This window comes from Ochotona curzoniae, unplaced genomic scaffold, assembly GCF_017591425.1.
Source record: "Ochotona curzoniae isolate NIBS_2020 unplaced genomic scaffold, NIBS_Ocur_1.0 contig_3432, whole genome shotgun sequence".
Taxonomy (NCBI): domain Eukaryota; kingdom Metazoa; phylum Chordata; class Mammalia; order Lagomorpha; family Ochotonidae; genus Ochotona; species Ochotona curzoniae.
Genome location: NW_024465859.1, coordinates 1,082,076 through 1,332,781, shown reverse-complemented (window position 1 = coordinate 1,332,781; position 250,706 = coordinate 1,082,076). Strand labels below are relative to the sequence as shown.

At 41.0% G+C, this 250,706-nt stretch overlaps 2 protein-coding genes across 5 annotated transcripts; both read right to left on the bottom strand.

Moving 5' to 3' along the window:
- Positions 1-74,301: 74,301 nt before the first annotated feature.
- Positions 74,302-181,976, bottom strand: PRMT3 (protein arginine methyltransferase 3). Of its 3 annotated transcripts, XM_040980008.1 has the most exons (16): positions 181,827-181,951; positions 181,532-181,661; positions 180,319-180,401; positions 177,280-177,329; positions 175,881-175,983; positions 168,221-168,380; positions 166,503-166,644; positions 162,452-162,517; positions 152,737-152,858; positions 137,462-137,561; positions 115,719-115,797; positions 107,535-107,722; positions 105,992-106,078; positions 83,814-83,864; positions 83,523-83,610; positions 74,302-75,231 (listed from the first exon to the last, which is right to left on the bottom strand). In XM_040980008.1, exons 1-16 carry the CDS (start codon positions 181,852-181,854, stop codon positions 75,122-75,124), a joined length of 1,587 nt encoding a protein of 528 aa, XP_040835942.1. In that variant the 5' UTR covers positions 181,855-181,951; the 3' UTR covers positions 74,302-75,121. The 3 variants fall into 3 exon arrangements, with proteins under 3 accessions (XP_040835942.1, XP_040835944.1, XP_040835943.1); XM_040980010.1 differs by lacking the exon at positions 181,532-181,661 and having other exon boundaries at positions 181,827-181,976; XM_040980009.1 differs by lacking the exons at positions 177,280-177,329; positions 181,532-181,661.
- Positions 181,977-184,585: 2,609 nt separating this feature from the next.
- Positions 184,586-201,235, bottom strand: HTATIP2 (HIV-1 Tat interactive protein 2). 2 transcript variants are annotated; one of them, XM_040980006.1, is made up of 6 exons: positions 201,070-201,235; positions 200,637-200,832; positions 198,071-198,178; positions 188,957-189,094; positions 187,369-187,430; positions 184,586-185,700 (listed from the first exon to the last, which is right to left on the bottom strand). In XM_040980006.1, exons 1-6 carry the CDS (start codon positions 201,177-201,179, stop codon positions 185,481-185,483), a joined length of 834 nt encoding a protein of 277 aa, XP_040835940.1. In that variant the 5' UTR covers positions 201,180-201,235; the 3' UTR covers positions 184,586-185,480. The 2 variants fall into 2 exon arrangements, with proteins under 2 accessions (XP_040835940.1, XP_040835941.1); XM_040980007.1 differs by having other exon boundaries at positions 201,113-201,185.
- Positions 201,236-250,706: the final 49,471 nt, after the last annotated feature.

Genomic DNA, 250,706 nt, shown 5'->3' with positions numbered 1-250,706 from the left:
TTGCACAAATGAGCTCATCCTACCTATCGCTTATTGCTTAGAGTCTGATGCTATTCTGTAGAACTGCTTCCAATGACTTCTTTCAATACACCAGAATACTCCTGATTTCTTGGCTATGTCATTTTTTCTTTATGCCCATGTTTCTTGATGGGATATGAGCATTGGGTTTCTTTGGTGAAGGTTTTGGATCATTTTTCCCACCTGAAAATTCCAGGTCCTATCCCACCTCCACACCTTTGTACCTGCAATACCCCTTACCTGAGATGGACTTCCTTTCCTCCAGAAGGATTCCTAGCAACTCCTAGAGACTCATTGCCCAAAACATGTCTTCTTGCAGACACTTATACAGAGTCACATCAATGTGCTTTCCATCACCTAGTCCATTGTAATCATTCCAGTATGTGTTTTCCACAGTAGCCACTAACCTCTACTGTATTTGGCTACTGAGATGTGACTACTTATGTTTAAGTTAATTAAAATCAAGTTATATGTGTGCAGTAACTTCATTCACACTATATCACTATGTAACTATGCCACTGTATCACACTATCTTCATTCCTAGGACCCAATAGCCGCTTAATTTAGATGGTACAGAGAACGTTTGTTTCCATCACTTCGGGAATTATGAGCCATTCAAAGCCAGAAGGAATGCTTTATCTTTAAACCTGCGCATTTCCAACTTGCACTGAAACATTATTGTTCCTAAGTATGTTTCAATGTGTGACAGAAAGATCATAGTGTAGCTGCCAGGTGTCTAATCTAAGTCAACTCACTGCCTTCTTTTAGCCATGTTTTTGTGTTTTATTGGTTTTCATTTTTAAGTTTTCTTTTTCTGATCATAAAGGGGACACATACTCATTACAGAAAGGCCTAAAAAAGAGCATAAAATATAGATTAGAATCTTCTTTAAAATGCATCTTATTGGTGGGTCTCAGGACGGGGCGTCTCATGCCTGGATCCCGGACAGCCGCCATGTGCTGAGCTGTCCCCGGGCCTGCTGGTTCCGGGGGCCGCTTCCTTCGGGGTGAGTAGACCGAGGGGGAGGCCTCCGGGACTGGGCAGGCCCGGGACCCACCCGCCGCCCTCATGGGGCGGTGAATGGGATTTGGGAGGGGCGCGACCTTGGGCCTGGGTTATTTAAACCTCCAGCAGCCTCCTGGCAGCTGGTGGGTCTCAGGACGGGGCGTCTCATGCCTGGATCCCGGACAGCCGCCATGGGCACAGCCGCCATGTGCTGAGCTGTCCCCGGGCGGCCAGTGCGCCATTTGGTGCCAGGCTCTGCCTGCTGGCCGCCCGGCTGGGGAGCTCTGGGGATTTGGTTCTTTGAGTTGCTGCTTAATTCGCTCCAGGTTGAACCCATTGTGCTTCTTGGACCTGAAACAGGCAGTAACTCTTCCTTAGCAAAACTTTTAATCACTAATAATTCTGAGCACCAAATACCAGTCATGCAGAAGCTAGGGCTTGGGGCCTGTCCTGCAAAAGTAGCTCCAACAGTTGGCCAATGTGTCAACTGGTAATGGAACAGAGTAGATTAGGCACGACTGAACAAACCTTAGCCCACAAGTTAAACTAGAAACCAGGATGGAGCAGAGGTCTTGCCGAGCTAGGTTCTTGTACCTGCTGGTCTGTGGGAGCCAGGGACGCTAAGCCACAGTGTCTAAGGCAGAGGTCGGGACTGGTGAGGAGCTGTGCCAAGCTGAGTCAGAGCATCCATTGGCAGGCAAGTGATCTATGGCTGGGAACAGACCCAGTTGGGGAGCAAAGGGGACAACCCTAGCTGGGCTGAGGTTCCCGCCAAGAGGCACATGGCCTGGAAGGGGAGCTGCGTTCTGATCTGGAAACAGTTGTAGTCTCCCTTGGCACAAGTGTGGACTGGGATTGGATGCACCGAACCGGGCCGGACCCCGACTCCCCCTGGTGTTCTGGAGGACCAGGGCAGATGTGGGATGGACTAGGCAGGGTCTCAAACCCCTACTGAGCCATGTGTGAGCCATATGTGGGTATAGACAAACCATGGCTGGGCTGGAACATCCAACAGCAAGAACCAGATTGGGTGGAAGGCCAGTCAGGAAAAGCCACAGTTCCTGTTATTACAGGAGGTGGACTGAGTAGGGTTGGCTCATGGACCCACTGGTAAGCGTGAAACCTGGCATTGGGAGAGGTTCTGATGGAGGAGCCTGGGCAACTCCTCTGGCAGGACACAGACCCGGCAGGTAAACGCAAGAAACATGATAGGAAACAGCCCAGAAAAGGCCATGGAAAGCTACCCACTGGCATACAATTGGCTGACGTGGGGGCAAGACCAGGCTGAATCTGTCCACATCATCCACTGGCAAATCCAGGCACCAGTGTGGGTCGACCTAGGGTTGGTCGCAACAAAGACTAGTGCACATTATGGAATGCCGAGGTGAGGTGGCCTGTACCGGAAGGGACCGCAGCGCCCTACCAGCCTGAGAACAAGAAAGGAAGTGGGCAGAGCCGGCAGGGGAATAAGGGAGGGTTCCTTTGCAGGACAGCTACTTCCGCAGGAGAGCATGGGCTGGGATGGGGGCAGACCAGACTAGGTAGAGCTACCACACCTGTGGGCTTCGTGCGGACCAGATCAGGGAAAAGCCGGGCTGGGCGGATTATTCCTACTGGTGCAAACAAAATTAAAGTGGGCAAGGGTTGTTTGGGCTTAGACGCAGCATCAACTGGAATCTGGGAGTGGGAGAGGCCTGGGAGGGAAATAGTGGGCTCATCCCTCTTGGGTTACCACTTCCACAGGACGTAAAACTAAGATAACTAAGATAGCGGCTGGGGTGGGATGGGGTGTGGGACAGACTGGATTACTGCTACACTTACTGGCAAACCAGGGTAGGGGGTGGGCCTGGTGGGGGTTATTGTGGGTCGCTCCAACCTAGGCTGCAGCTCCCGCTGGTTTATGTGAGGGCCAAGTATGTGCTGGGCAGAACTAGGCTGGACTGCAACACCCATTGGTTCCAGTGGAAGTCGGGAGTGAAAACAGAACCAACCCAGCAACTGCAACCACCAGCTGATTGGAGCGATGGACGGTGCCGGGCCCTGTACTTGTTAGCACGTACAAGAAGTTTCTTTGGAGATCTTCCTAATCTAAATGCTGGACTCAGAACCCTAACGAAGAAAAGAGAGAAGACAGAACAGGTCAACCAACCATCTCAGCTATGATGGACTATGTCAATCAGTGGAGTTTTCAAAGCCCTCATAGTGCTTGGAGTGGCAAGATTGACAGCGATTCATAACTGTTGCAATATCAAAACCACTTGAGCAAGAACCTCAGAGCATACCCTACATCCGGGACCTGTGGAGGGTGGGAAAATGGGTGGGCCTTCTCCCTTAAATAACCCCCTTTAAACATGAAGGTAACAATATGGAAAACATACTAGTATTATCCACTTTCATGTAGCCCTTGAACCTTCTTACCCTAATTAACTATGTAAAGAATGTCAAAATAAAATTTTATAAAAATTAAAAAAAAATGCATCTTATTAACATTTTGGTATAAAACCTTTTATATTTTCAAGGATATTGAGATTCTGCTTAGATATAACTGAGATGATGCTTTTCGTACATTTTTGTAACCTGACTTTTGTTTGCCTGTGACATATCATTGATAGAGCTCTGCTCTAGTAGCATGATGCTGTATTTTCATTGTTAATCACTGCATGGCTTTTTGTGGCATATTCATAACTAATAAGCAACTGTTATACATTTGAATTGCTTCCAGTGTTTTTATAAATAGAACTACATTCCGTATCCATATCTTTTTGTCGCTACATGTCTGATCAGATCTCTAATTTGGATTCTTTCTGTTTTAAAGATTTATTTATTTCTGTTTAAAAGGCAGATTTACCAAGACAAGGAGAGATAGGGAGGGAAAGATCTTCTATCCACTGATTCACTTCCTAAATGTCCACAATGGCTGGAGCAGAGCTAATCAGCAGCCAGGAGCCGCCTTTGAGTCTCTGATGTGGGTGCAGAGGCCCAAGAACTTGAGTCATCATCCACTGCTTTTCCAGGTCATAAGCAGGGAGCTGGATCAAAAGTATAGCAGCCAGGACATGAGCCAAGGCCCATAAGGGATGCTGGCACTTGCAGATGAATTAGCTCATAGAGCCATGGTGTGGGCCCCTCTATTTTTGGATTCCCAATGTAGATTTCTCATGAAATTACTATTGTAAGAAATTGCATATTTTTGAGGATTGGATCCATTTTTTTTTTTTCTACACTAGTAACTTTGATGTCTGGCTCAAGTTTCAAATATGGAGCTGTTTAGGAAGAGTATCCGAAGCTCTGAGCAGGGCTGAACACGCTCTGTGGTTGTTTCCATTCCTCTTCCCAATGATGCCCAGCAGTCTGTGCATGCCCTGGTAACTTCAAAGCGATAGGAACAAGAAGCCATGGCAGGATTCCGTTAAAGATAAATCAGTTTCTTCCTGAGCATAAAGGAATTTTAATGGACATAATATTGTTTGGTAAATACAAATATTTGTGATTGTCAGCACACACAATGTTAAACTTTTACAACAATTAAATCCAAACAAATAACCCCATCTGTTTACACAGGATTTAATTAAATAGTTGTGAGAAATAAGGCAAAAATGGTTAGAATGTGCAGGATTTATGAATGCTTCCTTTGCCTTGGAAATGTCTGGTTGCAGGCTTTCTCTGGTTTCTGTAGATTATATGGATGATGACATCTTTTTCCAAGTCATTAACTTGGCCACAGCTTTGGGGCCAAATTAGGAACTACATCCAAACCATTCCAGGGTCTGGATGATTGGTGGAGCTGACAAAGAAAAGACGCTCTGTCAGTCACCGCTGTGGGAGCATTTGTGAAGAGTGATTGCCTGGGAGGATGCATGGTTCAATGATTCCATTGTTTCAGGAAGGCCTGGCTTTGCTGATACTAACAGCAAAAAGGTGCAGGTTGTCCCAACATGGGCTTTTCAAGGCAACACCATCACAGACATTTCTTTTTTTTTGTCTTTTTCCCCCCTCTTCTATTTCATTTTTAATTTTACGATACAATTCCATAGGTCCTGGGATTTCCCTTACCCGTTCTCTAAATTCCCTCCTATCAAAAACATTTCAAACAGTGTTTTTTTCTTCGTTTTTGGCATTATTATATCGTTTGTGTTATATTATAAAGGAAAAATAAGCCAAAGAAAACAAACTTAATTTCACCAGGAGTTTTTCAATCACAAGGAGCAGAAACCCAACTTCAAGCTGGCTGAAGCTCAAAGTGTCAAATACTGGATAGATCAAAGTCAAAATGGAGCTGACCTCAAGGTTGGGAAGGTTCCAGGATGCTGACAGCCTCAAGGGTCTTTCCGTGTAAGAGTCCTGGCACCTGTGTGCCTCATGTCACGCACTGGCAGACCCTCAGTACCAATGGGTCATGCCACCCAGAATCCTGGATTCCTGTGCCCACAGATTATAATCCAAGGGAAAACAGCGAAGCTCTATTCCAGTTTTAGGAAAGCACTCTTAGAGAAGGCCTGTGATGTAGGTAGATTATTTTGGAGAGGGTCCCAGGAAGGGCCACTGACGGAGTAAGTAAAAATGAGGAGTCAATAAAGACTACTTTGATGGGTGTTATCGTTATGGTGCAGTGGGTTCAGCAGCAGCTTGTGATGCTGGCATCCGGTATCTGAGCACTGGCTCAAATTCAGACCGATATAATTCTGGTCAGCTTCCTGCTAATGTACACTCTTGGAAAGTAATGTGAGATGTGGGAAACCAGGGCTTTTATTTCTCTATCATTCTCTGTGTGTGTGTGTCTTTCTGTGTTTTGTCTGCTTTTTTAAGTAATTTTTTTTAAAAGATTTTTTTATTTATTGGAAAGTCAGATATACAGAGAGGAAGATCTTCCATCTGATAATTCACTCCCCAAGTCAGTGCAACGGCTGATGCTATGCCAATCCGAAGCCAGGATCCAGGAACTTCTGGGTCTCCCACGCGGGTGCAGGGTCTCAAAGCTTTAGTCCGTCCTCGACTGCTTTTCCAGGCTACAAGCAGGGAGCTGGATGGGAAGTGGGGCCGCCGGGATTAGAACCGGCGCCCATTTGGGATCCGGTGCATTCGAGGCGAGGACTTTAGTGGCTAGGCCACACCGCCGGGCCCTAAGTAATGTTTTTTTTTTTTTTTTTTTTTTATTTATTTGAAAGACACAGAGAAAGAAATCTTCCATTCTCTGATTCACTCCACCAAAAAGGCGTAACAGCTCAGAGACAGGCAAAACCCAGAGGATTTTTTTTTTTTTTAAGATTCATTTTATTTTTATTGGAAAGACAGACTTACAGATAAGGAAGGACAGAGGAAAAGATCTTTCATCTGCTGGTTCACTCTCCAAATGATCCAATGGCTAAAGCTGAACTGATCTGAAGCCAGGAAACCAGAGTCCCCTCTGAGTCTCCCATGAAGTGACAGGGTCCTAAAGTCTTGGGTCATTTTCCACTGCTTTCCCAGGCCACAAAGAGATGGATGAGAGATGGAGAAGCTGGGACATGAACCGGTGCCAATGTGAGACATTGACACTTGCAGGCAGAGGATTAGCCAATTGTGCCATCATGTTGGCTCCAGGAATTTCTTCTAGGTCTCCCACATGGGTGCAGGGGTTTACAGACTCAGGTCATATTCTGCTGCTTTGCTGGTAGCACTGGCAGGGAACTAGATCAGAAGTGGAGATACTGGGAATTGAGCCAGCATTTAGATGGAATGCTGGCTTTACTGGTGGTGGCTTAACTCACTATACCACATGCCGACCCTCTCAAATAATTATTTTGTAAAAGAGTGAGTTATCTATGTGAACAATTGGAGTCCAGGAGATATTAGGCTATGATTTGCCCTCAGATTTTCTTCCCCTGCTGGCTGAGGATTATCCCTGGGGGTGTGAAGTTTCGGGGGGAGGGGGGCATGTTTCCATACCACTGCAGAAAAGACTCAGGAAGAGAATTACAGTGAAAGTTGCTTATGGGGGGGAAGCTACCAGTGCGCTAAAAATCACCCGGCACAGCTGCAGGTCAGCTCAGCTTTAGCTCTTTTGACCTGCTCCTGGGATCAACCACATGGTGTCTTAGCCTCATGTCTGTCTGCCCATCCTGGGGGTTCATCACATTAGGAACGCAGGTGCCATCAACACCACAGGAAGGGGAAGCAGCTTCCCCAGAAAAGGCTAGAGGAATAAGCTGCAGTTGGAAGTACAAGAGGGCTGACACACACACCAATAATACAGAGTAACAAACAAAATATTCCTTTCCAAGCTTTAATCTTAAGCTTATAAACACCGGATGTTTGGGTAAACATCCTTCCAAATCTATTTATATATGTTTCCTTGTCAAGTAGAATCATGTATGTTGTACTTTCATTCTTACTGTAACAATAGCTAGTAAACACTGTAACATACAATGAACACGTTGCTGTACAAGCAAACATATATCACATTAACATAAAATATATCAATCAATACATTTTCCATCAATTTGTCTATGAAAGTCACTAAGTGAATGTTGGTTGGAAAGGGGGCTGGTGGATGAATACATAGAACCCCAACAGTGCCTCTGTCCAGAGGAAAAGTTTGTAGGGGATGATACATTTCAGAAATCAGGGGAAGCTAGGTTGTAAATAGTACCTACTTGGAAGTTATATGCCTCAAACTTTGAATTCCAATCCTTATTATTAGCTATGTAATCCTTTTTTTAAAAAAAGATTTATTTAATTTTTATTGCAAAGTCACATATATATAGAGAGAGGGTGGGGGGAGATACAGAAAGGAAGATCTTCCATCTGATTCACTCCCTAAGCGACCGCTACCGCTGGCACTGTGCCTATCCGAAGCCAGGAGCCAGGAACTTCCTCCAGGTCTCCCACACGGGTGCATGAACCCAAGGCTTTGGGCCATCCTCCACTGCTTTCCCAACCATAAGCAGAGAGCTGGATAGGAAGCCGGGCTGCCGGGATTAGAACCAGCACCCCTATGGGATCCTGGCGCAGTCAAGGCGAGACCTTCAACTGCTAGGCCACCGCACCGGACCCTTGTTATGTAATCTTGATCAATTCAATCTTACATCTCTCTTTACACATGATCAATGCTAGATACAATGTCAGTTGTGATTATTATCTGTAAAATTAAGACCTTGACTCTTTACCAGCAGCATTATTATCAAGCATGAATTAGGTCATGCCCAAAAAAGAGCCAGAGATACTGTAGGTGCTTCACAAACACCAGTCTACTTCTGTGGCTGCTGAAATTAACTACCTACAGCAAAGCAAGAAGTACCAAATGCCCGAAGAAACACCCAAAGATTTTTACTCTGCCACACTCACCCAAAAGTTTCACCATTTCATAAATCATTTGGCATCATAACCAATTTTTTTTAGTCCAACCAACTCCTATGATAACTAATTATTTACATCATAGTGCCAACTTTATTATGTTGCTTTCCTTCAAGAAATGGAAAGGCAATTTTGTACCACAGGTCGCTTGGTTGAAACCTCCAGCAGAGGAGAGATTTGGCTGCAAGAAAGACACCACAACATTCCTGGGCTTCAGAGGTACGAGAAACAAGAAGCTGCCTGAAAAAGATTCACTTTTTTTTTGGCCTGATTTTTAACTACTTGCAATCCCTACTTCCTTACTGTCACCGGTAAGAATGAGGGGTTTTGTTCCAATTAAACTGGGTTCCAATTTCCAGAGTCCTTCCTGGGCTTTGATGGAAACAGCCCGAGATGAAGCATCAGGCTCCCTGAGTCTAGCGCTTGGCTGTTATGTGACCTACAAATTTCCAACTACTCTGACACTTAATTTCTGCATTTGTGAAACAGAATTTTAGCTTTGCTGTGTTCAATGTCCTAAGCTAAAATGAAGACGAGATACTAGAATAGAGAGACCTGGGTGAGTTGTGAAATGTTCTGTAATTACAAGAATCCATGGCATCATGGTGTTCACAGATCTGAGGCTTACAGGTCTGATTTGAAGCATGCAATTGTGTGTGTGTGTGTGTGTGTGTGTGTATGTGTGTGTGTGTGTGTGTGTGTGTGTGTGTCTGTTGGAAAGCAGAGATGTGTTTCCAAAGAGGAGCATACCCAGAAATAAGGACAGGGACACAAATCCAGAATGAGTAAAAAAAAAAAAAAAAGGAAATGAAAAGAATAAAATTGAGTGTGTAAGTCTGATAAATATTTCCCATTTTTTCCCACTTCTTTTTCCATGGAAACTGGATTTAGCTAGGCACATGGCAATCAGTGAAATACAACACATCTAAACCTTCCTTACAGGTGAGTGAACTTTTCTCCCCAAGTAAACAGGATATGTGCCTTCCTGGCCTTGCGCTTGAAAGGCCTGAACAGGGACTCCGTGTCTCCTATCAGGTGTGTCTCTCTCCCTTGCTCTTTGCTAAGGGATGATGAAAGCTGAAGCTACCACTTTGGGTCTACAAATAAGTGCCAGGCATTGAAAATGCAAAACTGTCTAACAGCATAGCATGCCTTATCTCTTAATTGTGACATAAACTTCTTCAGCCTGAACTGCTATCTTCGAGGTCTTCTTTGTTACAGCAGCTTAGATTTTACCCTAACTGACACACTGGGCCTTCTGTACAGTATTAAATTGAGGCTGCTCCAGATGGAAGCAAGAAGCCATTTGTTGAATAGAGACAGTATCCATGTACCTGACTGCAGGATTCCCCGTCACCTGAATGACTGGAAGACCAATGAGCCATCTTTTCCTGAAAGCAGTTTCTGTCAACCTGGCTTGCCAAGGCCACTTTATATAAGGCAAGTAGCATCTGTTTCAGATTGAAGGCAGAACATAAGTCAGTACCAAGACTCGATTATTCTCTGTTGCTTTTGAGCTAGGCACCCAGAGAGAGAGCAGAATACGTGCTTATCAAACAAAATGACAGTGATTCTTTGCATACCTGATGCAGTCCAGATACTGTGTTTGGCATTGGCACTTCCAAAGACTCAAGGTAGGTGGCATATTTCACACACACACACACACACACACACACACACACACACACACACACACTCACACACACCAGTTTCAGAGAAGCTAAATGAGTTTTCTGAAGCAACTGAGAGCTTTTAAGGCAGATTGACATTATGGTGTAGCCATGTTTTTTTGAATGCATGTACTATGTTCAGATTAACTGCCTGCTTCAGAACCTGATCTAGGGCTGCTTAACCAAATCTGGTATTTCCTTATCAACATGAGAATCTAGCAGAATGGAGGACTCTTCCCCAAATGAATCATTAAATACTGCTTGCCTTCTGAACTCTAATTCTATAAATGGGGGCTTAGTATTTGTGTCAACAAGTGTATATACATACACAAATGTGTGTATTGGATATTTTTGAGATCCTATGAAGGCAAACCTACACTATTAGTGGTTGAATTGTATCCACCTGAAAAAGTTAATAATGAAGTCTTGCAATGTTCAGAGCATCATTGCATGGGAGATGGGTCTTTATGGAGAAAACTGACTTAAAAGTAAGTCGCTAAGAAGGACCCTGATCTAATACAATTTGTTTCCCTGCAAAGAGGGAATTTCAGACACAGAAACAGGCAGCACACATGGAGATGGAGTGAAGTGACATGCAGAGAGAAGCTAGGCATCTTCAGATCAAAGAGAATCCCAAACAATGTCTTCCATCATAAGCCACTGAGGAAACCAACTTCTACCAATGCCTTGATCTTGCATTTCTAGCCTTAAAATTGTGATAGAATAAGCTTCCTTTGTTTAATTCAGTTTATGGTATCTTATTACTAGCCCTCACAAACTAATAAGATTCCCTTGCTGGCCTCGTGGTTCAGCATATTAAGCAACCACCTGCAATGTTGTCAATCTCATACGGGTACTGGTTAGAGTCCTGGCTGCTTTGCTTCTCATCCAGCTTCCTGAAAATGTGTCTGGGAAAGCAGCAGAAGATGGCTCAAATCCTTGGGCCCTTTCACCCACATGCGGAATTTAAGAGCAGGTGCTGGCTCCCAGCTTCAGTCCAGCCCAGTCCAGCCCAGCCGTTGTTGTGGCCATTTTGAGGAGCAAATCAGTGGATGAAAGAACTCTTTGCAGTCCTGCTTTTCAAATGAAACAACAACAAGTAAGACAGCTCACCTCACAGTTACACAAATGCTTGTTACTATAAATGGTCCCAGATTTATAGTGCTTCAACTTTAAATGTTTTGATTTGACAAAATATGAAAGCAATGTGCATTCAGTAGGAATTGTTATTTGAGATTTGAATTTTGACATTTCCTCAGGCTAGCCAAATGTAGTAAGGAGCGCTCTCGTGATGATGAACAATAGCAGTGAGCCAAATGATCAACAGAGTATATATCCTGCAGTGTGCTGTGTTGCTTCACTACGGTGTTTGGTGGGTTGTGTGTCCTGAATGTATCTTATTAATTTTTTTTATTTATTTAGCAGAGAGCTCTCAAGAACTGGTGCATTCCCCAGTGTACTTAACAGTCAAAGCTGGGAGCTGGGAATTCGTGCTGGATACTGCAAGCAGGTTACAGGAATCAAATTGCTTGATTCGTCTTTGCTACTTCCCACAATCTGTATTGAAAGGAAGCAGGAATTCGAAATGGAGCCTAGTCTCAAACCCAGACCTTCAAATGTGGCACACAGGCATTTTAACTAGTCTCTCACTGAATGCCTGCTCTGAATTTTTAATTTATAGTAATTTCATGTTACAACAGTTTTTATTGAGACTTAACCATAAAGGTAAGCCAAGAAGCATGTGTAATATAAATGTATTTACAATAAAACCAAATACATGAAATTTTATACACAGATTTGGGGAATTCATGGTTCACCCCAGAATATCCTGGGGCCACTATTAAAGGACCCCTGTAAAGTTGTATTCCAGGATACATTCCAAAGCCTGTGGCATTGATAATACTAAGAAAACCAGAAATAATTACTATTCTAAGCACTGCTCTAAGGGCATCACATATACTTATTCACTCATTGAATTCTCCTAACATCAGCAATCATAAGAAGTTATTATAAATTTAGAACCTAATATAATTTAGACCCTCTAAGTGGAATGTTGTTGTACCAGATTGCCAGTAGAGTTGGTGGCTTTTTTTTTTTTAAAGATTTATTTTGTTTTACTGGAAAGGCAGATATACAGAGAGGAGAGACAGAGAGGAGGAAGATCTTCCGTCCGATGATTCACTCCCCAAGTGAGTGCAACGGCCGATGCTATGCCAATCCACAGCCAGGAGCCTCTTCCAAGTCTCCCACGCAGGTGCAGGGTCCCAAAGCTTTGGGCCGTCCTCGACTGCTTTCCCGGGTCACAAGCAGGGAGCTGGAAGGGAAGCAGGGCTGCCGGGATTAGAACCGGCGCCCATATGGGATCCCAGGCGTGCAAGGTGAGGACCTTAACCACTTGCGCCACCGTGCCGGGCCCGAGTTGGTGGCTTTAAGGAATAAAATCTGGGGCATAACAGATTTTGGTAGCCAGTAAAGCAACCACTTGGAATGCTGGTGTCCCATAATGGCACCAGTTCGTGTCCTGATTGCTCCACTTCTGATCCATCTCCCTGTAATTGGCCTGGGAAGAGCAAAGAAACATGGCCCAAACGTTTGAGCCCTGCCACTCATATGCGAGGTTCAGATACAGACTATTTTATCTCTGTGTGATGATTAATTTTACCTGTCAGTTTGATTCCAAGGAATTATCAGATAGTTGGTACAATATTATTTCTAAATGCTCCTGCTTGGTGTTTTGAAAACAGATTATCATTTGAAGATCACGCTAGTTGATGGAGGTGGAAATTATCCAGTCCATTGAGTGTCAGAATAAAACAAAAACAGAAGTGGAGGCGAAGGTGAATTCCTCTTTGTTTTCCTAAGCAGAATCATTTGCTTGCTGACCTTACACAAGAGGCTTGCTGGTTCCCAGTGTTCAGATTTGGACTGGGAATATTGGCTTTCCTGGACCTTGGACTTTCAGAAGACGGATCGTAGGACTTTTCGGCCTCCATGATGGTGGGAGTTATCCCATCATAAGAAATCTCTCCCCCCACATCTCTGCGTATCCTATTGGTTTGTCTCATCGGAAAACCCTAGCCGATTTATCTTGTCTTTTATACTACAAAGAAATCAACACGTTGACCTACTCAATCAAAACTTAGACTTTCTTTAAATGTAGATTTCATATTTTAAAAGACTACAGTGAGAAACCAGGCATTTTTTTCTTACCTGTATTTCTAGTTACTAGGTGGTATAACTAAAATAGAGGACCTGCAGGCATGTTTGCTTACTGAGAATGTTAGAACTGAATTATTTTGGAAGTTTAGGAATGAGAAAACTAATCAAGTAGGAAATCAAGTTATTTCAAGATACAGTCATAGAATGAGGTATTATATTCATTTTAATGATGTAGGAAAATATTTAAGACTAAGCAATGCAAACATGCAGTATGTAAAGAAAAAACAAACATAATAAGGACTGGAAGGAACTGTGGGAGTGTTAACAGTAAGTGTCTGTGAAGGGATGGAATGGACTGAATTGTGTATTACTTCTTTACAAATTCCCTACGACAGACTGTTTCATAATGTGCTAAACAATCAGGATAAAAATGACCATTTTTCTGAAAAGACTGGAAAGACATACATTTCGAACTTACTTGATTTGTTCAAATTCTTAGCTGTCCCTCCTCAGGCCTTTTTGTCTGTGGAGAATGATAGGCCATATTTCACTGACATCCAGCTTAGCTGTGTGTTTTGCTCAATAAAACCTAATGTGGGGCCCAGCGGCGTGGCCTACCAGCTAAAGTCCTCGCCTTGACCGTGCCAGGATCCCATATGGGCACTGGTTCTAATCCCAGCAGCTCCACTTCCCATCCAGCTCCCTGCTTGTGGCCTGGGAAAGCAGTCAAGGACAGCCCAAAGCTTTGAGACCCTGCACCAGCGTGGGAGACCTGGAAGAAGTTCCTGGATCATGGCTTCGGCCATTGCGCCCACTTGGGGAGTGATTCATTGGACAGAAGATCTTCCTCTCTGTCTCTCCTCCTCTCTGTATATCTGACTTTCCAATAAATAAGTAAATCTTATATATATAAAAAAGCAAGCTAATGTGAAGCAGTAACTTGGAAGTAATAAGACATTTAAAGGCACCAATTCACTGGTCCATCTCTCTTTCCTCCTGGTGTGAGGAGCTGCCCCTTTACCCAAATTCCCACATGAAAAAGGTTGTAGACTACAGTCAGCCCGAAGAAGAACCAAAATCTAAGCAAGAAAGCAATACGTGTTGCTGGTTACTAAGACTGGGGATTGTTTGCTAAAGAAGTAAAATTTGGGGGAAAATAGCTGATGTACAGACATTTAAACGTTAAACATACATGGAAGCAATAGTACACCATATAAACAAGCCAGCAAATAAATATCAAGGAAACAAAAACATCAGCCTAAATGATCTCTGTATTTCACTTCCAGTTCTGAAACAGATTTTGTAAATCTCAAATTGTAACAGCATCCTAGGGTCCCTTCTACTAACGGCATACCTAAAAATCAAAATGCCTGTGGGATCTGATGGGTAGAATAAATGAATGAAACACCCACCGAAGTCAAGAGCAGTGAGAATGATCACGCCTTCTGATTCTGTTGTCTTTACAAATACTTCTGGGACATGCAAAGTATTTTTTCCATTGTAATTCATGTACTCCGTCTGTCATGTTTGTGACCATCTCTCAGCTCAAAGATGCATTTTTTGAACTCCTAAGCACTTAGAGGCGAGAAGCCCTGAGAAAATTAGAGGCCGTTTTGAAATGGGTTTGGAATACCGCTTGAGGCTTCCCACGCCAGTTGCACAGATTTGTGAGTCCTCACAGCGGTGAAGAGCACAGGTTGTGGGCCCTCACAGTGGTGAAGGGTGTACTCCTTGGAGTCAGGCCTAGTGTGTGATCCTAGCTCCTCCACTTGTAGCTCCATGATCTTGGGGCAAGTTGTAAGCACTCTAAGCTTCAAGTCCTTTTTTTTTTTTTGAAAATGAGACAATAGAAGAATCTACCTCATAAAACGAGCTGCTGCTAATATTATTGCTGCTTTTGTTGCTATTCTTTTTCTTTGATACAGCGTTATCTCTGAAGCTGATGTCATCTCACGAAGCCATTTTAAAATCAACACAGAGGTTACAAATCATTTTAAAGGACACTTGAAAAGGAAAATCATGGAGGTTTGGAAACCACAGCTTCAGCCCTGTGTTATCCAAAGAATCAAAGTCTTGTGTCCCCTTTCAAGTTTTTCTTAAAGGTACTGAGATCATTAAAAGTTCAAATTTCATCTTTCTTGATTTCAAAAGAATGCATTTCTCCTCTATTTCTCTCTGTTCTGTGTGTGATGAGATTCATAAACCAAGTTTCCAATTACTGAGCTCCTGAAAAGAAAGGTGCTGTAACTGCTCAAGGTGAAGGGAAAGGAAGAGATAAGAAAGTAAATTATCAGGAAGATCAATGGGAGATTTCTGAAGACGAGAGAGTGTTCTCTTCTGTCCAGCATGAGGGCTAAAGTGACAGTCAACAGAAAATCTGCATGTAATCATTCTAGGGCTACTTTCTCTCCTCTCCCTAACCCCTTCTCTCTCCAACATATGTGTGCACATGTACACACACACACACTACAAACAATAGCTTTATCATGAGGTTCCAGCCAAGTAAGGAATAAGGATGAGCTGCAAGCCCGGGGAGGGGAACTTGCACAGCCATAAACACAGTAAATCAAAATGAAACCAGAAGCCACCGGGAGAAGGTTATCTGGAATCAGTTCTCTGTGATTCATTGCATTTCTCAATCCTCTCTTTGATTACTAACTCTATCATTAGAAGGCCAGATTTGGACAAGACCAAGGTGAAACACAAACAGTTGGCAACACTAACTATCGAATACCTTGTTGCTGATCTGGTCATTTTCCCCTCTGATTAAGTGAAGTTCCCTAGCTTGGGGATGTCTGAACACATGAGTATCTTATCCTCTGAGCCAAAGATGGGATTTGTTCCTGCAATAACCACCAAGAACTCCCTAAATTGCAGACATTTTACTCTTTTCTGGCTTCATGGGGAAAAAGAAAACATCTTTCCAATTGTGTTAACTTGATGTACTGTTCACATTACATGGTAACCTATTTAATTATCTAATCAACATTTAGTGAGTAGTATCTCTAGACTAGGTTTCTCTGAGGATATAACAGTAAACAAGACAGATGCCTCTGCCTTCATTACATTTATGATCTCCCAGAGGAGAGGATTATTAAGCTTCTGTGATAAGAAGATGATGAAGCTTGTGTTATAGCAGCAAACATTCAGAGAAGCCTAATTGGAAGTCACATACAAAGTCCATTACACACATTAAACTAGTTAATTTCTATGACAATGAGGTAAGTCTGGTAATATTCTCACCTCCATTTGAAAGATGAGCAAACTGAAGCACAGAGAGAACAAATATTTGCCCTAGATCACTAATTAGCAAATGGTAAGGCTGGCTAGGAACATAGGTGGTCTAGCTTCCACGTTGGTGCTTTTTGCTATTATGCTATAATTTAAGAGCTCTAGGTACATAGGGCAGGAAGGATAAAGTTCTTTCATCAGTGCAAGTGGTGCAAGCAGTGGTTTTGTTATATCTATAGGATTTAGCTTAGAAGGGTGGATATATCTAGTATAAATACTTTCAGCTGCATCAAAGGAACCTAGCCAACAGAAGTATATGCAGAGTGAGTTGTTCTCCTACACAGTAAGATGTCTGGTAATAAGTGATATGGAAGTATTGTACTCATTGGAAAGGCACACTAACAGAGGGAGATAAAGAAAGACACAAGGATCTTATGTCTGCTGACTCTTCCCTCAGATGGCTCCAACAGCCAGAGATTGACTAGGCCAAACTCAGGAGCCAGAATCTCCATCTGGCTCTCCCACATGGGTGTCAGACATGCAATACTTGGACCATCTTCTGCTGCATGCCTTGGTGTATTAGCAGGGATCTGAACTACAAATAGAAAATCCAGAACTCAAATCAGCATTTCACCAAGGGATGCCAGTGTTGCAACTTAACTTGCTGAGCAGTGATGCCAGCCCCAAAGTGTGGGTTTTTTAGTGTTGGTTTAGAGGACCTAGGAAGTCTGAGTTCTGGTTAAAATAATTTTCCTTTCTTCTGGTAATTTGTTGCAGATCCAATTCTCACAGCCAAGTACTAGAGGAGAAAGTTGGGAGACCCTGGGTTATAAGTTTTTGCTTGTCTAACTTCCTCTTAATAGGAAGGAGAGAGCCCAGCGTAGTAGCTTATCAGCTGAAGTCACTGCTTTGCAAGTGCTGGGATCCCATATGGGTGCCATTCATGTCCTGGTGGCCCTGCTTCCCATCCAGCTCCCTGCTTTTGGCCTGGAAAAGCAGTCAAGAACAGCCCAAAGCTTTGGGACCCTGCACCCATGTGGGAGACCTGGAGGAGGCTCTGGGTTCCTGGCTGCAAATTGGCACAGTTATGGCTGTTGTGGCTACTGGAAGAGTGAATCAACAGACGGAAGAGCTTCCTCTCTGTCTCTTATCCTCTCTGTACATTTGACTTTATAATAATAATAAAATAAATCTTTTTTTAAAAAAGGAGAAATCTTTCCAAATGTCCTATGAAGTTTCTTTTCTAAGTCAGTATTCAGAACTGCATGGTATGCCTACCTCTAGACCACGGTTTGTGTCCATCTTTCCTGAGACCAAGAGATTTCCAGGATTTTGTTGGGAAAAAAAGTGAATTTTGAGTAGGCAGCCAATAGCGTCCTCCAGAAGAGAGGCTTGCGTTTTAGCAGAAAATCATGTGTGCAAAAGCTTGGCAGTAAACCAGAGCATTGCAGAATGAGAAGTGGGAAGAGGCCAGTATGGCTGCAGACAGGCATGACAGATGGCAAGAAATGAGGCTGGAGAGGATAAAAGCGAGGGCGTAAAGGGCTGTCTAGATGTGCTATGGGAGTCTACACTGTGTTCTGAACACAAAGAGAAATCAGGTAAGGATTCTAGCTTGGGCCGTAACCAGAAAGGACTTGGTTAAACATTGTTTTTCTGCTGTGCACAGAGTGCTTGAGTGGACAAGCAAGAAAAAAGGCAGGGAGACTAACTGGGGTGAGATCTAGGTGAAGGATGCTGCTTTTGCTCTTACAGAGGAGGGTGAGGGAGAGAGGGGACTGCCATGTTGGCTGGTAGAAACAGACTTGATGGGGTGTGGGAACAAGGGGCCAAGCAACTTGATGAGAATTGCTGAGTACTGCTTACCTTTCCAGTAGTACAAACAGCTTCGTGCAGAGATATGACTACTGAAATGAAGTTTGGGCATGTAAGTTTCCAAAGCAATTACTAAGAAGGAAATGCACAGCATCCATGCAGATATTTAGATTTGAGTTATATTTCCGTTTGTTACATGTATTCAGAAACTCCTTGAGTTACAAGGAGTATAAACCCATTTCATGTTGAAAATGTCAATAAATAGAAACAGGGGGCAGTGGCATCTCATGTGGGCCTTTGAGTCTTGCTTGTTCCACTTTAATCCAGCTCCCTGCCTGAAACCAGGGAAAGCAGTTGAGGATGGCCCCAAGACTTGGGCCCCTGTACCCATGTGGGAGATCTGGAAGAAGCTCCTAGTTCCTGACTTCGGAATGTCTCAGCTCTGGCTATGGCAGCCATTTTGGGGGTGACAGCAAATGGACAATCTCTGTCTTTCCTTCTCCCTGTGACTCTTGAAGTAAAAATAAGATCATATTTAAAAAAGAATTGGCATTGAGTATGCCTAAACTACTGAACATTACAGCAGAGCTCTCTAGTAAGCTAGAAGACAGGTTGTTTTCTCCTCATGGGCACATGGGTGACAGGGACTTATGACTCTATATACTGGCCTAGCACCACAATAAGATCTCATACCACATGTTGCTAATCCAGGAAAAGATAATAAATCAATATTTGGGGCTCAGTGCAGTAGCCTAGGGGCTAAATTTTCACTTTACATATGCTGGGATCCCATGTGGATACGAGTTCGTACCCTGGCTGCACTATTTTCCATCCAGCTCCCTGCTTGTGGCCTGGGAAAGCAGTAGAGGATGGCCCAAAGTCTTAAGGACCCTGCACTTGTGTGGGAAACCCAGAAGAGCTCCTGGATTTGGATTCACTTAGCTCTGGCTGTTATGGCTACTTGGGCAATGAATCAGTGGATGGATGATTTTTCTCTGTATATCTGCCTTTCCAATAAAAATAAATAAATCTTTTTCAAAATCCAACATTTGACCTATTGTTTTCACTTAGAATGTATCATTTTCATACCTCTGCAAAGTTAAAAATTTGTCAGGTAGAGCCATCCAAAGTCAGGGACCACCTATGCATAGATCATATTTAATAATTCTACTGGACTACTAATAAGAACCCACTATTCCTAGTGTCAAAACACTCCAGAAACACTCATTACTCCACAGAATCATCTATTTAATCTTGCAACTATTTCTTTTGATGTGTGTCTTCATGTATGTAACACCAACTATTTCGTTTCTTGAGTTTTAGCTATGGAAGGTAAAATTTAGGTTTCTGTTTGTTTCACGATTTCACCTGTACACATGAGTCTCCTCTGAGCCTCCTCATAATATTTTTGAACATTATTTGCAGCTAAAATATTTAGTGTATGACATATTATTCAAAAATGAGACATTTGGTATGTTTTCATTCTTAAACAACTTTATCACAGCAAATTGCCTAGCTTCCTGTGAATCTAAAAACAAATTACTGTAGTTCTTCAGTAGGAATATAAATATTCTTCCAAAATGTTCAAATACATCAGTTTATCTAACTTTACCATTTTTTTCCTTGCATCCATCTATCTGTGAGCCTTTAATTCCCCTCCTCCAATGTGTACTGGTCACTTTCTAGGTCCCTGCTTCAGCTTGCACTTCTGTGTTAAAAAATTACCCTAGGGGGCTTGGTGTGGTAATCTAGCAGCTAAAGTCCTCACCTTGCATGTGCCAGGATCCCATATGGGCGCCGGTTCTAATCCCAGCAGCCCTGCTTCCCATCCAGCTCCCTGCTTGTGGCCTGGGAAAGCAGTTGATGACGGCCCAACATATTGGGACCCTGCACCCGTGTGGGAGACCATAGGACTCTATAGCATGAGTCCTATAGTCCTTCGTCCCTCACCACTTTGGGCTTTGGTTTCCATTTTCCTGATCTGGTAAATTATTTGTATTCGCCTACCTGCTTTAATCTCTTTTGATCTAACTTTGATCCTATCTGCATAGCTAGAAAGCATCCTGATCAGTAGAAGACCACAGAGACTTGGTGATCTTCACTGGAAAAGATAACCAAATTGAAAAATAATCTACAGAGGTTGAGGTAGGGTTTTTCAGTAATGTCCCCCCAAACGCTAAAATCAAGATATATGTAATACCTAGCAGGATAGATTTAACCTGACAGCTACTCTGCCTTTGACCCCATGATTGTAACGGATGATACCATTGATGAAAGGGAACACCAACATTAGCAGAATAGACAGTTTAATCAGGAAAGATGGAACATTTGCTTATAAGGGATTGTACTGTATCTTTCACTTGTTCTCATCTGCATCTACAGATCAAGACTCTGCAGAGCTCAGTTAGTATTGCTCACAGTCCGCTTTTATTGGCGAAGATTGGTTGGTGCTCCTTACAGGACGTTGTACCAGGATAATGGTGACTCTGATTGGACTCCTCACTGGTGGGTGGAGAGCTGAGCCCCGAGAGTCTCAGTATGGCTAATGGCTGTTGAATGGTTCAAACTCCACGCATTACTTTAGGAAGTATTCCCTGAAGAACTTTTATTTTCCTGCATCAAGGAAATGAAGTGCAGAGAAAAGTGTATTCAATTTAGATCCATCTGGCCTGTGTTGTCTCTCTCTTTTTCTCTAGGAGAGAGGATTATTCCAATGAAAGTACTAGTGGTCATTGCACCTCTGCAGGAAGCTTTGCTAACCAAATATGTTGAAAAGGAAAGAGGAAAATTGCTTTGACTCTAATCAGTAGTAATCTCAGATCAGAGAACAATTCATTATCTGGAGTGCTGGCTGCCCCAGACACAGAATTTGGGAAGAAAAAGAGTTCCTGGTTCAAAAACATTGTCTGGAAGAATGAAGACATGACTCTTGTTAGGAAATGGTGGTTAGCACATGGACACCTGTCATCCTTAATGAGCAACGGATTTCATATAAGAAAACCCAAACCATTCACTCTTATTTTTCCATATGACTCCAACTTCAAATATTGACTCATGAGTAGGAGTAGCTGTGCCTGAACACACAAAACACACAGGTGATAAGTGAGAAATACTCATCCTATGGAACTGCATAACTGCATACTGCTGTAAAGTCAACAGGGTTTGGGGTTTTTTGTTTTTTGTTTTTTTTTTTTTGCTTTTAGGAAGCTTTTAATTGTGACCATTACTTTTAAAAAGGATTTAAAAAATGCTTATTCTATTTTTATTGGGAAGTCAGATATAAAGAGGAGGATAGACAGAGAGGAAGATCTTCTGACCATTGATCCACTCCCCAAGCAGCCAGAGCTGCACCAATCTGAAGCCAGGAGCCTCTTCTGGGTCTCCCATATGAGTTCAGGGTCGCAAGCTTTTGGGCCATCCTCGACTGCTTTCTCAGGCCACAAGCAAGGAACTGGATGGAAAGTGGGGCTGCAGGGATCAGAACTGGTGCCCATATGGAATTCCTGGCTCGTGCAAGGTAAGGACATTAGCTGCTAGGCTACTGCATTTGGTTCCTGACCATCACTTTTCTAAGTTCTTTACTTAAGACTTTTTAGAGTTTTTTTTCTCAGTGAGAAGGTCTTGTTGTTATCCCACTTTTGGAGTCATATATTAAGGCACAGGGAGGTTGCCTGGATTGTTAAAAGTCTACAGCTAATAGGTGGTAGAACTGGAATTGAGCCCAGGTGTCCAGCAGTTAGAGGCCATGTGGAGATTGAAGGTTATACATTCAGCTGACAATGATTGTCTCTGACAAAGAACAAGTGGAAGGCATTTACTTTCTTCTGTACTAAAAGCTGCACTGTTTGAGTTTTTCTCCTTAAGCTTATGTAGGGTTTTTTTCTTGAAATATATTGTTTTAAAAAGCAAGACTGCACAATATTAGGCAACAACACAGCATTTTTTCTTCTTTTTGTAATAAAGATTTTGAGGGAGGAGAAAGCACCATGTCTGTTGTGGTAATAGTATGTAGGTACCAGCTGAGTCTAGGCTGATGGCCAGACACTAATTGGATTTTCTTCAGAATCTCTATAAAGCCACCTGAAGGCAGGTGAGACTAGGCAGATGTAAAGAGAGCCCTTAGAATAAAATAATGGATTGGAAATCTTTGAGGTAGATATAAACCACAAGCATTCCAGCCGTTGGAGAGCATGGTAGTGGTTACCTGGACAGCGGGCAGTTAAAATCAGGAGACCAGTGTAATTAAGGGAGCAGAACAGGTAAGGCAGGAAGGAAAATAGAAAGGAGGGCTAAGCAGAAGGTAAATGTTCGCCTTGGCCAAGGAGCCTCTTACCCAGCAGCGTACAGATGGAGAAGAGGTGGACAGGTGGAGAAGACACACCTGCGTGAAGTGAAGTCTGTGGAGACAGAAATAAGGGTAAGCTCTGACAGCCACACTGAGAATTTGATGGGGTTGACGCAGAGTGGCTGCCTACATTATTATATTGTAAGGTTCTCCCATGTTTATTAGGGTGCAGGCCTCCCCTAAGCTTCAGGAGGAAACCCCATGAGAGGCTGGAGATACAGCAAAGCTTCTGAACAGAGGGCCCATATAGTTAGCCATTGCTGATGGAATTCACTTGTGTGAACATACTTCATTTAGATGTTTCCTAATTTCTGGGTGAAAAACTGAGAGGACAGTATAGTGTCCATCTCATTTTCTACTGAACCTTGCATCTAGTAATGATCTGGTTATATGGTAGAAACTCAGTGTGGTGGGGTTTTTTTTCCCCCTTTTCAAGATTGTTATGCATTTCAAAGGCAGGAGAGAGAATGAGAGAGAAAGAGAATCTTCACTCTGCTGGTTCATTCCCTAAAAAGGACACAACATCCAGAGCTGGGCCAGGCTGATGGCCGACATTTCTTTCGAGTCCCTCACATGGGAGGCTGAGGCCCAAGAACTTAAGCCAACTTCTTCTGCTTTTGGAGGCCTGTTAGCAGGGAGCTGCAGCACAGGTGGAGTGGCCAGTGGTAGAATCAATACCCACGTGGGATGCCAGCATTGTAGGAGGTGGCTTAACTCATTATGCTGCAATATTTTCCCTAGAAACTCAGTTTAAGATACTCAGGGGGATTTTTTCAAATAAGTGATTACTACTGAGAAAATTGTTGCTGTGTCATGTACTGCAAATGTCATACTTTTGGGGGCTTCAATAAGCAAGCCTTTTGAATATAGTACCAACAGTTTTGATTATTGGCATTCACTCTTCTGTACTAATTGTTTTAAGGAAGAAGAAGCACAATTCAAATTTTGCTTTAAAAAATTTGATCAGTGCTCTTGATATAGGTAGGAGAAAACAAGCTCGGGTTGATTTAGGCAGATAACTAAGGATGGGATGGGAGGAGGAAGTTACATGGCCGGGAGTGTGGCCCTTGGTGACTATGCAACATAACGGCATGCCCTTACAAGGTATGCTTTACAGACTGCATGGGGAACTTTAAAATCAAAAAGCTTGAGACTACACATTAATAGGATAAGAGAAAAACCTGTGCTTGTAAGCTAATGAGTCCAAGTAGCAAGACGGGGCTGGAAATTGATTCGAGCATAAATTTTACCACCCAGGAAAAGAAGCTGACCAAATGGAAGGAATGAAAGACAAGAAGGCAGGATGGGCTCTCCACTGATGAACTTTGCCTTACACAACCTTGTGCATGTAACACCTCCAGATCACTTCCTTAGAATGGCTTTGTTCCTGCTGAGAACATTCCCTCCAGGCCTCTCTCCTTGGGAGTTTTCTCTCTGTTCTTTTCAATAAGGCCTTTCTGTTTCAAAACATCCATCTTGCTGAGAAAATTGGCTACAAGAGCTATCACTGTTCTTTCAGTAAAACTTCATTAAAATCAACTTGTTTTTTAAGGAAAGATTTATTTTCTTTTCATTTAAAAGGCAGAGTTACAGAGGAGAGACTGAGATCTTCGAGCTTCTGGCTCACGCCCCCCCCCCAAATAGCTGCAATGGCCAGAGCTGAGCCAATCCGAGTTCAGGAATAAAGTCATCTTCTTTATTCGTTGGCGTCATACTTTGCCATCAGTAGAACAACTTCTGGGATCACTGTCATCTGTGACCCTCTAGTCTGGTTTCTCTGTAACTTAACTTGGCTCTATTTCATACTTTGGTTTTTCTCAAGCCAGACTTACTCACAGATGCAAACTGGCTTCAGCAGGATGTGGGGCCAAGCATTCCGTCATTGAGAATGAGGCAGAGACAGAGAGGGGCAGAAGAAGAGTGTGCATGTTGCCTAAACAGCATTTCTGAACTTTCCTCTGTCTGAATCAAACAGAAGCACCAGGAGAAATTCACATGTTGATTTGTACATCTAAGGTAACTCATCCCTGAGTAGAAATCAACCCTAACTGATTGGATCAACCATAGGCGCCCCCTAACCCTGGAATTTGGGATGCAGGTCATCCTAACTAAATCACATGGCTATTTGCAAAAGGGAAATGAAACAGATGTTGAGAGTCATCTGGTCCACGCAACAGTCTGAATTATATCCCATAGAGAGACGAAGGAGAAAATTACCTCAGTCAAAATCATACACTGGGGTCTCATTCCACAAACTTAAGCTCTAGACCCTGCTATCTCAAAATCTTGGACATTGTGCAAGCCACCCTGGGTGGTGCCTGAGAGATACGTTCTTGCGGTCATTGCAGCTGTGTGGGAGAACAACTTGGTTCAATGGAGCTCTTTTCACAGGGCTTAGGACTCTGCAGCCAGCACACGCTGAGATGCTTGTCTTCACCAGTGTGGCTGCCAGCCTGACCTGGAAGAACAGCATGCTCCTGCTTCAGCTCTGACCAAGATCTTGCTGTAAAACCAGGGCAGGCCGTCCCTGTTCTGCTGTCAGTGGTCATTCATCAAGCAGCTCCCCAGCATCTGCTCCCAGAGGACCCATCTGTTTAAAGCGAAGCCTGAAATCCTGTCTCCAGTGTCCTTGTCTGGGTTTTAATTTTTGTCTGTTCCTGTGTTTATCACGCCCAGATGCCTTTTCCTCTGCTTTGAACTTTCTGAACTCATGTTGGTCTCTTGTCTCAAACCTGCACTCAGCTCATTTCCTTTCTTTGGATGCAACACTTTGTCATAGTTACTTGGCCTCTTCTGCAAGTTTCAGTTAATTGATAATGGCTACCAGGAGAAGGAGATGGAGTCTGCCTCCAGTCTCAGAGGGAAATGTACCACCGTTAATGATCAGTGTTTGGGATGATCAGAGGCTGGAACTGTGGTCTGAATGGTGGTTTTTTTGCCTTCTCTGATCTCATGCAATCACTATAGCTTCCCTTTACTGAAACTCATAGACCCAGCTAGCCTGGTTGAATTCCCTGAGAGTGACTCCCATGCATCAGTATGTAAAGTCCACAGTGTTGGCCCTGTCTGTCTTTCAGAACAGGGGGTGAGATTGAGTTGTTTACATGTTCTATACAAGGATGATGGAGAAGTCTGGAGAGGAAGAAAACTAACAGTGACAAGAACTAGTACAGGCCAAGGGGCGTTGAGCTGCCATTGAGAATGTCTGGGATCACTCCAGATCAGCACTAAGTCATTCTGTGACCCTGGGCAAGTGTCTGCTGCTTGCTCAGCCTTGGTTTCCCTCTGGGGTGCTGAATTATGTCAGGGACAGTCAGCAGAGAGCAGGACTCTTCCTAAGAGATGATTTGCAAGTCTCTGGGAGTATTTTTTCAGTATCATGATGACTGGAAGTTGCTTCTGGCATTTATTGGCTAGAAACAATTATCTGCTTCTGAGAATCAGTTCTGCTCTAAATATGAATACAAGTAATTTCTGCTTAGTATAGTGTACATTGAACTTGATCACTTATTCTCAAAGCACCTTCCTCTCAATACATGTTTGAAAACTTCTGCCAGGAGCATGTAAAACCCTCACCTCATGCTCCTTACTCTTCTTGGGGATGAAACCCCCTGCAGTTTGCATCAATGCCAGATGACTTCCTGCCTCTTGGTACTTGGCCACCAGTCAAGTGTTGCCAGTGACACCAGGCCCACCTTCTGCAGCGACCACTACCTTAACTGTGCTGCCTTTGTAATAGTTGTCCCACACTGTGAGATGCCTCTCCTTGGTAGGACGGACACTGTCAAGCATGCCCTTCCTGTCCAATGACTTAATAAGGACTTATTCAACCAGCCATCAGTGGCCAAAACCTCATGCAAGGACAGCCACACCCTGATTATGGTCACCTGTTTATCTTTGCTCTCCAGGACTACAATGGCTTGTCCAACTTATGTATCCTCATTGTTACAGATGGCTTCATTTTCCAGGCAACTGCTCTGTATGAAGCAGATGTCTTCCATATCGGCTGCTGCTTTTACCACATTCTGCATTTAATTGTGTCGGGTAGGTAAAAAGAGAGTTAACATGGAGATGGATCTAAACATGTCTATATCTCCCAGTATCACAAGAGAAGGTCCACCTTTCTCGATGGTCACATGGCAGTGGGAGTCACAGAGGCTGAGGTTACTTTCAGAGATGGCTTCCTTGTGAAGAAGACCCAAAAAATGCAGAGCAGGGCACCTCCCTGTTGCATGTGGCACAGCCCGTAGTGATACGTTGTTCTGCTTGAAGCTTAGTCCTCAATGAAGCGATCCAGGCACTCTTTTTTGAAGGCCCCTAATGAGGCAGAATTCTTGGTACCTACATTCAGGGCAATGATGTTAGACATCACTATGTGACACGACTCAGCTAGGACCTATGCATAAGCCTTGCAAGTGGCTATTGTGTCTCCAACTTTGTAGCTGGGTGAGGTTAGCATGTTGACATTGGCATTATCCATCAAAGACCTGTCCCTTTGGGGAAGAGGCACCAGGACCTTTTTGTTGTGCATTTGGCTATACATTACCTGGATGGTCTGATTCGCTACTCACATCAAGGCTCCTTGTCCTGGAAACCCCACAAACCTTGAAGGTCTTGGCAATGATGGCAGTTAGTTGACTCTTGCTAGTCTGACCTTGGACTGCTCCTCTGTGCTTCATCCACCCGTGATGATGATGGAACAGCAAAGGCCTCCCAGCACTTCTGATAGACATCTGCCTGCCACTCCAGTGGGGCCATCGTCACTCTGACTCTGGTTGTGATGGCAAGAATAGTAACGAGTTTTCCAACTTGCAGAAGGTGATGAAGCCCATGGTCTCTGACCTGGAGCTGTCAGACAGCTCCCCCATCCCAGCATGCAGACTCAGTAGCAGACTTTGTTAAAGCATCATAGAATCCAGTTTCGTGACTTAACTGTCACCCTAACAAGATCCCCTGGGTCCTATTTGCCATCACTTCCTGCTGCCAGCCCAGTCCCAGGCAAACCTGCCTTACTGTCTCTCTAGATTGTCCTTTCTTAGAAATTTTAGGTAAATCAAGTGTTATGATATACAGTCTTTTGTATTTCTCCTTTGCTGCTTTTTGGGATTCATTCCTTTTGTACTGTAAGTCATTAGTCTGTTTGCTTTTATTCCTGAATAGCATCCACAGCAGTACGCCACATTTCATCAATTTATTTACTTGTGGATGGACATTTGAATTGTTTCCAGGTTTTGGCTCTTAGCAATAATTCTGCTGTGAGCCTTCCTACACAAGTATTTGAACAAGATTTCATTTCCCTTCGCGTTTACTTAGGGGTGAAATTGCTGCATTACTTTATTTATTGTTTTTAATTCAAGAGTTGTTTAAACTCCTTTAAAATTCATTTTGGAAAAACATTACTGCTAATGAGATCTGAGTCACCAATGAAATATTCATATATCCAAGTGCAACTTCGGCTCTTGTAGTCAGTGATATATATAATCACGATTTGCATATAATATATACATGATTCAATGTATAGATATGCCATACATATGATTCTAAGGATAGGAAAGTAAGTGATCCTATGTATAGATGCAGGTTTCTGACAACTTCATCTCTAGTTAACTATACTGATATTTTCATATTCGAATATATATAAATTTTTAATGTCTTTTAAAAAAATTTATGGGCCCAACGTGGTGGCCTAGCGGCTAAAGCCCTCACCTTGAATGTGCTGGGATTCCATATGGGCGCCGGTTCTAACCCCAGCAGCCCCGCTTCCCATCCAGCTCCCTGCTTGTGGACTGGGAAAGCAGTCAAGGATGGCCCAAAGCTTTGGGACCCTGCACCCGTGTAGGAGACCCGGAAGAGCTCCTGGCTCCCAGCTTTGGATCGGTGTAGTACTGGCTGTTGTGGTTGCTTGTGGAGTGAATCAATGGACAGAAGATCTTCCTCTCTGTCTCTCCTCTCTGTATATCTGACTTTGCAATAAAAATAAAAATATTTTTTAAAAAATTTATGACACAATTTAGTAGGCACTGGTGTCTCCTTTCCCCCTTCCCCAGCTCCCCTCCCTCCTCCTCTCTTCCTCCCTTCCAGTCTCACAATGGATGTCTTCTGTGAATTTTCTCAAGTCCATTGTGCTGCCCCGAGGTGTCTGCCGATGTAGAGCATCCTCAGCCATTTCGCTGCAAGTCCATCCCTGCACTGCATGCACGGCAACATATCTCTCTCTGTCCCCACCTATGGATATGCTTATTTCAGCTACACTTCCACTATGCACCCCCTTATGTACAGTCCACCATGGGGAGAAAAAATAGTGAGCCTTCATCTCTATGAAGTTGGTAAACTTGTACCAAAGGTATCAATGTGATGTTAGGGTGGTGAAAAAGTGTCCAACATCTTCCTGTGTGAATAGATGCCAGTGAAGGACATTACAATGGCATTCAAATCATATGCCTCGGTGTCTTATATTATTTTTGAATTTCACTTCAGGATGATCAAAAAGGTAAAGTGTTCTTTATAGATGGAGGGTCTTGAGCTAGACTGGGAAGCACTGATTTTAGGAGCCTTGATACTCATGATTTTTAAAAATCTTGTTTAGAGGGCCCGGTGCAATAGATTAATGGTTAAGGTCCTCCCCTTGAATGCACCAGGATCCTATATGGGCACTAATTCTAATCCTGGCAGCTCCACTTCCCATCCAGCTCCCTGCTTGTGGCCTGGGAAAGCAGTTGAGGACGGCCCAAGGCTTTGGGACCCTGCACCCGCGTGGGAGACCCAGAGGATGTTCTGGGTTCCCAGCTTTGGATCAGTGCAGCACCGGCTGTTTCGGTCACTTGGGGAATGAATCATCGGACAGAAGATCTTCTTCTCTGTCTCTCCTCCTCTCTGTACATCTGCCTTTCCAATAAAAAAATAAATCTTTTTAAAAAATCTTGTTTATAAAGGCAACTAACAATGCAGATCTGAAAGCAACAGCACATCTGAAGCATCAGTCTCACACCAACACCTTTTATCATAGCCCAGTTCTTTCAGGCTAGAATCAGAAAGGGAAGGAAAAACCCAAAAGATCCGTCCTGAAACTGTGCAGGAAGAGCTTTCAGTTCTGCTCGTCAGCATTGGTTCCATGGTGAATCACAGCTCAGACTTACAGACTAACTCAGCAGGACGGGCCTGCAGAGTTCAGCTGTACATTTTTTCAAATGCAGAAAGGGCAAGACAGGCAAATGGACGCAGTAGCCATGCAGCTAGAATAGCTCCGGGGCTCCTGGGACCCAATGATTACATGTCTCCTTGATCAGACATTCTGTAGTCATTTCTAGAGCAAAGATAGAGACTGAGGACAAAAGGCTGGAGTGGAGAACAGAAGGCTTCACTCAGCTTTTTACCTCCCTTGCCCAAACTGGCAGCTGTGTTGCAGATTTGCTGCCTCCTTCTGATTAACCTGATCCACCTCTCAGGTAAGGAGAAGCACCTGTTGTTACTCAAGAGACCAGATCTGGGCAGTCTCACCACCTGCACCCACTTTGAGTGGTTCAACAAGTATGCCTGTTACTTTCCCTTGCAGAATCTTGAAAAACAAAACGCTGTCTAGCCCTTCACCCCATCTCTGCAGGGACTGGACTCAGCTGCTTTGCTCCTTTATCTGGCTCTATGCACGTTAGTCTCTCCTCGATTTCCAGGCTGCTTGGCAGTGAAAGAAAACAGGGCCATTTATTGGAGTGGATCTGAACCTGGGCAGCCCAGCATGTCGGTAGGTGTGGTATGTTGGCTCAGCGTGGCCCTGGGGCCTTCACTTGAGCACCTGTGTGTTGTTTGTGGCCAGAGGACTCCAAGATTGCACCCAGCATTCCCTGTGAGGAGGCATGGAGTGTCTGTTGTAGAGGAGCGTCGAGACCAGCATAGGGGTTATGTGTTTCACTCTCAGGTAGGCCAAACTACCATTCTTATGCTTGGGTTTGAGTCTCTCTCTCTCTCTGTTTAGACTCTGGAAATGCTTCCAGGCAAATGCTAGTGATTCTAAAAGTGTTGCTGGTGCCCACAGCAGTTCCCTGAGTTTTGGCTACTGGTGGCATTGCCTCCCACTCCAAAGTAGGGACCTGGGTAGAATGGCAGCTTCTCCTTATTGGCATTGTACCAGGGTCAGGCAGCCAAGTGAACCAGTCCTGAGTATATGCGTGGGCTTGGTGAGTAGCCCAGAGAGAAGCCCCAGTGGGTATAAAAGGAAGTGGACGCAGAGGAAGAGAGAGGGATCAAGGAGGACAAGAAACAAAGGTGGAAAGCAGAGAGCAGGGGACAGAGAAAACAAGAAAAGATACAGGAGATGGGTGAAGCCAGGAATGAAGAAAAGGAGCAAAAACTAAAGGCAGGAGGAGGAGGGAAGAGGGAAGGAGAGGAAAGGCAAGATGGCGAGGGGAAGGCTGAGAGATGGGGAAGGCTGAGAGGTGGGGAAGGCTGAGAGGTGGGGAAGGCTGAGAGGTGGGGAAGGCTGAGAGGTGGGGAAGGCTGAGAGGTGGGGAAGGCTGAGAGGTAGGGAAGGCTGAGGTGGGCAATGGTGCAAGCAGAGCCATGGAACAGACCTAGCCCTGTGGAAATGGGCAGCTTTGGGGAAGCAGGAGTCCAGACTGGGGTCCCAGGGTATTTTCACTGGCCTAGGTGTTACCCGGAGGGGTATGGGGATCCAGCGTCCTGTCAGGCCAAAATGTCTACCCCAGGGTCAAATGCATGGAGTCCAGTGGCCATATAGATCTCACGAGGCCAACCTGGCAGTCTGAATGTTCCCAGGGAGACTGGAGAGTGTCCTTATCCAGGCCTGGCCACTGACCATGCTTATCTCCATGGCAAGCTCTGAAACTGGACTGAGTTTCTGTTACCAGCAGGGTGTTAGTGCACAGCTACCACTGGGTTTGCTTGTGCTTGGGTCCCTGTGTGACCCTGTTTGTATGCTAAGGGCAGGAAGAGGAGGGATGTACAGAGGCTGTGACATCAGGGCAGCAAAGGCAACACCTGAATAATTCTATCTTCCGTGACTTGAGGCATTCTCGGAGTGATATTCTGTTTATGATGGGGGAGTCACAGCTGTGAATAATTGCCACCTTGCAAATAAATCAATAAAGCTGAAGGCGAGAGCAACAACAAATTGCAGGCACTTGTAAGTCTGGCTCTTGTTGGCTTCTTGTAGCTCATGTCTCAGGCATAGAGCCATGCACAGTTCCAGGGACCTGCTGGGAAACTGCTGGGATCCAGGTGTTTACTAAAGAAGAAAAAAGCCAGCCCGTGTAGCTTAGAGAAGAGAAAAACATCTAGCCCCAGGAAGTCAGGAGCTTGTGCCTGGCAAGCACATGGCAGCACCTGAGTGTCAGGAAAAGCTGCATTCAGGGCGTCGAAAAAAAAAAAGAGATGATCACATCTCCTGCTTTTAGGAAATAGAGCAAGAAAATGATGAGACTATTTTTAACTTGGTTATTTGCTTGCTGCTGCTGAAGCACGTAATGTGCTCGTACTTAGGTGAGAGTACCGAGAATGAAACGGGGCATAAAGAAAGGAAGGCCATATAGACAGGGCCATGAGCACTGGCCTTGGTGACAAGCTTTCTACGTTTGCATCTGGCCTTTGCTCTTTGTAAACTTCAGAGCCTTAATAGCGCAGCCCGGTCTCACAGGTGTGCTTTTAGGATGGAATGAGATGCAGGAGAAGGGCTAAGAACAGAAGCAGCAGCACATGCTAAATATCCCATCAAACGCCAGTGCTGACTAAGCAGTCAGCCACCAGTTTGCAAAAGCAGCAGCTAATTTGGGAACTTTCACAATGAAGTGGTGGGATTTTGTACTGTTGTTAAAGGACAAAGAGACAACAGGTTTAAAGATTTTTTTCATTCACTTTTATTTGCAATTCCAGAATGAGGCAATACCTCATTTTTATAAATTAGAAGGAATATTCCAATGAACCAATCACAGACTCTTCTTAGAGACAGAAAAGACAGAGTCAGAGCAAAAAAAATGGATAAATTCAAGTCGCATTTCTTACAGGGTAAAGCAGGAGGAATTGTTTGATTATGCAAGCTTTGATCAAGGGGACCCCACTCTGATGGGATGCTGTGAATCTCCTACTTTGCTGTTATTTGTAGTTTTTCAACTGGCTTGTTTCAGGGTTCACTTTACTTATGTAGTCCCTAGCGTGAGTGGTTCTATTCTGCCAGGGCCTAGGGCAGGTGTTCAATGTAAATCAGGCCTCTATCAATGATAATCAACACTAGGGACTGACAAAGATGTCCGATTTTTCTCCCCTTCCTAGTACACAATATGAACAGAGATTTGGTGGCCCTAGAGGGCCCAGCTCCAATTTAAGATGCTTCTATCTTAGGAAATGTTAACTCAGTCCCTCTCACAAGACCATTTACTGTAAATGTACAGGCTTTTTTAGGCATATTGTCTAGCTACCATAATAATTTGATTTTTAAGGCATGTTCGTATCCCAAAATGAAACCCTGAATGCATTAGCAATCATTCCCCATTTCTCCTTAACCCTTCTGCCCTTCCCTAAGCAGCTACAAGTATACTTTCAGTCTCTTTTTGCCCAGTGTCCCCTTCACTCAGCCTAATATTTCAAGGTTCATTGGAATCTGACATTGATTTGGGTTGGTTCTGTTTTTTGCTGTCAGGATTCCTGTTCCTCTGAACATTCATGTACAAGCTTTTTTCGAGAACATGTTTTCAATTCACTTGGTTACAAGCAATGAAATATCCAGGCTCCATGGTAACGGTTCATCCTGATGTTAAAGTTAACACATTGTTTATCCTATTTTACTTGCAGTACCAGTGTGTGAGCTTTCCAAGTGCTCTGTCTTGTGGCACCATTTTTTTTTCTAGATCTGAGAAGAATGTTGTAGCTATTTTGACTGGATAGCATTGAATCTGTGAACTATTATTGTAATACAGACATTTTGATATTCTACTGATCCATGAACATGGAAGCGTTTTTTTCATGTTTTGGTGTCATCTTGTATTTCTTCAATGTTTTGCTGTACTCATCAATAGATATCCCTCGCATTATTGAACAAATTTATTCCAAGGTAATTATATGTTTTTTCCAGCTATTGTCAATGAGACTGAGCTTACAAATTCTTTCTCAGCTATGGAACTGTTTGTGCAAACAAAGGCTGTTGATTTTTGTGTGTTGACCTTATACTCTACAACTTTTGAAAAAGATTTATTTTTTCATAGGCAAAGCGCTATGGAGAGAAAGATCTTCTGTTCTCAAGTGGCTGCAATGGATGGAGCTGAGCTGACCCCAAGCCAGGAGCCAGGAGCGTCTTTCAGGTCTCTCATGCAAGCACAGGATCCGAAGGCTTTGAGCTATCCTCTACTGCTTTCCCAGGCCACAAGCAGGGAGCTGAATGGAAAGTGGAACAGCTGGGATATGAACTGGCACCCATATGGGATCCTGGCAGATGCAAGGTAAGGATTTAGCCACTAGGCTATCATGCTGGTCCCTATATCCTACAACTTAATGGAACTCTCATTTGTTCCAATTATCTCCTAGTAGAGTCTTTTGATTCCCCAGTGTATAAAATCATGTCATCTGCAAACAGGGATAACATGATTTTCTCCTTTCCAACTTGTATACTTTTTATTTCATTTTCTTACCTAATATCTTTTGCTAAAATTTTCAGAACTTTATTGAGTAGCAATTGTGAGAGAGGGTATGCTTGTCTAGTTCTGATTCTTAGGGGATATGCTTCCAACTTTCCACCATTTAGTATGATTCTGGCAATGGGATGTTCATATTCCCTCGATTTTATACCTAGGTTACTTATTGTTTTTTGCTTTTTTATCATGAAGGGATATTGTATTTTGCCATATGTTTTCTGTCTGTTGAGATAATGATGACTATTACTGTACATGTCAATGTGCCATATCACATTGATTGATTTGCATATATTGAACCAGCAACCATTTAAGAGACAAATCCTGCTTGGCCCAGTGGAATGATCTTTTTGATATGTGGTTGGATTTAATTAACAAGTATTTTGTTGAGGATTTTTGCATCTGTATTTGTCAGGGATATTGGTCTGTAGTTATTTATTTGTGATACCTATTATTAGTTTTGGAATTAAGAGGGTAGTGACCTCCTAGAATGAGTTTGCGAAGAGTCTTTCCCTTTTGGTTGTTTTGAATATATTAACAGGATTTAGAATTAGTTCTTTTTGTGATGTTTGGTAGAATTCAGCAATGAAACTGTCTGGTTCTGGACTTCTCTTTGTTGGGAGAGTTTTTTAAATTACAGGCTCAATCTCTATCCTAGTTATCGGTTTATTTGTGTTTTCTATGCCACCATGACTCAATGTAGGAGAATTATATGTGTCCAAGAAATTTTTCTTCTAGATATGTTTTCCTAGGTTCTTGTGATGCATTAATATATCATTTATTTGATGTCTTTTGATTTCTTGATATGAACACTAATTGCCACAAGCTTCCTCTTTACACTAACTTTGCACACCAGAAGTTTTGATATCTTGTGCTGTCACCTTCATTTGTTTTGGTTTGTTGTTTCCCTTTTGGTTTCTTCTATGAGGCACTGATTATTCAGTACTGTTTTTCAGTCCGCCTGTATTTGTGTATCATCTGGAGCTTCTTGAGTTGTCAATTTCCAGCTTCAGTTCTCTGGTAGTCAGAAAAGATACATGACATGATTTTAACTCTTCTGAATATGCTGAGACTCTCTTCATGGTCTAGCCTGTGGTCTATCCTGGAGTAAGTTTAATGAACTTATGCAAAGAATGTGTGCTCTGCATCTGTGGGATGAAATGTCATATAAATACTGGGTCCATTTTGATCGTGGTATCTGTTTGAATTTTTGTCTTGTTTGTCCATTGAAAAGAGTAGAGATTTGAAATACCGCAATTTCATTGTATTGTCATCATGTCTTCCTTTAGATCCACAAGTAATTGTTTTAAATAGCCAAATGCCTGGGCATTAGGAGTAATTAGTAGTCAATTACTCTTCTTGAATTCATCCATTATTCATTATTTAATGTCCTTTGTCTTTTAATGAATTGTTTATATTCTGTCTGATATTAGGATGACAACACCTGCTCATTTTTCCTTTCCATTAGCACGAATTATCTTTTTCCATCCTTTCACTCTCAGTGAACATGTATCTTTTATATTGGTTTTCATTTGGAAGGCAGAGTTACAGAGCAAGGAGATACAGATAGTGAACCATCTGCTGGTTCACTCCCCAAATGGCCTCAATGGCTAGAGCTGGGCCAGTCCAAAGCCAGGAGCTTCTTCCAGGTCTTACCCATGAGTGCAGGAGTCCAAGCACTTGGGCCATCCTTTGCTGGATTAGCAGTGAGCTGGCTCAGTGAAGTAGCTGGGTCTCTAACCAATGTCCTGATGGGGTCTGACATTGCAAGCAGAGGCTTAAGTTGCTAAGCCATTCTACCAGCTCCTCTGTATCTTTGTTGATGAGGTGTGCTTCTTGGAGGCAGAAAATAGATGGGTCTTATATTTTTATCTAGTTCTTACCTTTTGACTGGAGAGTTTAGGCTATTTGTGTTCACAGTTATTATTAAAAGATAACTTGGTCCTATCATTTTAACATACATATTCTCATTGCTTGCTTTAGGTTTCCTTTGTACCTTAGTTAAGAAATTTTCTATCTTTTGCCTTCCTTTATTGGAGTAATTACCTTTCTCTGTTTCTCCATGTAGCATCATCTTGCAGGGCTGAGCAGGTGGTGGTAAATTCTTTCTATTTCTGTTTCGGAAGGTTTTTATTTCACCTCATCTATGCAGAGTTGGCAGTTTATTTCTTCCAGGACATGGACTGTGTCTGCAGTCTCTCCTAGACTGTAGAGTTTCTGATGGAAAGTCATGTATAAGTGTGATTGGCGATCTCTAAAGTCAGTCTGTCTCCTATGCACAGTGTAGAAAATTTTATGTTTTGCTATGGAAAGCTTGAATGTAGTGTGTCCTGATGAACATCTTTTCTGGCCGTACCTGTTACAGGCTCTATGTGCTCCCTGTATTTGGATAGCCTGTTCTTTCTCCATATTAGGGAAATTTTCCATTATTGACTAACTAGGTCTTCTAATCCAGTCTCTGTGTCTTCAGCAACACATAAGACATGTTTGTTAGGTCTTTGTTTTCCCCATAACTCTTGGACATTGTTTTTGGTTGTCTAATTTCTTGTGGGTTTTTTTATTTTTTTTTTTTGTCAGTTTTCAAAAGGTTTGTCTTCTGGGTCAGAAATTCTTCATTCTGCTTCTCCAAGTCTGTTAAGGTTTTCCTCTTCCTCTAGTGGGTCTTGGGATGTGTGCTGAATGTGGGCAGCATGCTCTGGGCAGTGGTCAAGTGTGCAGTGAGAGACTAGGGTGAGACCCAGCTTAGGTGTGGAGGATCTCTTTTGTCAGTGCAACAAAGGTGATGGTCATGGCTTTTAGTGTCTACACAGCTTCCTCTCCTCTCTTCCAAGGTGATTAGCACTGGAGGTTATACCACGGTGGCTAAAACCCATACTCATAACACCAAACATACCACATGAAAGATTGTGCAGTTTTCTGTGTGTCTTGAAACCCAGTTACACAGTACATCATGCAGTCACGGAACCCCTACAATCACAGGTTGCTGAGGTTCCAGTCAACTCCACAAATCTACTCCAGCTGTGGAGAGCAGGCGTGCTTCTCATATCAGTTACATATGAGCTCTCTGCCTTAGCTTATCTTCAGGCCTGTGGGCAGGCAGGGGTGTGTGCCCATTTTTCTGATCCACATGAATTTACAACTCCTTTTCCAGCCACCAACCTAGTCTCTGAGTCATTGGGGAACCTATTGAGGGTACCAGTGAGATGCTAGGGCCTCACAGGGTTCAGCAGGTGCCTGTGGAGAACTAGGTGTATGCTGAAGACACTGCCTTTGCCATGGGTTCTGCCATCCCAACAGAAAGGACTCTGCTGGCTGATCAAGGCTGTCACCAAGCTAACACCAGCCTGGTAATCTTGGTATTCAGTCAAGGTGAGGGGGACCTTGCTCCTCTGTCTTGGCTCCTATCCAAGCTGGGATCAGTGTGTTCCCACAAGTTTCTATGTCAGGTTACGTCACGAGCCAATCTGGCTGCCGCACCTGTCCCATCTCTTTGCCAGAGTACTCCAGTTGTTGCTGACAATCCTGCCTGCTATTGGGCAGCCCTGTAGCCAAAGCCTTTCCATAGTGTCTCGGCACCTTCTGGAAAACATTCACTGCCTGATGATCTAACTCTTCACAAGGAACACCTGTCCTCTTCTCACCCACTAACCTTTTCCATCTCTCTTGGACCTTGTTTGTGTTTCATCATCCTGGACTCTGCCTGATGACTTACAATGTTAAGCATTTCCTCATATGTATTGGTTATTTGTAAATCTTCTTTAGAGAAATATTTATTCACAACTTTAGTAATTTTTAGCCCATTTTTAGTAATTGCATTGCTTGTCCTTATTTTTCTTCATGTATTCTAAGTTTAAGTTTCTTGTTAGATATGTTTGAGGGGTCTTTCAAAAGTTCATGGAAAATGAATCTCATGAAAAACCAAAACATGAATCTCAAAAACTTCTTGGGTCAAAATAGACTTAAATGTAAAACATTATTATTTATTACCATTTATTTGTTATGTTAATAATCTGAAAGTCAAAAATAGACACACACAATTATCTTCCATCTACTGGTTCACTCCCCAAATGCCTGCAACAGCCAAGGCTGGGTCAGGCTGAAAGCTAGTTACCCTGGACTACATCCAGTTCTTCCATATGTGTGGCAAGTACTTGAGCTATTACTTACTTGCTCCAAGGCTACTCATTAATAGGAAACTGCACTGGACTTGAACCAGACATGCCGAAATTGGATGCAGGTATTCCAAGTGATGACTTCATCTGCCACCACAAATGCCCACCCCTGAACTTATCTTTTATTTTCATTTATATATGAACTAATTGAAGTATTCGCATGATTTTCAAATATTTTCTACCATCACAAAGCTTTCTGATAATGTCTTTTAAAATGTAAAATTTTAAATTCTGATTAAGTCCAGCTGATTGTTTTTCTACTTGATCCCTTGTGTTTGCTGTCATATATAAGAAATAATTATCTAATATTTTGCTTGATTTCTTCTAATAGCCTTTTTTTGTTATATTTTTATTTTGAATTTTGTGGTACAGTCTCATATAGAATGGGATTCCCCCCTCGGCCTCCCACCCCATGACAGATTTTCCCCATGTTGCTACAATAGTACAGTCCTTCATAAGGAGTCATAATTCTATCAGTCTTATTTAAGTGTGCCTCAACATTGCTGATAATGCCAGACAGTTCAGCATCCCATTGTCTACATATTTCCAATAGCTTCATTGGGAGTCCACCTTTTGTTTGGAAGCAGGGAAGCATGTTGCATTGTACCCCCACATCTGGATATGGTAATCCCAAGTACTCCATCACTATACATTTTCATAAGTGAGAAGCCATGAAATAAGGTCAGCAGCTGGTATGAATTAGAACAGCCAAAACAACAACAACAACAAATTACATCACTATGACAAAAACTCACCACTGAGTAACCAACACATGGGTAACAAAAAGGAAACAAAAGTTTCTTGGGAAAATGAGGCTACCATGTAATCCATGAGACAGTGATGAATTTGACAAGAGAAAAGAGTATTTGAAATAAATGAAACTGAAATAAAAATCATCAAAACACATGGGATGCAGCCAAAAAAAATGCAGTATGGATTGGGTTATTGAAATTAGACTTTCCATGATGGTTTCCTTATATTAGAGAGAACATATGGTATTTGTTCTTTTGTGATTGACTCATTTCATTGAGCATAATTGGCTCTAGTTGGGACCACCAAGTTATAAATGGTATAATTTCATTCTTTTTAATAGCTGAATAATATTTCATGGAGTAGATGTACCACATTTTCTTTAGCCACTCTTCTTTGGACACACATCTGAATTGTTTCCATGTGTTTGCTATTGTAGATTGTGCTGCTGCAAAGATAGGATTATAGATCCCCTTCTCACATGCAGATTTCACTTCTATTGGATATATTCCTAGGAGCGGGATAGCTGGGTCATATGGCATATTTATTTGCAATTCTCCAAGTACTCTCCATACTGATTTCCACAGTGGTTGTACACCAGCAGGGGTTAGTTGAGTTCTGACGGTAGGCCAGTCTCACTGAAATTAGGTGGTACCTCAACGTGGTTTTCATTTGTATCTCTCTGATGGCTAGGTAACCTGAGCCATGTCTGTTAGACATTTTTCAAAATAACAGATTCAAATGGCTATTAATTTCCCTTGCCCTTTTTTAAGTTTTTTTTTTTTAACTGTCCCTGGATTTCTGAAGCTCTTTGTAAATCCTGGGTATTAGTCCCCTATCACTTGTGTAGTGTGCAAAAATTTTCTGTTGCTTCTTCAGTTGTTTCCTTTGTACAGAAGCATTTTAGTTTGATGTAGTCCCATTTGTTCATTTTGGCTTTGATTGCCTTTGCTTTTGATGTCTTTTCTAAGTCTTTCCCTGTTCCTATATATTGGAGAGTGCTTCCTATGTTTTCCTTTAATAGGTTGATGGTTTCTGGGTGTAGTTTAGGTCCTTGATCCATTTAGAGTTGGTTTTTGTATAATGTGACAGGTGTGGGTCTTGCTTCTTGATTCTGCAAGCTGCTATCCAGTTGTCCCAACAGCATTTGTTGAAGAGACCTAGATTTTTGCCTGGATTGATTTCAGTTTTCTTGTCAAAGATTAGTTGACTATAAATGTGTGGGCTCCCTTCTGATGTTTCTATTCTGTTCCACTGATCTTCTTCTCTGTTTCTGTACCAGTACCAGACTGTTTTGATAACCACTACTCTATAGTATGTCTTGAGATCTGGAATTGTGATTCTTCCAGCTTGGTTTTTATTCTTTAGGATAGCTTTGGCTATTTGTGGTATTTTGTGATTCCAAATAAACTTTTCTATCATCATTTCTATTTCTGAAAAGAATGGGATTTTGAATGGGATTACGGTGAATTTGTCTATTGCTTCTGGTAATATGGTCATTTTGATGATGTTGAAACTGCCAATCCAGGAACATGGTAAGTTTCTCCCTTTTTAATGTCTTCTATTTTGTTTTTTAATGTTTTATAGTTTTCATCATAAAGGTCTTCCACATATTTAGCTAGCTTAATTCCTAGCTATTCAAGATTCCTCACCTCTATTTTAAAGGGGACTGTAGTTACAATTTCTTTCTCATCCATGGAATTATTTGTGTACACTAGTGCCTTCTGTTTGTGTTCATTCATTTTGTATTCTGCTACTCTGCTGAAATCTAAGAGTTCCAATAGTCTCTTGACTGAGTCTTTTGGTTTTCCTATATAGAGATTCATGTTGTCTGCAAATAGAGATAATTTCAGTTCCTTGTTTCCAATTTGGATTCCTTTAATTGCCTCTTTTTTTTTTTTTGCCTAATAGCTCTGGCAAGGACTTCCAATACTATATTGAAGCGTAGTGGTGACAGTGGACATCCCTGTCTAGTTACAAGTTTTAGTGGGAAAGCTTCCAATCTTTCCCCACTATGATGCTGGCATTGGATTTTTCACAAATTGCTTTGATTGTGTTGTAGAATGTTGCTTCTGTGCCTATATTGTCTAGGATTTTCAGCATGAAGTGGTTTGGATTTTATCAAATGCCTTCTCTGCACCTATTAGAAGATCATATGGTTTTTATTTTCAATTTGTTGATGTGATGTATCACATTTATTGATTTGCAAATGATGAGTCATCCTTGCATGCCTGGGATGAATCTCACCTGGTATGGATGAATGATCAGGCTGATGTGCTGTTGGATCCTGTTGGCTAGTATTTTGTTGAGGATCTTTGCATCTATGTTCATCGATGATATTGGTCTGTAGTTCTCTTTTTCTATTGTTTCTTTGGTATTAAGGTAATATTGGTTTCATAGAGTTTGGAAGGATTGCCTCTCTTTCTATTGTTTAGAAAAGCTTGTGGAAGATGGGGGTAAGTTCCTCTTGAAACATTTGTTAGAATTCAGCAGTGAAGAGATCTGATCCAGAACTTTCCTTGGTTGGGAGGGCTTTAATTACTGATTCAATTTCAAAGCATCTTATATGTCTGTTTTGATTAATTGCTTCTTGATTCAATTTTGATGGATTGTTTGTATCCAAAAATCTATCCATCTCTTCTAAGTCTTCTGATTTGTTCGCATACAGTGGTTTGTAGTAGTTCTGATGATTCTCTGTATTTCTGAGGTATCTGTTGTTATATTTTCTTTCTCTTCTCTAATGCTATTAATGTGTATTTTCTCCCTTTTTTTTTTGATTAGTTGGGCTAGTGGGGAGTCTATTTTGTTGATTTTCTCAAAGAACCAGTGCTTTGATTCATGATCTTATTTATAGTTCTTTTGGTTTCTATTTGGTTTATTTCCTCCTTTATTTTGATGATTTCTTTTTTCCTACTAATCTTGGGGTTGCTTTGCTGTTTTTTCTAGCTCCTTCAACTGTAGGGTTGGCTGATTTACTTGATGCTTTTCTAGTTTCTTGACATAAGCACTGATTGAAATGAACTTTCCTCTTAGCGCTGCCTTGATTGTGTCCCATAAGTTTTGATATGCTGTGTTGAAGTCTTCATTTGTTTCAAGCAATTTTAAAATTTGCCCTTTGTTTCCTCTCTAAGCCATTACTCATTTAGTAACATTATTCAGTCTCCATGCGTTTGTGAGTCTTTCTTGGTGTTCTGACTTCTTGGTCTCTAGCTTTACTCCATCATGGTCTAGGAAGATGTATGGTATAATTTCGATTTTTTAAAAAAATTGCTGAGGTCTGTTATGTGGCCTATAACATGGTCAGTTCTGGAGAAGGTTCCATGTACTGAAGAAAAAAAGTATATTCTCTGACTGTAGGATGGAAGGTTTGATGTCTCTTTGCTCTAGAGTTTGGTTGAGTTCTTTTGTTTCTTTACTGCTTTTCTGTCTCTTTGTTTGTTGATGTTAATGGGGTATTAAGATCCCCCTACTCTGATTGTATTGGAGTCTATTTATCCCTTCAAGTCCATTAATGTTTCCTGTAGCTAGATGTCTTGGCATTTGGCACATATACATTTATTATGGTGATCTCTTCTTGCTGAATGAATTCTTTGATCATTATGTGCTGTCCTTCATCTCTTTTGATGTTCTTCACAATACAGTCTATATCATCTGATATAAGAGTGGCTGCACCTGCACATTTTTCCTTACCATTTGCTTGGAATATCTTTTTCCATCCTTTCACTTTCAATTTCCTCTGATCTTTGGTGAGATGTGTCTCCTGTGAGCATCAGATAGCTGGGTTTTGTTTTTTGATCCAGTCCTTAATCTATGGCGTTTTGCTGATGAGTTTAAGCTATTTAGATTTAGAGTTATTATGGATAAGGGGCAGTTTGGTCCTGTCATTTTAGTGATGGGTTGTTCTTTGAGTCTTTTGTTAGCGTTTTAGTGGTATGTTCTCCACATTTGCCTTTGATTTTGGTACTTGCTATTCCTGTTTTCTTCCATGGGAACATCTTTGAGCATCATTTGTCAGGCAGGTTTAGGAGAGGCAAATTCTTGAAGTTTTTCTTTATTGTGGAAGAATTTTATTTCATTTTCAAAGACAAAGGAAAGCTTTGCAGGATATGTTATTCTGGGCTGAAAATTTTTTCTCTTTTAGAGTCTGGAATATGTCACTCCATTCTCTTCTTGCCTGTAGTGTTTCCTCTGAGAGGTCAGCTGTGAGCTTGATTAGGGTTCCCCTATATGTCGCTCGATTTTTTTTCACGAGCACATTTAATGATTTTTTTCTTTTGATTCAACTGAAGAAAGCTTGATTATCATGTGTCATGGTGAAGTTCATTTTTTTTTTAAGATTTATTTATTTATTGGAAAGTCAGATATACAGAGAGGAGGAGAGACAGAGAGGAAGATCTTCCGTCCCATGATTCACTCCCCCAGTGGCCACAATGGCCGATGCTATGCTGATCTGAAGCCAGGAGCCAGGAACTTCTGCCGGGTATCCCACACGGGTGCTGGGTCCAAAGGCTTTGGGTTGTCCTCAACTGCTTTCCCGGGCCACCAGCAGGGAGCTGGATGGTAAGTGGAGCTGCCGGGATTAGAACCAGCACCCATATGGGATCCCAGGGCGTTCAAGACGAGGACTTAAGCCGCTAGGCCATGCTGCTGGGCCCTAAAGTTCATTTTTGATCAACTCTGTTGGGAGTTCTGTGGCCCTCCTGTATATTGTTTTCCAATTCTTCCTCCAAATTAGGGAAGTTTTCATTTATTATTTTATTGACTAAACCTTTAATCCCAATTTTTCTTTCTGTGCCTTTTGGAACTCCCATAACTCTTATGTTGGGACTTTAAATCATATCTTTTAATTCTTGGATACTTTTTTTTTAGCTTGACCCAGCTCTGCTTCCAGCTTTTTGTTGTTGTTTGTTTCTTCATGGTGACAGGAAAAATTTTCCTGTTCTGAAATTTTCTTCTGCTTCCTTCATTTTGAGACTCTCCACTGCACTTTTAATTTGCTCTATTGTGTTCTTAATTTCTGATGTATCAGCCTTCATTTGACTCATTGCTGCTATTTCCTGTGTAACATATTTTTAAAATTCTTTAAATTCTTATATGTGCTTCTCATTGTTGATCAAAAGCTTTGTAATGAGTTTTCTGAATTTTGTATCCCCTATTTTCTCAATGTCTTCCTCAGTTAACGCTGAAGGTGGTCAGGCTTTTGCTCCCTTGCTGGAGAGTCTCCAGGAACATTTGTCTTGTATTTTACCTTTTGTCATTGCCGTTTGTTTGGATTCTTCTCCCTAATGCAGATTTCTGAGATGTATTGCCCACAGGTATACAAGTTGATTTTCATGTTCAATCAGTGCCCTGGGTTCAGAAAATGCCAGTTGTCCTGAACAATTGCTTTGTCGGTGACACTGATCTTGTCAGCGGCACTGATCTTGTTGACACCTGCTGGGTGAGATGTCTGAGTGCCTCCTGGAGTTTTTTTGGGGGGAGTTGGTAGCGTGCCTTGATGGGGCTGTATTTTTTTTTTTCCTGTAGAGCCTGTGCAGCACTCTAAAATGGAGGTGATTTTGTTCCCAGCTTAGTTTGTGGGCAGGTCTTCTGTTTCCCTTCAGTCTAACAATGTCTAGTCCCATCAGCTGCAGGAACCATACAGATCCTGCACCCTGCAAGGCTGGTGCTGCTTCTCTGTAGACTCAGCTCAGTGCAATTAGCTAGAAACAAGCCCACTCTGGGTCTTCACTTGAAATCCACACTTGCTGCACAGCTATATAAGATGTGCCCGGCAGGGTGTTTCTGAAGAATTGAGGCTGCTGCCTTTCAGCTCAGGAACCACACAGACCCTACAAAGAGTGAAGCTGGTGTTACCCTGCCTACTGGATCAGTTCCTTGTGATTAGCCAGAAACGAGCCCCCTCTGGGCCCTTCCGTCAGTTCTGTACTCTGCTTCTCCACAAAAGATGGCACCCGGAGTCCCTACTTTTTCTACACTTGTGATTGGCCCAAGCTATTCAGCGAGATTGGCAGGTCTCAGACTGCATTCACTTCCCAAGCTCCCATGTGAACCCAAGCTCCTACATGGCTGCCAGAAGAGCCCAGCAGAGACCACTTTTCCATGTCTGGCTGGTGCTGGAGCCCAGATTGCTAGAGTCTGGATTGCCGCTTGCTGACAGCTGGTGGGTTTTTCTGTCCATTGCAACAGCGCTGCTGCTGCTTCCCTGTGTCCAGGGGGTCTCCAGGTACCCTCCTGCCTATGTTTGACCCCTACTTTTCCCTATAATCTGCTTGTGCTTCATCCTGTGTAGAGATTCTTCATCATACCAAATGTGTATGTATCCTATGCCATCATCTTGTCCCCTTCCTCCTAATAGTCTTAATGTTTTAGCTCAGAGTATTTTATTTAAAGTAATAAGAACTCAAGACTCAGTAAAGGTAGGATTTGTTCAAATTGCAGTGCTAATAAATTGAAGATAAATAATTTTTTAAAGCCAAATTAATTTTATGCAACCTAAAATCAATATGATTTTGAGATCAAAGAGGATCTCAGGTCATATTTAGAAAATCAGCCTGGGGGAAGTTATTTTTCCTAGTAGTTAAGATGCCAGTTAAGGTGCTCATGGACCCTATTCGAGTGCCTGGCTTCTCCGTTTCTGAGTCCAAGTCTGGATTCTGGTTTGCTGTCGATGCAGACCATGGGAGGCAATGGCAACAGCTCAAGAGTTCAATGGCTGACACTGATGCAGTCTCCTTGTTTCAGCTCATAGCTCCATCCACTCATAGTGGGGAATGAACCAAAGAATGAAAGATACTCATATTCTTTCTCATTCTCTTTCTTCTTTCTTTCTCTCAGTCTCTCTCAAAAAAAGTTCAAAATACAATTTACATTCAAATTAAGTAGAATTAACCTTTAATTTGTGGCTAATAAGAACTTCCAATTATTAAGTGATTATCTGGTTGAAGCACTGTGCTTCCTTACATATATTTTCTTTACAGTTCTCAAAGCCACTTTGTATGTAGCTTCCTTTTCCCCATTAATTTCCTTATTTAAAGATGAGGATATTAGTGCTCACAACACTTTAAATAACACATTTCTGAAACACTCAACTAACAAGAGGCAAAACATGAGGCCTGGCATTGTGTGCAGTTCCTCAGGCTTCCATCTGTTATGCTGATGCTGGCATCTCATATGAATGCTCCAGTCCCTACTGCTCAGGTTCTAATCCAGTTCCTTGCTAATACACTCGTGAAGACAGCAGAAGATGACTCAAGTGCATATGCCCCGTCACCAATGCAGGAGACCCAGATGGGATCCAGGCTCCTGACTTCAACCTGGCACCGACCTGGCCTGTCGGGGTTTAAGGAGGGAGCCAACAGATGCAAGATCTAGGTCTGTCCCTCTTGCTCTAACACTTTGCTTTTCAAATTGTGAATATCTGTTTCTTTGAAAACTAGCTTTGCTTCACTTTTTACTCAAGGCTGTCAAGTTCTTTGCAGGGTGCTGTGATGGAAACAATGATTGTCACTGAAACCCCTATGAGAGCTTCTGGTAAGAAAAAGAAGCAGATGTGTGCTGGACCTCAACTGTCTGGGCTGTCCCTTGTCACATCTGTCCGTAATTTCCCTGAATGCACTTGGGTCAATGTGTGGTGGTCAGAATGAGACACCACAAAGCCTTTGGGTTATTATAATAAAATCCTGATTTCTTCTTCTTTCAATCCAATTTTCCAGTTGGTTTGGCTAGGGCAGGAAGATGTCAAATTCTGTGGCAGAGGTCAGTCCTATAAGGTGTCTGTCTCTGTTTACATAATTCATGGGGCCATATCAGGGATGGGGGCAGGGGCAAACATCCATCTCCATCAACATCAGCCTTGGGGACCCTACCTGGGACAGGAGGGAAATAAGCCCTGGCTTAGGCTTCTGTGGCCTTACATGTAAGCTTGCAGTTTCAATCAGGCATATTTATTTACATGGGGAAATTCCCTAGGGAAGCAAAAGAGCCCAACTTAGGAGTAGTCCCCAAGTGGGAAATTGAGCAGCACACTGAGCTCCTTTTATTTCCCTTTAATTTACCATTGGTACCATTACCATTATTTTGTTAATCATTTCACTGGCAATGATGTAACTGGGGACCAAGGTAATTGCACGCAAATGGAGAAGAGAATTATCTGCATATTTAGTTAGCAAAGACTTTTTCATTCACCTTCTTAAGGGTCGGTGTGAGTTGTTTCCTCCGACTCGGGGAGCAGAGAGCTGCCTTGAAATACTGAGGATATTAAGAGCTCCCTGTAGCTTAATGAACTCCACACTTGGTTGCAGAGAAGGTTCTGCAATTTTCAGCTTGAATCTGCCTGCAACTGTGCAGTGGCTTGGCTGAGATTTTCCTGGGCCGCTTTTGGTGGCCTACCACCATGGAGTCACTGATGAGTTTAAGCTCAAAGATATGACTCAGAGCTGTGTGACTTTGGGCCACCTGCATGTGCTCTCTGAGTCTCTGTATCTTAATCATCTGACCAAAAGCTATTGCTACTTACCTCCTAGGTTGCTGGACAGTAAATAATGCTGGATAAGAGGCTCAGAACATTCACTGGCTCCTAATGGTTGTTTGAGAAATGCTGTGGGATTTTTTTCCCCCCGGGAATAAAGTGTTGCTACAAAGGACATCTCTTCCTGATTCTTAAGATTATTTGCAGCCAAGACCAAGCACAGTGTTAATGAACTACTAAGAAAAGAGAATCATTTCTTTCCCTTTAAAGTCCCATTAGCATTAAAAATTGTTCTACATGTATTTGAAAGGCACAGAGACAGAGAGGGCAAGATCTTCCATCCACTGGCTCACTCCCTAAGTGCCTGCAGCAGCCGGTGATGAGTCTGGCTGAAGCTAAGAACCCAGAACTCAATATGACTCTCCCATGTGGGTGACAGGAAATCTTGCACCATCACCTGCTGTCTCCCGGGGAGACACCTCTTGCTTACCAAAATGAAGACCTTGGAGGGGCCGCAATGATATCAGTGGTGGGTACTGGTCTCCAAATTCACCTGTGGACTATAATGTTCATCCTTAATGGGTTATAAATGGTGAGAGGGAGGGATTGGGAGAGAGGTAGGGAGGTGGAAAGGGAGGAATTCCTAGACCTACAAAGCTGTATTTTGAGAAATAATAATAATCAGAAGAAGCCTGTATGACTGGCCCCAACGTATGCATATGTGTCACATCGTGTCCCTGCCCTCCCTGTGCAATGTCCTTTTCCATTTCCTGTCCATGTGAAATGTCCCCTCTGCAGGTTCTCTCCTGCTCCCTTGGCCTGGGTTGCTCGCCACCCCTCTGCAACATCCACTTTTCCCTTGGCTAAAACCTCCTTGTCTCACTCCCCACCCCAAATCTTGGCTTTATTTGCCATGTGCTCTCTGCATATGGACTTGATGAACTATTGCAGATAACCCAATGTACTTTACCCCCAGCACAGATGGGTTTTAGCTAAATAGTTGCTTGCTGCAAGGAATTTTATATTTAAATAATCTCCCATCACCAGTTATAAGCTTTGGTCTGAATCTGCTTTGCTTAGTGCCACTTTCCTAAGAGGTATTTAGCAAAACTTGAGTCTTAGTCCTAACAGTGGCTCAATGGCTAAATCCTCACCTTGCAAGTGCAGGGTTCCCATATAGGTGTCAGTTTCTGTCCCAGCTGTTCCACCTCCCGTCCAGCTCCCTGCTTATGACTTGGAAAGGAAGTAGAGCTTTGGGACCCTGTACCTGTGTGGGAGACCTAGAAGAGGTTCATAGTTTTTGGTTGGCTCAGGTCTGCCATTGTGGCCATTTGGTGAGTGAACCAGCAGACTAAAGATCTGACTCTCCTCTTCATAAGTCTGATCTGCCTTTCCAATAAAAATAAAATAAATCTTTAAAAACAGAATACTCTGGCCTTGCATCAACTTTTAAGTTTGACCAGTGCTGTGACACAACATGTTAACTGGCTGAGATGCCAGCACCCTGTGGAAACCAATTTGAGTTCCAGCTGTTTCGCTTCCAACCCAGCTCCCTGCTAATGCTGCTGGGAACACAGTGAGGATGGCTTCACTACCTGGGTCCCTGCCACTCACATAGGTGACAGAGTTCCAGGCTCCTTGCTTTGGCCCCTCCCAGCACAGGCCTTTGTAGCCATTTGGGGAGTGAACAGTGGATGGAAGAACTCTATTCCTCTCTTTCTCTAACTCAGCCTTAGTTCTTAAAAAAGATTTTAAGTGAAGGCAGAAAGACAGTGCGTTAATTAGTGAATTGCGTGCTTTTTTTTATGCCAGGAGTGATTCTATGTAATCACTCATACAATCTTCCTTATAACCCCATTTTTTACTATAATTCCCATTGTAAAGCTGGGGAAGCTGAGGTCTGGAGAGGCCATTCTCAGGTACTCGGCAGCAGAGCATCCTCTAGCCTAGATACTTGGGTTCTGTGTGCTTGTAGGCACTGTGCACTTGCCTGTTTACATACTCTTCTTTTCCTCTCCCATCCTCCCCTTGCTACCCCATTCACACAGATTTGGGACCTGGGTAAAGTAGTATCTCCTGGAGGAGACATTCCCTGTCTCCAGTGGTCAGGCAGCCACAACAGTCTGAATTTTAAAGTTCACAAATCAGTTTTTAGTCTATTGCAGGCCATGTCTTAATCTGTCCTGGGCTCCTCTATCCAAGTAGCACAAGATTGTATACAGCAGATGCTCACGGGCAATAGCAGTGTCCTCAGAAGCTAGTTGTTGGTCCATGGCTAACAATATAGTATGTGTAAAGTATGCATAAGTTTAATCTTGCTATTCTAAATCTGGCAACTTACACCAGGGGATGATTGTGCAAGTGCAAAATGACATTGATACTGACAAAAAAATTAATAGCCTATGATGGTGATCAATGGCAGATTAATTACATTTTGTTCTCTTCACATCATATGCTATGCCAATAGTGCAATAAACATGAAGTACAAACATCTCCTTGTCATGCTGATTTCAATCCTTTTGGATTTATGTCCAGTAATGGGATTGCTAGATCACATGGTGGTTCTTTCTTAGTTTTTGAGGAGTCTCCATATTCTTTATTGGGTTAATTAACATTCCCGCCAACAAAGAGTGCTTCAGAGTTTCTTCATATGTCATCACCAGCATTTGGTTGGTTTTGTTTGGTCTTCTTATACTAGCCTTTATGAGTGGAGTGAGATGATTCTTCATTGTGATTTTGATTTACATTTCCCTGATTAGTGATGCTAAACATTTTTTCATGTGCTTGTTGGCCATTTGTGTATCCTCTTGAAAAATGTCTATGTGGATGATTTGCTAATTTTTATTCAGAATTTCTTTCCCATTGAATTGTTTGAATGCCTTATACAAGTCAATCCCCTGTCAGATATATAGATTAAAGTGTTTCATGTCATTCTGTAAATTATTCCTTTACTCAATCACTTCCTTTGCTGTTTGGATGCTTTTAGTTTGATATACTCTGATTGGACAATCTTTGTTTCTGTTGACTATGCTTTAGGTGTTATATTAAAGATCTTTGCCCAGAGCAATGTGCTGAAGCATTCCCCTTCGCCACCTTCTAGTAATTTCATAGTTTGGAGTCTTCTGCTTAAGTCTTTAATACATTTCTAGTTAGTTTATTATTGGCTGTAGTCACCCTGCTGTGTGATAGAACTCCATAAACTACTCTCACATTTAACTGTAACTGTCTTCCTGTGGACTGGCCATCCCCTGCCACCTTCCTTTTGTCATCACTAGTCTACCTCCATGACATTGACTCTAGGTTTTGCATGTGCATGGGGTCAAGCATGCATTTAGATGCCTTGCTGTGAATATGCTTTTTTGAGCCCATTTGTGCCTATTGAGTATTAATCCAATAGATGCTGTTCCTCTTCCCATTAATTTGATAAACATTTTCTGATTTCCTGAACATGCCTAGATATTGGATTTGGCCAATATATGTGGAGTGAGTGTCCCATAAATGATTGGAGCAAAGTAAGAGAACAGTTTGAATCGTATGCAGAGATCAATTGTGAGATCTGAAGAAGTTCCCAATCTTGCTGGGGAAGTGGTACAAGGAAGACTTTGAGGTCATAACAGCTGACCTCAGAATCCTGAAGGGTGACAGCAGGTTGCCAAGCTGTGTCTCAGCCCAGTGGGAACTACTCTTTCTGAAGCACAGACATCTGCAGCAGTGAAATTCAGGGGGGCTTCTATCTTTCAGGTATACCAGGGACCTCAGCTGAAGTCTGAAACACGATCATGAATGGGTTGGGTTTCCCCAACACTGGAAAGTGCGATGTCTGAGTCCCATGGAAAACATGCCAAGGCTGGAGGGACTGTGTCAATGAGTAGAGTCCTGGCGGCTCAGGAAGTGTGTTTCCAGGACAAGTTGAGGACATGCCTTCTTTAACAAATGCTGCAGCACGTGGCATGGTCTGGATCCCATAGGCTGTGGTTCTGGGAGCCTGTGCCTTGACGAGGAACATGTCCTTCCAAAGAATAGGTGAGGACTGTGAGGGTCATAACTGCATATTAAGTAGCTGCTCAGGCAGTGACCTTCAGTGAAGGTGTCTGAATCAAGAGTGCACAAAGGGACTGTCATGAAAACAAGAAGCCCCGAGAAGTCCCAGAAATCCTGGAGGAGGGAGTGAACATTGAATCAGGGGAGAGAGGGCTAATGCTGAGGGCCTATACAGGACTCCAGCAATGTGATAATAGTGTTAGCATTCACACTTTAGGTCTTAGCCTGGCTCCTTGAAAGCAGAGCTGGTGGTAAAGTATGCCATGGAGGGCAGCTAATGTGGGAATCCGACCCAGCGATGCATGAGGCAGGGATAAAGAGGAGGAAAACATAGATTGTGGAATTGGTGCAAAGATTTGTTGTTAGGTGGCACACACTTGATTCAGGGGCATTCCTAAGGGTCTGTTGTTATACCTCTCAGAACTGTCTGCTCAGAGAAAATGGGAGAAGGATTTGTCCATGGGCTTTGATTTTCATTTATCAATGGTCACTTGCTCATACTTCCAGCATGTTCTCAAGTGTCCCACCCAGGACATCAGGGAAGCCTTAAGGGAGAAACAAAATATCATTCAAGGGAGGCCCTGACAGGTGCAGCAGTTTCCTCCAGCTGCAGTGTGATGAACTGGTTGCCATAAAAGACTTGCAGTGGGAAGTGCGCTGGGAGGATCTGCTGGAGCCGCAGAGGCCAGACTTGCATTTTTGCCTTTCAGAGGTTCCATTAGAGTTGTTTACAGAGCTTTGACATTTGTTCACCTAGAGCTAACTGCAGGGCGATTCTACAATCACAGTGGTGTTTTCTAGTGTTTTGCTTTTTCAATAGAATTGAAAGGTTGAACATGTAATGTTAACATTCAACCTGGTGTAAAAACATTTCAGCCACAATCCTTTAGAAATTGACTTGTTTAGTACACATTTATTAGAAGTTGATCACATTTAGTTCTGTTCACTGTCAAGTGGTCCTGTGGGTAGTAATTTAGAGCAGTGGTTCTCAGTTGTGGTGCCCCAGACGGTAGCAGCAACGTCCCCTGGTCACATGTTAGAATAGAACACTCCAGAGCTCCTGAGTTGGAGGGTAGGGCCCAGCAGTTTATGATTTCACAAGCCTTCCCATGGTTCAGCCACACACTCCCTGGAGAAGCTCTGACTTACATGGCTAAATACAAGTTGCCTGTCAGGAAACACATTCACACACCTGCACAGTATCAACCAGATGCTACTCCAGATGTAAGTAGTAGCATCACTTGGTCCACATTTCCTGTCCAATGCTTCCATAACCCCGTGTCCCTCCACTTTTTGCATTGATCACAGGTGTGTCTTACATATATGTGATTGTTTCAATAAGATTTTTTTCCACCACTGGCAAAACACTGTAATTTTGGCTTGGATTTACCTCAGTGTAAGTCACCTACTAAGCATGCCATAAGTAACTGTATGAAACAAATTCTCTAGTTTATCTAATTTTTGAAGAATATTTTAAAAATATTTATTTGAAAGGCAGAGTTGCAGAGAGAGGGAGAAAAATATCTTTAGTCCACTGGTTTATTTCTCTAAATGGCGTCAATAGACAGGGCAGGGTCAAGCTGAAGCCAGGAACCTGGAATTCCATGTGGGTGTCCCATATGGGTGCAGGGTCCTAAGAGTTTGGCAGTTCTTCCTCTGCTTTTCCCAGCTCACAAGCAGGAAGCTGGATCAGAGAGCAGCTAGGACACGAACCAATACCAACATGGGATGCAAGCATTGCAGGTGGTGGCCTGGCCAGCTGTGCTACAATGCCATCCCCTATGTTTGACTTTTCAACACATTCCTTAGGAATTTCTAATGAAGAATTCTTCAAGGTCATTAGTATTTTTTTAGATTCATATTTGAATCCATGGTAATTGCTTGAACTTATCACATTTATTCTTTGTCAGGCACCAACCAGATATCACTGCGGGTGGATGATTTTGCTACAGTGTTGCCCTGCCCTACCAGATGTTGCCATTCTGTGTCCTTCAGCACAACTTACCTGGCACTCTAAGATAAGATGTTACACCTTCGGTTGACTCCAGTACCTTCTTGGTCTATTTGTTTTACCTCCCATAAAGGAATTCTCATGACTTTAAAGAATTTGTGATTTATTCTGTTTTCATGAAGAGGCAAAGCCAGAGCTCGAGGGAGCTAAGCAATTTGTACATGATGATTCAGCCCCTGAGGGCAGAGGTGGGATTTGACCTCTGAATCTGGCTGATGCTGTAACCTGCCCTGTGTGCTATGATGCGCTCTGCTGACCATCATCCACTGACCCTCATATGTAAGAGCTCAGGTATTTGGGTTCCATAGCTGATGCCTCCTTGTCACTTTACCATGTCACTCCCTCTGCTCAAAGTTCTGCGGTTGGAAATAAGAGAATATACTGGCAAGAAGAAGAGCTCAGGCTCAAATTCAGACTGTGTGACCTACAGGAAATTATTTATCATTCCTGAATCTCTTTCTTTTATGACCTCATAGGGTTGCTTTGATGACTTTGTAAATGAGAAAGTACAGTTAGCAGCATGCTGAAGGTGAGCATTAATCAATGTCAGCTGTTGTCGTGCGTACTTGCAGTTCTTTATGCATAGAATCTAATTTCTTTTTACCTTCTGAGACTGCTGGTGATCTGGGCACCTCTTTTCCTTTCTAACCACATTTTTCTTTCTTCAAAAGAGACTAAGATTTTGTTTTCTCAGTATATGTAAACTTTGCCTTTGCCATGTCTCTGTTTATAAAAATACAGATGTTTTATGAAAAATGAAACCAGAAAATAGGCAAAACTATAAAAAGGAAATACTTTTCCCAGTTCCTACTACACTGCAATAGTACATCTATTTTTTAATCTCTGTGTGCATTTTATATCTCTATATATTTCTTGCATGTACAAGAGAAGCTCTATTCTAAAAGCTGAGTTTTCACTTAGTGATATTGAATAGACATTATTATAAGTGAGCAAATGTAGGGCAGATCATCATGAATAGCTGTCTAGCGTGCTCTTTAGATACAGTGTATTACACTGCACAACAAATGTCTCCCAAACTCAGTTGCTTAAACCAATACAGAGTGCACGTGTCTACAGGTTGCTAGAGTTCGGTTGATGTAAGCTAGCCTTAAGTAGAAGTTCTGCTCTGTACATATGCTGTCAAACTTAACTCTCCATGTCTCATCTTCATTTTGAAACCAAAGGGCTAAGCTTGGGAATTGTTCTTTGCTGTGGTTTGAGTATGGCTCATCTCCCAGTGGTCTGTGTGTTGAAGGCTTGATCTGGGTGGGGCAATGTTAGAAACTCTTAATATGCACAGCCTAGTGGGAAGTAATTGGGTCATGAGGGTCCCATCCTCATAACCGTGTCAGTGCTATCCTGAGAGTGCAGGTCATGTCTAGCAGGAATGGACTGATTTCCAAGAAAGCAGGTTTTCAAATGGATGAACTTGGCCCATTCCTGCTGTGTTGCTTTCTGTCTTACCATCATGATTCTATCTGCTGTGACATCCTCTTGAGAGCTGAGCAAGTGGTGGTGCCATGGTCACAAACTGCCACAACTGCTTAAAAATAAATAACCTTCTTCATGCTGAACCAGCTTTATAGCAACACAAGATGGACTAAAGCATGCTTTTTTTGCTGCACATTTTTAAAATTATATTTTTGATAATCTTTACATAGTTGATTAGGGTAAAAAGTTTCAAGGGCTACAGGAAAGTGGGTAAGACTATTTCCACATTGTTTCCTTCATGTATTTGAGGAAAAGGGGGGATTTTAAGGGAGAAGCCCCACCCAGTCTCCAACCCACCCCAGGTCCCTGATGTGGGGCATGCTCCGAGAGTCTTGCTCAAGTGGTTTTGATAGTTCACCGGTTATGAATCGCTACCAGTCTCGCCACTCCAGGCATGATGAGGTCATTGAAGAATCCACTGATCTATCCCCTCAAGTGCCCACAATAACCAGGTGGGTGGCAGGGGCTAATCCCTTGAGCCTTCACTGCTAACTCCTGGAGTGAACACCAGCAGGAAATGGGACTTGGGTACAGAGCCGTCACTTGAACTCAGGCATTCTGGTATGGGAAGGGAGCACCCCAGGTGGCATCGCAACTGCTGACACCAAATGTCTGCTCGTAAGACACTCTTATCATGAAAATCAGAAGAACAAGAAGGAATATGGAAACACTTGAGGTCTCTCTTGGTTTATAGGTTTAATTTCACTTTTGTCCATGGTCTCTTGTCCAAGCCATGTGTGGCCACATCCTAATTCGAGAGGTGGGAAAACAGACTCTACTGATGGGGAATTTTGTGCATACAGATTGGGGTGAAAAATTGAAACACTTTAAACCTTTGCATAGATAGCTTTGTTTCCAGTATTTAATGTGAACCATTTTAAACCTCCTTGAATATATATGCTTGTTTACTAACCCAGTTATCCTTTTCTGATACATTGCTAAAGTCACTTTGCTGTGACCAAGGGCATATACATTTAAAGTGAGGTATGTATTGTCTATCAGTGTCCCAGTGAGATTATAGAGCCTTGGTAATTGTGTGAGACAGTGATTCTCCTCCAACTTTTGCAACTACGTGGCTTTGTCAATTAAAAAAAATTGCTCATCCTGATAAAGGAAATATGGAAGCTTGATTTTGATTACATCTGTCTGGTAATAAGTGAGATTAGAAATACATTTTGTATGGTTTTCTGTATTTCTCTTTAAATGACATTTTCATGCTTTCTACCTAAACTCATTTTTTGCAAACAAAAATCATATATTCAAAAAACTGAGATGTTGTCTCTTTACCTATGTTTGGGGAATGCCATGCTACATGGTTCCACCAGCCCACCTGCCACCCCCAGGGCAGAGTGCAATTAGTGAGGCTGGCAAGAAAGTAAAGGGATTGGAAGAGGGAACCAGATTATGCCTTTCCTTTCACTAGGGAGAAAGCAATGGGTCTGAGATAAGAGACAGAACCTGCACCATGAATTCCTGCTCTTACAAATGGCTGACTCAAAAGGAAGAGACCCATTATGAAATCTGTTACTTTGTTGAGTCCAAGAGACATTTTCTCTATAATCAATGTGTTAGCGGGAGGAGCCAGGCCAAACAGAGGTGTAAAGGAGAAGAAATGCTGTTCGGCTTTCCGGCGGGAGATTCATCGGAGAGAAGGGGAGGGCTGAGAGAAAGAGGTAGAGACATGCATTCGTGCATGAATGTGCACACGCGTGTACACACACACATTGTCTAAATGAAACAAAGGACTTGGTGCTCCGTTCATGTTAACATGGCCTCTGCTCCAGTGTCAAAGAGTGGAAAGATGTGTTGATTGCTTTCAGAAAACATTTTTGGGGTGAGCCTTGATCCACATGATAGATTTTGTTCCTTCAAACACTTCTAGACACGAGGATAAAAATCATGATCTAAAATAAAATCGTGGTCCTGGCACGATGGCTCAGTGGCTAAATCCATGCCTAGCAGCTTGTAGAATCTCATACAGTTGTAGCTTCCTGTCCTAGCTGCTTTACTTTTCCATCCAGCTCCCTGCTTGTGGCCTGGGAAAGCAGCAGAGGATGGCCCAAGGCCTTGATACCCTGCATCCACAGAGTGCAGAAGAAGCCACATAGTGCCAGCAGAAGCTCCTGGCTTTGTTTGGGCTCAGCTCCTGCCATTATGGCCACTTGGGGAGTGAACCAATGAACAGAAGCTCCTTTTCTCTGTAAATCTATTTTTCCAATAAGAATAAATAAATCTTTATAAACTCTAAAACTTATTTTAGGTTTCTTGCTAAAATAATTCTAATTATTTATATCATTTTACACTGTGTATGTTGAAAACCTCTTAAAAATTAATTTTTATTTGAAAGGTAAATTTTACAGAGAGGATAAATGGAGACAGAAGGTCTTCCATCTGCTGGTTTATTCCCCCAAATGGCCAGAGCTGTGCCTATCTGGAGCCAGGGGCCAGGAGCCAGAAACCTGGGGCCAAGGGCCAGAAGCCAGGAGCCAGGAGCCTCTGGGTCCCCCACCTGGGTACAGGGGCCATCCACCACTGCTTTCCTTTGCTGCTTTTCCAGGCAATAAAGTAGAGAGCTGGATCAAAAGTGGAGCAGCCGGGACATGAGCTGGCACCTATACAGTAGTGCCCCAGGGTAGAGTATTAGCCTGCTATAGCATCGTGTCAGCCCCTGAAGAAATTTTTAAATAAAAATTCATGTATTTGAAAGGCAGTCTTACTGAGAAAGAGATTTTCCATAGAGTGATTTACTCCCATGCTGCCTGCAATAGCCACCACCAAGTCAGGCTGAAGCTAAGAGGCTGGAACTCTATGCAAGACTCACATGTGGTTGGACAGAAGTCAGAGATCTCAGCTGTCTTTCACTGCCTTTGAAATTGCACATCAGCCCGAACCTGGGCAAGAAGCAGAGGAGCCAGGATTGTAACCAAGCCCTCTGACATGGGAAGGGGGCAGCCAAGTAGGCTTAGTTGCTATGCCAATTACTTTCCTCCATTGACTATTTTAAGGAAACTTATATCTGTGCAAATAGTTTCACACTGCAGATATAGCAGGCTTAGCCTTTACCAATTCTAAAATATACTTAATCATTATTTTGGAAAGGACCAACATAAAAGTCAATTCAAAGATATATATAAATGCTGACACATTTATTAAATGACTCATCCATATGCAAACCCATATATGGGTTCAGAATTTTTGTTGGACTTAGATTGTGAAATTTTAAGATATCACAGTGGAGAAAAAAAAATACTAAGCATATGCTATTAGTATACAGGACATTCTGAACTGAGAAGGGCAAAACAAAGCATATAATGTGGTAACATAAGAGAGAACTGTCTCAGTATTACCGCAAAATTACAGGAAAACAGCAATCTGGATTATTGGCCAATAAGTACTATATTTATTCATTCAACAGACACTTGTTGAGTTTTTACCATGTGCCAGTGTATAACAGCAGTTAATGAAGGACAAAAATCCCTCTTCTGGAGTTTGCCTTCCAGTGGAAGGAAAAAGAAAATAAAACAGTCCATTATCTTTTGATAAAACGTGTGGTACCTTGGGTGACAACTGCAATGAGAAAAGCAGTGAGAAGGGTGGGGCGCAATTGGAAGTTGTGTGTGTGTTCTGCATCTTTAAATTGGCCAGAGAAACTGAAAACCTTGGCTGGAACCCGAACTGGAAGGAGGTGAGCGACGGAGTTCTCTGGCTGTCCATGGAAAAACTGCACAGGAGAAAGGTGCAGCCGCTAACGGAAGTGGGCGTGTCCAGTGCGTGACGCCCCACCATGTCCAGTCCAGATAGGTGAAGTGTGAGCGGAATTAGAGGGACTGGAAGTGAGTGAAGGGAAGGCCAGAGGAGAACACTGAGCCAGTCAGCCACTGGGTGCTGGGCTGTGCAGGGGTTTGTGGCCGGTGTCAGAACTAGAGCTTTCATTCTAATTGACCTGGAAAGCCACTGGGAGTGCAGAGTACAAGCATGCCATCTGACTTGTGTTTGAAGAGAACACTGGCTGATACACTAAGACTTGATGGGAGTATAATTGGGTAGGGCAGAAGCAGAAAGAACAAGTTAGAGTCTTGTAATAGTGCTAGGACAAACTAATTAAAAAATTTTAATGAGTTTTTAATCTGAAAGACAGAGTAGGAATTCGTTTACTTTCCAAATAGCTGCAACAGCCAGGACTGGTTCAGGCCAAAGCCCAGAACCTGGGACCTCGTCAGGATCTCCCATGGGAATGCCAGTAATTCAGGGACTTGGGCTGTCTTCAGCTGGTTGCCCAGGCTCATTGGCAGGGGGCTGGATTGGAAATGGAACAGCAAGGATTCCAACTGGCACTCGTGGAACATGGGCATTGCAGGCAGCAGCTCAACCTGCTGTGACACTCACAAGCTTCAAGGCAAACTGTTTTTTCATTTCAGATAGCTTTTATATTTTTCAGAATTAAGAAGCTCAGAGAACTTTTTTGTTACACCTATTCATACAAGAGGTCTTCAAAAGGTTTGTTGGAAATGTGTATTATAAAAAAAGAACTAAGCATGGACTTTAAAAATTTCTTGATCTTCCATCTGCTGCTTCAATATCCCAAATGTTTGCAACGTCTGGGACTTAGGTCAGGCCTGAGTCAGAAGCCAGGAATTCAATCCATATCTCCCACATGAGTGACAGGAGTCCAGCCACGTGAGCAGTGATTACTGTCTGCCAGGGTCTTCACTGGCAGGAAACTGGCAGCTCAAGCCAGAGTCCAGGTATCCAGTGTGGGATACAGGCCAAATAGCTGCTCCTCAATATATCTTTAACTCTGTTATTTTCATGAATGTATTGGAATTTAAGATAGAAATATTTGTTCATTTAAAAACTATGCATGTTATCAGAAATTATGTAGTATATAGAAAATGTATTTTTAAAAACTTGGAAGTTTCATTGTTTCTTTAAAGTTAATATTATCATTTTATGATACGGTTCCATAGGCTCCTGGGATTTCCTTTATCCCTTCCCCAATTCCCGCTCACCACCTAGTTCCTCTATATCATTACTAAAGCATGGTTCTTCATACACAGTCATATGTCCATCATTGCAGACATGGACAATGGCAGAGAGTCTAGCATCCTATTGTCAAGATATAGTAAACAGTAAGTCCATCTTTGTCTGGAAGTAGAGAAGCATACTACATCATATCCTCACATCTGGATATGTTAGTCTACATTTCACAGTTACTGCACATCCCCTTAAATGAAAAGTCACAATATAAAATCAACACTACAAAAAAAAATAGAAATTTACAATGCCATGAAGTTAAATAACATGTTATGAGATATGGCAGTCTCCATTACACAGCTATTATACATCCCCTTAAATGAAAAACCACAAAACAAAATCAACAGGAAGAAAAAAATTAATAATACCATGAAGTTAAATAACATGCTACTGAATGATTAATGTGTCCCTGAAGAAATGAAAATCAAGAACCTTCTTGCAGAAAATGATGCTACTGTATGATCTATGAGTCATTGAATAATCACAAGAAACTGTTTTTAAGAGATGAAAGTAACAAAAACAAAAACATCAAAATCCATTAGATATAGCTTCCGCTGATTTTTGTTGGTGAAATGTCTCTTCTAGACCACAAATAGATGTGTTTTGTTGTTTAATACAGTCTACTAATGTATGCTGTTTGATTGAGCTTAAGCCATTTGCATTCAGAGTTAACACGTGTGGGTGGTAATTTGGTCCTGTCATTTTAGGAATGGGTTGTTCATTGATTTAGTCTTCTTGTCATTTTATTGCGATGTTTTTCACATTTGCCTTTGGTTTTGGTGGGTGCTATTCCTCTTCTCTGTCAAGAGAACATCTTGAAGTATCCTTTGTAAGGCAGGTTTGGAAGAGGCAAATTCTTTTAACTTTACTGTGGAAGAATTTTATTTCATTTTCAAAGACAAAATAAAACTTTGCTGCATATGTTATCTTGAGCTGACAATTTTTTTCTTTTAGAATCTGGAATATCTCATTCCATTCTCTTCTTGCCTGTATAGTTTCCTGTGAGAGATCTGTGAGTTTAATTGGCATTCTTTTATATGTCAGTTGATTTTTTTTTCACATGCACATTTAAGGATCTTTTCCTTATGTTCAATTGATGAGAGCTTGATGATCATGTGTCATGGTGAAGATTGCTTTTGATCAAGCCTGTTGGGAGTTCTGTGTCCCTCCTGGATGTTGTTTCCCAATCCTTTCTCTAGATTAGGGAAATTTTCCCTTATTATTACATTAAATATTTCTGTAAAACCAGTTTCTCTTTATGTACCTTCTGGGACTCCCATAACTCTTATATTTGGCCTCTTAATAGTGTCTTTCAATTCTTGAATACTTTTTTGGCCTGATCCAGCTCTGTTTTCAGCTTTTTGTTTGCTTCCCCCTGGTGACAGGAGATATCTTCCAATTCTGAGATTCTTTTTTCTGCTGGCTTCATTTTATTTTGAAGACTCTCCACTGTACTTGTAATCTGCTCTACTGTGTTCTTAATCTCTGATACATCAGGTTTAATTTGCCTTGTTGCTGCTGTTTCTTGTATAAAATATTCCTTAAATTCTTTGAGCTCTTGTATGTGCTTTTCATTGTTGATCAGCAGCCTTATAATGAGTTTTCTGAATTCTGTGCCCCCATTTTCTCGATGTCTTCTTTGTTAACTCTGAGGTTGGCATAGGGTTTTGCTCCTTTGCAGGGGATTCTTTAATAATATTCGTTTTGTCTTTGTGTCTTTTTTTTGCTCTTGATCATTGTACTTCCAGATTATCAGATTCTTCTCCTTGGGGCAGGTTTTCTTTTTTGTGGGGAATACCATTGTTTCCACACTAATATCATCATTTTTTCCCTGTACTTGTGGTCAGGGGAGAAACAAAAGGAAAAGCCCCACCCAGCCTCTCACCCATCCCAGGTCCCCGATGTGAGGCATGCTCCCAGGGTCCTGCTCAAGCAGTTTTGATAGTTCAACAGTTCTGAATTGCTGCCCATCTCGCCGTTCCAATCGCAATAAAACCTATTCAGAATCCACTGGCTGACATAGTTTCTTCATGGTTGGGGTTCAGAGGTCAGCAGTTCATTTGCAGGGATCTCTGAAGAAATTTCATCTGAAATGATCCCAAATCCGATTCCTGTGTGAGTTTACCAGTACAGGGTCCAGCACAGTCTGTCGCCCCAATCAGCTTATGCACATGCTGGTCATTGCAATTGCTGCGTCAGTTCTGTTTCTAGCCCTGTCTTCACTTGAATCAGTGGGTGTTATAGTACAGCTCAATCCTATCCACTTCTTACTTGGTCCTCATGCAAACCAGTGGGAGCTGCAGCCTAGTTGGGGTGACTCCCTGTAACCCCCACCAGGCCTGCTCCCTACCCTGGTTCCTGTGCTTGCCAGTATGTACTGCTGGCTTGTTCAGTCTGCCCCACATCCCATTCAGCTCTTATACTTGTCAATGGGCATTGAAGCCTAGATCCACCCAACCAAACCTACTATCCAGCTCACACACATACTGGCAGGTGCCTTTCTGTCTATCCACTCAGGCCCCTGTCCTGGTTTTTGTGCTCTCCAGTGGGAGTGGAAACCCACGAGGGAGGTGCCAACTATCTCCCTACTAGGCCACTCCCACTCCCAGGTTATGCACTGTCCAGGTAGTTCTGGCATTTAACTTGACAGAATTAGCTCCCAGGGCCAGCTTCTGCCATCTGATGCTGCCGCAAAACCCAACCAACCCTCACCCACTCTAATTTATGCTTGCATCAGTAGGAACAGTCAACCCAACCTGGCCCTTCCCTAATTTAGCTCACATGAGGCCCACAGGTGTTGTAGCTCTGCTTAGTCTGGTTTGCCCCCATCCCAACTCACGCTCTCCAGTGGGAGTGGTTGTCCAGCAGGGGAGCCCACATTCTGCTGCCAGCTTTGCCTCCTCCTACCCCCCCCCGCCCCCCCCCCCTGTTCTCACGTGTGCTGTTTGGGCGCTGCAACCACATCTGGTACAGCTCACCTCACCTTGGCATTCCTTAATGTGCACTGGTATGTGTTGCGACCAAAACTGTCCTGACCCACACTCTGCTGGCGCTCGGATTTGCCAGCGGTTGATATGAAATGGTTCAGCCTGGCCTGCCCCCCACCTATGCCATATGTATGATAGTGGGTATCCTCCTTTTGCCTGGTTTGGGTTGCTCCATATTGTGGCTCTTGCACTCACCTGTAGGGGCTGTGTTCTGACAGAGGAGTTTCCTAAGCTCCTCCTTCAGAACCTCTCCCTATGCCAGGTCTTGCATGTACTGGTAGTTCTATGGGTCAGCCCTCATTGCTGGTCTTCAATCCTTCCAGTTCTTGGTGTTAGCTGTTTCATCCCAGCCAAGTTTGTCCATACCCAGACACTGCTCACACATGGCTCAGTAGGGGCAGAGACCCAGCCTCGTCCATCCTACATCTACCCAGGTTCTCCAGAGCAACAAATGGTGCTGCATCTATCCCAGCTTGGTGCACCCAGCCCCAGTCCACACTTGTGCCAAGGGAGACTGCAGCCATATCCAGACTAGAACACAGCCCCCACTCCAGCCCCTGCACACTCCCGTGGGAATCCCAACCCAGCAAGGGTGTTGGGGCAGGTTTTTAAGCTCTGTCACCCACAGGTCTACAGTTCAATTTTACTTATTGCCATTGGTACACAACTCTTTGCTTGCAGCCACTTGTGCCACAACCTCCATCAAGTTCCAGGTCTGGGTTCTTATGTTAGATTTCCACCATGGTCTCTGTAGCCCCAACTCCTGGCTCACCACTCTCCATCTCCTGTGCTATCATGCTGAGGTTGCATTGTTGTCTCTTCACAACCTTTCTCCCACTTCCAGTTGGAGCAGGTCCCAGGATTAGGGAGATACCAGGTGTCCTATATAGCTAGGTTATTGGTGGTGCTGATCTTGCCGGATCCTGTTGGCTGTTAGGTCTGATGGCCACATGGACCTATTTTGACCCATATGATGCCATAGTCAGTTATTATTTTCTTGTGGGACCAGTGCAATCCATGGAACTCAGTGAGTTCTCGCGAGCTCAGCACATGCACAGTTCACTGTTGTCCTCTGCAGTCCTAAAGCTTTTGTCACACTGTACAAAATGTTGCCTGATGTACCACTACTAGAGTTCTTGATCTGCTGGCTGTCAGGTCTCAGGGCTGCCCAGACCTGTCTTCAGTGGAACCTGTAGAATGGCGCGTTACTGCAGTTCACTGATTCAGAAGAGTTCACTCCCAGCTCAGTGTATGCGCAATCCTTTCCCTTGCTTTTGCCTCCGCATGCAAAATGGCACCCAATTCAGCTCTGTGAGGCTGACTGGGCTGTGAAATCCACCCTGTTCTCGCACTGCCTGTCTGGGATCTGCTGCTCTGTCTCTGCTCCTGTTCAAATCAAACAGAGCAGCAGGATGGACCGTTCTTTGTCTGGTTTCACCTTCCAAGCTCCCAGTGAAAGTCCCTTCCCACCTGGCTGCTGGTGGAGTTCAGACAGCTGTTAGCTGAATGCCACTGGATTATCAGTAACTGCAACACCACACCATTGTTTTCGCTGCTTTTTTGTGTCTGTCAGTCTCCAGGTACTCCTCTGCTGTTGTGCTGTCCTCTCCTATTTCCTGGAATGTGTCCGCTCTGCTTCATCCTGAGTAAATGTTTCTCCATCCATTTAAACATGTTCTTATCCTATTCCACCATCTTGATTCCCTCATTGTTCTTAATGCCCTCTTTTGAAAGAACATCACTGGATTCACATGATTGCTTCCACATTGGTTAGTTACCGATAGGTTAGGAAGCAAACATGAACTGAAATTTGACAATTTTTTTTTTATTGATTACATTGCATTATGTGACACAGTTTTATAGGCACTGGGATTCCCCCCACCCATTCCCAAACCCTCCTCCGCCATGATGGATTCCTCCACCTTGTTGCATTACCACAGTTCAAATTCAGTTGAGATTCTTTCATTGCAAGCATCTACCAAGTATAAAGTCCAGCATGTTATTGTCTAGATAAGTTCAACGGTTTCTTGGGGAGACCATCTCTGGTCTGAAATAGAGCCGGCACAGTATCACCCCGATCCATTAAAAGCCCCGACATTACATCAGTAACAATTTATAACGTTATGGAATTAGTTGACATGGTATTGTGTAACCAATATGTTAAAAGAGAAAAAAAAATGCAAGTTCTGAACCACATCCCATGACTTCTACATTGACATTTCAATTATTAGTTTATATACAACTGGTTTCTATACACCTTAAAATGGCTATAGTTTACTATTCAGCTGTCTTATGTCCATTTTAATTTTAATATTTAGCAGTTTATAGCATTGAGGCATGTTTTTGCTGAACTTGGCTGTTTTTTGGATAGTCTAACTCTGTGACTCTAACAAGACATATGTGAAATTTGATAACTTTCTTAACGGTCAGATTTAATGTGGGAATCCGAAGCTATATTAGTAAGCATTTATGCTTTTATGTGAAGATGCCATGATTTGGGTGGAGGTTTGACAGAACACTGAAGGGGTTGCTTGGGATCCCTGCTTTGTATACAGGAGTGTCCGGCGTTGAGTCCTGGCTGCATTCGATTTCAGCTTCTTGTTAGTACACACCCTGTGAGATGCTTACAGATGACAGCTTACATAACTGGGTCCACTGCCACTCAGGGAGATTTAGCACGTGTTTCCAGCTCCCGAGTTTGGCATAACCCATTGGTCATGGCTGCTGTGGGTATTTGGCGAGTGAACCAGCATAGAGAAGATCTTGTCTATCTCTTTCTCATGCTAATTCTGTCTTTGGAATATTTATTTATTTATGTATTTGAAAGAGTTGCAGTAAGAATGGGAGAGAAGAGCAAGAACGAGCTAGCTAGCTAGCTTCCGTTTGTGGGTTCACTCCCCAGAGCTAGCCAGGCTGGAGCCATAGGTTCATCTGGTTCTCCCACATGGGTGTCAGGGGCCCAAACACTTGGACCATCTTCAGCTTTTTCCCAACCAGTAGGGGACTGGATCAAAAGTAGAGCAGCCAGGACATGAACTGTCACCCATATGGGATACTGGCATTGCAGGCGGAAACCTTACCCGCTATGTCACAATGTCAGATCACGTTGTCTCTTAAATAAGCTCAAAAGTTTTAAAAATTGTACTTGTAGGTTTTGTTCTGTGAATGGACATTGTTAACATTAGTAACATTATCTATTAATTCACTGAGTTACCTGTGCTTCCAGATGTTAACACCTCTCATTTTAGTTTTTTTGTTTTAAAGGGATTTACTTATTTTTATTGGAAAGGTAGATTTGCAGAGAGAAGGCGAGACAGAGAAAGATCTTCCATTTGCTGGTTCACTTTCCAAGTGATCGCAACAGCCGGAGCAGAGCTTATCTTCCGCCAGAAGGCAGGAGCTTCTTTCAGGTTTCCTACCTGGGTGCAGGGTCCCAAGGTTTTGGGTCATCCTCCACTGCTTTCCCAGGCCACAAACGGTGCTGGATGGAAAGTGGAGCAGCTGGGACTTGAACCAGTGCCAACATGGGATCCTGACACATGCAAAGATTTTAGCCACAGAGCCATAGTGCCAGGGCCTCTTCTTACCATCTTAAAAAAATCACCATCAATCTTTTTTTAAAGATTTATTTAACTTTTATTGGAAAGGCAGATATACAGAGAGAAGGAGAGACAGAGAGGAAGATCGTCAACAGTTGGTTCACTCCCCAAGTGGCCACAGCAGTTGAAACTGAGCTGATCTGGAGCCAGGAGCCAAAAGCTTCAAAAGCTTCTTCTAGATCTCCCACATGGTGCAGGATTGCAAAGCTTTGGAACATCCTCTATTGCTTTTCCAGGTCACGAGCAGGGAGCTGGATGGGAAGTGGAGTAGATGGGATTAGAATCTGCGCCCATATCGGATCTTGACGTGTGCAAGGTGAGGACTTTAGCCACTAGGTTATCACGCCAGGCCCTACCGTCAGTCTTATCATCAGTCTTAGATAGACCCTGGGCTCACACAAGGGGATACATGTTTTCCAAAATCCGGTTCTTTACTAAAAAGCTTGTATTTTATCGTTAGCAACAAATATTATCTTTTGTATTTGAATGGCTAAACTAACTTTTCTATCCTACAGGAAAATATCTGCTATGCTTTGTCATTCTTCCATCTAAAATACTGTCCTGTTTTGAGCTCATAACTTGATGGCATGAGTGTTTTTTGTGGAAAATTGGCTAGGGCAATTAGTAGGTCCCAAAGCTAGGGGTACTGCAGGTTTCCTAGCTCTGCCTTGAAGCGCAAATCATATGTACCTGGGGAAATGAGTGGGATCATGGGCAAAAGGCCTGAGATGGGCCTGCTGCTGTGAGGACATGCCTGAGCTGTGGGCTGCACTGCAGAGCAGACCTCACGCACTGTGCAGTGTGCAGAGCCTGACAGCCGCTGTCTGGCCTCTAGCTGTCTTGCCTGTCTGCGATTTCCTCATGGTGTGTTCAATAAATCTAGCTTTGTGCACTGTATCTGATTGCCCTGCTGCGTTCTTCCACCACCCACGATGCCAGCCTCAATCAGTCACTTCCCATGACACATGTCCTGAAGACAAATATTGTGTTTCAAAATGCAGAAGTGCTTTATTAATAAGACTCATATATATTTTTTAAAATTTTGTTTGAGAGGCATAGAGTAAGAGAAAGAGAAATCAGTCTTCAGTCTGGTAGGCTGCAGCTCCTGCTGGTGTAAATGAATGGCAGAGTGAGAGTGGTGGGCAGTCAGCCTGGGCTACAGCAGTCATTGTGTGCGTAGGAGACAGGGCTAGAAACAGAAGTGACCCAGCAATTGCTACTACTAGTGTTTGTGTGGCTGATGTGGGTGATGGACTGAGGCAGACTCTGTGATGGCAAGCACATACAAGGAGTCAGGTCTGGGATCATGGCAAATGAGGCTTCTTTGGGGATCCCCTCAAATGAACCGCTAGACTCAGAACTCCAACCATGGTGAAAATCGCAGGATCTGTGGTCTGACCATGGAGAGCATGTGTCAGAGCTGGGCCTTCTCAGCGGCTTGGAGCAGTGGATGGCGTGCCCAGATCCACAAGGAGGATTTGGCAGTACACTGGAGCCTGCAGAGGACATCTGGTACCGTAGCAGAGGAAGGAGGGCAGAACAAATTGATCAACTACCCCAGCCAAGCGTTGGCAACAAATATCTGGGCGAATGATGATTCTAAGGTGGACCATGTCACCCAATGGACCTTGGAAGGATTTCCTCATTCTTGAATCGGTGAGATTGACAGCATTTTAGAACTATCGAAACCGCTTGAGCAATACCCTCAGAGTATGTTCCACAACAGGGATCCTGGTTTCACTTTGGGTGGCCATCCCCATCCCCGGGTAGTACAGAAGTTGGGGAGGGAGGCAGGATGTGGCTTCTCCATTTACCTCCTCCCAACTTTCCCCAGATTCAGGAAAAAAAAATGTGGAAATAATGGTCTCACCCACTTTCCCCTAACCCTTGACTCTTCCCACCCTAATCAATTATGTAAACACCATCAAAAATAAAATAAAAATATTTTAAACAGTACATGGGGATGGAGAATGGCCACCTGATGTCATCCCAGGGTCCCAGTGCTCCAAGGGTTCTGTCCAAGAGCCCATTCCCTCACTTTTTAAGGTTATTTGAAAGACAAAATGACAAAGGGAGACAGTTTCCACCTGCTGTTGCACTCCTCAAATACCTGCATCAGTCAGGGATGGGCAGGCTGAAGCCAGGGGTCACATGGGTAGCGCAAAATCAAATATGTGACTTCAGATGAGGCTTCTACTAGCTTCCCATGTGCACTGGCAGGGAGCAGGAAGCTGGGGAACTGGGACTTGAACCAGTGCTTGGGTAAGGAATGCCAGTATCCTAAGAAGTGGTTGTAACCTACAGGGCAACAGTGTCCAACCTTCATATTTTTTCTTCTGCAGCTTCTTCAAGTATGTTTTAGAGGGGGCATATGGTAACAAAGAATTTGTGGCTACTAGTACATTTTGGGGCCTTGATGAATGATAGGGAGCGAGCAATTTTGCTCACCACAGCTTCTAGTCCATGAGCAGAAATGTCAATGCAGCGGAAAGGACACTCTGAATATTGTGGCAAAATATTTTGCTTTCCTGGACTGCCTTCCAGAGACCAAGAGTTCTTGAGAATCCACAGTCTGGGTGAAAGTCGATGGTGGTTCACACAAAGCGGGCAGCAGTGGAAGCAACTTGGGTGTGGAATGAAAGAAAGGAAAGGGGTCAAGGGTAGCTTTAATGTTTCTGGCCTGATCTATCTATCTATCTATCTATCTATCTATCTATCTATCTATCTATCTATCTATCTAATCTAATCTAATCTAATCTAATCTAATGAAGCGAAAGATAGCATGAACAGGATTTGGGTATCTATCAGATGAAGTTGAAAGACAGCAGGGACAGGATTTGGGGTAAAACCAGAAATTCAGTTGCAATGTTCAGTTTGTGATGACCATTAGCTATCTAAACAGAGCTGCTAGTTTAGATAGGACAAGCAGCAGGGTGAGGCCTCCAGTGGAATGTAGGTTACAGATCCACAGCAGTCAGGAGCTTCTAGGCATTTAAAGTCACATCAGAGTTCAAGTCCCAGATCCAGCTTGACTCCAGCTTTCTGCTATTGTACACGTCAAGCAGCCGCACTGACAGCTGAAGCAATGGGGTTCCCGGCAACCTTGCAATACCTGGGTTGTTTCCAGCCACTGGCTCTGACCTGGCCTAGCCCTGGCCAGGTATTTGGGGAATCAGTCAGTGGATAGGAGTTCTCCTCTCCCTCTTTAACATTTTGATTTATTTTTATCTATTTATTATCTGAAATTACCAAATCAGGAAGATGGACAGAAAAAAATCACAAAGCTAAGTTGCCATCATACAAAAGGTGAGATGAGTGGCTGCTGTTGTGAGGCAGTAGGTGAAGGTGCCAGATCCTATTTAAGGGCCTGTTCAAGTCCCAGTTTCTCCATTTCCAATCCAGGCTTCCTGTTAATGTGCTTGGGAAAGCAGTGTTTCTGCCCATGTGGGAGACCCACGATGAAGTTCCTGGCTTTGGCCTGGCCCAACCTGGCTGCTGGGGACATTGGGGAAGTGAATCAGCAGTGGCAGACCTCTCCCTTTTCTCTTCTTCTAACTCCATCTTCCAAATAGCTAAATCATCACATACATAGATGTGTGTGTGTGCATATCTATGCATATACACAAACACACACACACACAGCCTGCAGCATGGTGTCTCACGTTAAGCTGCCATCTGCAGTGCTGGCATACATACTGTAATGGGTACTGGTTTGACTCCTGGCTGGTCCATTCTGATCTATTCCTTGCTAATGTGCCTTCAAAACAATAGAGGACAACCAGGTGCTCAATTGCCTATACCCATGTGGGAAGCCCAGGAAGCTTCTAGTTCTTGAGTTTGATCTGGCCATTGTACCCATTTGGGGAGTGAATCAATGGAGAGGAGACTACACCTCACAACCCCTGCCCACCTCTCTGTAACTTTGCCTTTCAAATAAATGAATCTTAAAAATGGAGATTGAAAAGTCTTCATGGAGGAGAAAGGAAAATAACAGAGGCCAGGAGTTGGTCCAGGAGTTCAAGGTCACTTAAAAACGATTTGTAAGCAGTAGACTTATTTCTTAGTTGAGAGGCTGGAAGTCTGAGATGGGATCCTGGCATGCTGGGGTTTTTGCGTGAACCCCTCTCTCAGGTGTCAGATGGTCATCTTCTCATTGTGCCCGTATATGGCAAAGAAGATGGAGCATGCCAAAGCCATGCAGCCAACTCAGGAGTCCAGCCTCATGACCCCCCTTTCCTCCTAGGGGCCTCATCTTGGGGTGGGGTGTTAGGATTTCAACACATGAATTTGGGGGAGGCTATGCAAGTATTGAGTCTAGCACCAAATGCCACATTTCAAGGAGTGATCATCTGCACTGAATAATACTGGGAGGTCAAGCAAATTGAAGGCTAAGTATTGGTCATCGGAATTAGCAGCATGTAGTTCACTGGTGACCTTGATTGAGGTTGAGAGCAAGTGGAGGCAAAGGCCTGGTGATAGAATGCTCAAGAAAATTCACAACCAAATATTCAGAGAGGTTTATTCCTAACAAACCACAAACCAGAAATGGCCCAAATGTTAATTAACAGGGGAATGAAGAAAACAAAGGAGCTGTGTTGCATTTTTTCAGCGGAATAATATTCACTAAGAGAACGGAGTGAAGCATGGACACACAATGTGGTGGCTTTCCACAGCCCTGAGCTGAGAAGGCACTGCTTCCATTTGCTATGGTTTCCACATGGTGACTCCAAAACTCAGGTGTTGAATCATAACATTAGGAGGGGTCTGTAAGAGGGGACAGGCTATGAGGATGGCTCAGCTGTCAAGGTGACTAAGGCCCTTATAAATGTAGCTGCAAGTGGCACTTGGCTTGCTTGCATCTCTACCATATGAGGATGCTGCCAGCCTTGCCTCTGGTGGGTGTTCCAACAAAACACCAACACAGAAGCAGACAGCAGCCCCTGCCTGACCACCATGGAGATTGCTAGTGCCTACCCGGGCTGAGTTACCCAGTTTGTGAAATTGTTACAGCAGCACAAATGGACTAAGATTTGTATGTGAAAATGTTCACATGTGAAATTCTCAACATGTAAAGGAAATTTAGATAGAATTTAGATAAGAATTGCCTGGGAAATGGGTGGGAGATAACTTTAATGCAGGCTGGCATTAGGAAACATTTTAATGTGAAGGAAATGTTTTGAATACAACAGCAGTGATGGTTTTATGGGCACATGTATTTGTCAAAACTTAACGCATTAGACTGTGAGCTTTTTATTGTACATAAGTCATAGTTCAAATCATGGGAAAAGAGAAACCCGCAGTGAGCAGATAACTCTTTCGAGTGGGCTTAGTGTAGGGGGTGGAATTGGAAATGTGGCAGTAGCAGGTGGAAGGGGAGTCAAGAGAATTCTTTTGAAGACAGGAGAAATGATAGCCTATTTATATGCTAATTGGGGAGCAGTAGGATAGCCTGCTGATACTGGGGGGAATGATGAAGCACACCTTGCAATAGTTGAGGAAAGCCCAGGAGAGGGGCAGCCTCGGCTACAAGTTCACCTACAGAGGTGGGAGGCAGCCTAAGGACATATATGCGCAGAGGTGTGGCAACTGTGGCAATCTTCCTCTGGTTCTTTTGTTCATGGATTGGGAAGCACAGATTTCAGTTGAAAGTAAAAAGGAGGAGGGAAATGTTGGGGCTTTGAGAAGAAACAGTGTAAGCCGTCATTGAGGAGGGGAGGGAGTAACAGGGACACGTGAGCTGTCTGATGTCTTGATGACAGGAGATTGAAGATGAGTTGGGAAGACAAGGGGTGACATGGCTGGGAATAATGGGCATTCTTAGTCCTGATGGTCCCAAGGCATTGGTGTTAAGGCTGGAGGTGCTGCCGGGGAAGTGTGCATCCTGCCAGAAGTTCCCAGAGTCCTTAGGTTTCATGTTCATACTAAGACAATTGGGCAGCTGGCGGGTTCACCTTTGGTCAGCATCACTGTTCAAAACTAGTTGAAAAAGTGGTTTTAAAAAAATCTGCCAAAACACGTACTACAGTACATGCAGGTAATAGTCATAATCAATCATGCTATTATTTTTTCTTCAAGTACTTTACAATGTCTGCTTTTTCTTTTTTTTTTAAAGATTTATTTTTATTATTATTATTTTTTTATTGGAAAGGCGGATATACAGAGAGGAGAGACAGAGAAGATCTTCCGTCCAATGATTCACTCCCCAAGTGAGCGCAATGGCCGATACTATGCCGATCCGATGCCAGGAGCCTCTTCCGGGTCTCCCATGCGGGTGCAGGGTCCCAAAGCTTTGGGCCGTCCTCGACTGCTTTCCCGGGCCACATGCAGGGAGCTGGAAGGGAAGCGGGGCTGCTGGGATAGAACCAGCACCCATATGGGATCCCGGGCGTGCAAGGCGAGGTCCTTAACCACTTGCGGCACCGCGCCGGGCCCTGCTTTTTCTTGAAATTGGAATATATGGAACTATTTTGCCTTACCTAGCACTTATCAGCAGCTTTTCTACATTGCCATGTTTGATTCTAATTAACTGCATAAAGCTCCATGTTATAATATGCTATAAATCACTTGACTGCCTCTTTTATTTAAGCTGTTATCCTAAATTTTTTTTAAGATTTATTTTTATTGGACAGTTAAACATAGAGGAGGACATACAAAGAGAAATAACTTGTCCATCGATTCACTCCCCAAGTGGCTGCAATGGCTGGAGCTGTGCCATATCAAAGCCTGGAGCCTGGAGACTCCTCTGGGTCTCCCACACGGGTGCAGGGTCCCCCACATGGGTGCAGGGTCCCAAGGCTTTGGGCCGTCCCTGACTGCTTTTCCAGGCCACAAGCAGGGAGGGAGCTAGATGGGAAGCAGGGCTGATGGGATTAGAACCAGTGCCCATATGGGATTCCTGGCACATGCAAAGCGAGGACTTTAACCACTGCGCTATCGCGCCGGGCCCTTTACTGGTACATGCAAGGTGAGGACTCAAACAGCTAGGCTACGGCGTGGGCCCGTTATCTTCATTTTAATTACAACTAACTTGTGTGTATTTCATTACATTCCAGAACTAACCCAATGCTAATTGCTCCATGTCAGCCAGAATAATGAGACCTCTCAAAACTGCTTCTTCTGTTGGTTTTTCTCTTCTTAGGGACTATTGAAAAGCCCAAGGTAATTACTAAAAAGGTTAAGTGCATTTACTCCTCATTCTACCTAGTAATGTTTACTTTAACTTGTAGCATCTGAGATGAGCCCACAGTCACTGATCTAAATACCGGAAATGTATTAAAGAGTGATACGTTAATGCAGAGAAAGGAAAGTGACTAAAGTCACACACAGGGAAAATATGAGCTGGAGTCTGGGCTTGAACTTGGGACTGACTGAGGAGCTTAAGCTGCCTAGGGTATGTTGTTCTGACAACCCAGCTGCTGAACTTAAAAGAGGCATATGGTTCACCTCTCTTTAAAGCCCCTATTTACTTAAAAATAATCCCTTTGTTAAGACTTTTTAGTTGCCTCTGGTTTTACAAAAATGCTGAAACATTTTTTTAATGCTAGTAGTTGAATATACTTTATTGAACGTGCCCTACTATCTCTGACTAAATCAATACTTCCAAGTAACATTTCATATTGGGAGCATATTAACATTTCTGTGTTTTAACCTCTGCACATCAGTGTAGTTTGAAAAAGGCAATGTATTAGTAAACAAATACACATTTAATCCCTTTTAAAACTCTTAGGATACACAAATTACAGTTATATTTCTTGAGCCACACTAGATATATTTACGGCTAAAGAAAATACACAAAGAGGGAAGTAATAACAAAATGAGAACTAAAGGTGTGCCAGGTGGGGTGACCAACTAAGTGGTCATGAAATGTGACTTGGTTGGAAAGGCTGAAGCTCTGGGCACTCTAGTCCCTTTCCTTACGCCTGCTCTTTCTCCACCAGATTCTGACAATCTAGCAAATACAATACAAAAAACTGCTCAGATAGAAAATCTGCAACAAAATAGACACTACTTAATAAAATATCCAAATAATTAGTCAAGTACTGATTAAAATTTATAGTAAGAAATCTAGTAAAAACAACAAAAGCTTTTCTGTGTTCCAAATCTGCCAATCAAAATGTTCAATTTAGCTTTATGGCTGTAAGGGTTAGAGCTGCTTCAATCTAGATGAGCCAGACATATGAGGGCCCAAGAAGCAAGGTGGCTGAACAGCAGCAGCTGGCCTCCAGCAGCCGAGTCCTGGCACACTCCTGTCCCCTCCACAGGAAAGGAGTCCTGGACCCTGCACCCCTGAAGCCTGCTCCCACCCGCTGGCCCATGCTCTCCCCACAGGAGAACTGCAAGCTTGCTGTGTTGTCCGTTTTCTCACTGCAGAGCGTAAGTTTGAGTTGAGTTATTCAATGTGAGAGTCACAATGAGAGAACGTGGATCTTTCTTATTTTTGTGAACTGTGATCTTTCCTTTCAAGGATTCACCTGTAAAAACAAAAAAGTAAAAATGTGTTTAAGAACTCAACACGTATAGTCCAGCAGGAAAGGGAATGCTGTTTCTCAGCAGGTCTCTTTATAATTTGTCGCACTGCTTTAAACAATTTTTAAAATTATTTTTATATTAACAGTCTTCACTTAACATTAGTTTTTACACCAAAGCATGATATCTTTAGGATTGGATGAGGAAAACACAGTGGTTTCACAGGGTATAAACAGGCAGTTTTACTGAACTTTTAAAAGTGAGGCCATACAAGGGAAAAAAAAGATGGTTTTGGTCAAAGAGATCAGTCAAGGCTGATGAGAAGTAGTTATAGCAACAACTGAACACCTGGCATGTGTCTAAAGTATCTCAGGGTTGGCAATGGCTAGAAAGCAAGCAATGGCAGTTACCGTAAGGACTAACTTATCTGAGGGCAGGGCTAAGGTCACTGTTGAAGGCTTCAGGAGTGTACAAGTAGTGGTAGCTAGGGAACAAAACATGCACAGGAATGGCATTTTGAGGAACTAAAAATTACAGTTGAGACACTTTTTCTGTAGGTCCATGACAACAGGGCTGCTGGCTTCTTTTCCCTGTATAAACTAATCACTCACAGGTCACAGGAATTTTTTTTCTTTTTGAAGTTTTATTTATTTGAAAGACATTTTTAGAGGGAGGAGAGACTTTCATCCACTGGCCCACTCCCAAATGGCTGCAGTGGCCAGAGCTGAGCTGGGAGCCTAGAGCTTCTTCCCAGCCTCCCACATGGATGCAGGGGCCCAAGGACCTGGGACATCCTCTGCTGATTTCCCAAGCCATGAGACAGGCCTAGTTCCTGCCACTTGGGGAGTGAACCAGTAGATGGAAAATTTCTTTCTCTGTACCTATGCCATCCAAGTAAATACATAAATGTCTTGTTTAAAAAAAAACCACCCAACTTTATTGTACTCACATTACATTTTTACATAAAAAAAATCCAGCTCTATTTCATGTGATTTAAAAAATACGAGTAAAATTAGGCTATTTCTATTTATATACATAGTGAACTGATGACATATGCAAGTGTTTTTTTCCTAAACCTTAAGATTTAACAGTTATAATGATTTATTCAGTTTTTCTCTGTGGAGAAATGAAATTTCACTGCTCTGGAAAAATTTTCATTGCGTACCATAACAGAAATTGAAATGAAATCAATTTGCTCCTGAGTGAATTGCAGCACCGCTTTGTGGTAAGCCACCAGCCGTCTGCAGATGATAACAACTAGGTGGTACATCTCAGCGACAGTGTCCTCTGCAGCCTGCACCACAATGCACACTTAACAACATCCGTCATTTTATATCTACTTGACACTGATTAATTACCCCGATCTAGTCTGGTAGTGCAGCTATCGCCTTGGCATTTTAGTTAGGACTGAACAATCAAAGAGTCAGCAGTGTGAATTACATATTTATTACTATTACCCAACTTGGTGTTTAATTAACCTAAGTATGTATGTATTTAATCTTTGAAATTAAAAATACTACAGAAGATATTTTACTTGTATTATACTTCAGACATGACAAGAGTACAAAATTTGTTTTTTTCTGATGTTGAATATTGATGTTTACATTTTATGTGAAAATATAACAGAAATGTCCATTTTCTAACATTTTAACTTCAGATATATTTCCAAATAAAGGAATATCCAGAACTCTTAAATAAGAGGTCTTTGGAAGCTGAAATGATGACCTAACAAGCCACTTTATAAGCACCATGAAGCATGTTCATTTTAACCCTCACATTTTACAACCATGGCAACTTTTATATACGTAACACTTTAAGGCAGCTTAGTGAAAGAGCACAATTACAGCAAATGTACTGAACATATCTGCAATAATATTTCATATACATCAACAAGGAAATCCTTTGAAGTTAATGTCAAATTGTAGTTAACATTTGAAATAATATGTCACCTCTAATAATGGCTGGAGTGCATACAGAGCAACCAGATTCTGGTTTTGTTTATTTAGACAAAAGGTATTTTTGCTTTATTTTAAAAGTTTGGTTGTCTGTTTTCTAACATTACCAAATGTTGATGAGGAATTCATCCTAGGAAATCAATTCAAAATTCATATCTCAAAAAACATCTCCTCTGAGAAGACAAAGTGAAACTGCTGTAATTTGCTTTTCTGTCTAAATTACCTTGCTTTAAGAGTATTTTTTCCATTTTTGTAGAGTCAAACCTGCAACCTTTTCCTTATATTTTCTAACTTCAGTTTCATATTTTAGGAGTACATTACTATGCTTACACAATTTTACTGAACTCCTTTCTCAATGATTTAAAGCATCCCACTTGCCAGGAACTGAACCGCTGCAGTGGGTCTTCTGTGTTTCTCCATCATACTTCATTTATCTACGTTTGTTTTCAAGGTGTTACATTTAGTACGTTATAATTCACAAATAATAAGCTTTCACAAAACTTGAGAAGTTTTTAAAAAAAATGCATGCATCATCATGTAAATACTGAATAGTTTCAGTATTCCACACAGCTTCCTTCTCAGTCTCCTGTGTGGCCAATCCCCAATTTCTATTCAAGTACAAGACAGCCACTAAAGTAACACTGTCACTATTCATTAGTGTTACCTTGTTTTTTTGTTTTGTGGAGGAGAGATAAATGATTAGCTTTTAATATGAAAGAGATTATAGATATAAATGTAGAAAGAGAAACTATAGAATTTTTGCAACATGAACTCTGATATTAAAGATTTTTTTACTTGGGGCACAAACCATAAATTTGCTTTCAAAATTGTTAGAAAATGCAAGCCAAAAATTGGGATAGCAATAGTTGTTCCGTAACTTCTTGAAGATCATCCTTTTCCCATATAATTACCTTGGGTCTTGGGTCAAAAATCGATTAGGCATATGTGTATAGGTTCACTTCTGAGCTCTATTTTGTACCACTGTTACGCATATTTGTCCAGTCTTCTTTTCTTCTTTAAAATGGTTTTAACTATTCTAGATCTCGTGTATTTCCACATAAAGCTTAAAACCAGTTTTATCATATATTCCCCAAAGAAGCTTGCTGGATTTTAATGTGAATTGCACTGAAGCTATAGATTGGTTTACAGGAATTGATACCATAATAATGCTATCAATTCATCCACAAACAAGACGCTTTCCTCCCATCTGTTACACTGAGTTGCTTCATAATTTAAATTGAGTGTATATTTCAAAAATGGGGTGCTTTAAGTTACTGCATATACTATTATGTTTTGAAAATATTTTATACCTTGACCTTAAAAGACATTTTCACCCTTATATGTCCTAATAGTTTGTATGTGTGTTGTTTTAGGATTTTATATGTATAAGATTGTGTGATCTGTGAATGAAACTCTTTCATCCCATCTCCCCACATGTGTGGACTCTCTACCCCTCACTCTGAAATGTAACCCCACATACCCCTCTCTTAATGCCCCAAGGGAGACATCTCCTAGAGCACTGATCAGAAATGGTCAGAATGAACATCCTGGACTCGGCGTGTGATAGGAAGAAGGCACTCGGTCTCTGATGACCAGCGACCCTCTCACCTGTGCCTGTGCATAGTCGCCTTTGTTAAGGAAGGACTCTGTCTATGCCTAGCTTGCTAAGCTAAGAGTGCTCATGAATGAATTCTGTCAGATGTCTTTTTCCCCTACATTCCATGAGACCACCATATTTTTGTTCAAAACACTTTTGCATATTAAAAAATTTTAAAAATCTGTATATTAGCTAGATTCATTAGTGAATGTCTTTGCTTGTTTTCTAAGGTAACATTTAAAGCTAACTTTCCTATAAGCACTATTTTAAATATTCACTCTATTATTTAAATCAGAAGGCTGTCTGTCTCTTTGGGGAGGGGGGCTTTGAAATACAGAATATTTAAAACTATGCTGTCTATTTTCTAAATATTTTGGAATTTTCAGGTATTGTTACTTATTTTGATAGTTTTATTCAGCTTTGCATATATCTAATACCTATACATTTATATGCACTAAGATTTGCTAGATGTGCCTTATGACTCAGCATATTATCTACCTTTGTTAAATGGATGTCAACCATGTTGTCAAGGTAGTTAGCGCTGTTGGTCAAGTCTTGAAACTTCCTATCTAATTTTTGTGATTATGTTTATATTCCTTTCTTCCTATCTTCTTTTCAATTAAAATTTTTTCAGTGTTACAAGTATATATCCAATACTAGCTTATTATCTATTTTTTGCTTTAATTTTAAATTTGGTTAGCTGTTGTTCTAGGGTTAACAGTATACATAATTATTGTAATTTGCCTTTTTAAGGAAGTTCTAATACATTTCCATTTTCTTATCTCTGATGTTAGGATTAGTCATATACTTACCTTCATGTTTTAAATTCCACATTATTTTTGCTTTAATTATTTATCAATTCAGAAATTAGAAAACAGGAAAATAGGTCTCTATAGTCATGTATTTACCATTTCTATTACTTTCCATTCCCTCTGTTTAGTTCCAAGTTTTTTCCTAGTGCCATATTTTCGTACTAGGACTTTAACACTTGTACTGCTGGTCTGCTAGATTTTTGTACAGCTATTTTATTCTAAAAACAAATCCTTACGTGGTCTTCACTTTTGATGTGTATACATAGTTTCCAAGCACACTGCATTGTCATCTGATGTATATAATTTCTGATTGGTATTGTGAAGTTACTCTGCTATTGCCTCTCCATAATGTTTTTCCCGGTTTGTCTTTAAAAATTACTGTTATCTCTGCTTATTACCTATTTTTCTGGTGTGCTTCAGTAGGTTCTTCTCCTACCCGAGGTTTGCTAAATTGCTCTGATTTGTGGGCTACAGCTTTAAAGAAAACATGGTCCCAGCATTTCATGAAATACATCTTCTGTCTGTGCACTGTTCCCTGCCCTTGGTTCCCCCAGTCTATCGCAGGGGTTCCTGCACTGCACTTAGGGTAACAGTGCTTGATCTTTTCACACATGTTACTGTGAAAGGATTCTTTAATGATCTGCTTTCTGTGCTTCATTTTTTTTTCCTAAGATGATTCAGTTATTAGAAATCAAGTGACAGATGGAAGTGTTCTCTTCCATTTTCTGGTTCATATCCCAAATGGCCAGAGTGGCTTGGGTCAGGCCAGGAGCCAGTTCTCTACCCTGGTCTTCCATATGGGTGGCAGGGATCCAGGTACGTGGACCATCTTCCAGTAATTTCTCAGGCACATGAGCAGGTAGATGAATGGGAAGAGATGCAGATGGGATTCACTCTGGCACTCTGACACGGGATTCTAGTGTTACAAGCAATGTCTTAGCCCACTATGCTAGCTACTTTCTGCTTCATTTTATTTTTTTAAAAAATATTTATTTACAAGTTGAGAGACGGAGAGACAGTGCTCTTCTATTTGCTGGTGCACTTTCCAGATGGCTGAAATAGCCAGGGCTGGGCCAGGAGATGGGAGCTTGTTCTGAGTTACCGCTGTGGGTGACAGGGGCCCAAATGTTTGGGTCATCTGCTGCTGCTTTTCCTAGGCCATTATTAGGGAGCTGATTGGAAGCTGAGTAGCTGGGACATGAACAGCAACCATATGTGATGCTAGTGGTGCTTTTACAAGTTATGCCACAATGCTGATCCCCATTTTATAGTTCACTAGTCTTTTCTTTTGGTTTTAATGATATAAAATAACATTTCTACCTCAGACACTGCTATTTGTATCTCTAAAGGTGACACTTGCATTTAAAATATCTTCCGAAATTCTCATGATGTGCATATAAATGCAGTTACACTATTTGCTAACACTAACTCATCATTTTAGGTCTGTTTATCAGCTGACAGTTTCTTGCATTCTTTGTATGATTAAGAATTCTATGTCTAGTGTTTAACTTGTTTCTTTTGTTACTGCTACAGTACTTGCAGTTTAATGTCTTCCTAACAAGACTTGTGTATAAACTGGCCAGGAGCATCGCTGCAGCTCTGGTTCTCTTTGACTCCCTACGTCATGTGCTGTGGCTGGCTGAGACCTGACTAGTTTGAGGCCCTGTTCAGTTCACAGCTGAACCAAACTATTTAGTCACACTTGATCCTACACACACATCTTAATATACACCTGTAACTCCAAAGGGCTTCCCATTTCCTGGTTGACATGCTTTCTTCAGGACCCTGCCCTACAGCTTCTAGCTTCTCTTCATTAGCACTACCAAGAGGCATGAAGCAGGTTAAGAAAAGTGTTATATTTACATATGATCCTTTGTTTAAACTCCCACAACTGAGAAACATCTTTATTACTTCAAACCTTTCCTCTTTAGGACTGTGATTTTGGGGGGCACTTCATTGCTTGTGATCTGCTGGCTTTAAACATCAGAATATATATTATATAGTGGAAATAAAAGGGATGTAGCTGGGCCGGAGGGCACCATTAGTCACACACCTTTTTCACAGAATTACGAAGAATCTCCAGCATAAATCAACTTAGTCTCAAGATTACCAGGTTAAGAATTGTAGGACAGAAAAATTAAACAATATTGTTGCAGATAGAAAATGCTGAAGATCATCAAATTCAGTATTATCTTAAATCTGTCAAAATTAAAATGTGTCATCATTTTAAAGAAATTCCTAAATGTTTGTAGTGAAAAAGAACAACATGTTCAAACTTCCAAACCCCAGATAGATTTAAAGACTTCCATTAACTTAGCCTCACTGCAGTTTTGCTGTGCTCGGGTTTTTTTGGGGACAGAGAAAACACCATTAGGGTTTCATTTAAATAGCATTGCAACCTCACAGTGAGAAAAATAAAGTGCAACTTTCCTGTAATGGTGTTTATTTGCATATATTAAAATTAATTTACATATCACCTAGGAATTCAAACCTTTCTTAGAATTTCACAGAATATTTTAAAGTCATAAACAATATAATGACCACTTGCAAAACTACTCAGCTTTGTCAAATATCAATGTGATATCATAGTTTAAGTGGTCAAATACAAATGGCAATGAACCCCTTTGTAGGCCACCTGCTTCCTATTGCTATCCTTCCTCAGAGATCAGGAAGGATTTTTTTTCCTAAGTGCAGCTTCATCTTTTATCACATATCTATATGCATATTTTGTTTTTAAACTTCATATAATTAGCAAAAATATTTAAGCAGCCATTCTGCAAGTTATTACTTTTCTCACTATTGCCTTTGGGAGACATACATACTTATCTGCGCTACAGATTTTATTCTATGTAACCACTAACTTATTTGTCTCTTCTGTTGATGGACATGATAGCTGTTCCCAATTTTTCACTCCTCTAAACTATGTGGCAACACACTGTGTTCACTGAGCTGTAAGGATGGTGCATTTATACTTGCTGCTGTCTGTTAAAGTTGTTTTACCGATTAGGACTATTGTCATAGAGTACGAAAGTTCTGATTATGTTATTGAACTTTTGTTTCCCCGTAAATTGACATTTAGGAAACCGTCATCCTATTATTAGCTATGTTGAGTGTATCTGCATTGCAACTTGGACACTCAGCTTTCCTGTTCCTTCTGGAGGCTTTCAGTGGAGGTAGGGCAAAACAACTTTTATATAATCAATTTTAATTAAGAAAAAGAAAAGTCTGGGCTAGAGTTCAGCTTAGGGGTTAGGATACCTTGAGTCCCGCATCAGAATACCTGGGTTTGATACCTAGCTCTGGCTCCTGACTCATCCTGGCAGGCAGCAAGTGATGGTTAAATAGGGCTCCTAAAGCAATTGCAAAGAGCAATCCTTGCCCTTCTAGCTATTTGGGGATTGAACTGACAAATTCATTCTATTTGCCTCTGAAAATAACAAACTTGATGATAATACCCTAAATTTCAGAGCTAAATAGGTATGTTTGTGTGAATCATGGGAGCCAGTATAAATAGTCACTGAAGTTATAATTAAAGAAAGCAGAATTTGATCAGATCTTGAACACTGTGAAGCCACAATAGATGGAGACAAAATTCTAGACACGCTCATATGTTTTGAAAACATTCACTAATGAATGATATTCTACTGAATTTGTATTTTATTTTTATTGGTGATATCTTCATTGAGTCACTTGGGACATGAAAATAAAGTTTTCTGAGCCACAAAATAATCCCTATTTATTTGAATAGGCAGAAATTAAGCCTAAAATAAAAACTTCCTTTAATTAAATGATGTGCCATCTAAAAATACAAGCAGATGGCAAGTTCTAAGAACATCTTAACATCTGTTCCACTGCTTTAGAAATTGGAGGGCACATAAGAATTAACTGTAAAATGAAGGAATAAAACAGCTTCTTACTTCCACTATTCTTACCTGATTTAACTGGAAATGGCTTCTCAAGTAGAAATACTGTTTGTTTCCAGTGTGTTTGGGTACTCTGGGGGCCCGTAGAGAACATGACCTGCATTGGTAGAGTTCAAAAGTATCTGGTGATGAACAATGATATCTAATAGCATGGCGCATTGATCTATCACACCAAATGCAAGCTCCAGTCTCCGATAATAGCAAAACGCTTAAGATCAAAATACCTTGAGGCAAAACCAAAACAACCCCCACATTATAATGTACTTTGCATAATTGTTATGAATAATTCAAGACTCTTACCCTGTTGTTGCAATTCTTCTCAAAATAGATATCAAAGTAGCCAGCAATTGCCTGTAGGGGAAAAATAAACGTAAATAACACTAATAACATGTTGTACTAATAATTACTCAGTCTTTTAAGACATGGCAAATGAAAAACCATTTTAAAGACCAAATACTCTAATGCTTATGCAGGTTACTATTATTCCAACAGATGTTACAAGTCAAAATGAAGCAGTATAATTTATCTTTTCCTCACAGAAACAAGTCTAATTAAATAATTAATGCATGTTTTAGTAAACACATATTCATGCTAACCTATTTGAAAGGTGGGAGTCCACAGAAAAAGAAAAAGGCCCAGCTAGTCCCCAATGGTCCAGTACTCTGAGCTCAGCCTTCATGGCACCTCCTGCTTAAGCCAAGCACGTAGACAGACAGCTGCAGGAGACCCGAAGTGTGATCAGCACAAGCCCCAGCCAAAGAAATCCAGTCTAGCTTGTACCTCCAAAACCAAATATAAATGACTCTGGCTTCAAGGCAATTTGCTTTGGGCTGGGTTACAGCACAGCAATAAATAACTGAAGCATACTCATTTTATACAAAGCCAACTCACTAAATATCTTGTGATTTAATGTATGAAATTTTAATTAACTGATTTTTTTTTTAAAGTTTACTTTTACCTACTTAAAAGGCGGAGAGAATTCTGACCTACCTTCTACCCTCTTGTTAATTTCCCAAATGCCACAAGAGCTAGTGCTGGAACAGGGCAAAGCCAGAATGGAGCTCCATCTGGGTTTGCTACCCGAGTGGCTGGGGCTCAAGCATCTGAGCCATCATCCACTGCTTTCCAGGATGCATTAGCAGGAAGCTGGTTCCACAAAGTACTCGAACTGGCATTCATATGGGATGTAAGTGTTGCAAGCAGCAGCTTAACCTACAGAGCCACAACACTCACTAGAAGGTTGATAGAAAAACATATGTACACTCAAATGAACCTCATGTTGAAGCAGATAATGCAAGGATAAGTTTAGTACATAAAGTCTTATAGAAATTAAAATGTTCAAATGAATATATGCATCATTATTAAGCAGGCTTATAAAATGTTAAAAACAAGATTATGGAAGAACCACTAAGTTTCATTTATGTGTTCTGCTTTTGTTAAGAATGTGAAGTTTTAATTTTTTTTCAGGGTAAATATAGATTTAATTCAAAAGAAAGTCAATCCTTAAACTTGAAGTTCATCACATTTTAGGTACCTAAAGATAATTAGTATACTATTTATAATTCTTCCAATTAGAATTATAGCTAATTATAGCATTGTTCTCTAAATTACCAAAGAAAATCATGTAGCTACTCAGGTTATAAAGCATTTTTTGTAGCTGGTTTCCTAAAACTCAAGATATCCTCTATAGACTTATTAAATTTATTCAGAGAAATCAGTCTTGGTCACCACTGTATTCTCAGTGCTGACAGCAATGCTTAACCGACAGCACGCAGTAAATACTTGCCGAGCCATTGTGTTCATTACAATGCTTTCAACACAACATTATTTAGTCTACCCAGTCAGATTGCAATTCATTTAGAGCAGGGTTTAAGTGTTAAGTCCTAGGTTTTCACCCCTTATCCAGTGCAGTGTAAAAACAACAGGCTCTTACTCAGTCTTTTGCTGTTTAAATATGAGTACTTTTCAAAAACAGAAAAATGGAGCTAAAAGATATGGTGCATTTTCCATGAGTTTTGTGGAGTGGCACACCTTAATTCTAAGACAGCACGACCTCCTGTGCTTGGGACCCTTCCAGCCCTCACCCTATGGCTGTTCATTTTGATCCCAGTAATTTCCTTTGTAATAAGTTGCTAAAAAATAAGTAAAGTGTTTCCTTGAATATTGTGAGCCATTACAATAATTTTCTGAAACCAAGTCAGGCTTGTGAGAACTTTTGATTTGCAGCCACGTTGGACATTAAGCGTGTGTAATCTAAAGACTTGTGATTGGTGCCTGAAATAGGGGGAACTTTCTGGATTAAGCTTAATTTGTGGAGTCTGTGCTAAGCACAATTGAGCAATTGATGGAAGAAATAAACAGTGGGATAATCAGTTGGTGTCACAAGAGTTGTGACCACAGAACTTATTTCCCCTTAAATATCAAAAAGAGCCCTTGGATTTATTGATTTGAAACAAGTCACATACTGTTAGGTGAAAAGCAGTCTGACAAACAGTATGTGTATCTGGGCATACACTGTATGTTGAGCAAAGTTGACTGTTTATAGAACTAGAAAGATGCTGACCAATATATTGATAATGGACAGATCTCGAGTATTCAGACTCCTGAGGTTTAACTCTATTTAGGATTTCAACAAAGTGAACAATGGCTGTGAAAATGTTTAATAATAATTAAGCTTAACATATAATGTTGCCTGGAGTATTGGCCAATTCAATTAGTACCTTTCTTTCAGTCCCTTTACTGACTCCCCAGAAAACTAGACCACTAACATGTAAGAGGAATTAGATGAATCTGAGGGAAAAAGTGGCAAGTTCACTCCAAAATAGTTTTTTGAAATAACATCACCTAATAAAGATGTTAGAAAAGAAAAAGCAGAAGAGAAAAGATACAAATGGAACAGTCAGAATAATCAACTACCAATCTACATGAAAATATTAAGCTTTCAGAATTATTCTTTAAAGCACACAATTTACATACTGTTTATACTTTATAGCACCAAAAATGAGAGTTGGAGAAAGATCCTAGCAAGCTAACGAAACCTCTGGGAGAATACCATGTCAGCAGTAGAAATTCTTGTTATGCCAGCAGAAAATGTAAGCATACATGAAGAGAAACTTTATCTATCTAACTATGGTTACAAGCATCTTGGCAATCAGCTGGTAAAAGAATTAAAGATTCATTACAGAAAATGATATTGAGAGGATACTATCATACCCGAGTTCAAAAAGGTTAAAAACTACATTTAAAATCTGAAAATAGTTAATTTGGAACTATTTTCTAATTCCCAAACTATATGAATTTAAAAATTTGAAAAGAAAATCACGGATCCACATTCACATCCAGGGAAGAAACTAACCCTACTTTAACCTTCAAGTAAAACAGTGGCAGAAGAGGGTAACTGAACAAGCTTTGAGAGGAAAAACCCAGATATGAAATCAACTGTTAATGAGCACGTGGGAAGGGATCCATGCCAATGATAAATGTGAACTTGCAGCTACTTTATCTCCCCTTTGAAAATGCTGCTTCTAAACTTTCAAGCAGATTGCCTTTCCAATGATGCCTGCTTGTTCCATAAGCATACACTAGAGTTGAAAACACAGACACAGTTCAGGAAGAAATTCAGCTGGGACTGAAAAATTACATGCAGATAATCTACTCAGCATTAACATAACTGACAGGGTAGAAGACATTTTTGTTCTTATTAACCAGACAGTTTCTTGTTTTAAAGTAAATATTTATCCTGAAATATAAGGAAGAAATGCAGTATACCCTAAAGAGTTTGCTTTTTTTTCCTTTCTTTTCTTTCCCCCCTCTCCATGATAATCTTCTCAGACTCTAGTTTTGTTTGCCACAGGTTACCTGTGATCAATCATGGTCTGAATATACTAAGTGGAAAATATTAGAAATAAGTTGTAGTTAGGTTTCATACTATTCTCAGTGACTCTAATTGTTGCTGTTAATCTCTTACTGTGCCTAAGTTACAAATTCAACTTTAACAGAGATGTATGATTGGGAAAAAATCATGGTATACACTAACTAGGGGTCAGTACTACCTGCCACTTTAGCCAGCCACTGGAGAGTTCCAGAAACAGGACCCCTTCATATATGATTCTTAGTAATTAAAATAGAGTTTTTGATGATATGACCAATGAAATGAGGACTAAACCATTTACTTCTGAATATAAATCCATTTTTCCAATTAGTTTCATCACTTAGTTACTATCTTTATCTTTTAAATGCTAATTTCAATAAATTTAAATTCTCTCAGTGCAAGTTATTGAAATGTGTGAATATACCACCACCTCAGGAAACTCAAAATACTAGTCATGGCGTTAACTAGAGCTGTTAACTTGACACATGCTTGAAAAAGATCACATAGGTTAGAAGTCTAACCACAGAATAAATTTACCTTTTATTCCACAAATATAGCTTGTCACAGCCAATGAGGATGGGTGAGGTGAGGAATAAAGCATTACAATTAAGTATCCACCAGGACTGGATTCATTTGTTGAAAAGAAGGTCACAGTTAAATATTTTTTGTAATGATAAAGTTTAGGGAAGTTTTACTAAATTCATTCAGCTGAAATAAGGAAGAATAATAACATAACACAATAAAATACTAGCGACAATGATGATGAAAAAAGTAGTATGAAAGAAAAATATACACACACAGTGAATTTCTGGGATAGTTATTCCTAAAATTTGTTGAGAATCCTCCACATTGAGTTAGAAATAAACAGAAAAATAAATGAGCATGTAGATTTACTCTGTACTTTAAGTATTCTGAAGCATGAGATGAAATTTCAGAATGAGTTGCTAATATACATATATATTTTTTCACAAAGTGGAAGAAAATAACTCTCATTTGTAAACTACATTCAAAGTCACATTTAGCTTCGTTTTATACATGTTCACAGGGAGAACAATGACAATAAAAATGAATTTACTTTCTCACATATTTTGGTGTGATGAGTGTTTCTACAAAGAGGACTCGTGTGTATGTAACAGGATGGCAGCCAACGAAATAAGATCAGACTAGCCTTATGAGGAAGAAGGAAATTAAAAATTATCATTATCGCTATCACCTGCAGGGAGTAATTTATCATTTCTGTTCTTCATTGGTATCATGTTCCAACAGCGTGTGGTTACAGCAGATACAATTAGGCAGCTGGCCACAGAAGTAGGGGGATAATGTGCTTTTGATGGAATTTATCCAAGCATGGAGATAGAGTGCTTGTAATCCATGCAGCAGACTCATTCTAACAAAAATACAGTCCATTTGTGTTGGAGAGTATATTTTTTTCAAAACTGTAATATGGAATTCAAAAGCCAAATGATACCAAATCTGAGGAAGCAAAGTAAATAGATAATGCATAAAGATGGTTTCATTCTAGGGTGTACAAGATCACACATAGAGCAAGCAGACAAAATACAAACCGAAGCCATACAAGCTCCTGCACACAGCTCGAGCTCTGCTAGTGATAGATGGAGTTTGAGCTAGGGTGACATAACCAACAAACACTAAAATTACATATTATAATTTCTTCTCAGTATTAATTGTATGTTATTATGGGTTCTTTCTTCTTCAATTAATTTTCTATTTTATCCCAGGAGAAAATTTGCATCTTTTCTTTCTTTCATGATTCCTCTAGGGAACAATACACATTAAGTGCCATTTAATTCTTGGGGGACACTGACAGATTGAGCGGTGTTTAGAAATAACACCAGCATGGGAAGCAGCAAAACAGACAATAGGTCTTAAAATATGAAAAAATTCACTTGTCATCATTTTAAAATTTATATGATAATTGCAATTCCTTTTAAATTCATTTCCTTGAAAATATAAAACGTTTAATTAAACTGATTTTAAAAGGTAAAAAAAATCAGTATAAAAACAAGCTCTAGTTTTGACATGTGTAAGAATTGATGTAAAACTGATGTTTTATGTCTTAAGTGTTCAACACTTATCTATAGCTATGTTTTATAAACAGTAACTGAGATGCACTCATACTCACTTTTTAAGAATCATTTACTGTATATGCAGTAGAGTGCACATAAGAGTGGGTTTTGTATCTGGATACAGCTGTAAATCCACACTCAGACCAAGAATCCAAGCTCAGCCTTGGACACCTACTCAAACGTAGGCACCTTTGCCTCCCAACAGGTTCCCATTATACTAATGTCTAGGGCGCACATTCTTTTCCCTGTAACTTCTGGTTGCACATCATGTAATCTGTGCCTCGCTAATCTGCCTTATTATTGTATGTAAGAAACACCTATTCTGTTACAATGATGTTGTAGCCCATGTGCTTTCGTAACTCTAAGATTATATGAGTACATTCAGTTCCACAGAGGACACCATTCTAAGACCACCAGTAGATGCTTGAAATTTCAGGCAGTAGGAACCCTATATAGCTACAAATTTTCCTATGTATATTACAGGATAGTTTAAATTATAAATTATATACAGTGAGATCAATGATAAAATAGGATAATTACAGCATATGTCATAGATCGTATCAGTGTGGTCTCTGCTCTTTTCTCTCAAATATTACTGCACTGTACAGTCATTCCCATTGTTGACTGAGGGGATCTGGAATCTTACATTACAAAGTAAAACATTGGTAAGGAAGAATTACTGCATATGAGCATTGCTTATCCACTTTAATGTGTATAGGCATTTGAACCATTTGAGATTTTCGGGAATAGAGTGGTACTTTTTTTGTGAACATACTCAGGGCTTTTGGATACATGTCTAACAGTGGAATCACTGCTAGTATGAATATAGATATCATTTTTATTAGTCTTCATAATCTCCTTTAATTTTTGGTCTTTTATCTCTAAATACGCCCTACCTCCTTTACTAAACATTTCTTGGGACAAAGCAAAGTGCTGGGGAATTTTAATTTTACGTAGGAAAGTTTATATTTCCTACCCAAGTGAGGTGATCAAAAAGACCATCAGAGGTTTTTGATGCTTCTTCTGAACTGGCAAATGCCTACAGAGCAGAAGCAGCACCAAATCCCAGTCTCAACTCATTTCCTTATTTTCTTGAATCTTGGTTTTATAGTGCTTTATTAACATAACCTTCTGATATCTTCAAAAAGATAGTATTTTGGTTTTGGGACAGCTTTTGTAGTTCTCAGCAAGAGTCAGTCTATTTTATGTAGCTCTTCCTTGCTACTTGTGGTTCTGTGGGCTGTGACACTCCTCCCTATTCTCTAGTGCCTCACTTGTTATGTCTAAATTTCAATGTTGCTTTTTCTGGCCAGCCTTCCTGACAATACAACAGACTATAATACACCTACTAAGTGCTGCTGCAATCCCTCTAACAGCACTGACAACATTTATAATACTTTCTGTTCAATGTCTTTTGTTCAATGGTATATCCCAATAGATCTTTTAGGGGCGGGGCAAGTTCACTACTTGTGTGTTCAGCTCCCTACACTCAATGGCTAGGCGTGAGTTCTAGGCATGCTATCTATATGGTAAAAGAAACTGTGCCTACTTACAAAGGCATAAAACATAACCTCAGTGTGCAGGGACTATGGGAAGTAAAGATTGTTAACTAAATAATAAAGTGATAAAAACTCAGCTCTTACTAAACTTTAGGGAATGCAAATTATGAAGCTTCTATCTCGAATTAACTTTGTAGTTTTATTTTAAACTGACAGCAAATCACAGCTACTTCCTAAAGAAATATTTCCTGATGACTATACCAACAATTTTATTATTCCAGAAAAACAGTGTATATGGTTTTAGGATGGCTTTTGAAAAAACATTATCAAAAGTAAAATCTTAAAGATGAGCAAGATTATGTCAAACAAATTACTAGATTATCTAATAATAATTAAGCTAGTAAATAGAATGCCATTTTCAAACTACTTATGTTGGTGTCACCTTAGTGTCTTGGGGTCACAGACGACCTTCTGATCCTTTCCTGTAGACACTGCATTAGCAAGAAGCTTACAGCGTGAGCAGTATGTGTCGCTTGAATGAAAAGTGGTCTTGAGTATGTTTGCTCATGTTTGTTATTTTAAAGATTTATTTTTATTATTATTTTTTTTTATTGGAAAGGCAGATATACAGAGAGGAGAGACAGAGAGGAAGATCTTCCGTCAGATGATTCACTCCCTAAGTGAGCACAACGGTCGATGCTATGCCAATCCACAGCCAGGAGCCTCTTCCAGGTCTCCCATGTGGGTGCAGGGTCCCAAAGCTTTGGGCAGTCCTCAACTGCTTTCCCAGGTCACAGGCAGGGAGCTGGAAGGGAAGTGGGGCTGCCGGGATTAGAACCGGCGCCCATATGGGACCCCGGGCGTGCAAGGCGAGGACCTTAACCACTGTGCCACCACGCTGGGCCCCATGTTCGTTATTTTAAAAGTGTTTTTCACAGCTCCTTTGGCTTTTTCTCTCATACTAATTCCCTCACATCATTAGTTTTGTGATATATCATACAAATGCTTACTGTTTCCTAACAATCCACTTTTTGTTTGCTTTCCCCATTCCCTAAAAACTACCCAGAAAACTAAGGTCAAAGATGGCTTACCACCCCTCCACATCTGAGCCCATCTTAAAGAATGCAGTCTCTTGGGAAGAACTAAAAAAATCTGATGGTATTCATTAGGCTTTCATTTAGAACTTGCCATTGTTTCAAAGAAGCTATCTGTAAGTTCTGACATATATTTGAAATGTGAAGTGTTGTTGCATTTATGGACACTACTGGATGAGGCAATTTCCATTTCTGGCGCTCTAGTATTGAGTCTGGCCCATCTTATATGCATAGGGCTAGATGAGCAGAGAAACAAAATATCTGATTAAACATCATGGTGCAGCATTTGGGGATGGCCAGGACATATGCATTAGATAAAAGCTATTCCTTTAATAAGTAAAATGTCATTGAATTAATGATCTGAAATAATGAACATGGTTTACCTTAGAGACAGTTGTGCATAAACATAACATTTTAAAAGAAGGTGTAATTTGCTAATACATTAGACATTCATGTGTGTTCATAGGTCTCAAAGTGGTCTTTGCCTATTTGTGCCTGTAAAGGAAGGTCGTTGAGGTGGTGCTTCAAGTCCAATCAGTTGGGCTTATTCAAACCTGACAGAGGAAGAAGACACCATCAATAAAATCCTCAGCATTTAACTCCTGCTCCTTTCTCGAAAAGACAATATGAACTGACTCATTTTGGCCAACAAGCATGATCTTTGCTATAAAGCATGCAAGTATGTTTCAAAAACATACTTTTCCAATTCTTCCTCACACTTTCCTGAAGACTAACCTCTTCTATTAGTTAACAGACATACACCAGATGTGTGAAAATAAGAGGAAGTTCAAGATTTTCAGAAAAACAGAAGGCCAATATTCACAGAGGTTTCCATCAGGACAGTCAGAAGAAACCTGAACTGAGAAGATTACTTCCTTATTGGTCATTGCTCTAGGGTTAACTGCAGGAATCAAAGAGAAAAAGACCTGGTCAAACTCACTTACCATCACAATCTAATAATGCTAATTGGCAGCCTCTGTGATTAACACTAGGGAGCAGTCCCCTGACAGCTCTAATCAAGGATCCACTCTCATTGATTATTCGATAACTAAGCCTCATCTTGTGTTTACTGCTGTGCTTGAGCTAGGTATTGTAGTCCTGCCTGGGTTTGATTATTTCATTCACAATGAATTCTGATAATGCTAATCTCAAGCATGATCCCATACCTACCTAGAATTAATTATGTAGCTCAAGAATTTCATTATTCCACTAGGGTCATATTTTACAACAATTTGATGTTTAAAACCTTTTATAATAAAACTTAATTAGTGGAATTAGACTCAATGAATTTTTAAAATGTACTCAGAGGCATTGTTCACAGTAGCAGCTTTCAAGAATCCCAAGCACTCATGTCTTTAGAGGAATACAGAAAGATTACTGTACTTTAGGATTCCTCATAGTCTTTCTGGCTAGATTTAAATATTACTTATGATTCCTTCTACTATTTCTATTCAATGCATATGTAACTTAAAGTAAACTTTTGGGGCTAGCTGTGTGGAACAGCTGGCTAAGCATCTCATCCTGATGCTGGTGTCCCATATCTGAATACTATGGATTTGAGTCTGGCCTTCTCATCATGCTCCCTACTCATGTGCCTGGGAAAGCAGTGGATGAGGGCCCAAATAAACGGGCTTTTATCACTCAGTTTAGGCACCAGGATGGAGTTCTGGGTTCCTGGCTTTAGATGGGCCCAGCCCTGGCCGTTGTGGCTATTTGGATAGTGAACTAGTAGATAGAAGATCTCTTTCTGTGTCTTTCGAACAAACCTTTGAAAAACATACATATGTAAAAAAGTTCTCACTATTATTTCTTTATCTCATTTCTGATTAATCCAAAGTACTATCAATTTTGCATCCTAGGTATCTTCTGAGCATTTCACTTTTCCATGGAAATCAAATAAATGTAGAGAGATTTGGATTTTAAAAATGCCACTAGGGTTTTCACCTCCCAAGTGCTTTTCCCACAGAAGCAGTGGATACTTCATCAAGAATTGTGAGTATGGGCACCAAGGACTGTATCACGACTGCCAAGGAGATCACAGGGATTTTGAGTGCCCTCGTAGGCCAAGAACTCTGAGGTCAGTCATCTCCTATGGAATCTCCCACAGGGGATGGAAGCAGCCCAGATCCCTCCTCACAGGGTCTAATGACATTGGAACAACAGCCAGGCACTCCAAGCAGTCCTCAGAAACAGAAGAACAGTAAATTTCCTCTGGACTTGGGAGAGGAGCTTTCTCTGTTCCTTACTTAGTTCCTACTTTAGCTCCTCTTCCTCACCTGCACTGACCATTGGGGTCACTCAGGAGCCCCAAAATTAGTTCAGACAGACACAGAAAGACTAATATGGAAAGCTCTGAACATACAGGAAAAGGTCAGCTGGCCTAAAGTTGCCCAGCCTTACTGGTCAGGCTCCCGATCTGGCTTTTCCTAGACCTCACTAGGTAGGATGCAGAGTTCAGTTATTCCTTACTTGCTAAGTTATTGGGGATTTCTCTGTTCACCTGCCTAATACTGTTCGACTCTTCAGTTGTTAATATATGGCTTGTTAGAGTTACAAGTCTGTTTTGATTATTCTAAAATGCACAAAGTTCTGTAAATTTTTGCTTCAATACTACAAACTGCTGAGTTTAATTATAATAAAATTAAAAAATAAAAAAGCCACTAGGAGTGTAGTTTAGAAGCTTCTAGAGTCTTAGAGATTGGAAAAATATAAATCAAGTGGCAGTTAATTTCAGAGGTATTACATAGAGGGTACTTGTACTTCAATAAAATATGAAAATGCCTGAAGTAGATGGAATCCTTTGAAATGTAAAATACAAAATATCCCTTTGTGTAGCATCTATATACTTTCAAAGGCTAAACCAAACATGGGGAAAAAAACCTCAGGCAACAAAGTTACTCTGGAAAATTCTATAATAAGGTGTTATATTAGAGACCAACATATAAACTAACCTCAGGTAAGCAAGAAAAAAAAAATCAACCTTTGTGTGCGTATTTTACCTGTACACTTCAGTAAATAACAGCTAAAGAAAATGGTGGTTTTTTTTTGCACGTACCTCTAACAATTTCAGTTAAAAAGTATGCAGACACACAAAATGTCTATCTAATAACCATTAATTTGATGGCATATGAAAAAAGCCTAGCAAGAGTGCAAGATGAACGGTCAGAGTTCTCCCAATCATTTAAAGCCTTTGCTGTTCATACTTTTCCTCTGAATAATGGGGGATAACAAGGATATTTTTTAAACAAAGGGTGGAGTGATCTGAGGGGGGCATTGTTGAGCAATCTTGACTGAATCTGTAGTGCAAACAAAACCACAACAGATGTGGAAGACAATGAGTTGGTTATATATGAGCACAGGCTGTGACTTACGCAAAGGCCGTTTAAGGGGAAAGGTAGAAATATCTAAGAGTTACCTATCTGGGGCTGGGACTGACAAGATTTGAGGACAGATTAAATAATTTAGAATGAAAGAAAGTCTTTAATATTCAATTATGATATTATATTTTTAAGACAAATACAGAAGAGTTTCGAGGTGAGCACAGAAGCTCAATGACTAGTATGCAGAATGGAAATACCTCTGAGATATGCAAGTTGTAAAATCTAGTAGGGAATTGGAAGCTTTTCTGTTTGTAGTTTTCTCTTCCCTTTCCATGTGAACTTTTGTTGAGATTCATCCACGTTATAGGGTACAGTTGTTCTTTCTTTGCTGTATTTTAGACTCCATAAATGTGCCAGCTTCCACTCTAGGTAAATGGAACTACTGGAAGAGAGCTGCAATGGACATACTTGTATATGTATTTCTAGTGAACATATACATTTTTTTTCTAGGTAAAGACCTAGAAGTGAAACAAATGCATTACACATAGAGTAAGCATGTGCTTATGTCTGGAAGCTACAGCAAGTCACTAGGTGGTGACTTTAGGTCACTATAGTACTTTGCCTCATCACTTGCACTCATTTCTTAGCTCCACTATGAAATAATTTCAAACATAGAAAATGGTATCATTGTGTACTGATCATTATATTCAACAAATACCAATCTGGCATATTTATTTTATCTTTTCTTCCTGTCCTCTTTTCTGTTATAATTTGCTTGTATATTCATAAGATTTGTTTTGCTTATTTGAAAGGTAAAATGACAGGGAGAGAGAGATCCTCCATTTGCAGATTCACTCCTGAAATGTTCATAACAACTGGGGCTGAGTTATGCTACAGCCGGAAGTCTCCCACATGGGATAGAACAGTCCAACCACTTGGACCATCTTCCACCGCCTTTCCAGGTACATTAGAAGGGAATGAGGTCAAAAGCATTCTAGTGACGGCTTGAACTGGCACTAGGAAATGGGTTGCTGAGGACACAAGCTACAGCTTAACCCAGTGCACCAGAAGACTTGGCCCCTTGTCTTACATCATGTCATTTCTTTCCTAGAAAATTCAGTTCATGTGTTTTTTAAAGAAAGAATATTTTATTATGTAGCTAGTGTGCTCTTATCATAACAGCTCAGTTTTTCATTTCTTTGCCATTAACACCTTGTAAATACAAGTATTGTCAATACCTTGCAGCGTATGTCACATACCATTCAGAATATCTCATAACAAGCGCAGAGATTTAAGTGTGGTCATCATCCACCTAAACCCAGTAACAAAAGACCATGTTTCAGAATAGAAAATTCTAGACCATGCTGCAAACCACATGGTCATTCACACTGGAGAAACCAAAAACCAATTGAAGAGGCATTATCACAATTGGAAATGTTCTCCAACAAGACATAAAATTTACCTAATGAAGCCAAGTAAAATATATACCAGATGTCCCCCTAAAAAATCTATGCTGCAAGTTCAAGTCAAATTTTTCTACTTCTAAGCAGCACAGATGTGTTGTAATAATTAGTTTCTTTAGCTGATTAGCTACACAAGGTCAAAAATAGGTCACCTTACAACAAAAAGTACTAACAGCGTATTTAATTCTCAGGGATGAAATTCACATTAGTAGATTTCCACTGACAGAGATTTTTCAAAAGCTTTGAAAAACTAAAGAGCATTATGGCAAAGAAATGGGTTCATATTAAAGTTTCTTAAGCTGCAAAAACTTTAAAGCTTAATTTAAGGAACTGCTGAAGTTTGAAATGTAAACGACGTAGTTCCTTTGAGTAGCAGTTGTATTACTTTAAACAAACAACTCAGGCTAGTGTTTGATGCAATTAAGCCAAATAAGAATATCTGACATTTTCTATTTATTCACTATCAAATATATCATTTAAAAAGAGCTAAATTGATAAGTAGCATACAACTTGTGCACTACTGTTTAATTTTCGTTTCCTAATTTGAACCCCAGGATCAGTATTGTGGTGTAGTGGGTTAAGCTGTTGCCTATGATGCTGGTATTCCAGATCATAGTGCCAGTTTGAATCCTGGCTATTTTGCTGCAAATCCAGCTTCCTGCTAATGCACCAGGTAAGACAGTGGGGAGATCAAGTTGGTGCTTCTGATGATTTAGGGGAGTCAACGAGCAGATGGACGTGCTCTTTCCCTCTCTGTTGTTCTTAGAAATGTATATATGAACATATGTATATTTGGCTTGGTTATGACATAAGCCATCCTTTAAACACTTTTTAAAAGATGTATTTATTTGAAAGGCTAAATTACAGAGAGGAAGGTCACTAGTTCACTCACCAAATTGCAGCAACAGCTGGAACTTGGGACTGTTCTAAGCTAGGAGCCAGGAGCTTCTTCTGGGTCTCTGATGTGATTGCAAGAGCCCAAGTGGTTGGATCATCGGCTGCTTCTTTCCCAAGTCCATTGGCAAGGAACTGAACTGCAAGTGGAGTAGTCAGGACTCATGCCCAAATGCGATGTCAGTGCTACAGGTGGTGGTTTTACCTGCTAAGCCTCAGTGCTGGCCCCAAATAACCAAATTTAAAACATAAATATGTAGACTCAGATTAATTTTCTAAGTTGGAAAAATACCTGAACTTATTCAGGGATCCAGGATACAGACAACTGCAAACACTGCCAAAAAAACATTCTCATACAACAATAAAGTAGAGAAGTGACAAAAATCATAGATAATTTTCATTAAAACGAGAGTCTTGTGTGCAAAGAAATCTGTAGTATCTCCAGAGAGGAATGAATCTTTCCTAGCTGAGCAGAAACAAACCATAGCTCTCATACCTGAAGGCACTCACCCAATGTGGAGCCACAGGGCCACCAAAATAACAAAAATGCTATCAGCACTGGAACCTTTCAAGCACAAGGGAGAATTAGGCTGTGTTTACCAGCTGCACCCAGGCTTTTATGTAGTACACTAGGGTTTGGAGAAGTTCAAAAGGGAGAGCTAGTCTTCTCTGCAAACCTATTCTTTCTCAGGCTTCCTAATGGGAGATTATCCTGCCAAGCAGGAAGGTAAAGAGGTTTCCCTGCAGTTTTCAGTTCTAAAGTCAAAATAGTTTACTATCACCAGTAACATGATTTTAGACTTGCCTAGAAAAATGAAGTGGTTTCAGATATCTCAAGAAAACCTGAACAGTAATCTCAGGGAAATAAAATCCTCTTCAATCACAGATGGCTCAGTTGGAGTGTTTAATCTTCTAATTCAATCCAAATCCCAGCCTTTGCAGTGAGTACCAATTCTCAACTACTAGGTCATTAAACTATCAAACCCCTATCAGGACCTTTTTCCTGCACTCCAATTTGAAGACCCCACTGAAAACCAAATTCACCAAGTCTCTTAACTATCTGACTTAATATTCCTTCCTCTGAGATGCCTTTAAAGTCGTCAAGGTGTACAAACAAGGTAGTGGTCCTGTGCTCAAAATGTTGGAAATGTACTGAGTGGCACCCAGCTCAATTTCAGTTTTGATAATAGTCAGCCCTCATTTTGGTGGTCTAGGGAATGCCTTTCCAGGGGAAAAATACTATGTACTGTTTTATATTTTATGTGAGATAGAGAATTAAAATCATGAAATATGAGAAAAAGGGGAAAGTGAGACTCAAAAAAGTGAGGTGGCTCAGGGAATTAGCAAATAAAAAAATTCTAAATGACTCTAAAAGAAATTTAGAGATTAACCAAATGGATGAACAGAAGTCTAAAAATGGGCACAAATTCTAGAATAACTGAAAGAGTTGGCAAGAAAGTAAACAGATGTGCCCAGCCTTATCTGAACCCTGACCTGCACCAAAGAACAAACAAAATAAAACGGAACCAAACAACGAAAAATCCTATAGCTACATTTAAGGTAAGTGATGCTGAAAACCTGAAGGTGGGAAAGGGCAACGCAGTAAGATGCAGACAACAGAAACAGCAGCTGTGAGAGTTACCTGGGATGGCACACTTTTCAGGACAGGGGGTAGGGTTAATCAGATGGTCCCAACAGAACCCATCAACACTGGCAAATCCTAGGGACTGGAGAGTTCCACAGATGTCAGAAGCTTGGAGTCCACATAAGGGACTACCTGGAGTCGGCACTGTAGGCTGGTATTGTTTTTGCCTAAGCTGTGATAACATGACATATCAGGGCAGCATGCCAGTCACTCTCATGGTACTAATGAGTCTGAGGGCGTGCATTCCATGCTGCATTGCTCTCAGAAGCTAGTCGGCCAGTTGCCAATGAGCCCAATGACTACATACTTCCCAGCACACTATCCCCACTGTTCCTTCTCCCACTGCAACATACACCACATCTACGACCATTGCTATTGGGGAGAGGGAGGGGAAAGACATTTTTCTTGGTGTCACTATTCCCATTCTTGGAGTGACACCAAAAAAAAAATTTTCCCAATAACAATGGATGGGAAAACAGTGAAACATGGCAGTCCTCAGGGTTAGTGGCTGCCTATGAGGCTCAATGCACTACTAGAAATACAAACAAGATAAAACAAAACAAAACCAAAAAACCCTGGAAGAACAGAAAGCGTGATCCAGGAACAGCAAAACAAAGCTTGAACAGAAACAACTATACAAAGAGGGGACAGTCTAGTAACAAAGTGGGTTCAGCCACCACAGGCCATTCTGGCATCCCATATAAAATACCACTTTGAATCAGACTACTCTGATTCCCACCCAGATCCCTGCAATGCAGCTGAGAAGGCAGCAGATGACAGCCTGACACCCAAGTGTGGATCAGAATGGAGCTAGTGGCTTTGGCCTAGACCAACAGATGGAAACCCCTTTCTTTCTCTGTGGCTCTTTAACTCAATGAGATGGTATAATGAATGCAAATAGTATGCCACTTCAAAATTTTGGCAGAAAAACTGAATTAAAATGGTTTCATTTTGGTGCAAAAGTTCGAGATCCATCGGCAGTTTTTTCCTGTATTTTCCAGGAAATTTTGATGATCCCAAGTATATGTGTTCCTAATGATGCAGTACCCTATCTGATAAAACAAATATTAAATACGAAGGGAGAAGTGGGTCCCATTAAATAGTGGGAAGCCAACCATCTACTATCGATGGGCAGAGGGTCCAGTATGAAAATTAAAAATGGACTTACAGTTGCAGAAAATCTAAAAACCAAAAAATAGTCATTCCTTCAGCACAAATATACCGTATTTTAAGTTTACAACCAAGTCTAAGCAAATTCTGATCTATTTTTGTATTTCTTGGGAATCACCAAACTGTCTTCCAAAATGATTATACTAGTTTACATCTCCTAGTTTTATTTTCTTAACACTATTTGGTGAAGAAACTATTCTTTCTCCAGGGAATGATTTTATCTCACTTGTCAAAGATTAGTTGGTTGCGAATACAAAGATATCAAGGCATTACAAAGTAGTTATAATCAAAACAGACTGGTACTATCAAAACAGACCTGTTGACCAATGGTAGAGACTAGAGATTGCAGAGATTAGTCCATATACCTGCAATTTGCTACATTAAAAGTCTTATATGTACTATATGATGCCCATATAAATGCTGCTAGTACCCAGAGTAGAACACTACAGTTACACAATGAAATTAAAAGTAGAACTGATGAGATAAAATATTTTAAATGTAATAATTCCAAGTCTTTTGCTTTTGAACATAAAAATCGTGGATTTGGTGGCTAGAATTGTAGTAAAGCTCGTGAAGACACCACCTGTGAAGCCAGCATTCATTATGGGTACAGACTCAATTCCTGCTTGTGGCTGCTTCACTTGTGATGCAGTCCCCTAAGACTGACAGCAGATGGTGGTCCAAGTGCCTGGACCCCTGCCATCCACATGGGGGGGATGCCTGGCTTCAGTGTGGCCCATGCCCAGCTGTTGCAGCCATTCAGGAGTGAATCAAAAGATGGACAATCTCTGACCTTCTCCTTGTCTATCATTCTAGCTTCCAAATGAATAAATATTTTCCAAAAATTTGATTATTCATTTACTTCAAGGTTAAGTAGACTACTGTGATTGACTGTCAGCTGATAATTAACCCTCATATTACATCATAAAAGAAAGCAAAGGCAATTTTACCTGAAATGTCTGTATCACATGATGAAAAGAAAGTTGCTATGTATGCATTGCAGGTATTCAATAAAAAATTATCCCTCAGGGCCCGGCGCAGTGGCGCAAGTGGTTAAAGGTCCTCGCCTTGCACACCCGGGATCCCATATGGGCGCCGGTTCTAATCCCGGCAGCCCCGCTTCCCTTCCAGCTCCCTGCCTGTGGCCCGGGAAAGCAGTCAAGGACGGCCCAAAGCTTTGGGACCCTGCACCCGCGTGGGAGACCCAGAAGAGGCTCCTGGCTTCAGATCGGCATAGTATCGGCCCGTTGCGCTCACTTGGGGAGTGAATCATCGGACGGAAGATCTTCCTCTCTGTCTCTCCTCTCTCTGTATATCCGCCTTTCCAATGAAAAAATAATAAAAATAAATCTTTAAAAAAAAAAAATTATCCCTCAATACCTTAGGCAACCAAACCTCAAGACATTTACATATAAATGTTAAATGTTGATGCAAAACTTTAAATTTAAAATGCCATCAAATTTTTTCTGTGATATTTTGTGTGTAATTGTCAATATAATGGAGAAAATTGCCAAAAATAAAACTGTTTTCAGAAAAGATTCTAATAACTTTCAGCAATCACTATATGTCTACAGCACACACGCTACTGCAATTAAAGCCCAAGGGAGGTTTCTAAGCATTTTACTCTGAGAAAAATTCAATTTCCTCTAATTTTTTAACATTAAGTCACAAATTCAGTATCTGTTCAGAAATAAATGATTTTCTGCATATTTAAAATGGGCTTACGTAAGAAACTCCCTTTTAATTTGTAACTATGCATTTCAGTTTTATGCACAAGAATAACTACATTTAAAAAAAGGATTTGTGCTGTCATCTAATTCATATCATCACTTTTAAAAAATTCTGAATACATAAAGAAGAAACAAAGTCATATTTACCACCCATCCTAATTGAGTTGTTATAGATGATCCCTTAAGTAAATAGATGGCTACTCTATTGTAAAGAATGACTCACATACAGAAAACCACCAATAACACTTGCTGGTGAGGACACGGGGAAAAGGGAACCCTACTCCACTGCTGTTGGGATTGCAGGCTGGTGCAGCCTCTACGGAAATCAGTATGGAGAATACTCAGACAACTGAAAACCTGCATACCATATGACCCAGCAATAGTACTTCTAGGAATATATCCAAATGATCTGTTACACGAGAAAGCAACATGCACCCCTATGTTCATAGCAGCACAATCAATAATTGCAAAAACATGGAAGCAACCGAAACACCCAGCAACAGAAGGCTGGATAAGGAAGCTATGGTTCATAGACTCTATGGAATACTACTCAGCTATTAAAAAAAAAAAAAAAAAAAAAAACAAATTTCTTTGTGGCCAAATGGGTCCAATTGGGAACTATTATATACTAACGGAAATGAGCCAATCCCAAAAGGTCAGATATCATATGATGTCAAATCTAAAAATTATACCTGTAAATTGTGTATCATCGCACACCCAAGCTGTCTGTACTACACGCAATAAAATATTGTAATGTAACCTATGAATCAATAATTCATGAGACAGATTGCATATAATCACCTGAGATTATTAACATCACTGTTCCCCATGGGTAATGATGATCTAATCCATACTTACTGTACTCTCATTTGAACCACATGGGTCATACACTAGCATTAATTTCTACAGCAAGATATTGGACACTCTTCTGTGCCACTCTACTGTCACATCGATACCCCTGCTATGACTTCATCAACACCATGGAGATGAAGGCCCACTATTTCATTTTATTTAATTTTTTCCTTCTTTTTTCCCTCTCAACCCGAGAGGGTCTGTACTTAAGGGGAAGTATAATGGAAGTATAGTGGAAATAAATATTTCTATAGGCAGAAACAGAGAGAAGTACATCCCCCGTATTTGGAATACAAGGATGGTCTCACAATGAAGCAACAGATAAGCCCTACATTGTTGGGCTACACCTCAATGGCAGTATGGTGGACTTCCGGGGATACTTGGAAGATGCCTAGTGGAAGACTGGAGAGGAGAACAAATGGGGAGAGGGAGGAGAAACCCCAATGTCTATTAAACTGTGCCATAAGATAAAGAATTTAGAAATTAAAAAGAGAGAAGTAGACTTGGAATTCATTCTTGTACAATCACCCATACAATTGGTAGAGGAAACCAACAATCCATCATTCCAAAGAGCAGGAGAGTTGAGGCTCACAAAACAAGGAAAACTAGGGAAAGCACTGGACCAGAAGCCTTCCTCATGTCAGATTCAGGTTAGAGCAGGCATTCTGGAGAGGAATGCTTCCAAGCAACAGTAAGCTCTGAAAGGATGTAGGAAAAGTTTCAAAAGGGTCCGGTTTTTGCCTTTTTGCCAAAAGGAGATATGTGACTCATCATATAAACCTGTCCTGTTTCTGAGAAAAACTTAAAATGAAAAGAAATTGTTTAAAATATTTCCTATGCAACACATTTCAAAACTATTTCAACATGCAGAGGGTGAACCACTGGATCTCCCCTCCCTTCCCTCTTCTCTGTCACTGTGCATTTCAGGTAAATTTTTACATTAAGCACACACACAAAGCATACAACCTGGATTCTTACACAGCAGTACAATCATTTTTCACAAGATGCTCTATATTCTCTATAAGAAGGCTATTAGGATCAGAAAAGACAGTTTGTTTTATTCCCTTATATGAAAGACTAATTACTGCTTCACCAATTAAATGAAACATTAATGCTTTCTACAATGGTGAATGAAGTAATGCTTTTGAAATGATTCACTTATCACCTGGCAATCATGTGTTTAATGACTGTCAGGTTTTCACCACAGTGAGACAATTTACATCAATTACTTGACAATCATCTGTTAATAAGCAATGATGGGACACATACAACTGCACTCCAACTTCATGCCACCTTTTTCCCAAACCCATCTCAAACATTTTTTGCATAAAAACCAAGTAAGCTAAAAATAAAAACCAACTCTATAAGGTACCTGACAGATGTAAATAATATAGGAATGTCTTTTTAATTAGATGTATTTTGGAACTCTGAGGAAACATGCAGCAAGTACCTATCCTATATTTACATTATCCTTCAATACCATAATTTTGATTCTGATCTTAGGACTAAATAAATATTACTAGTTTCCTTTTTAATTTATTCTTAAAGTATGTGGAATAAAACTAATATTACTGAAGGTCAGTTTCTTCTAACACAAAGGTTCCTGCACACTTCGGCAACCACAGATTTATGTATCTGTTGTGAAACTTTCTACACATAAAACTGCCATTGTTAAAACCATGTTCCAAAATTGACCCAGGTTCAGCTGTTCTCAATGAAGATTTGGAGGAGGAATTAGTCAATTTTCTGAGGTACAGACCCATGTTTTTCTTAACATCCTGAGTCTCTCAGAATATAGGGACTTAAAAGAGAGGAAAAGATTATTTTAGTAACTTACCATTTCTGTCTATAACATAGACACACTGACATATTATTTCATTAATTCATGTAACATCTCCAATATTCTTGAAGCTGTTGAACAGTGTCAGATATAAACTACACATAACCTGAACAAAATAGGCAGCAGAACTAGATGTGCCTAATGTTTCGAAAGTGCATGGTTTTATTATATCAGGTAGATGCTCTAAAGAAAAGGGAATGAGTATCCATTTCTTAGTTATTTATTTTTCATATTATTCTACCAAATAAACCTACCACCCAACATCCAGTTTGGCACTGCAGTACAGGTCAGCTGCACCTTGTATGCTGGCATGCCACACTGGCATACTGGTCTGAGTACCAGCTTTTCTGCTTCTGTTTATTTCAAAGACTTACTTTGAAAGAACTAGCAGAGAGATATCTTCCATCTGCCAGTTCATTCCCTAAATGGCTGCAACAGCCAAGCCTAGTCAGGCAAAGCCAGGAGCTCATCTGCATGGGTCAGGGACCCAAGGATTTGGGCAATCTTCTGGTTTCCCAGATGCATTAGCCGGGAGTGGGAATAGAAATGGAGCGACTGGGTTGCAAACCAGACGCTGGCATTGCAGGCAGCACCTTAACGCTCTGTGCTACAATGCTGACCCCTGTCCTCCTTCTGAGATTTCTGCTTCTCCTCTGTAGTTCTACCTTTCAGAACAAATAATAGTTAATGGGAGTCATAGGACATAATTTTGTCTTTGTAGATAAAACCGAATGCCCTTAATCATACAATAAATTATTAATTACAACATAATCATGAAGAATCTGTAATAATGCAAAATCACTACATAAACATTGTTTCCTAATACCCTCTCTATAAACTAAGCTGTTTTGAAGGACAAAGATCTACCCAATCTGTCTAATGGCTTCACAAAGACAAAAACTGTCAAAGGCAATTGAAATTTTCATCTACCTGAAGCCTGGTAATAAGTTCATTAGCCTGCCAATCAACTGCATTGCCAGTGAAATTAGAGAAAGCAGAATGGACTAACTTACTGTGCAAATGGAAGTCTTTGTGCATATCAGTGTAAACTCTGAAGAAAATTCCAATTCTGAGATGGAAGTTGTATGGCAATCTATATGCTATCCATTAAAAAGCAACAAAAGGAACAGGTTAGTATACACATCAAAAACCCCAAAACCATAAAAATATAACTTTAAACCCACATTTTATAAATTTTAATCATTCACATGCCAGCTTTGGGATTTATTTTCAAATTTGAATTAATAGCACTATCATTGATTGACATTTTACCCAGACTCACTAAAATCATTATGCATCAAATCATGGCTCTGATATGCTAGTTGAACTTTCCTAAGACAAACTAACAAACACTTGCAAATAAAAAAAAATCGTGTCCCATCTAAAATTATACTGTATACCACTGTGGTTTTCCTGATCTAAATGATGTGATAACAATATTTTTACAGAAAATGTCAACTTGAAGACACATGCTAATCAAAAGGAAAAGTTGCTTTACAATTATTTGTGTAACTGCAATTGAAGATAACTTTGTTTCAAGACACAGGGATGGGGGAGGAACTCAAGCAACAAAACTAATAAACAAGATTCCATTTGAGGAGGAAAAAACCCAGTCGTATATCTCAATTTACTTATATTAAAGGCATGCATACTTTTTAAACATCTTTGCTTTTCAGCCTTAAATTTTCTACTTACTATATTCATTCACAGTGGTTTGGGCACTAAGCAAAGAGATCCCTAGGTAAATTAGCATTTCTCACCTCCAAATCTCTTTTTTTTGCAAAGTCTTAAGACAGCCTTGGCTATAACTGCACACATTTACCCTGAATGAGTCTCAACATGGCTCAGTGCTATAACCACCACAACAGGAGTGTTTTTGTTTTCTTAATATCTGAATGCAGCTTTCACTGATTTGCTCTTGTCCACAAATTTCATGTTCATTATTCCATGCTAATTTTAATATTTTACCCATGTAAGAAAATGAACATTTACTGAATATCTATTTTGTCAAGAACTGAGAACAATAGCAAGTTGAAAATTAGAAAACATCTTAGTGAATTGCTGTAAAACTACGTATATTTGACTAGCTTGTTGAAGCAAATTAAATTTTTTTTTAAAGAAAAGCTGTATGACTTTTCTGTGCAAAGTTAGTATTGAACCAGTGTCAACAATATAGATTCAGAAAAAAATGACAGCTTAACATGGTAAAAACAATAAAAATTGTAACTGAGAAACAAAGATAGTAACTATGGAATCTGAAAATACTAGAAGAAATGTGAATGAGAGAAATGAAACTGTAGAATATGTGATTTGAGTGAGAAGCTAGAACATGTCAAGGCACAGCAGTGAGGCAGAAACAAAACAGGACTTTCTGCCTTAAGTAAGCCAAGTAAAGGTAAATGATTAAACCAGTTCAGAGCATAAAGGAGTCAAAGGTTTTGTAAAGAAAAGTGAAGAGTACCATTTTAAAGATCTATATGTAAAATCAACATATTAATTCCAAGAGCAACAATAGAATTCTACTGTGATTAAAAAACGTATTTACAGAATGCCTACCTTAACACTACATGCATCTGAGATGAGAGTCTTTGGGTCTAGAACCTCCACAACAGCTTCCGGAATGACTGATTTCTTCATGCAGGACATGTTGAAGCCGTACACATCATCCCAGAAAGCAATTTTATCAGCATGTTTACTGACATCACTCACTGCTACCAGGCTGATAGTGCAAACATCAGGGTAGACTGTAACAAATTAAGTTGCACAGTACATTATTAATCTCTCCTTTTATGACAAAGTATAATTTTTAAAGGCGAATTATATCAAGTCCACCAGCACAAATTACACAATGGGAGACTAACACAGGCATAGACCAGGAAAACAAACAAGGTTCATATAGCAGTAGTCTTTTGAAAAGAGACAGCATGGGGTCAAGCACTGGGGCACAGCGGAGTAAGCTGCCACCTGCAGTGCCATCACCCCATACAGGTACTGATTTGACTACTGGATGTGCCACTTCCAATTCACCTCCCTGCTAATGCACCTGGAAAAGCAGTGGAGGATGGTCTAAAAGTTTGGGCCCCCCAGAGGGAGACCTGGATGAAGCCTTTGGCTCTTGGTCCGGCCTATTCTATCCTTGGCCATTGCAGCCCTTTGGAGAATGAACAGTCAGATGGAATACCACCTTCTCTGTCTCTCGCTCTTTCTGTAACTTCACCTTTGAAATAGATTTTTTTTAAAAAAAGGCCAAGATTAAAATAAAGATTCTAATGATGAATTACCATTTAAAATATACTAGATTTTTATTATTTCATATATTTTTCTAAAACAGGGGTGGGGTGTTTTTCTTTGCCAAGGTGTATTTGGTTATTTATAACATTAATCATGAGACATTTGGTATTACAAAATTAAGAATTGGTCTCCTGTGGACAATGGTATGGTGTAGCACATAAAGCTGACGCTTGTACATTTTTGGGGCAAATTTTCTTTGTTGGACTAAATATGACAATCATAGAAGCTTTCTCACATTATATCTTGTAATGTCATCCTTAAAGAATAGCATAACAAGGGTATAGCCAGGAAACTTTTTTCTGTAAAGACAGTATTTTAATTTTTGTAGGCCATATGGTTTTTGTTACAACTACTGTTTCTGTTAGTATAAAACCAGGTACAAACAATATGTGAACAAACGAGCAATGCTGTGTTCCAATAAATTTTATCCCAAAATAAGGAGCAGGATACATACAGATACTCCTGTTCAGGCTCACCACACTGTGCAAACCTCTGGGGATGCAATTCACAGTCATTTAAAGGAATTAAATAGCACCCAGAGCTGCACAGTGTTTAGACACTGAAGCTACCTGACATATCCATAAAGTCCTTCTAATGTAGAACACTCATGAAAATCTTAGATTTTATAACACCAACAGTGTGTATGTCAGGGTCAGCAAATGATGGCCCCTAGGTCAAAATCAGGCTGTGGCTGTTTATTAAATGCAGTTTCCTTGGCACACTGTCATATTCATTTGTTTGCCTACTGTCCATGGTTGCTCTATACTGCAGAGACAACAGCTGGGCCCCAGAGAACATGTGATCTTACAAAGCCAAAAACATTTTCTACCTGAATATTGAAAGTTTTTTGATTTCTGGCTCTATTTCAAGCAATGTGACCTATCAATACTATCAGTAATGAAACTAAGAAAGACAACTTTTTCCTAATAAAAAATTAAAACTTAAAGTAGTAATAGTTTTGAAAGTATGTTTGTAATAGGAGGAAATTAAAGAGGAATACAACTTTATTAGTATCGGGATATTTCAAAGTAATTATAGTTCACAAAAATATAAAATCATAGTTTTTGTATGTCAGTATTTATAAAAGAAATTATTTCTTCCCCAGACTTATGAATATTCGTAAAGAATGCATCATCAGTGTTATAGGTCAATTTGGCTCCTTGTGCACCTCCTCACAGCTGCCTAAATTTTGGGCCACCTGCCAGAATTCTGGCAGATCTGTTACCTTCACATTATAAAACATTTGTCATTTGATTTTGGTCAGAGAGAAGCTATAACTGAATAATTATTCCTTCTTGTAGGTGAAATTAACCAAACGCTGATTGGACAAAAGCATCCTCTTAACAGACCATTTATAAATTCATGGCTTTGACATCTGTGTCCTTCTCGATTCAGTGCCCAGAATTCATTTGTCACTAGAACAGCTCACATGGTGAATAGATAAAAATGGGAAATCCTTTATCCCTAAGAAATGCTTTGCAAACTTTAAGGCAATGAAGGGTAAGAATGAGACACACACACAATTTGTAGTAAAAACTAGAATCAATGCTTGTACATAAATAATTACATAGTAAAGAGGTCTGAATCAAAGAGACACTAAATTTAATAAAAAATAAACTACTCATTTCACAATTTTTGTGAATACATGTAACAAAGAGACTTTAGTATAAGTCAGTGATAGCAAGATGTTTGGTACACAAAAAGGAAATAAAGTCATTAAATTAGTGTATTTTCTAAGAATCACAAAAGTTTTAAGAATGACTCTCCAGTTAATACAATCAAGGTATCTTAATATTTATTTGGAAATTGGACATATTACTTCAATATTGATTTTAAACAGTGACTAAGCCCAGTAAAGCATATCTGGCTAATACAATTTTTATGACTAGGCCACAATATATTTAGGAAAATGGTGCTGAAAAAAGGTATAAATGATATTGCTATAACATTATGAACAAAAGCAATACTAAAAATGTGGAAAAAATGGACTTGTAGATAAGAAGAGGTGCCAGTGGCATCATGGTGAAGCTGCTGCCTGTAATGCTGCATCCAGTATGGACACTGCTTGGGGTCCTGGCTGCCCTACTTCCCATCCAGCTCCCTGTTGATATACCTGGGAAAAGCAGTGGATGACAGCTCAAGTCCTTGGGCCCCTTTACCTATCTGAGTAACCAGAAGAGGCTCCTGGTTTTGGAATGGCCCAGCATAGGCCACTGAAGCCATTTGGGGAGTGAACCGGAAGTTGGAAGACCTATGTCCCTCCAACACCCACCTTCCTTAAACTCTTTCAGGTAAGTAAATAAATATAACAACAAAAAAAGTAGATAAGAAATAATGAAAAAAAAAATACATGCGACCTTTATAAGCACTATAAACCAGTTGTAAGTGGCTGTGTCTATTGAGATAACCTAGTGAAAGTTTAGAAAATGGTAAGTGTTGGGGCTGGGATAACAGCTCAATTGACTAATTTTCAGCCTGGGAAGTGCCAACTTCTCATATGGGTAGTGGCTCATGTCCTGGCTGCTGCACTTCATATCCAGCTCCCTGCTTGAGGCCTGGGAAAAATGGTGGAAGATGGCCCAGGGCCTAGGGTCCCTGCACCCATGTGGCACATCCAAGGGGCTCTCAGCTTTCGTCTTTGATTTGGTTTAGTTTTGGTCACTGAGACCATTTAGGCAGTGAACCAGCAATGGATAATCTTTCTCTCTGCCTCTCCTCTCTGTAAATCTGGCTTTCTGATACAAATAAATACATCTGTAATAGAAACAAGACAGGAAGGAAGGAAAGAAGGAAGGAGGGAAGGAAGGAAGGGAGGGAGGGAGGGAAGGGAGGGAGGGAGGAAGAAAGAAAGAAAATGCTAAGTGTTACACAAATGACAGGCATGATCACAAAACTTAGATTCATTTCATAACATTTATAAGTACAAACCTAACATTAACATTAAGCAATTCTTTTATATTAAACATCACAATGACTTCTGAATGACTTTCTAAAAATTGGTAATAACATTGATTTTTCAGATAAAGAATGTAAGTAACTTATCTCCAATTACCATGTTCATCAATCAATAAGGTGATTAGTCAGCCAACAACACAGTTAAAGGCTAAAAATCCTGTATGCTTTCAACTGTGAAAGATGACATATTTAATACTTTTCAGATGGAAAAGCAGCAAAGAGGAAGTCTATTTTCTAAGTTTACTAGGTATTTCTTGGAAAAGAAAGAGGGAATAAGATAATGGTTACGATGATAACATCTAACTGTAGTCTGGATTCACCTTCCAGTTCTAGCTCCCAATTCTAGCTTCCTGTTGTTGGAGGACCTGGAAGACAGCAGTGGTAGATGGTTGTGTTCCCACCATCCTCATGAAGAACTCCGAATTGATTTTTAGGCTCCAGGCTTTCCTCCAGCCCAGCCACTTCTGTGGCAGGCATTTGTGGAATAACTAGCTTATGAGAGCACACCCTTTCTATCCAATAAAGAAGCAAACAAACAGGCACACACTGTGGCATAATGGGCAAAGCCAATGCCTGTAACACTGGCACCCCATATGGGTGTTGGTTCAAATCCCACCACTCCACTTCCAATCCAGCTTCCTGTTTATGTCCTAGGAAAAGCAGAGAAAGATGGCAAAAGTACTTGGGGCCCTGCCACCCATGCAGGATACCTAGAGAAACCTCCTGGCTTTTGTCTTGACCTGCCTCAGCACAGGCTGAAGTGGCCATCTCAGGAGTAAACCAGCATTTGGAAGGTATCTCTATTTTTCCCTCATTTTTTCTGTAGTTATTTCAAATAAATAATAAATGAATCTTAAAAAAAAGTAAAGCAGAGGAAGGAGAAAAGGGGTTAAGAAAAAAAAGGTAACTAATAAAATTTCAAGGTAAAATGAGGAAAAGAGAAATATTCAGTCTTATTTTGCTGACTTAAGAATAAAATGACAGGATGAAAAAAACAATAAGAGGAGTGAAGCAGAAATAAGGAATAAGCTGTGTTTTTTATGCAGAGAGGATGATAGCAAGCAAAGTATATCCGCACATTTAGAATTCATGAAAGAAGCAGTTTTGTATTAGCCTAGGTCAGGTTCTCCAAATGCAACTGTAAGTCTTGAAAAGAGGCAGACCTTAAAGTGTGTAGTTTATCTGTCACTTCATTTTGCTATCTCCTTCAGAAATGTCTGTGTAACCTCCAGTGTTATGAAGAAGAGCCTATTTCCACACAGAAACTACAAATGCAGGAAACTTGCTTACCTTTCCTCACCTGCAGGTCAGACACGGGCATATGACCAACAGTCCACTAATGCAGGGCCCCAGTCTACTGCTAAGGTCAGTAATGTGATCTGCCGGCTGGTGCCTGCATTAGAGTTGTAGAATCACTTCTAAAATTAGTGCCAGGAGGTCATTTTGAGCAATACTCTTGGCTGCACCATCTTTCAGTCGCAGAGTTAACTTTGCAACCTACCCTCATACTCTTAATAAATTCTTTTTTCGTTTGATATACAGGATTTCTATTTCCTGCAACAAGAACCCTCACTGACACAAAAAATATATTTCAAGCAAATTCTTAAGAACAGGCTTCCTCTAGATTTCTGTTCAAAGAGTCAAACACAGGATATGAACACCCGCCTCTGAACAACTGGTGACGCTCACAAGGCATATTCCAATTCAGGTTATTCTTTTCTTGACTTTGTTAAAAAGCAACACTGAATAGCACATTTTAAGCAGGTAAAAGTTTGGTATTGTTACTCCAGCTGAAGGACTATAATATTGTGAAATACAGAAGGAAATGGGGGTGGGGGAAGAGGAGGAAAGCCCAGGGAGGGATGCAGGGGAGTCCTACATCTACAAAACTGTATAATGGAAAACAGAATAAAGTTGGCTTTTTTTTTTTAAAGTTAGCTTCTTTTTCCAGGTTGCCTTAACACAACTATTAGTCATATAAAGACAGGCAAAGACCTATCCATGAACCTCCTTCTTTATTCCTCTGAGAATGAGAAACAATATTTGCCATTTTTAAAATGCTATAGGTTCTTAAATAACTTCACTAAGAATTCAACTTAGGTGTATTATGTTCTCAGTTCTTCAACGAGTGAGTACTGAATAATAATAGGATGAATATCCGAGTTAGTGGCTCCTTGTTTGAGAATAAGTATTTGTGTGTGTAACTTATCTGTGAGGTAGAAAGAGTGCTTCATTCCACTGGATACTGCTTCAAATGCCTCCAATGACAGGTATACAACAAAAAGATAAATTCTGAATACCATTCTGGGAAGTTCAGAAACAGTTATTTCAATCTTTCCTAGAACTTTAAGTATCAAAAAGTTTTTTCTCTTTTTTTCTAAGAAAATGCCTTTTAATAGAAAAGCAAAGTGGTTCAGTGAAAACCAGATAAATACTGAAGTCATGTATATCTGAATTAGAATTTTTTAAAAATCAAGGCAGGGTTACCTATCATGTGTCATCCAGGCTATTTATGATATTGTTTATAAACCCCAAAGGACTGCTGAAAGATTATGTTGGATAATAAAAAATAAAGGAAGAATATTTTATTTGGCAGGTAGCAGACAATGCACAATTATATGAAATGTTTTTAGACATTAAATATAGCACTCGAGAAAAAGAATAAAGCCACTATAATTAGAAACAGATACATCCAAGTGTTTCAGGATAAAATATATTTGAAAATTTTAGGGGGAGTTGTTCGGTGCACTGGTTGACACTATTTGGGACACCTCCACTCCCGATTCCAGCTTGCTGCTAACGTATACACTGGGAGGCAGCAGCTGGGTTCTTGCTCGGTCCGCCATATGGGAGGCCTTGACTGAATTCCTAGCTCTAGATCTTACTGTTACAACCATTTGGGGAGTTTACCAGTGACCGAGGCAGTGGTAAGGGTGAGCTTCTCTCATGTGTGTGCTCTAATGCTATCTCCCTCCTCCAGGGAGAGCGAGATACTTAGCAGAGAACACACATGAACCTTGAAATGGCAGGAGATAATTCAGTGATAAAAGAGAGGGAGAGAGAGAAAATGGACAAACTATGAAAAGGATTCTGTTGCCCTAGATAATTTTCTCCAAACTTGGTCCTAACTGATTTTTAATTGTACTGTAACTGCCAAAATCACTTCATCAAACACTGAAGGGAAGGAGACTAAGATCAAGAGTATTATTATATCACTAATTCCATCCACTGTGATACAACAGCTGTATTAGCTCTCCTCTGACCAGGAAAACCATTTATTCAACCTAAAGCTTTGAGAAAGGGAAAAAAAAGTGCAGGGAGAGGAAAACAGGAAGGGCTGGATGCCATTTAATTCAGTTTTAATGATTTAACTCAACATGTAGGATTTTTAGAAGCTGTGGAATTTACTGAAGAATGACAAAATAATCCCTGCCCCGAGAGACAATATTTTGTTTGTAAGAACCTGTTTACAGCAGATTTTGTAAAAACAGTCTGACTCTTGAAACAATGGGTTTAACATGAGGAACTCCATGTCGAGCTAGGTTCCATCTTAGGTGAGGTAACTCCCTACCCATTAGACTCCAGTGCTGCCGAGAAAATCGCACCCTGCTTGGCAAGATGCTCAATCCCTGGCTAGGGTGCTCAAGCATAGCTAGAAAAAATGAGTTTCACCTGATACAGCAGCAAAGGTTTCAAAGTTGAGTAATTATTTTTATCTTTCAGATAGTTCTGCCATGGCTCAGTCCACCTGAACTCGTCCGGTTTGTGGTTTTTGCCTTTACTAACCCTGCTATTCTGCAGCTTGGGGTCAAGAGGTCTTTAGTGCCTGAGCTCCGTCTCTACCACCAGCAGCAAAGCAATTTGGAACCTTAATCAGTGTGTGGCAATTCTCTATACTGTTCACTATAGTACAATACTCTGAATATTTCATATTAATAAAATGTAATATTTTCCAGAAACATGAAAAGAAAACCTTCCAAATTCACTGCATCCAATTATATACTGAGTACACTGTGCTTTAAAAACTTACTAGAAAATAGTCTATTTTAATGCTTTCATTAAGTCATAGGTGCTAGGTTTATCCAGTTAGTGAAGTCATGGAAAGATCACCATTACAGTGAATAATCTTGAATAAGATGATATATGCTCCTGGGGGAAAAAAATGAGTTACTGATTCAAGAATTAAAAATGATCTCTGTTAAGATTTTGATTTGGAAATCACAAAGTTTTCAAAATGTAGTCCTTAGAATTTTATTTTAAAAAAGCTTTCAATAACAAGTTCCTGAGAAAACCATTATGAATCCTAAATCTGTTACATAATGTCCTACTTTCAAAAATATAGTAAGAAATAGGCCTTAAAGCTTTGTGTAATGGCAATGTCTTTCATTTCTATTGGGAACTTTTTCAGTCACGCACAGTTAATTTGAAATTCAAAGGCTCATTCAGTTCTACTGGACTAAAATTGGCATATTAAGACTAGAATTTTATACTCACCTGATCCTCCTTTTGCCAAGTATTTGTTCTTTGCAAAAAGGACAGAATCCAACATAGACTCAAAAAGAAGAAAATAGCCCTGTATAAAAAAAAAGGGGGAGGGGAATGAATTATAGAACTTGATGAATTCTTTACAAATATATTTATATATCCAGATTACTTTTAATTAAAAATTTTATCTCTTTGTCTCTAGCACAGTATTCTACCAAGTCAGAAATTGGCCTACACAGTAAATTCTCCACATAATCATTTTCCAAAAGCCTGTGTACAAAGTGGACCTATAAAGGTTCTTACAGGTGAAGATACTCACCTTGTCTCTACTCCATACTACTGTTTATTTTTAAAAGAACTTCCGGAACACTGAAATGTTAATCTAGGGTATCAGTTCATAACTATGTTTTGTCTTTGTCCCCTGGGGGTGGGGAGACACTTCAGAGTTATTTCTGAGGAACGAACCACATGCAGGGCTTTGATGATGCTTCTGGCATTACTGGTTAGATCCAAAGGATGCTGATAAACATCCCTAAAAATGCAGTACCCTTTCCACCTAAACCCGAAAAAGAACTACGTGGCCCAAAATGTCAACAGGCTAAAGTTGCTAAACTCTAGTCTAGAACACCATCCACCAATACTGTTTCATCCTTGATACTTTTGGCTTAAAAGATGCAAGGGGAGGGTGGGAAGGGGAAGTTGGTTAGGGCAGCCAGTACCGGCATGGGTCCTGGTTTGTGTTCTGGCTGCTTCACTTCCTATCCAATTCTCTGGGGCCCTCCACCCATGTGGGATTCAGAAAAGGCTCCTGGCTCCTGGCTTTGGGTCAGCTCAGCTTTGGCCTTACGGCCATTTGGGAAGTGAATCTGCAGATGGAAGACTGCTCTCACTACTACTACTATTCTCTCTGTAAAACAAACAAACAAACAAACAAACAACAAATCTTTCATACAATAAATCTTCTTTAAAAATGGTAAGGGGAAAGGTCCTTAAAAAGGTTTGAGGAACACTAATGCCATACCATCCTATCAAAGACTCATAATTACATCAGCACTGTGATGGGACTTCCAAGGAACACCTCCCCTCTTTAGAAAAGAGGAAACCAGGAAAGAATATAAATGCAAAATGCTTTGAAACAAAGGGTTTTCTAGGTAAAGGGGTAGGGTGAGGAGGGCTTTCAAAAAAGTGCCAAAATGTACTTTGGTGATGCTGTGCATGTCTGAGAAGTGACAAAGAGAACTAGCATCGCTATCAGGTCAACTGTGGTTCAAATGCATGCAGGAGTAACTTCATCTAACAAGTCGTGTGGGCAGTGTTAACACACTAAAATACCCAATCAAAAGCTCTATCTTTGAATATGTAAACAGGAACTTAACTGTTGTTTGTCTTGGGTCTTTAAGGGACCACCCAGAATTTGGAGAAACGATTCTCTTAGGGTCCGCCAGGGTACGGGGTAAGGCTGCTGTTCCTGTTTACAGGCTCAGTGTGTCAAACTCTCGGTCCAAACTCCCAAGAACACAGAATTTTTTGAGCAGTGTTATTCTGGAGAACTGCTGAACATGCTATAACCAAGAATTTCCACTTTCTAAATATAGGCTTTCCTTCCCTCCCCGCCCTAGTATTCTACATCAACATCTTGTGGAACAAATGATGCTTGAAATACAGTTTATGAAACATGATCCCAGTGTTCTGCAGATTTTACAGCACAGTAATGAACTGTTTACCAAGAAAGGAGAATTATCATATAAATAAAAAGAACCTGCCAGTCTTGGTGTCACAAATTCACTGCAATATAATCATGCTTCACGGCTTACAACTGAAATGACAGAATCATGACTTCAGGAATACTTGACGTGCTTGTTTCCTTTAGTTTTCCTAGTGTGCACTCACAGTGACCCCTAAGTCACAGGGAAGGTCAAGTGTTCAGTGCAGTCCATACCACAGGATACATCTTACTTCTGCTTAGGGTGAACCAATGAAGGTTACCCTTAGCGTTCTAATGGAAAACTGTCCTCATCCAATTATTTGTCCCACTTGCCCACAGCTTCCAGATGAGATAAATTAATTCTAACCACATGAATAAAAAATGTTATAAAGGTTTCACCAAAACAAGATAAAAAAATGAAACCTAGCAATCCGGAATGTATAATAATCATGAGATTAACAGCAAATTGAAGCTAATGGAAAATTCAGCTTTCATGTTTGAATCACTTATAAAGGAAACTAATTAAATTGCCACCAGCAACTCTACACTGGCATTTACCTACCCATCCCCAACACAGTAATCCTCTGATAAGAAAATCGTTACTAACAAAACAAAGGCTTTAATGAAACTTGCTTATTAACGTATTTACATTAGGAAAAAGGATTTGTTGGACACTGATTTTCTGGATACAAAATTCAGTATGTCAAATTCTTTATTTCTTCATTAATATGATCTAATGTATTCTAAGACCAAGAGACTTATAGAATTTAACTAAGAAATCTTTGACAATCTGACATAATTTATGTAGATCTGTGCATATAAATGCATTAAACAGGCATTCATTTACTGATTAAAGTCAGCTATCATTATGCTTTATAATAATTAAAATTGTTTATGGGGAAAAAATATAATACATGTTAGTTGTGGCTAGTGCTGTGGCACAATGGTGCTGCACTATCAGCATCCCACTATGGATCTGCCTGCTCTGCTTCTGCTATCCTGCTTCAATCTTTTTTAAAATATATTTTTAGTTTGAATTTTGAATTATGTGGTACAATTCTGTATAGGCTGAGATTCCCCCCCAAACCCATACCCTCCAACAGATTTCCCCATTATACTACAATGGTATAGTCCTTCATAAGGAATCATAATTCTATTAGTCTCTTCTTTAAGTGTACATTGTTGGTACAGACAATGTCAGACAGTCCAGCATCCCATTGTCCAACAGTTTTATTGGGAATCCATCCTTCGTCTGGAAGCAGGGATACCTGTTGCATTATACCCCCACATCTGTATACGACAGACCCCAGTACTCCATCAATATACATTTCCCTAATTAAGAAGCCATGAAACAAGGTCAACAACTGGTATGAGTTAGAACAGCAACAACAAATTACAGCACCACGAAAAAATGCACCACTGAGTAACCAACACATGAGTGACAAAAAGGAAACAAAAAAGTCTCTTGGGGAAAATGCCACCGTGTAATCCATGAGCCAGTGATGAATTTGACAAGAGAAAACAAAGTATTTGGAATTAACAAAACTGAAATAAAAAACATCAAAACACATGATGCAGCTAAAAACAAACAAACAGTATGAATTGGATTGCTGAAGTTACACTTCCCATGATGGTATCCTTATGTAAGAGAACATATGATATTTGTTCTTTTGTGATTGACTCATTTCACTGAACATAATGTTCTCTAGTTGGGACAAACTAGTTGTAAATAATATAATTTCATTCTTTTTGAGAGCTGAATAATATTGCATGGAGTAAATGTACCATAATTTCTTTAACCACTCTTCTTTGGACGCACATCTGGATTGTTTCCAAGTGTTTGCTACTGTAGATTGTGCTGCTGCAAATAAAGGATTACAGATCCCTTTCTCATATGCAGATTTCACTTCTATTGGGTATATTCTTAGGAGCGAGATAGCTGGGCCATCTTGCCTCCCTCCTGCTTTAGTCTTTATGAGGCCTTGCTGTTCCAGGAGAGTGAACCTGTGGATGTATCCTTTTGAAATAAATAAAACAAAACAAAAATTGCCTAAGTTTTGAGCTCCTGGCTTTAGCTGGATCACGTCCAAGCCATTGCAGCCATTTGAAGAGTGATCAGAGGATGGAAGATCTCGGTCTCTCCCTTTCTTTGTCATTCTGTCAGTTAAAATAAAAAGCTGGAGCAGTAGCCTAGTGTCTAAATCCTCACCTTGCATGCGCAGGGATCCCATATGGGGACCGGTTTGTGTCCCAGCTGCTCCACTTCTGTTCTAGCTCTCTGTTTGTGGCCTGGGAAAGCAGTAGTGGATTACCTAAGTTCTTGGGACTCTGAACCCATATGGGAGACCCAGAAGCAGCTCCTGGCTTCAGATAAGCTTAGCTCCAGCCTTTGCAGCTCCTTGGGGAGTGAACCAGTAGGATGGAAGATCTTTGACTCTCCTTCTCTCTATAAATATAACTTTCCAATTAAAAATTTTTAAAATCTTTAAAAAAATAAATCTTGAAAAAAAAAATGTTAGTAGGGCTCAGCGAGGTGGCCTAGTGGTAAAGTCCTCACCTTGAATGTGCCAGGATCCCATATGGGAGCTGGTTCTAATCCCAGCAGTTCCACTTCCCATCCAGCTCCCTGCTTGTAGCCTGGGAAAGCAGCTGAGGACGGCCCAAAGCTTTGGGATCCTGCACACGTGTAAGAGATGTGGAAGAAGTTCCTGGCTCCTGGCTTCAGATCAGAGCAGCACTGGCTGCTGCAGTCACTTGGGGGTGACTCAACAGACAGAAAATCTTTATCTCTCTCCTCCTCTCTGTATATCTCACTTTGCAACAAAAGTAAATAAATCTTTTAAAAAGTGTTAGTAGAGTGTGCAAAAAAATGTTTTTTTTTCCATTTGAAAATATTTAAACAAAAAAAGTAAGGAGTCATCTAGATGGCAAAGTAGGCAAAAGATGTATTGACTTTGACCAGCAAAAGGGTAGCAAAAAAAGAGGGGACAAAGCGTATTCCCAGGAGAGACCTGGAGAGAAATCTGAAGTGGAAACTGCAGAAAGTGAAGAGACATGGTAGAGTAGTCTGCAATGCATAAACACACAGCTGCAAGCAGAGGCACCACACTGGGGCCTGGGAAAACACCTGAGCTGAAGAGAAAGGTAGGCACACACAGTGACAGCCAGAGTTAGGCGCAACATGTCTCACACAGACTCACAGGCCACACTGACCCATGTTCCTGCCACTCAAGTGGGAAGCCTGGACCGAGTTCACAGTCCTCAGCTACAGGCTTATCCTAATCTCTGGTCATCACAGGCATCTGAGGACAGCCAGTAGATAGAATCTGTTTCTATGTGTTGTTGTTCCTCTTGAATGAATTTTTAAGACACAATAAAACTACCCCCAATTTTTTTTTGCATTAAGAAATAGAAATTTAGAAGTTAAGCAGTTAAGAAATAGAATTTAGAGCGAGCACAGTAGTGTAGCTGGCTTCTTAAAGGAGAGAAAAGAAAGGAGGTATGTGGGTAAGAGGAAAGGAGAGAGAACACTCCCCCATGGCTGCAGTGGCCAGGACTGAGGCAGACCCAAGCTAGGAGCCTCCTCCACATCCTGCATGGGAGTGACAGAGGACCAAGTGCTTGACCCATGTTCTGCTGCTTTTGCTAGACAGTCAGTAGTAACCTTAGAGAAATTCGGCAATTTATATAGGCAAGAAGCATAGAAATTATCTCTAACATTGTCTTATCAGGCTTAAAAGTGTTAAAAGACAGTCATCATAGGGTATGTAAGAAGATGGCTATTAGTGTTAATATTTCAAATGAAAGCAGACATGACAAATCAAGCATAAAGTATAAAGCTCAGACTTTGTGAAATTGTTTTGCGTCTTAGAAGGGGTGGAAATCATAACTCTTCTTGGGAAGAATCTCAATTTAAAATAGTACAAATTTGATCAATATGCTGAAACTATCTTTATTGGTTTTGAGACAAGAGTATGTGTGTGTGTAGCATTTGAAAGGCATGACGACAGGGAGAAATCTGCCCTCCACTTGTTCATTCCCTAAGTGTCCTAAGTAGCCAGGACCTCCATACTGGTCTGCCATGTGGATGGCATGAGCTGAACTACTTGAACCAACACTTGCTGCCTCCGAGGGAATGCATTAGCCAGAGGCTGGAACTGCAGAGTCAGTTCTCGAATCCAAGAATTCTGAATGGGGTGCAGGTATTGCAACTGGCACCTTAATCACTAGGCCAAACATAAGTTCTTAATTAAGTAGAAATCTTAAATTCTATTTAAGATTTGATTTTATTTGAAAGGCAGATTTTTACAGAGAGGAGACAGAGGAGAGAGATATTCCATCTGCTGGTTCACTGCTCAACTGGCCACAATGGCCAGAACTGAAGAGATCCAGAGCTGGTAGCCAGAAAATTCTTATTGGCCGCCTACCTGGGTTCACGGACCCAAGTTCCATTCTGCTCTGGTTTCTTAGGCAATAAGCACAAACCTGGATGAAAAGTGGAGCAGCTGAGACACAACCAGCGCCCCTATGGCATGCCAGCGCTTTTAGGCAGATAGCCTGCTACATTGCTACACTACTGTGCTCGCTCTAAATTCTATTTCTTTATTGCTCCTCCCCCTCCAGACAAAAAAAAAGAAAGAAAAGGGAGGTGGTGGTTTTATTGTGTCTTAAAAATTCATTCAAGAGGAACAATGATAGATGGAAACAGATTCTATCCACTGGCTGTCCTCAGATGCCTGTGATGACCAGAGATTAGGATAAGCCTGTAGCTGAGGACTGTGAACTCGGTCCAGGCTTCCCACTTGAGTGGCAGGAATATGGAACACAAACTGGCACCCATAAGGGATATTGGCACTTGTAGGTGAAGAATGAGAGAATAGAGGAACCGTGTCAGCCCCACAAATAAATTTAAAAAGACTCAATGACGACTCACATTTTTCAGCTTCTAAATTAAAAAAAAATTTTTGGTTAATTTTGTCTTTTTACTAAAACATAAGTTCCTGAGAGACAAACAACTTTGTCCATATTATTTAAACTGGTTTTCCAAAAGGCTGGAATATGCCTGGCTTGATATTAAGTGAATAAATGCACAAGTTACTATTCGTATATATCCCCATTTGTTAAACAGTGCTTGCTTTTTAAAATTCTTCCGGTACAAATATATTAATTATGTCAAATATTTTATTTTCTAAGCTTAAACTGTGACATAGTGGTGGTAATTACAAAACATTGCTGTGCTTCATAATCTTATTTAACTGCTGCAAGAAGCACATTTTATTATTATTTTCATTTATTTGAGGAGAAAACTAAGGCTTAGAAATGCTAACTCATCTAGAAACTAACAACTGGGTTATAGTCACATAAACAATGAGTGAATCAAACAGAATTTGAGCCTTAGTTAACTACAGGGGTCAAATTCTGAATGATGATTCATGTTGATCCTCAAATTGATTTGCCTAACTAAAAATAAGATTTACTATTTACACTATACCACATTTATGAGTAAGAACTAAAATGTTCCAAAGTGAAAAATTTTCCCACAGGACATTCAGAAGACTAGATCTGCAAAAACGTCTGTGAGATTGTAAGTAAGGACAGACCACTTGGCAATGTTTTTTTTAGAAAAACCAAGCACATACTAGACCACAGGTAAGATACATGACACTCAGGAAATTAATAAATCTAGTTTAAAAACTTGCAGATGAAAATATTCATCCATGTTTTCCTAGTGATCATTGTCCTTTATCTCAACTTTCCACTTTGCTAAACATCATTTTACTATTGGCTCCCTATGTGATCAAACAGCCTTTAGGTTCCTGGGAATTGTCCTTGGTTCTGAACCAAGTCATTTATTACTTCTATCAGGAGGCTTTCCTCCAAATGCCTAGCTCATCCGCAGCGTAATTCAGACTGCAATTTCACAGGCTGCTGCCTCACCTGTAGGGGTGCCATCTGGAATGAGAATTATACCTGATATTTTCTCCCATGAAGCTCTTGGGACAGTATTTTTTCTAAAATGACAGTTAAATTTTAAAATTAAATATTGTATTTACAGCTTAAAATTAATTACTGCAAATGAACATATGGAATAAATCAAGAACAAGAATATTAACACTGCTCATTGAAATGGAAATTTCATGAGTAGTTTTTAAATGTCCATATCTTCCTAGAACAGAATCATCAGTGATAAAAGAAAATCTGAAGCTTCCAGCATAAGTCTCCAACACTTTTTTAGCTCAAATAAATGAAATACTAATGCACGTCTAGGCAACATTTAACTATTAAAACATTTTACAATGTAGCAAAAAGCTAATCTGGATTATCAACAAACCAGAACTATGTAAAGAGAAGACTACTCTCAATAATAAAGAAGATTATAAAATGCAATCATATTTTCTTTGCAATATACTTTTGACTCACTAAATATTTGATATTTCCTCAATATCCTTAAATTCAGCAAGATTTATTACAAACCTTAATTTCACCCAATGTGAATGGGTCCAGTGATAACTGAAAACGATACATTTTATGTAGAAACACAAAAGTACATTTGCCAATAATTTTGGGGGATGTCTCCACTCACTGGAATCTTTACCATCATTCCTGCATAAATGTAACTCCTATGCTGTCTACAATTTCCTGTTTTGGTTACCTAAGGATATATTCCAAGTAGAGAATCTATGAATTTCCTATATCCCATCTTTCTACCCAGTCTTTTGCAGGTGTTTGTGAACCCAATAATTCCATGGTGATTTAGTGATTTCTCCTTGAATTTTTCTAAATTGTTCAATTTCATTTTCTTATTCATTTACAGTCTTGTTTAATAGTATTTTTATTTCACTGACTAAACATAAAAGTAGACAATTACTATCAACTTTTGATAGAAGAAACAAAGTTCAAATGATAGAACAGTAGCAGCATACTGCAGATACTTTTAAGTGTTAAAGAAGCCATAGGAATCTAGCAGTATGATTAAAAAAAAAAGATGAGGAAAATCACTAATTTGTCAAGTTTGTTAAACCTAAGTTGGTTAGGGAAGTCTCTGTTACATATTCATGTGACAAAATACTGCCTTGATGTCATTGCTTCAGGAAACTCTTTCTGATGATTCCAATTAGGATAGTGAGAAGTTGAATTGTTAGCAACAAATAGAAATGATAATTCTAAGCACTGTTTCTCAACTTTGATATTATCTAACAATTTTGGCCAGATAAAACTTTCTTCTAGAAGGGAGGGGCATCTGTCCACTCAGCTGCAGCTGATAAAACTTCATTATGGATTCCTTTGTGTGCCCTCTATTAAAAATGCACCAAAACGTGAGGGTGTAAAGCAAACTATTCAGAACAGTAAGTTTTTCAATGATTCCTCAGTCTGTTACCTGACCCTTTCAAGTTAAAATGTGCTCATGCGTAGTACATGATTGATCACAAATGGAATATTAAAGTCACAAGACCATTTTTCAAACTAATTATGTGAAGTCCTTTTGAATAAGGCACTTTTCCTTATTGACAGTTCCACAGTAACTGAGACAGACTCATACACTTGGCAAAACGTATGGTCACTGATAATAGAAAGATTAACATGAGTTTGCCGCTACCTTTTAAACTTATTTGCCACAGAATGGATAAGGGAAAAATGTTTTGAATATCTATCTACCTACCTATCTATCTACTGATCTGTCTATGAACAAATATCTCTGTTCAATGATTTTTGAACTATAATTCCCAGCTTACAGGATAGGTCCATTTATTTTATTTTTTTTTATTATTATTTTTTTTTCATTGGAAAGGCGGATATACAGAGAGGAGAAGGAGAGACAGAGAGGAAGATCTTCCGTCTGATGATTCACTCCCCAAGTGAGCGCAACGGGCCGATACTATGCCAATCCAAAGCCAGGAGCCTCTTCTGGGTCTCCCACGCGGGTGCAGGGTCCCAAAGCTTTGGGCCATCCTCGACTGCTTTCCCGGGCCACAGGCAGGGAGCTGGAAGGGAAGCGGGGCTGCCGGGATTAGAACCGGCGCCCGTATGGGATCCCGGGCGTGCAAGGCGAGGACCTTTAACCACTTGCGCCACTGCGCCGGGCCCAAGGATAGGTCCATTTAATATTTTGATTTGAGTCATCAAACTGCTCAAAGAAAGACTACCACAATTTTAATTCCTGAAATATTATCAGTGGATTAAAGACCAATTATAAGGGGATGGCACAGCAGCCTAGTGGCTAAATTCTCGCCTTCCATGCACGAGGATCCCATGTGGGCACCAGCTCATAATCTGGCTGCTCCACTTCCCATCCAGCTACCTGTATGTAGCTTGGGAAAGCAATCGAGGATAGCCCAGAGCCTTAGGATGCTGTACCCACATGGAAGACATGGAAGAAGCTCCAGGCTCTTGGCTTCAGATCAGCTCATTGCTGGCCGCTGAGGCCACATGATGGAGTGAACCAGAGGATGAAAGATTTTTCTGTCTCTTCTTGTCTCTGGATATCTGCCTTTCCAATAAAAAAAAAATCTTTTTTTTTTTTTAAAGGCCAATTATAAAAGTGAAAGGTAGAGCTTACGGAGAATATTTTCACATTTCTGGAGTAAAAGTACTAATGTAAATAACACAATTAGGAGATTTAACAGTGCTAAAATCTAGAATTTGTGTTCATCCAAAGAAATAAAAGGGATAGAAATATAACTCACAGTTTCAAAAACAAATTTCTATCTCTACGGACAAAACATCACTCATTTTTCCCACCAAATCTGCAACCTTCAACAATGATGAACAAAAAGTTACACAGAGTTATTTCACAAGACAGGAAACCCAACAATCAGTGGGACTGTGGTGACCATTTGGCATATTAAGATGCCCGTGCCTCATGTCAGTAACACTCTCCAGCTCCTAATCCAGCTAGTTGCAGTTGCAGTAGTGCCGCACATGCTCGGATTCCAGCCTCCTGACTTAGACCTCAGCCCACCTCTGCCACTGCAGATACCTGGGGCTTTCGGAGGTGGGAGCCACCTTCGTTTACTTGTCTGTCACCTCTGCCAATCAAGTAAACAAGTAACTTTTAAAATGTATTAGGGTTCCCAACCTTTTTTTAAAGTGGAACTAATTAAAAGATTAGATCCTTATTTGTTAAACTGGTTAACAAAACTACAAAGATTCAACTACGAAGATACTTCAAAAACCTCAAGAAAGTGAAATTAAAACATCAGTTCAATATTTTAAAAAAACTCTAAAGCTTATGTAGAATTTTCATAATATATAATACCCATGAACATTCTGAAGCATATTCATAGCATTTAATATGTATTTTAAAATCCATTTAAGACAGAAATGTCAACAAGTTTAAAAAAAGGGTGAAAAATATCTAATCTTGAAACAATAACCATAAAGATTTCAGTGCCTACATCAACATCAGCCAAACAGAACAAAAATACTATGAAGGCAAAGTACTAGTTCATAATGATAAAGAAGTCAAGTTTATGAGGAATTCATAATAAATCCCAATGTGTATATATCTAATCACCATATAAATATCAGAAATAAATGATGACACAAATGAGACGAGACAGATAATTCTGAATTAAAGAAATTTCATTGTCCTTTCATTAACTACCAGAATTTGTAAACATAAGCAATTTAATGACATAATTAACCAATCTGACTCAAATGAACATTATGTAATATTTCACTCTACAGCAATAGAAAACTGCACATTTATTCAAAATCAACGTGGAACTCCTGAAAACAGGCTACATATTAGGCCACAGACATGTTTGAGCAAATTTAAAGGAATGAGAGCCTAATTAGGAATTATTAACAGAAAGATACCTAAAAAATTTCCCAACATAAACTAAGTAATAAACTCCTCAATAATGCATGGATCAAAGCAAAAATCACAATGGTAATATTGTGAATTGAACAAATTACTGGAATGCAGTATGGCAATAATTAGAGGGAAATTTATAGCTTTAAAGTGATAGGTTTGTTGGGGAGGTGGGAGATTGGGGAGGAAATCCCAATCTATATGAAATTGTACAAAATTCAAAATAAAAATATAACAAAAAATGATAGAAAAAAGCATGGTATAGAACCATTATATAGAACATGATTATCCTAAGATAAATATAGATGCGATGACTACAATTTATTTTGTTCTCTGCTTTCTCTTGCCTGAAACAGTCACAGGTAGCCAATAGACACAAATATTGTGTGTGTGATATATACACATTTATAATATATTAAAATTCTTAGGAAAGAATTCTAAAAATCAGGAACACATTTGTCTGGGGAATCAGTAGTGGCCTCTGCGTAACAAAGATGGTAACATGAATTACCACATAGTTAAAAATGTTATAAATGAGAAATATGTCAGAACTGTTCCCTACTTTTCATCAAACAATAAAACTTGCAGTAAGAACCATGCTAATCACCATTCATTAGTAGCTATTACATACTTGTTACCATTTCAGATGGCTACTCCCTTCTTCTGTCACCTTTTAATATAGTTCTTACTTTAGTGTTTCAAGACTTCTAGAATATGCCACTGAGAACAACAGATAATTTGAACACTCCTCCTGAAATTTGAAAAAAGTATCTACATCCTGTCTTTTTCCCACTCTCAATCATCAAAAGGCTGACAGCCAAATCAGCCAATGATCCATTCAATAAACAAGTCTTCAACAAATTCAAGATCGTCCCAAGGGCATGTGGATTGTACCCAAACCTACAGAGTTAGTTTCCAAAGATGAAGACAGAGTATTTCAAAAACATTGCACATCTTCCATACTGGTTTAAAAAAATCAGTTAATACAGCTTGGTATTTTATTCTTAAGAATGTGTTAATTAGTACTTTTATTAAAAAGAATTATATTAAAATAATATATAGTAACAGCATGTCTTAAAATCTTAAGAGATGGTGTCTTTGTGGAGTGCCTGGGTTAAGAGTCCTGCTTCCTTCTAATTCAGCTTCCAGCTATGTGCTCTCTTGGAGGTAAAAGGTGATGGCTCAAATAGCTGAGTGCTAGCTGTGTGGGAGACCTGGCTGAGCTCTTGGCTCCTAGCTGAGCTGGCACAGCTTGGGCTGTTGCAGGCATTGAGCACAGAACCAATGGATGGAAGATTTCTGCCTCTGATTTTGTCATTCTTCATTTCAAACAAACAAAACTTACAAAGGGGGAGGCTTGAAGGAATGAATTTGTTCCCTCTAATTTAGTTTGCCATCTGAAGACAGTGTATGTTAGTCCTTCCAGAGAACACATCAAGACACAATCTCAAAAGCAGACTGGGCCCTCGTTAAACATCAAATTTCCTGTGCCTTAACCTTGAACTTCCAGCCTCCTGAACTGTAATAAATAATTTAGGTTGTGTCAGGAAGTTTTTAACAGTAGAAAAAGAGGTCTAACAGAATGATTGTATAAATTGGTAAGTTATTTTTGAAGCAAAGCGCTAGGATTCATTATGATGCCAACTGGTGTACTGCATGCTCTACTTCCTATCCAGCTGCCTGCTTATGGCCTGGTAAGCAACAGAGGACAGCCTAAAGCCTCAGGACCCTGCACCCATGTGGGAAACCTGGAAGAAGCTCCTGGCTACTGGCTTTGGAATGGCTCAGCTACGGCTATTGTGGTTATTTGGGGAGTGAACCAGCGGTCAGAAGATCTTTGTGTCTCTTCTCTGTAAATCTTCCCAAGTGACCACAACAGCTGGAGCTGAACCAATCTGAAGTCAGAATTCCAAAGCTCTGAACCATTCTCTATTGCTTTTCCTAGTCACAAGCAGGGAGCTAAAAGGGAAGTGGAGCAGCCAGGACATGAATCGAAGTGCATATGGGATCCTGGCACAAGCAAGGTAAGGATTTAGCCTCTAGGCTATCACACAAGCCCCAAACAAATATATTTTTAAAAATTCAAAACAGTATTATTTGTAACAGGAGAATAAAAGAAATGCAGATAAGTGTCAATCAATATTATACAGCCATAAAAACAGATAAAACCTATTGTCTATTGCATAGAGATAAGACTCTCGAGTGAATCAGAGTAATTACTAAGAGCTAATTTTAAAACAAAGAAGTAATTCTAAGACTAAAGAAATTCTACATACAGGTATTGTGATGTGTTAGATTAAGCCACCGACTGCAATATCAGCCTTTCCCACGGGCAGTGGTTCAAGTCCCTGTGGTCCTACTTCTGGCCCAGCTCCCTTAATGCACCTGAGAAAGCAGCAGAGGGTGGCCCAAGTCCTAGGGCGCCTGCATCCATGTGGGAGACCCAAACGAAGCCCCTGGCTTCAGACAGGCTCAGTCCTGGCTGTTACAGCCATTTGGGTAGTGAGTCAGCAGATGGAAGATATCTCTCATTCTCTGTAAATTTGACTTTCAAATAAAAATAACTGATTTTTAAATGCCTAAATTTAGAAATCTTATGGCTTAACAGTTAAGTTGTTATAAAATTTGAGACTACTGTGGGCAGATTGAAGATAAAACACCTAAGCAATTATCATCTTTACAAACCAAGACTTTTCATATCACAAAACTCTATGCACAAATGTACATACAGTTTCATTTCTTCTTTTAAAAGATTTATTTATATTGGAAAGTCAGATACAGAAAAAAGGAAAGAGAGGGAGAAAAAGATACTCCATCTGCTGGTTCACTTCCATAGTGGCTGCAACAGCCAGAGCTGAGCTGACCCGATCTGAAGCCAGGACCCAGGACCTTCCTCCTGGTCTCCCATGCAGGTGTAGGATATAAGGCCTTGGGCCATCCTCTACTGCTTTCCTAGGCCACGGGAAGGGAGCTAGATGGGAAGTGGAGCAGCCGGGATATGAGCTGGCACTAAGGTGGGATCCTGGGTGTGCAAGGTGAGGACTTTAGCCACTAGGCCACTGTGCCAGGCCCTGCACCTTCATTTCTAATGGCCTTAAGCTTATACCCTTCAAAGGCCAAATGGTTAAACTGATTGTGACATATTCATAATCATGGAATACTACTAAAAAAAAAAAGGAACAAATACTAATAAGTGCTACAATGTGGATGAACTTCTCAAGCTAGGTAGAAATATATATATATTGCCAAACATCCTACTGTATATTTCAAGTTGTGTAACATTATTAAGATGATAAAACTATAGAAACAGAATGTGACAGACTTTGGGACAAAAGGAGAGAAGACCTCACCACTTTCTTACCAATTTCAACATAGAAAGTACTGCACAGAGCATTAGCACAGAGAGAACCCAGCCACCTAGTGACTACTTCAGCTGCAGGAGCTGACTGGTGTCTAAGCAAATGCAGGGTGCAAGAGGAGAGGATGCATTGCCTCCCTTCTCCCTCTCTTGGTTCCAGTGTGCTGACAGCAAGAGAAGCCAGAGGGTCTGTGTCAGAGCCAGGGCAACCAGAGGGGCAAAGCAAAGATTCTCTGCATTCTGCAAATGTGAGAATTTGGGGGAATTAGCATGAGAGCTGTGCTCATGCACTCTGTGTGAGTTAGAGGATTTCCCTAAGCTTCTAGAGGCTAGTACCAGAACCAGTGCATACAAACCTGGATAACAACTTCGCTATATCCTGCAACACTGAATTCCTTAGTCCTACTTGAAACCTGGTAGATCCAGGGAAGAATTCACCTGCATTTCACTTCTCCAGAGGAAAAAACTTCTACATGTCTGGAGCTGGGTTCAGTCACACCCCTTCCCAGGCCTAGGGCTGTTGGTGCTATAAATCATAGCATCAGTTGCACTCTCCCAGGAGGACATCGCAAAGTTTCATCCTCATCACACAGTTATAAAGCCATGGTAACTGGTGCCATAAATCTCAATGGCACTGAGGGTTGCCAACAGGACAAGGGGACAGCCATTTTTGCCTATCGTCTCCAAGAACACAGCTCTGGTTATACAATCCTCTCAGAGTTTGACACTGAACTCTGCGGATCTAATATATACACTCTAGGAAACTGATGCTCAAAGTAGAAGTTCTATCCCGATGAACTGCAGTGGACTAGACAACTGTCTCACACAGGAAACATTAAGATAAAAAGAAATCACTTAGGTTATGGTCAGGCTCACCTAGAACCAAAGCCAAAGCAACAAGCCAAGTGACACCCTGCACTCCAGTTAAACAATAAATGTTTAAAATAAAACCTATTCCATGAAGAAGTAATGACAGGTGTTGGTTCTTGTCTATCAATACAAAGCTTCAATGTAAGCAGGTTAAATTTCCCAGCCAAACACTTAGGCTGCCTAAATGTTATCAGATAACATGCCCCACCATATGCTGTAAGACCCTTGCTTCACAGATACACGTAGACGTAAAGCGAAAGACTGCAAAAAGATATTCCAAGTAAACAAAACCCAAAAGCAAGCCAGAGTGGCCATATGTCATATATAAAAAAAAACTTTGAATAAAAAAATTTTAAAGAGATGGAGTATTTTGATCAAAAGTTTGATTCAACAAGAAGCCATATCATAAAATACATGCACCCAACAGAAGACTACCTAGATACACTCAGCAAATACTATTAAACCTAAATATAACAGTGGATGACTCCAACACCTCAGTCTCATCAGCAGACATATTATCCAGACAGAAAATCAACAAAGATACACTGCACCTGAAATGAACCGAACAAACATTTACAGCACATCTCACCCAACAACTACACAATACATGTTCTTAGGAGCATATGGAACATGTTCTAGGATAAACAGTATCTTATGTTACAAATCAAGTCTCAGTAAATTTGAAAAGACTGAGATCATATAATGTCTCTTCTAAAACCATAAAGGTATGAGAACCAGAAATTAACAACAGCAACAGAATAATGATAAATATATTTCTGAATATTGGTTATTTAAGAAATTAAAGTGTTAACCAAAAACATCCTTGAAAAAATGAAAATGCAATGTATCAAAACCTCAAGGATTCTGCAAGAGTAGCATTAAAAAAGGAAAATATAGTAATAAGTGCTTACATCAAAAAAGTCTATAATTAAATGTCTAATGATAACATTAGAAAAACAAGAAGCCAAATCCAAAATCAATGGGAGTTAGTAAGACCAGAGAAATGAAACAAAATAAAACATTTTTGAAAAAATAAAATAGATAAAATTCAGAACAAATAAAAAAGAATCCAAATAAAATTAGAAATAAAAAGGAGGCTTTACAATCAACACCACTGAAACATAAAGGATGAAAAACTATATACTAACAACTAAAAAACCTCAAAGAAGTGGATAAATTCCTTGATACATATAACCTACCAGGACTAATTCAAGCCAACAGAGACAATTTAAACAGACTCATAATAAGCAGAGACTGAAGCAATAATCAGGAGCCTTATATCAAGGAAAGTTCAAGACCTGATGGCTTTTAGCACTGAATTCTAAAAATCATCCAAAGAAGAAGTAATTTCAATACTTTTTAAACTACTCTAAAATACTAACCAGGTTGGAACTTGGCTGTACTCTCTATGAGGCCAGCATCAGTTTGATATAAAACCACAAAACTACTGTAAAACCGATATCTTTAGGTAAAGATGGATACAAAGATTCTCAACAAAATACTAACAAACTGAATCCAAACCTACTTCACAAAGATCATCCATCATGATCAGCTGTGATTTATTTCAGATTAGAAGGATTGTTCAATGTTTGCAAATTAATAAATGTCACAAATCACATCAGCAGAACAAAGGAAAAAACCATATTGTGGTCATTTCAATAGATGCAGAGAAAGCAGCTGATAAGATTCAACAAGTTCATGGTAAGCTTCTTTCATCTCCATGATAAAAACTCTCCACAGACATGTTCAGAAAGAACACACCTCAAAAATATGAAGTTATGTATGACAAACCAGCATCAAATAGTATAATGAGTGAGACAAAGCTGAATTCCTTCTGAAATGTAGAACAAGTCAAGGTGTCCACTCTTAATGCAGTACCAGAGGTTTCAGCAATTGCAATTAGGAAGAAGAAAGGAAACTAAAGCTGGAAAAGAGGACTTCAAAACATCCATGTTTGCAGTTAACATGATGTTATACAAAGAAAAACAGAAACTACCAAAAAGCTGTTAAATCTGATACACCAATTCATTGCAGTTGCAGGTTACAAAATAAACATGGAAGAACAATAGTTTTCTAATATGTCAATAATAAACTCACTGTAAGAGAAATTCCAATCACAACCCTCAAACAAAAAAAGCAAATTTTTACATAAAATTAATCTATGAGGCAAGTTGTATCTACAAAAAAAATTATTCAGCATTGATGAATAAAACCGTCCAAGACACATGAAAAATGGAAACTTGGTCATAGACTCTGAAAAATCAGCATTATTGAAATGTCTGTTCTGCTTAAGTAATCTACAGATTCATTTTGCAAACTACCAATTACATTACTTACAGAATTAGAAAAACCAATCTAAATATTCACATGGAATCACAAATGACCCAGGCAATTCTAAGCAAGAAAAATCAAATTGCAGGCCTCATAGTACTTGACTTTGAAGCCTTCTACAAAGCTAGAGTAATTAAAGCAGCATGATACTAGCATAAAAACCACCACTTAGATAAATGAAACAGAAAAGAGTACTCAGAAATCAAGCAGCATACACACAGTCAACTGCAGGTATTCACCTGGACACACAAATAAGAAAGGCTCATAATATCAACCATAAATTTAAAATACAACCATCAGGTTAAACATAACCTCTAAGTCAAACAAAAATAATGTACTACATAATTTCTTTATGATAAAGTTAAATTACACAAATCTAAGTAATACTCCTATTGATATATACCTAAATAAAAAATGCATAGTAAATAAAAATTAACTTTTAAGTTCTTTGGGGTTTATAAATATTTGACTTGTGTGAAATACCAAACATGTTTCTGGAAATGGGCTTTCCTGGATAGTATGGTTAAGTACAAGGATGCTTGTTTTATTATTGTTCTTAAATTGAACTTATGCATTTTTCAAATAATCCTTATAAGCTATGTATTTCAAAGAGAACAAGAGAAAAACAAATAAAAGGGTACCAAGAAAATATATAGTACCATTGACCAAAATATTTTATATAATTTCTGCCTAGAAAAAGAAACCAAACTATGCCAGAGTTATGCATTTAGCCTAGTGGCTAAGACAATTAAGTTCCAGATCATATTATAATTCCTGGTTCCCACTCTTGACTTCAGGTTCTTGTTAATGCAGAGGCAGGGTAAGACCTCAACCGAGTATCTGCAACTCATGCCCATATACTTGTAAGAAGACACTGAAATCGGAGATTGCAGCAAGACAAAATTAGTCAACTGGGCTTGCTTGACCAAAACTTAAAAACAAAAAACAAACAAACAAAAAAACCTATTTTACTGGGCAGAAAGAAAAGAAGTAAAAAAGAGATAGTAATTTTAATGAAAGAATAGGAAAATGAGAATACATTTTCTGAAGCATAAATAGTATTTTCTAGGGATCTGTTTATATTTAATTGACAATTTTATGAAACATTCTATTTCAATAAAATTAAAATATATAGAATGAGGGCTACATGTAGTCATAATATTTTATTATACACTGAAAATATGCAAAAAGACTGTAGGTGCTCTTCCAAAACACACTCAAAAAGGCAGCTAGCTAAGTCAGATGATGTCTTCGTTAAATTGTATTTAGTCATCACTTGACTATGTTTATGGACATCAAACCATCATTATATACATCTTATAGAAAATTACATTCTATAATGTAACAAAATATTTTAAGCAAATAAAAATGAAAATATAAAATTAAAAAAATTCAAAGCAAGTTTAAGCCTAAAAACTTGTTAATGTAAAAGGAAGGGGGAAATTTACTGAACACCTTGCTTAGCAGCAATGATTTAGCTTCTAAAATTGCTTTCTTGTGCAGAAAAATCTTCCCAAAGGAAGAGGAAATCCATGAACAGCTGCAAACAAAATATATATCTACGTTAAGTTGTGCAAACAGTTAGTAGACCATAGAAGAAGAAAACAGATGTATATCTGCAATATGTGATGTTTACATGGCTAGGCTGGATTACAAGTCCATTAAACATCTGTGTCTGATTCAAAGAGGGCATTTAGTTTTTACATTTCTTCACTGAAAATAGTTTTTAAAAGAATGTGTGTTATATCTTAAACCTGGCTCATCCTAGATTGTGTTACCTTACTGTGCCATTGATTTAAAAAAACCCTTCAAGTACAGAAGATTTGGTTTTACTTTTAGAATGCAGGTTCATGAAAACATAGCAATAGATTCACAATGGTCAGATATTTGTCACTTGTCCAATGCTTCAGCCAAACAAGGAGTATGAGAAAAATGGTAGATAAACTAAATTGCCTAAGATCACAGTGTCTAACACCAGCAATTTAATATCATGGCTACATTTCAACCCCACTTACATGTTTGTAAGAAAAGGTAGATAACAAGAGAATATAAACAAGTTATGTCTTTGTGGTGAGAACAAGCAAATCTTAGTTAAAACTTCATATATATCTTGACTTCCCTTAGTGAAGGGCTCCCATAAGCTTATCTTTGCTCTCAAACAATGGGATGTTTTCATTTTAGGATGCAGTGACTTGTATAAAAAGATCTTCTAGATTAATACAGAGGCCACCTGATGTCTTTTTAAAGTAAAAGTTGCCCTTTATATTAGAGTCTATCCAGAAAAGAAGAAAAAAAAAAAAACAGAAACAAAGGAAAATCAAAAGCAGGCATTTAACTTCAGAGATTAAGATGCATGTGTCCCACAGCAGAGTAACCAGGTTTAATCCTCCATCTCTGGCTCCTTCAGCTTCCAGGAAATGCACATCACAATGGAGAGCTCTAATGGCTCAAGGATGTGGTTTCCTCACACCCATATCAAAGACTTGCATGGTTTCCTGGCTCCAGAATTTGCCTCTTTCAGTTCTGGTTTTTGTGGGTTTCAGGGACAGTGAACCAGAAGATGGGCGTGCCCTGCCTCCTCAAATAGAGGAAAATCAATATAGGAAGTGAGTTACACAGAAGACATAAGATATGAGACATCCCCCAGAGCACTGTGGGGCAATCTGACATCTGTAATCTCAGGAAATATCATCTGTAGTTTAGAGAGACAAATTAGGGGATAGTGCTACAAGTCTCCAGACAAGGGTGGCTTGGTAGCTACTGGAACAATGACAGGCCAGAGCCACAAAACACAGAGCTTTTGCCAGCAACATGGCAGCAAGTAAAGTGAGAACAAACACACTGGTTTCTTCCTGCCCAACATCCTGTTAGTGCTTCCCACTGCGTTCTCCAAATCCAGTGGAAGTCAGTTGGAAAAGGAAACCTACTGGGTTAGTTTTCATTCTGTACAGAAGAGAGAAGTCAAGTGGATCTGAGGGCAAACCAAAGACTAATACAACATTCAGTAAAGTTCATTAACACCATAAAGAGTCTCAAATTCATTCACTCCAGCCAGGTCCTTATTTCACTCATTAAACTGATTTATCCAAGATTTCAATTGCATAGTTATATTTCCAGATTACCTTTCAGATTTTCAAGTGAAAACTACAAATATCCAGAATATTTTACTAGGCAAAACAAGAACTTCACAACTAGTTACCAAAGTATCAGATGTGGAAAAATATTAAAATGAGATAAAAGTCGTGTCCATTAGAAATATAATTTAGCTCATCCAAAACATGAGTGACTATATGAGTCAAACGAATAGTCACATACAATTAATGTTAATTTATATACACTTAAGAACAAGTATTCTACCTTGTCTCTAGACTCTAACAGCAGAATATGAAACTATTATTAATTCAGCAATAGCAGCAGCCCTATTTTCTGTGATAAAGGACTGGTTACATGACCTACCAGATCACAAAAGAGTGGATTCAATATGATAGCAATGCTGCAAGTATCATGTTGACTTGGATGAGATAGTCTGAGTAAGCCCTTGTTAGTCCTTGGAAGGATTAACGCGAATATTTAGGGCCTCACAAATTTGGAAAGCACAAAGACAGTAATTACTTGTTATACTTTACGTTAAAAAAAAATTAACAAGTGAAGGTTTTCTTTCTGGAAACACTTACCATCCACTCAGATATAATAATATCCACCTTTTCTACGGGAAGACGAACTTCTTCAATCTTTCCTTTGATCAATGTAACAGTATCTTCAAGCTTATTTAGCCTGAAAATGATCATAATGTACTAGATTAGCAAATGAAACAGATCCTTCAAGGTAATCAGATAAAGATTATTCCACTGAACAACAACAAAAAAATATACTCAATGTTTATTTTCTGGTCATAATATTTTTCATGAACACCCAACAATATTTCTGGTTGATACAGCAGTATGTCACAACATTTTAATTTTCTGCCTAAAAAGAATGCATGCATGTCACTAAATTTAGTACCTTAAAAATAATAATAAAAAAAGGTTGGAAACAGAGCAGAACACAGACTGCTGGGATCTGTGCAGTGGGTGTGGATGGCACAAAGGTGTGAAGAAAACAGCTCCCTGTTTGGCAAGGCCACGAGGAGCTTCCAGCTGTATGGCAGGGCCTGGCAGATGGCTCTCTTACCACCTTGACACAGTCTCACCCTCTTTTGCATGGACACTCTATCATCCTGCTAAGAATTCTGTAATCTATTGAGGTGTTGTTGTTTGCCCTGTGAGATGGTTTTTGCAACCAATGTGAGCTTGGGAATTAATGTTTCTGATAGTGTCTTGGTGAGAGGGACTTTAGCAATTTTTACACAGGAGTACAATTAAGCCCATGCTATTTCTGGACACCTTATTGTGTGCCTACCTATTGCCCTGGAATACGGCCCAAACATGTAGTATGCCTTCTGGGAAAAGGCTTCATAAGAATCCTACAAACTAATGGAAGTGATGCACATCAAGCTTAAACTGCTATGGCAATAAATATAGTTACTGCAACCTTAAAGGTTAACCTGTCCTTGCAACTCTTTGGAGCATAGAAAATGTGGCTGTTTTAGCCATTTTTAAAATTTTTCAGCTAAAGGAATTATATTGTGCTTTTATTAATATCATCGAGATATGCTTTTATTTACTGTTTGCTTATGGGCTTATAGAGCTTGCAGTTGTAGAGGGATTTAATGTTTGAAATTTTTTGTCTTGGATCTTTGTTTTTTCCTTTTAGATGTATTTCTTCCATTAAGTGATAGATAAGTTGTACAAACAGAAATGTCATGGGAATATATTACTAATTAGTAGGTAACTGCATGTGCCTTGGCCTTGGAGTTCTGGCTGTCACCTAATGGCTACTACTGAAGAATGAATAATGGCTTGCTTTGAAGAAACTGATTATAGTAGCTTACTGAAGTATCTTTAAGAGCACCTGGTTGACCTGAAGTAAAAAAAATTATTTAACTGAGTATCTGTGCATGTCGGCTTAGTTCTGAAGTTAAAGATAGTAAAATCAAACATTTGTGCAGAGGCTGTAATGTGTCTGAATAAATAAAAAGGACAGCTTTTTGAGCTGTTATGAGAGAGCACCAAGTGACAGTGTCTGTGTCTTTTCCTTTCGCCGACTCTGTACACCATTCTAAAACTCTGAACTTGGCTGGAATGAGCCTCCAGCAACAGACAATTCTTTATTACTTTGAAATGCAGAGTTCAGAGAGGAAGAGACAGAAACCGAAGAGAGCGAGACATTGTCCATCTGCTGATTCAATCTAAACATAGCAACAACAGGGTCAGGCTAAACACAGGTGCCAGGAACTCCATGCTTTTCTCCCATAAGGGTGGCAGGAGGGTAATCACTTGGTCCTTCTTCCACTGTTTCCCCAGGCATGTCAGTAGAAAGATGGGTTGGAAATAGAGCAGCTACCACTTAAACCAGGGCTCCGATATGTGATGCTGACATCACAGGTGGCAGCTTATGGATTCAAGGGGAGTACTCTGTCATAATGATGGCAGAATTAGAAATCAGATACCTTTAAAATCCCGTAATTAAAAAAAAAAAAATCATATTATTGGAAAGGCAGACAGAAGGAGAGACAGAGAAAAAGATCTTCCACCTACTGGTTCACTCCCCAAATGGCCGCAATGGCTATAGCTGAGCTGATCCAAAGTCAGATGACAGAAATCAGGAGCCTCTTCCAGATCTCCCATGAGGGTGCAAGGTCCCAAGGCTTTGGGCCATGCTCTACTGCTTTCCCAGGTCACAAGCAGGGAGCTAAATGGGAAGTGGAACAGATGGGACACAAACTGGTGTCCATATGCGATCCTGGCGCATGCAAGGCAAGGATTTAGCTACTAGGCTACTGTGCTGAACCCAAAACCTGTTATCTTCTTAAATAAGAGAATTATTTCTTTGAAAAGTAGAGTTACAGAGAGATCAAGAGACATATCTTCCATACACTGGTTCATCCCTAAATGAGCAGAACGACCAGTGTTAGGTCCTGCTGCAGTCAGCAGGTAGAGCTTCCTTGGGGGTCTCCCAGATGGGTGCAGGGGCCCAAGTACTTGGGTCATCCTCTGCTGCTTTCCCAGGCACATTGGCATAGAGCTGGATAGGAAAAGGAACAGCTGACACTCAAACCAGCAGCCACATGGCACTGCAGGCAGTGGCTGAACCTATTAGTTAACAACCCCAACTTTTTTTTTCTTTAACACTTGTCAGCTATATGACTATCATCAAATTTTTAGAGTTCTGAAATGATGTGTAAAAAAAGACAAAACCTGCCCTATTTACTTCTCAGGCTACTTTAATACGAGGATCAAGTATCTGTGAAAAGTAATATTAAAATACTTATTAATGGGGGTATTTGAAAAAAACTTTAGAACAACTACTACTAGTAGACAGCTTCAATTTTGTTGATAAAAACTCACTAAGCTAAGAAATTTCTTCAGCACCTTTGTAGAAATGCACACACATATGTATATGCTTCTTTCTGAACTTCAAATTCATCTCAAGACTTATGTCTGTATACTTAGGCCAGCACAACATCGTCTTGATAAGTACAACTTTAAGTTATAGCACAAAATCTTGTAGCATACACATTTTAAAATTTCTTTTTTTCCCTCCACCTAAAGATTTTCAACATTTGCTTGAGAGGCTGAGTGAGAGAGAGATTAAGAGGAAAGGGGAAGGAGGGGCAGCTAGGACTTCTGTATGCTGGTTTACTTCCTACAAGGTTACAAAAGCCAAGGCAGGTCCAAGCTGAAACCAGTAGCTTCACTAAGGTCTCCCACACCCAGTCTAACAATCTTTTAAGATAAACATTTAGACTAAAGACTATGAAGTTATGACTATGACCCAGTTATGCCCAGCACAAAGGAGATACTTAAAACAAAAACAGCAACAAGAGACTTCAGATAATTCATGAAGCTTAAAATATTTCCTATATGACCATTTATAGAAAAAAGTGTACCACATCTTAATTTACACCACTATAGAAGCGCAGCAGAGGAAATTAAGGATGCAGTTAGAAGATTTGGAGTTAAGTAGGTCCCAGAAGAGAAACAGAAGCATATGAGTAGCTAACAGAATTTTCTAAAAATGAAAAAAAAGTCATGCATCACATCAGAGGAATGTAATAAATTTTATAACTACATTAAAATTCATATACTATAGTGAAACTTCAGTAAACCAAAGACAGAAAAACCTGACAGATTTCTTGAAATGGAATAATGGCTGTTCTGACAGGTTACTTCTCCACAAGCCAGAAGATAGTGGAATGATATTACCAAGGAACTAGAACAGCATTTGATGAAGTTTCTCTTAATTGCCAAGTTATAAACATTTTAGACTAGTACGACTTACACTCTCTGCTGCAACTCCACATTTATGTTCTGCAAAAGCAGCAAGAAACAGTATGTGAACAACAGGGCACAGCAGTCACCCATTTCATTTACCAAAACAAGTGTCTGGGCTATGGGCTTAAGTCGCCCCACATCTATACTACAACAGCTTCACGATCAACTTCAATTTTATATGAAGGAAAAAACAGCTCCAAGAGAAAACTGCAAGATTCATTTTTTCATCAAAACAAAACAAAACAAAACAAAACAAAACAAAAATCCCACCAATTTGATTAAATTCAAGAGACTGAGGGATTCTTCAGCCAGCAAAAGGAGAGTATTAAAAACAAATCAGGGGCCCAGCGGCATGGCCTAGTGGCTAAAGTCCTCGCCTTGAATACGCCAGGATCCCATATGGGCGCCGGTTCTAATCCCGGCAGCTCCACTTCCCATCCAGCTCCCTGCTTGTGGCCTGGGAAAGTAGTTGAGGACGGCCAAAGCCCTGGAAGAAGTTCCTGGATCCTGGCTTCGGATCGGCATAGCATCGGCCATTGCGCTCACTTGGGGAGTGAATCATCGGATGGAAGATCTTTCTCACTGTCTCTTCTCCTCTCTGTATATCTGACTTTCCAATAAATAAAAAAATCTTTAAAACACACACACACACACACAAATTAGAAGGCTCTAGTCTTCTTGGAATGGTTGTTGATCAACCCTTCAGATGACGTGGCAAAACAGAGATTCAGAAACTGCCTAGTGGCCTGGCAGAGAGCAGCAGGCTTGAGGGGAAGAGACAACAACTTGCCACTCTGCTGCTGTCAGCACTTCTAATCAAACCCGTCCCTCATAGAGGCAATGATGGCAGGAGAAAAAGCTAAGCACACATTCTCTTCTCACTGAAGGCCTTCTTGTTAAGTATTTGCCAGGAAAGTAACGCATTTAAAGTTATGAGTTCCTAGGCCTGCTGTGATGGCTTAGTGACTAAATCCTTGCCTTGCACGCACCAGGAACCTACATGAGTGCTGGTTTGTATCCAACTCCCTGCTTGTGGCCTGGGAAAGCAGTAGAGGATGGCTAGGGCCTTGGGATCCTGCACCTCCTGCCCTAGAGGAGGCTCTTGGCTTCAGACTGATTCACCTGCAACTACTGTAGCCACCTGGTGAGTGAGCCAGCCAACAGAGGTCTTTGTCTCTCCTTCTCTATATATATCTGTCTTTCCAATAATAAATACATATATCTTTTTAAAAAGCTGTGAGTTCCTACAGATGACACAGGTGGCTGGACAATCAAGGTAGAGGCCCAAATTCTGAGTCATGTGAAGCATTAGTGGCACATACTCTGAGGACTCACAATCAGGGAGCTCTCTCATTTTACACTGTCTGATTAGAAAGGTTTATCTGTGTTTGATGATCAGTCCCCAAGTGTGTCTAACTAGACGCTCTCACGTGGTGCAATTTATCTGCTCCACTGGTGAAAACCAGCTGCAGTATACCCACATCAATGGGAGTAACTGCCCAACCCTCATCCCTGTATGTAACAAAGTCCTTCTGAGGCAACAGGGACTGCTGGCTACCTGATTTTTCTAACAAATTAAAGAAAAGGATAATCAAGCAGAGGGGAGCAAAGACAACACAAGAACAAAGCAATGATCAGGTAACTGAAGGGAGCTTATTGGGATGGTGTTTGAAATGTGAAAAAGAGAGGAAGTACATGTGATTTAAAGGGAGACATTACTAAGCTTTGTAGAATACAGTCCAAATCCTGATAGCTATTAAGGTTTTGGCTGGTGAAAATGATTGCAGAAAACAATAATATGAATGGCATCAAGGAATATATGCCAAGAGTTACTGACCAGGGCCATTAAGTATAGATGAAGGAGGGAAAAAAATTAAAATAGCTCTTCATGGGGTACATTTACTGGGGGACAGTCTTCCCCCTATCTTTTTCTCTCTCTGGTTTCAAAGGAAGGAAGAGAAGGAAGACAGAAATAAACCATCCCTGGACAATACTTCAAGATATACACAATATTCAATGCCCATACACACTTCCATACTGTTCATTTGTGCCTTGTTTAATAGTACCTTTCAGAGCTACATTCGATAAAATTTCTTCTGATGAGATTACTGCAGCTGTACGCTGATGGCTGACATAGTTACTGAGACTGTAACAACAGTAAATACTTCGGAGAATAACAGCCACATAAGTAAACGCTTTGATGAGGCTGCTCATCATCATCTGATTTTCCATTTATGAAAAAAAAATCTATAGGTTGCACATAGTTTCCTCAAATGGCTACTTACTACAACTTACTTTAGTATAAAAGCACTGGAAGTGAATGAATCCTGTCTTTGGAAATACCAGCTGAACTAGCACAGCTTTGATTTCTACAGAAATGACACTGCACTTTTTAAAAAGAGCAATTTTTTTTTAGCTACTCCAATAAAAACTGTCATATCAACCTCTGAGTGCAAATTCTGTTTGAACACTTAGTATCCATCTTGAAAGTTTCAACTGAATTTTCACATAATAGAAGCAAAGCATGATGAATTAATGCATACTGAACTTACAAAGGCAGAATGCATGCCCTTAAGAATATGTTCCGAAGGAAGGCAATAGCAGCATAGGGCACCACAAGAGCTCACGTGGTACCTCACAGACATCTGCACACACGTTAAGATGTTTACGGGTGTCTGAAGAAGTCACTTGACTCACTGGGGTCATGTGAGTGTACACAGCTGGCTCCCATGTAGATGTATGGGAGATAAATAGCAAGTTTTAACAACTGTGCACAGCTTAGGCTGCTGAGAACAACACAAGACAAAGACATTGGGAGGTCTTCAGAGGTGATGGTAAGGAGCCTCGTTCTACCTAAAGACATTTCACAGCCTTTAAATAAGAAATATGGGATCAAATTGATACTCTGCTTTTGCCCAATGTGATTCTGACACAAACACATGGGCACTGTTCATATCCTGGCTGCTCCTCTTCCCATCCAGCTCCCGGCTTATGGCCTGGGAAAACCGTGGAGGACAGCCCAAAGGCTTGAGATTCTGCACCCTTGTGGGAGACCTAGAGAGAACTGCTGGCTCCTGGCTTTGGATTGGCTCAGCTCTGGCTATTGCTATTGCAGCCATTTGGGGAGCGAACCAGTGGATGGAAGATTCATCTTTCTCTTCTTCTCTGTAATTTTGATTCCCAAAGAAAATAAATAAATCTTTTTTAAAAATTCTGATGAAAACAACTCTAAAGTTCCCAAAAATAATACAAGAGTGATAACAACTGTTTTTAAAAAGCATATGAAGAAGTAACAAAATTCTGATGTGAAAATGTACAATACAGGATGTAATATTACTTGCTTTCATCAGTTTACTATTTCAAGCACACCTACTACTCTTGTATTCCTAAAGCACACTAAAACGAATATAAAATTTACTATAAAATGTAAGATATCAACAAATACATGGATATTATGGAGGGAATACTGGAAATGCAAATACTCTGCTCACTAGAGGGAAGGAAAACATGATGAAGCTATGAAAAAGGATTCAAGGAGTTAGCACACACCAAGGAAAAGGACAGGTGGGGGAGGTGCAGCCATTCTTTACAGCTCCCTTTCAGTGTAGAGCCATGTGAGAAGGGCAGGACGAAGGAACCATCAGTGACCAGGGTCCTCTTCTCCTCAGACAGAAATCTTGTATCAGTTCCCTTTATTAAAGAATGTGGTCCTCCATTCATCAACGTGCCTCTTATGTGCCAGGTAACCTTCCATTTGACTGAGGCATAGAGGAAATAACAAAATAGAAAATCTCTGTCTATACTATGAGAGCTTATATTCTATGATTTATTTATCTATTTGAAAGTCAAAGTTGAGAGAGAGAGATCTCCATTCACTGGTTCACTCCCTAAATGCACACCCACAAAGGCTTGACATAGGCTACTCTGAAGTCAAGAGTCCAGAGGTTGTTTCGGGTCTCTCATGTGCGTACAGAGTGAATGGACTGTCCTCTGTTGCTCTCCAGTCACCTTAGGCAGCTGCATCAGAAGTGGAGCAGCCAGGACTCAAACCAGCTCCCATATGGGATGCCAGTGCTGCAAGGGGCAGCTTGACCAACACCACCATAGCACCAGCCCTGATTTTACACTCTAGTAAAACATTTTCTATGGATTTCATCTCCTATTATCCAACTTTTAAGCCAAAGAGTGATCTTTAAGAACTTCGTTAAAATGTGTATGATAAAAAAATTGTGTGACTTCAAAATTTTATGGCAAAACAAAACATTTTATATTTCATTTTTCTTCACGAAGCACCATTTTATACTAAAATGTGATAGTGATATTTGACAGCAACATCAAGGGTAATTTTTAGTTTCTTCTTTATCCTCTAATTATAACAACACAAAAGCATTTTTTTCATCATTTTTTTTACTCAAAGGAGAAATGGGTGGGGAAGTCAGTCTAGTAACATTACAAAGAATGGATGAAAAAGGGAAATAAGAGATAAAAACCAACACAAATAACAGCATCCATTAAGTACACATACATTTATAAGGGTGAGATAAAGGAATGTGGATTGAAGCATAGGTCTAGAAACATTAAGGATATTTAAGAGATTCAGAGTTGCTGGATAACAGAGATGTATAAATCCCAGGATTCCAATTTGATCTATGGAAAAAGTTAACACAGTAGGTCTGTTTTACTCAGTTCTTGTTTATCTCTGTGGCCACGAAATGATTCTTGGTTAAAGTGTAAACAATAGAATTTCTAGAACATTCACAGAACTGCTGTGTATCAATTTAATGATTTCAAACAGTGTCAAGGTAAGCCAAGTTGACAGTGTGCTCACAGTAAACATGAAAATTCATGATGCACACCTGGTGTTTTTCATGGGTTTGCATCAGGTATATGCTGACATAATCAGCTCTCTGAGAATCATGAGCTTTCATGACCCAAGAAACCATCTCTGGGTTGCAACCCCTTTCAGGTTTCTGTGTTTTGAATCCGGGAAGAAAAGTGTTTCCGAGTGACTCTTGCAGTGAAATTCTGAACTTGACCTTTATGCTTACGAGTATATTTTCCTTACTGTCCCCCTCTGTATCCTGTACTCTACCAACTGTCCCCCACTGTATCCTGTACTCTACCAAATCTCAGCTGGGAGTATAGCTTTAGAGTTTTGTGAGTTCTTCCAGTTAAATTACTCAACTAGGTGTGCTCATGGGATCACAAAGACAGGATCACTAAGTCAGGAAATTAAGGTATCATTTGGGTGGATGTGAAAGAGGAAATAAAGTCAGTTTCCTTATAACATGTCTTGTTCATTACCACGACTTTCAATAGAATCATATAGCTCTTGAACCGAAAAATCATATAGTTCTTAAACCGAAAAATGTTTGGTTTTGATATTTTACCCACATTAGTGGCTTGAAATTTTCTTCAGTTGTTTTAATTCACTGTTATTCATTTTAAAGTTAGAAAAAACATGAAGGAACATCCTTTCACAAATCTCTGTTGGTGTACTTTCTGACACTTCTTCAAACACTTCATGCAAGGTCTTAAAATTAGCTTATGGAAAAGGAGTATTATGAGAAAAATTCAAATTCAAAATTTTCTATACCAAAACAAAGAGATCATTTCATTTTCCATTAGCTTTTGAAATATCCTTATGTATCTTACCAATCTTTAAAAAATCATGATCTTCAGATATTCCAGGTCTATTAAAAAACCTTAAGTATCCACCTTGACTCAATTACAGAAGACTTAGAGATAACGAGATTATGAAGCTGAACTGCCTGTCCTACAGTATGGAGGACACTTACATAAACACTGTAAGAGATCAAAAATACTCCCCAGGCTTCCCTTAATGATTCCTTTCTAGCAGTATTCTACACACAAGGAACATAAAAGATTGCATTTTTAATGTCAAACTGAAATTGAAAGCACTGAATCATGGCCATTAGAATTGATGGACCGACTTTCTCAAGAAAACTCCCCTGCAACAATCCATGAGTCTAGATAAATCAGCTATTCTACGCCTATGTCAATGAGAAACCGAAGGCAGTCAGAGTAATGGCAAAAACATCACCAGAAGCTACTTCTGCTTCCTGAGGGTGAACACAGCATGCCATTGTCTGGCCATTCAGTAGCTTTGCTATCCTTAGGTGAGTTTATGTTTTTGAAATGATCATTCATTGCAAAGTTTAATGCAGAAATGCAGAATAACAATAAACAATTTTTTCCCTTCTATAAATCATTTTGAGTTGTATTTGCCCTTACTAAATATAACATCTTAGAAAAATCTATATTCTATTTTATTCACATTTGCAAACTTAGCAGCCAGATTCTTCTTAAACCCTAACACTCCAGTTTACATCAATGATTCAAATTAATCCCCATTTAAACTCATTTCTTCATAAATGCTAGATTGTTTTAATATGAAAATGAGGTAAAAATATTTTTAACACAACTTAAAATTCTTAGTTGCATGTATGTAAAAGCATTTATATATGTAATTTCAAAAAAAAAAAGGCCAAATGGAAACAAAGAATTAAGTAGTCACACGGGCAGGCTGGGTGAACATAAAATAGGGACTTGTACATCACAGAATACAAAATAGCAGACACAAATGCCTTGAGATCATGTCTACAATATTGACTACTACAGCTAATACCCTAATTCAACTGTATATTTTTCATAAACAGGTAGATTTTAGTTATTCTTCTCACACACAAAAAAACTGGAAAATGATAAACACATAAACTCCTTCACTATGGAACCAATCTTTAAAAATAAATAAAAAGTTGAGAGCAGAGTTTAAGTGAGTGGGTACAAATAAATATGAAAAAAGTCTTAACTTTCATGGTTCCTTTTTTCTTTTTAATTAATTTATTTTTATTGGGAAGGCATATTCAAAGACAGAAGGAGAGACAAAAATCCTCTGTCTGCTGGTTCACTCCCAAAGTGGCCTTAATGGTCGCAACCAAGCCCATCTGAAGCCAAGAGCCAGGAGCTTCTTCTAGGTCTCCGTGCAGGTGCAGGGTCCCAGGGTTTTGGACCATCCTCTACTGCTTTCCTAGGCTACAAACAGGGAGTGGGATGGGAAGTGGAGCAGCTGAGTCAGGAACTGGCACTCACATGGGTTACTATGGATGCAAGGCAAGGACTTTAGCTACTGAGCCATTGCGCTGAGCTCAGGTTTTATGGTTCTAAGAGAAGAGAGAAGGGGACAAAAACTAGTGTAGCAGATAAAGCCACCACCTGTGACACTGGCATCCCAAATGGTGGGTACCCGTATGAGTCTTGGCTGCTTCCTGCTCCAGCTACCTGCTAATGTGCCTGGAAAGCAGTGGAGAATGCTCCAAGGGCTTAGGACTCTGCATGTGGAAGCCCAGAGCAATCTCCTGGTTCCTGGCATCAAACCAGCCTGGGTAACTGTGGTCTTTTGCGAAGTGAACCAGTGCATGGAAGATGTCTGTGTGTCTAGCTCTCTCTGTAACTCTTTCAAATGAATAATTTAAGAGAGAAGGAAGGAAGACAATAATACAGAATGGATTTATTCAAGTAGGACAGATCCATCAGTTCTGTCTCTGGGGATGAAATGACATGCACAGGGCTTGGTACAATGGCTCATTTGGCTAATCTTTGTTTTCCAAGTACCTTTCAAATAAAAATAAATCTGAAAAAACAAACTACCATCAATAAACTTTGTAATTTCTGGTAACATTTAGTAAGCAGCCAGGCCTGTCACTGTGAAAGTGCTCTAAAAGGATTCAATTCTAACAACTATCTATGAGGGAAACACCATTTTAAGAAACACCATGGCTTCAAAAGGAAGGAATTTTCCTTTACAAAGCTAACTAGTCAAAGAGTCAAACTTAGAATTCATGTCATGTGAATAGACATGCTACAGTTAACTATGTCACACTATCACCTTATTTGGTAGATAAGGCCTTACTGACAATAAACTATTACATGTATACACACTCAGAAGCATGGTCATAAAAAGAATTAAAGTTTTATTACCCTACAGTGTAAGTTTCAAAATATCAAATGGAAGACAAAAGACAAATGCAACAAAAACTATGAAAACAGTCATTTTCTCACAATATGAAAAAGGCCAAAAGAAATCATTTCTGAAGAAACAGTGCAATGCTTGTTTATGCAAAACAAAATGACTTGTTTTTCAAACTCATCATAGATTCTAGGCACAGCAAAATAGAAGGTGAACACTATCTGGGAAAGCGCCCAAAGGAAATGACAGCACAGCAAGCTGTCTACAAGCATGAACGTTCCAACAGGCAGTTAATACCTGTAGCTCAATTTCTTTATGGGTATCAAAAGGATAATGTATGGTACTGGCATGATGGCTCAACTGGCTAATCCTTCCCAATGCAAGAACCAGCATCACATCTGGGTGCTGGTTCGTGTCCCATTTACTCCACCTCCCATCCAGCTCCTTGCTTGTGGCCTGCGACAGTAGCAGAGAATGCCCCGTAAGCTTTGGAACCTGGTACTCCACAGGGGGATCCTGGCCCAGATCAGCTGAGCTCCAGCCACTACAGCCATTTGGGAAGTGAATCAGGGGATGGAAAAATCTTTTTCCCTGTCTCTCCTCCTCTCTGTAAATCTGCTTTTCCAATAAAAATAAATAAATCTTTTAGAAACTAAAAATAAAAATATCCTATAATCATACCTACCTCAAGGGAAATTTAGTGGATAGTAATGTCACCAATTTCTATTATTTTATCATAGTATATAAAGACTGAAGGCTAGGTTGTAAGTGCACTCAGGCATCAGCACCTCAATGTCCTATAATCTGTTTACCAACATAAGGTAGAAGACTTTATTTAAAATACACCATAAAAAGTAAAACAAAAGACAGAAAAGGGGAGGGCTAAGAGATTAATCTAGCAAGATGGTAAAGTATCCAGTGTTGTGGCACAGTAGGATAAGATATTGCTTACAATGCTGCAGCACTACAGTACTGCTTCCAGTTGACCTCCTCTGCTCCCATTCCAGTTTCCTGATAATAAATCTGGAAAGGCAGCAGATGATGGTCCAAGTACTTAGTTCCCTGAAATCCACTTGGGAGACCCAGATGGAACCCTTGGCTCCTAGCTTCAGGATATCCCGGATTTGGCTGTGGTAGTCATCTGGGAAGTGAACCAACAGCTGGACTGGCAGTGGGGCAGCTGGGCCTAGACCTGGCACCCACACAGCATGCTATCACCAAAGGTGGGAAATTAGCCTGCTATGTCACTATGTCAGCCACATAATGTAATTTTAAAACGAATTATTCTTGCTGGAAGCTCATCAATATGCCACAGACATAATTCAGTTCCACTGTTCTGCTCCTTCAGAGCCATACACCTACATTAAAGGTGATAAAGTTTAGATGTTCACAAAGAAAAGACACTAGGTGTGTGTTAGAGTCGTGGCATAGCAAACAAAGCCTTAGATGCTTGCAGTCCCGTATAGGCCGGTGTCTCTCCCAGTGACACCATTTCTGATCCAGTTCCCTGTTAGTGGACTGAGAAAAATGTATTTGGGCTCTGGCACCCACATGGGGGATTGGATGGCGCTCCCGACTCCTGGCTTCAGCCTGGCCCAGCTCTAGCTGTTGTGCCCAGCAAGGAGTGAATAGAAAGTCTCTCTCCCAGTCACTCCCTCCCTCTCTGTAACAATGACTTTAAAATAAATAAATAAAACTTGTTTTAAAAAAGAACCAGAAATTGATTTCTCTTTATCAGTAATTTTTATCACAAATAGCATCCTCCTTATTTTAACTAAAAATTAAAAAGACACTTCAGAAATATTTTATAAGGTTTCTATAAGGCTGAACACCATATATTCTAGGACTAAATTCTATATACAACAAATTTGAATGTAATTAATGCACAAACATGTTTCTATTAGAAATCAGGGCTTCCGTGAAATAAAATGAAAATGAGTGTTACCACAATTCTTTTCCATGGGTTTTCCCTCCAAAATCAAGAAATTAAGGGCTGGTGTTTTAGCACAGTGAGTTGAGCTGCTGATTGTAACACCAGCACCTGTTTTCAGTAGACATGTGAGTCCTGGCTGCTTTGCTTCCAGTGTAGATCCTTGTTAATGTACCAGACAAAGCAATGACAATGCCTCTGCTACTGCATGACTGAATTCTGGGCTCTAACTTCAGCCTGGTCCAGCACCAGCTGTTGTGGCTACCCTGGGAGTAAACAACTAGATGGAAGCACCTAGTCCCATTTTGTCATAAATATTAAAAAATGACAAATTCATTTATCAACATGTTCTTTCATGACTTCTAATAAAAAGAGCTTACTATAATCTTACCATTGGCAAAAATTTTTAATAATTCTAAAACGATCCCTGCCTTCAAACAGTAGATCTCACATGAATCTAAAAGGCAACTGCCAGAGAAACTGAAGGTACTTTTTAAAAATCCACAAAATGATAGTGTAGTTAACCACAGCAAAAGATCTAGGAAAACAAACTTACTAGATTCTAACAGGTAGTACAGTGAGGACACCAGCAAATCAACCTGACTCAAATCCACGCTTTCAAACCATAATACATCTTTATCACCTCTGCAATATCTACAACATTGCAGTTTTACATAATTTTATTTCATTAACATATTACTTCTTTTTAAAATATTTATTTATTTTTATTTGAAAGGCAGATATACAGAGAGGAGGAAAGATAGAAAGATCTTCCATCTGATGGTTCACTCCCCAAGTGGCCACAATGGCCAGTGCTTCACTGATCTGAAGCCAGGAGCTCTTCCGGGTCTCCCACACGGGTACAGGGTTCCAAGGCTTTGGGTCACTCTCAACTGCTTTCCCAGGCCACAAACAGGGAGCTGGCTGGGAAGTGGGGCTGCCAGGATTAGAACCAGCGCCCATATGGGATCCCCGTGCGTGCAAGGAGAGGACTTCAACCACCATGCTATCGTGCCAGGCTCTATTTATTTCTTAAAAACACTACTTATCCTGCAAATTACTGGTAGTTTCCAAATCTAAAATACTTGTGTAAAACACAGATCAAAGAAATTTAATATTATAAACTGTATTTAATAAGCCTTCTTATTAGAATATAAACTATAAAAATCTATTGTTAATTAATCTAAACTACCCAACAGAAAGTACTTTTACAAAATCAAATTAAACATTATTTTTGAAGCCATTTTGGAATTTACTTAGGGGTAGGCATTGTCACAAAACAAAACCATGAGCCTTGGTCTTAAGTCTAACTGCTATTCGTGAAACAAAATATTACTGATGTAATTAGTTCAGTAAACTCCTGTCAATATTATCCTACATTCCGATGACTTCTTTTATACTGAACTAGCATATTCATAGACATTACTGAAAATTAAAAAAACTATTTATAATTTTTGTTAATTAGAACTCTAAATGATTATTTAGCACCAAAGTTCAAGCCTGTCCAACTACATTCAATTTAAAATCTTACTATGAAATGAATTTTTATTGAGATAAATGTCTTAAAGCATTGTATAGGTGCTAAATCCAAGAAAATCTATAAATAATAATTATATTTTTAAAATATTTTGAAATTAAGCGTTAAAATGCATCTACCTTATGATATCCATTGCCTGGTACAATATCTCTGATTGATCAACTCCAAGAACCTTCTTTGCCCCAGCTTTAGCAGCAAACATAGAGAGAATTCCAGTTCCACACCCAACATCCAAAACTACCTGGTGTAATAAAAACAAAAAACAAATGTTATCAAAGAGGTCTCCATTTTAAGATCCTATTTCTACAGAGTAACATTTCTGACTAAAAAAAAAAAAAATACGACAGGAAAAGCTTTTAATTTTTTAAATTTAATAATTTTTAAAAGACTTATTTATTATTTGAAAGGGAGAATCATAAAGAGAAGGACAGAGAGAGAAAGATCTTCCATCCACTGTTCACTCCCCGCGTGGGTGTAGCACCCAGAGCTGAGCCAATCCGAAGCTTGAAGTGAAGAGCTTCTTTTGGCTCTCCCACATGGGTCCAAGGGTCCAAGGAGTTGAGCCATCCTCTGCCGCCTTCCCAGGCCATAAGCAACAAGCTGGATTGGAAGTGGAGTAGCCAGGACACAAACTGTCACCCATGTGGGATGCTGGTGATTGCAGGAAGATTAGCCTGCAGTGTCACCGTACCAGCCCCTAAATCTAGTAATCTGTACTTGAAGAAGACTCAAGATATTACAGTGGACTGTTACAAATAATCTGCTACCCAACCGTGTTAAATTTGAGATGTTTTACATGTAACAAGCAATTTTTATAGAATTCTTCATAAAGATTTGCTGCTTTTAATTCTATTTTAGAGAGGTTCTAATTTGGGATCAGTAACTAAATTTTAGGAGAAAAAAATTTTAATATTGAATGGCAAAAATCAACTGAAACAGAAATGCTTTATCCAAAACAAATTTTAAAGGGTTATAGATGAATTAACCTTACAGAATTTCACAATATCCTACCCCCAAAATCAATTAACTAATTTTAACAAATGCCAGAAAACACAAGAATTAAACCTCAAAATTCAGTAACTGGATAAATTGTTATAAAAATAACACTTAATTATTAGCCAAAGAAGAGTATTAAGAAGAACCGGAGTTGAAGATGACACCAGGGCAAGTGGAAAGCAGCTGTTTCTACATCAAGAATCTCAGTAGGCTTTCTCAGAACGGTACAATGATATCTGCTTAATTCGTAGCAACAACAAAAATTAGTTGTCCCAAAAACATCAAAATTCTTAGAAGTATGCTACTCTGAGACTCCTGAAAATCTCAATGCTTTATACCTTTTATTACTAATGGCCTAATATCTTAGACACTTGTCCCAAAATATGAAATTATTTCCATGCCTTCCCACTTTAAAGATTCACTGAGCATGCATTATCTTAGTGCTGGGGCACAGCAATAAACAAGACCAAGTTCCTGCCCTAATGGTGCACAGTCAAGTGAGAGAGACAGATAACAAACAAACATAAAAAAGCACCTAGCAATGACACTACAAAGAAAATCAAGAAGCAGCTACAAAGATTGGAATTTCAGATACGACTGAGAATACTTCTCGGATCCAGCTGAGAGCTGTGAATGAAGCAAAGGGGTGATGTGCCAAGAAAGAACCAGCTTTGGTACATTTTAGTTACAGAGGATATTAAATGCAAAACCCAAGATCCTAAGCAATTCAAGAAGACTAGCCAAGCTGAGCAGGTAGATGTGTGTCTGTCTCTCTCACATACACACATAGGCCAAACTGAGGTAAGAGAATCTGGAACTACATTACACACAGACTCCAATTTCATACTAAGCAATGAAAAGCTACTCCAAAACAAAACAAAACAAAACAAAACAAAACAAAACAAAACAAAACAAAACAAAACAAAACCACTTAAAACTAGCAATCTATTTTTTATTAGGTATTATATTCATAGCTTAAACATGAAAAAGGTTCTTATTTATCCTTTAGGAGAATTGTTATTCAGATTACAATCCAATCCATGTTTTCCCATCTTTTTAGTAGAAATGGTAGTGTGGGAGAAACCTCCCAAAATAAGAAAAGGAGGAAAGAAAAACCTGTTAGGGACTGGAATGTAACCACTTGCCTGTCACTGTTTTAACACCTACTCCTCAGCCCAGTGGTGCTGCTGATGCGAAAGCAGTATACAGCTCAGCACAAGTGTGGAAAAAATATTAGGTGTACTAAAGGATTAAATTAATTAAACATTATCAGTATTTGTGCATGAATTTTTTATCAGTTCCCATAGTCACCATGTAATATTAAGATATCCAATCAATCCAAGTTAAGTTTACAAAAAATTATGGGAGAGCAAGTAAGATGAAACAATAAGCAAGACCATCAATAAGTGCACATGTAAAAGTCTCCCTTTGTATTCATGATTATAATACTAACACATTGAAGTAATTTTGTGGTTGATCTGTTGGGTACTACAAATACACCTTCTGGCCAAACTCTGTGTAACTGTTCTCTTCCAGTGGTAGCTTATGTGAGGTTAAACAACCCATTTTCATATAGAGTCCCCCAAATACCTACTGTGTAACAGATTTAGCACAAGGTGAAAACATTTGGAGTTTTTTACTACTGTTAATCTAGTGTTTTTACACCTTATTTTATTTTTCCTCAAGATTTTCTATTTTTAGACACACATATGACTAGAATTAATATCTTTACCGACACCAACAGGACTATCTTGTACAAAAGGAAGTTTTAGTAATTTGGCAATTCACCTTCAAAGAAAAATGCTTGTTTTAAAGCCTCCATCTGTTTTCAATTAAGAGAAACCAGCGATCCTATCTTATTTATTAAATGTCACAAATGACAAGCCCTAGCTTGTCATTTTCATGTATTGTGTTTTGGTTAAGTTTCAACAATGAGAATTCAGATTACTGTAATAGATGATAAGCAAAATTACTTTCTACAAATGTGAAACTTTTCTCTGGGAAAGGGAGTGGGAAGGAAGAGGCACAACATGGTGGACATGGACACAAAGCTGTGCATTCAAGGCATGTTTTGGTCACTTCTTCACTACATGACGGGTCTTTCTTATATATCTCACTAAGCCTATAAATCAATGTAAATTCGAAAAAACATTGACCTTTAAGTGTCATAAATATATGCAATCCTAATTATAGTCTCTACAATACATGTGCACATTTTTACAGGCTAACATAATACACAAACTTGTAGAAATCTCAAGTTAAGCAGTTAATTTTGCCTATAGCGGACACTATCTTCATAAATATTCAGTGAATCCATGAATAAAAGTACTATAACTTTTGGAAGCTTTAAAACAAGTTTTAAACAAAAAATCAGCAGCAATTATATGAAACAGAAGGGATTAATCCACTACTTTCTTTTGCTTTTTGTATCAGTTGCTTGAAAAGCACTTAGAAGCTGACATGAGGTTTTCTATATATTTTCCAAGAATTTGTTTGCTGATTTTAGCTTCAGATTTTCTTCCTTAACTGCATCTAAAATTTAGTTTGTATATTGCTTTGTATGGGAATAATGTCAGAAGTAATAAAATGTTCTAGGACAAGAGATCAACTAATATAGTTTATGATTATTAGATTTTGTTACTTTTAATCATGGAATAACCTTATGTGTTAGTTTAAGATTTGATGAGTAACATCAGCTGTATGAGTATATTATAGTTACACTGCAAACATTTTGCATTCCTTTTGTGAACTAATAGCAAATATTTAAACTGTGTTGCGATTCTGTTTTTTGTTTAATAAGACTGTTTTAGAAAAAAAAAGATACCCATCAAAAATGTGCATAACTATATATGGGATACAAAGAAGCTAAAAAGATACACTAAAATTGCCGCTCTGGTTCTGGATCAAGTCTTTTTTGATACAAATCTAACTGAGCCCCATGCTGGCATATAAAAAATAATAAGACTGCTTCCTGTTGAAAGCTTTGGTGTCTCATCTCTCCGTTCACAAGACCTTAACAGCTGTTAATTATGCCTACTGCGTTATATTTGCTCCTTTTTAATTTACTTCATTTAAACCTCTTTTTATATCACTTTTTAGAATTCCTTTTTTTTTAATGTAACTATGTAGGAGTCCATATTACAGCTGTATCATGTTCTACAAATCAAGTTCCCTACTGAGGAATACTCAGGTAGCTTTTCAAATATTATTATGATTAATGCTGTAAATAACCTCATACAGAACTCCACACTGCCGTAAATAAATTTATAGGATGCACTCCATGAAAACACTGAGTCAAAGAGCATATACATACTGGTAATTCTGCTAGACATTACTAAATTAGTATACACAGCTCAATTCTAGTCTTGAAGGTTCCAATGAACAACGTGTCGATACCGATTACTTCAGTGATGACACTATTCTACGGAACACACAGAAATTTTTCGTATCAAAATAAACTTGTAGAGAGAATCAAGATGGCAGAATAGGGTAAGGACACGTTTAAACAGACAGAAAAACATTTAATCAGGATGAAGCAGGGAGGACATATTCAAGGAAATAGGAGAAGACAGAACAACAGCAGAGGGGTACCTGGAGACTGACAGACACAGGAATGCAGCAGACACAGCAGTGTGGTGTTGCAGTGACTGATACTCCAGCAGCATTCAGCTAAAGGCAATCTGAACTCCACCAGCAGCTGGAACTCCACCAGCAACCAGGTGGGAAGGGACTTTTCACTGGGAGCCTGGGAGGTGAACCCAGAAAAAGAACTGTCCATCCTGCTGGTCCGGTTGATTTGACCAGGAGCAGAGACAGAGCAGCAAATCACAGACGGGCAGTGCGAGAACAGGGTGGATTTCACAGCCCAGTCAGCCCAATAGAGCAGAATTGGGTGCCATTATGTGTTAAGAGGCAAAGGTAAGGGAAAGGACTGAGCATGTGCTGAGCTGGGAGTGACTCATTTCTGACTCAGTGAACTGCAACGACGTGGCATTCTATGGGTTCCGTCCGGGGCAGGTCTGGGTAGCCCTTGGATCTGACAGCCAGCAAATCAAGAATTCCAGTAGTGTTACATCAGGCGTACACTGTGGCAATAGCTTTAGGACTGCAGGGGACAACAGCGAACTGTGCATGTGCTGATCTCGTGAGAACTCACTGAGTTCAGCGAATTGCACTGGTCCCACAGGAAAATAATACTGACTGTGGCATTGAACAGGTCAAAATAGGTCCGTGTGGCACCCAGACCTAACATCCAACAGGTTCCGGCAAGATCAGTGCCACCAACAACCTAATTATATAGGACACCTGGTGTCTCTCTAATCCTGGGACCTGCTCCAACTGGAAGTGGGAGAAAGGTTGCAGAGACAACAGTGCAGCCACAGCACGGTATCACAGGAGGTGGAGAGTGGTGAGCCAGGAGCTGCAGCTGTGGAGACCACGGTGGAAATCTGACATTAGAACCCAGACCTGGAACTCGCTGGAGGTTGTGGCACAAGTGGCTGCAAGCAAAAACTTGTGTACCAACTGCAATAAATAAAATCACATTGTGGACCTGTGGGTGACATAGCTTAGAAACCTGCCCCAAGGAGAAGACTCTGCTAACCAAAAGTACAATGATCAAGAGCAAAAGAAGAGACAAAGGCACAATGAATATTACTGAAAACTCCCAAGCAAAGGAGCAAAACCCTATGCCAACCTCAGAGTTAACAAAGGAAGACATCGAGAAAATGGGGGACACAGAATTCAGAAAACTCATTTTAAAGATTCTGATAAAAAATGAGAAGCTCATGCAAGAGCTCAAAGAATTTAAGGAAGCAGTAAAGCAAATCAAGGCTGATATATCAGAAATTAACACAGTAGAACAAATTAAAAGTACAGTGGAGAGTCTCCAAAATAGAATGAAGCAAGCAGAAGAAAGAATCTCAGAATTGGAAGATATTTCCTATCATCAGGGGGAAGCAAACAAAAAGCTGGAAGCAGAGCTGGATCAGGCCAAAAAAAGTATTCAAGAATTCAAAGACACTATTAAGAGGCCAAATATAAGAGTTATGGGAGTTCCAGAAGGTGCAGAAAGAGAAACTGGTGAATTCTAGTTAAATTTAATGAATATACAGTTTCAGTTTTATAAGAAATGCATTCTGGAAATGGGCAGGAGATGATTACATAATGGCAAGGATGCGTTTAATACCAATGAACACTTAAAAATGGTTAATATTAAGGAGCAGGCTTTGTGGGACAATGAGTTAAGACAATGCCTGTGTCACAGGTATCCTCCTCAGGTACCAAGTCAACCCCTGGCTGCTCCACATCAGATTTAGCTTCCTGTTGATGTATCTGAGAATACAGAAAATGTCTTAAGTCGTTGGGCCCCGCAACCCAGATGATGTTACAGGTTTCTGGATCAGCCTGGCCTAGCCCTAGCTACTGTGGCCATCTGGGAGTGCACCAACAAGCAGATCTCTCTCACTCTGCATTGCAATAAATAACTAAATCTAATGTTTTTAAGATGGTGAAAATGGCAAATAATACATTGTGTGTATTACTACCACAACCACAATAACAAAATGAAGAGTAAAAACGTTAACAAGCAATTATCTCTATAAAAAATCTGAGTGAATAAAGTATAGAACACGTACTCCAGAGTATGTTTTCTCTGATAAAACAATATATTTCTATGCATACGTTATATATACAAACACACACAAATCTATTCAATTCTAACTTAATCTCCAGTCGCAAAAGTGAACTTCAGAAAGGGAAAGTAATAGGACTGGAGTCATCCAGTTGGTTAGTTAGAGCGAGAATCCAAGCACAGGTCGGTTAGCTGCTAACACCTGTTTTACTGTGTACCAATTATTTCTCACACACAGTTTAGAAGGAGGTGATTTCTATCAAGAAAAACTTACAGAATCAAGGAGATGGAAGCAAAGAGGAAAATGATGAAGGAATAGAATTTAACTTTTCTAAAAAAAGACAAACTTCACCAATTGTAACTGTAGATAATAACCAAAAGCTAAAAAGCGGCACTTAACTGGGAATTTCTTCAATGAACTACAAATAGAAATTAATTATGAGTGGGTGATAACAATTAAACACCAACTAGAAGTTAAATTAATCTGAGAAACCATATGGCCTCAATAGGAGCCCTGTGAACTGAAAAGTGTAAGAAACAACAGGAGGCTGGGAGGAAAGGCTGGAGGGAGCAGAGAAGGAAAAGGAGCAAAGGGAAGGAAGAAAACATGTACAATCGTAACCACCCTTAGAAAAAGAAATCTCTAATACACATTTACACAATGTGATATAGAAGTTAGCATGGTGATATGGTTTGTCATCTTAACAGTAATGAAAACTAATATTAGAAAATGAAAATAAAATTTAGGAATATATGTTTAAACAATTTCCTGAACAATCTGCATCATGACTCACAGAAATCATATGACTTACATTGAACTATCCCATTCCAGTTAGTTTCTTAAATATGCCCACAGTAACAGTACTCCAAGCCTGGTGGGCTAAATTAGTACCAACGGACTTAGGAAAAAGCCTCACGTTACTTGTTCTACTTTTGAGAGAAAGAAGTCGGTTACCCTACATGTGTAAAATGGAGACAAATGCTTGTCCTCATTATATTATATAGTAACAATGGGACATCATATTTGAAACTAATCTATTACTTATCAAGTGCTACTTAAATATGTATTTTCTAAATCAGAGCCTTAGAGTAAAAAATGCACCCAAATCATTTAAAAACTGAAAAAAAATTAGTTTCTACTGTAATAAAAAACATACCCAAAAGGCTAAATACTACTGATTAGTATGACTTTAAAAATGCAATCATTTTCTGTATTATGACAATAAGCAAAAACAAACCATAAAACTTTATGACAGACTTTGGTGAAATATCAGAGCATCATATACATTTCTGTGTAATTCAGCTAAGTTGTAAGTAAAACTTTACTCTCATGAAATGAAAATTAATCCAGATTACATTTCAAGCACTAAGACTAAGGAAAAGGGACTCTAAAAACATGAAGGTTGTTAATATTCCAATGTAAACCACAGACACAGAAGGCACAGAAAATAACCTTAGAGAAGTATATCCTAAAATAGAGGTGAAAAGAGGAATTACAAAACCTGATGCTGTCAATACACATGTTCCTAAAGTGAAAAAAGAAAAAAAGTAAAAATTTCCAAGCCCAGTGTCACAAATGGAAGAAATGACCATATTAATTTCCAATAAGGAGGAACAAATAGGAAGCCAGACAATTTAAGTAACTGGGCCAACACAGGCAGAGAAGGAGGCATGAAGAGAAGGAAGCATGGAGAACAAAAGCAATTCATAAGGAACAAGAAAACAAATGACACAAACGTCAAACACATATACACACCCATACACTACAATTATCTTTAAAATAAGTTGAGGCAGCATTAAGAATTAACTGCAAAGGGCCCGGCGCGGTGGCGCAAGTGGTTAAAGGTCCTCGCCTTGCACGCCCGGGATCCCATATGGGCGCCGGTTCTAATCCCGGCAGCCCCGCTTCCCTTCCAGCTCCCTGCCTGTGGCCTGGGAAAGCAGCAGAGGACAGCCCAAGGCTTTGGGAACCTGCACCCGCGTGGGAGACCCGGAAGAGGCTCCTGGCTTCGGATCGGCATAGTATCGGCCCGTTGCGCTCACTTGGGGAGTGAATCATCGGACGGAAGATCTTCCTCTCTGTCTCTCCTCTCTGTATATCCGCCTTTCCAATCAAAAAATAATAAAAATAAATCTTAAAAAAAAAAAAAAAAAAAAAAAAGAATTAACTGCAAAATACAAAGTGTCGCAAAAACAGCTAAAATAATAAAGTATTAAAGTTAAAATGTAAATTCTACTTATACCCTTATACAATTTAACTGTTAATTACTAGTAACACCTTGAAAATTATTAATTTTTAATGACTTGATACAAACTAGAATAGTAACTCTGTGTTCTGAGAGCAAGCAGGTGTGCGGTCTGATGGTTAACTGCAGCTCAGGACATTAGGGTCTTTTAACACACTGCCTAGGTTTGATTCCTACCTCCAATTTCTGATACCAACTTCCCACCAATGCAAATTGTGGCTGACAACAAATAACGGTGCAAACACTTGGGTTACCATCCTCACATGGGAAATCCAGACTGAATCCTGGCTCATAGCTTTAGCTTGGTTCAGTACTGGCCATACCAGGAAGCCAGCGAGTGAAACAGCAGACTGGGGCACTGTGTCTGTCTTTCTGCCATTAGAATTTTTAAGATTCAAAGATATCTTTGTATTTCTGCCTCTAAAATTAATAAAATTCAAAGGTGTGCTCTGATAGGAGGTTTCTCTGATACACTTGAAATTCAAAGAAACTGCTATATATTAGAAGTACAGTTTAAGTAAATTTAGCCAATTGTTGTCATTGTAATTAACTACTTAATTATTTTATTCCCTTAAATGGAAAGCCATAAAACGATAAAGTTAAAAAATTTACAACACCACTAAGTTAAATCATACGCTGCTGAATGACAAATGTGTCAATGGAGAAATGAAAAAGAAAACAGAAAACCTTCTTGGAGAAAATGATACTATTGTATGACATATACGTCAGTGAAGAATTTAATAGAATAGAAACTTAATTTTTTAAAAGTGCCTGGAACAGCAGCACCAACCAGTGTTTCTGTTATCACTATCTTGCACCACAGAGAAGCAGCACGACGTCTTCCATGTAGCAAAAGCCAGAGTGTGTTAAATCAACTGCTGTCAAAATGACGATCCTACAGAGGATGTCTACCACTCAAGAAAAATATGAATAGTACAACTCTGGAATTCTCTTACTTACCTTGTCTTTGAAGATGTGTGCATTCTGGTATATAAAATCTCTGTAGCTTTCTGTTCGTACTTTGTCCTAGGATGAAAAGAAGACATTTTTAGAGAGAAGTTTTAACAACTTTTTACAATGGTATTTGCTATCTTATCACACATTGCTAGCTTCCACCACCTCCTTTCAGCCTGGAAAAAAATCAAACTTCTTTTTCTAAAGTAAAACAATAAAAAGAATTTAAATACCAACAACAAGGAAATCAGTTCATACCTCATTTACAACCCAGGTGGTTTTTTTTTTCCCTAGAAATTTCTGTAGGAGGAAATAATGCTTATGAGGCTAAAGGCCTGGAAGGTAAACTGTTTAAACCCCAAGGCCCACAGAACAAGACTAGTGCCAATCTGTAAGCAAGGCAGGCATTCAGCGCTCAACATGTATGTTCGTTTATGCTCTGAGCTGATTCCCGAAGCCCAGACACACAGCGACTGCAAATGAAGCAGTCGCGGGCTCTGCTGCCAAGTAAATTATGCCTATGATAAAAACAAGTATCACAGAGCAAAATCCTGGCTTTGGGTTTCAGCACCATGTAAAAAGTTACACCAAACGCTATAGTATTAAATGTTACACAAACCATATCTCTTCCAAAGCGTTTTTTGACAATATCAACATTTTTTTAAATTTCATAAAGGAGATTATAAAAGGTTATTTTGCTTAGTGGACTTCAAAAGGAAAATAATACTAAATTGGTGTCATTAGGATTATTACATCCAACTGCTCTAGAAATAAAATTTTTAATCAAGCTAATGAAATTTTTCCCCTTGACTTTTAATTCTTTTTAAAGATTTATTTACTTTTACTGGAAAGGCAGATTTATAGAAAGAATAATATCAGAGATCTCCCATCCACTGGCTCACTCCATAGATGGCTACAGTGGCTGGAGCTGAGCCAATCGAAAGGCAGGAGCCAGGAGCCAGGAGCCAGGAACTTCTTCAGGGTCTCCCGCATTGGTACAGGGTCTCAAGGCTTTGGGCTGTCTTAGACAGTTTTCCCAGGCCACAACCAGGGAGCTGGATGCAAAGTGGGGCAGCTAAGACACTAACTGGTACCCATATGGGATCCCAGTGGATGCAAGGTGAGGACTTACTCACTAGGCTACAGCACTAGGCCCAACTTTTAATTCTTAAAATACATTTTAAGAATTATTAGCAGGAATTATTCTTTAAATCAATTTATACATATTAAAGATCTAATTGTATATCATTGAATACATATTCACCTTATTGATACTCTACTTCCACTATAATGAGTAATTTTTGCTAAAACAGCAAAACCCACAAATGGCGAATGCAGTCACTTGGAAAGCTTCCACCATTCACAGTGGCCCATCACTGCTTTAACTCAATCAATACAATGCCAGCCACTGTGCTATATCCACGCACTGCTGCTCAAGTGAACTGCAATCTTTCATTTAGATTCTATTTGTATGTGCACATTCTGGTGTAACAAAATTCGAAGTCCACCAAACACAATGCCTTGGTATACAGCATAGCTTCAATTTAATAACTGAAATTTTGAAAGAACTCACTTAACATGAAAGCAAATAAAAGACTATCCTGCATAACCATTCAAAAACATTTGTTCTAAAAAATAAAGGTAGTACAAAAAAGGTAGTAAAGAGAAATGCTACAAAGTATGCTTTGTACTAACTTACCAAACTGCAAACAGAGCTCAAAGGTTCAAAAGAAACCCATATTTCTATTAGTAAAATACACACACACACACACACACACACACACACAGTGAATTAGCAGGTGGGATCTGTCTCTCTCTCTTCCCCTACCTTTCAAATAACTAGTAAATGTGATCACCTTGAAGATTAGGACTTCAACATATAAACGGGCAGGGGCTCAAACAAAACAAAACAAACAAAAACCACTAAACAATGAGGCTAAGGACAACAAAGTATGCACCATAAATTTCACACATATTTTGCAGTAAAGAAACACTACTAAAAACTCAAATTATCATTATGACTTGTGATATGTGTACCAGTTAGTACAATCCTTCCCTTAGAAAAAAGTATGCTTCCAGATTTTTATTAATCAATGACTGCTTCAAAAACATGAACTGGTAAGTAATTTCAAAATCTCCCTGGTGTCTCTGGAATTTAAACCATTGTCTTCACTTCTTAAAAAAACCACAAATAAGATAGCTTATTTAAAATTGTAATTAAAACATACATCAATAAAATACCTGAGACCAAAAAATCCAAACCAGATTATATAAAAGTAATGTATAAAAATAAAACCTGTAAGGATGATTTCTAATTTTTAAGTTAATAAAAATTAAGTAAGATTCTAGAGATATGATAAGCTTAAAGCTTATGTATGTTAAGAACCGTCTGGTTAGAAAAAAAAATATGGGTCATGGCACATTTCACATTCATGCACAGCACACAATTCAGCAAACAATAAAACAAACAGTTCTTTCTGAATTTAGGATATCCATATTTTCCATGAACATGTAATCACTGGGACTCAGCTCAAAGGTCTGAGAGGACACTCATTTCCAACAGGCAATGCTACTGTACAGCAGCTAAGGCAAACTAAGGAATGGAATATGGTATTAACTAACAACCATTCTCTGGAACAGAGAAGACAGCACTGGAAGCTGTCAGTTGTAACTTCTTAGATCTCTATGAACAGCAAAATGACTCAAAGACATACAGTCACATATGAACATTCTCTAGTAATGAGTTAGTCGCAAGTTTCCAGGATAGAGATTTATAAATAGTAACTACTCAAACTAGATTTAGCTGAGGGTTCTAAGAAAACACTCAGATTTACTGGGAGTCTAGTGCCCTGTACCTGTCTGAAAAGGCAAGCATAATTTCCATACCAGCGTATTATACAGGATCAAGGCATTTAAACTGAGGAGATTATGCAAGCTTAGATTATCTCCTGCACAGATGAAAGTTCTAGACAATAAACTTAACAAAACAGTCTATGTCAATTTCTTTTTTAAAAAAAAATCACTCTGAACTTCAAATCACTTACTACTTGCATGCAGAGAGATATAATTGGTAATGCTACACCATTATCCAGTGACCACAAAAAGCACAACCAAAATGTGTTAACAGTAATGGCATCATACTGTACACATTAGCAAGCTTCAACTCTGTGATTCTGCAAAATGGATCCAACTCAATATGCAGGTGCTATCAAATATTCCTGGTTATTTTAAATGTTTATGCTCCAGGAAATTCTATTCTTAGGGCTTCCAAAAATAAGACTTAAAATGGACTTTTTGTTGGTTTAGGAAATGAAAAAGTAATGTGGCTTTCAAAAACCTACAAGTAAACATGAAAATGTCAATAATTTTTATATTCTAACATTTATTTCCTCTAGTTAGCTATTTTCAGTTTTACTCAAAAACTGACATCCTGCTTTTCCACTCTGTAATATTTAACAAAACACAATTACAAAAAAAAAACCCAGTTAAAAGAAAATTCCACTTCTATTTCATATGAATACTACTATTACAAAAATTGAGACTAACAAGATTTACAAACCTTTATGTGCCAATTCTGAATTTTATTATCATGTACTAATGATATCAAATGCATAAAAAAGAAGTTATTCCATAGCAACTGTGAGTTACTTGTACTTTACACCAAACAATTATCTACCAACTAAAGTCAAAATCACTACCTAAAACACCAAATAATATGCTTTTGTAAGCTAAAAGGCAAATATGTAATTAGACACTTAATATAACAGCTGTACTTGAGAAAACTATTTTCCCCCAAGTTTTAAGAAGTGATTTCATAAAAAATAATGATCATCAGCAGAATCTATTACTATGATGCTTCTGTAATATTTCAGCATAAGATGAACTATGAAGCACCAAAAAGGTTTAAAAGGCAGTTCTTAAAGAAAAGCCAGAGTCCCCCCACTTTAAGTGCCTAAACAAAATAAAAAAGTGGTTCTCCTCAAGGCACAGGTATTAAGAGTCAATTCGATTTCATGTTCCCTCTAGTATGGGTTTGGAGCATTTGTGCTTTTCTAACCTTTAGCATTTCTTCATGTATTCCATAATGCCCGTATGAGCTGAAATAAACCCCATCCTCATCCTCCTGGAGGTCTGAGACTGTAGTCGTCGACGAGCAGGTTCTGACATCTGCGTTCATCACAAAATCCTGAGCAAATTGTCTGTAATCAATTTGAAATACACCCTTGAGACAGGTTTATTGGACCATGAAAGAAGGAAAGGCTAGAGGCTGAGGAAGAGGAAGGGGGAGGGAGTGGAGTGTGAGGGGTCTTTAATCAGCCTAGCTCAAGCAGTGCCAAGCTCCCCCTGCTGGCCCTGTCTGCAATGCCATACTCAAATTCAGCTGAGAGCATTCCTTCTGCAAATCACAAAGGCAATCTCAACTGTGAATTACAGCTCTTTGTATCCTTCAATAGAACAAAATAGAACTTTATCTTTACTGGATTTCGCTATGTCTACTACTGCTTGCAGATATGTTTTAGCAGCTGATTCTATACAGTATAGTTCAGTTCTATCAATACTCTTGAAAATCTTATCGCTTTGGGTCGGCATTACGACTAAGTGGGTAAAGCTTCCAGCTGCAACTCCTGCATCCCATGAGGACATTGGTTTGCATCCTGGCTACTTCACTTCTGTTGCAGCTCCCAGCTAAAGGCCTGGGAAAGACAGCAGCAGATGGGCCAAGTGCATAGGCCCTCACACACGTGAGGCTTTAAAGAAGATCCTGCTGGCTCCTGACCTTGATCTGGCCCAACCCTGACTGCTGTAAACTCCTCCAACTGAGGAATGAACCAGTAAATGGAAGTGTTCTGTGTCTCCCCTCTAACTGTGACTTTCAAATGAAAAATAAATACACCTTAAAAAAAAAAAAAAAAAAAAAACTTAGCATCTCTGAAGGATAAAATAGACTAACAGCTGGCCCCTGCAGATATTTGACAACGTACCTGTTGCAACGCCACAAGTCTGTAACTCATTTTCCCTCTGTAATCACAACATACTTAAGCACAGTTTTGATTTGCAAGGGAGAGAAGCTGATGCTGCTTATGGAACAACTATTGGCTCCATCCTTCCTGCTGACACTGGCAAACCATCAAGTGGATGCTCAGGCACCAGAAGCAGCCTTACAACCTCAACAGGAAAAGAGCCCTCTCCAGAATTTGCCAATCAGAACCTGTATTTCAACAAGACCCCCAGGAGATTTCCTATATATATTAAGCTTTGGACATTATACTTCTATAGCAGAATGCTAATTTACTTACTAAAAAAAATGCCCTATGAATATGGTTTTCTGATTACGAAGTTCACATTTCGATTCTTTAAACACAGTAACTTCAATCCTGCTGTTTTTACTTGAGCCTAAAAAACAGAAGTCCCTTAACTTCTGAAAACCTAGGACTGGAAGAAATGGAGAAATCAAGTGGAAAAAGGGAAGCTGAAAGGAAGGCTGTAGGAACCAAACAACAAAAACCTAGAGACATTCAAGAGGACAGCTGACCTAACAACTACCATCAGTACAAATAATTACAAAAAAGTGTATGAGAAAAGGTAAAACCATAAAACTCTGCAATAATCAACAATATAAACAATGTTTAAAGTGCTAGATGCCTTTCACACTACTGTAGCTAAGTCCCTGCACTGTGCTTTCCAGTACATGAAATGCTCTACCACGTTCTACTTTGCCACTAGATGTGTTGCTTTGGGGAATCTAAATCACATTCTAGAGGATGGGCCGATTACTTCATTTTCTGCAGGTCCTCTCGTGCTCTAGCTAACGCAGCTTCAGCAGACAGCGCCCTTGCTTCCATTTGTTTCAGTTTTTCAACAAGCGACGTATTGTCACTGAGTCCATTGGGATATGTGAACGGGACTGACACCGGCTCATAAAGATCTTCTACATCTAAACAAACAAATGGAAATTATTATCAGCCATTTTATGATGAAACATCCATCAATGCATAAGGAATAAATACATCCTAAGTATTATATGGTCAATTTTAAAAAAATCAGCAAAAGTACACTTAAATATTTAACATCCAAGCTGTTTCCATTTGAATTCAGCACGTGTGCTAAACTTCTCGTCATTTAAATTGAACATATCCGTGATTTTGAATTATAAGGAGCTAAATCTTGAAGAAAGAAAAAGGTAGAAGAAAAAACCCTAACTTGACAGATCCCCAGGTATCTACTCACTATGCATACACTGTACTCATTTTATCCTGAGCACAAGCGTAATATGCACATATTTACCTCTATCGTAAGTATGGAAAAAACAAGTCGGCAAAATTAAGTAATTCACTCAAAGTCATAAAGCTGTGTAGTAAAGAATCAAGATTCAAAATCACACTTGCTCTCCCAGCTCATGGTATCACCATTATACAAGGTCATGTGTCAGTAGTGCATTTATCTATAGAAAAGCAGATGTTACATTTAGATATTCATTAAGTAGAATTCTGACAACATGGATGACCCAGGAGAACATTATTTTAGGTAAAATAAGCCAGACATAGAAAGACAATAACTCATGATCTCACATATGGAGCCTTAAAAATCACAGAAGCAAAGGGTTAGGGGAAATAGGAAGATGTTGGTGCAAAAGGCACCAATTAGGGTTAGCATTGTGGTGCTGGCATTCCATATGGGTGCCAGTTACATAGCCTGGCTGCTCCACCTCCAATCCCGCTCTCTGCTTTTGGCCTGGGAAAGCAGCACAGACTGGCCCAAGTCCTTGGGTCCCTGCACCCACATGGAAAACATGAAAGCAGTTTCTGGCTCCTAGTTTCAGATCTGCTCAGCTATGTCTGTTATGGACATTTATAAAGTGAACTAGAAGATAAAGATCTCTCTCTATATAAAATCTACCTCTCAGGGCCTGGCGTGGTACTCTAGTGGATAAAGTCCTTGCCTTACACATGCCAGGATCCCAAATGGGAACTGGTTTTAATTGCAGCAGCCCTGCTTCCCATCCAGCTCCCTGCTCATGGCCTGGGAAAGCAGTCAAGAATGGCTCAAGGCCTGGGGATTCTGGTCATGTGTAGGAGACCTGGAAGAGGCGCCTGGCTTCAGACTGGTTCAGCTCCAGCCACCATGGCCGCTGGCAGAGTGAATCATCGGACAGAAGATTTTCCTCTCTGTCTCTCCTCCTCTCTGTATATTTCACTTTCCAATAAAAATAAAGCTTTAAAAAATTAAAATATCTACCTTTCAAATCAATATAAATGAATCTTTTTACTGAAAAAATAACACACCGACTTTCAGTTTTGAGGTAGACTGTGGATATCTAATTTAGAACAAGGTGACGAGAGTTAACAAAGCTTCAGTATATTTGAAATTGACCATTTGCAAATGACAAACACATAACATCCTGAGTAGTCTGCACCCCCACACACAGAGGGTGCAGAGCATGTGAGGCAACAGGCTAGCTTGACTGTGCTAACCCTTTCACAATGCATACACATCTATAAAATCATGTTTATCTTGAAAGCATGCAATTTTTTTTTTGTTATGCATTAGTAAAGCTGAAGAAAAAGAATATTTCTTAGGGACAATGTATAAAGAATTACAACATTCAGTAACTGTCAAATTGGGCAAAATGGAATGGATATATACGCTGAGAATTATACCCGAAACCAATAAATATCCTACTTCTTAACAGTACTAAATTCTTAAATTTTAGTTTCAGTTCACATAAATGATTTCATGTTGTTTAAAAACTACAAGCAATGTACATGGAGCTGGTCAGTTTTACCAAAATCCCAGTGTCTGTTTGCTAGTCTAACTTTCAGATCAACTAAAACCCATTAACAAGGCAAATACTACATTTTCTTAACACAGTACCATGGAAAACACTACAACTTTTTATTCTATTCAGTTTACATCAGCCACAATTGAGGATATTTACTAAAGCTGAAAAAAACAAGCCTAAAAATGTAATAAAACTGGAAACAAAAGGATAAATATGAAATTCATAGAATACTGATTTAGCCTATAAAACACTGAGATGTGTTCAAGCCCATACATTAACTTACTGTTTAGTTTCTCAAAAACAAATCAGCACAATAAAATACTTCCCAGATATGTAAACCTGGGGCACTATTCTAAGACCCACATTTTGTATTCTGTTTTTTAAAATTCCACACTACTGTTGAGCAAATTTCTTTTTGCTTTCTGTTGCAAAAAAACTAATACTACAAGCTCAAACATTAATATGCACAGGTTAAAGGTTAAACATATAAAGTTGAAAAGGATCAAGTATTCCACAATCATGGAGAGTCACAGCAACAAAATTGTCAGAAAAATCTAATTGAAAACTATATTCACAGAGATGGAAACTTCCAGGTCTGTCTTGGGGATGGATATTCAAATCACCTTAACATTTCCTTGAGGCAGATTAGAACTCTAACAAAAGTCAATTTTTCAACAATTACAAACATGGATAAACACCAGAAAAACCCTGAAAACACATGAAGCAATTAAAGGCGCAAGAGATAATGCTTTAATCAAAGAGACTTACTCACACCCCATTCAACCGGCAAAACTAGAAAAAACTCAGACAAGCAAGATCTACACAAAATGACCAAGCGTGTGACACCTCGACCCCACAGGTGTAAAATCCTGCCGCCAATCACCACAGAGGATACCTTCCTTTCAAATGCACACAGTGTGTTCATCAAGAGAAATTACGTGCCGGGCCATGAAAACAAACTCCAATAAATGCAATTGTTCAAAACTGACTATGAACCCAGATGACACTGAAATCAAATTAAGAATAAAGGACATGCTTACAGAAAACAAACATTTACATCTTTATTTTTAAGACTTAGTTTATTTTCTTATTAGAAAGTCAGATTTACAGAGAAGACACAGAAAGATCCTCCTCCTGCTGGTTCCCTCCCCAAGTGGCCACAATGGTCACATTTGACCTGATCTGAAGCAAGGAGCCAGGAGTTCCCTCTGGATCTCCCATGCGGGTGCAGGATCTCAAGGCTTTGGACCATCTTCTACAGATTTCCCAGGCCACAAGCAGGCAGCTGGATCCAAAGAGGAACAGCTGGGACAGGAACCAGCACACAAATGGGATCCCAGCAGTTGAAAGCAAGAATTAAACCACTAAATCGCACCATGCCCAAACATTTACTTTTTTTTTTTAAGAAAAAAAGATTATTTTTATTGGAAAGTCAGATATACAGAGGAGAGACCGACAGGAAGATCTTCCACCTGCTGTTGATTCACTCTCAAAGAGGTCACAACAGGCAGAGCTGCGCTAAACCAAAGTCAGGAGCCCAGAGCCTCTTCTGAGTCTCGCACAAGTCTCAACTGCTTTCCCAGGCCACAAGCAGGGAGATGGATGGCAAGTTGGGACACCGGGATTAGAACCCGTACCCATTTGGGACCCCGGGGCGTGTGAGGCAAGGACTTTAGCCACTAGGCTAACTGCACCAAGCCCAACATTTCCATCTTGAGTAACACAATAAATTAAGTCATCAGTCATGAAAATTAAAAAGTTTAAAATATTTTGAATTAAACAATAATGAAAATACAATATTTCAAAATTGATGAGATATAGCTAAAACAGTACTAAGACAGGAATGCACTCTTTTTGAATGTTTATAATACAAAAGGGTCTAAAATGAAACACTCAAGATTCTACTTTAAGAACCGGGCCTGAGAAAGCAGTTGAGGACAGCCCAAGGCCTTAACGACCCTGCATCTGCGTGGGAGACCTGGAAGAGGCTCCTGGCTCCTGACTTAGGATCGGTGCAGCGCCAGCCACTGCAGTTGCTTGGGGGGTGAATCAAGAGACGGAGGATCTTTTTATCTCTCCTCCTCTCTGTATATCTGACTTTCCAATAAAAATAATAGGATAAATCTTTAAAAAATAAAATAAAAAACTAGAAGATACAGGATCCAAGATGACTGAATAAGAAAGAGATAGCTAATTTTAACCACAGAAATATAACAGAACAGAGGAGGGGCCGGAGCTGTAGTGTTATAGGAAAAGCTGCAGCCTGCAGTGCTGCCATCCCATATGGGCATGGATTGAGTCACGGCTGCTCCACTTCCCATGCAGCTCCTGCTAAGGGTCTGGGAGAGCAGTGGAGCATAGCTGAAATGCTCAGGTCCCTGCAACCATGTGGGAGACCAGGAAAGCACGTCAGGCTACTGGCTTCAAATCAGCTCGGTTCTACCTGTTGCGGTCATTTTGGGAGTTGAACGATCGGATGGGAGAGCTCTGTCTCTCCTCTCTGTAAAACCACCTTTCTAATAAACAGGGCCTGGAGCGATGGCTCAGTAGCTCAATCCTCGCCTTGAGCACTAGGATCCCATATGGGCAATGGTTCATGTCCCATCTGCTCTACTTCCGACCCAGCTCCCTGCTTGTGGCCTGGGAAGGCAGGGGAGGATGGCACAAGTCCTTGGGACCCTGCACCCACAGGGGAGATGTGGAAGAGAAACAGTTCCAGCCACTATTGCCTTTGGGGAGTGAACCAGAGGACAGAAGATCTTTCTCTCTGTATTTGCTTCTCTCTATATATATATGCCTTTCCAATAAGAATAAATTTTTCAAAATAAAAAAATCTTTTTATAAAACTTTCAAAAAAAAAGATATAAAAAGCACGCCAATGATACGACTGGGGCTCCCTATGGGCAAGATGTTAGCCTTCGTTTTTTTATCATGTTCCTAAATCATTTAATACACTACTCCCAAACGAATGAGTCATCTATAGATGAGCTTGAATTTACCAAGTCATGAAAATCTTCTGGGCACTTTGTCATTCAACAACAGGATCACTGTGGTCACTCTGAGAAGTAAAACTGAAGAGCAGTTGTGAAATGGAGGAAGATTAAAGCTGAGAAATCACCAAGCTCCACAGCTGGAAGTCTCAGACATCTGGGGCCTCAATCCCTCATTTACAGATGAAATGACGGAAAGCAGAACATTTAGGAGCTTTGTCCAAGGCCAAAAGTAGGTCAGAATCATTTTAGGGCTGTTGCTGGGTTTTTTATTTTTAAGATTTATTTATTTTTATTACAAAGTAAGACATACAGAGGAGAAAGAGAAGAAGATCTTCTGTCCACTGATTCATTCCTCAAGTGACCACAATGGCCAGTGTTGCGCCAACCTGAAGCCAGGAGCCAGGAACTTCCTCCAGTTCTCCAATGCGGGTCCAGGGTCCCAAGGCTTTGGGCTGTCCTCGACTGCTTTCCCAGGCTACAAGCACAGAGCTAGATGGGAAGCGGGGTTGCTGGGATTAGACTGGTGCCCATATGGGATCCTGGCACGTTTAAAGCAAGGACTTTAGCCACTAGGCTACCGTGCCAGGCCCCATTTAAAGGTTGTTAATATAGCATCTCACCACAATACACCTCAATCATGCTGCTGCTGAAGAGAAGGAGTGGTCATGAGACGCAGGGCCAAGGGACATGCTGAGCCACTGGGGGTTAGTTGTTTACTCCAGGTAGGGTCTGGGTTTGATTCCTCATGTTCTGAAGATAAACAGAGCAGGTTCACACCAGCTTAGGAGCAGAGTCTGGCTTAGATGGACCTAGTGTTCATTACATACTCTGGAATATATCAGCCTGCCAAACAACACAGCTGCCAGTCAGCACAATAGGAAACACAGGACCACATAAGGAGCAACAAAGGGGCAGGAACTAGACTTCAGGAAAATCTCCACCTCCTTCCAGAACCATGAATGGTCCTCCGCTGCACTAACACACACCTCCCTTCGCATCAACACCACACCTAATGTTGAACATAGCTCAGAGACGGGCTCCCTCCATCCTCTGCAGCACCCACTTTTGCTTTCTCATTTGATATTTGCTACTTGGTATTCCAACTCCTTCCCACAGGAAGTCCAGAACATGTGTGCCAGGGGCGCTTGCTCTCAGGAGCAGTGATAAACAACTGCTGAAATACACACAGTCAGCCTGTTCTGCTAAGGCAGGAGGCCGTTGTCTACAGCCCTACTGAGGAGCGTACGTCAGTGAGTATGAAGTAAGTGTAAGTAAGAATGCACTTCCCTCTTACAGGTCAGATCTATAAAGTATAAGAGCCCACAAAACTTCTGGTTCAATGAGGAACGAGCCAAAGCAGAGTGAACAACACAGAAAGCTCCGGTCACAAAACGACAGGGACCCTGCCACAAGGGAAGGTGAGGAGTAAACGATAATCCAGGAAAACCTGCTTTACGTCAAAATATGATCTCTGCAAACCACATGTAGTAAAAATCTGAGCTGAATAGCTGAGACAGATATAGCAAATGTTATTAAATCTAGTTTCCTTAAAACTAGTGTTACACAATTAAAAATTATTTTGTCAGCTATCCTGATTCAAACATCCTATACAAAACTTTCAAACATGCTTATTTCTTAATCTCTCTCTGCTGCCAGTGTGACTGTCAGTCTTTCAGTGACCTGACTTCATGGTTAAAATCAACTAACTGATGAAGTCTTCAAGGAAGTAGTTGATAAAACAGCCTTCTCGAATCCGTGGAGCTCCTGTTCCAACACCCCCACTAGACACCTAGAAACTTGGATGGTCCTAAACCTTACATATCAGTTATTCTATATACACAAATCTATGATAAAGTTCAATTTGTCAACTAATACAGTAAAAATTAATACAATCGTAAAACAATTTTATCAATACACTGCAATAAATTATGTCAATGTGATAATTCTCTCAAGAAACACAAGTGTGGGTCCGGCATGGTAGCGTAGTGGCTAAAGTCCTCCTCTTGCAAGTGCCAAGATTCCTTATGGGCACTGGTTCGTATTCCAGCTGCTCCACTTCTTATCCAGCTCCCTGCCTGTGGCCTGGGAAAGCAGTCAAGGACGGCCCAAAGCATTGGGACCCTGCACCCGCATGGGAGACCTGGAAAAAAACTCCTGGCTCTTGCCTTCGGATCAGCTCAGGTTCGGCCATTGCGGCCACTTGGAGAGTGAACCAGTGGATGTAAAGTTTGTCTCTCCTCCACTGTAAATCTTAGTAAAAATAAATAAATCTTTGAAAACACACACACACTCACACAAGCGCTATATACCAAGACAGTTGATCCAATAACCCAGACAGTTATTAAGTGACTAACAGCCAGACAGAATATGTAGCACGGATATGGGGGACAAAGAGGTGATTCACAACCCTCTGGGATAGAGGAGGATGGCTTGAGATTTTATCAAGTGACTCAGAATGGCTCACAGTTACGAGTCTATACATTAGTTCTGTATTTTTCTGTTTAACATTTTGGGGCCACAACTAGCTGCAAGTAACTGAAGCCACAAACGTGACATCCCGAGTAAGGAGATACTATTTATATATTCTCCTGAACATGATACTTGTTTGTTATTCAAAATAGTCCTGTGTTCATTAAAGCAGATACAGTGAGTTTAATCTTACCAAACTGAAGTAGAAGGTCATCTTCTAATACTGGCTTCAAATACTCTTCTTTTTCCCAAGGTACTGGGTTGTATATGGAATTCATATATTCAACTGTAGGGTTCTGGGTGTAAAATTAGTTGCATGATTTTTAATTGCATGTGGTCACAACATTCCCCTAGTAAAAACTAGGGAAATCAAATCAAGAAACCAATCATATCCACATTTTATAAAATCAGTATTTGGTATCTATAGTCAACCTGCTACTGCATTAGCTTGACCGGATGAGTGCCTAGCTAACTGTTTCCATGCAGGGCTTCATAATTGTTGGGAAAGTGGCAATATAAGCATTAATTCAAGACAGACCAAGAAGGGAAAATCACTTGAAGAAAAAAAAAAAGTACTGTGTACTTTAAGTCACAGTAAAGATAACATCTGATTTTATGGAAATATGTCTATCAGTAATTCTCTTTAAAATTTCATTACTTTGGAATCTAACATGGTAGCCTAGTGGTTAAAATCCTTGCCTTGAACAAGCCAGGATCCCATATGGGTACCGGTTCTAATCCCAGCAGCCCCGCTTCCCAACCAGCTCCCTGCTTGTGGCCTGGGAAAGCAGTCAAGGATGGCCCAAAGCCTTGGGACCCTGGACCCACATGGGAGACTTGGAAGAGGCTCTGGGCTCCTGGCTTCGGACTGGCACAGCTCCAGCCACTGCGGCCACTTGGGGAGTGAATCAACAGACAGATCTTCCTCTCTGTCTCTCCTCCTCTCTGTATATCTGATTTTCAAATAAAAATAAATATTTTTTTAAATAAAAAATAAATGTAATTACTTTGGGCCAGGCATGACTACCTAGTAAAGTCCTTGCCTTGCATGCACCAGTATCCCATAGAGATGCCAGTTCATATCCCAGCTGCTCCACTTCCCTCGCAGCTTCCTGTTTGTGGTTTGGGAGAGCAGCAGAGGACGGCCCAAAGCCTTGGGACTCTGCACCCGTGTGGGAGACCCAGAAGAAGCTCCTGGCTCTTAACTTCAGGTCGGCTCAGCTCTGGCCATTGAGGCCATTGGAAAGTGAACCAGCGGATGCAAGGTCTTTCTCTCTGTAACTCCAGCTCTCTGTAGATTGATTTGCCAATAAAAATAAATAAATCTTAAAAAAAAAATCATTATAAAACTGAATTACTTTCACACATGACAATGAATCATCTCCTAGGCACAGTAAAAATGACACTTCCAAATATATGTGTACATTTATTTGGCACTTAACGTGTGCTAGTTACCAATGCCCCTGCTTCCCGTTATTATGAATGGAAAATTTCAGTCACTTATAGAACAGTTCATCACCTTTAATCAGTGCACTGCGAGTCACTGGAATATCTATTTCCTAAACAAGATCTAAATTAAATTGCCAACTTACCTTCAGCCTAATAAAATTTATTAGTTTGATATATCCATAAAATTCAAGTCCTAAAGGAAAAAAGAAAGAATTCTATCTCAATGTTAAGTTTGACTTAATTGATCTCTTCTAAAGATTTATTTATTTTCATTAGAAAGGCAGATTTACAGACAGAGGAAGACCTCCACCTGGTTGGTTCACTCTTCAAACAGCCGCAACAGCCAGAGCTGGGTCCATCTGATGCCAGGAGCTTCTTTGAGATCTCCCCTGTGCATGGAGGTGCCCTAAGTCTTGTCCAATTCTCTACTGCTTTCCCAGGGAGAATGCATAAGCAGGCAGCTGGGTGTGAAGTACAGCAGACGGGACGTGAAACAGTGCCCATATGGGATGCCAACACTTGCAATCAGAGGATTAGCCAACTAAGCCATCATGCCAGCCTCTAATTGATCTCTTCTATAAAGATTCTTTAATTTAGACAATAAAATGCCTGATCTCTACTAGTCACAGCAATTTACATTTTTTTATTGAGAATTAGAAATAGTAATTTTGATATTTTAATTTTGAATACTTTATTCAAAAGCAGCCACAGATGACAAGATTTTAAGTGCTTCTTTTGTATAAAAAATGGGAGATTAATTTTTTATCAGAATAATATAAAGCCAGAAAATTAGGTACTAGATTTTATCAAGTATTTGACAGCTGACATTAGAGCTGAAAGCTTCTAAAGTCCCTAATTTTTATAGTGCCTACACCAAATTATAATTTTGCCAGGTTAGCGAGTATTTAGGACTTAATAGCTAATACATAAAGTTAAATAGTGCAAATTGAAAACAATGAGGCTTTTTATCTGTTCTTGTATCTTTCCAGAAATGAAGCCGCATGTACCACAAAGAAAGCAATGGCAAAGTGCTTATCATTTGCCAGGAAAAATGTTATGAGGTAGCTTAACAATAAACCAAGGTCTCTATGTGGGTAACTGATAAAATATAAAATTATATCTAAAGTATGATTCTATTTAGTTTTAAAAGGCAATATTAAAATGCAGGGAAAATGGTTGTCATTCATGTCTTACAAAAGTAGATGCAGTGCCTGGTGTGGTAACTTAGTGGCTAAATCCTCGCCTTGCATGAGCAAGGATCCCACATGGGTGTCAGTTTGTGTCCCAGCTGCTTCACTTTCCATCCAGCTCTCTGCTTTCAAGCTGCTCTTAGAAATAAATCCGAAGATGCAAGCTTACAGGTCCTAAAGGGCCTACTTTCAAAATTGATACTGGAGTGAGAGAGATGCAGGGGTATGTGGTGCTTCTCATGTGTGCCACTTGTTCCACTTCCCATCCAGCTCCCTGCTTACAGCTTGGGAAAGCAGTGGAAGATGCACAAGTTCTTGGTACCCTGCACCCGTGTGGGAGATCTGAAGAAGCTCCTGGCTCCTGGCTTCAGATAGACTCAGCTATGGCCTCTGCGTGTGCCACTTGGGGAGTAAACCAGTGAATCCAAGATCTTTCTTTGTGTCTCCTTTCTATTAAATCTACATTTCAACTAAAAATAAATGTTTAAAAACAAAAAGCAGGGCCTGGCGTGGTGGCGCAAGTGGTTAAGGTCCTCACCTTGCACGCCCAGGATCCCATATGGGCGCCGGTTCTATCCCAGCAGCCCCACTTCCCTTCCAGCTCCCTGCCTGTGGCCCGGGAAAGCAGTCGAGGACAGCCCAAAGCTTTGGGAACCTGCCCCCGTGTGGGAGACCCGGAAGAGGCTCCTGGCTTCAGATCGGCATAGCATCGGCCCGTTGCACTCACTTAGGGAGTGAATCATCGGATGGAAGATCTTCCTCTCTGTCTCTCCTCTCTGTATATTTGCCTTTCCAATAAAAAAATAATAAAAATAAATCTTTTTTTAAAAAAAGCAGATTCCATTGATTTTATGGATTACAAACATTATATCACATATTCATCTGAGACCTACATCTATCTGGTATTTCTTAGTCTTCACTGCTTCTAGTTTTTAATGAACACAAGGACCAAAGAGCAATTCTTTACTTAGTTGAATTTAGTCCAACACTATCTTCCAGGGAAAGCTTTAACTATAAGTACGTTCACACAAGTTTCAACACAATTATCATCTAACATTTTTCATACTATCCCAACTCCATCACTCCCTTTCTCAATTTTCTCTACTTCTTACAAAACCTAATTTTGGGGCCCAGCACGGTGGTACAAGTGGTTAAGGTCCTCGCCTTGCACGCCCAGGATCCCATATGGGCGCCGGTTCTAATCCCGGCAGCCCCACTTCCCTTCCAGCTCCCTGCCTGTGGCCTGGGAAAGCAGTCGAGGACGGCCCAAAGCTTTGGGAACCTGTACCCGCGTGGGAGACCCAGAAGAGGCTCCTGGCTTCGGATTGGCATAGCATCAGCCGTTGTGGTCACTTGGGGAGTAAACCATCAGACAGAAGATCTTCCTCTCTGTCTCTCCTCTCTGTATATCTGCCTTTCCAATAAAAATAAAAATAAATCTTAAAAAAAAAAAACTAATTTTGCATGCCATTAAATCTGTCTTGCTTAGACTTTGTTCAAGTCCACCTCCATCATGCTTTCTTTAATTCTGTAAGTCGAAACATCCCGCACAGGCTCTCATGTTCTGGTGGCTCCACTTCAGATCCAACTCCCTCTTCATGATCGGGTAGAGTAGCAGCAGGTGACCCAAGCATTCGGGCCCTTGCGCCCAGGTGGGAGAGCTGGATTCCGCTCCAGGTTCTGGACTTGGGCCTGGCCCAGCTCTGGCCACTGCAGCCCTCTGGGCAGTGAACAAGCAGATGAAGATCTCTGTGGCTCTCCTCTCTCTACTCTTTTCAAATAAACAAATGCACATTTAAAATAAACAAACACTGAAAACCTTGCCTGCAAGAGTGACTTGTAAATCTTTTCTCAAAGCCACTTGTCACAAAACTTTGTTTACAGAAGATTTTACTGTATGTTTCATTACCTTGTATCTCTATAGAATAAGATGGGTCTGGAAAATTACAAAATTTGAACTGAAATTTGACATTAAATTTTAACAACACTTACCATGTTTGTGGACCATGCTGTCAATACTGAAGCGATGTTCAGACTTACAGTGTGAAAAGGTTTCTTCAGCAGATGTGAACAACCTGGAAAAGCAAGCAACAGCTTCAAGAATTGGCCTCTGCAAAGCCTGCCGATTCATGCTAAGTGTGCAGTTTTCTTTTCTTTCAGCTACCTTCTCCTTTCATATTCGGTTACGATGGAACAAACATACTTAGAACAGAAGAACAGAATCCAGCGCTTCTAGGCAGCGATACTACTTCTGGGTTCCACTTTACACATAAGTCAAATTAAATGTGGAAGTCACACACCACATAACAACGCCGTATTCATCACTGGGCTCTGAAGACGGTGCCTTTGGACACTGTTTCTCTCAAGACCTGTCAAGCCCGCTCTCTGCCTTCAAGCTGCTCTTATAAAGCAGGCCTTGGATTCAAGCTTACAGGCCACACATTCCTAAAGGGCCGTGCTTCCAAACTGATACTGGAGTGGTCCCAAAGGATGTGCGTCGCACACAGTGAGGCTCAGCCAAGCCAAGTGACAAGATGAGAATCCAGAGCAGCGTAGCCGCCTACCTCTTCCAGAAGCCAGGAAGACACGGCAGTTAGAAGAACGCGTGTCTGGGAATGACACACACCAGTTTTGTGACCTGGTGCAAGCTACTGATACAGCAGTCTTCTTTTTCCTAAATGAAAAGGGCTTCCGGCTCTTTCTTCTTAACAGGTATCGATACTTAAGAAAGATGAGCAGACCTAAGCAGGCTCAAATGGCAACGCTACACCTGAGCTCGCTAAAGGTCCTATTAGTGAATGCAAAGGCTGGAAGGGCCTTTTCGGGGTTATCTGGTTCAAGTGTGGCTTGCAAAGTAGAAAGTTAGCAAGACTAGATTCACCGGTTAAGACCAGAATCCAGACAGTTCTAGGCCCATCCCCTGATTTAGAAGGACCGAGGTGCAGAGCTCAGCGTGTGTAGCATTAGTAACTGTCTAACAGGACGAGTGGGCACAGCGGACTGAGAAGCACAGGTCCAATGCGAAAGGGTTTGCTCTGGCACAAGGGGCCACTGCGGCCGAGGAAGCAGGCAGGGTGACCCGGCTTCCAGCCCACAGTTCCTGCGGATCTTCTCTGCAAGACCTCACCCCGAACCACGAGTTCGAGAACTCTAGGTGGGTCGCTGTGGTCCGATTCCCGGCACCCTGGCACCGAGGAGGACGAACCTCTCACAGAACAGGCAGGGGGTCTGCTGCTTGTCGTGGGGCAGGTCGGCATCGTCCTCGTCCTCCCAGGCGGCCTCGTCGCCGCTGTCCGACAGCTCGGGCAGGTCCTCGTCCTCGGCGCCCCGGCCGCCTAACACACAAGAGTTAGCGAAGCAGGACACCTGTGCCCCCGGAGGGCAGGCGGACAGGCACTCCCACCCAGCCACCCCTGGGAAGAACCCGCAGCCCCGGCCCGTGCGGCGGAGGGCGCCCTTCTCCCGCCCCACGGCGCTCCAGCCCGCGGCCGGGTACCCACCGACAGCGCCCGACGCCAGCGAGCACATGGCCGAGCCGCCCGGGGATGTAGACCGGCTGGGGAACGCGCGGCCGGGAACGGAGACCGGCTGGGGAACGCGCCCCGGGAGCGCGAGCACGAGCACGAGCACGCGGCCGAGCCTCAGCACCGACGGCTCCGCAGACGGCCGGCACACCAGCGAGAGCGCGCAGGCTTTCGGCCGCTTCCGGGGCCGCGGTGGGCGGGGCGCCAGCCTGGGCCCGCCCCCTCCTGCCGCAGGGCGCTGACGTAGGAGCACGGCGACGCAGGCCTGCAGGAGACGACCGCGGCCTCCCTGAGCGCGGTGGCGGCGCGAGGCCGGAGCCGTTTTACTGACGGAATCCTGTCCTCGGTGCGTCGCTGTTTCCTGGGGTGGGCGCTTGCTTCGTGGCGGAGCGGCCGCCCCACCGCGACCTCTGCTGGCGCAGGAGGCACAATGCCGACTGACAAGGCCCTGGGGAGCTTGTGCAGCTCCTCCAGTTCCCCTGGCTCTGGGCTCGCACTGCACAGCGGAAAGCTGCAAATGGGCCGGGCCTCCTTTAGTCTGAACTGGAAGGTGTTTCCTTAGACCACTCCCTTGCTTTTTAAAGGATTTATTTACTTTTATTGGAAAGGCAGAGTTAGAAGGAGGGACAATGAGGTCCTCTGTTCACTAGTTCCCTCCGCAAACGGGCAAGAGCCGGGCCTGTCTGAAGCCAGGAACCAGGAGCTTCTTCCTGCTCTTCAACGTGGATGCAAGGGACCCAAACACTTGGGCCATCTTTCCCTACTTTCCCAAGTCATTGGCAAGGAGCTGGCTCAGAAGTGGGGCTGGTGGAACTCATAAATATGAGTCCTGCAGGCAGAGGCTTAGCAGGCTGTGCCACAGTGTCAGCCCCAGTACACCACCATTTCTGAAAGAGGGTACCCCCTGTCAGTCCAGGAGCAGGTATGAGCCGCTTACTTGACTGTTTCCACCACAGGGTAAAGGTCCAGTGTTTAAAAAAATACGTGGCTTGGCCCATAAGGAAAGTAGTCCCTTGTATTACTGCTTAGTCTTCCGAATGCATTCCTGTACCTTAACTGGGAACTCCTACGGCATATGCTAAACGATCGAAATGACTGACACACACACAAAAATATATTTTTAGTGTAGAAAAGTCTTACGAAAAAATTGGCTTGCACTTCAAAATCTTTTTGCAACCAAATAAACTCCAACTTTTCATCGCGCTTCTGTGCCACCTTTTTGAAATACCTTCATTATCTTGAAGCCCCTTCCTTCTGTGAGTGTCAGAGTACCTCCCAGCTCCCAGGATGTCTCTGTTCACTGATGTACCCCAATGCCTGGCCCACAGTGGGCATGGAGTAAGTGCTGAGTAAATTCAAGACCATTCATCACCTGGGTCCACATTTCCCTTTCTATTTCCAACATAACTTGTAACCAAGCGCATCTGCTCTGTGTAATGTCTGCAGGGAATCCTGCTGGGTCCTGTGGGAACAGCCAGGCGATCAGTGTTGATACAAGTGGCACCCAGCCTGGGGCTGTTCAGGGCTCAGAAATGGGCCGCTTTTCTTCACACCACAGAGGTGAACACAGGCCCTTTTCCATTGTCCTGCTTCACTTTTGACACAAGACTGAAATACTGAACAACACCTGCCAGAAGGAAACCATAGAACAAGTTCCAACCAAGTTCCAAGATCCAAGTCTATGGGTCTCAGCATGTTCTCATGGGGAACTCCCAAGAGCTAACTCTTCCTGGAAACCAGGCATATTAACAATGGAACACACTTAGGCTCTTCAGAATCCAGCCAGATGGAAAGTGTCCCATCTCCTTATTACAAATCATTCCAAAACCCCACCCTGCACTAGAATACACCATTTTTCTGGATAACTGAAACTGGGGGATTAGAAATATCCACTCCCTTTTAAGAATATGTGCCCTATTAAGGAGGGTAGCTTTTGTCTTCTGGTGTCCATTGCTGCTTTAAATGTACTTCGCGAGGGCTGGCGTTGTGGCACAGCACAGTCAGCCTCTGCCTGTGGTGCTGGCATCCCATATGAGCATTGGTTCAAGTCCTACTTGTGCCACTTCTGATCCAGCTCCCTATTAATATTCCTGGGAAAGTAACAGAGGATGGTCCAACTCCTTGGGTCCTTCAACCCATATGGGAGACTCAGAGGAAGCTCCTGGCTCTGCCTTCAGATTGGCTCCGCTCCAGCCTGTGTGGCAATTTGGGGAGTGAACTAGCAGGGGAAACATTTCTGTCTCTCCTTCTCTCTCTGACTTCCCAATAAAAATATTTTTTAAAAAGTTAAATGTTCCTGGCATACTGTGGACCCCACAATTGACTGTGTCATTCTAACCACTTTGTCTCCCCTGGCACAGATGCTAAGACATGTTTCACGACTATCCTTGGTTCCACGATGGAAAATAGCACTGTGTGCTCCTCGTGCCACTGGATCTTCCTTCCACGTGCTTCTTTTTAACTATTATTTATTTGAACCTCAGAGTCAGACACAGAGAAATCCTGCATTTGCTAGTCTCCTCTCCACGTATCCCCAGTAAATGGAGCTGGGACAAGGATGAAGCCGAGCTGGTGTTGAGGCCCAGAACCCCCTGTGGATGACATTAACCCAGCTACTTAAGCCATCGTCTGCCGCCTCCCAAGGTGCCTATTAGAATAAAGCTGCACTGGAAACAGAGCTGGATGTAACTAGCAGAACATTTCGTGATTGCCCAGAAGGATCTCAGACCAATGGAGAAGCCCAAATATTCCAATTTATTCATACATAAATGCATTAACAGTTAACTGGAATCACTGAGGATGTTCTTGCAAAGTACATAAAAACAGACGCTATGCAATCAAGCTGGCCTGGATTAGAACCCCGACTCTCACATTCCCCAGCTCCCAGGTGTCAGCTTTGGCCCTTATGCCAGGAACTGCCCACTCGGAGCCTGTTTCTCTACCTCAGACAGAAGGTCAGCGACAGAATCATTTCATGTGAACTGACAGATAACCTATGCAAAAGCTGAAACTTAGCAAGCACTTAATACTAAAGGCAATTTTATCACCACGAGTACTTGGACATTTTCAAACACTCTATAAAGCACCTAAGATTTGTCCATTTGTTCCTCTATTTCATTTTCCCCTGAATTATATAAGCTTAGTCATCCCATTCATGATATATTCTGAAGTCCTTGTAAAGGCACAGTGTCCACTTCCACAGTGAACATGTTGTTCATTAGCACTGAGGGAACCCAAAGAGCAGCATGTCACCAGTTTTAGAACATAGCTCATTTGTGTGGTAGGTAAGGTTAGAGGGATGCGGGGACTCTGCAGACAAATGGTTTCTCCACCACCAGCAGCAGAACACCAGCAGCAGTTTTAACAAAAGCAAAGGATGTATTCTGGTGTTCACATCCCAGACCTTCTGATCTAGGGCCTAGGAACCTCTATTTTCTATAGCTCCCTGGTGAACTGTCTGTACAGCCAGACTCTGAACCATGGAGGCAAAGCACAATAATATTTTGCTTGGATCAGAGTATCAGAATAAATGGCCAAGTTAAGGCATGCTTTTTTCAGACCCTGAAATGACCGATTTAGCACTGAGTATAGAGAAGAACAGTAAAGTGTGCTTCTCCACGGTGCTCTGGGCTAGAGTGAGCCACTGGCCTTGCCCAGGTCATGGATGCCCTTGTTTTCCAGAAGTTCCACCTTCTTGTCACTTGGCCTCACCATGTTGTTTAGCATCGCTCTAGCCACCATCACCACAGGTACAGAGTGCCCACGGGCCCAGGAGTCTGGTAAAGAACCGAAGAACTTCCTAACCACCCATTCAGCCGGACGAGACTCTTGCCTGTCACATAATAGGACTCTAAAGAGAGAAAAAAAAAAGCAGAGGAAAAGATAGTAACTTGCATTCAGACCACATTGGGTTTTGTGAACTGACCTAAAATTTGTATGCTGTACCTCTAACCCCCAATGTCAGGGCTAACTAAGGTTAAACAATGATGCCTCTTCTAACTTGTTTTGTGTTGCTCTATCAAAATAACTAAGGGAGCGTACTTGAGAATAAAGAAAATTGTTTAGCTCATGTTTCTGTCGGCATTCAAGGGCATGGCACCAGCGTCTTTTCAGCTTTGGTGAGGGCCTCATCATGGTGGATAGGGTCCCAAAGTGAGAGTGCCTGTAAGGGTGGCAAGGAGGGACAGGCATCGTGGTGGCCGGGAAGCTGCCACCAGCAGCGCTGCATCTGTGACATGTCCAGTCCTGCCTGACCCCACTCCAGCTCCCTGCTAATGCACCAGCAGAAAAGGCTTCAAGTGCTAGGATTCCTGGCACCTATGTAAGGGATCCAGATGGAGTTTCTGGCTCCTGGCTTCATCCTGTCTCAGAACCAGTTGTTGCAGCCAATTTTGTGAAGCAAACAGTGAATGAAATCTCTCTCTGTCTCTCCCTCTCTATATGCAATTCTGCTTTTCAAATAAATAAACCTTAAAAAAAAAAGAGTGGCAAATGATGCAAGCAGACAAGTTCAAGGGGTCCACCAGGCTCGCTTTTAACAACCATTTTGTTGAGAACTAATCCAGCCCAAAGCTTCTTACGGTGATGCCCCGATGACCTAACAGTGACCTCTAACTAGGTTTCATCTCCCTTGTTATTCTTTAAAATTTGTATTTATTTACTTGAAAGGCAGACATGGAGACAGAGACAAAGCTCTTTCTCTTGCACTGGTTCACTTTGCAACTGTGTACCAGCTAGGACTGAACTAGTCCAAAGTCAGGATCCTGGAGTTTCAGCAGGTTCTCCTGCTTGAACCATCACCTACAGCCTCCCAGGGTACACTAGCAGGAAGCTGGAATTGGAAAAGGAGAAAAGACTTGAACCTAGGCACTTTGATACAGAGAGCAGACATCCCAAACAGGGTGACATCACACCAAACACCTGATCCAGGGCTCGTCTTTTAAAGGTCTCACCACCTTCAAACTGCCACTTTGGAAGTGAGGCTTCCAATGTGTGAGCCAACAACAGTGAGATCTGGAGGATGGGACAGGACTCGCGTACTAGGAATGGTGTCCTCAGGAGAGGAGACCTCTGTCTCCTCCCTCTCCTCCTACTCCCACCCTGCACCCAACACACAAAAAAAGAGCCTTGTGAAGGCATAGGCAGAAGGTGCCTGTCTGCCCGGGAGACCAGCGCTGACAGTCCCCTGATCTTGACTAAGCCTCCAGACTGAGAACAGAGTCACCTGTGTTCTATTAGGTCAGCCCAAGCTGACCGACACAGTGATACAGGAAGGGACATTTCAACAGAGGGTAGGTAGCTAGTGCTACCCTGAATTTCCAAATTACAGTGCAGCTGCAACCACCATCTACCTGTTCTCTCACATCCAAAGTGAGATCCTTCAGACAAGCAATCCAGCTCCCTCTCATCTGTTTCTTTCACATCTCACAATGTCTCAGCTGGCAACCTCTCCAAATGGAACATCAGTTCCTAGGGACCAATAAATGGTGATGTGCTCTCCAGCAGGAAGAATACTTACCCAGGCCTAAATATTGAGTAACGATCAAATTTTAATTCTTCAACCCTGGCTTCCACTTCTCCCTGTTAAGAAAAATGCACATTTTATGGCTGAATCAACATTAGCTCACTTAGGCTAAACAGGGAGATATTTAGGGTTCTGAAGAGAATAAGCTTCTTCAGGTCTCAAGACTCACAAACATCTTTATCAAAATTTTGGATTCCAAAGAGTCAGACATATTAAGAAAGGAAGAGACCACTCAGTCCTGCTATGTAGAGTCTTTGTCTGAGGATCTACTAGAAAAGTGAATGGCAACACAGCCAAGCTTTTGGCTGACACTGGCCAGATCTACAAAGGGTAAATGACACATTAGTTCAGTCATGATAGAACACCTTCCTTTCAATCTAAAATTAATGGGCTACAAAACAACAGCCTTTACTAGTCTACACTAGTTTTGCTGTGTCTGAAACCCACAAACCCTCTGTGTCACTCAGTTATTTATAAAAAGAAAAGTTTATTGAATTGAAATAGTTAGAGAAAAAGAGAAATCTTTCACTGTACAAACGAACACAGACTGAGGTTGGGCCAGGCTGAAGCCAAGAGCCTGGAACTCCACTAGGAGTCTCCCATGTGGGTGCAGGGTCCCAAGGCTTTGGGCCATTCTCTACTGCTTTCCCAGGCCACAGGCAGGGAGCTGGATGGGAAGAAGAATAGCCAGAGCATAAACTGGCGCCATATGGGATCCTGATACTTCTAAGAAGATTAGTCAAGAGAGCCATCACACCAGGCCCAGAAATTATGTTTTATTGAAATTAATAAGGATATGTATGAAGCATGTACAGTATTGAATGTATATCATGTAAAATTTATATAGATTTCTTCTTAAAGATAAAACAGAAGTCTTAAAGATAAAACAGTGCCTTGCATGCGCCAGCTTCCCATATGGGTGCCGGTTCATGTTGTGGCTATTCTGCTTCCCATCCAGGTCCCTTCTTGTGGCCTGGAAAGCAGTAGGATCCCTGGGACCCTGCACCTGCATGGGAGAGCCAGAAGAAGCTCTCTCCTGGCTTCAGATTGGCTCAGCTCTGGCTATTGTGGCAACTTGGGGAGTAAGCCAGTGGACCGATGATCCTTCCGTCTCTCCTTCTCTCTGGAAATCTGCCTTTCCAATAAAAATGAATGAATTTAAAAGTAAATCTATAAAAAAAGAGAGAAAGAAAGAAAGAAAGTTAAGCTTGCCACTAACAGATGTGTTTAGGTTAGATATCTCCAGATCTCTTGAAAAGCTAATTCTTCTTAGCCATCAGGGAACCTAGGGAGAGGTTTACAAATCACCGTCTCCAAGTCTCACAGTGCCATGTTTGCCTTACTGACCAGAGCTGCCACATCTCATTCCATTAATTACCAAATAATCAATAGAAAGGAAGACACTAGAAATTATCTTTCATATAACGCAAACTTACTAAGTATATTCCTGCAAAAACAATCCTGACAGCTATATATAATGCTAATTTAATGGTTGTCAGCATTACACAGTATTTAGTAATACTCAGACCTGCCAACTGGCAAGGTTCTCCACAGTATAGGAAAAACGGAAATACGAACAAACCTTAACTTGCAGATATAAAAAATTGCTCGACTTATCAGCTCCTTTAGAGGAGAGCAAGTTGAAATGTTTGCACCCTCCGGTTTTTGCCAGTTCTGCAGAGTTCAGCACATAATCCCGGTCCACGCGAACAAATCCCTCCTGTGGGAGAGAAAAAGGTGAGTTACTTCTCAGAAGCTGCAAGTTCATTTTAAGGATTGCTACTCAGCTTCGGTGGCAGACTGGGAGGCCTAAGGGGAGGGGAGGATCTAAATAAAATGCAGCCAAGCAAGACACCGAAGTCAGGCTTAGACCCTGGGAAGTGCTCCAAGTACGGTCCACTGGATCGACACGGAGGCCTGAACAGCAAGGCAAATGGCAATGACCTTACAAGGAGTATGGCACTGAAACATACCGTATGCCCAACCTCACAGAGCAAAGGCACTCTCATGAGTGGACTGGGGCACTCCTTTGAAGTACACATTTATCTTGTAATAATTTTCCAAACTTACAGCCCTCTGCTTCTTTTTCCTTCTGTATCAATATTACAATGGTAGGGTCTCAAAGCAAGGCTAAGGACACTGCCCAAGGCACTAAGAGAGGGGTGGGGAATATCTGAATATTTATGACATCATTTGCAGGGTATACAAAATGATCATTTAAAAAAAAAAAAGATGTCCTTATTTGAAAGTCAGAGTTACAGAAAGAGGACAGAGAGATCTTCCAGTAGCTAGTTCACTCCCAAAATGTCTGCAACATTCAAGGCTGGACCAAGGTAAGCTAGGAACCAGGAGTTCCCCTAAATCCTCTCGCAAAGGGGCAAGGGTCCAAGCACTGAGCCATCTTCCATTGCTTTCCCGGGCCTTCGCAGAGAGCTAGACCAGAAGTGGAGCATCTGGGGGGACTCGAACAAATACTGGTGTCATAGGCAAGAGGTCTGAGCAGTTATGACACAACACAGCACCCCCCAAATTATCATCTTAAAAGCCTGCTATTGATTTACTGAATTTTGAGTCCCATTTGCAGCCAAATGATTTTGTGGGCCTTATATGGTGTGTGGGCTGGCCATTTCCCATCCCTGCCCTAAGAGAATAAAATGCACTTAGTTTTCTGGTTTGGGGGTATGCTTTACAACATACTTTACATATTAGGAAGGAACACATTCTACAGTTTTCTTATTGATGGGTTAATAATAAAACCATGAGCACACAGTCGTGGTCTACATTCAGTTAAGTGAAAACAGTGTCTAGGTCTGCCTTTCTAACTCACATTGCAGCATCAGCAAATGCCCAGAACACAGGAGACACTCCAAAAATACTTCAGTGAATGAATAGAAATCCAACAAAGCAGAGAAATTACTAATCAGAACTAAATGACAATGAAAGGCAGAGGGCGAAGGATGATACAAACAGCAGAAGGAAGATTCCTTTCCAGGCCTGACTGAAGGAACTCAGAGCAAGCAATTCTATGGAGTTTCAAGCGGCTGGACCACCATCAACTGTGGCATCCTCAAACTTGAGACAATTGAGAAGTTTAAAGTCTACTGACAATGAATGTCATAACTGTACAATGAGGTCTTCCAAGTAAGGGATTCTAAAGCTGAGACTGGATTCCAAATACTGCCTGATGATTTTTAATTTGCGTGTGTGTGTGTGTGTGTGTGTGTGTGTGTGTGTGTAAGAGAGCAAGGCAGGGAGAGAAACTCTTGTATTCACTAGTTCACTCGTTTACTTTTCAAATGCCCACAGTCAGTGCTGGGCCAGGATGAAACCAAGAGCAAGGAACTTAATCCAGGTCTCCCACATGTGTGACAAGGACCCAACTACTTGAGGCATCACCTTCTATCTCCTAGGTACACATTAATTGAAAGTTGGAATTCAGAGTGGAGCATGGGGGGCTGGGGTGGTGGCTCAACAGGCTAATCCTCCACTCTGTGGTGCCAGCTTCCCATATAGGCACTGGTTCATGTCTTGGCTGCTCCACTTCTAAGCCAGTTCTCTACCTACAGTCTGGGAAAACAGCAGAGGATGGCCGAAGTCCTTGGGACCACACACTCTCATAGGAGATCCAGAAGAGGCCCCTGGCATCAGATTAGCTCAGCTCTGGCTGTTGCAGTCACCTGGGGAGTGAACTAGCAGATGGAAGACCTTCTCTATCTCTCCTCTCTCTGTAAGATCTGATTTTCAAATAAATAACCAAATAAATAGATCTTTTTTTAAAAAAAGAAAAAGAATAAGCTTGAACTCATCCCAGCTTTTTGAAGTAGAATGCTGGTAGCGTCGCAGTATACTAACTCCTTGCCAGATTCCTACCTCTCCCCAATGATTTTTTTCACTTTATAATTTTCCCTGAGTTAGTTCATGATTCTAAATGTTCTATTTGGTAAGGTGATATGTATCTTTCATAGAAGGTTGGAAAGGACCTTGGGGAATCCACATCCAATTCTCTCCTGATGCAGTTTGGAGATAAGGGCCAGGGACCCGCCACTTGGGAAGCACTGGAGCTAACAGCAGAAAGCCTAGACACTGGAAGGCTCTTTCCTTGCACCCTTGTTCCTTTAGATGCCAATGACTAAAGTGACTGCAAAAATGTCAGGCTACATGGCAAAGGGGTAGTGAGGTTGCTAATCAACCAACCTTAATATAAGATCATTTTAAATTACACAAGTAGACCCAACATAACCAGAAGATCTCTGCAGGTGGAAGGCAGAAGCGGAAGCAGAAGTTAGGTCTAAGTGATGTGAAAAGGACCAGCCTGTGAGACAGAGGAGTGGGACTCTGAGCTGAGGAATGCATGCAACGCATGCAGCTCTAGATGCTAGCGATGGGGATGAAACAGGTTCTTCCTGGAGACACAACAGGGGACACAACCAAAGCGACACCTTGATTTCATCTTAGCGAAACTCACATGAAACTCCTAACCTGCAACACTGTACAATAATACATATGTGTTTTTAAAACAGTAAGATTCAGTTAATTTGCTAGAGCAGCAAACCAAACTAAACAAACAAAAAACCCTAAGTTTCAGCTTTAAACACAACAGGCCCATACACATCATTCTTCAGCTCTGAAATGAAGTAGATCATAAAAGCACACATACTCTAAGTGCAGAACTTGCTGGATTTCAGCACCTGAATGCCCTCTGCAAACACCTCCCAGACACGAAACAGAACACCCTCCTGACCCAAAAAGCCCCACGTCCTCCAGTCTTGTCACTCACCAGTATGTTTTTAACCATATCTACTACTTGCAGGTTCGTGTTACTTTTCTGCTTTACTTTAGGTAAAATAAACTCTCGTCTCCTTACCCATGAATCATCATTTGTGTGCTATCTGCACTGAGTCTTAAGCTTAAATAACTGACTTACTAACCATAGCTACACCCTGTTTCAAATTCACGTTGCTTTTTACCTTGAGGTAAAGAAAAGTAATTTTAATACTCAGCACATTCTAACAGACAGAGAGGTGATTTTTCTCAAGCCTTTCTCCAAATTGAGATCTTAAATGTGCTGAAAGTATGCCAAGAAAACAACTCAAAACTATATAGAGGAATTCTAAAACACAGAGCATTTCACTTTCATGCCCATTTCTTCACCTCCAATTCACCAACAATCTGAAATGGGTTTGCTATTCACAATAAAGTTACATAGTTGACTAGTGAAATAAAATGCTATAGTTTTGTTGGAATCTTGGCAAAATTTTATGGACACATTTATCATAGTTGCTCCTGCTAAAATGCATTTTCTTTCATCAGCTACTTTAAAAATAAGGGAAAAGATTCAACCAATCACAAGTCACCCGACCGACGCTCTCTCCCTCACTTAATCCTAAAGCCAGTAAAGGGATAATTTGATTAAACTGAGACCCTAATTTATTTGGCTTTAGTTCTGGATCAACCTCTCCTTAATAGAGTGCTGCCGTCCCCAATTGTTTGATGAAAATTAAAGTGACATAAATACCATGGGCTCTTTTCAATCTGATTAGTCAGCGAAGGCACATCAATACCACCCCAGCCATCAGACTCTGGCGTCCTTCCTTTCAGCAGCCTCCCTAGCAACTGACAACCGCTCCTTGAAGGAGAAGCGCCCACGCTGCCACAGAGACCCCCACACCTACCCATCATTCCTGTTCAATGGGCCCTCTTGACAAGGTGCCCACACCTTTTTCCATCGCTGTTCTCTGGACAAAGCTAAATATTGTTTTATTAGCAATCAATGGCTGCTAATCCAAAACGATTTCACAAATCCTCTGAGCCCTCAAGCTGATTATAAATACGCATTTTTCCAAGCTCACTAAATTTTGAATTTCACTTCCCTCACCCTGATGGCGTGGCCTTTTAGCTGGTGAATGAAATTCAAAAGCAAAAGGGGTCAAGGGTTTTCAAGGACATAGAAATGCAACTTAAGCATGGGTCCTGGTTGACTGGCTAAGAGGTATCAACACTAACCCATTTCCTTTGAAGTAAAGAAATTTCCATTTATAGAAGGAAGGAGCTATCTTTAAAATATTAATACCCTTCCCTATTTTCTAATAGCTCAAATCAAAAAATAAAAAACTAACTAGGACTCACCTCTCTGTATTTAAGAAACACAATTTTCAGAAAAACTGTGCTTACTTTCTGTAACCACACATGGTCGGAAAAAGAAAACACACACCCACACACACACACACTCCATAATGTTCTCAAGGCACAACAACCATATAGCAAGTGTGTTCTACTCTAATCAGAGTTCCTTCCAGAGAGAGTAATTAATTAAATCCTTCTCAACATCCACTTAAAACAAATGCTATGTACTCAGAGGAGATATCCACAAACATCAAGGGACACAGATTATTCTTATTTTAAATCTTACTAAAATCCAAAGTCTTTAAGTATTTTTTCTGATCTTCTTTACCAATTCAGCAAAACTCAGAACAGTCCTCCAGCTCCAGAACAATTCACCCTAACACAGTATTTCAGATCTGACTTATAGGACAAGATTCAAAGTCATGTGGTCCTTCTCCAGGGATGGGGGACTCCATTACTCTGTAATTGGACCCATTTCGCTCTATTTCTGCCTCATTCTGCCCATAAGTGATTCCCAGCAAACAGAGATGCTGACAACCAACCAGTGGTGTGATCTGAGATCCCATCTGTCTATGGACTGGAAGGCACTGCTATATTTCATGTACAGTGGAAGGAGGAAGATCTTGGTCAGGCAAAGAGCTCTGGGTAGAAACATAAAATCGGATACTAAGGGTTCCTGGGTCAATCTCTATGCTCTCCAAATTTTTCATTCCATTTTTGGGCATGCTTCTTTCTCTATTTTGCAGAACCAACTGTGCAGTGAGAAGGGGTTTCCACTGGCTACCTCCATTTTCATTGCAGCAAGGACGCAGCGGGTCACAACACAAACCAGCATACTCACCGTCCCACCCCTACTTGGCATCCAAACAGGCCCAATAATCTGGACTCACGTATGTTATTGAGGTCAGGAATGGGGAAAGGCTGACATGCAGTCTAGCCCTGCCAAGGCAGCTGCAGGAGGGATGCAACAGCCAATCAATCTACAGCAGGTTAATTTTTAGAGGTTGACAGTTTTGTATGACTTGGGAATGACAGAAATATTCAAACAGCCCTTGGCAGAAAAAAGGTTCCTTACCCCAACCTAGGACCTTGCTACTTTACTAGCTCTCTCCTAGACATCAGATACAACGAAAGATGTAAGACAAGGAGTGGGGAAACTTTGCCTGTGAAAGGATCAGATAGTAAATACTTTCAGCAACAGTGGCTTCCACCGTGACTACACATGCAACTCAAGTATTACAACACACAGAGTAACCAAGCCAACAGGCACAGGAATGAGCATGGCTGGGTTCCAATGAAGGTTTAAGTGTAGATGCTAAAATCTGAATTTCTTAAATTTTCACACATCATGAGATATACTATTCTTTGAGATTTCTGATCTTAAAAATAGCAGAGTATTCTTAGCTCACAGACAAAATATGTACTGCTTCGTATTTGGCCCACAGGTTGTAGTTTCGCAAACTCCTGAATTAGAGGAGTCTATCACTAGAATCAGAAGCCAGGAGACTCTGGTGACTTCTGACAAATACTACAATAATTGCATTCTTCAATTAATGGCACATGCATTCAACCAGAGCCCAAGAGCATAGGCTACTGGGGCCTAAGTGAGACAGAGAGAAGGTCTTTCTTCCGTTGGCTCACACTCCAAAAAGCCACAACAGCCACAGTTGAGCCAATGTAAATCTAGGAGCCAGGCGTCTTCTCCTAGGTCTCCGACATGGGTGCAGGTCCCAAGGCTGTGGGCCATCATCCACTGTTTTCCCAGGTCTCAAGCAGGGAGCTGGATGGGAAGTGAAGTAGTTAGGACATGAACCAACATCCAAATGCGATGCTGGTGTTTGTAGGTGGAGGATTAGACAGTTGTGTCTCTGTGCCAGCCCCACAAATCCCCTTTTTAACAAAAATAAAGAGAAATTCATTGTTTTCATGAGGTGTCCCAAGTTTTTGCTCTTCACTCAAGTTCAATGTAGATTGGGTTTTCAAAGAGTATGTCAACCTTCACTAGCATGTAAGTTACTACACAACACAAGGTGAAGACCATATAGGACTACAGTAACTCAGAATATCTACAGGGAGGGCCTTCCTGAATGCAGATCCATCAAGAATAGGGGTGGCTGGACCCAGATTTCCCAATGACCCTGCTAAAAACAGAGTCTAAGCTTCCGGTTTCAGTAGATCTGGGCCAGAGCCCAATCAGGAAGCCATTGCACTAAAGAAGCAACTATGGCTTGTGGAAGTGCCAAGGAAGATTAGCATGCAAGCAGCTACAGCTGAAAGTGGCTTTCCAAACGGTGAGAGAAAGCTCATTGACCTAGCGTAGTGCTGGCTTCAGCAAGTAGACAAAATCTTATGGATGGAATTGTATCCTCCCAAAAAGTGTTTGTTGTGTCCCCAACCCACCCAGTACCTCAGAGTGTGACTTTACATGGAAACAGAATCACCATGTGAACCATGCAAAAAGGCAGAGAAGGAGAATTCAAACAAACCTATCTCTCATGGCCCTTCGAAGAAGCCAACCCTGCAGACAACTTAAGCTCAAACTTGCAGACCCTGGATCCATAAGATAGTACATCTCTGTCATTTACACCTCCCAGGTTATGAAACTGTGTTATAACAGGCCCCCAAACAAGTGCACTGAAGACCACGGGGAAATGAATTACCCGGAAGGTTCTGAATATTGAAACAGAAACCCTGGATTTCTTCAAGTTCTCTATCGGAAGCTTGAATCGTAAAGGTAAAATCTGGGCATTTAATGCACTTACAAAACAGCTGCAGAATGACATTAGGCTTGCCATCAGGTTTGCAGTACCCAAGTGAGTGCTCCAAAGGCCCTCTGACAGCACCTGGAAATCCTCGACGACCTTTCTAGCAACTCTGGCTAACCAGCAGCTGATAAGCTGTTATTTCTTTCAGACTGCCCTGTTATCATAATCTCCAAATTCTATATTGCACCTATTCCAAATTCATTTCACAAAATAAACAGGGGACTTCTTCCGGCAGAAAGTCAGCTTGTTTTCTGTCGTCACTATCCTAAGATCACTTCAGTCCTGACTCACTGATAAGACAACCTGGCCAGCTAACTTTTTTTCATGCTTACTCATTCGTTGCTTTTATCTTTTCAAATGGATTTTAAAGAACAAAAGGTACTGAGTAGACAGAGAGGTAGTGAAACAACGCTACTTAAAAAAAACCAAAACAAAACTGATCATGAAAAAATCCATTCTTTTGCTTAAAACTGCATTGCACAATTTCAATGCAATTTAGCTTTTGCTTGAAGTACCCTATAATGAGATTTGCTTTATGTCATGAAAATCAACTGCTCTGTGCCCAAGGCAGTATTTTATTTTGCTGAGTCACCACCAAAATCAGGTTGGCAGTTGAGACAGTTGAGACAGGTTTCACTGCAATGTACTGGAACAAAAGTTTCTGGATGCCTTTGGAGGGCACCCAGCTTGTGACTGTCCCTAGGGCAGAAAAAACAGTACCAGCTGTTGAGCAGGAACATGACCCTCTCTAACAAAGACAATGTGCAAATTCCTGGGAAAGTCAAGCTTTCCTACACTCCGCAGTTCCCAGCACGAAGCTCAAAACCACATTAAACTCCAGGGTGAATATGCTATGAAAATATGTCCCAACTAAAAGCATAAATAGAAGGATATTTTGTACTCCCAGGAGGCCTAAAGAAACACACCTGAGCTTACCTACTCAGTGGGTTAAAAACTCTTCATTTGTAGCACTAAGCTCTCTTAATAAGTCAGATGTACCAGCCATATTCATAAACCAATGCTAAGTTCCTCCGACAGATTCATGCTCCTGCATATTTATTAGACACATTCAGCTCCCGCAAGTAAGCTCTGCTAGAGATAGAAACTACAGTCAAGTATAAATTAAATAAGACGTATTAATGTCTTCCAAGAATCTATGCCATAAAACAGGACTCCGAACCATACAGTAAACTATGGCTTCTGGACAGAGGTCGACTCAATTTAGAACACTATTAAAAAGAAAATAAAATGTGTTTAAAAGAGTTTTGCATCAGTGAAGGCTGAATCATCATGGGGATTGAATCAGCAGCGAGGGCTGAGTCACCGGGGGAGGATGGCTGAATCGTGCCGCTGTGTTCTGATGTTCTAGCCCAGTTTAAAGCTTGGCGTGAAAATAGCAAATCACTCAAGTGAGAGAGAACATCTCAACTTTAAGACATTTATTAAGGAAAAAGCGAGGAAGAAAGCTTAGTGCTAACAGCAGGAGCCCATTACTTTTAGTCAGACATCACAGTTCGCCTTAGTCAGGGGATATGGAAATGACAAAGATATTTGCAATAGGCAAGTCATCTAAATATTTTTCATGTCTCCAGCACTCAAGAATGAATTACCCTGAAGGAAAGGTGAACTTATCACTTCTATTCAAAAGCTAGTGAAAGGTGGATGCAGCACAGAAATCGTAAATAAAAACAGGAGCTTTTCCACCTTAAGCCCTCAATGCCTATTGGCACAAAGGCCAAACGTGGGCAAGAAACAGCTCCTGGATGTTCCTTGCTAGCAAAAAAGGAAAAAGAATATTCCTTCCTTACCGCTCCGGCTTTTTTTCTGGTGGTACCCAGGCAGCAGAATCCAACATCGTGACCTTGGAAGGCAGAAGCATAGTCATCCAGCTTCTCAAAGTCCACCACTTCTTGATTCTAGACAAGGGCACAGTTGTATTAACGTAAAAACATGCAATCATCTTAGATCTAAAAAACAGATTACAGTTATTATTGATGGGTTTGTCTACTTAACAAGTTTATGTTTTGCCTACCCAGAAGCAGTATTACAGTGAATTTTAAATTAAACATGCAAAGGTACATGTACTAGAACACTGCAAAAAGTTCATGGAAAGGAGTGTTAGAAAAATTCAGTGCACACATTTTTTATAAACTCTTACATAGGACAGGTCTTCAAAAAGGTCACAGAGGGCTGGGCCCGGTAGCGTGGCCTAGCAGCTAAACTCCTCACCTTGAACTCGCCGGGATCCCATATGGGCGCCGGTTCTAATCCCCACAGCTCCACTTCCCATCCAGCTCCCTACTTGTGGCCTGGCCCAAAGCTTTGGGACCCTGCACCCACGTGGGATACCCAGAAGAGGTTCCTGGATCCTGACTTCAGATCAGCCTAGCATCGGCCATTGCGCACACTTGGGGAGTGAATCATTGGAGAGAAGATCTTCCTCTCTGTCTCTCCTCCTCTCTGTATATCTGACTTTCCAATAAATAAATAAATCTTTTTTTTTTAAAAAAAAAAAAAGGTCACAGAGGGGCCATGATTACAGAACAGTGGGTTGTCACTTGGGATGCTGGCATCCCACACTGGAATGCCAGTTTGAGGCCTGGCTATTCTACTTCTAAATCCTGCTTCCTGCTAATGTGCCTGGGAAGACAGCAAATGATGGCCCAAGTGTTTAGGCCCCATCACCCAGGTAGGAAAGCAGATTCTGGCTCCTCAGTTGTTCTGGCTCTCAGTTTAGCCTGGACCAAAACAGGCTGTGATAGCCTTTTAAGAAGTGAATCTAAGGATGTTAGATGTCTCTCTTCCTCTTTCTCTCTCTCCTATAGCTCTATTTCTCACATAAAAAAATAATAAATATATATATATGCATATATATATATATAATGAAGAAACTGTGCATGGATTTTAAAATACTTTTGCATCAGCATAAACTTTTAACTGCATTTTCCCATGAACTTTAATGTACCTGTGAGTTTACTTATCCAGATTTCTAAAGCTAAGTTTAATTATAATTTCTCTATGGAAATATAAAGACCTGCCTATAAGTTAGCAAAGCAGAGACCACTGAAGCACAATGCAAGGACAGAACAGTGTCTGGAATCTAAGTTCATGTATTGGGCCTGCAACTTAGAAGCCATGTGCTTGTGGCCAAGTTATTGAGTCTGTACGCTTTAGGGTTTGGTGTTCTGTTTTGTTTTGTTTTTGATGTGAAATGTGGATGACAATCTTTCCTTTGGTCCAATCCAGAAACCCACCTGCAACAGACTCAGCCAGGGGGTATTTGGTAAGCACGCATATTCCTGGCTCCCAGAACTGAACTCGGGAAACAGAATCTGCACTTTTAACAAACGTTCACAGTGATTCTCCTGCACACTGAAGTTTAAGACCCACCATCTAACCTTGTAAGTTTGCAAGAAAGCTTAAAAACAGAAAATCTGATACATTCCATCATTCATGAGTTCAAAAATGTGGGTTTCCTTTACTACAAAAGAATGTTCCTAGCAACTGCATAATGCTGAAGAAATACATGTCAAAGAAGTGACATGAAAAGTTGATTCTCAAAGCAGAGATTTCAATTTCAGGTTCTAATGAACAGTATTTGGTACAGTCCTGTAGTAAACAGGAAAGCCCTGATGGACCAGAAACATTCTTGAACCTGCCAGGTTCAAGAACACGTCCTGTGAGCTTACTTTTTATCTCGGATACCTGTGAAGGGACACATTTGGCAGTGGTGGCATCTCAGGATAACATGATTTTCTTTAATCTATTCAATAACCCAGCTGACAGTACAAAACTCCACGCAGCTCTCCCTTCACCTATCCAGGCAGTTAGCACCAGAGGAAAGCTTGTTGTGTGTATCATTTGCTTCATTGCCAAAGCATGGAATCACTTACAGACACAAGCCTTGGAAGGCAGGCAGGGCAAACTGTGGCAAGGGAAAATTAACCCACCTGTCACTTCCCTAGACCCATTGCACTTTGCTTTACTGACAACACCAATGTGAAGTGCACAGGCAGACAAAATAAGCAAAGTGGTCCACGAAATGGCCACAGCAATGGAAACGCCTCTATAATCCAGCCAGAGATTATGAACCAGAAAACAAGGCTCTTCTCTCTTGCCAGGGTGATCACAACAAGCCAGGACACAGCCTCACAGTGTTCTAGCCTGAGAGAAGGGCCATGAGAGGCAGGCTGAGGTGGGCCTCCAAGTAGCTAAGGCTTCCAGGAGGAACTCTCACAGGTCAGTAAGGGAAGAACTGTGACCGCCTCTCACCACCTCCATCACCAGACCAGCGCGGTTCAGCCCTCAGGGATGACATCACTTGACCAGGCACTATCGACAGGTGCATATCTTTGTCCCAGCTCCAATACCCACCACATTTTTATACGCTTCCTCATCGAAGGTGAGCTTCCTCCGGCCAATGAGGGTGACTCGAGAAAACAATTTCTGGTCCAGGATTTCTTTTAAGAGCACTTTGCCGGTTTCCCCGCTGGCTCCCAGAATAAAGACAGATTTATTCTGCATTCTGAAGTCTTCCCGAAGCTTCGGCAGCTCCTCTGCCTCGGCCATGCTGGGAAAATAACAACAGAGAGGAGCTGCTCTGAGCAAGGGCCGGCGCGGTCTTACCCGTGATACAAGGGCTGGGTAAATGTAGGAACGATATCATTTATCTCCCCAGCTGCGCCCATGGGAAAGTGCTGAGTCACCTGCGGGGTCCTGCACCTGGGCCAACAGGTATCCGCAGGGTGCGCCCAGGTGACACAAACTGCACCACAGTAGCCCCAACCCCGGCAGGAGTGTCCCCTACCCGGAGGGATTCCCGGGGACTGCCCCCGGTCCCGCGTCCTCACTCGGCCACAGGAGCAACGCGGCCACCAGCGCGGTCACCGCTGCGCCCAGTGCCGCGAGCCCAGGCATCCGGCTCGGCCTGCTTCCCGAGGCCTCCCCACCGCGGCTCAGCACCGGGGGTCGTCAGCACCGGGGGTCGGGGACAACACGCCCGCGCCTACCGGCCTCCGTCTTCCGGGTGACTTCTCCCCCACCGCCCCGCCTTCAGGGGCGGGACCTGGAGCCGGACGCTTGGGGCGCGCGGGACGCGGGGAGGTGGCACGTGCTCCGCCCTGGGTGGTGGTTACCCCCTGAAACTTTGTACCTCACTGTGAAAATCCCCAGGACCCGACTCCTCCTTCCTCACCAGTGGGCTCAGCTCACATCTGCCCAGCCATCGGGGATGACCTTGACTGATCACCAAGCTGTCATTTTAGTTGTCTATCAAACGTCTTCATCTCAAGTCTACCAGGTTAAAATCTTAACGCTCCCCATCTAGCCATCCAAACATCTTTCCCCTCTGACGTCAGAAAGAGGGCGATCCTCTGCCGCCTCTTTCCTAGCCATGTGGCTACCCAGATTAATCACAAACTCCTGTCTACCTTCCAAATAGTTCTCCTAGGCACTTCAACCTCTGGCCACACCTGGCCGGTTGACCTGGTCATCCAGGCCCCACCCTCTGAGATAGAAACACAAAGAAGTCTCCCATCTGCTAATTCACTACCACATGTCTACACTAGCGGGGCTGGGCAAGGTCAAAGCCAGGAGCTGAGAACTCCATCCAGGTCTCCCATGTGAGCAAAGCAGCGATCCAAACATGTGAGCCATCCCTGCTACCTCTCAGGGCACACACCAGCAAAAAGCTAGACTTGAAATCGGGGCAGAGACTCAAATCCAGGTACTCTGATTTGGGATATAGATAGTCCACTAGCATCTTGACAACTAGGCTCGGTTTGACTTGACCCCTTTCAGGGGAGTAGCACAGTGGAAGCCTGAGCTGTGGGGCCTGGGTGGAAGTGTAATAGGATGACACCCACTGAGACCTGCCAGGGGTCCCACATGTGATCTAATCCAGGCTCTGCCCCCATGATTCCTGCCTGCTTTCACAGCCTGCTCGAAACACGTTCTAGAATTTAAAATTTCTGTTATTTAGGGTATGCTAATGCTTTTTCTCTTTAATGTTCTTTAAAAAATATTTTGTTATTTTTATTGAAAGGGCAGAGTTACAGAGAGAGAGAGATCTTCCATCTGCTAGTTTACTTGCCAAATGGCTACAATGGCAAGAGCTGGGCCAATCCAAAGCCAGGAGCTTCCTCCTAGTCTCCCACGTGGGTGCAGGGATTCAAGGACTTGAGCCATCCTCTGCTGCTTTGCTAGGCCATAAGCAGAAAGCTGGATTGGAAATGGAGCAGCCAGAACACCAACTGGCTCCCACATGGGAATATGAGCGCCACAGGTGGAGGCTTAACATACTATGCCACAGTGCATAGTATGTCCTTTTTTTTTTAATATAAGTCTTTGAGAGGCAGAGAAACAGAGAGGGGAGGGAGAAAGAAAGAAAGAGAATGTCTCTTTCTCTGGTCCACTCCCCAGATGCCTTAAAGGCTTGTGCCAGGACCAGCCAGGTGTCCAGAATTCAAGTCAGGTCTCCACATGAGTAGCAGATAGCCAGCCGATTGAGTCATTGTCTGCTACCTCCTCAGTTGGGCATTAGCAGGAAGGTGGGTGGGAAACAGAGACAGGACTCCATTCCACGCACTCTGACATGGAATGTGATGTCTTCACTAGCATCTTAACTACTAGGCCAAGCGCCTAAACCCAACTTCTCTGAATTGTGACATAAGGACTGCACAATGAAGCACACAGATCCACAGATCCTGGATTTCAGAGAACTGTGTATGCACATAGGAAAGGATCACCACAAACAAGATATTGAACAAGTCTGTCAACCCAAAAATACTACTGCTTTTTGGTTGCTAATAACCTAGATTAGTTTTGCCTGTTCTAGAACTTCATTGCAATGAAATCATAGTGCAAAGATTTGCTAGTTTGTGTCACTGTTTTTCTAAATATGTTTTAATATTTATCCTTCTGACTTTGGCTCCTGTTATTACAACCCAGGGGATAAAATTGAGTGGTCCTAGGTCTGGAATGATGGCCCAATTGACTAATCCTCCATCTGTCAGTGCTGGCATCCCATATGAGTGCTGGTTCATGTCTCCATGCTCCACTTACCATTTAGCCCCCTGCTATGGCCTGGTAAAGCATGGAGGATGGCTCATAGCCTTGGAACTCTGAACCCATGTGGGAGACCTGGAAGAAGCTCCTGGCTCCTGGCTTCAAATTGAGTCAGCTTCAGTGGTTGTGGCCATTTGGGGAGTGAACCAGCAGACAGAAGATTTTTCTCTTTGCTTCACCTTTTCTCTGCAAATCTGATCTGCCTTCCGAATAAAAATAAATAAATGTTTTTTAAAAAGTTGCATGAGCCTAACAGTCTCCATGGCTGAGATTGTGGGACAAGGCAGTGTCTTCACAGAAGTAGAGTTCATTGTTATGGTAAGAAAGGAGAGTGGATGTGAGGTAGCACATACAGTGGCCATGATCCTTCCCTGTGACATTATCCCTCTTGCTCTTAATCTATGTGCTGTGTACTTTTTTGCAAAGGACAGCTGTAAACCAATGTGTCATAACTGACATATCTGATTGGGCAGAGGCTGGATTTAGTAGCGATAATTGTCTGAAAATAAATATTATAATATTTCCCAGTCACCGAACAAATACAACCAAGAATTGCATCCAGCAATACTGGCATCTGATTGAATGTGTCTACCGTGTTCTCAGCAGTACTCCTTCCTTTTCCAAGTTGTGAGAGGGGAAAGCTTTTGCACGTGTGTGTATATTTCCCACCTCTGTGCAAACTTCATTATTGAGATTAAGGAGTAAGGGATGTATCTGTGAAGCTTATGACCTAGGAGCATAGAGTTAAGCTTTAGTGCCAGGAAAAGAACTTGGATATCCAGATCAATGACAAAATCATTAGCAATAGCTACCCAGTTTAGAATTTTCTTCAGGAATACATTATTCTTGGTTTTAGCAGATAGTGCCATACAGGGGGCACTTCAAAAGCTCTTTGAAAAGTGAAATTAAAATATGAGGTTAGAGTGTAGTGAGATAAAAATGCACTTGCATTTTTAACGAACCTTTTAAAGACCTCCTCATATTTTTCCATTCTTCAGCCTCCTGTCACTCCTAAGTGTTCTTTCACCAATCTATACTGAAGGAATAACATGTACAAAAGTACTGTGATAGACAGGAGTAAAATTGGTTTAGAGGAGTCCAAACACCAAGGAGGGATAGAAGCATGGGGCAGAGGTAGAAGATAGAAGACTGAACAGACAGGGTACCACATTGTAAAGAACTTCAGAAGATAAATGATCATCTATAAAAATTATTTAATTCAAATTTTCAAAATTTAGTAAACTTGTTTCTTTTTACTATATTGCTTTTCAGTTTCCTTCTGTGCCATACAACATGTCACAATGTTAATTACTATTGACACATTGGTCTTCCATCCATTGGTTCACTCTCCAAATATCTCCAAAGCCAGAGCTGGGTAGGTCCGAAGTTAGGATCCAGGAGCTTCTTCTGGGTCTCCCAAGTGGATGCAGGGGCCCAAGGATGGGAACTATTCCCCATTGCTTTCCCAGGCCATCAGCATAGAGCTGCAACTGAAATGGAACAGCCAGGACATGAACTGGTACCCCCGTATGGCATGATAGTGCCACAGGCATTGGATTAGTCTGCACTGGCCAGTGTATAGGGACACAGGATAAGGCAAATTCACTAAGATCCTCTCAGTAGGAAACACTGGCCATTTTTCATTTACCTCTCAGGTCCATTTTCCACCTTTGCACCTTGTTTTGTAACCCCTACAGCCTGCATCATGCTTGTCCTCTAGCTTCTTGTTGGACCTGGCCAAAAGCAAGCACGAGCAGGTGACTGAAAGTGGGAATTGATTAGAATCTTTATTCTGCTTGCACGTCTCCCTGCGGGTTGCTGGGTATCTGGCCCTTTTCCAAGAGTTGTAACTCTTGCCTGTCAGCTCTCTCTTAGAGATATGATACTCTGGCTGGGCTCCAGTTACCACCTCCTCACAGAGACATAGTAGGTAGTAATGGTCTTCTGCTACTACTAGAACTGAGACAGGCACCATTCTTCCTGGATTTTCTTTAACCCTTCCCGAGCCCTTGTAAATCTTCCCTGCCTGAAATGCCTTCGGATATTCCCTTGGGCACATGCCTTCTGTTTTCTGCCAGGATCTTCACTGATGTGGCTAATGTCATAGAAAGAATGAACTTTGGAGCAAATAGAAGTAGATTTGAATCTTCATTAGTCACTTCCTGGCTGTGTGACCTTGGCCAAGTTCAAGTGGATAAGCACAGTATTTATGAACGCCTAAGACTCTAGTCTGTGAGGTCAAATATCAAAACTAGCTCCCTGCTCCAGCCCCAAGTCCTGGGGCACTGTTTGACACTTAGTAGGTGTTCAAGAAAAATATTTACATGGTGAATTTTCATATCTTAAGCCTGAGCCTGAGAAGGAGAAGCCACATGGTCCCTTTGACAGTGTTCAGACTTACATAAGCTGTCTGATGATAACCTGTGAAATAATGGGCTTCAGACATACTCTTCAATGAAGCAGCAGAGAGAAGGGTAGAGGGTGGCAAAACAAGAACATTACAACAAGAGAAAAAAACAGCAATAATTCACTAGCAGAGGGCCTCCTGTTTGTTTATACCACTCACATGTCCTTGGAGAGCTTTTCTCCTTCCCCAATATCATCTCATCTCACAAGACAATTCCATTCCAGGAGGAAATCCTGTCGAGCCAGCATGTCCTGTTTGCAATGCACAGGAAGCAACATGAAAGAAGGCATAGAAAGAAACTTGGGAGTCCCCAGACAGGGTCAGGGAAGGAGAACCCAGATAGACAGAAGGTTTGTGCCAAATAGACTTAGCAGGGAAGCCACAGGAGTCTGGAGCAGAGGTGCTCAGAGATATATTTGTTTCCCAGGGCAGTGAACACAAACTGGCACAAACTTACAATACAAAGTTATTCTCCCACAGTTCCAAGGTTGGAAATAAATTGGAAATCAAGGTATCAGCAAGACCCATTATCCTCTGGAGATTCTGCGGGACTTTTTTCCTGCCTCTTCCAGCTTACAGGGGCTCTAGGTGTTCCCTGGCTTGTGGTGGCACACCCTCATCTCTGTCTTCATATGGTTTTCACCTCTAGGTTCCCATGTCGTCTGTTTTCCTCTTGTACGATACTTGGTGTTGGACATAGGCCAACTCCAGGATGAGCTCATCTCCAGAACATAAAGGACACCGGAAGACCTTTTCCAGTGGTCACAGACAAGGTTATAGGGGTTAGGAAACGGACATCAATTTTAGGAGGCCACAGTTTCCCACCACACGGGACAAATGCTAGGCAGATTGTAAGCAAAACACATATCTGATGAACTTTCCCTTAAAGAAAGGAAGAAATGAAAACAAGAATGACTCCTGGGGAAGGCTCTTGCTGTAGAAACCACTGGGATGAGGGTATGGACTGAAACAGCTAAGCAAATGTCTATCTATGTGTCTTTCCTCTCTGTAACTTTACCTTTTAAATCAATAAAAAAATATATTCTTATTTGAAAATCAATGCTGTCTGAAGTTTTCTGCAGCAATAATAGAAGAGTATATATTTATGTGATATAAGATGCATATAGAAGCCCTGGCTTGCCCATTGACTAGCTCAATTTACACTTAGGGTATTGGCAGAAATTTACTTACCACAGAGAGTTTTCAGGAAAAATTGAATAAGCCACCATTACAGATGGCCATCTGAGCTGGAGTTAGGGGCACAGGTCACAGCATCTGTCTATCCCGTCTCAGGCTTGGCTCAGTGCAGAGACTTTGGGCAAATTCATTAGTACATCGAGTCCTTGATTTTTCCATATGCAAAGTGTGCATAATAATAATTATTTAACTCACAAAATTTCCAGTGAAGAATGGAGATGATTGAAATAAAGCACTCAACACCTAGCATAAAGTTAACATTGAATAAATATTAGCAATTATCTTATTCTGAGCAAGACCTTAGTTAGGAAAGTTCAAAGTGCAATGGCAGCAGTGGCTTGCAGTTCTTCCTACACATGATTATCCATGGTGCTTCAGAATAACAAAGATGCTGCCCAGACGTACCTAAGCCAGGATCAGCAGTCTTTTTTTAAAATTGTTTGAGTGATTGTGCTGCCCAATTATAGGAGACATTCACTGGGAAAGGAGATGTTAGGACCCATTTCCTAATAATAATCATTTCCTAACTATATCCATTTCCTAATAATATCCATAAAGAAAACAATCTTCACATCAGGGAAGCCATGTGGTGTCCTGAAGGAAACTGAGTTTCAACTGTCCTACTGGAAAAGCAAAAACAGGAAACTCATTTACAATGGTTGGCATTGTGGCATAACTGATTAGGCCACCATTTGCAACGGTTGCTCCGTCTCCAATCCAGCTCCTGGCTAATGTGCCTGGGAGGGCACCGGAAGATTGTCCAAGTAACTAGGTCATCCACGTGGGAGCCTAGCTTCCTTGCAGTTGCAGCTATTTGGGAAGTAAAGCAATGGATAGAAAATATCTCTTTGTCTCTTCCTCTATGTCTCTCCCCCCTCCTCCTCTCTCTCTGTGTCACTGCCTCTCAAAACAGTAAAATGAATATTTTTTTAAAAAATCCACACTTACATAGTGCTTGGTGAAAGCATGTAACTTCTCTAAAGCTTGGTTTCCTTATCTATAAACTAACATAGTAACATCTCTTACTTCAGAGGGGAGCTGTGCAAATTAATACAGCATGCAAAGCAGTCAGCAATGAATCTAGTATATACTCATCACATTTATTCACTAAAATATTTAGCTGTTACGATAATTTTTATATCATTAATTAATCAGGTTCACAGAAATGCAGCACAGATTCCAAACATGAATCTGAAACACCTGAACTGATCTGGCCAGGCTATCTAGGGTCTACCTACCGGGGTCTAAAGAGCTTCTTGAGAGATGATGCACCCAAAGACACAAAAAGATTCAGGTAATGAAAACTTTCTTTCTTAAAAGAATTTCATTTATTCACTTATTTTCAATTTCACTCCCCAGATGCCTGCAACTGCTAGGTCTGAGTCCAGTCAGGAGCCTGGTACTCCATCTGGGTCTTCCTTGTGGGTTGCAGGAGCCCAACTAATTGGGCCATACTCTGCCTTTTCCAGGATGTGCATTGGCAGGAAGCTAGATGGGAAGTGGAGGAACCAGGTTTAGAATTTGGTACTCCAATATGGGATGTTGGTTTTCCAGCAGTATCTTAACCTCTGTGTCAAGCATCCAGTCCAGGCATGGCCTTTCCATCCAGTAGGAGTTAGTAATCAGAAGGGAGGGAAATCCAAACACCAGGTGGAATGTGTTGCTGTGTTTATCTTCCAAGACTCTGTTCCCCCCTTGTCACATCTAAGAGACCAGCGGTGCACAGTGATGGGCATTACTAAAAGATCAGCTTCACCGATGTGCACAAAGAGCTCTACTAGACACAAGCATTGCTGCTTGGAGGGCCTCTTAAAATAAAGGAAATGTTGGAGGCCAGTGTTTCGGCATAGCAGGTAAATTTCCACCTGTGAGTCCCGGCTGTTCACTTCCTATCCAGCTCCCTGCTAATGGTCGGAGAAAAGTAGCAGAAGATGGTCTCAGTGTTTTGGCCCCTCCACCTACCTGAGAGACCCTAAATGAAGCTCCTGGATTGTGGTTTCTGCCTGGCCCAGTGTTGGCTGTTGCAGCTGCCTGGAGAGTGAAGCAACACGTGGAAGCGTTTCTCCATCTGTGTGTGTGTGTCCCTCACTTTGTGACTCTTTCAAATAAATAAGTAAATATGCAAATAGACCAATAAAAAGGTGAAAAGGGAAGCTCTAGGCTTTCTTCAAAGCACCCTGTAGCTTTAAACTCTCAAAAACAAAACGTCTCAGAACCCTGAGCTCAGGAAGAGGAAGGAGAACTGGGAAGAGAAGCAGTCTTTCCAAATCACTACATGGATCTGCCGAGGAACGCCCAGGCTTTCTGTAGGTCGAATGAGTGTTCTAGTGGGTCCTGAAGGAAACTCCCAACTGACAAACCAAATTAAAACCTAGTAATGACTGCAGAAAGTCAGTTTTGCAGATTTATTACTGATGCAAGCAAGCACTGATCAGAGCAACACTGAAAACACAATACACATTCAGATGGGGAGGGGGAGGGAGAGGAAAACACAGCAAAGAATCCCAGGCACGCCCCTGACTCCCGGGAGCACGGACAGTATGAGTTAGTTACAGCGAAAGAGCGCTAGGGGGCACCAGAGGAGAAGGAAATACTGCCTTTCTCCAAGAACCATTTGATATCCCCCAGTCTGCATAGCGAGGTTCTCTTAATGATCGAAACGTGGGATGACCATGTGTGGTAAGTTTACCAGTACTTTCAGTACTTTGAGTAGTGCGTGGAGCAGTTCACAAGTTGAAACAGTAAAAGAAGCAATGTTAGCGAATGTAGAAAGAAAAGGAGATGGCTACTGATGCATTCACACATTTACTGACTTCTTCATTGCTTTCCGTGTGCCTGTGGTGTATTAGATGCTGTGGGTGGTAAGATAGATGGACTCATAATTTTGAGCCCATAGTGGTGTCAGAAATGAAAGTTTTCATACTACTTTCTCTCTCCCTATTTTAAGCTTTTCTACTCTTTGCCTATTTATCCATCTACCTGTATCCACATTCAGAGAAAGTGTGTGATACTTAAGTGCAAAGGCTTTGGAGGAAGAGAGCTGGGCTCAGTTTTTACTTCTTCCATTTTCTAGCTATTATCCACCTTGTGCCTTGGTTTCCCCCTCTGTAAAATGGGATTTTAATAGTACAGTACCAACCTCACCCAGTGCTGTGAGGGTTGAATGGGGAAACCCACACAAAGCACTTGAATCATGGCACGTTCAAGAGCCCAGTCTCCGTGAGCTTCTGTTCAGATATGACCTACACTGAGTCACTGACTCGAACCATGGCAGAGCGGGAACAGAAATCGTCTCTAATTTGATCCTTGTACCTTACAAGTGAGAAAATTAGGGCCCAACATGGTGTTCTATCAGACTAATCCTCTGCCTGTGGCAGTGTCAGATTTCCATATGAGTGCTGGCTCTAGTTCCAGCTGCTCCACTTCGGATCCAACTCCCTACTTATGACATGGGAAAGTGGAGGATGACCCAAGTCCTTGGACCCATGAACCCACATGAGAAACCCAGAGGAAACTCCAGGCTACTGACTTCAGCTCAGCTCAGCTCCAGCTGTTGCAGCCATTTGGGGAGTAAACCAGTGGGTGGAATATCTCTCCTTCTTCCTGTAAATTTGTCTTTCAAAATAAAAATAAATAAATCTTAGAAAGAAAAACAAATGAGAGAATTAAATTTTGCTGCTTGGAGAAGTTTTTTAACCCTTTAAGTAAGGGAACTAACAACCACCTCTCAAGGCTGTTGAGAGAATTAAACAAGGCAATGTGAGACTGGTGTTGTGGCGCAGTGAGTGAAGCTGCCACCTGAGAAGCTGGCATTCCATAGTAGAGGGATGGTTTCACTCTAGGCCACTCCACTTCTGATTAAACTTCCTATTAACGTGCCTGGTAAAGCAATAGAAGGATGGCTCAAGTAGCAGAGCCCCGGCCAACCACATGGAAGACCCAGATGGAATTCTAGGTTGGCCCAACCCTGGCCAGTATGACCATTTGGTGAAATAATCAACAGATGCAAGACTCTCTTTTCTCCTCTCTCTCTTTCTCCCTCTGTTCTTTAAATAAGTAATAAAATACATCTTACAAAACCAAAAGCAAGCCAGGTTGCATTGAATTCTCAAGACCACTATAAACCATGTTCAGTTCTTTGATATCACATGAACCAACAAACTACAAACCCCCAGCTTTCAGGGAAAGGTGGCCAAGTAATTTCAGAGTTCACCTTCATTTCTGTCACCAAACCAAACCATTGACCAGCTACAAAGACTATCTTCACACAAGAGAAGGGACATGTCTCGTGCCTCACACTTCCAAAGACCCCAGATACCAAAGCACACTTGGACTTGATCCTTTCGCAGGAGGAAAGGATACTAGAGACTGGTAGGCAGCCAGGAGGACAGACATGGGATGTCCCTTGAGGCTAAAGTCCCTCTCAGCCTTGACATGAGAAGAAACACCTGTTACTCAGTAAACATGGAGTAAAGATATTGAAATACTCCATCTAGCAGAGAGAAGTGCATAAACGGGCTTGGAGATGGAGAATGCCACAATTAGGCTTTTTTTTTATTATTAAACAGTATTTTTCCTAGAATAAAGAAAAATATTTTCTTAAAAGTTCATGCAGAGTCTGTAGTATTTACATCCACACAATCAGATGGCAGCAGTCGCAGTGGACAGTGGGTGCTCTTTGCTACGCAGCATCTATTCATGCTTCCCTGGGATTCCCTTCCCTGTTGCCAGTTCAGCAGGTGCTTCTAACATCCACTTCCAGGAAGGGGCACGTGATTCATTTCTAACCAGTCTTTTTCTCCCTTGCCCTTGTGATTGTGTTAGCTGTACACACAGGACTCAAGTGAGGCATCATGTTTTATTTTGGCTGTGACTATTGAAGAAAAAGTGTGCACTGTCTTTCCTGCCAGCCCTGGATCTGTGAGGATATTTCTCTGTAGAGAGGAGTAAAAATCTTTTCCTCATTTCTTTTTAAGCTTTCTGTTAGGGCCATTAAAACGGCAGATTAATAAGAGTAGAGCAGAGGCAGAAGTTTAGTGCCACAGTTAATACACCAGCTGTCCCGTAGTGAGATGCAGGGCTTCATGCCATCGGTCTCCTGATGCACACACTGGAGGAACCAGTGATACCTCAAGTACTGGTCTGAGTCCTAGACTGGGGATGACCTTGTCCAGTCCCAGCTATTGCAGACATATGGGGAGTGAATCAGTGCAAGAAAACCTTTCTCTGTACCTTTTAAATATAAGTAAAATAAAGTTTAAAAAAAAAGAAAAGCATACAAATAGGTTAATAATTTATATTCATTTAAATTAAGGATTTACCTTACTTGAGGGCCTTCATAAGGAACTGAAGATGCTAAGAAATGGTTAAACCTGAGCATTTTAGGCTACATTGGATGAAGAGGGGAAAGCCATGGAAAACTGTGCTAGGACAGAGGGTAATGGATGGGGGGACTCAGTTTCTAGCTATCCCCTCCCCCGCCTCCTGCATCCCTCCGTCTCCTCTCCTGAGGCACAGGAAGGGCGCCTCTACAACGAGGGACTTACAATCAGCTCGGGGAAAGGGGGGTTTCAGGGAACACTTCCTGCCATTTCTGTTTCCTTCAGTTTAAACATTCAGTATATTTACATGCATATTCTGGGGCAGTGTATCCTAAAAGCATTATCTACTGGAGTGAATCAGAGCTGAGCAGAGCAGGGCCAAGAAAGAGACAGATCCGGCTCTAAGGCACTGTGGGATGTGAGTAAGAAGGCCAGTACATAGTTTTTAAAGTTCTGGTCACTTGCAGTGAAAGGAATTGTAACTGATACAGCAGCTGTATTTATTTCTTACTTTGAGCCAGTTCCTGGGTGCAGTGCTTTCCATGTCTTTCTACTTTGTTTTGTGATCCTTACAATGGTTTTGTGAATGGAAACTAATGCTATTGGGAAACAAGCTATGAAACCACTAAGTCACTCATGTAAGATCACACAACTTGTACATGGAACAATCAGGACTTGAATGCAATTCTAGTTCTACTCTTGTTATAAATCAAGTGCTTGGGAGCAGTATTATGATACAGTGTGTAAAACTGCCACCTGTAATTCTGCCAGCCTCTATGGGTACCAGTTCTTATTCTGGCTGTTCTACTTTTGATTTGGCTCCCTGCTGATAACTTGGTAAAAGCAATACAAGATGGCCCAAATATTTCGGTGCTTGCTATCCATGTGGGAGGCCACGTGGAGCTCCTGACTTCAGCCAGGCCAAGCCCTGGCCTTTGTGGTCATCGGGGCAAGTGAAACCAGTGAAGGAAGATCTCTTTTTCTTACCTCCCTCCCTGCCCACTTCTGCAACAACCTTTAAAATAAGTGAATAAGACTTTAAAATAAATAAATCAGATATTTGCAGAGATGACATGAAGACTCCTTTAATGACATAACACATTTTTAAAGAATGACTTTAGCTTTTTGTCTCTGAGTGACAGTGATGCCTTTCCACACTATTCAGAGCTTCGCTGTGTCAGCCACAGCATTTATTCATCAATTCCATGCTGCGCTATCATATTGACAAATTGTCTCACTATAAGGAACATTCTATGAAGGCAGGAACTCCAGTTAACTCACTCTCACATTCCCAATACCCAGATTAGTGCCTAATATAGACAATAAGCAAATACTTGCTTAGTGAATGAATGAGAAAATATGGGTTAGATTTTCTTGCCTTCATTAGACAATCTGAAGCACAGAGCACCTGGATACATTCTATAGATGATGACACTGGTCAAAATCCTTAAAAAAAAAAGATAACTGTTAACCCAACATTGAGTCCTGTTGAACATTATTTTTGTTTGTACATGTTTCACATTTTCATAATGTAGGACACACAATCATTAACACTCATGCACACATGCACATACCAACTTTGGTATGTGAGATCAACACTTACAGTGAGCTTGGGGGCTTTTATTTGGCACCGTGATTAAGAAGCTGCTTAGCTAGAATGGTCCCATTATGCTCATTTAAATAAGCCAATCACCAAAGGACAAATATCATATGTAGATACCCTGCATCCAAAATGCAAAAAGATATAAAGGTAAATATGTATACACATATAATCTCACACATGAAGACTGTAATGGCGACCAGAGTACCAAGAAGCAAAGAAGATTCGTAGAAAGCTTCTCTACCGCTGAGTAAAAGTAGGCCCCCCAATGAGATGGAACATACCTAGACTCTCTACCATTGCCTATGCCTAAACGTCCTGATCCAAGCAATGGAATTAAAAAAAATAGCTGAAGGACTATATTACTGTAAAATTCAGGGGACAATGGGAAGGGGAGAAAGGAGATGGCAGAGGGAATGGAGGAACCCCTATATTTGTAAAATTGTGAAACAGAAAATAAGAATAATAACAAAAAATAATGACTAGTAAGAATAGCATGTTACAGATATGAATCAAAGATTCTTATGGATAAAATTTAAAATTGAAATCATGCATAGATCTTTCATAATATATGTTTTTCACTATCTTTCTGAATACCCCTAAATTTCACAAACTCTATTTTCTTTTGGCACCAAAACATAGTGTTGTTTTACTTTCACTTTCCTCAAAATACAAGATGAACTAAAAGAAAAAAAAAAAAGGAAGCTGTTAGGATTCCCACATCCCATATCCAAGTGCCAGCATTCCACTGCTGATCCTAGGTTTCCCCAGGCAGCCGTGGGTGACAGCTCAGGCTGTTGGGTCCCTGTAACTCCCAAGGAACATCCCATTGAGCTCCAGGCTCTGGGCTTTGATCCAACCCAGCCCCAGCTATTGTGGCCATTTGAGGACTGAACCAAGAGATGAGTTCTTTCTTTTCTTTCTCTCTTTCTTCCTTCCCTTCTTGTGTGTGTGTGCTTGCCTTTAAAATATATACACGTTTTTTTTTTTAAAGTGAGCTCCTTTCTGGCAGGTTCTAGAGCAGTATTCTGTGAGCATCTGTGCATTGAACCTAAGTGTAAGTCTTCTCAAATGCTGCTCTGAGGCCCTTCCCTGGGGTCCTGGCAGGGTCTATGTGCTTGGCATTGTTGTGATGGAATGGTGGATCAGTGGCAAGGATCTGGGCTCTCATTCCAGCTCTGTGACTTGCCAGCTCGGTGGTCGTAGGCAAATCCTTTGACACTACTGTTCTGCCATTTCCTGTGACGTAACACAATTATTTCTCTCCCAACTTTTTTCTGAGGATCAAATCATAGGAGTGTGAAAAGACTGAAAAGACCAAACCTGGTATATACAGGAAGGCATACACTGGATTCATACTACTTCCAAATAAAAGAGATTAAACTTTTTAATTTTGGTGACCGACTCTGTAACACTGGCTGTGTGTTTAACACAGGGTTTGTCCAAATGTACATTAGGAACAACTTAGTCAACACTTTTATGATTTGTCAGACAGCATTTTGGATTAAAGTATGCAGATCCATAGCATCGCTTGGTCAGAATAAGTTTGGTAACAAATATTTCATTTTCTGATACTAGAATCATTTTTACCAATTCTTTTATAATTTTAAAATACCTCCATGAGTTGTTTTATTCCTCCAAGTCATTTTAAGGATATCTCTGAGTAGAGTTTCTAATCTGGTGACCATTTGTCAAATGGACTTCCACTCAGGAGCTCTGATTAACATCGACTAATTATTTATAAGGGAAATTCATAATTGACTAATTATCAAATTGTGCTATCAAAACACAGTCAGCCTCTCAGACTAATAAACTTTCCAGGTCCCTTTGCAAGCTTTGGGGTCTTTTATTTTTTTTTCCCAGCTATGTTGGAATCTTTATTATTATTATCACTTTTATACAATCTGAAAAGAAAGCAATGAAGGGGAGCAAATCTCAAGTGTAGAAGAGGAAGCGTTCAGGATTCCAGCGTGGACAAAGACACTATTATCTTCTAAGAGCCTTCTAAAACCGACATTTAAATTTAAAACTAGCGGGCAAGCACAACTGATGAAGTGGAAGCGGAAGATTGGGGAGCATGAGAGTGAGCGGGTTTTAACCAAGCCTTGATGCTGTGATTTTAGCAAAAACCACCAGAGGGCAGCGTATTGCTAAAATTCAAATAGTTCAGCTCCAATGTTAAGCTTTCACTTGTGTCCAAACATCCCATTAACATTCAAAGCTTTGTTATAAGTATTAGAGTATTAATTTATAAGATTGTGAAAAAAAATACAAGCAAGTGAGGCTTTCCAGCGCTTTTACGCGCAAAAATTCTATAGTGAGCTCCCATACTCATACTCAAATAATGTAATTAACAAGTTTGTCAGTCTTGTTAGAGATGTCACCTTTTCTCTTTTATTTTTGAAATATTTTAAAGCAGATATCAGATATCAGATTATTTTCCCCTATATATTTCAGCTTGTATCTCCCATTTTTAAAACATAGGTTATTGCCATTCTTGATTAAATTACTTGCTGTTATCTGATATTTAACTCATATTCAAGTGATTTCCATTTTATCCTAAAGATAAATTTTATAATTTAGTTGAATCAGTAACCATACAAAGTTCATGTATTTAGTTGTTCTAATTCCTAAGCCTCTTTTAACCCACACAGAGCAATCTGCAAATCCTCCTGACTTTTCTGATGCCACTTACTTGTTGAATGATTCACCTACTTGACACCTCATGATTTCTAGATATTTCTTTTTATATTTTTAAAGAGGTAATAAATGCTGTATATTCTATTAACTGTTTAGTCATTAAGGCATTTTGAATCATAACTTTTAAAAAGCATTTACTTTGGACATAAATCCAAATTGGGTATCCATTAACCGAAGTCATTATATATTTATTTGGAAAATGAAGGCATATGGGATTCTGGGAGTGTTCAATAGCACAATTAATAGCAAGCCTATGCAACATAATATTTTCAACTGAACTGCTAACTATTATCTCTATTATAAACTGACTTTCGTAATACTTAACTATTTCTGAATGAAGTAGGCATTGACAGCAGCAGACAGCTCAGCTCCATCCCTTCCTGGGTGAAGAGTACAGTGAGCCCAGTCCTGGCCACACTCATTCTCATGTTAAAAACCATTTAACAACTAGGGGACTTACTAGGACTGACTTGAGCATAGAAATTAGAGTGCTTGCGCAGCCACCACAGATTGCAGATGTGTTAAGATGATGGTTAAAAAAAAATAAGGATGTATTAATAGATCTCATTGAGCCAAGAATCCATATCTCCAATTTTATTGTAAAGTCTAGTACCTATTCAACAACATAAGTAATACTAGCAATGATAGCATTATTTCAATGAAAAAAATTCACCTACACATTCAACTGACATACTTCTGTAATGACAGAGCCATGGATCACTCAGCAAACAAATACTGGGTGGTGAAATTTCAAAGAAAAGAATGCCAAGATTGGAAGGGGTTGATGAAGCCCTCTGGTACATGGAAGGTCCTTGTGTGAGACTCAAATGTTTAAGAGCAGTAAATATTCTGCTGATTCAGAAGGCTTTGTATTACCATTACTGGCCTGGGTCAATTTGGTCTGAAATAAGAATTTATTTGGGAATTGAAAAGTCATGAAACTTAAGGGTATTCTCCAATTATATATAATTATAAAAAAGAAACTGAAGCTAGCTATTAGAATTTTAAGTGTCTTTTGTGGACCTGAAATAGTCTCTTTATAAGTATTTCTAACCTTACTTTTGATTACATTACAGTATTCTACCACATATTCTTTATAGTGCAACTCAGCTACAATATATTTGAGCGGAATGAGATGAGACAACAGTAATTAAATTTCAAAATAGACTTGTACTTGCTATGTTAAGATAATTATATGTGCATATTAACAAATGCCCAATACACAAGCATTATTGGAAGAGTTAAATTTGACAGTTTTGCTTATTAATTCAAGAAAAAATAACTCTTACAATATCCATGATTAGAGATAATTCATTATCTTCCATAGTTACTGTGAAAGAATCTACTTCAATCATTTCTGCTTATAGCAAAGCATGACATTTATGTACTACAAAAATGATATAAAATTACTGTCTTACATGCAGTGTGCTTTTGAAGTGAAAAGTGTACTACAGTTGTCAAATGTAGGGACTACAGCTGAAGGACTAGTTAAGAACAAAAAAAAAGTGAGTTTTTAGGAAGGAAAACTTGGCTACATGCTGTTTCTCTAACTAGTGAGTTAAATCAAAGATAATCTAATCCAAAGGAAGGGATGGTTATCAACAGAACAAGTATGGTTGGGGGCTACATGAAAGAGAAAATTTGCAAACCAAATCCCACAATTCAGAAGCAGCTGGCCCTTTCCGCTGAAGGTTCATGGAAGAGACCCCGGCATGAACTCATTTGGTTGGTATTCTCATTTCTGGGACAATTTGGACAGCCAGACTACATTCGTTCTGTGGTCATGGTTCAAACATAGACTTAATTGTTAATAAAATGCACTATCAGAAACAGATGCTTTAAGATGGGTAAGTCATTTCACACAACATAAATGAAGCTCTTGGGATGATTATCTGCCCCTGCATTATGAATTCCAGACTTCCAGAACTTAAGACTTGGAAGAACCTTCAAATCATTGGCTCTTCCTCTCGTTCCTGTTCAAATGAAGCTGGAGACCCTTCTGACTTTGAAAACTCAAGGATGAAGATTCAGTTCTCACCATACTAATTGATTCCAAGAGCACACAGATGTTCAGGTCCTCCTTTCAGCTCAAAGTGGATCCATTCGTTTTTTTTTTTTTTTTTCAGAGTGGTTCCCACACATTTCCAAATGTTTACCCCATGCTGTTATACAGAGATTGGTGACCTTGAAGTATAAGACCTGGATCTATCAATGAAAAAAAAAATCTTTGTCAAATCTTATTCTTTCTTCAATTCAGTACCCTCAAATATAAAGCTAAACTAACAATTCTTACCTATCCAAAAGGAAGTTGTGAAACTCAAATGAGCAGAGATATATGTGAAGAAATACAATAATTATACAATCAGAGACTTCAGTGAGTATAACAAGAAAGATTTAAAAATTTAGGTCATAGTTACACTATAGGGAATTTTGGTGATTAATGCTATCTGCCACTCACTCAGGAGTTTGATCCCTGGGGAATTTACAGCATTTTACAAGTTAAGCTACTAAAAGCTATGAGAACAATTACGTGAAGAGCCAGGGACTCAATTGTTCCAGACAAGTCTGAAATTCTGTTGTCTACTGAGGGCTGGCCTGGACAGTTACTTCCCGGAATTTCTGAGCCATATCAGTTATGTGAAAATCTAACTTCCAAGGCAGTAACTATCTGCAGAAGCACGTAATCCTGATATTCCAATAGGCATTTCCAAGGACTCCTTGAAGAGCAAAATCGCAAAGAGCATATCTGCTGTTTTTATAGTGCAGTTTCCTAAGCTAGTACTCATTTGATGATACTGCAAAAGTTTTTGCCAAATAAAATTCAAATATAAATTTGTATGGGTATAAGAAATCTTTGGAATCCATGATTATGAAGGGTTCTAAAATGTTCATGAGTCATGCACATTATGAGAACACTAAACATGGAATTACAAATGTGTAAGGTGACTTTCACTTCTAGAAAAATCTCAGCAATTTGAGACATAGCAACAAAAAAACGAGGAAGAAAGTGTTGCTAGTTCACCACTTAAAGCAAGACTATAAAATAGATTACATATATAGAAATACAAAATTGTGTGCTGCAAGCTGAGCTAGGATGATAAAATCCAGTTTTATAATGGAGTAGAGATTTGTGCCTACTCGGCATTTGCTTCCTTTTTTTCTTTCTTTCTCTCAAACTTAATACTACTTTGGGAAAAAAAAATTGTCATTCATTGTCTAGTTTCTATACACCTTGTATGGTATTGAGCTCATCCTTCAGTTGTAGGGCGATTCTGTATTGGTCTGGGCCAATCTGGAAAATTCTTTCCTCTTTGACCTTATTTGAGAGTTGTCAAGTACCAGTGAAATCTGGAACTTTCTTGAAGGCTATAGGAAGTGTCTTTGTTCCATGGACCTACCAGTGTACTACTGGCAACCCTGTCCAAACTATGGACGAAGGCATCTTGATGACAAATACATCCGTACAGATGAGCACAGCAGACGGGTACAGAAGGAAGCAGAGCCCAAAACATCTCAGGGGGTGTTTGCTATGAAACACTCCCACTGGGGTTGCTTTGTCCCAAACATTTGGGCTTTTTTGAATTGCTTTTTCCCGGGCAGCAGCAGGAAGCTGCATTGAAAGTGGAACAGCTGACACATACTCTGCTGTCCCTGTGGGATGCTGGTATCACAGGTGGCAGCTGGCCTCTTGCTATCCATATTTTATAGAAATGGAAAGGCACCTCAGGCTTGTGACCTAAGACCTGCAGTGAGTGTTGGATCCAGAAATGGAACCACACGTTTTAGTTTAAAAACAACTGCTCTGAACTCTTTCATTGGAATAGCAAATTAAGAAGCAGACATCTGGCTCAGTGTTAAGCCATCACTTGGGATAGATGCATGCTATGTCAGAATGTCTGGGTTTCAGTCCCAACTCCATTCCTCATTCCAGCTTCCTGCTAGTGTGCTCTGTGGGAGGAAGCAATGGCTCAAGGAGTGGCTCCTGACTTCAGCATGTCTCAACCACGGCTGCTTACACAGATAGTTGGGCACTGAGCCAGCAGGTGGCAGATAGTTCTTTTTTATTCCTTTAACTTTCAACTAAATTAAATAAACATTTTCTAAAAAAAAAAGAAATGTTAAATTAAGGGTTAATTTTGGGGTTTTCATAACTCAAGTAACATAAAATTTAAAAATTATTAATATTATTAAATTATTGTAGGTAATACAAAATTTTAAATTTCCACCTTTGGTTTGCAGCAGTGGTTGCACGCCTCAACACTTGTTTTTTTTCCCTATGAGCTTAAACTGCAGTTTGAGTGTGTTGTACATATCACTAAATATACAATTATTCTAGTTCTGGGCTAGATGATGAGGCAGCAATGTTGATTATTGTTGTGTGAAGTTAGGATTTGAACCCTGGTCCTGATATTAAGAAGGTCCAATGGAAATCGGGGAGTTGTTGCCGAATTTTTTTTCTTCTTTTCTTTTTAGATTTACTTATTTATACTGGAAAGGCAGATTTACAGAGAGGAGAAGAGGGAAAAAGCTCTTCCATTCACTGGCTTACTCTCCAAATGGCCACAATGACTGGAGTTGAGCCAATCAAAAACCAGGAGCCAGGAGTTTCTTCCAGGTCTTTGATGTGGGTGTAGGGTACTAATGTCTTGGGTCATCCTTTACTTCTTTCCCAAGCCACAAACAGAGAGCTGGATAGGAAGTGGAGTAGCCAGGATAAGAACCGGTGTCCATATGGGATTGTGGTCCTTAAAGGGGGAGGATTAGCCAATTGAGCCATAGCACTGGACCCAGTTTCTGCCAATTTCAAAACACTATTTTTATGCAAGAGGAGACACTATACTAAACTGTATTGTAATGCTTCATTCTCCCACATGTACTTGTCAGGTGATTCTGCAGTCTATGTTATATGTATATGTAGTGGGTAGGGAGTAGGGAACATCTCTTTGTAATTGAGAGGCTCAATTGATATTCATTCATTTTAGCAAAATTTGAGCACAAACCGTGTTAGAAACTGCTAGAACCCAGTGAAATAGGCAAGTGGAAAACTGCTATTTTGAAAGTAATATTCATTATTGGCTATAAAACATATCGTATATGTGCCTATTAGAGGTAATGGTGTGTATTGATTTGTTTTTAATTTTATTTTTTATTTTTGATGATATTTACATAGTTGACCAGGGTGACACCACTGTTTCCAAATCTTCCCACCCGCCCCCCCGTATCTGAGGGAAGGGAAGAAATTAGGGGAGAAAACGTATTCAGTCTTCTCATCACCCCAGTACCCAGGGATGGGGAATGGCCACCCGATGCCATCCCCAAGTCCCTGATGTGGGGACTGCTCTGAGGGGTCTGCTTGAGTTTGTCCAGGACAGGAGGTGGACTCAGTCAGTCTGGGCCAAGGACTCATCAGTATGTGCAAGATCTGCCACTGGGAAGAGATCTCACAGGGCATCTTGGGGAACTTCTGTCAGGATGCAGTCCCTGCAGGTGAACACAGGAACCAAGGTAGGACACAGTATCCACCAGAATATGTGTGGGTCAGGACTGGGGGATGGCCAGGCTGGGTCAGTTCCTAACACTCACTGGCAATTCTAAGAACCAGGATGGGGTGCAGGATAGGCTAAGTCAGGCCACAACACCAATCATATTAGGGCTGAGACTGGGGGCTGGCTGGGCTGGGCTGGGCTGGGCTGGGCAATGGCACCCACCAGCATGAGCTGGAACTGAGGGCAGGCTGGGCTGAGCCAGGCAGGCTAGGCCAGGACAGGTCATGCTACAGCACCCACCAGCAAGTGCCGAGATTAGGTGAGTCATGCCAGACTGGGCCACAGAACCTACTAACGCATGTGAGATCTGGAGAGGGGGTGGTGGTTGGAGTCCAGTAGGAAGCTTTGTGGGGCTCCCCTGCTGGGACACCACTCCCACTAGTTAGCATGAGTTCTGGAACTGGGAACAGACCAGGCCAGGCAGCATTACATCACCTGTTAGACTGCATGTGAGTTGGGTTAGGGGGAGAGCTAAACTGACTATATTCACTTGTGCATACGTAGGCTGGAGTAAGCGCAGGCTGGTTGGGCTTTGCCTCAGCATTAGCTGGCAAGTGCTGGGCCTAGGGGCAAGTTCTGACAGGCAAGACTGCAGAATCACCTGACAAGTACAAGTTCTGGGACTGGTAGTGGGCCTGGTAGGGAGACTGTGAGCAGCTCTCTCATGGGCTGCAATTCCTTCTGGCGAGCATGAGAACTATGGCTGGGGCAGGCATGGCTAGATAGAGAGTGACACCCACTAGCCTGTGGGTCAGCTAGATAGCAGGGTCAGTTGCATTGAGGTAGGCTTCAACATTGTTGACATGTATGAGAGCTAAATGAGAAGTGGGACAGACTGGGCCAATCTGCTGCATATACTGGCAAGCACAGGAACCAGGACCAGGGGCGGGTCTAGTGGGGATTATTGGGGGTCACCCGGGTAGGCTGCAATTCCCACTGGTGTAGCTGAGAGCCGAGTGAGTGGTGGGCAGGGTTGGGCTGGGCCACAGCATCCACTGGTTTTTATGAGAGACAGGGTTCGAGACAGAACCAACCCAGCAATTACAACTACCAATGTGTGTCTAGGCTGATGTGGGTGACACACTGAGCCACACTCCATACTGACAATCACACACGCGTCAGGTTTGGGATCTCGTCAGACAAGGCTTTGGGGATCCCCTCAACTGGACCGCTAGACTCAGAACTCAAATCACGGGGAGAATTGTAGGATTTGTGGTCTGACCATGAGTGCATGTTTCAGAACTGGGTCTCCTCAGTAGCTTAGATGGAGCAGTGGATGGCATGCCCAGATGCACATGGAGGATATGGCAGTCCATTGTGGCCTGCAGTGGACATCTGGTACCATAGCCGAAGAATGACTCTTCCCACCCAAATCAGCTATGTAAACATCATGAAAAATGAATTTTTTTTAAAGAAAGAAAAAAGTTCTGAGAAAAGCCCTGACTCTCTACCAGGCACCTGGTTGGGAGAATCCTGCAGAACAGGAGGTCTCGGTGTTTCCTGGTCCACCCTCAAAGAAGGCCAGTAAGGGAAACCTCCCTTTGCTACCAGTAGCAGCAGCAACATTGGAAGTGACGTCAGGGTCCAGTGCTGTTGCATAACACATTGAATATCTGCCTGCAGCACCACTGGCATCCAATAGGGGACTAGTTTGAGATCCAGTTGCTCCAATTTATCTAGCCCCCTACTAATGCAACAGGCAAAGGAGAAGATGGCCTAAGTACTTGGTTACTTGCATCTACATGGGAGATCTGGAAGTAACTCCTTGTTCCTGGCTTCAGACTAGCTCAATCCCAGCCATTGTTGCAAACTGGAGAGTGAACCAGCAGATGGGATATTCTCTTTCTCTATCTGTAACTTTGCCTTTCAATTCAATTAAAATAATTTTATTTTAAGAAAAGGCAGGGACTCCAGTGGGGTCTTTGAGATTCTATTCAGTCATTAGCAGGGGAACACATAGGCATGGTGCAAGTGATGGTGACTTGGCTGTGTCCCCCTGTGTCTCCCCAACCCCATCTCAAGGCCAGCACCAGCAATAAAGGAAGTTGTTGAGGTAGCTTCTGTGCTCTTGTCAGTGCCCCCTCTTTTTTTTCGTTTAATTATTTATGTAAAAGGCAGAGTGATAAAGAGGACTAGAGAGGGAGAGGGAGAAAGGCACAGGAAGAGATAATCCACACACTCATTCACTACCCAAAGACCCGCAAAACCAGGTGGGGGCCAATCTGAAGTCAGGAGTCAGGAAGTCCAGTCAAAGCTCTCCTGTGGGTGGCAGAGACCCAGGCACTTAGATTATCATCTGCTGCCTTCCCAGGCACATCAACAGGAGCTGCAATGGGAACAGAAGAGCTGAGACTCGAATCAACACTCCCAAATGGGATGTGGGCATCCCGAGCAGCAGCCTAACCAACACCACCACAATGTCCATGCCAAGACGATTGTATGTTGCCCGAATTGAGAAGTCTGAATCCTTTGGCCCAACCCGTGGAGAGTGCTAGCAAGGGGAGGAGATGGAACGAAGAGCAGAAAACAACTTTAGGCTCCAGGTATCAATGTGGAAACGGGGAAGCTTGACTCTGTTTATTGCTTTCATCCCCCTTACTGCTGAGTACTTCCTCTCTGATGGCATGGCAGATAGTGCCCCCTGGGATACATGAAGCCTGGGAGCTAGAGAAGCATTGTCTGGGCTTCATATCTCACAGTAATACATTGCTTAGCAGAGGCTAAGGTGACACCTAATAACCAAAGTGGGGAAGTATTAGGAGTGGTGACTGTTACTAAGAAACTTCAGACCTGAAGCTACTTTAAAACTCATGAAGTGGGCCCAGCGTGGTGGCGCAAGTGGTTAAGGTCCTCGCCTAGCACGCCCGGGATCCCATATGGGCGCCGGTTCTAATCCCGGCAGCCCCACTTCCCTTCCAGCTTCCTGCCTGTGGCCTGGGAAAGCAGTGGAGGACGGCCCAAAGCTTTGGAACCCTGCACCCATGTGGGAGACCCGGAAGAGGCTCCTGGCTTTGGACTGGCATAGCATCGGTCGTTGTGCTCACTTGGGGAGTGAATCATCGGACGGAAGATCTTCCTCTCTGTCTCTCCTCCTCTCCGTATATCCGCCTTTCCAATGAGAAAATAATAAAAATAAATCTTTAAAAAAAAAAAACTCATGAAGTAAGATTTCTGGCTTTGAACATTAGCCTGTTGTCATGGACAGAGCACTAATAGACTAGCAATCTACTCGAGATTTTGAGGAGTAATTCTGCCAGAAAAGTCCCGAGTTTGCAAAACAACATTTCATATTTATAATCTTATTGTCAATTCCAGGATCTTAGAGATTGAATCAATAGGGAGAGCCTTCCGAACAGGGATTCTCCTTGAGCAACTCTCTGGACTGAACCATGAAGGGTAAGGACGATGATTTTTCAGTTGCCTGTAATCTAGAAAGCATTTACTAAATCAGACTAACTTGGGACTCTATTTTTCTGGGATGGTATTATCAAGCTGCTCTGGGTCAGGCCTCTTCTACAGTCCCTCTTTCTGTTGTTGTGTTTTTCTTTTAGGTTTTATCTGTTTATTTATTTGGAAAGAAAGAAGTGTAGCAAGAAGGAGATACCGAGAGAAAGATTTTCCATGCTTCCCAAGTGGCCGCAATGGCCAGAGCTGAGCTGATTCGAAGCCAGGATCCAGGAGCTTCTTTAGAGTCTCCCACCCAGGTGCAGGCTCCCAAGACTTTGGGTTGTTATCTATTGCTTTCCCAGGCCACAAGCAGGAAACTGGATGGGAAATGGAGCAGCTGGGATATGAACTGATGCCCATATGGGATCCTGGTGGATGTAAGGTGAGGATTTAGCCACTAGGCTATAGCATTGCACCCCCTCCTCTATTTTTAGCTTTCTTTGTCACTCTATCTTTAAAAATATATATTTTTAGGGACCTGGCACAATGACCTAGAGGTGAAACTCCTCACCTTGAACGCACTGGGATCCCATATGGGCGCCAGTTCTAGTCCCGGCAACCCCGCTTCCCATCCAGTTCCCTGCTTGTGGCCTGGGAAAGCAGTTGAGGACGTCCCAAAGCTTTGGGACTCTGCCTGTGTGGGAGATCAGAAGAAGTCCAAGTTCCTGGCTTTAGATCAGCTCAGCTCCAGCTGTTGTGGTCACTTGGGGAGTGAATCAGAGGACAGAAGATCTTCCTCTTTCTCTCCTCCTCCTCTCTCTCTATATATTTGACTTTCCAATAAAAATAAAGAAATCTTTTAAAAAAATAAAAATATCTATTTTTGTAAAATTTTTAAAATTGAGATCACAGTCCTTTTGGACTCAGCTGACACCTTCATGTTTCAAGTTAGTCAGTCTGGCCCCTTTCTCCACCCTAAGAAATAACTTGGTTTTTGAAAAACTTCATCACTGTATATTGCATTGTATCTTGTGTCTGTTAACATCAGAACTTAAGTTAGAAAGCATTCTGGCTTTTACCAAATTTCCCTTGGAGCAAGGAGCTCTGAGTCTATTTTATCAGACTATATCTGGTGTGAAGAGTCATGGCCTATAATACCATCTCTCAAATTCCTAGGCACGACTCTGCATTGTAGAAGGTTTCTTAGTGACCATTTCATTGATTAATAACCTGAGGCAAAACCAACTTGGCCAAACCCTCTTCCTCGCAGGTTCCTTTGCCTTACAGTTCTTGCCTTGGGCTGTTGTAGTCTTTTGAACAAGGTCTTATATCAACAAGGTCATTTCACATCTCCAGCTAAGACAACCCTTCCTTTTTGCCCTGTTCCAAATGAGGACAATTTCATCCCTATCACTCCAAAATCCCTTGCTCCCCAAGGCTCAGATACCAATTAGCCTCCACTGGAGATTAATAAACAATACAATAATGACAGATAAAAAGACTAATTCTCTGGCCGAGAGAATCACTTTAATTAATTTAATCCTGGCTGAAAGATCAGCTGTGCTCAGGCCTGCTCACCAGCAGGGCCCATTTATCCCAGTCTGTCCCTGCCTTGAAAGCCAGGGTGTGCTTGGGAGCCGGCACTTAAGCAACAATGAGAAACAGATTGTACTGTCAGGCTTCATTAAAGGTCATCATTAGTATTCCAATTTGAAGACCGTTGCTGTAGCTCAACCTTTTACCAATTCTCCCCCGGTGCATTGTGAAGTTCGGTTCAGCTGCGAAACATGAAAATGCTCCCTGGGCTCCCTGGTGGCAGAGGATGGGTATCATTTGAGGCCTGTCACTCTTGAGCTTAAAGGGCAAATCCCTGGGGAAGTGACAGTCCTGCAACTCTATTTGAAAGTCCAGTCATGGGCAGCTGTCTGAATTTTGGATATTTTCAAGGCATGGAACTTTCTGGGACTCGGCCATCGCAATCAGAAAGAGGATGACTTTGTCATCTTCCCCTGGCGCCTGTTTCAACTGTTCTCTTGCAAAAGAACTACAATCTAGTGGAGTCATCACTAGTAACAACCGGGAATCACCTTCAAAAGGAGGAGAGGAAACTGCCCCGGTACCCTTCAGAGCCAACAATCCTAAAATAAATCCTGATTAAAAGGGACGGATTTAGGCCTGCTCGCCTCACACAGGATGTGAAATTTGAATGTTCTTTTCTGCAAACTGCCCACTTTGCAGAAACTACTTCTTTTTTTTTTAAACTACTTTGCAAGGTTCATGTTTAGATGATTTTGTGCAGGATAAAAATTGGACCTGCCTTTCACAAGTTTTACAAGGAAGCAAAGCAACAGCCAAATTTTGGGTATCAGGTCATCCTCATTGGATATTGCTCCATCATTTTTCTTTTCTAACCTGGCCCTCTTGAGGCTTTATGACCTCTTATTTTGGTTGTTACTCTATTGACTATTCTAGCACATTTGTCTCTTAGCTCACTTGATACCAAGATAAGCTGTTCCTTTTCACAGCTGGTGTGTCTTCGCACTGTATTCTCAGCTCCAAATGAACACCCTGGCCCCTCCCCCATTCATCTCTGCTCCCCTGGCCTGGGTTTTTCTCTCCCTTTCCCCTTTTCTTCTCTCCTTACTTCATTTCCTTCTCCACTTCCCTCTCTTCTTCCCCCTCTTTAATTTCTTCTTTCTCTTTCTCTTTTTTTTCCCCACTTCGTCATTATGTGTGTTAGAAATCAGTGTCTAGGATAGGTACAGTTAAAATAGGAAACAAATGGAAAATCACTTGTCCCACCGACACAGGGCACTATGAGCCTTAAGCGCTGGCTCTGTTGATGAGTATATTTCTAATCACAAGCACTTATGGGAGACATCTGAACAAAATCAGTAAGAAAACCTAAGCTTTAAATAACTAAGCTTGGGCCTGGTGCAGTAGCCTAGAGGCTAAGGTCCTCGCCTTGAACATGCCAGGATCCCATATGGACACCAGTTCTAATCCTGGTGGCCCCATTTCCCATTCATACTTGTGGCCTGGGATGGCCCAAAGCCTTGGGACCCTGCACCCATGTGGGAGACTTGGAAGAGGCACCAGGCTCCTGGGTCTAGCTGTTGCAGCCACTTGGGGAATGAATCAAAGAAAGGAAGATCTTCCTCTCTGTCTCTCCTCCCTTCTGTATATCTGACTTCCCAATAAACATAAGGAACTAATTTAATTAATAATTGAACTTGTAAATAAAACAAATTAAGACTAAGGTTACTGTGTGGAAGTTTTTTATGTTCCTCCGTTTTCCAAAACTGTGTATTTTGCATGGTCTAATGTTATTCTAATTGAGCATTAGAATAAATGCTCAATCCAACATTCATAGATCCCCCTGGCCAACTGTCCCATCCTTCCAAGCTCACCCAGTTTGTATTTCTTTGTGACTTTTCTGTGACTGCTCTTCCCAATCAGAAGTGATAATTGTCTTCTTCAAGGGCATCTTAGACGACAACAACTCTAACATGTTGTTCTTCTTGCTCCTGTATGTGTCTTTGAGTTTCCTCCACGCCAGGATGGCTAGCTGCTATTTGCTTGTTTGCTTGCTTTGCTCTTAATCCTCAATGGCCTGCTATGGAAGGACATAAATAAAGAAGAACATAAATAAATAAAGACTGATTTCAAGAAATTACAATGACCACCTGTCTGCAGGTTCTCAGTCCACTGCTTTGTAGGTTCCACGGGCACTCTGGCTGTGCCCGTCATGTTCACTGCTGTGTTGTCAGCACCTAGTGCAGGGCCTGGGGCTATTGCAGATGATCAAATGGTCAACATTAGCTATAGAGCTCCATTTTCGTCACATGAATCTCCATCTTCATGCCACCTGAAACAGGGCTCGCATTTCAAGTCTCTCATCTGTGACCCACATGATATGGATAAGGGTAGTCATCCTTGATCATTTTTCTTTTTAAAGATTCACTTCATTTTTATTGGAAAGTCAGATATACAGAGAAAAGGAGAGACAGAGAGGAAGATCTTCCGTCCACTGATTCACTCCCCAAGGGCCTGCAATGGTCAGAGCTGAGTCAGTCTGAAGTCAGGAGCTTCTTTCATGTTTCCCGCACAGGTGCAGAGTCCCAAGGCTTTGGGCCATCCTTGACTGTTGTTCCAGGCCACAGGCAGGGAGCTGGTTGGGAAGCAGGGTGACCGGGTTTAGAACCAGTGCTCATATAGGATCCTGAAGTGTGCAAGGTGAGGGCTTAAGCCACTAGGCTACCACACCGGACCTGATACCTTGATCTTAACACACAATCTGTAGTTCACCTAGCCCCATAATTTGTGTAATAATATCTGTTTCACTGGTGTCACTTAGAAGTGGTAATTGAAAAAAGATAATGGTGGCTAGCGGAAGTTGCCGTTTTGCTGGTAATATCAGTCAGATACTGTTTACCTGAGCCTGGGACAGCAGGTACATAAAAGTTTGTTGTATTTACTTGAGAGTAAGAAAGATTGACAGAGATCTGCTACCCTCTGGTTCACTACTCAATTGCCTACAATGGTTAAGGATGGGCAAGGGCAAACTCAGAAGCTGTGAACTCCGTTAAGGTCTCCCATATAGGAGGCAGGAAGGCAATTATCTGAACCATCACAGCTACCTTTGAGGGTCTGTGGCAGAGCCAAGGTATTCTCTGGGTATTCCAGTATGAATTGTGGGAATCTTAACCACAAGCTAAAAGCCCTCATATATTGATATTATTGAGCATAGACTGAATGCATAGCTCTCTGTTCAATGTTTTGGGACGTATGTTGTTTTAAAAGTATAAGATACAGGGCCCGGTGCGGTGGCACAGTGGTTAAGGTCCTTGCCTTGCACGCCCGGGATCCCATATGGGCACCAGTTCTATCCCGGCAGCCCCGCTTCCCTTCCAGCTCCCTGCCTGTGGCCTGGGAAAGGCAGTCGAGGACGGCCCAAAGCTTTGGGACCCTGCACCTGTGCGGGAGACCCGGAAGAGGCTCCTGGCTTCGGACTGGCATAGCATCGGTCGTTGTGCTCACTTGGGGAGTGAATCATTGGACGGAAGATCTTCCTCTCTGTCTCTCCTCTCTGTATATCTGCCTTTCCAATAAAAAAATAATAAAAATAAATCTTTAAAAAAATAAAAAAATAAAAGTATAAGATACAAAGCCTTGAAAACAGTCTGAGATAGCCTATAATATCCAGCTTGTGTCCCACCTTTCTGCCCATCAGGGTCCTCTTTCTACTCCTCTGGACATCTGTGCTGTCTTATGGCTTAAAGTTCAAGTAGGAAAGTGGCCAGCAAATTCAATAGATCATTCATTCTAGTGTAAAGTAGTACACATAGAGTGTAATCTGTTTTCTTAAGTGCCAAGTGTGCTAGGCACATGCCTGGAGTAGTCAGCTTACACATTTGTAGGACTGTTGAAAATAGGATTGGAGGAAGCAGACCCAAATGAAGATATCATCAATGAAAGATTATACAACATTGATCAATTAAAAAGAGCCTGCTTGGCTGCTCTTAAACTCTAAGCATACCTCCTTCACCTAATTTACTGACAAGATCATACACTCTGCAGAACCATGAGAAATTAAATAAGTGCCCTTTGGTCTATACCACTGGGTTTTGAGATTAATTTATCACACAGTTTTACTGCAATAATAGATGCCTAGCGGAGTAGGTGAAGGTGACTCAATGGGCTGTCTGAGGGATAAGCAGGGTGTGGATGAAGTTGGAGAGATTGAAAAAAAGTGGCTTGGGACTGCACACCACTTCAACCAGAGAAGTGATCACTTCCTTTATAGAACACAACTTGAAGGAGGAAATCTTAAGCTAAAACATTTTAAAACCAAAGTACTCCTTCATTAATGATTTTATAGTTTTTGGGCTTCTGTGAACACCTTTGAATTTTTATTTTAAGTGCCACTGGAAATAAAGGTGAATCTCACAAATACTCAATGGAAGTGCAAATCTTTCTATTCACTGGACCTTTTCACAAACTTGCAGAGGTTTTGCAGGTGTCACAGAAACCCTGCATGTCATACATGAGATGGAAGAGAATCGAGAAGGCCGTTTCTCTCCCTCTGCTGTCCTCCTGCCGCCATGCTGCCTTTTGGAGCTAAAGAATGTTTGTTGCAGGCGGTAGTCTGTTTTCCCCAGAAAAATGGTTTGATGTAGAACTTCCTCTAGTGGGTATTTGCCATTATCTGGCTGGCCAGCATCTCCATGGTCCTGCTGCTGATTTTCTTTTTTGGAGGCGTCTCTGTTATGTGTAGTCTTGGTGGACTCCCATCCCAGGAGCCAAAGTGCCAGATTCTCTACTTTATGTCCTAGGTGCTGCCAACAAATAGACATGTAACTTCTCTTTGATCAACCAGGAGCTTAGAGCTGAGCAATTCACTTAAGGACTCTGGAGAATTGGAAATCAACTGCCTTGCAGAACAAACTGGAGCCTGGAGATCAGCATGGTCTGAGCCCGTGTAGTGTGTTCCTGCTATCTGATATTCCAGATCTTTCTTGCTTCTTCACTGCCTCTGAACTGATTCTTTCCACCTCCTATTAAATCTGTGCACGAATAACTATCTCTTCCCCATCCTCCTCCCAAAAAGCTCCTTTATTCCTAATGCAGGCAGATAGAGTCTATTTTGGTTGCTGCAATCAAATGTTCCAAGGCTATTCTCTGCCAGTTCCTGATCAATATGCTTCTCCCTCTACAGATGTCCCTGTGAAGACATAGCAGTTGTTTAAAACATCTCAAGGGTAAAAGCGACCTGAGTTAAATGTCAAGTTCATGGCATTTCAAACCTAAAGCTCATAATGTCATTGATGTAATCATAGAGGGATTTTGATTTACCAAGTAGTGGCTAATGCCCTATCATTGTTACAGGTCTGCGATTAGAACACTTGGAATAGACTATATCTCCCTTCAAGGCTATCCAATCCTTTCCAGTCTTTACTAAGTGTTAGCTGAAATATTGTTAAAATGTAAGGCTCCAGGACGCTCTGTTCCAGGCCCCATGTCACAAAGTTCTAGATCAAGTGAAGATTCTGATGAAGCTGGGCTTAGAATCACATGTGCAAAAATACGGGAAACCCACTAAAGAGTGAAACCATTCACAAAGGAGGAAAAAAATGGACAGATTCATAAAGTTTGGCCTTGTGGTGCAGTTGACATCCTATTTGAGTATCAGTTCAAACCCCAGCTACTTCATTTTAGTGCAGCTCCTTGCCAATGTGCCTAGGAAGGCAATGGAAGGCGACCCAAGTACTTGGGCCCCTGTCACCCATTTGGCAGATACAGATGGAATTTGAGGCTCCTGGTTTCAACATGGCCCAGCCCCAACTGTTGTGACTATTTGGAAGACTCAACCAGCAGCTAAGATTCTTTCTCTCTCTCTCTCTGTGTCTCTGTCTTTACCTTTTAAATAAATAATTTTAAGTCATAAAGAAACATAGGGTGTAGCTCTAGTTGAATTATACCTGCAACATGATCTACCTACTTTTTAAAAAGAGAATAAATGACTTATACTATTTAAGCCAAAATTAAAAGTTCTTATTTATAATGGAAAGCATCTAAATGAGAATAAAAAATGTTTTCACTTTATAGTATTATGATTGGATCATGACAACCACCTCACAAAGTTTTAACTTTATACATAATGATAGCAGCTGGATCTTTTTATAAAACAAGCATAAGAGTCAGATCTATGCATAGTTAGAGTCTGGATCTACTTATCTATATAGATAGGCAGAGTCATGACCTTCAGTAAAGGATCTTCACTGTCTTAGTTGCTAATGGATTCATGTGTCACTGCTTTCTTGAAGCCTCTTCTGAAAATCAGTCCCACACTGGTATTCCTTTGAGCTACAGATACATAGTTAAATTATTCCTGAATGGTACCATGTTTCGATATTTCTTTTTCCTGTTTATTGTGAGCTCCTCAAAGACAAAAACCACACCTCGAATCTCTCACATTTCCTTAGAAGATAGTTCAGGTTACCTGAGCTGAGGCAAAATGATAGGTAAACATAAGGGTCAGTTTTCACTCTCAAGAGAGATTTATCAAGAATTCAACATCTCAATATGTTATCTGCTATTATGGGAAAATTTATTTTTCATTTCTCATGTGCATTTCTTTCCCTGAATCCACGAGGGAGGGCTGTGCAATAACTCAATACTAATCAGTGGTACAATGGGTAGTGTGCTTCCCACATGCCCGTGAGGAGGAGTTCTTGGTACCTGGAGCAAAACTGTCACAGGAGCTGACATATTCCCATTAAAAAAAAAAATACTCTTACTAAAATACTGCCAGTGTGGACCTGCTGATAGTCAATACTAAATAAAAGAATAGGGTAGAGCAAAATAACCTCAGAATTTTGTTACAAGGGGGAAATACCAGCAAAACATGTACTTTCCTGAGAGAAGTGTTTGTGTATGTGTGTACGTGTGTATCTACACGCACAAATATAAGCATACTTCATAAAGTTCGTGGCAAAATGGAATTTAAAATAATTTTAGGGGCTGGTGTTATAAGGTAGCAGGCAAAGGCACTATCTATAGTCCAGGCATTTCATCTGGGTTCCAGTTCAAGCCCTGGCTGCTCCACTTGCAATCCAGCTTGGGCTAATGATACTGCAAAAGGAATGGAAGACGCTCTTGGTGTTTGTTGTTAATGAATGGTAAAATGGTCAAGTTAAAAAAATCAAATTATGTTAAGTGTAGAAACATTATCCAAAAGAAATGGCAAAGGAAAATAGACAATAAGTCAATTTTACCTGAGTAAATTTGGAAATATAGTCTACTTTTGCTCAATTTCAGTTTTTTCCCCCTGGAAACTGCATGTTGATGACTGCTACCTACCACAGTTTCATTTCAAGGAGCTAAGAAAGTTGGACATGTAAAGTACTCAAATTGATAAAGTGCTTCAAACATCTTTTCTTAGTCACAGATGTTACGAGATGTGAGACAGCAACGTTGTCATGGAATAAACCAGAGTATGTAAATACAATGGCATCCTATAAAGTGTCAGGAACTCATTCTTGTTCCACTAACACAGGAATGGCCTATAATGTATTAACATCATGTGTTTTTAAAGTTCTGGCCCACTAATTGGGAGGAACTATAGAAAACAAATGGCAACGATGAACAATGCAGTGTGAAAAAGCTGCTTCCCTAAATCCCCAGGCTAAATAGATTGAAGCATTGCATGTTGTGAGCCTTGCCTGGGAGGACGCTGAGAGGATCATGTCGCTATAGCAGGCTCAGAAAAAGGTGAAAGGTTAACAGGCCAATCCCTGGACAAGGTGTTGGTGCAAATTAGGTGTTTGGAGCATTTGCTGAAGGACTTAGCCAACTAAGTCCTTTTTTCCCCCAACAGTAAAAGTATTTAGGACACACACACACAGAGACACCCAAACTTTTGTGTAGAAGAATCTGAGACATCCATGTCTTTTCTTCTCTAAGAGAAACAAGAGTTAATTTTTCTCATATTCAAGAAGACAGTTACAGATTTTAAAAAATGTAAAATTTCTTTTGTGTTCTGAGAAGCAGTATCACCTTATGAGTCTCCCTGTTCACTAACATGCATTTGGAGCTCCTTTTCCTCAGATCACCCAGAAGCAAAATGTGCGAAGTTGCCTGGTGCACCGACACCCACATAATTCTAATGTCTTTTCTAGTCATCAAGGAAAATAAATTCCCCAGTGAAAACTAGGCAAGAAGCAAGGATAGGAAAGATAGATAGGATTAGAAACCTGTCCTTACCCACATCAAGCTTACATTTTTTTCCTTCTACTAAGCCATGGAGCACTGCCCTAGCTGTTGATTATGTGTTATTGAAAGATAGAATTCTATACCAGTTCACAGACCTTGTAAATGACATTTCTCTAGGTAATTGTGTAACATTCTGAAAAGACACCCAATCTTCCTTATCTGGTGCTAGAACTCTCGTATCACTTTTCTGAGTTCTGAAGACATTGGCATACACAGAGTGCCACAGATCACACCAGTAAACTCATGTGAAACAGATGCCAATCAATCAAGCAAGAATTCTTCCTCATTTTGCAATGTCAGGTAGGAAAATGTTAATAATTAAAGTCATTGCACATGAGACTGTACACGCTATGAGTTACAGCAGTTAGAGAATTCTGTATGTGGAGTTAATGATAAAAAGGCACATTTTCCAGGGGGCATGTGGCAATTATTCACATTTTGGAGGAATTACAAATAGAATTCCATCAAATAGCAAAATTTCTTTATAGATTTGAATGATAATGGTAAGCAAAATGCAAAAATATGAGTCAGGTATTTTCTGTGTAAGATAAAATTTCATCAAAATGAAGACAGGCTTACAACCTCAAGACTTGGCTCCATGAAATCCTCATCACTTGAGGGTTATTTTATTCAAAAGGCAATTAACTAGTCTTTGGCCGCTAAACATAAAAGACGGAGGGGGGAATGCCATCTTTCCTGGAAGGTGATCCTAAATGATCCCACACCCCTGGGGCCCGGCGGTCCCGGCTAGTTGTTCCGCCCTGCAGAAATGTGCTTCCAGCAAGTGCTTTCCTCCCACTGTCTTGCTGTCTTTTTGCTAGATTGTGAGTTTCTTGCTGAACTACTGTGAAGCCCAAACTCACGAAGCATATAACAGTTTTGTTAAATCTTGCCAAATAAGGGAAGCAAGGAGAAAGATTAAGTTCAATAGAGGTTCCATGAGCCCTGAGCTCAATAAATGCATTTACTCAATAAATGTTTACTCAGTACATATGACCTGCCAGATGCTGTACAGCTTTGGGGAATAAAGACAAGTTACCTTAGTTCCTGCCTCAGGGTAGTTGGTAATCTATAAGAATACTGTGAAACTGTGGAGCCGAAACAATTCATAGCCATTGAGATGGTGAGCCAATATGGGGAACAAATAGCAAAAAGAGTAAGGGGCTTTGTAACCAGAAAGAGATGGTCTTTTCTCTGTCATTAACAAGCTGGTTCCCTTGATAACCAATACTTATTCCTGTAGCCTCTTGAAGGTCACTTAACTTCTCTGGAAAATTTTGAATAATTGTTATTGTTTAGGTAATTATAATAATTAAATAAAGTGTGTTACAATATCTAGAGTACATGGTTCCCAGCAAGAACTCGGTTGTGTCCATTTTTCTCCTTGACTTAACAAACATGAAGGGAGAACATAAAATGTCAATGTTATGACAATGATTATATAGTAATTATGCATGCCTGTGGGCTAAGATCATGAAAAACAATACAAAATAGTATATGTGGAACAGGGGATTTTTTCTTTTATTATGTCACAGTAGTCCTTGATAAATAAACAGGAATTGCAATGTTTAAACCCTAGTGTATTTATCAGATTTTTTTCTGCAAGAATATATGAGATATCTTGATAATGGACATGTAGATTTGCTATCTTTCAGAATAGATAATATGTAGAAAATTAGGTCATAATGTTTAATGGCTTCTTATCACCAGAACAAAGAGGAATCTAAACTTAGAAAAATCTTATTTTCTTCGACCCTAGTTGCTTGTTACTTAAAGCCACCTTTTTTTATTTCTGCTTGTACCAAAGTATGCTCTCATTTCAAAGGCCCTCATGCCAAAGAGGGCTTTTCCGGGGCCTCTGGGAAGCCCCTAGTACTTTCCAATCATGAGCCTATTCCTTCCGGTGTGGACCTCATCACCTTCTATTGCTGTAGTGCTCACATCTCCGTAAAGACAGGAAGCAAGAATACACACGGAGACTGGGGAGAGTGTTAGGAACAGATGATGATGGATAATCCAGATGTCACACCCAGACTTGTAAAACAAAGTGTTAGCTAAACAAAACTACAGATGTAGCACCCTGAGAAGATGCTATAGCCCCAGCCACCAGGTGTGATTGCTCTGAACTGCAGAACACATCAGATCGTGACCCTGTTTAAAGACTTCCTGTGGCTCCCAGATGCCCACTGAATAAACACAAGCTCCCGTGCAGGGAAACTAGACCTCTCTCTGCAGCTTCACACCCTCTCCTCTGCCCCTTTGCCCTGCAGAATCCCAAGCCCAGCCAAGCTGACTCTTGTGGCAACCCACACATGAGCGCTTTTGGCTTCGCAGACCCTGTTTGGTCTCTCTTTCTCATCAAGTTAACTGTTACTCATCCTTAAATGACAAAATAATGTTCTATTAAGCTACTGGTTCTTAAGCTTGTTGGTCTCCAGGAAACCAATACTCTCAAAAAAAAAAACAGATAAAAATTGCTAAACACATCTGTTGATAAAGATGATCTGTCTCAATATTTGCAGTATTAATAATTTAAATAGAATGGTTTTTTAAACTATATTTATTAATTCACTAAAATACTTTATATATAAACACATTCAAATATCATATTTTTATATACAATATTTTGTGAGAGAAAGCATTCTTGTAAGAAGAGTGGCACTGTCTCACATTTTTGTAAATAAATCTGTTTCATGTCTGACCTACTGGAAGACAACTGGATTCTCATAGCTGCCTGTGCATTTGATCTGCTGATACGCTGTTTTGCTTGAGGCATAGGAGACAAATTGGCCTCAGCAGTGGTGAATTCTTTTTTTTTTTTGTAAGATTTATTTTATTTTTATTACAAAGTCAGATATACAGAGAGGAGGAGAGAGAGAGAGGAAGATCTTCTGTCCGATGATTCACTCCCCAAGTGAGCGCAACGGCCGATGTTATGCCGATCCGAAGCCAGGAACCAGGAACCTCTTCCAGGTCTCCCACATGGGTGCAGAGTCCCAAAGCTTTGGGCCGTCCTTGACTGCTTTCCCAGGCCGCCTGCAGGGAGCTGGATGGGAAGTGGTGCTGCCGGGATTAGAACCAGTGCCCATATGGGATCCCAGTGCTTTCAAGGCAAGAACTTTAGCTGCTAGGCCATGCCACTGGGCCCCAGAAGTGGTGAATTCTTAAAGGTTAGCAGCAGTGTGTATATTAAACCATTTCAATGTAACTTTCACTGTAGTCTTAAAACCATTGGCCCTGGCCCTGGGCCTGATATGGTAGCTCAGCAGCTAAAGTCCTTATCTTGAATGTGCCAGGATCCCATATGGGTTCTGGTTATAGTCCTGGCAGCCCCATTTCCCATTCAGCTCCCTGCTTGTAGCCTGGGAGGGCAGGAGAGATGGCATAAAACCTTGGGACGCTGCACCAACGTGGGAGACTTGGGAGAGGCTCCAGGCTCCTGGCTTTGGACCAGTGCAGCACTACCCTTGAATCACTGGAAGAAAGTGAATCATTGGGAGGGTGAATCATCGGAAGGAAGATCTTCTTCTTTGTATATCTGACTTTCCAATAGAAATAAATAAATCTGAAAAAAAAAATTGGCCCATCTGTTATTCCAAACAGACCTTCCACCCATACCTGTCTGTAGCATTTGGAAAATATTGTTTTCTTTGAAGTGATGGTCTCATTCATTTAATTTTCAACACATGTCTGGCAATTACCTAAGCATAGCTTGTTAGCTGCTCTTTTAAGTGAAAATGGGGTTTCTCCCCAAAGTAACTAGATTAGCTTGGAACATTCACAGTTTTACAGTGCTGTGCTTTGAGATAGCCACTATGTTTGAAGAAGCACTTTTTATGCACTTCCCACTTTATCACACATAATAATCAAAAGGCATGTATCCAAAGGTCATGACTTGAGAAAAGTAATCATTCTTACTTCTTTATTAAGAATATCTTCAGTAAATTAGCAATTTTTAAATTATCCTCCAAGTGTGCAGGTGGCAAATGAAGCCACATCCTGATTTGTGCTCAGGAACCAATGTTACCCACATTAACAGTGGACGCAGGCTTAACGTAAAGCTGGTGTTGACCTCAGAGACGCTCTGGGAGCTCCTGCACTGAACTCGAAGCACCAAGGGGGCGAGGTCAAGACCCGGAAGCATGCCATAGCTAACTCGTAGTGGCTATTGTCACAGCTGGTTAATGTCACACTGGCTGTCACTGGATATGAGCCATGGGAGAAGTCTGATAGAAATCAACAGGTATTATAAATCAGAGTCTTTTTTTCTCCACCAACATACTACACTGTGTTTACTTCTTTCTAAATTACCATCTTCCATACCGACAAATACAGGCAGTTAATTAAGTATCTGTGGAATATAGAAGAGTAAGTGGATAAGTCTATGTGTGCTGTGATAAATAAGTCTGTTGTGGGACTTCCTGACACCATTTGCTCCAGGAGGTTTTCCTAGGTTTTCTTGGCAGAGTTGATCCCTCCCTGTTATGTGTTTCCACTAGCTGACACATGATATTGATGCTATTTAGTTATGATTATTTTACAAGTCCTGGTTTTCCACCAGTATGGGAACATCTTGAGGCTTTAGGTTTTGTAGAAGCACAACATAGCAAAATAACTCAACATGAGCAATTTGATGCTAACTGCCTGAGTTCTAACTACACATTTGTTGTATGCTAGGTATATCACTGATGGGCAATTGATTTCCCCACTTTGAGCTTTATGATCTAGAGTTGAGATCGTATCAGCTCTTTCTTCCCAGGATTTTGAGAAGAATTAACATATATCTATCAATGAGAACAGTGAATGCTCAATAAATGTTTTCTTGTGTCTCCTCCATTTCTTTATTTGTTGTCTTTCCCATATCTGACACATAGTAGATGTTCATGAAATATTTTGTGATACATTCCGTATTTCAAACCTTGTTCTGACTGTTCTTGGAGACATGAAGAAAAATTGAGTATCAAACTCTAATGTTATTTTATAGACACACACATACACACACATATAAATAGTAATAGGAAAAGAGGGAAAGGTGAAAGCTCCTTAGGTCATAATATTGAAATGCCGAAGGCTATATTCTCCTAAAGATCCGAATAATGGAAAAGCAAATAACGATAGTTAAGTGATGGACATGAGGACATAGTGATGCAAAGTAACTGTCAGAAACAGAAGGTAGGGCTTGGTCAATGTTTCTGCTATGTCATCAGAAGGCAAGAGAAAAGATGGGATTGTGTCTACTGAGAGAATAAGCAATCTTCTTGTCATGTGTCTCCCAAGTCTGGACTAGCCATGCCTCAAATACTTGAAGAATGTGAGAAAGGCATCCCTTCGATTCCCCACAGGAATCCTGGTGGTACTGCTGCCTTCTTGTTTGGTTTCTCAGGGACCTTGAGGACTAAAAAGGACATATAGCCCATACTAGTTAACAGTGTCCTCGATGCTAGAAAATCGCTTTTGTTGGAAGATTATGATAAAATTATGGACAAATATTCCACCAGTTGTTGCTGGGTTAGCCGATTCTTCAACTCTGTAACTATTTCGGAAACCTTTGGATCAAATATGTTTCAGAATTCATATTTTTAAAACAAATTTGGGAATAATAATATCAAATATATACCATATATTATTATATAAAGTCTGAAGCAGCATCTATGATAGCACCTCACAATCAGATGCGGTAAAATTCTGAAAAAAAAAAGCATAAATTCTTAGACTTAACAGGATACATAGGTTATAAGTAGCTTCATGTCAATGCAAATATTGTCAACCGGGTTATGGAAAAATTCTTTTGGTTTTCTGAACTTTGGGGATTTCAGAATTGCAGAGAAGAAATATGGACTCGTACTAGCCTTTGGTCTGGGGGCCCTGGGAATATGATCCTGTCTGGCAATAATCTTGCCAAGGTTCACCTTGCAAGTCCTTCCTGTTAGTCCTGCCGCAACTCCTGGCTTCTGCTACACATTCCATATACAGGCTATAGCATCCTGTGTAGGTGTGAAATGCACAGCGTAATTGCTCAGACTCTAGGAAAGGGAAGACACTAGGGGTTAGGCGCAGTGCCCAGCAAGCACTTGCAAAGGCAGCAGCAGTGACTAGGAAATCCTACTGAATACAACACCCTCTCACTATCCCACAGCACTTTCTCAGGACCTTCCTGTTGTGGAGAAAGAAGAAAACCCTTACTGTGGGACCCCTCGCATAATACTGTGTATGCCTAAACATCCCATGGCTAGATTTATTAACTTCGTATCTCTTAGTGAGGAGTTCAGTAGCAGACCTTCCACAAGCCTTAAAGATAGCTCCTGTTGGGTCCTTAGTATGAGGACAAATGGTTAGGCTAAGAGGGCAAGCGCAGTCTGAATAGGCCTGAATTTGGCTAGGCCTAATAACCTGTTTACTAACACCTGTATTAGTTCTCTATCACTAGGGGTGAACTGCTGTCCGACAAGCCGTAATCCCATAAGCTTTTAATTTGCATATCTCTCATTAGCCGATTAAAACTTGAAGAAGACAGGGCTCTGCAGCTGGTGGGCCCATTCCTTTACACCGTCTGCCTGGGTGGCTTTGGGAATGAAGTCATGTGGGTGGATGTGAGGTTTATATGTATGGAGGGGATTAAGAGTATTAGAATGTGTGTGAGCTGATGTCGCCATATTCTTCCTACTGGAGCTCAGTAATTGGATGGGAGGAGAAATGGCAGACCCATTAGTTTTGTCTGTTTACTCAGGAGCAGGGTGCTAGAGATTCAATTTTGCTTTCTTTGGCTTCCCTGCCTTTGTGAAGCGGGCCTGCTTTGTCTCCTCCAGGCCTGAGCACCTCCAAACACCAGCCCCTCTAAGGCGATTCAGCCACAAAGAGGAGACGTTGGTGAGTTGGGGCCGGAGAAGAGAAAATGCAGCCTGACTCAAGTAGTACTTGAAGACAACCCTATCCCGCCTCATCCAATCCTGGCATACAGAGCAAGAGATCATTGAAATTTATAAACACTTCTGGGGCCCCCTTTTTGATTATTTTATTAGTTCTCCACATTTGGGATTAACAATCCTCAGCATCAAATGCACCGCGGGCTCCTTGTTCGGGAAATGAATGGTTAGACATTTCAGAGACTTAACAAAGCAATTGTTGTATTTGCTGGGTTAGCATAATTTTAATAGGCCAAAAAAAAAAAATAACACGATAGAAAAATCCATTTCCTGTCCTGTTTGTACAGCTGGAGACAGAGACCCTTGTGCTTGATGACGTCAGAGATGCGCCATTGTCTCACCCTTCACCCCCACAATGGAGGCCCACCGATGTCATTAACAAAACCGGACTGGGTGATTCTGAAAACTTTGAAGCTCAACATTGTCTCCGGAGTGTATGGGGCGCCACAGACAGCGTGATGTTTATTCATCAGCTGTGCTTGCGGTGTGCAAAGCCCCAAGATGAGGACTCACATCAGCCAAGAGAGATGGAAAACGAGGTCTGATTACAAGACCCAAACTTGAGGGAAAATCGGCAAAAATACTTCAACTTATTTTTCATCAATGAAAAATTAGTGAGACATAGGAGAATATTTCAACTCATCTGTATTCTGTGAGAGTTTATTTTATAGATTGAATTTAAGAGATGGAGCACTGCATCTCATTCTTTCACACCAAGCAAAACTGGGAAGCTGGTAGCGGATTTGTTACTTCCTGAAATATTCCAGCTTAATTTGCTTTAAGTTTTTAAATATTTTCAGTAAAGCAGTTAATGAAAGTATCTATTAAATGCAAGCATGGATTTCTAAGTTAAGTCGTTTGTAGGGTTTTCAGTGAATTCACTTAGTAAAATGAAGGAATTTGCATGAGATCCCCATAGGTAAGAGAAACAGGAAACCAATTGCCATAAAAAAAAGTCCCCATTGTAAAACCAAGATTAAATCTTTAAATATGACACAAACAAATGAAAACAAGCAGGAAAAAAAAAAAGCCTCTACAAATAAAGAAAAGTGTACAATACTCTGGAAGTATACATGTATATATTTTTACCAATCAGTGAAACAAAACTTTCACATTTCTATCTCCTGCTGCCTTTATTATCATGGTCAGTTTTCCTGCTTCTGTTAACATTATGAAAGCAATGGACTTCTTTGTGCTTGAGAATAGTTCAGCTAATGTTTTTGACCTCCTGTTTTCAGCCTTGCTTAAACTGGAGCTATGAAGAACTCATCTCTTTAACAAAACAAGCAAGATATCAACCACATTTGGCATCACAGGAGATCTGGTTAGAAAGACTGAGAGAGAGAGAGAGAGAGAGAGAGAGAGAGAGAACAGGTACAGATTTTATTCTTGGAGCCAGAGATTCATGGAGTCTTGATTACAGAATGAATATTAAATATCTTCAAAACAGGTCATGAAACCAATATTCTAAACTTCTTCCTAACAAAAAAATTCAACATACCTACTTCTCTGCTGCCAGCATTTTTCACTTACCATAATTTACCCTTAAATTTTTACAATTCTAATCTACAGCTTGATACTCCAACCACCTGGCATTTGTTTCACCCTTATCCTTGCATAATTTATTCTTTATGAGGAAGGAATTTCACATTTTTAAATCATCTGATATACTACATAGCAAGTGTTATACATGCAGTACCCTTGAAGTGGGACTAATTATTCAGATTTGTAGATAGTGAAGCTGAAGTTTAAGAAAGCTATGTAAGCCTAACCAAGGTCACACAGCTGTTCAGCAGTTCCACACCTCTGATCTCATCTTTTGCTACAAACTACCCCAAACATCATGGCTGACAACAACGTTTGTGTTACTTTCCACAATTTTGTGTTTGGGTTGTGGGATCAGGCTGCCTTGATTAGAGCTGGTTTGGGATGGCATGTTGACAGCTCTGGGCCTCAGCTATCTCAGCCAGCTGAGGCCCAGAGCTCCCTACATACCTCGCTCAAAGGTGCTACTGTTGATCTGTGCATCAGATGACAGCCTTTCAAGGAAAAGACAGCAGTTCTGCTAAGTCTTAGTCTCAGGACTCCTAGCCACTTATACCCTGTTGATCAGAGCAAGTTCCAAGGCCAGTCTATACTCAATGAACAGAGAAATGGGTGCTACCTCTTTTTATGGGAGCTGCCAAAATTTTGGGCCACTTGCAGCTGAACACAAGGTCTGTGGCCTAGGCTTTTAACTCAGACGCCATACAGTCCAAGTTCAAATCTTGACTTTTCCATTTGCAAGTTGTTCTATTAGTCCATTTTGTTCATTAAAACAAAAATACCTGAGGTTGGGAAATGTATAAAGAAAGGGGGCTTATTTAGCTCACAGTTTGGAGCCTAAGTAGTCCAAGATTAGGCAGCTCCATTGGCTTAGCTTCCTGTAAGGGTCTCATAGTGGTTGATGTCACAATGGTGGAATGAATATAGAGGAGGTCATTTGGTGAGACAGGGAGGCAGGAGACTTGGGAGGAGCTAGTTTTGTTTTTGTATAATCACCTATTTTCACAGGAACTACTTACACTGGAGACCACCATTCATCTTATCTGAGGGAAGTGTCCCCAGTGACCTAATGGTCTTTCCTTGGTCTGTACCTCTTGATTTCACCCCTTAGAAACCAAGGTTCCAATAAATACATCTTTGGGGCACTAGCCATATCCAAATAGCAGCAGTAGGGATGTCTTCTTGCTTCATTTACCAAAGAGGGATAGCAACATCTTTCTCAAAGAGTGGGTGTGAAGAAGTGACGAGACACATAGAAAATACCTAGAACACTGCCTGGCACAGTCCTCACTATCTGTGATTTTTTGTTGTCAATTAACTAATATTAGATTGCCCATTTCAATATTTACTAATGTTGAGTATGTACTACAGAATAAGGACACCAAGCGAAGGGGTTAAGTGGGAATGATTTAATATTTATTTACCATTTATTTAGACAAGCTTGGAATGGGAGAAGAGGTGGGGCAAATGAACAAGGAGAAAAGAAAGGAAAAGGGAAGTGGATGAAAAGAAGAGGGAGAAGGAGAAAGAGATGGTTAGGCCTATCTTCCTGGGTCAGGCCCAGTCTTTGTTCAGCATATAGATGTATAATCACATGTTGGGCACTTTTTAGCACAGTGACCCTGCCTACACGTAACTATTATTCATTCAATGTTTTAGATTCTCATTATTCAGATTAGCAATTCTTTTTCCCTTGACAGGGGTCATGGAAGGATACAAGTGGAAGCAAGCCTCACGCTGCCAGATAGGACTAAACAGTCAGTTCCCCTATGCCATAGTCAGTTCCCCTATGCCATTTTCAGCTTCCCTATGTCATTCAGTATTCCAGAACTGTGATTACTGTTTCAGTTGTTGCTGCTATCTATATGTTGTGCTTCAATATCTCCACTATTAGTGACAGGGAAGTTGAATGGTTAACAACCAGGGCTCCCACAGTGTCTAAGGCAGGGGTCGCGATAGGTGAGGGGCTGTGCCAAGCTGAGTCAGAGCAACCACTGGCATGTGTGCAATCTATGGCTGGGAACAGGCCCAGTTGGGGGGCTAAGGGGACACCCTAGCTAGGTGGAGGTTCCCACCCAGGAGCACGCAAGCTGGAATGGGGCTGTGTTCTGGTCAGGATACAGTTGTAGTTTCCTTTTAATATTGAAAAGTCAGATTTACAGAGAGAAGGAAAGACAGAGAAAAAGATCTTCCATCCATTGGTTCACCCCCCAAATGCCTGGAATGGCTGGAGCTGAACTGATTCGAAGCCAGGAGTCAGGAACTTCCTCTAGGTCCTCCAAGCAGCTGCAGAATCCCAAGGTTTTGGGCCATTCTTCACTGCTTTCCCAGGCCACACAGGCAGGGAGCTGGATGGGAAGTGGAGCAGCGACATGAACCAGTGTAGATATGGATCCTGGTGCATGTAAGGCAAGGATTATAGCCAGTAGGCTACCATAGTGGGCACAAAAACTGGGAGTCTTTCAGGCCTTTCTTTAATCCTTTCTTATTTCTTGGAACAAAGGCATGCTGCTGTGGCTGAACAAATGTTTTGGTTCTGGAAATAACAGAGCACAGAAAGGTCCTTGAATGCATAATAGTGGGGTTTTCATTACTAGCCCTATAATGATACCTCTGAAAATCTCTTATTTAAAGCTGGCATAAATTATTCTTATTTGGACTTTTCTATCACATGAACCAAACCCAAATAAGATAGTGATGTTAAAGTGCTTGGCTTATGGTGAACACCCAATCTCTTAGTCTGTTTCACTTTCACATCAAGTCAATTCACCTTGTTTTAGTCACAGGACCTTTTAAAATCCAATATTAAACAAATTCTCCCAGGTACACTCATTCTATGCCCCTTTCTTAAGTCCTTGATAAGTTATGTTGAGAGTTCAGAGAAATAATTATTTTTTTCCAAAAATTATTTTTATTTTTGATGATTTTATATGGTTGATTAGGGTGATAAGGGCTACGGGAAGATGGGTAAGACCCTTATTTCCATATTCTCTTTTTTTCTTTCCTGTATCTGGAGGAAGGGGGAGATGAAGAGAGAAGCCACACCCAGTTTTCCAAATGCCTCTGTACCCAGAGATGGAAGACAGCCACCTGAACCATCCCAGGGTCCCTGATGTGGGGCATGCTCTGAGGGTTCTGCTCAAGCAGTTTTGACAGTTCAACAGTTCTGAATTGCTGTCAATCTTGCTACTCCAAGCATGATGAAATTTCTCCAGAATCCACTGGCTGACATAGTCCACCTTAGAGTCTCCATTCACCCAGATAGTCACTGCCAGCACTTGGCTAGGGTAGCTGATTAATTTGTTCTGTCCTCCATCCTCTGTTGTGGTACCAGGTATCCTCTGCAGACCAATGTACTGACACATTCTTCATGTGCATCTAGATATGCTATCCACTGCTTCATCTAAGCCCCTGAGGGGGCCCAGCTCTGACAAATGCACCCCACAGACAGATCATGGAACCTGAAAATCTCTCCATGGTTGGGGTTCTGAGTCTGGCAATTCAGTTGGAGGGATCCCCAAAGAAACTTCATCTGAGATGATCCCAGACCAGATTCTTGGGTGTGCTTGCCAATAAAGGGTCCAGCGTGTTCTATTATCCCAATCAGCCTATACACATGATGGTGATTGCAATTGTTGGGTTAATTCTGTCTCCAACCTTGTCTTCTACATAATCCAATGGGTATTACAGCCCAACCTGATACCGCCCATCACACACTCAGGCCTCACGCAAACCAGTGGGAGCTGCAGCCTACCCAGAGTGACTCACAATAACCCCACCAGGCCTGCCTCCTGCCCTGGTTCCCATGCTTGCCACTCTGTACAGCAGACTGATCCAGTCTGTCCCACATCCCATTCAGCTCTCAAACAGATCAATGGGCACTGAAGCCTTGTTAAACCCAACCAGCCCCACTATCCAGCCCACACACAAGCTGCTGGGTGCCACTGTCTGTCTAGCCATGCCTGACCCAGTTCTGGTTCTCATGCTCACCAGTCGGAGTAGCAACTCAAGAGGGAGCTACCCAATGTTTCCCTATTGGGCCCATTCCCACTCCTGGATCTGCACTCTCCAGGTGGTTCTGTAGTTTAACTTGCCCCATATGCCAGCATCTGTCAGTTGATGCTGCAGCAAAGCCCAACTAACCCACACCCACTCTGGCTTATGCACACACCAGAAGGAACAGTAAGCACAGCCTGGCTTTCACCTGATCCAGCTCACATGAGGCCAACAGCTGTTGTAGCCCTGCCCAGCCTGGTCTGCCCCCATCTGAACTCTCACATTCACTGGTGGGAGTTGTGGTCCAGCAAGGGAGCCCCATGCAGCACCTGCTACCATGTGTAACGCCCCACCCCTTGCGTCTCACATGTGCTGATTTGATGCTGTGGCATTTGCCACTAGATGCTTAGCCTGCCTGACCTAGTTCACACTGGTGGGTGCAACAACTTAGCCCAGCCTAATGAGACTTCAGTCCCAGATCTCGTGTGTGTGTGTGTGTGTGTGTGTGTGTGTGTGTGTGTGTGTGTGTGTTTTATTATATTTTGACAATCTTTACATAGTTAATTACGGTAAAAAGTTTCAAGAGCTATAGGAAAGTGGGTAAGACTATTATTTTTTCCATATTGTTTCCTTCATGTTTAAAGGGGGGTATTAAGGGAGAAGGCCAACCAATTTCCCACCCTCCCCAGGTCCCGGATGTAGGGTATGCTCTGAGGTTCTTGCTGAAGTAGTTTTGATATTTCAACCGTTATGAATTGCTGCCAGTCTTGCCACTCCAAGCACTAAGAGGTCTTGGAAGAATACACTGATTGACATAGTCCATCATAAAGTCTCTGTTTCTCCATATTTTGCTGCCAAGATATAGCTGAGATAGTTGGTTGACCTGTTCTGTCTTTTCTCTTTTCTTGGTTAGGGTTCTGAGTCCAGTATTTTGATTGGGGAGATCTCCAAAGAAACTTCATCTGAGGTGTTCTCGGACCAGATTCTTGTATGTGCTAGCAAGTACAGGGCCTGGCACAGTCCCTCACCCCAATCAGCTGGTGGTTGCAATTGCTGGGTTGGTTCTGTTTTCACTCCCGACTTCCACTGGAACCAATGGGTGTTGCAGTCCAGCCTGGTTCTGCCTAGCACATACTCTGCCCTCGCATAAACCAGTGGGAGCTGCAGGCAAGTTGGAGCAACCTGCAATAACCCCCACCAGGCCCGCCCCCTACCCTGGTTTGCCAGTATGTGTAGCAGTAGTCTAGTCTGTCCCACACCCCATTCCACCCCAGCCACTGTCCTAGTTTTATGCCCTCCCGTGGAAGTGGTAACCCAAGAGGCAGGAGCCCACTATTTCCCTCCCAGGCCTCTCCCACTCCCAGATTATGCACTCTTTAGATAGTTCTATGGTTTGATTTGACAGAACTAGCCCCCAGTGCCAGCATCTGCCAGCTGATGCTGTGGCTAAGCCCGAACAACCCTCACCCATTCTAATTTTGTTTGCACCAGTAGGAATAATCAGCCCAGCCTGGCTTTTCCCTGATCTAGTCCACATAAGGCATACTTGTGTTGCAGCCCTGCCTAGTCTGGTCTACCCCCATCCCAGCCCACGCTCTCCAGCAGGAGTAGCTTTCCAGCAAAGGAACCCTCCCTTATTCCCCGGCCGGCTCTGCCCCCTCCTTTCCTTGTTCTCACGCGTGTTGGATGGGCGCTGCGGTCAAGTCTGGTACAGGCAACCTCTCACCTTGGCCCAGACCTCATGTGAACTGGCTTGTGTTGTGACCCAATTTGGCCTGACCCATACTCCATTCTGCTGCTCAGATTTGCCAGTGGGTGACATGAACTGGTCTAGCCTGGTTTGCCCCCAGCCTGTGCCAAATGTGTGCCTAAGGGTACTATTCTCTGGCCTGGTCTGGGCTGTTTCCTATTGTGCTTCTTGCACTCACCTGTAGGTACTGTGCTGTGTGCTGACAGAGAATTCCCCAAGCTCCTCCATCAGAACCTCTCTCAGTGTCAGATGTTGTACCCATTGTTGGGTCCATGGGCCAGCCTTACTTTCTCTACCTCCTGTCCTAGCAGCAACAGTGTCCTTAACTGGCCCTCACCCATTCCAGTTTTTCCTGTTGGATGTTACAGCCAGCCAAGCCTGGCCCTCACCCAGATATAGCTTATATATGGCTCAGCAGGAGCAGAGACCTAGCCTAGCCCATCCTACACCTACCGTGGTTCTCATGAGCACCAGCGGGTGCTGGAGTCTAGCTCAGTCTGGCACACCCCAAACCCAGTCTACACTTCTGTTGAGGGACACTGCAGCCATGTCCAAACCAGACAGCAACCCCTACTCTGGCCTTCACACTCACTAGGGGGAAGCACAAACTAGCCTTTGCTCCCCAATCAGGCCTTTTCTCAGCCATAAATGTTGCATATGCCAGTGGTTTCTCTGACTTAGCTTGGCATAGTCACTCCCCCGTCTTGGTCGTTGACTTTGGGGGTGTAACCTGGCCTCACCCATCCTGCCTGTAGTCAACTCTTGCTGGCAGGTGCTACAATCTGCTCTGCTCAATCTGATCCCATCCCTAGCTCAAGCAAACTGGTAGGTATGACAGCCTAGCCTAGCATTACCTGTGCTCCAGCCTGGTTTCTGCACTTGCTGGTGAGCTAAGATTTGCTTGGCCCTGCCAAGTCTGCCCCTGTCCACACGTTAGCTAATAGTTGGAACTATGTAGCCCAGTTTGCCTGACCCTTAGGCTTGGACCATGTGCTCGCCAGTGGGAGCTATTACCCACTAGGGGAGTTTCCCATGTTCCCCCACTTTGCCCACTCTCAGACCCAGATCCCCCGCATGCCAGCAGGTGCTAGGCACTTGCCCGACATAGCCTGCCTCTCCATCTTGGCCTTGTATGAGCTGTTGCATGTTATGGCCTGGCCCACCCCACACTCTGTTTTAGGATGTACATATGGGTGCTGCTCCTGCTCATACTATTCTAGGTCCCTGTACCTG

What these genes read in the sequence shown, in the direction of transcription:
- PRMT3 (XM_040980008.1), bottom strand. Translation starts at nt 181,854, where the DNA reads ATGTGCTCGCTGGCGTCGGGCGCTGTCG. An exon ending in TTATTATATCTGAGTGGATG is followed by an intron (nt 115,798 to 137,461) that starts GTAAGTGTTTCC and finishes TTTTTTATACAG; the next exon opens with GGCTATTTTCTTCTTTTTGA. An exon ending in CTTGGCAAAAGGAGGATCAG is followed by an intron (nt 107,723 to 115,718) that starts GTGAGTATAAAA and finishes AATTTGTTACAG; the next exon opens with TCTACCCTGATGTTTGCACT.
- HTATIP2 (XM_040980006.1), bottom strand. Translation starts at nt 201,179, where the DNA reads ATGCCTGGGCTCGCGGCACTGGGCGCAGCGGTGACCGCGCTGGTGGCC. An exon ending in GTCCCCGGGAATCCCTCCGG is followed by an intron (nt 200,833 to 201,069) that starts GTAGGGGACACT and finishes TTATTTTCCCAG; the next exon opens with CATGGCCGAGGCAGAGGAGC. An exon ending in CCAGAAAAAAAGCCGGAGCG is followed by an intron (nt 189,095 to 198,070) that starts GTAAGGAAGGAA and finishes TCTCTCCCACAG; the next exon opens with GAGGGATTTGTTCGCGTGGA.